Source organism: Lathamus discolor, chromosome 16 (assembly GCF_037157495.1).
Source record: "Lathamus discolor isolate bLatDis1 chromosome 16, bLatDis1.hap1, whole genome shotgun sequence".
Lineage (NCBI taxonomy): Eukaryota > Metazoa > Chordata > Aves > Psittaciformes > Psittacidae > Lathamus > Lathamus discolor.
Genome location: NC_088899.1, coordinates 4,919,912 through 5,186,124, shown reverse-complemented (window position 1 = coordinate 5,186,124; position 266,213 = coordinate 4,919,912). Strand labels below are relative to the sequence as shown.

Sequence of the window (266,213 nt, the reverse complement as noted above, 5' to 3'; positions counted from 1 at the left end):
CAACTTACAACTATTTGGGATGGATGGACAAAAGTTCTGTTTCCTGCAGTGTGTACCACATCACACCTCACACACACGCTTTCCTCCTAGCCCCAGATGAAACCTGCCCTGCCTTTTTCACTCTGTTTGGGTGGCTAATGTGAAGGGCTGCTCTGATGAATCAACAGGGCTTGAAATATGCCCAGTGTACCACTGGGATGCTGGGAAACCTACCACTCCAGTGGCGAACAGCCACTGCTTCCAGCTTAGAAGTTCAGGTAATATGTGACCTAGAAGTATCATGTTCATTTGAGATTTCTGCTCATCTTCTGCACTTGGGACCTGAAAGGACAGCCTGACCTGTGACACCTGTAGTCAAGCTTTCGCTTTATCAAAATAGAAGGCTCAGAAAAGAGCTAAAACTTAGAGACTTACAGTATGGCAACATTACAGCAAGGGAGCTTGAGCTGAGGACAGAGCAGACATGGAGCAGTGCCTGTGCCAAAATAATAAGGTGGATGTTGGAAGACCATAAACACAGAGACTCTACTGCCCACAGAAAGGATCGAGAAGCCTGGAGAGAGCACAAGGGATTGTCTCCTAGATACAGCGTGCAGAGACCACAATGTGAATGTTGTCTCTGTACAAGTCAGATGCTGGGCTGTGATCCATGGGGCTTGGCTGGGGTCCCACAGTACCCAATCTTCAATACTTCCACTGAGACTGTTATTTAATGCTGGAGGGAGGCAAAAGAACATAGGTGGTAGGGGAGGGAGGGGCTGAGAGCTACTGAGCTATATGTAGAAAATACCCCTCTAGATGTGATCTCAAACCAGGATCTCTCTGTATTAGCAAAGCCTTCCAAGTAGGACTGCTTGTCTTCTTGTCACTCTTTTTAGGCCCCCAAGAAGGCTTAAAGACAGAAAACAAAACACCCACAAACAAACTAGAAAGAAACAAAACAAGAAAGGCATCAGCAACTACAAAACAAGGAAGAGGAGGGTGCGGGACTCTGCTCGGCGTTGACAGCAGACATTCAGTGCTGTTTGAACTGCACTGGTGGTACAGTCTCACATTTCTAAGGCTCTTGACATAGGCATTGGCTCCAGGGGCGAGACCATCTGCATCTCTGTTTTGCTGGGATTGCTTCCATGCAGAGGGCCAGGAAAGGGAGATGGGTTTCATCAGAACTGCCTTCTAAAATTCCCATTCTCTCTCCTGCCCTGCCCCTTGCCAAGAGGGAGGGATGGGAAGACTCCTGGGATTTCTAATTCTAGCCTCATTTTGGTGCATTCTAGTACCAGCCCACAGATGTATCCCAGCAGCATTCAGACATAAACACCCTTCTCAAAGGATGAGACACAGCACTGCATTCAGCAGCCAACTCCTACCCTAACCTTTCAGGGCCAGTGTAAAGGTGGGAAAGGTTAGGATAAGTGATATTTAACCTGGGTATCAAGAAACACTTCCTACCAATACCAAAGACTCAGATGAAGGAAAATCCAACTTACCCATTAAAGGACATAGAAAAGTTCACTGAAGTAATGACTTTGGAACAAGTTGTAGAAAACACCACTTTATGTCAATACTTTTCGCTAATACTGGCCAGCAATTAGCCTAAGCTGTACAGTCTGGATTTGAAGATTACTAGCCCCTAAGGATATGTATTTCTGAGATATTAGAGGCTAGGGGCCACATTCTTCTCAGTATCAACTCCACAAGTAGCTCAGAGATTAAGTAACACACGCACAGTTAAGAGAAGCAAAAGTTTGCAGCTGAAATGGAGCCCAGAGTCCTGGCAACTTGGGGCTCTCATTTCATAGCAATTGCCACTGGGAGAGATTGGCTTCTTGCCTGCAAGATCAGCATCTGCAGAGATCAGGAGCCTACTGCATCATGTGTTGCACTATAATCCTAACGTGAGCACTGCAGGACCCTGCTTGCTATGAAAGAGCAGTTGTCCACATAAACAGACCCATCCGTGGGGTCTGTCACTGAACCTGCTTCCAACAGTTAGGAATAATGCAGCCACCTGTGAAGCAGCACACTGCCAGCAGTTGCTGGCTGCTAACTGTTTATAGGTAGTCATAGTTCAGTTCTGGTCTCACCTTGATAACCCAGTCTGCAGGAGTTGCTTTAGAAGCTCAGTTTTGGGCTGTGTTATGATTTCCCCTCATGAACCTGTGTCATTCCTGTTTCTCTGTGCCTCTGTTTCCCTGGAAGACTCGATTCCCTTCACCTTTGAGGATTTAATTCAAAGGGCTCCTTTAAGATCCCCGTCTTCACCCTGAAGGATAAAACATTACATGCCATGTATCCCTATCACAGTCTCAGCTGAAAAGACATACTCCTGTTCTAGTTCCACAGATGGGCTCCTGAATTTCTGGCAGAACACTTGCCACTGCCCATACCCCTTATTCAGAGCCACAACACAGGATTATCTCCAATACCTGCTGCAGTCACAGCTCACCACAAGAAGTCTGTGGACCCACCTGGCACTTTTTGCTGCTGATGGGAGAGTATGGCATCTTGGCGGATGGTGGAGGGAAACACTGCTATAGTCACCAGTGTGTTCATGGCTGACTCCACCTTGTCCCCAGGGGAAGGGGAAAGAGGACTAAAGCAGAGCGAGAACTCACTCCCCCTCTCTGCTCCACTAACACTGCTTTTAGATCCTGAGGTGCTGCTGGTGTTGATTTGCTCCCGCTTCCCCCCTCCCTGCAGAGCTTTTGCCACCACCCCCCTCCTCCCAGCTACTCCATAGTGCATAACTAGCACACAGCAGGAAGAGCTGAACATCCAGGGATGGAAGCTCATGTGTATTGCTGGGGTGGAAGGCGGGAAGGGAAGCAGAAGCTAACACACAAGTACTTACTGGAAGGGCGGGGGGGGGGGGATAATCTGCATTTTATTTTGTGGAAAAATACTCTTGCAAGCCTAGAGCCAGCAGCTCTGCTCCACAGACATGCTAATAAGCTGGGAATCAGTGTGTGTGTGGCTGCTAACCCCCACTCTGCTCTGGGGGAACAAACAGACAGCTTTTTATTTGTGTGTTGGTTTCTTTCCCTTGTCATTCTGGCTCGGGAAGCAGATTTGCTCAAACCTCCCTCTCGCCACAGGAGCTGCAGGAGCCCCTTCCTGAAACACTCCGTGGGTGGAAAATGCAGAACTTCGCTTTGCCCACGGGGCAAACACCCCACACTCACAACATGCAGTGTGGAGCCCCATCACTCATGCCAACAGGGCAGCACTCTGGGCTGTGTTGCTAATGCACTGCGCAAGCCAAACCTTCCAAGCACTAACCCATCCAAACCCGGCACAAACCCCTTCCTTCAGTAAAATCTTCCTCCCACTTTGCACATGCTCACTCCAGCCTCGAGTTTATGACTCTTTCCACTTCTTTCCAAAGATCCACGCACCCTTATCCTGTTCCTGGCATATCCCACTCTGCAACCTCACCACCACAACTCTTTCTCCATCTTGGATTTCCACACACCACATCCCATAAACCTCCTCTTTACACCTTTTTATCACCTTTACACCTCTTCTTTACACCTTTATTTGTCACACAGTGCTTTTCACCCCACACATCACTCAGACACCATGCTCCTCTTCAGGTTCCTATCAAGCCTGCCATACCTTATTTACAAGCCTTCCTGCCTGTGTTCATGCACTTGTCCTGATTATCTACTCTCCCACATTCCTCCCAACTTTTCCCTCACAAGCTGGTTACCTTCTCATGCATGAGGTACCACTTACCTCCCACAGACCATTCAGGTTCTCCTGCATACAGCTCAGGCTTGTAGGACACAGCTGTGGCCAACCCCAGTGATTTAAACAATTGGGCACCAGTTATAAAACCTCTTGGCCCTTCAGACACCCAGGGGATGCATCTATGAAATGAGCCAGGTTTGAGACACCCAAATTAGGTATACCCCATGTCTTGATGCAGTTTTTATTGTCAGAAGGCCTGCAAGTGGGAAGAGCTGAGGCAGGAGCACCTATCTCTCCCAGGGGATTTTCCCTACCTGAGCAGCACAGGAATGCAGGCAGACAGAAGACATTTCCCTTTGTCCTTCCTATCTGTAAGGGTATTTTCACCCTCTCCCAAACTACTAAAGAAGGCAACCTCACCATATTTTCCTTGTCAGCCCTTTTACCCACACACAAATTAATACAGAAGCAAACGCAATGCTCACTTCACAGCATAAATGCCCTGCTTGTTTCACCACCGCAAACCACGCTGCACAACCACATTCTTTCTCTACCTCACCCAATGCAATGGAGAGGGGCTGTTAAAGAGAGGGAAATAGAGCACAGAAATCCAGCTCATCTCCTTGTGTCAGAGAGTGAAGGCTCATCGTAAGAGCCATGTCCATGCTCATCTGTCAGCTGTGAGGAGGCCTCACTGGAGGCCTTGTGGGAGGAATGGGTTTGCACCATCTCAGCAGGATGCTGGCTGAAGCGGGAGCAGAGAGGGAAGGAGACCTGCCTCTGCAGAGTCCAGCCAGGCCAGCTCCCAACCATGGGCATGTCACTGGGAGCAGCACATGGACGGGCATGGGGAGAGGGCAGGGAAAGTAGGAGGGCCAGAAATACATATCTGGGAATTGCAAAAAAGAGAAGCAGCAAGTGAGAAAGAAGAGAAGGAAGCACCTGACAGAGCATGAGGCAGTGAAACAGAAAAAGAAAGGAGCTGAGTGAACTGTTTTGTGGCTGCTGTCGATTCGGGGAGTCCTGCCCTCTTTCATTTTCCACTCACAGCCCCCAGAATCTCTCAGTATCAGTCACAGACTTTCCCCAACACACCCCCAAGGGAGGACTCTCAGCCAGGGCTGGGGGCAACCCCAACTGTCACAAGAGGTCTGTCTGATAACTGCCTTTCTGTGTCGTTTTCCTCTTTGACATGCATATTCCATTCGGAGAAACCCCCTGGCCCTGCCACATTCAGCCCCCACCATCTGGTTACGCTTTGCACCATGACGCGCTTCCTCTGTGGTTTATTTGCTTTTTTTAGCCAAACCCAAGAGAGGGAGAGAAAAACCCTGTTTGCTTTGGGGGTGAACGACCCACCCCACACACATTGACTTTATTTGCGCTCCAGGGTTTGTGTGGTGGGTTAGGGGAAGGTTGGGGTTGGTTTTGTTCTTGGGGGTTTTCCCCTCCTGAAGGTAATATAAACGGGATCCTTGCAGCATCTGCTGTGGGTGATGAAAAGCTTTATGAGGCTGTTGATGTTGAAACATGTTGTCAGGTGATAAGGCAATGCAATCTAGTGGTTTGAGTGGAAGCACCACAGTCACTGTGCCTCAGTGTCCCCATCACAGAAACAAGACTAATTCATTCCTGTTGCTGGAGCACCGGGAAGGGCCTAGCTTCAGTGAAGTGCTTTGTAAACAAACCATTCTAGGGATGCTAAATATCTGTAGTGCTTACAACCTGGAGTTAACAGACACAGAGTATCAGACTGCCAACTTCCTGCTGATGCAGGCCAGGAACAGGCCGAAGGGCATCCTGATCACTGCCTGCTTTCTCTGTCCAGCTTAGCATGAGAGATGAAGCTACACTGAACCCACCGCTCAGGCTACTGCAGTGAGCACAGCAGGCCCTAAGCCTCCTTTGGGGCTTCCCAGCCCCATATTGAACCCTCCAAAGTATGCTACATTTTAGAACAGGCACACAGAGAATCATAGAATCAACTAGACTGGAAAAGACCTTCAAGATCAAGTCCAACCTTAAAGGGATGCTTCAAGCATTGCTTTGTCCTGGGTTTCACAGCTGACTCCTGCAATTGCTAAACATTCCCACACAGTTCATATTCCAAGTCTCTGCTCTTACACAGCCCACTATTTCTGCAGGAACACCACAGATGCTGTTGGTCTTCACCAAATATGTTTATGGTTTATACAGTCATTTCCTAAAAGCCTTCCTCTTCCACGGTTTACCCCACCTACACAGGGCTCTCAGCACAGGAGAGAGCCTCCTTCCCTTACACAGCACAGATGACTCCCCAAGAGTCATCTCCCCAGTCTCTAGGGGGAAGCTGGTCCCCCAGCCCTATGTATTTCTGCAAAGGGATGCAGGAGTCTTGCAGCCCGCCCTCACCTACCTTCTGATGGGCTTCATCATTTCCATCAAGCATTTCCAACTTTGTCTGGGTCACAGCCACTTTGCCAAATGTGTGCCTGTGTGTGCACAGCCCATTAATCCTCTTTGCTCCAGACTTGATTTAATTTAACATTAGGTTTGGATGAGTAATTTTATCCTGCAACACAATTCAAGGTGATAGATGAGACCACAAGCAGGTGATAGCCCAGGTTGACTCCCTCCCTTGCTCTCCCTCCTGAGCAAGTGTAGCTGTCCAGGCTGCCCGAAGAGATTTACTGCAGCTCCGAAGTGGGGCTTCTACTGGGGAGAGCCAAGGAACAGAGATTTCAAGTCCCATGAAAGGCTGGAAAGGAGGAAGGGGCAGGGGGGTGGACTGGAAGAGTGGCTGAGCCAAAGCCCAAGCAGGATGACTTGGATCCAGAGAATAGCAAAATCAGAGCACCCTGGTTTTCCCCTAAGGTCTCCCCTCTTGCACAAATTAACTCTCTGGGAAGGCCAGTCTTGCCAAGGAGACTTCATTTCACATTTCCAGTGCGTGTGTCTATGTGTACATCAGTCTGCTTGAAATAAGGAAAAAAGGAAGCTGGGGCTGTAATGACATGGTATCAGGCTTTTACTGAAAACATCTCTGTGTCCACTCTGCTGGTAGAAAATGCACTGTAATCAGATGGATGGGCCTCCAAGTATGCTTCAGGTAACCTGTCTGCTATCAGATCAATGAGGCACAATATCAAGTCCAACAAATGTTGGCAAAAGTGTCCCCATTCCCCCCCCAACCCAGGCTGACCTGAAGACCCTGTTAATGCCAGTGATCAGGCAGCGTCTGCACCAGGATGCTGCAATGGGGAAAGGGTCATGTGTCAGTCCTGTCCAAACTGAAATGCTGTCTCTCCTTTTCACACAGATGCTGGCACCATCTCTCGAGACACAACTGAATAAACACTGTCATTCCAGCAGCACTCTCACTAGCTGACAGGTTACAGCAGTATGTGAGGACCAGCTTACCCTGACAGAAAACAAAGGTGCTCTCTCCTGCAGTTAGCACTGGGGAAGAACTAGATGCAGCAGCTCCACCAGCCTGCAGCAAGGTGGGGGTGACTTGCCAGGCCAAATGTCTTCACAGCTTACTGTTAGCATGCTTTAGTCATGTTGTGTGTTTTAGTTCCACTCAAGCTTAAAATGGAGAAAACCAGTCTGTACAACAGAAGACACAGGTAAAAAGGGTACATCCACTCAACTGCTGGGTGGAAACTCAGAGACCCACTCAGATGAAACAATGTGTAAATTGTTAGTAAACCTGAAGGTAATCATGGAACTGGCAGCACACAGAAGAGAGCAGAATCAATGTCTTGTATGGCTTTCCAGCAGTAGCTCTCTGCACCCTACAGATGATGCTGGAGTCCTTGGGATGCAAGCTAGAAATCCCAGAAGTTAAAATGAAATCGGGTTCTTCGAAAATAAACTGGCAGAGAGAAGAAAAACCAGAGTGAGGGGAAGCAGAGTTGCAGCTGACAGTCTAAGTGTCATCTCCTGACTTTGAAATTGATTCACTGAAGAAGGATGAGCTGTGATGGCCTCTTGGGACCTGCCTGCAAGGGGTACATGCAAGCCTCTGTGAGCTGCAGGAACAAAACATGGGCTGTGGCCTCACATGAGAGCATAACCCTGGAGCTGGAAGTAGTGAGCTTACTTTGCCAGCTGGCAAACAGCAACAAGAATCTTCAGATTTTCAAGTGGAATTACATACTGGCGTATTTTGCTACCCAGAGCCCTTCAGAACTGCTTTTGTACCTTCAGGTGAGTGTTTCTTAACAGAACAAGTGTCAGGCTTAGATGGAAGTGGGTTGCTTTAAATAGGGGCTTTTAACCACAATGTTTCCAGGAGGAACAATATCCCCTACACACCAACTTGGCCAACATAATCCTTAAGGAGCATGTACCACAGATAAATATTTCCTAAATATTAGCTCTTGCCCATATAAGCAGGGAATATGAGCTACTAGTTATCCGCAAGATGATAAAGAGGCCGGACTACATGTTCCTGCAGCTAGGAATTCATATTCTCATCTATCCATTGCTCTACATGCTGTTACTCACTCTATAGTCTACACCATGCAGATGCCACATAGCAGGTGCTTATGATAGTGTGTAGCCTCCGGAGAATACTTACTCAAACCAAATTAGCCAACCTTACTGCCCTCTTCAACCTGAATGATATTCCAAGGAGGAAACACTGCATCTGCAGCCAGACCCCAGGTATTTTGGAATCAAAACATGGATAATGATGCATTCAGTGTTTCTGGGTTTTTAAGTTCTTTTATAGACATGCCTTTCAGTCATGGTTTCCAAAGGAAGTTGTCATTTTGCCACACATTTAAAAGGTGCTGTTTGATCAAATTATTGGTACATTATCATCCTACAGATACTTGCCTCTCCAAAGTCTGTTAGGGAGACACAGATGATAACAGTGAGCAAATGACAGAGACACTCCTCAGCTGCAAACCTCTTTTCAAATTCTCTCTGCAAATAAAGCAACAAAAATCCTGGCTTACTAACCCAACTCATGCTGTGCCTCCTAATCAGGGCACATGACAAACATTCATCTAATTCACCCACAGGCAGGTGAGTGCTGCCCCATTCTACAGGAGAGGAAGCTGCTGCAAAGGCCTGTTATGGGTCTTGCCTAAGGTCATTCACACAGTGATTTGGTAGAAGAGACAGCCATGTACCACAGTGCTAAGCTTTGAACTCCCCTCTCGTTATCCCTCAGTAGTGTCACCTCCTCTACCTGCAGCATGTTCATGACTGATCACACACAGATGTTATGTCAGACACTCAAACCTGTACTCAAAACGTGTAGCTGTGCAGACACCCACCCCAGTCTGGACTGTTTCATCAGCTAGGTCCCACCAGTTACAAGGTTTTGTGTCTTGTAAGTGGTGTAGTAGGTGTCTCAGCAGTGCCCACACAACTATCTCCCTTAGCATTCAGTCCTTAAGACTATGCAGACACAGCTGAGAGCACCATCACCAGCCCCTCAGAGTTACTGGGGATTAAGAGGAAACCAAACTCTTACTCTGGGATGAGTGTGGTTGTCCCCATTCCTTACCCTGCAGTGCCCCTTATGGCTACCATGGGAAAGAGTAGGCACAACTCCCAAGTTGCACAAACAATCCTGGGTGAGCTTTTGTGTTTCAAACACCTTCCAAAATGCTGTTCTTGTCACCACAGGTAAGTGCAACAAGATCCATTTGGCACAGAAGAACGTTCTTTCATTTACATTTAAACAAAACCCCAAAATCAGATGGTTTCCTGGCTGCCTTTTTCCCAGGTGATGGGATACCTTCTGTTTCACTGAACATAGAGCTGGTCTACACCAATACTTGGGAGTATTCCAGACCTTATTCCCTAATAATTTACATTAAGTCTGAACCTAGGGATTCCTGTATGGACAGCAGCAAATTCCACCCATTCCCCATGCAGACAAGTAAAACATGAGACCCTTTTAGGTTAAAGGACAGAGGATTAGAGGTTTCACAGATAAGGAACTAAGGGGAAAAAGAATGAGAAATGGCTTCCGAAAGGTACTGGGGAGTTGAGCCTGTGGAAAGTCCTTAGGCTCTGGACCTAAATGAACACTTTCGGTAGTGAGTGGGGAGTATAAGGAGAAAGCTTTATTAACATGAGATGTTATTGACAATACGATGCACACAAAAGTGAGATGTGGCATTTGTGTAGTCTAGATGCCAACTGCAACCTTTCTATGAATAACTGGCTACCAGATTAAATGGCAGAGAAGTATAAAAAACGGGCAAATTCACGTCCACTTTGTACCTATTTCAGAACAGTTGTTAGGGGGTAACACTAGGGGTAATTTAACTTCGGTTCCTCTATGACTTACTCTCCTTTTCTGTTGAAGAACTATAACACCACGTGCCTTAGAGGGATGGCATGTAAATGAGTTAATATTTGCAAAGTGCTTTAACAATAAAATGGGAGATTTACCCCAAACCTCCTGAGAGGTAGAGAACGGCATTACCAAAAGTCTGACAAGAGAACACAGCATAGCAGGCAGCCACTGCTAAGGAGCAGCCACGGGAAGAAGAGGTGGAGAGGCACTACATAGTAAAACCTCAATAGGCAACTTTCAGAGTTTTATCCTTGCACACTTTGCAGAAGGCAGAGAGGAAGATAAAACTCAGCTTGTCAAAACACACAGCAACATCTACTGGGCTGCCAGCTCCTGGCTCCGTTCTTACAGCCATGTTCAAAGCACGGCATGGTAGGAAAGAGGAATATTTTAAGTGGCATAGAGCTGGATGTTGTGAGGGAGAAAAGAGAGCCACAAAATAGCTAAAATGTGAAGAACATCAAGTAGGGAAGACCACAGGAGAGCCTGGAGAGAAGAGCAGGAAATTCGCATAGTGGGGATTCCTTTTCAGAGAGGCAGAATGATTCCCTGAGCAGCCATGCTGTCTGCAGGGCAGAGCTGTGTGCAGGCTGCAGGATCCACACAGGAGAAGGGGTTAATGAGAAAGGACGAGAGAACAGCACAAACAAAATCAGAAATGACATTCTGACCAATGAAGCATCTCCAGGCTGGGGAAAAACCCAGAGAACTCACTCAGTTCTATTTTCTGTCCTGCCTGAGGATGAGCTCTGGGCTGAAACTTCACCTTTAATCTCATTCCTGCATTTGAACAGAGCTGCAGTGCCATAGTACGGGCTTATCTAAAAGGCTCTGAATTAACCCACAGTTCTTGAGAGTTAATCACCCCCACAACCACAACTTGCAGCCAGTCATCTTTGGGATGCAGCTTCCAAGCCAGTGCACCTGTCTGTGACTCCTCAAAAGAGGGAAAAAAGGAAGTGCTGCAGTTCAATCACTGATAGGAAATGCGGGCTTCAATCTCCAGCTCTCCTCAAGAATTCCTGGGTGACCTTGAGGAGTCCCTAATTGCTCTGTGCCTCAGTTCTCCACCCAGAACAAAGAGATCATTAAATAGCCATGAAATCACAGTGAAAGTTAATTAATTCAGCATTCATGAGGTCCTGCTACATTAAGGGGATGGCAGAGCACATCTGAATAGAAATATCACAGCCAGCCCCATAGGGGCTTGTCCATCCACACATCACAAAGCAGAGACCAGCTCTGTGCACAGGAGCAGCACAAAGCGGGGCTGTGGCCAGGTCAACCCTACTTCTCAGGTAACTACCTACCTCCCCTTCCAGGCCAGGACTAGCTCACCCAGAGGTAAGCAGCGGACCTCTGCCAGGCAGTAAATAGCATAGACATACCCACAGCCATTACATCTAGCCCTGACTACTTTTAGGTGTTCCTGCTGGGGTTGGCATGGGAGCGCTTAGCCACACATGAGCATCAATGTGCATGGCTGTTCTTCACAAAGAGAAATCTGTGGGCTTTTTGGTTCTTAATTGTTGTTATTCTATTTGGTGAAGGCACTGGGGATGCCAGTTAATAAAAACTGTTGGAGAAAAGACACCAGTATTGTATTGCAGAATTGCTGAAAACGGAACAACTTAAAAGATGCAGTAACCACAGGATTAATTTTTTTAGGTCTTTTTAGATCCTTAGTAAACTATATAAAAGAAAATGGAATGAAGGAATGGGATGGGGGAGGAATCCAAAACCATCCCATTAACTGGTGAGCCACTTTGGACACCGCAACAGGAGCTTCTCTGTGTGTGGGATTCAGGAGAGGCAGAAGAAAATCAGGACAGCTCAGAGATTAAGTATAAAATCTTCTTACCATCCTTGAGAAAGACAACTGCCCTCTCAAAATGTGGCCATTCAGTATATAACCTATGTCAGAAGAGTTTCAAAGAAGAAATTAGTAAGAAAACATGAGAAGAAACACATTTAACAATAAAGACCCTTAAGCCAGAAGGATACATAAATACGAAGCAAGAAGGACGTATGCATGATTATAAGCCCTAAGTCCCTTTACAAGAAAGTAGTAGGAAAGTTAATTGTGTATCTTGTCTCTTCCTTTGAGGTCAATGGAGAAATTCCTATTCTGAAAGCCCTTTTCATGGGAAATCAGAACGTGGCCTTAGCAGACACCAGAATCTCCAAGGAGGAAGTTATGAACCGAGCAGAGGAACTCATAGACAGTAAATCACCAGGGCCAGATGGCGTTCAACTGCAAGTTCAGAAGGGATTATAGTCTCCAGTGAGGGACCAGCCAACACAGCTTCACAGTAATTGCTGCTGAGGAGTATAAAGTCAGTAAAATGATGCTGGTCTTTGCAATCCCCCTGCACAGCCCCCACATACCAGCTATTAAAGTCTCATAACATTGACTTTGGTCAGCTTATTGAAAGTCTGCTTAAAGGCAAACCAGCACCATAGTTGGATCATCTAGTGCCGCCAATTCAGCAGTACTGCTTTAAGGTACAGTTCACTGTTAAATGCTGAACTATTTCAAATTGTATATGAACCATATAAGCTCAAGAAATTCACCTTGGCTCTTTACAAACAGGCAACTCAACTCCTGCACACAGAACCAAAATAAAAGCAATGCTACTAAGAGTTGTGCTTGTAGTTACTACTAGTTACTAGCCTGGGGGTTATAGAAACTCTGTGAAAAGGACTGTTGAGAGATCCAACAGATGCTGGCAATGAGCAGCCCCACCAATGATGTTACTAGTGCAGGCCACATCCTGGTGGCAGTCAGGAAGTATTCCTTACATCCTTTCTTATTTTCTTGCCATGGACAGAATGGTCCAGATGGAAAGGAAAACAATGGTGTGAGTTTCACCTTCCCCAACAGCACTGCCCAGAGAAAATATACCTCTGCTGCTGTCAACACTCCCGATTTAATCACTAAAGTCTTCTGCTACTGAGTGGTTTTCACAAAGCCTTCACTCCTGAGGTCAAGTGCTTATGTTCAAGACCTGTATCTTGCTCACTTTCAAGGAGCCTTTGTGAGTTTCTAGATGAGTTTGAAACCATGACTTGGAATGTCCAAGTGAAGAAGTAAAGCAACACGACAAAATACGCACACTAAAAGCAAAGTCCTCCAATGCCTGTGTTTCATTTTTCTGACCTTCATGCCCATCTCCAGGTTTTGGGTGCCTGACTCCTGACAACTGGAGCACTTCCAGTTGACAGCACAACAGCCTGGCTCAGACGGCAGTATAACCTAGTACAGCAGCTGCCAAAAATGACAGTGAATATTCACATTCCCTCTCTCTTCTGAAGAGGAGAAGGAAAAGACAACAAGAAATGGACTCCAGGGATGCAGAAAATGCACAGGTTGAACTGGAGACGTTTTCTCCAGGTGGAGGCTTCCAGCCTGCATTGCTCCATAATGGAACTCCAAAAGGCATGTTGTAAAGCAGCACTTGAGAGGCTGGGTAGGGTTTTACTTCCCTAGAAGGGAATATTGACATGGCCTGTCAGCAGCATCCCAGAGGGATGCAGTGTCACAGCACATCAGCCGATTGCGAATGACAAAACAGATGCAAAGTCTGAGGCCTGGCAGCAGCAAAGCTCCAACAGCAGCCCAAGGTCTATGCATGCTAAGTCACTTTAAAGGAACGCTCGCTTAACTCTTTGCTTTTCATACCTAGGTTACTTTTTTGGGTTTTTTTTCCCCTCCTTTTAGCTCTTTGTAAGAATAATTTAGAAATAAAACCCCATATAGACATTTTTGGCCAGATTCACAATGTTATTTAGATGATAAAGGACTGAGAAATACTCTGTTCAGGATGTAGAAGACCATCTAAATGAACAAAGTTCCTAAGTGCTTACAGCTTTATGGGATGGTTGGGCATGCAGAAGTATTTGTCACACATCCTTTCTCCATGAGAGACACATTTCTTTAAGGCTACACTAGATGAATACAGCCCCTGCAGCTTATTGCCTTAGACCTGCTCTTCCAGTTTTGCTCTGAGAACTGACTAAATTCCATTTATCCCATTTCAGTGCAGGCCATGAGAGGTCTGCATTCCATTTCAGTGCAGGTCATCAGAGGGCACTGATCAGTACACAGGAGTAGTACTGGAGGTGCTACAAGGAAAGCAGAACTTAATTTTTAAGTGAAAAATGGCAGATTTGAAGGAACAATTCAACTTGTTAGAAAGCAAAGTAAGTTCACAGTCATCTTAAAACACAAGCTCCAACAGAGTCTCGTTCACTGATACTGCACCTTTAAAGTGATAAGCACAAACAATTATTACGTGAAGTCATCCAGGGGAAGGGTGTTTGGTTTTAAATGTTTTGGGGGAATCTGCAGCACAGGAGGAGGCAGAGCTTACAAACCTTTCAGAGAGCCTTGACCCAGCTGCGATCCAGCAGTGACCTGCCCTTCCAAACCCTAGGAACCGTAACTTCAACAGCCAGGCCAAGAATACCAGCCCTTCCAGAAGCCTTTCCCCCTGACGGGATGATACAATAGGATATACAATGGTGATAAAAATCCCAGAGGAAGTTTTCCAAGTAGAGTTCTCTCCCTTCTGCAAACAGCTTTCCCTGCAAGTACATGTGCCTCCACTCCTGTCCCCCGAGTTGGATCCCTCCAATCCATCCTTTCAGTAAAGGACACCAATATTCCCACCCTCAAGATGTGCCTGTAGAAGACCTATCTCACCATACCCCAGCATTGACAAGGAAGGAGGGCAGGGAAACATTTTTCCAGGATTTGCTTTCTCCCACTCTATGCCTCCCTCCCACTCCTGTCTGTCCTTCAGTGATGGATGGCTATTGGTTCTGGCTTCATCCAACAGAGGAATCTGTCACCTCATGCCAGGGAGAGGTGACAGCAAATCCATCAGCATGGAGACAGCAGTCACTTGCAGATTGTTTTCAAGGCCACTGGGGGCTGGATTCTTCTTTGCCTCCCACCTCTACAGTCTTCCTCTCCCCTCTTTTACACAAGTCTTATTAAATCATCACTTGAACAAACCCATTTGGCCCCTATTGAATATCCAAATTCTAACAGCTTTGGATTTGGGCGCTATTGTTTTGTTTAAAAAAAAAAAGAGTTTTCCCACATAAAGTAACTCATGATTAGATGTTCATATTAGGCCCTTTTGTTACTTCCAAAGCCTGTATTCAAATTCTACTTGTGTCCCCATGGGCTTAGCAAGTCTGAAAGCATTGTTTGACCCAGAGGGGAACATTGGTCCAAATGGCAGTTTCTAATCAGGGCAGTCTCAAGAATGGAAATACAGATGATGCAGTAAGGCAGGACACTGGCAAATAAAGCTACAACTGACAGAGCAAAATGTTTCTCCATCCCATACTTAATACACAGCAACCATCTTGTTCAGCCCTCTGAAATATTATACTCCTTCCAGGTGAAAGACAGCAGCCCTCTACCAGCTGCCATCTGGACTGTAGCCCCAGCTCTGTCAGTGCCTACCTCTCTGCTCACTTGACCCTCTTTATGCCTCAGGCTTCCCCTAGGACAATAAGATTTATCTTCCTGGAAGTGCAAACCAAGGCTTTATCAATTGACATGTACAAAGCTGTTTGAGATCTTCAGACAAAAGACCCTAACAAAGCATCATGATTACAGACAAATTCATTTCCTTCTGTTCCAAGCAATGCAAAATATTATTATTGCCTATAAGACAGCGCTACTCAGAGAATGTGGGAGGCAGCTGGATCTTACAGGGCTTACCTGGCTCTCCAAAGCACCTCATACTTGGGGGGACTGCAGTTGTTCAGCATTCTCCATCCCTGAGGGCAGCCAGGAGCATCAGCATAATGAACAGCAGTTTCTACTTCTGCTCTGTCTGCTTGCATAGGCACAAGGGGACATCCTAGTGATTGTGAATTGCTTCTGACATGTATGTTACACACAGAACGTGGAAAAGGTGGCAGATTGTTGCCAGCAATGCCCCATTTCCCCTGAATATCAACAATACACCACTGCATCTGACTGTCAGAGGAGATGGGTGCCTGTGTCATTGCACAACTACCCCAACAAGGTGTGTGCAGCCACACCAAGGTCACTAGTGACAAACACCTGAACACCAAGACACGTGATGTAGTACAGTGCAGGCTGCTCCCCAAACATCAGGCTAACATCATCCACAGTAGTTTAAAAAAAAATGATCCTAGAAAGACTTTAATTCCTCAGAGACTTTTTTACTTTCAAATATATTTTGCTGCCATCTGGACCACGATATGAGCCACAAAAACTGCTAAAGATACCAAAGCACAATGGCCTACAAATCCAATGAGTAACGGGTGAGACATCCACATCTGCAGGTGAGAAAAGCTGACAACCTGATTTTTCAAGGCCTCTGAATACCAACACAGATAAAGGGTCAGGACAACAGGCTGCCATATCAGAACAGAGCACCCCACAGCAAACCAGAGAAAAACAACTTCGGAAGGAGACAGGCACTCAGATGGAAGAGACAACATGGCTTGGGAGGTGGGGGACAAACCCATTCTGTCCCCATTCATCATAATATGAGTGGATAGAATCAGGGAGTGGCTGTGCAATCTGCAGAGCCCATTCACTGCTGCGGAGCAGGGAGTGAAGGCTTCCAAGCTGACCACAAGTTTCCTGGCCATGGTTCCCAGCGCCTCACGGGATGTGGTTGGGGGGGAAACACCTGAGCTGCAGCCAAAAGGAGCGCCTGACCTGGCCCCTCTGCCTGCAGAAACGCCCTGCAGGTTCCAGGCCAGGGCTAGGACACATGGAGACCCTGCTGGACGCTAGGCTGCTGAGTGCAGGATGATTTATGGGTCTTTGCAGATGGCATGTTCCACCCAGAGGGCTTCAGACCAGCAAAGCAAGAGCTGCCTGCTCCCTTAAAGGGACAGCTCTGCTTCAGCACTGCAAACTTAAAAGTTCACTGCTTTGGCATTTTAATACTTTAAGTGCTGACCCCTCATTGATTCTGTTCAGCCTTTTAAATCTTTAATTTATTTACTTATTTGGGTTTTAAAGCTTGCCTGCAATTGCAGCTAATTAAAAAGCTCATTAGTTGGCATCCTGAGCTGGTTCCCTGTGCTTTATGTACTGTACAGTATGCCTCCTGTGAGCTTCAACCATGCCTGGGATTGCTTGACTTGTTTCCTACCTCCCCAGCTTTATGAGGTGTTCCATATTTTGGAACTATTCCCCCTTTCCCTGACTTTGTTTTTTAAACTACCACTTGCTGCAGTGCTCAGGAAGCTCAGCAGCCACTCCAGCTATATACAGTAGCTGTGTCACACATTTATTTCTAGCTGATCTTGCCCATGTTCAGAGCTAAGACCTCCCCATCGCAACCCCTTTTTAAAAGGGGCATTATGTGTAGACAACAAAAGTGCCAAACAGATTCATTTCCAGAGTCACATGCAGGGCTTGACTTGCTCAAGTGTGTTGTTAACATGCTCAGTAGGAAATTCCATCCTCCTGGAAGACAAACACCAAGGGCTAAGGCCAGAGTTGGGAAAAACAGGCCCTGATCTCCCACACCACAGGTCCCAGCATCCAATCCCCACTGTTTGAAACCCTGTCACCCTGTCCAGCCTTCTCCCCGTATCTTCCCAGGAGAGACACATGGAAGAGCAGGACATTTACTTATCTATATTGTCCCAGACCTTAACTTTTGCATCCAAATGCGTTGATTTCCAGACAGGCCAAGAGCATTCCTGATTCCACTTACACCGTGGTACTCTGTCCACCTAACAATTAGGCTATAAACTCACATTATGTATTAATTTGTAGCAGAAAGAAGATGTAGCACAGACCATACAATACAACTGCTAAAGCACAACACCAAAATACATTTATGGAGTAGAAATACGGTCACATTAATATCTCCCCTCCATAAAAGTTTGCTCCTTGAATTTGGTGTAGGGATGGGTGGATTCAAAGCCAGTAAACATCTCCCTGTTGTAGTACCGATAAAGACACAGTCTGTGCCAATTCTGATGAAACTCTTGCCATAAGACATCATATGATTTGGGAGTAGTCAAATTCATGCCTTAAATTCTGATCTGTGCACGCAACAAAGAACTGCCAACAGAAAACCTCTCCCCCTCAAATCCACACATCCTTTCTGCAACACCAGGATGAGTAACACTTCTCTCTGTATGTTAAGTAATATTTTTACAATTCAGTTCTCCTCCTGTGGTCATCATTGCCAGGTCACTTCAGTGCAAAGCCTGATCAGACATACCTGTGAAATGATTTGATAGCCAGACCACAAACAGCCAACGTACAGTTTTAAACTGACAAAAGCAAAAAGCAAGATGAGGGAATAAAGTTCCCCTTGACACCATCTTGCTTAGCTCAGGGTTAGCCATGCCCAGGATGCAGGTTTGGAGCAGACACTGCATTATGAAAAACATGGACAGTAGTAACAGATTTCCCTGCCTCTCTGAGGGCTCCAGCTCTTGGTAAGGGGACACAGGTATTATGTTCACCACTCATCAAAAAACCCAAAGGGCTTCAAAGCCACCCCTGTCCTGCAAAGCAGTTCTGTGGCTGGAGTCAGCCTCCAACCCAGAGCTAACATTAGCCCCAATTTTAATGTGACAGATGCAAGTACATATATAAATTTTTATTCCAGTACATGCTGCCATGGCCATATCTATCTGCTTTCCTTCATTTTCCCCTGTTCCTTACCCACTTCTTTCTGCAGCTCTAGGCCTTCGCAGCTTGCCACTGACAGCTTCTATCGGGGCATTCTCATGCTAGCAGAGCCCCAAATGGAAACTGGAATATGGAACCACTCCCTCACAAATTCCCCTTTTCCTCCCCTCCCCTCCTGTCACCATCTGGCTGTTCTGCCTTCCAACAAATCCAGCAGCTCTACTCCCTGCCTGGGGAAGCTCCTGCTTTTAACTCCGCTGGAGAGCTCAAAACGTGGTTCCAGAGACTATTCCAGCGTAGGTTTGCACAGTGAAGTTACAAAGGAAGCTGTGATTACAGAGCAGAGGTTTAAATGCATCTGAGACAGCTCCCCCTCTACTCGTGGCTGGCTGCTGCAGGCAAACGTTAAAGCCCATCTGGGAAGAAACAGGCCTCCCACTTCCTGCTGCCACTGCGTGCCAGGATAGCTGGGAGGGATGGCACGACCGTGGACCAGGGCTAGACTGGAGCACAGGCGGCTGGGGATTGGGTTTGGCAACAGCTCAGTCGTCATGTTTTCATTTTACAAGGTCAAAACCAAAACCATCTTTGGTTTGGGTTTTGCATTCATGCCTACAGAAACATGAGAGGATTTTAGACTTAGTAAACCCCCGCTTCCCCACACATCCCCCCCACATCCCCTGCATTCCCAGCTTGCTGGCTTGTGCCCAGCAACATCTAAAATACCCATCTCCTCCTTCCCTAATTCCAGTCAATGCTTCTAAGACTGTAAAGAGAATAAAGTGAAAACAGATAAACAAGGCTATTCCAAGTGCAGCCCAGCAACTGCTGGGTGCAGCCCATAGGCCTAGCATAGTCCAGCCAGGGAAGACTGCAATGTGAACGGCAAATGCACCTCCATCCTGCTCACGCAGACAGACTAAAGCAGCAAGGAGGGAATGCTCAGTTGAGACAACAGCCAGAGAACAGAAAATTGCACTCCCAAGTACACCAGAATGAAAGTGGTCAGGCAGCAAACAACAGTACCTGGATCACAATGAAAGCAACAGGAAATTTCAGAGCGGAGTTTGGTTCCAGAAAGGGATCATGATCTATGCAAGAAATCCTAAATACTACAACATCTGTCACTTACCCTGCATGTCCTCCTTCCTAAGCCTACAATCCAGCATCCTGCACCTTGGAGTGCTCGACACTCCTCTGGCAGTCTTCCCCTCACCTTTAAATATACCCATCTTTGGTACTTACTGGTCAAAAGCAGGACAGGGGCTGTTACAAACACAGCCCTGAGGCCGACTCTCTTTTGCTATTCTGTGAACTGCTGCTGCTGTGCTAGACTGAGAACCACAAGAAACGAGGGACTGCAGGAACCCAGGGGTGACAGAGAGGAAAAATCCCTGGAAACTTTCTTTCCTCTTATACACACACACAAACCCTTCTGTGCTGGGCAGCAGATTTTCAGCAGCTGTTTTTGAGGGGACAAGGCTCTGTACACATGCATCTCATCCTCATGTGCTTTACTATCGTGTCAGCTGTGGGTTATGCTTTGCTGCAGGCACCACTAAGCCTGCTTAGGGCCAAAAGGGCCTTGGGGTCTCCTCCCCTTCTTCCCCACTCTTTGCTTTTCTGTCTTTCTTTGCTGGAATAGAGCACGCAAGCTATTATTATTGTCGGTCTGGCCTAGTACAGTTCCTTTTGGCAGTCACAAGCCTTGGATCTCAGCCAAGGTCTATCCCAGGGGATGTCGGGGACGCTTTGAAAATTACATCTCTCAAGACCTCACGAGGCTGCAAATGCCATGATGTTGCTTGACCTTGGGTTAAACTCAGCGGAAGAGGAGCAGGAGCGGTGGCGGCAGGAGCCACTGCCACATTGCTGCCCTCAGATAACTCCCGGGAAGAAGAGCCCTGCAGGGAGTCGGAGCGAGGGAAGGTTGGGGGAAGGAGGCGGCACGCATGCAGAAGCCAAGCAGGGGAACTGCCATTTTGCATTAGCCCCCAGAGAACTGATCCGTCTCTGCCACACATTCATGTTTTGCTCTAGACCCTTTGATGCCTTGTGAGAGTTGCATGTGTTATTCTAGCAGGTTTTAAATGAACTGTGCCTCTTAATATCAAGAAAGTCTGGGTAAGTGTTGAAGTAGCCCTCCCAATATTGTCCCCAGCATAGACAGCAATTAAACATGAGCTTGTGGAAGGAATGGTCCACTTCAACACGGTACAGACCAGCATACAAAACTACACCCTCATCTCTTTGACCCTTGCTCAACAAGTCCCAGCTCTTAGTGTATCTTTCCCCATCCTATTCTCAGCTGTGCCTCCTCCTGTCTACATTTAACTCCTGATCTGGATGAAGCAGTAGGAGGCCTGATTCTACGTCACTTCAGAATCCTCCTGAACAGGTCTTTTGTCTCAGGGATGGAGACTTCTAAACCAAGCCTTATTATTTAATGATAATGCACTTCTGAGGCACTTTCCTCCACATGCCTTTTTTAAGCAGATATTATAGTCCAGACACCAACAGTTTCAAGGGAAAGCAAAGAGCACATGTTCTGGGAGCTCGCCATTCCTTGAGGAGTCAGCTGGCTGGAGAGAGGCAGCAAGGGATGCCTCAGTACAGGTACCTTTGTACATAGTCAGTGCTTTGTTATGGAGATTCTCCAGGTCTCAAAGCCTTCAGCGGAGATGCTACAGCTAATGAAACCTCTTTAGCTTCCCCCCTTGCTGTAGGGAGTCCAGGGGGAGCTTGAGGGATTGATGGATGGACCCCTGGAGATGTGTTGGGATCAAGTCCATCTGTCCTTTCCAATTCAGTGTGCTCAGGGTTGTGCTAGGCTGGGTGAGGTATGCATATCTCATTATGCTCTGCAGCAGAGCCTCTGCTTCAGCAAACCTCCCTGTGGCCCTGTGCCCCCTGGAGCCAGCTGATTATTTTTGTCTCAGGCTGGAGGCCTGGGATGCTTCTGAGTATCATGACATTTATGTAGCATTTCTCCTACGCTCCCTCCCTTTCAGTCCCCAACACTGCAGTCCCAGAGAGACAATCCAGATGGAACTGCCCAGCCGCCCTCTGATCAAGCAAGGGAGGTTTGTAATTAGGACTTGATGGCTATTATCCCATGACAGCTGAGTGCGGTATCCAGGCAGCCCGGAGGCCACAAAAGGAATGTGAGGGTTTCAAGGAAAGAGGGAAGATGCAAGCACTTTTCAGCCATGCCATATTGCACTAGCCTGGGTGACAACATCCCACCTGCCAGCTTCAAGTCCAAGGGCAGTGTCAGTGCAAAAGGGCAAGAGCGATGGAGGAAGGGGAGGATGAGGGGCAGTGACTACAAGGGTGTGGGGTGGGGGAATAGGGAAGAGACCTCCACGACCAGCCCAGCAATTCTTCCCCAGGCACATCCAGCTCTGTCTGCTGAGGCAGCCAAGCCAGTCTGCCGGAACAAGTGGGTGCAGGGTTCAATTTCAGAGTCTGTCCCCACGACGGGGCCAATGGGACCGCAGTGGCGCCATCCAGGCTTCACATCCCGCAGTTCAGATTCCGCTGGGTGACACATGGCTCTGGAGCGCAACCACAGGAGACTGAGCAGCCCAAGGGAGGAGCAGGTGTCATCACCCCGCCAGCCCTCTCCGTTTTCTGCATACACAGCCAGGCTTCCCAAAACAGAGCCCTCCTGCTTCAGAAAGAGACAGCGCTTGTATCTGGGGGTCTTTCCAAATACCTGTTTTATTGCCAGACCTTCACGGAGGTCAAAGAGGAACATGATCTCTCACTCCCAGGCTCCTTTCTCGCTTGCTCTGCCTGCTTTTGCCAGGGCTGTGGCACCTCCGCCTCTCTCTTCTGCTCCAGTAATTCGCAGCCTGCTGCCACACAGACAGAGAGAATGGCAGGAGCAACAGACGGCTGGCTGGGTCACAGACCAGCAAGCAGGTCTGCAAGTACAGAGTACAGGCAGATTGCACCAAACACAAATCAAACCCTGGGAATTTGGGATCTAGTGTGTCAAGATGGGAAAAATCAGGTTGCCTTTCACAGAAAGCCAGAATTCGCAATGTCCTGAGACGCTCCAGCCTTGGCATTCTAGACTTTGCTGCTTCAAAGCACATCAGACTTCAGAAGCAAGCACTAAATCTGTTAGACAAGCAGTAAGAAAAAGTAAAACCCAATCCAGGCCATCTCACAGACAGCCTTTACCAGTCAAGGACTATGTATTTGTCCTGGAAGGCAACAGGAAATTAACAGGGCCCAGCAAGGGATGTGAACAAACAGTAAGTAAACCCCAGAAACCAGGATGTTTGATCAGTAGCCATCTCCCATCACATCTCCCCTGCTTTAGCTGCATACACTCAGTGACTTCCTGGTCAGTACATATATTCCACTTTTTTCCGTGCAGTTTGCATTGTTGCTGGCTTGAATGTGTTAGGACATGCTATTTACCTCTAGCTGGAGACCTTTGTGCAGCTTCCCCTCCTGGCCCCACAGATGAAACATGGATGGACTCTTGCCCTCAGAGGAGAACAAGCCAGATTCAGAAGGGGTAAGGGAGAGGAAAGAATTGATCTAGGAGGTTTAATGCCCCAGAGCATTTAAGTTGGCCCTTCTGCACAGACCCTCTGCCAAGGCTGGAGGAAGTGAGTCACTGCTGAGGCTGGAAGGGGGCTCCGGAGTTTGTAGTCACCCCCTGGAAAGGCCTGGAGCAGCGGACAGGCTCTGCCCAGGGATCAGCCAGCATTTGATTCCTGTTTGTGTCCCAAATGAATCATTCCCAACAGCTGTCGCTGTGCCTGACTGTGCTCCTCATGTGCTTTCTATTAACAGAGAAAACAAGCCAGGCTGCTCCTGAGCATGGGGAGTTTGCCTTGTGGCAGTGGGGGGAGCAGAGGGGAGAACCTAGGAGATCTGAATCTGTTTTAACCCTGTACACAAGGTGCTGGTTTCTGTGATAGGTGTAGACATCACTCACAGGCTCAGTGGGGCATCCTTGACCCCACTTCCGCCCAACTTTCTTCTCCACTCAGCTTCCTAAATGCAACTTCTGTGGATGTTCTGCAGTCAAACTGACTCCCACATACATGCCACTATTCCTCAAAAGCTAAAACCCTATGCCAGGCAGAGACAGCTTTTTAAGAGTATGAGTCTATCATTCTATCATTTCAAGAGACCACAGAAGGCACAACTGAGAGAAACCTTCCCATTCACAAACTGTAGGAACAGGCATTACCAACAGCACCATGCAGCCAGGAGGGAACTGCAGCACAAGAGTCAGAGCAGGTAATAAGGACCTTCAACAGCATGAAAAGAACCTGAAAAAAAATCCTAAGCAAAATGGATGGAAAGTCACAGCCTCCCTGTGTGACTTACAGTCCTTCTGCTAAGCAGAGGTGAGGGTGACCAAATGGGCTCTGAGGAACTAATAGCTCTTCAAGCTCACTGGTGTACGCAGAGGAAAGGAGCTATAGACATGCAAAAATGTTGCTATTAATTGAAAGAGCACAAAAGGAACAACAGCCAAGGCTTCACTCCCCTCCTGCTTGGGTCACTCCCCTATGGGAAAAATGCTAGGGTTGTGCTTTCCACCTCAGCCAAAAATAATCAGCAAGCTGCAGGGGGTAGAGGGCCTGGGGAGGGAGAGAAAATTTCTCTTCTCAGGCTGCCAGAGCAGAGAGGCTGCAGCACATAATGAGAAATGCGTTCCTCCCCTCCTCATTCCTTCCTCCTGCAGCCACCTCTTCACAGAAAAAGCATATGAGCCTGCTCCAGAAGACATAGGACTGTGAACCCCAAGCCAGTGGTTCTCTACTTTCCTTTGAGACAAAGAGCCTGCAAGCTAAAATAGGATGTTTGTGCATTAATCCCACTGCTGCTCTCAGATGGCCTCCAGCCCCATCAAGTATAGCTTGGGGGAAATGGAAAATACAAAGTTATGCTGAGCAGACAAAAGAAGCGTAATGCTACAGAAAAAGGCTGGGCACCCATCCCCTTCCAATGCCTGAACAGCAATACTGGCTCTCCAGCTACTGTAGAAGCCAGCCCAATTACTGCACTCCTGGTGCACAAAACCACTCCACAGGCTGTCAGTACACTCACCTAATAGACCTGAAGTGATAATTCAACAGAAGCAAAGCATTTGTGGGACTGAAATCCCATTTCTCAGAGAAACAAGGCACTTGAGGGACTGAACAGTGCTGACTTCTGCTGATTTTAAAGCAAAATCTTCCAAAAGTGTAATTTAGCCACCTGAAAAATCACTCCTTGTCTCACCTCTGCTCCTTCATCCACATCCAGGGTTGCACACTGTACTACTATGCATACAGGGGCATTCTGCCCTGCAGCTCTGAAACACCTTCCCAAAATCTCTTATCCCTTTTCCCACCTTTCCATCAGTTATCTCCTCCTTGCCAGTGTCACTATAGAGCTGGCTAGTGAACTACATGAATAATGTTTTTTTGAGAGATGCTTTATATATAAGACTCAGACAATATTCAGCTTCTTTTGATTAAAACCCTCCACATTTCCTGCCACTGAGAAAAGGAACCCTATTCAGTTACATCTTGTAGTAAAATCCTGGTTCTTTATGAGATGATGTGTCTTTACAATGACTTCATCTCTATGCTCTACCATGCACTGCATACAAGATCCTTCCCTGACTCAGATTCTTCACCTACTCATAGGGGATAATATTTTCTACCCTCAGTAAAAAAAAAAAAAGAGCAATGCTTTCACACTTAAAATCACCGAGTTTGCATATTGCCAAACACCCATCACCCTGTAAGCCCCTCTGCCACCTAGTGTCCCATACAAATTTAAAATAGACAACTATTTGCATTTACTTTATTTCACCCATATCCACTGAAACCAAACCAGGGTCTTAAACCAGTATTCTTCTGGAGCCCAGGCCACTCATTCCAATAGCAACCAAGTTAGACAAGGGTGCCAAACTGGCCTAGTAAAACATGTAATCCTCTCTCTTATCCACTAGCAACATACTATTCACAACAAGGTAAAAAGTAGCCTATCACTGAGCCAGCGCAAAACCCCACCACCTAAACCAGGGAGCACACTAAATCATTCCCCGATACTGTTTCAGTGTTTAAAGAACAAACCCAAAACAATAAAAATCCTAACAGACACACACCCCTGGACTAAATCATCAAAACAACACTATAGAGAACTGTGGGAAAAAGAATAAAGATAGTAAACTCATCACTAAACCCAACCCAGACCTCCATCACAGGATGTCAGGGCATGTACAGAGAACTCCTCAGTGTTAAAAGCTTTCTGCAGTGTCAGTAGGAAATCTCCTTTTGCATGACTGGCTAGTGTATGTGCAATGGACTGTCATCTGTGTTGTAGATACCCTTTGGACATACATAAAAGTTCATTCTCAATGTAGTCCCTGTACTTTCACTGCTAAATAAAAGACGTCTGTGTCAAAAGACAGCTGTTGTGTGCGGTGGTAAGCACATCCTCGCTTCCAGGTTTCATTTTCCAGAAGATGTCGCTGGGGCTGCTGCTATATCCTATAGATATATCCTATATCCTGCAGGCCTATATCCTGCAGAGATGGATTTGACCAGAGTACTACAATTTGCTCTTTCCAGCATCCTATTGCTGACCCTTATCTGTGACTGTTGTGTTTCAAATACCATGTTCGCTCCTCTGAGTCAGAAACTTGGCTGCTCTCCAGAGGATGTTCGGGGGGAAAATACAGGTCAGAATATCCCTCCACCTTCATCTCCCCAGCATCTTCGCCTCAGCCACTCCTTTTCCACGTCATTAGTGTCAGGGCTATAGGATGCCAGGAAGAGGAAGCCTTTAGTGGGAGTTCAGGGATAATTGACATGCCTTTCAGGCAGCAGCGGTGCCAGGAATCCAACTACTGTCCCCAGGGAGTGGCGGCAGAGGCAGCAAAAACCCTCCTCAGTGGCAGACGAGTTTTTCCATTTCCTCGGTTTCAAATCTTTCTTCTGTTCTCCCCAGTCTCTGCTGTGGCTCCAGCAGAGAATTCTAGGGGAGCCCAGCTGCCTCAGCAGGTATGGGCTCGTTAATGAGCAATTAGCTCCTAGCCTAATTGGGCAGCAGAATGGCTAATGAGCCCAGCCATGCTTCTCTGTGCCCTCATTATCCTGTGCTCAGCCAGTGGTAATACTCAACTTCTGTCCCATTTCCGTCATGCCACGATCAGAGACTGGCTGAAGGCTTAGATGTGCCAGTGCTCATAGCCTCTTAGTGCTCTGAAGTTGATGGTTTGTCTTATCTGTTTCCTCTAGCAGGCCTGGAAGAGCTGCTCTCACCTCTGCACTACACAACCAGATATCCCCCCCTCCCGTCTGAGCCCTACTCTTTCACTCAGCAGGTTTTTGATCACTCTTTTACATATTCATATATGTGAATATAAATACATACAGATACTTAAGTATTTGTGTACGTATACATATTCATATATACACATATACAAGGTTGAGACTTGTGAAAATGAACAGGGGTAGTGCTTACCAAGAAACTTAATTGGTTTAAATGTTTCCAGTATAATACAGAACATTAATATGTCTTATGCTAGTATGCACAAGGTCTAACCAACCCAGGCATTCAGAACCCAGGAAAAAATCTTTGCACCAAACCCCTTGCTGGGTTTTAGGTAATCCAAGTCACATTACTAACATGTGAAATATTTTGTGGCTCTACCTGCTGCAGCAGTGAACTGTGTTCCTTCTACAACTGATTATTCCAACTTCCTGCTGTTCCTGATAAGGCTTTTCCAGTGGCTGCTGATGGTTTTAAACATGTCTTCTTCTGCCTCCAGGGCATTTTCTTATACGAGATTATCTCAACATATCACACCTGCTTTTTAGTCGCTTCACTGCCTTCCTGTTAAGAACCAAAATGATTTTTTAACTGCTCTTTTGCCCTAGGAGGACTTGTCTGACCTTGTTTTACCCCACCTAGTGGTTCTGCTACTAGGTGCTCCATGAAATCAGCCAGCACAAGAGCTCCTGTCACCTCCAAATGTCTGTACATTATCAGACAAATCCATGTCTCCACTTTTTCACTGAGCATTTTTACTTTCATTGAACTGTACATTTCTGGAACCCACAGACTGAGAACCAAGACAAAGCTCTGCCCCTTCTCACACTTCATGCAAACATCTTACCATTGCTTTTATCCTTAAAGTCAGCTTTGCACCACTCATAAGAAGCTGAAGCAGTGAGCAAAACTGAGCCAGGAATGGCAGATAAACCTCATAGAAAACATGTGTGAACTGAATCACCAACAACCTATACCAGCATCTTTAAAAAGGCTAATTTAATGAATGGAACAAAGCTAAAACACAAGGCAGTTAGAGAAGCTTTTCATGTCTTTTCCCTAGCATGTGCTGAAATCCTTCCTTGCTATTGGAAAAAAAAAAAAAACAAAACCATGGTCATGTGCATGGGATTGATTTCCCACAAGTCCAAGCCTGCATAATACCAGGCATTCCACAGAGGCAGGCAGCAAACAGAATATTGTGTGCATTTCTGAGTCTTTCCTTTTACTGTGGGCTCCCCACAGCGTTTCCTCATATAAAGCTTTTGCACAGCCCTCTTTCTATCTCCTGACCCACCCACCTCCTCCTGCTAATATTTTATTTAATGCCTCCTGACCCTCACAAGTGAGCTTCTTCCCCAGTCACTGCTCATTAGACTCCATCTCTCTACAGAGCTTCTGTGCACACACATCTACACAGAACACAGATGTGCTTTGCAACTCGCAGCACGTATTCAGTGTCCATATAGATTGTCCAAAGAGAACACCTGAATAGGTGTATTTTACCCAAAAGTCCAGGTATCAGCAAGAAGAATTAATATTGCATTTCACTGAAAGCAGAAGATAACAAAAGATTGGCCAAGCTTGTATATTGATGTGGCAAAAGCAATATAAAGGAAGCCACCCAAGAGGAATTATTTCTCTTCTTCTCCCTCTGGTCTGTTTCAAAAGGCTGGTTACTGGCTCAGGGTTGCACCTTGTTGATCTCAAACTCATCTCTTAGCCTTTGATACTGTCAAGAAGTTCTCACAGATAAAAATGCAGGCTTTGAATTTCCTTTTCAGGGTGAATCCACAGTTGGTACTCTTTTTTGCATCTTCAGAACAAAAGTGGAGAAGATGAGGTGAAGCTGTGAATGAAGAATGGGGGGGGGGGGGGGGGGGGGGACGACTTGCCAGGAGCTAGACAGTGGCTGGGGGCTTGGAATAAAAGCTAAATGAAAGGGCATTTCTGTAAGCTAGAGAGATGGTACTGCAATCCACGGAAATGTCTCCAGAAAATAAGCAGTAAATCTTGTTCCCTGTATATAAGAAATCAATAGTGCTATTGCCCCAGGGACATTAGAAATAGCAGAAGGGACTTTCATACCGAAAAAGGTATTTACAATACAACAGATCTTAGACAAGTGAAGAGAAGGCTGTATTTCACCTAATTAATTCAGTCATTAAACAGAATTAACAGCAGCCATTTCTCATCCATTGCAGAAGAAGGTAAGAATAGTTTGGTCAACTGTATGTATCAGTACAGAAAAGGCAACTCAAAGGAGGCCCTTCTAAGGATGGCTTTATGTATGGGCATGTGAAGAAGTTATTTAAGTAGGCTCATTTCCAGGGAAATAGTTAAAATGCGACCAGCAGAAGCTATGTGTAGGAGCTGGTAGCAAGTCAGGAGTTGCTCAAAGAAGGATTTAAACTTCTGACCTTCCAGCTCTTAAAAGGCTGAGGTGTGTGTGGGGGGAAACAGTAGAGGTGGATGGGGAGTAAGGGAGGTCATAAATCTTTTCATTCCACCACAAGCATTCAGAGTGCCATGAATGAGTTGTTCCTCACCAGCAATGCTGCAGAAGATGAGGAGCAGAGCAGGTGGACTGCAGGATGGACTCTGGGGGGTCCCCACAGTGCAGTTCTTCACAGGGAACCACAAATGAGTGATTTGTTCAGTGTGGCTCCAGCCAAATCACCTTTTGCCAGTAGTTAAGAGGAAAAACCTTCAAGCTCTAGCATTCCTGCATGGGGAAGAGAGAGATGTGCTCCTTGGTTCATGACAGAATGGCCTGCTCTCATTTATCTCCTCACCAAAGACTGTATTAAAAATAAAAGCTGAAAATCCATGGCTGGATGCCACGCACATGTTGGGCAGAGGCCAAGGGTCTTGCTCTTTCTCACTTTACATAGGCCTCTAGCATAGAAGATGCTAAATATCAAAGGGCATAGCTTAAACTGTCCCACATACTTGGCAGGGTTGGTGGGGAGAGAGTTAACACCTGGCTGTGAGGACAACATGAAAGCCAAAGAAAGCTCTTTCTTAGCAACATGCTGGTTTATTCTAAGTTAATTTGTGGAGTAATGGGGTGGTTTACTTTTGGCTACTCCTGACTGAATTCCACCTGGCTGGAATTCAGCCAGTCATGACAGACTACACCAACACATACACCAGCTCTTGACACTAGACTAGATGCCCCAGGTCTAGGGACATCTTTGCAGAAAGACCCTGCACATGGACATGACAAGGCACACTCTTCATTGCTGTCTTGGAGCAAAACCTGATGGAAAGAACAAAGCTAAACACTTCTTACTGAGCAACGAAGACTTAACACTTCCGACACTTGATAACCAGATTACATCTGTAAGTATTTTCAACACCCAAACTCCCCTACACTCATGCACTATGCAAGAGGACATACTACTTGCTGATCAGGTTGGAAAATTGGCCTTTGCAGCTATAAAATAAGAACCTAGGCTTCAGACCAGCCTAGAGGCTCCACTGGGCTTGGCTTCTTTGGCTGCAGCTTTGTTGGACAACATTCAGTATCGGCCTCGAACTTGTAACATGTTTTTCCCTGCCTGTGCCCTGGTCTTCAGTAAAGGTAGCAAGAAGGCTGCAGTAGCATTTCCACACTCGGAGGACAAAGCCTGCTTTCCTTGGAAAACCCAAGATCAGACAACTTGATAAACACAGTCTTCTATCCTAATAAGCTGAGAGACAGCACAAAGGAACATGTGACAAAGACTAAAGGCATTTTAATGTTTGGGATCAACCTTTAGACCAGCCCCTGTTGACATTTCACTGGCAGATTTGCATGCAGAAGGACTGTTGTACACACATGCAGAAACTCATCATGTGTGTGTATACACACACACACACACGCATATGTGCTACACATTTATATATGAACACAGGCCACTGAAAGAGGCACGAGCCAGGCATCTGCTGCTAGTTCCTTCTGCCCCTCTCAGGGACTTCTAGCAATGCACTTAGTTGCTCTGTGCTTCTGTTCCCTCACAATTTGTTTTCTGCAGCATTGACAATATGCTGCTGGGATGCTTAATAAAGGAAAGACACTACTCCTGCCCCCAAAGGGCTTGCCTAATACCAGTAATTAGATAATGTGTAACACAGCCAAGTACTACCTTAACTAATTTACTTGAAATAATTCTTAAGTTATTGTCAGCTAGCCACAATCTCTTAATAACCTTTAAATAAAAAAGTTACACAAAGTATTATTGCATATTTCATGTACAGACAAACAGGTATCATCCGTAGCCAGGAAAGAGCTACTACTGGCAGGCTGAGCCGACACCAAAACCTGGCCTGACTGCTGAGCACAGACAGGAGGCAGCAGAGATTCCAGTTTGTGATTTGAAATGAAACCTTCAGAAAGCCAAACTCCCTGTAAGACTTCTTGAGCTACAACTCCTCTTGATACGTCAGTGCCATGTGCAGAGAAGAGAGGACTAGTCAATAAGGTCAGAATCATTTTATGTAGGGCATCCTCTACCAATACAACAGAGACCAGTCTTTACTAGACCAATACTGTTTGACAGTAGCCATTGATCACCACAGTACATCTGCTTGATAAATGACATCTATGTACAGCAGTAACTGACAGGCACTCTGGCATGCCCTCCAGACAAATGTTAGCTCTCAAGAGGCTCCAACAATCAAACCAAGAAAGCCAAGAAGTCTAGAAGAAAACCCCTTGTGCCATCACCCAGCTGCTGAATGGTGTGGAAGAAGAGGCTATTGTTAGCTGAGGTTGTTATATTAAACATTATTGCATGACTTGTGTATTTTTCAAGTTCAAGAATGAGCCCACAGTTGGGGCCATCTAAAAGAAACAAATATTCTCAGGACAGCTGCTTTGTGTTTATATCCCTGTCTCCATACAAGGGCATCAAAAGCATGACTTATAGGGAGGGACACCAAGGCACCAGGAGGCCATGCAAGTCATACAGGGGCCACACAGTCAGGCAAGAGTCCAGACAAGAATTCCTAGAATGCATTCCACCAGGATATAAATGTACACATACACAGACATACAGAGCAACTCACTTAAAAGGTGTCTCCCAGTCCCTAACACAGAACAAGCAAAGCAAAAAGGAATTGTGACCACTCTGCAGTGCCAGATAAAGCCAAAAGGTGCACGGTGCACAGCCATGTGAGGGCAAAAGAGGAAGCAGCTGGGAAGTTTTAGTAATGGAAAGGTGGTTTTGCAAAACAAATGAAACCTAAGGAAAGCCACAGACTTGCAGCGCTGTGAGGGCACAGGAGGTCCCGGATCTCACAGGCCTCTTCTCCCCTGCTTTGAGAAAGCCCATGCTTCCATGCTTGTGGAAGTCTTGCTTTCTGGCCATGACTTCGGTACAGGAGTTACTGTGAGTTCCTGAAGTTTTCCAGGAAAGAGATGCTCAAGCGCTAGGGTTGAATTCTTTTTCCCGAGCATCTGCTGCCATCAAGTGGCAAAACGCTGCAATAGCACTCAGAGCCTCCCAGAGCACCCTTGGCGGACGGACAGCCTGGGCCCTGGTGGCACCTGCAGCCTGGCAGAGCCACCGGCGAGCCCCATGTCCAGAGCAGGCAGTTCCGGGAAGGAGGGAGTGGGCTGTCTCACAGTTATCTGGATAGGGAAAATCCCGGATGAATCACAGACAGAAATCAACTGCTGGAGACTATCAAATCACAGTAAGTGCTGAAGTAGGAACAATACTTTAGTTCAAGCCCATTTGCCTCACATACTTCCTTCAGATGCTGTCTCCTTTAATGCCACTGACCTTCTTATTCCACCCCACACTGGAAGGTGGAAGAAGGAACTTCCGTGCCCCAGGGCCAGCACTCCAGTAGCCGGAAGGCACTGTAAAGGCAGCTTTGCCAAGTCCCTGCAGTCCAGCTGGGCACAGGAATGCACGCCAGGGACACCAGCCAACTGTTCATGTTTTCTTATTTGCAATCTTGTAAATAAAAATCAGTCAGACTAGAGCCCTGAGGTCCCAGCCAGAAACAACCCAGTCCCCCATCATCTGAGAATGTCTGCTCTACATGACTCACAGCTCAGTCTGGCACATGCAAAAATACACAGGGCACTGCAGTTTGCAGAACACCGCATGGCAGTATGGTAGATGGATAAAAAAAGAAGCAGCCACATACCTAGACGCTCTGAGGACAGAGCTGAGATGCCTGAAAGTTAGTAACCCTCAGCCAACAAATGCCAGCCATCTGCTGCAGAAAGAGACCTTGTTCATTGCAAAAGCTTAGATATAACAATTAATGAAATCTTCACTTTCCCAATGTTGCAGCAAAGGCTCAGCTCATCATCTGTAGTGTCCCAGCACCCCAGAGCAAACACATGACTATGCAAATGGACCCACACTGTGCAAACAAGCTCCTTTTTCTTACAGGGATTACACATATAGGTAGAGTACTGTAAGCACTGCTCTCAAACTACTCAAATCCAACAACATTTCTTCTACTTCATGGTGATGTAACCAGCTGCTCATGATGAAGCACTTCAGAATAGATGCTTATGCTCCAATCTGTAACAAGTTTGGAACACTGGAGAAGAGCAATGGAGACTGAAGCATTATCTTACTTACTGCCCCCTCCAAAACACCAGCTCCAGAGCATTAGGGGACAGATCCACACCACGTAACTACAGGACCTAACCGGCAGAATAGAACGCGTAAGTAACCCCAAGAACCTAGGTTCAAATCACATCTGAAATCATGTGACTGTGTTTATTAATTCTATAACCATTAGGACTGAAGGGTCTCAAAACCCTTTACTAAGTTCCATCTATACTGCGCAAATACAAGTAGCAGAAATCAATCTGTTGAAAGCTTTTTTGAAAGAACAAAACCAGAATTTAGAGCAAGTCTGTATCTTTACCTCTGTTTTATACACAGGGAAACGAAGGAACACCACACCAGCACTGGGATCTGTGGGAGAACCACACAGCACACACATCATGGCAAAACCATCAGCCTAGGCCCTGTGGGACAGATGGATCTTTCAATAGGCCATTAAGTAATTTGTCAAGAATGCCAAAATGCTGCCTGAGAGACATAAAAGCCTGGGGTTGCAGGGAGGATTACAGCAACTGTGATCCACTGGCAAAGTAAGCTGAATTGCCATCAACACCTGCCTATGCCTATTAGCCTCTTGCTGTCAGGAACACAACAGTGAGGCTACCACAAACTGAAGTCCAAGGCAAAAGAAAATTAAATCCCATGCATGTAAGGCACCACTCAGAGGTAGTGCTGGCAGAATTCACTCTTTGATGTGGAATACAGAATATATGAAGTTAGGTTTTGCGCTCTGGCACCTCTTCACCTGCTTTCCCTTTTAGCCAGACAGAGTGGGTACGTAAGATAATTTCAGCCTGACTTCGGCTATCTGAAAGCAGATGCTACTTCAGTGAAGTGACACAGAAAATCTTTCCCTCTATCTTCATCGGGGTCACTGCACGGAACCTTCACAGCACAGGTCTTGTGTCCCACCACTAAAACATCTTAACTCTTTCCATTCTTTGCACTCAAGAGCCCTCCCCTTACACAATTTCCTTCTCCATTATGTTCCCTATTTCTCATTCCATCTGAGACACCTGCTTAAAAAACAAATGTGCTCCTATCACCCCAGAACAATACATTTCAAATAAGCATATAAAAGACCTTTTATTGACACGAATAAATTGATTGGGACCATTACTCTGTAGCTGCTTCCCACAGAAAAAGCCTCTTAAAAGCAGCCTGAGGCAGGGAAGCAACATTTACATTTAGATGAAGGCATTTCTGTCACAGCACATCCCAACAGTTTCTGGCCCCTGGTATTGTCTCCAGAAGAAATTAGTGAAGTCAAGGAGCTTTGCTTTAAGTAACACAGAGGAAAAGGGAAAAAATATTTCTGAAGTCATCCTGCAAGCATGTTGTCGTCTGGAAGCACACAATCTGTAGCAAAACAATGTCAACAGGTGAAAGGACAGCAGTACCACCACAGCAGGGAGAAACAGCAAAGGAAACCCATTTTTGTTTATGTCTGGAAGACTGTTTTCCCAGTACAAACCCTGTTAAAATGCCCTGCTTTGTGTGTACCAGTTGCAGAGGTTTCTATCACAGTTCCCTTACACACTGACAGTGGACTAGATTCAATGCTTCTGTGAAACACTGTATTATCACCACAAATTTACACCATGGAGGCTTTATGTCCAGCCTTTCCTCAGTTCATTATACTCTAAGTCTTCAAGATATCTGACAAATGGAAGTGCGTGGTACATTGCTTCAGTACTGACAGAATGGAAGTGCTTTGCAAAGGTACCTATTTTAACGTGGTGTTTTTTCCCCAGTGAGCACAGCTCTGACAAGGATTTTCACTTGGCATCTGCGTTCCCAACCCCTACAGAAATGTCAGTGGATGATAGCTGACCTGCAGTTTTTGCTGCTGTCATTGAAAAGGCTTGTCTGTGCTAGAAATTCATCCTGTTGCAGCACTACACAACAGTTACAAGAGTAAAACCAACAGATGCAAGTATAACCAATAAAATTATGTTTTACAGTCTTATCTCTTGCAAAAGAGTAAGTATCTTGCAATCAGTCAGCTGGGAAAGAAAAGTATTCTCACCTCCCTCATCAGTATCACCTACAGTAAAACTCAGCACAGATCAGGCTTTAATACAGCAATGTGATGGATGAAGGAGGCCAGAGAGGTAACAAACCTTCCAGACGCAGCACATTCTCTTGTTGAACCAGAAATGCACATCAATAAGAGCAAGAAACAAAAAAACCCCCTCATTAAGTTTCAAAGATGTGCCACAGACTGAGACAGGATCTAGCAAGGGGAATTATTTAAGTATTGCCATCTGAATGAATAAATATTTACAGCTCAGTGCCAATCTAGGGACTGGTCTCTGCTCAGATTCCAAGTCTAAGGTCAACTCAGAACAAGCTACACCTCCACAAATGCAGGCAGAGCTTCCCCATATGCTGAGGCAGCTGCAGAGAACTTCCTGGCTGCTCTCCCGACGGCCTGCCTTCACCTGGAGGTCCCTGTACATCAGCACAGAACGTGCACATGATGGAATGTTTAATTAACTGCTGGTTTATTACAAGCAGTGAGACACTTCACAGTGGCCCTGTGTCAACCCTTGAGTTCTACAAACCATTTCAGTTCTATATCACACAACACTTGGACATTTATCAAATCACGGCAGCAGCTGCAAACATACATCTGCTCACTCTGCAAAATCAGAATCATTGTACTGTTCTTGAGAAGTAACCGGGTGGCACCAGGAGCCAAGTAAAAAAATGCGCTGGCACAAGGGCACAATGGGATTTGTGCATGTACTGGAAGATAAACCTTCAAAATTCCCAAAGGTATAGCTCCAGAAACTGTTGAAACACTTAATACCCTCCAGCCTTACTTCCAACGTGTTTGTTGTCCTTCCCAGCACATCAGCTAGAATGGAAGTTTCTCCTTATCTCCCAGTATGTATCTTTAATGGCCATGTATCTACGCTATGCTAATAAAGTCCTGACTAGGATCCTCATTTACCTTCGTGCTTCCCCCCACTCAAAACAATAGCTAGAGGAACATCTGCAACACAAAAAAGACCTTGCTGGCAGATACACTGGACATCCTGCAGTTCTGCCCACTGGAAGATGTTGTGCTGGGTGGACCCTTTCACAGAACACCCGTAAGAGCACCCAGAGAATTCATGTATTTCAAAATGGACATTTTGACTATTAAATAATTCCCTTTGTTAATCCTCTCGCCTACTTCCAGTGAATTGCCACAGACACTCCCTGTGATAAACAAACCCCTCAATATTATGAAGTTCTTGGGGAAACTCAGCAGTGTGTTCCTCCACTCCTTTGCTTTTGCCCTACTTGTGCTTCTTGAAATACCACTACTGATAAGAGTTTTGCTACTGTATAAAAAGCATTAAGCTGTGGAGGAACAGCCTAGAGAAGCCAAAAGAATAAAGAACCATTGACATTTAGATGACAATGAAGCAATCCAAATTAAGAGGCAGGAAAACCCCCCACAAAGCTGTGGCTGAGGATTTTGAAGCATATATTCAACCATGTTATCAAACCAAGAATACTGGATTCCTTGTAATTGCCTAGACTTTGTCATTAGGGTCCATTCAAACAAGCTGGAAATTTCCATCTCGCAGATTTGACTAATAGTCTGTTCCAGCAAAACCAAGCCCCCAGGCAAACTGAAATACAACTCCACTGACATCATGCACAACTATTTTCCAAGGCCAGTGCATCAATTTATTCTGTAATTTCTCTCCCATACACATGTTCCCTGGTGCAGGAAACTCAGCCTCGCAGCTACAGAGCGACACAGGAGTGCTCATAAGTTAAGCAATGACTCTGCAGAGCACGCTTCTTTGTGGTGACATTGCCACAGGTAAGGACGTTGGACAAATATTTAAAGAGCTAACAAATAATGAAATGGTACTGCACCAGCGTGCACAAACTGGAAAGACACAAAAGTCATTCAGAGTAAAATAACGGGTAACAAGACTGATTGCTTGAGTCTGGGTCTTTCACTTTGACAACTGTACTTATGAGTCACCCTAAGTATGCCTTGGTTTAAGGGAAAGCACACCACTTCATTAATATTAATGACCACTAAATTATGCATGCTTACGGTGAAGCTGGATTTGATTTAGTGCCCTAAAATGTACATACTCAAAATATACATGTTCAAAACCTGAGAGATGTGAAAGCAATGGAATTATCATATCCTGCCCTGGATCTGATTTCTACTGGCTCAGTGTCCTCCAGTCACCAAGTGCAGGTTTTCATAGTGCCTTTCCCCTTTTCTGCAGGGCAATGCAAGAAGAACCTAACCCAGCCAGCCAGAAAGTGGATTTGAACAATGTGTATTGAGAAAACTCATGTCTCTCACTTGTGAGACCCAAGGAAGACACGCTAACGTTGTGTCAGGACCCTGCACTCATCACCATTCAATGTCACATGTGCCAGGTGCCGTTCCAGAATACAGCTCTGCAAAATGCCTGAGTTTATCCAGGTCAGCATGTGGGTTGTTTTGTTTTTTCTTTTTCCCAGATTCCTTCAATTGTTTTTCCTTTAGTGAGAAGCTGGGGATTAGGAAAAGGGCAGAGAAATACATATTATATATAGAAGCAGCTGAATTTGCAGAGCCACGTTACCCCTTCTTGATGAGCATCTGTAAAGAACACATTCAGCCTGGCTCAATCATCCACTTGGGATCTGTGGTTTGCATTATGTTGGTTTTATCTTTTGTTCCAGTTGGGTTTTGCAAAGTCAACACCATGAAAAAAGATCAGGCTTAATTACCTTGCATTAAAGAAGGAAACAAGCACCACAGCACTTTGCAAAGGATGACTCGGTACATGCACGGCACCCAAAAGGCTCTCCCTTCCAACATCAGACAGCGAGCCTGACACGCTCAGGGTGAGACTACCCTGGAATAAAACCGAATACAAACAGCAGCAAGGCTTTCTCAGGCTTACCTGGCACGTACAGCAACAAGGGAGGAAAAACACCAGGGACGGTCAGCACTGGGACACAGGGAAGAGCACCTCTTGGAGCAACATGGACGAACTGAGCACACAGAACGCGTCTTTTGGGTGCCTCAGGGGGGCAAAGGATACGTGACAGAAGCACAGAGGGGCACGGCTCCTCTGGGGACCAAGGGACACCCTCAGGAGCTGAGGGGAAGATGGCGCCTTTGGCACCAAGAGCTCTGGCAGGAGCGGCCGTAACCTGCAGTCTGCAGTGCCCTCCAGAGGCAACCAGGCTGTGCTGAGGGGAAAAGCTGTGCTCCAGAACTCCCTCCGGCCACCCTGCAGCCATACTGTTCCCTGGGGCAGCAGAGGAAAGCCCTTACCTGCCCGCCGCCATGCCTGAGGTACCCCCTCGGGCACCTTCTGGAACCTTCCGGGCCAGCCCTCACAGGAGGCGCGGCCCCGCCCTCCCGCCTCCCCTCACACAGCTGCCACTGCCAGGGAGCTGCTCCAGGCCTTATGTGTTTTTACATATATATATATATATATATATATATATATATATATATATATATGTTTTTATATATATATAGTTATATTTTATATATATATATGTTTTTTTATATATATATATTTATTTGTGTGTGTATAAATGGCTTAAAAATAGCCATTACTTAAAAAAACCACCACAAAACAACAAAGACTACACAAAACATATATTTCCTCAATTTTCTAGCTAAAACTCATCACTAAAGCCCTATCAAAAGCCAATAATTAATAAGAACACTCCCAAGTTATTAATGAGGTGGACTGTCTAGAACCAGAATGAAAAAGCAGTAGATTTTTCCTTCTTCCTCCAAGACTTTATGTGAAGATGCTGAAACAGTGCCTGCTGTTACGCTTGGGTCATCTTTCTAGCTGTACGTGAGGAAAGGATGAGGGTAAGCAGGAGAGCTGAAGTGCACCAGTACAGGACAGTCTGGGGTGCGCTGTTCTTGCTTTCTAATTGTCATAAGCAACCAGAAGCCAGAGTTTTACACGGGTTTAGGCACTGCAATGCACAGGAATGTCTCCAAGGAACAGAACGTCAACAACAAACAGTGGAAGAGCTACTTCTTCTCGTGTTCCAAGAACAGAAGATGACATTCCAGAGCCAAACACCCAGAGTCGTCTTCTCTCCTTGCACCTATAGGAATGTAGACTGTAAAAAACCAACCGTGGCATGGGAAGGATTGAAACCCCACAGCCCAAGTTCCTTTTTACAGCTGGTGTGACATGAAAGTCTGGTAACGTGCATGTAACAAAGCCATGCAATAGACGCATCTCCTGCCTTTACTCTTGCAATGGCGAGGCAGCATTAATACACCACCACTACTGCAACAGAGCTATTGTGCAATCAGTGCAGTGATAAAAACCCTCTTCGTCCTTGTCCGTGTAGAATTCACCATTTTACACTCATTCACCTCAGAAAGGGAGGGCAGCCTGAGCCCATCCAAGTTGTACATGAAGTACAGGGAATTAAAATTACCCAAATGTCAAATAACACAGCACATGGTCAAGCCAGCCTCAGAAAGGGCACTTTCAGCAGCTATTTCCAGTAGACAAGATCCGACCTTCCCCTTTTAAAATGCCACAGGGTATAAATAGAGCAGCCTCTTCAAACAGGCAGCTCCAAACTCCTGTGCAATTTGTCATGAATACTTGGCCCTCTGCTTCAAGCACACTCAAACAACAGGGCACTCTCTTCTCGCTGCACTCAGAGCACTAATTAGCCTGAACTGGAGTCAAAATACCTCATTACTACTGACAAATCACAGATTAAAGCAGAGCCAGATCAAGAATGCAGCCTTCCCCTCTCCTTCTGCTCCAAAGGTTTAGATACTCACCACCTCTCTCCGTGGCGCCCCATTGCCCTAAATGTTGGTGATGCAGCTATCACAAACTGCCAATACAGAACACTCAAACGGCTACACAAATACATTATAATCTCTGCCAGATGGAAGACAGGGAGCCACTACAAATGTACACAAACACGTAACTCCATGCAATTTGAAAGCAAATTTCAGCTTTTCGGCGGGCAGTGATGAGACAATGAATTATTGTGCATCTTCCTCTCTGCAATTATCCCGTTGGAAAACGCATCTCTTGCCAGCTCAGTATTGGTTGTTAGTGGCACAAAGTAACATCTCTTAGAAAACAACATGCTTAAAGAACTAGGCTCTGTGTGCGTGTATATAGCGTAGCGTATCTCATTTCAAGTCCTCAGGCCTCATTCCCCTTTGCATGTCTTCTCAGCACAAGCAAATGTAAAAGATGTTGAACTAGGGGAACTGTCCTCTCTAGTTTACAACTTCTCATCCTTCTACTCATCTCTGGCTGATGCAATGATAAAAGCTTATGCACACACTTCATCTTAGCTACTTGTTTGTGCGCAGGCAGATCACTGGCTACAATATATGACCACTGCACACAGAAAGGCCCTGAAGTCATGACAACCAGAACATCCTTACACATTCAGTCTTATCAATGTGACTGCTTTACTTGGGGGGAAAACTATGACAAAGTTATACAGTATAGCCCTAGAGCACAGATGTGCCCCAGGGAGGCAGAATATACTCTAACACTGGACATGATGTTGGTGTTTGGTGTACTGTCTATTAAAAATAAAGTGACCTCAATGTAGGTAAAAATAAAGCCAAGAAAGACAAGCCAGCGTTGTAACAGACAAGATGGCCATGCCGGCATCCCATATCATCCCAGAGGAAAATAACTCTTTGCCCACTTGACAACAATCACGAGACACATTTGGCTTGCAGGCAAACCCTGGCTGCTGTAGTGTAGCTTGGTTTTATTTATGTCCACAAATATTTCAAAAAAATTACAAAATACTCAAATGGAGAGAACACAGAAGTCACGATTTCTGGGTTTCTACTCTGTTTACACTGTGTTATCCCATCGCAAACTACTCATATATACATTAAGCTTCAAGATATATATAAATGTAGCAGTCAGAATGTACACTCTGCTTTAACGGTGCAGTGAAACAAGCTCAACCATGACGACATAGAACAAGAGAGACGTTTCAAAAACACTAAAGCAAAATGAAGAAAATCAACTTTCCAAACAGAGGGAACACAAGAAGAAGAGAGATTTCTTAAAGAAAAGCAAAAGGTCTGGGTTGTTTTAACAGGGCATCGAACACCGAGATGGCTTCAAACACCACTGCATGTAAAGTTGTAGTTAATCATCGGTCTGAAGTGGAAGCATTTCAGTGCTTATTTGCTGACTGAATGTGAACAAAGAAACCTCCTATAAATTATCAGGATGCTTTTCTGGGGAAAACACAAGTTAAAGATCAATGAATAGCTTTTGAACAGACTGCAAACTTCAGCTGAAAAAAACAACAGACAGAGGACCATGGAAGGCAATTAGCTTGGGGTTTTTTCCTTAAGAACAACTACGGCTAAAAATAACAGCAGAAGAGAAGGATCAGAAGAAATGGCTGAACTCCCCCAGGCTCTCAAATTACCCATGTTAAAACCAAGGAGGGGAGGTTTACCTGAAATGTGCCTAATTAGACCTTTAAAGGAAGCTGAGGCACTCTCTCTGCTGAGCAGACTGATCTTACCAACTACTCCACTGTGTGCAGAAGAAAACTGTTTCACCTGATCGCTGCAGACAGTAACGGAAGGCATTGACTGAAGACGTTACCATCCTCGATTCTAGACTGACCTCATGGTTTCCAACTCTCAGATACACTAGCTGTTCCTCCTAATGCCTTCACACACAGTTCAAACATAGCAGATGGATCTGATTTAACGCTACTGCAGTTCTTTAGCACTGAGAAATCTGGAATGAGGACAGAAAAAAAGGAAGATCAACATCAGCTGAAATTGTCCTCCCCTCTCTTCTACACACTCTTGCCTCAAGTGGACCAGGAATACCCTGATGCATGTTTTTAACGGGTAAATTGATGTTAGTAACTGTCCAGCAGCTATCTTTGGCCACTGACTCTGGTTTGAGATGCATGAGGCAGATAAAGCACTGTGCATGCCATGCCTTCCATAAGGAGGTATGATTAACTACAAGTTTATCAAGCATGGCTCAGTATAGTCTTATGACACAACCATCACACTGAACAGTCTACAACAGCAGAGAGAGAGCACTCATGACTTAAAAGAGAGAACGGGGGGAAATGGCCAGCAGATTCAGATGTCCATTGGTTGCATCACCCTCTGCTCTGGCAAAGAAAACCCATGGCAAAACAGGGAGATAAAAAAATGAATGTCTAGACAGTAAGCAGAGCTGTCTCCAGAATAATGCTCGCTGGCCTTCTGTGCATTCCTCTCCTCCCCTCCACATGGGAACTAGCCAACAGGAGCTACTCTGCACAGACCTGTTGCGTTGGGAGTCAGTAAATGTTACTGTCCACGGTTAATCCCAAAGCAGGAAGTTCCTGAGATACAGAACACTGGTGACAGTTAAAAAGTTTTTTGCTTACAAACCCAAAGCTAAAACAGTCCAAGAGAATTAGAGACTGCTCTTTGCAGAACAACTTTAAGAACACGAGTGGAGTTGCCTCGTCCTCTTTTCTTAAGAGCATATCAAACAGAAGAGGCCAGAAAGAGCACATCCTCCAAAAGGATGCACATGCATACAAAATTCTGGCTGTACTCATTTGAGCCATGGAACATATTTAAAAAGAGATTTTAGAACAGATTATTTCTTTCAATTTTTCCCTGCATTCTAAAACCAATGTAGTTAGATTAAGTTTCAAAAGGTAACAGGAAAGAAATGCATTATGGCCACACTGAAAATGAACCCTTGAAGGAGGCATCAAAAAGGGTAAGCGAGCTCCAAGGGACATCTGTACTGCTCAGAAACCCAACTCAACAGAAATCAGCTGCAGAACAGAGAGATGTAACACGAACAAAAAACCCCCAAACAACCAAACCAACCAAGAAACCAAGAACAGAAACAGTCATTTGCAACATTATCCCTGCAACTCTCTTTAATGCTTATTGTTGATAGCAAACCAAATTTCAAGCTTTGACCCATGTGAAATTATTGATTTCCCTTTAATTAAAGGGATAATTATATATATAATTTCTTTTTTTTTTTATTAAAAAATCAACTCTGTATTCTGTCAATACCAGGTAGGAATTCACAATTTGTGATGTTACTGAAAATCAAGATAAATGCTTCTGGAGTTTGCGTTTTGTTTCGTTTCTCCCCTCTACCCAAAAAAAGGTTATTTACAGACTTAAAAAGCCATGCTGCAGAACTGAGCTCTCTTGAAAATCATGAAGATTTCCTACAATGTATTAAAATAAAAGTAATTCTTTTATTATTATTATAGCACTTGGATTCAGAGCTTGTTATGTCACCTACTTGCAATCCTTGTTTTTATTAAAATAGCTATAGATGCATTGAGTGTCTCTTCACGCACAGTGACTTGTGTTGTGAACCTGATTCTAGCACCTACTCAAAACAAACTAGTAAGAAACAAAGTAAAACCCCCCAAAAAACCAAGATTGCAGGAAGTTCTCTGAATATTCCACACAGTCCTGTATTTTCAATAGGCTTCTGAATACGTTGTCATGCAGGGAGACCCACACCAGTCTTGAGAAATCTTCTCTACAAATGAAACACTATGGTGATTAGTCTCTACTTGTTGGGTGGTTGTTTCTGGTTTAAATATATAAAGAAATCTTTATAAGATATTCTTTGTTTCCTTTTGTAGCTCTTATTGTATGTAAAAATGTTCCACTCCTTCCCAAGGACTGGGGTTTCCACAGCCAGCATTACAAATAAATAATTTATTACAACTGTTTGTCGCCTTCTTTCTTCAGTCGACTGAAAAGAGAAAGAAAACTCATTTTAACAAAGCGAAGGAGGTGTCAGACACTTCAGACACAGCTTTCACTTCCTGCTCACCTCACCCGCGGCCCTGAAGGGAACAGAGGTTGCAAAAGGACTTGTGAGCTTTCAGCACAAAACGAGAGCCATTGTAACAGCAGTGATAAGGCTGGCTGCGGCGGGAGGAAGCGCTGACCTTTTGCTACTGCAGCACTCCTTACATGTGAGCAAGATCACTAGTGCCAGCTCATCAGGCTTCAGCTTTATCTGCAGCCGCAGAGATGACAGTCAGCTTCAGGCCGACTGCCTGCCCCCATGGCACAAGGCCAGCAGGCAATTTCAGACAGCAGAAGCAAGGGATGAAACATCAGAGTAAAGCAGCACAGGGCAGGTGTTTAATAGGCTGCTTCCTATGTATCCTTGCTACCCACAGACATGTGGAATGACCCTCGCTAGGTGCTAGTGGCTTTTTCTTCTTAGCTGCCACATTCTCAGTGGCCACTGCCAAACAGGAACTAGGATGGTGTCACATAAGGCAGGAGACAAGAAGAGAGCACGACTATCGACACCATACAGCATGCCGGGGAGAACAACTCATGATTCATCTAGGCATTCTCAGCTGGTAATGCAGCATCCGTATTATGCACACATTTCAACTTCCTAGTCCCCTTAGTAATTTCTTAAGTTGCACTGAATTCCTCCCCTCTTCTCATTCATAAAGCTTTACCCACCCTCCTCCACTGTTCTCAAGGAAGAGAGATGTGGAAGCAGCAATTGTAATAAGTATCACACTAAAAACTCCGATCAGACATAGTTCTGCAACTAATGGACTCAACTAATCCACATCCTGTGCCAGTAATTTGGACCCAGCTTCCCATCTGTTCCATCACCTACACCCAAATGAGGTCTTAGTACAGCTTCACCACCTTCCATGACTGCACCAGGACAGGAACTCAAAACACAGTAAGAAAGGCATTAATTCAGGGAGCAAAAACGTGCAATGTGGAGACAGACAAAGGAAGCTGTAGCACCCCTGTGTCTCCAAAAGCTTCCATTAGACCTCTCACCTGTAATAATCTTCCTGACTTGGTAGATGACCACCATGCATGTGAGGATGCCCATGCAACCACTGCTGCTCCATTGCCAGTCTTTGCAGCTCTGCTGACTGGGCATGCATGGCCTGCAGTTGGTGGGCTGCGGACATAGGAGGTGGAATGGCACCAGGCAGATCTCGTGGATAAGGAGTACCTAAGAGACAGTTGCCCACATTTAGACACTTGTTTGCTATGAAGCCTGCAGAGAGTTGTCTCATGAAGCTTTTTTGTTAGACAAACCAACCAGCCTTTGGCTGTAACCGAAGTTACAGCTTAACTCCACCAACTCCCCTCCCAAGCAATGTGAAGACCCAGAAGATGACAGTTCAGATCAAGAGCCAACCTTTGTAAAGAACCATACAATGCTCTCACCAAAGACTGGATGTCGGAGCATTTCATGCTCATGAGGTGGCTGCCCTAGCAATGGGTTGGGGATGGTCCCAGGTGGGTAGGGAAAACGTGCCAAATGGGGTCCAGCAGCTAAAGGATCCACCAGTGGGTGAACAGGTCCTGCTGAACCTTTAAAAGAAGGAAAGAAGGCAATCAAATCAACTGCTTTGGGAGATAAAAACCCGTTAGACTTGGCCTAACTGGCATATAATTACCAGAAGTTTAGCTCCACCCAATTGGAAACCCACTTTTCTACCTCCAAGTGACATTTGCTTACTGAAGAGTCTCAACTGTTAAAACAACAACCCAAGGCTTTCAATTGCTACAAGAAATCCACCAAGCAGTAACTAAGATGGTCAACATTTAGAAAACCTTACACTAAAACTCTTGTTTCTCCTTTACACACTCAAAAGTGAGGGATCACTGCTGATATTTAGTACAGAAACGCTTAGCATGCTCTGACTTTGCCAGTACTGCCTGATAGGCCATAAAGCTGGCCAAAACCTGTTTGCACACCCAGCTCATGTGAAACCTCTGCATGTGAAGCTGTTGGTGGGTTGCAGAGGAACCACAAAAGAAAGGAACCCAAGACAGGTAACACAATTCTTCCTCATCTGCTGCCTGGTCCAGAACAGAAATGTGTGACCATTTCACACCCTGCTCATCCCCACTCCAAGGAGACATACCGGTTATGCACCTTAAGGCCTTACTCACCCGCAGAGTTACTCTGGAGCAAGAACTACTTGGAAACACTCAGGAGACCCTAACTCAGTTTTAACCCGGCATCCAAGATTAAAACCCAATTACTTTCCAAATACACATAAGAAGGACTTCATAATGAATTGACTTGGCTTTGCCTGCACCAGTCTCTTACTAGACTGGGAGCGAGAATGTACTAGCCGTATTTTTGTCTAGACCAAGTACCTAGACTTACCTGCACAGAGGTGATGACTTACCTGACATCAGTATCCTTGTATAGACACCATCTATGACACATTTCTCCCGCTATCAATGGGATATGCAAACCTGCCTCAAACTGAACCAGTCTGCAATCAGCCTCAGCCAATGTCCACAGCTGACAGCTTTAAGAATGCTGATACTCAGCCCCATCATCTACCCATAACCCTCAGCCCCTCACCAACCTCACAAGACCCTGCTGATTTCCTCGCTATACAATTTGGCATCTGTAACAGCACTCGAATTCCTTCCAAATTCCAAGCAGCAGATATTCCAGCTACCCTTAATGCATAGTGCTCCAAGGCGAAGTGTGCTGTATTTGCTTGCACGAACACTACATTTGTAACCAGCTGCACCAGAAGCTGCACTTTAAGTATGCGGACCTCTTTTTTCCCCTTCCTTGGCAGCTACTGCAGCTGGTGCCTTGCTCGCTGTGTCCTCTGCAGTCTGTCACCAGAAAAATCCTGCTTAGTGCCTCATCTTCCAGACTTCCAGAGGCAGAACCACGTAATTTGCTTTAGAAATGAGCAAGGCATCAACTCCTTTTTGAGACTATTAAATATGTGGGGAAGAAGAATTCAACACAGAATACACTGCAGCTAAACCATAAATTTAGATAGTTCTTATGAGAACTGTGACAGAGAATTTCAGCTCAACTAAAGCCAGATGGCTGGCATGTCAAATGGCTCAAGAGATGAAGTCCCTCTCTCCTAGTTATTTTTTCAGCTCCTCTATGGAAACACCAGCTTCAGCTCCTTTCCAGCTAGAACTCCTAACAGGCATTAGCATTAGCAGTGTTACTAATTCCAGCACGGTGATGATCACTGCAGTGTTATCATCATTTACTTTATCACTGTCACTGGTTCACCTTCCAAAAATAATCTGTGTTTCAGTTATCAAAACCTTATACAGTACAGAAGTCGCGTTGTATACACTAAAACAGGGATTTGCTGCTTGAATTCGAGTCACGGTCTGCCTGTTTCAGACAGACCACTGCTTACAGCTCATGAGAGAGGTTTCCCAGTTACCTGCGCAGCCCAGTTCCCTGGGCTCACCTTGATGTAAGGGATCCTGCTGATGTAGATGTAAATGCGAGTGTATGTGTGAGTGTTGGTGATGGTGAGGTGTGACGTTGAACATCTGGAGCCGGGCCAGGGGGTCGTTTGTCAGCGATGCCATCCTCTCCGCGTGTATCCTCTCTGCTGCCAGTCTGTCGGGGTAGCTCATTTCAGGCCGTAACTGCGGGCCTGCCAGTGCAAGTCTCTCTCTTTCAAGGGGGTTCAAACCCGGATGGAAGGAAGCAAATGGGTGAGGTCCTGCTGTTGGTGGGATAGTCAGTGCGCCGTGCCTGGCAAAATGCTCCATGGGGTTAGTAGCTGGGTGCAATGCATCTAGCTCTGGGGGCTTCACCTCAAAGCCAGGTTTCATCCTCTCTCTCAACTCCCTTTCCCGGATTTCTCGCTCCCGGATTTCCCGCTCTCGCAGCTCTCGCTCCCGAATGGTGGGATCCACGTTGTAGAGGCCAGGCATATGGTAGGCCAGAAGTGGATCAGTGGGGTTCAGGGGGACAAAGAAGGGATGGTTGCGGTTTGTTGGTGACATGACGTGAGGACGGGCATATTCACTTAGTGTTCGTAAAGCAGGTGTATCCGGACCAATGTAAGGTGGTACAGCAGCTATGGTTGTCGGTGGAGGTTCAAATGAAGGTCTCATGTGTGCTGGCCCGCTGAGCTGAGACTCTCCAAGTCGGCCTTCATGGGAGGAGCTGGATACCTTCTGCTGCACAGAAAGGGGGAGAACAATTTTAGTTCATCACAACTGGCTTAGAACCAGAGCAGGCACAAACTGCCCTTCTGCTTCAAACTCTGAAGAGGACGCTCCGTGACTCCTGCAGTTGTGTGATCCACTGTCATCTGGGGAAGAACTGGATTCTGTCTAGCCTGTAGGCCAGGACATAACTACTTTGTAGTGGCAGCAGTGTGTTCTGCCTCTCCTCTCCACACTCATTTGTAACCCAAAACAGACTAAACCCAAAGAAACTCATCTCCACAATATGCAACACAACAAAGTCCACTCCTTTCACATCAGGACTTTGCATCCTGCTCTCCCCTCCTGTACAAGGGCAGCAGAGCACTTCAGGGGAGGGCAATAAGCACATCTTACCCACGCCAATTGCCAAAGGACCCCTATCCCCAGAATAAAGTCCCTATACCTGACACATCCTTAATGGACAGATGCTATATCCCGATTTTTATAATCTTACAGAAATACGCAGCTATGATTCGTATCTCTGAACTGCACGATGGAATGGACTTTAACACCTTCTTTTCCAGCATCAAGAATGTATTACCAACCTACCAGTTGTGTGGGCCCAGAAGTAATCATTCCTTTCCAACAGGCCACAGAATGATGGATTAGTTTTATTGGCTCTTTATGCCAAGACCAGAGTTTGGGTCTCCCCATAAAAAAAGCTAATGAAGTTTGCTTCCAATTTAAAACCCCTTCAGATCTGCTTTTTCCAGCAGACAGCACTCGGGAGCCTGCACAGCAGTACAAGGCACACAATGGCATCCACTATGCCTGCACAGGGTGCTTTTCTACTGCAAGCAAACGTGAGTACTTGGGCTAGTTATCCCCAGCAGCACTGCCTTCCTGCACATCAGAAACACACCGCGAGCAGAAGCTCTCCAGTTCCTTTAAAGAGAAGGAAGTCACAGGCAGGGCAGGAGGTGCTCGTAGCAGGTTGCCTTTCACCTAAGACACAAGGCTCCCACATTCACAAATACCTGCTTGCACGTGCATTAAAGTGCTTCTGGGGATGTGCATTCTGTAGTCACCATCCAGGTCAGATCCCACCAACTCCCTTAAAGAGCTACAGATCAACCTACCGCAGCTCTTTCCGCTTCTCTTTCCCGCTCCCGCTCCCTCTCTCTTTCCTTCTCTTTCTCTTTTTCTCTTTCCCTCTCTTCTCTGGCTTTCTGCTCCGCTTCCCTTTTGGCCTTTTCAATGGCCTCTTCTCTCTTCTTGGCCAGTTTTGATCCTGCCAGTGGCATGAAGTACAAGTCTGCTCTTGAACATGAATTGTAGCCACGGTCCAGGTGCTTATAGAACCTGAAAGAAACAAAAGAGAAAGAGCTTAGCCTCAGGAAAGATGCAAGAGTTTCATCATGTCAATGAAACCAAAACCAGAGTATCACTTATACAAGTGATACAAGCAAGACACTTCTACAACAGTACTACCAGCTCCCCTGAAAGCCATGAGAAAATGCATTGTACCATAATACTCCACAGACAACACAGCGTAAAACCCTTCTCACACATACAAGCTGTAATGCCCTGTCTGAAACTGCACCTCTCCAGAAAAGCAAGAGCAAGATAACACTAGGAAGAGAGGCTGACAAGATGTGCATGGAAAATACACCCAGGTCCTACATCCTGCTTCCAAACCAAACGAGAGCTCATTAAGGAAGCATTGAAGACAACCTCCGTACCTGGCTGACTGACTAGCATGACTTGGTGTATCCACCACAGTAGGTTCTGGTGATGGACTCCTGGGTGGAGGGGGAGGGCTTTCTGGTTCCTCAGCTTCATCTGGGACTTCTTCTTTGATTTGAATAGGTGGCAGTGTGCAGGCTGTCACCACGGGCACGTTTCCACTAGATGCGGCCGATGTGGAGATGGAAGTCTGAAGTGGGATGCCAGGCACAGTGGGTGGCGTGGAAGTGGAGGGGCAAGAAGGAGGGGTGATGGAAGGTGGGCCTCCGGGGACAAATGGATGCTGAGAAAAGGGGGGCTGGGAGGATACCTGATGGAGTCCAGATGGGGGGTGGTTAGCAGGGGGAGGAAGGCTCTGACTCTGCGTCAGCACAGGAGGCTGGGCTTGTGAAGACTGCAGTGGCTGGCTCTGAGGCATCAGCTGCAAAGGAGGAGGGTGCGCAGATGGAGGATGATGAGTTGAGAGGGAGCTCAGAGGTTTCAAAGCAGGTGGGGGAGGCAAGTTGGAGTTCATTGAGAATGGAGAAGGACCGGAGAGATGAGGAGGATGCTTGTGGGATGGAGCAGTGGGGAGCTGAGGGATTGGGGTGGTAGGGGGAGGTTTGATATGAGGCATGGCCATGGGTGCAGGCGGCAAGGGCTGCTCCCGCGGAGGCTGAGCCTGCTGCAGCGAGGTTGCAGTTGGCAGGACAGGCTGCGTTACCTGGAGAGTGGAGTGAGAATGAGACGGTGCTTGTGTCTGAAGGGGAACCTGAGACTGAGATGACTGAGTAGGGAGGGAGAACGGCTGGGAAGGGACGGGATGAGGCAGGAGGGGCTGGGCCTGCAGGCTGTGCGGGGCAGGCTGGGCCTGGCTGTGGAGCGGAGGCTGCGAGTGGGGCTGTGAGGAGGAGGCAGGGGCTGGCTGGCTCTGCGGCACGCTCAGAGGCTGCAGTGGAGGGTGAGGCGATGGCAGCCTCGGCGGGTGCAAGGCAGGGGCCTGCTGTATGTGAGAGTGAGGTGGTGGTGGTGGAGCAGGGGCCTGGGGCTGGCTGGGGGGCTGGGATGCTGATGGTGAGACCTGTGGTGGAGCCGAAGTAGCGCTTGATGCTGCTGGCAGCGATGCTGGTAACTGGGCTGAGATAGGCGGTGTGGGAGGAGGAGCCTGGCCAGAACCGCTCTGTGCCTGAAGCACTTGGGGCTGTGCCTGCAGCACTTGCTGTTGAGCAGATGAATCCGAGTCGCTCTCATTGTCTTGAGGGCTTGGGATGCTGGGTGACGTGCTCCGGTTATCCTGGTCGATGTCCTTGGGATCGCTGCTCCCTTCGTCATTGACGCTGCGGCTGTCAGAGCTCTCGCCTTCGCCCTCTCCCTCTGAAGGAGAGTTTGGCCTGCTGATCTCCTGCAGGGAGAGGGGGAAGAACCCCCACCACGTGTGAGAGAACTGCACACAGAACACGACCAGCGTGGCACAGGATGCGCCCCATCACCCCGGCTGTGCAAGTACCACCCTCCAAACCCCACAGGACTTGAAACAGCACAGGCAGCATCAATGTCCAGAGGGAGGGTGCAGTGACAGTGGAGCCAGGCTCTTTTAGCAGAGTCCAGTGGCAATGGGCACAGACTGAAATATAGGAGCTTCTGCCTGAACATCATGAAACACTTCTTCTCTAAGAGGGTTACCAAGCTATGGAACAGCCTCAATAACAGTGGTAGTGGTCTAACTTGCCACAAAAGAGTAAAAAATACAGATTTACATTAAAAACACTGGAGGGAGAAGGTGGAAAATAATCCAAGTGAACTCCTACATGGTTGATATTGGTATGAAAACAAACAGTAAAAACATTCTAGGCTTACCCTGTATCATCCCACTGGTTTCAACAGAAGGAACACATTACAGTATTGGTTGCTTTCCAACCACAGATTAAGTTACAGTTTGCTGTGGCTTAAACTGATTTCATGTTGTTGGTTTGCACCTCCTCACCCTCAAACCATTCTTCTAAGAGAAAATATTCCTGTGTGGGACTCACTTGAGTTTTGGATTTTTTGGCATTGGACCTGTCAGGTTCCTCCGTGTCAGAAGCTGCCTTTTCCCGCTGCCTCTTGGAGTTCTTGAGAGGAGAAGATACCTCTTCTTTTATCTTCTGTCACAAATGAAGCGGAACACAACAGTTACCAGTGATGTAAATGCAGAAGCACATTGAGCCTATGCCATCGCTAACACAAATAAACGAGGGGGATTCCTATGGAGCAGGGGAACTCATCAGAAGTCACCATTTAACGACAACCCCGTTCGCGTCTGTCCCTCTGTCCAGTTACAGGCAGCAGGAGAATCTGTTCCGGAGCTGCTGCTGCATTCTGCCATCTGCCAGGAGCAGCTCCCAGAAGAGCTGCGTCTACATAACACACACCCCCCCCTGCCCCAGCCTCTCCCTCTGGAGGTCAAGAGTAAGACAGAACACACACCAGAGCTCAGGGTTACTCCTGCAGACAGAAACCCATGGGGCACTTTGCACACAAACCCTTCACACATCCCTGACACGAGCTAGTAGGAGAAAGGAACGCTGAGTAAAGCATTCCTCATTGCGCAGATGTGGCCTCCAGCTTTGGAAGTGAAGGAATATTTAGGAATAGTTTAAACAGAGCAGTTGTCTCCAGCTATGATCAATCAAGTCCGTCAGGAACCAGATCAACTGGCCCAGGATACTCTCCTAAGAGCCCAACACAGAGGATGGAGCAAGACTTTCTGCAGTAGACAGGCACAGGATAAGCCTCCTTCTACTACTCCTGACATTTTGAGAGGGATATTTTTACATCCCCTCAAATACAGGGCTAACAGCGAGTAGCTATTACAAGATTACTGCCTTCTTTCATGGTCTAGGACAGCTTTATACATCACGTAATTACCTAACTCCCAACTTTGCTAAGTTCTCAGTTTTACCATGTGAAAACATGCTCCATCATCCAGTTTTAACCTGTGGGTTATTTCTGAAGACTTATTTTTAACTTGCTGCTTTTCAATTTCAACTGCTTAATGGCAAACCTTCCCGCAGCATCTGCCTTTGGTTTCTCCAGGACTCTCCTGGAAAGCACTTATTTAAACACACTAAACTGTAAGCCAATACACATACAGAGAACCAGTAACAGAAGCAGCCTGAATTACTACATATTTATATGCCTTTCTACACAAAGACTAAGAACCGCTTAAAACCAATCCCTAAACTGCCTACTTGTCTCAAACAGAGCATTTCTGAGCTGTATTCTTTCCAAGCCTAATGCTTGCATTTGCATCCGCAACTGCAGGATTAATTTCTCATGACAGCAGTAAGGTTACGTGGTGTTTATCACTGCACATCCTCACGTACGGAACAAAGCCTCGGTCACGTTCACCATTCAGTTTCCTCCTCACCCACACAAGCAGGAATTTCTAGGTCACTGCGAGATTCCCTGGCTTCCTACACCCTGGATCTCATCTCTCAGGCTGCAGAGGCCTCAGGTGGCCACGTCCTAACCCAAAAGGAGAATGGGCAACTCTTACCTTGGCAGATTTCTTCACCGAATCCGCTTTGCTGTCGTTGCTGGAGGTGCTGGCGGCGCTGGGGGAGTTGCGGCCGCTGGAGCGGATGTCTTCATTGATGGGGGAGGCTCTACCATCAGGGCTGGCTGGCTGCTTCTTACGACCACTGCGTAGTGTAGACATCTGTGTTTAACAGAAACAGAAGTGCATCCAAGTCAGCACTTGTCCAACCCCTTTATATTCCACTGTCTTGCACGGATGAAGCATTCCTGCTAAGAGCCTGAAACATTAGTTAAAAGGAGGCAAATCCTTAACTTCCCTACTCAAAAACATGAAGTGCTGATTATCTTATTTAGCATTGTCTGCTAGAAATGACAACATCAGAAAGACGTCCCAAAGCTGCTGCTGTTTGCATGCTCAGTTCTCTTCATGAAACACATGCAAGCACATTTGCAAGCGTTCATACACACACAGGGAAAGAGGCAGGAGAGGACCCTCATGTTCCACTAAAAAAGGCCTATCTATTGGCATTCAAGCAGTTAAGACCAGTTTCTAACCCCCCCCCCAGTTTCAACGTGCTCCTGCTATGCAATAAGGAATCACGGCAGAGTGTACGTCAATAGTTAATGCTGTTTCTTTCCCAGTTTGGCAGTTTTCTGGGTGACCGGCTACCAAAACACAATGAAGCCAACCTTATCTGACAGCGCAGCCTCACCAGGTGTTTATATAGACAATGGTCCCATCACCGTGATTGGAAAGATAGAGAGGGGAGGGCAAGGAAAAGAAATCTATCTGCTGCTTTCTATCAGCCAAAACCCACAGGAAACATCAGATTAACCAGAGCTGCTGTCAAGAGTTCTCACAGGTCACTTGTACACTGTGAGGCTCCCGGCATTTCACCCCAGTGAACACTCTGACAGAGCACAAACCACAGCAGCAAACGACAGTTGAGCAGACCCCATGAAGAGCATTTCAGCCTTTAAAATAAGCCCAAGGGCTTACCTCTGACAGGATCCAGCTGGAAGGAGCACACATACCAGCACAAAGCCTGGAATGACTGGTCAAGTTTATCATGACAGTTTACTGCCAGTCATTGAAAACATGAGCAGCCCAAGTTTGACTGAGCTTGTGTAAGAGACATTTCAGCTCCTTTTCCTCAAGCTCAGCAAACCCCACGCTCCCATCCACAAATGCAGCAGCAGGCGCACACCATGGCCAACAAACAAGACAGAGAAAGCATCATATCTGGGCTTGACTCCCTTTCCCAGACAACCCCTCCCCTTTACAGAAGGAGCTGCAATGCAAAGTGTTAACCTACCGAGCCTCGACTCCTCCTTGTCCTCATGCTATGCTTTCCACTAAGTCCATCATCTTCCTCTTTGACAGGCTTAAACATAAAGGGTGGAGGGTCCACAGGCTTCTCAATGGGTGGCAGCTCCCCGTACTTCTTGAAGTGAATGCGACAATCAGTGCACAGTAAAATGTTCTCTCGGCCGCCGTGGTGCCAGTCCTTGGAGGCTTGGGGCAGGAAAAGCAACAGCTTAGAGACACGATGGAGCAGAGAGCACAAACACACTGCATCATTAAAAAAGCACGCAATTGGAAAAGCAGCTGCTTTTCTATGGGCAAAGTTGGAGAAACTGCTGGAAAACTCTGCCCCGTCCCAGTGCACATCTTCAGTAATATTCAGCTTACAAACTCTCTGTTTATTAAGCAACTCAGAATCACAGAGTGGCTTGGGCTGGAAGGGAGCTTAAAGCTCATCCAGGTCCAACCCAGTGCCATGGGCAGGGACCCCTTCCACTATAGCAGGTTGCTCCAAGCCCCGTCCAACCTGGCCTCAAGACTTCCAGGGATGGTGCAGTCACAACTTCCCTGGGCAGCCTGTTCCAGTGTCTCAGCCCTCTAACAATAAAGAACTTCTTCCTTATATCCAACCTACCATGCCATGCATACACCCAAATACCAGACAACCTTCCGGAATACCCACAGGAATGCAGAGGAGATTCAATGCAGCATAAAGAAGGGTTGTGTGTGACAGTCACAGTCCACTATTGATTTGCTATATCACAAATCGATTATATATGTTATGGATTATGTAGATTTCTTCCTGTACAAGTGTCTACCTCTCAGAAGTCTCCTTTGTCACTGCAGGATTAATTTGCAATGGCAAAGCATGATGAACTCTGCTGGGAATGCTGCATATTTCAGCTGATTCAACCCCACAGCTTTTTGCACAGCTGTACATGCAAATGAACTGCTCTTGCTTGAATGAACCTGCATTAAATAGGCAGCAGCAGAAGGGCAGAAATAATACAGCAATGAATCAGGTGCATACTGGTGGTGAAGCAGTGCCGACAGGCGTAGCCCTTCAGTTCCTGCTCGCTGTCCTCGCTGTCAAAGTCATCTTCGCTGGCTGAGCTCAAGTCCACTGAAGAGGTAAAGAACAAGGGAAGAAGAGGAAAATGGAACATAAAAACTCAGCAGGATTTTCTCTTTCCTCCTACTTGGCTACAATAACCATTAATGGCAGTTCTTGCACAAATCCGGTGATTTCCTACAACCTTGCCTTGGATGGCTGTTTGCAAACCCCATCGGACTAAGGGAGGATTCCAGGAATGCACCAAGTGATACGATTCACACAACTTCTGATTCAGTACGTGGCAGTTTTCCAGTTGTCATTCAAATACTGTGCAGGCTTAGAGAGGCTGTGCTCCAAAGGCACAATTTGCAAGAGAAAGGAGGCTTCTCTCTAGTATCTGGTCAAATTTCAAAGCAAATGTTCTGTATCTAAATCCTACTTTACTAGAGTCCATGGACAGAACCTGTGGTGGCTTTTCTGGTTTCTATTCTGTTTCTAGACTCCTAAATCAGATTGTCACTGCTGTTCCATTCTGTTAGTGGCTATATGTGCTTTGTGGGTGGAAGAAACAACACTCAGATGTAATGTACCTGTTTGAAACCAAGCTGTGATTCTTGTGGAGGAGAGGTACTACAAGGACATTACCAGCTTCCAATCCTTACTGCAAGGCTCCTGAAGAGTTAACACGTCCAAACGTACATTTCAAGCATGTCATGTTTCAAAGACATGGAGAATACGGACAGGGTCACTTCCCTTTGTGGCCAACTGCACGGCTGTGAGCTAAAAAGCCCCATCCAAACCACAGAAAATCTGCAGACCCGACAGAAACTGGATCTTCTCTCATCTCCTAAAACAACTCGGGAGTAAATCTTGCTCCCTGAGCACTGCATTTTGAGCACCGCCACTATAAATTCACAGCATAACAGGTCTGTAATTTGTCACCAGCAGAAAGCCCTGTGGCTCCTTTTGTTCAAATCTTTAATTAGAAGAGAAGTCCTTGATGCAAGAATACTGTTGTGCTAAAGGTTGCAAGGGGGTGTTTTGTAATACACGCAGGTTAGAGAGGGAGGGATTCACAGCACTTGCCATTAGCCTTTGTCATCAACTCACTACCCTTCAAATTAACACAGGGTCCCATTTACCAACGGTAGCTGCAAGCATCACCATGGTTTCTACATTAAGTCTTGCAGGTGTTCAAGCCCTGACTGCAGAGTTACCACCAGGCTAAAACTTGCTTTCTTTTACTAAACTGATTTGTATTCTCATCCTGCAGTCGGATCCATATGGATGGGTCCTTCCAGCCACATGTGCTCTGAAGTGCCGAGTATCTTGGATCAAGCTGTGGAGTCCGGATCCTCGCTTCTTGTGCACACAGAAATCAGTGATAAATCCCATCAATTCCAGCAAGGCAAAGCCAACAGCCCTTGCTTACCACCTCCCTACTACCCTCTCCAGAATTCCCTGTCCTGCCTGCTCACCACATCCTCCACCTCCCCCGTATTAGTCAGAGTCTGACAATTCCTGCCTTTACACAGTCATTTTTCTTTAGGAGGCACACGAAATGTGCTGGGTTTAGTCCATAGAAAGTCTTAAATCTCACAGGGAAACACAAGCCTTCTCCATAAGGATAAAGGTTCATACATCCATATGGGCACTGCTAATCACAACCCTTTGTGAAGCAGGGCATTAACTGCTTTGGATAACTATTCTTTGTTTAGACGCTTCTGCTTCAGTCAAGGGTGCATCTTCCAAGACGCTTCAAGATACAACAGGCCTGGCTGCAGCACACAGCCTGAGATCAAGGAGGAGGCACGGATCGCCAAGGAAGGATGAAAGGGATGTCCTTCCACAGTGATGAAGCACTTCCTTCTTTCTGCATTTTCTAATTCCCATCACTGTAATAAGCCTGGAGAAAATACACCATAAACCCAAGAAAAGAATAGGGAAATTCAGTACCAGGGCAACATTTCCATCCTTACAGGATGCTTTTATGTTTCAAGGAGTGCACAAAGCATGTGGTGATCAAAGACGCCCACCGCATTCCAGCATAATGGTATAGGAACAGGAGAGGGCAAGTGCCTGAACTCCCATTTCCTTGCTTCAGTCACTGCAAGGTACAGCACCATTACATTACTGTTGCTCCCTGCATCTAAACAAAGATAAATGCATTGCTTTTCGCTTCCACTTACAGAATTCACTGGAGGGGGGCCTGGAGGGAGTGTTGACTGGAGTGGAAGCAGTTCGAGTTTTAATTCTCCGAAACACAGCCTGTCTCCGATGCCTACGGTGGGCTCGAGAACTCGCTGCTTCAGGGGTTTTCTTCCAATAGTAATAGAAGGTGATTAGTTCTCCCTGCGAATACAGAAGGAGTATGTTAGAGGGGCATGCAAATCTGACTCGTCAGCCTTTTTTGCCTTCCTTTTGCTGTCTGTAGGAAGCGCCAATGATGTATTTCAGCCAGACAAAAGAATTCTTTAGATAAGACAGGAAAAAAGGAAAACCCTCATTATTTTTCTCTTTGCTTTTGCAGGGAGGGGAGCAGGGAGTGCACAAATGCCCCCTCAGTCCTCCCCTCACCCATAGAAAGGAAAAGAGGTTGGGAAGCGTGAATCCAGCTGGATGCTGGGGTGACTCGGAGAGGGGACCCTCGCCTTGCTGCCAGCATCCCATTGACACCTCTGCACAGCTCAGGAGCTGTGTCCGGAGGCACCACCTTCCACTGACAACAAATAACTGATGTAAGCCCTCTGTGGTGCTCACAGACAGAACGAGGATCAGTTCAAACAGACACTGCCATTTTGTCAGCCTCCATTGCAACGTTCCCATTGAAGACCGCATTCAACAAGGAGTCTCTAACCATAACCCATCCCTGCTACCGTAAACCGTGTTTTAATTTGAATATAGAGGCCCACATCTAAATTAATTACGCAGTTAAAAGAGCACACCTAGAGAAATGAGTGATAATTTCACAGCATAATGAAGCTGGCTGACGTTCAAACGCTGGAGCAGCTGCCATTCAAGCTAGCGGATGCACTGCCGAACCAAAGAACAGCATGTGGTTTTAATCTCTTTTCTCTTCCTTTGAAACCCCATCATTTCCTGGCGACTTGTCTGCCTCTAAGGTAAAAGGTGTTGTTTTCTTTTAAGTTGTAAGAGAAAAAATGAAGAAGTTCTAAACCAGCCCCTTGGAAAATCAACATCAGAACAAACATCCCTGAATTGCCCACAAAAAGGGCTGCTTTGAACTGTGTTTTATGTGATCAAACAAGGTAACCTCAGCCTGCTCCCTCTGTGGGGAAATCCTGCAGCCCAGACGCAGGGCAGATCACTGGAGTTAACTCTAATAAAGACACACCCTTCATCTAAACTCTCCCAAGGGCCTCAAACACGCAATTACAGCCACAACTAATACCTGCACCACTGCAACACTTGAAAGACAAAAGGAGGATGTTGTTGTAGGCATTAACTGCCAACGTTTAAGACACAGAGTTTTACCAGTGCTTAATTTAAAAACAGAATCACCACAAAAAGAATTTAACCACAGCTTTGATTTCTGGCAATGGACAGAATAGATGCATTTTGAACCTGCGCTGCTACGGACTGGGAGCAATGCCACTGATCTGCTACTGCAGACGTGAACATTATCCACACCAAACCCTGTTCAGAGGTACTGGGTGAGGAGGGATAAAGAGTGAGCAGAATCACTGCATCATCACAGGCTGGTTTGGGTTAGAAGAGACCTCAAAGCTCCTCCAGCTCCAGCCCCTGCCACAGGCAGGGACCCCTTCCACTGGAGCAGCTTGCTCCAAGCCCCTGTGTCCAACCTGGCCTTGAGCACTGCCAGGGATGGGGCAGCCACAGCTTCTCTGGGCACCCTGTGCCAGCGCCTCAGCACCCTCACAGGGAAGAGCTTCTGCCTAAGAGCTCAGCTCAGTCTCCCCTCGGGCAGGTTCAAGCCATTCCCCTTGGCCTGTCCCTACAGGCCCTTGTCCAAAGCCCCTCTCCAGGTTTCCTTTAGGCACTGGAGCTGCTCTAAGGTCTCCCTTCTCTTCCCCAGGCTGACCCAGCCCAGCTCTCTCAGCCTGGCTCCATAGGACAGATCATCACCTACAACTGTTGCTTCTAAAGGACAAAAGCCCTAAACCCCAACCCAACCAACCCCACAAAATCAAAGCCCAAACTCTTTCCTGAACTGAATCTCAAACCAAAGCCGGATGCAGGCTGGAGATGAGCGTTCCTGCTCTGCCAGCCCTGGGAAGAACAGCGTGTTCTGACACCCAGCGCCCTGCTCTGCTGCTGCGGGTTGGCTTTAGAAATGCCATTTTGCTCGGAGTCTATTAAGTGGGCTCAAAGTCCATCAGGCACAACTGTTTGTCAAGCAGGGTTATGACCTGCGCCAGAAGCTCTGCAGAGAAGCTCATGCAAATGCTTTTTGAAGGTAAAAAGTCTCCTGCAAACGAAACCAGCCGCGTTTTACCGATAAACTCATTTCTAGCAAAGCTGAGGTGTCAGCACCAGGAGCAAGTAAATCCCACGTCTTTGTGGCAGGGAATTAATGTGTCCCGTGACACATGGCAATGGCAGACAGCAAACCAATCTGTTTTCCTCCCATCATAAAATGGGAACCTATTTGAGCTCTATTTACACATTGCAAGCCCATCAGGTCCAGAGGCAAGTTTAACAGCTTATACATGCACTGTATAATAAACCACACTTAAAGAAGAAACGGTGTCTATCATAAAAAGTACTAAGTTAATGATCATAATGCTTCTGAGAGCCTCCTAAACCTGCTGTCACAACCGCATCAAACCGAAATAGGAGTTTATTCAACAGCTAGCTTTCCCCCATCTATGAGATCTGGCTATACTAAAGGACTAGGGGCGATTCTGCACTTCAAATTCATCACCAGACTGCCCGGCTCCATGACTCAGTAAATGACTCAAGTGACAAAGATAGACAAGAACAAGTCCGAGACGACACACAGAGAACGCTGATGTTGTATGCACACAGATGTATCCTACACTGAAAAAATTCCATGCCGGATCTTCCCAGCTGCCTGGCTATCTAATATTATATTGTCTACCAAAGGGATTAAATGCTGGAGTGGAGTGAGTCTGGAAGGATTAGAAACAGCATACTGGTGACTGCATGGGGGGCAGAAGCTGGAGCACAAAGGAGTAAGTCAGGAAAGCTTTGGTTCTGCAGACAGGGAGTAAAAGCAGCCTCCAGCTCCACTGCAAGTGAAGTCAAACGAACTTTAATCAAACATGCAGAGCGTGTGCTGCCCAAACCCATCGCGCATAAATCCAGGGAACAAAAGCTGCTGCAGAAATCAATAGCCCACTGAAACATTAACACTGGCAAGCATTGATCAAAGGGCCCTCTTACAAAAGGCAGCCTTGCAAATTAGCTGCTGGTTTTGCTTGCAAGCAAACAGAAAAGCATAAACGCTGCTGACATGAATGGCCTGTAATGATCATTTTGTTGCCACAAGGTCTCGCAGGCAGCACATCCCACATCCCTGCATTGGGAGTGCAACCAGCATGGTGAGCACCGGCACTCACTGGGAGCAGCTGCTCCGAAGGGGATTTTCTGGGTAGCAAGGTCTGCACCCGGGGGAAGAGCCCTCACCAACAACCTGCAGGTGTACTGGATGTCTCCTTTGAAGGATTTTGTGCCAGAAACTGGGTATTGCTGGCAACATCTGCACTAAAATCACACCAGACGAAGCAGAGCACACCATTCTGCACTCACTCAGCATCCGAGTGGTACCCCCTTCACTTCCAAACTTCAGAGATAAAGGAAGGAAGGGGTGAGACCTACAGCTACTGCCTGTGGTGAGGTCGCTGGCTGATTTTATAGGGCTGCATGTACATGGATGACCCCAATGCAAACACAAAGGAGAAACATGAGCGTTCAATGAAGCAGTCCCTCGGAGCACACGCAAAGCCATTCCTCAGCAAAGCTCCCGGTCTAATGAATCAGAGCAGTCATCGCATTCCAGATGTTTGGAGGTAACACAGCCAGTACAGAGGCAACCTTCCAGCAGGAAGCGTTTCCAGGTCCAAATCACTGCTCCTTTCACCAAAGGCATTAATGCCTCCTGTCCCTGAAACCCACCTTACCTCTCATGCCCCGATACTGATGTTGCTGACACAACTGCCCACTGATGTCACTCACCGACAGAAGGCAAGACCCATACATACAGTCCAAAACCACCCTGCAAATGAGCAGCTCTCACTCCTGTACTGTGCCACATCCAAGAAACGACGCTTTTAGCGCCCTTCTGGACCAACTCCATCAAGAAACAGCTTTTACATCGGCGTGGGTAGAAGATTCATTTCTCTCCCAATCTGCTTAGCTGCTCATAGTAACAGCCTCACCTCCACTTGATGCACCACCACCTGCAAACACAACTCCATTTTGCTATGTTAACATCTGATTAAACTTGTATCTAGCAGCAGGATCTGGTGGAACCTGGTTAGTGCTAGGCTGCATTTTGACCCAGAAAGCAGTGCAGTTCTGAGTAGATGCATTATTTGAGCAACCTTCTCCAGTGGAAGGTGTCCCTGCCCATGGCAGGGGCTGGAACTGGATGAGCTTTAAGGTCTCTTCCAACCTAAACCAGGCTGTGACTCTCTTACCCCTCCCACCACTTGCACCCACTGCTCTCACCCACATTGGTTTGCATCCCTATCAAGCTTTCCAAGCCGTATCTCGGAACACCAGGACAAGGCCTTACCAACAACTCTTCCATAGCCTCAACAAACCAACAAGAGCTCCAGCCAGTGCTGCATGTCCTGTTTTCTCACTTCTTATCAGTAGTTTTCAAATGGAAAGTACACAACGCAAGCTGAGCCCCAGGTTTGTGTTTAGTCTTGCCTTAGGTACACAGAGGATTAACACTGTGTGCGCACTGCTGGGTCTGAGAGGTTCTGCCAGCCCTGCTTGCAGCAGGCGCTGCTCCTATGGAAGCCAATCACACAAACACATCAACTTACCTTCAAGTATCTGTTATGCTATAACAGAGTGAGCAAACATAATAATTGCTGTTTAATTTCCCCAGAGCCTTGCTCTGCCAGGGAGAAAAAACCCATCTCACAGGGGAGGGGAATAGCTTTACAGTAATTAAACACGAAAGGTAAATGACAACTCTCTTCAGTGGCTATAAACCAGTCATGGCAGAGCAGAGGGGAACAGCTTGTCCAGCTGTGGCCTTAATGAATTCACCATCTTCCTGGAATGCATCAAGATTTTATTAAGTCAACTCAATTTAGTTAATGCTCCCTATTAGTGAAGTCCTGTCGTAAAGCCACTGTCCCCAGGCCTCCCTCCTTCACCAAACCCCCTGGCTTCAACAGTCTTGGTCACAAAAGGATAGCAAAGAGACAGACTACATGTGCAAAGCTGTGCCGAGTGGGAGCTTTACAGCACACCCCTTCTGTACAGACCAGGGTATCTGCCTGTCACCTCCAGGTTCCCTCCTGAGACTGCCCAGAATGAACCACAATATTGCCACAGACTGTTTGGGAGCTAACCCTGAAGGTATCAGTCCCTTGATCACACACATCTCCCTACCCAAAAGCTGCTAACACAGGAAGCACAGACGCATGCAAGCACACCCTGAGATTCAGCAAATCCTTCATCTCTGCTTATGTGGTAGAGGCAGGATGCCCCATCCCTGGCAGTGTTCAAGGCCAGGCTGGATGGGGTTTGGAGAAGCTGCTCTAGTGGAAGGGGTCCCTGCCCGTGGCAGGGGATGGAACTGGGTGAGCTTTAAGGTCCCTTCCAACACAAACCATTCCACGATCCTATGAAACAAATCCTCTGACCTGAGCAGCACAGCCTACCGTATCCAGGTAGGAATGGGACAGTGTCTATTCTTGTGATGAACCTATACCCTGAGAGAAAACTGGGACCTCTTTTCTTGATCTGAGCAAGTTGAAGTACTGAAAACACGCAGCAGGGAAGAGGAAGACCAGACCGAGCAGCCCAGGAGAGTTGAAGCAAGGTGGTTTTACCACGTTAAGCTCGGTCTCCGTGCCTCTGCCAGCTCTGACGAGTAAGTTTGCACATGCTCTAATTAGGCAGGAAGCCTGAGCAGGTTGTTCAGTCGCACTGATTCATACCCACCTTGGGTGCGCGGAAGTGCTGCAGGATCTGAGACATCACTGACATTGTAAGAGAGGCTTTTAAAACTCAAGCAATGTTTTACTAGCGCTACAAAAACAACGCCCCACATTAAACACTGTGGGATGCTCCCTAAGGAATATCCGGCAGGTCTCAATTCTCCAGTGTATTTTACAAGTATAGGCATTTCATCTAGCAGTTCCTCTAGCTATTTGTTATCTTCTGGATGGCAACAGTCTTCTCTCCCTGGTCTCTGCTAAGAACTTCAGGAGATTGGCTGTCCTAATGCTCTGTTTCCTTGTTCTAACTGCTCTCATTTCTTATTTGAACCTCCTTGCAGAACAGGTTGGCCAAGTGGGAATCAAACCAGGAGACAGGTATGCAAGAAACCCAGGTGAACTCCTTGGGTTTATGCTGTCAATTTGCTCCCAACACAGGAAGAATCACAGAATTTCCCGGGATCCGGCTGAGGCCCCATCTGTATCCTCTGGATTTCATTTTCTTGTGGAAAAAAGCCTGCAATGGGATACAGCTTTATGCTAATAGTTCATGCTATATGAGCGCTGCCACCCTGCTCAGTCCTCTACAGACCTGAAGAAGAGCAAGCTTCTATCTCCCCTAGATCATGCTTTTGTTTCATAGACACAGGCCTATGGTACAACAGGTCCTTAGAGAGTCACTCCTGATAGCGCTGAAACAAGTTTGGGACCTGAAGAGTTCCCTCCAAAGCTCAAGCAGTGAACCCAAAGTTGCCACCACGTTACCCGAACACACAGATCACTCCTGTAAGTGTCTCCAGAGAATGCATTTGTCCTCCTTACAAACCATAATAATAGCTAAATCAATACGAATAGGTGAGTGCAAACTAAACCCAGCTCTTACAACAAAGCTACCCATGCGAACTGGAAGTGGTAGAAGACACAGAGAGTAATGGCATCACTGCTACGAGAGAGCCAATGAACAGGGACTCCAAAGCAGGGATTAAAAAGGAAAGAAAGATCCAACAGGGACGTCAGGAATGTCTCGTTTGAAACAATCATTTCTCTGCAGTAACACAGCAACACTCAGCCACTACAGAGCATCTTCCACTCGATGACAAAGCCAATGAAGTATTCACACATTCAGTCTCAGCACATCCTTTTTTCAACTCTTATAGCCTATAGAAACAATGAGATTTACAAACTGGCCAGGATGAGTGCTGTGTGAGCAGTGCAATTGTACTGATTAACCTCAAATATGGGAGCAGCTCCGCCAGTGACAGTTTGGGTTTAGAATTCCTTCATAATTCAATACCAGGCGGCCTGGATCAGCCTCTCCATCCCCTTTAAGCACAGCACCAGCTGACTGCTCCCCAGCCTTCCTTCGCCCTCAATACAAGCTGCTTTTCCTTTCAACTGAATATTCCTGTTTCACTTGATTGTATGGGTTTAGCAAACCACAGGGAAATCCAAATGCTACTGTCCCTAGCCTGGAAAACACACCAGTCAACATGTCTCTGTGCCACATCTAACTCCCAGTTGTCATTTCCATGTCTTTCATTCCCTAACCTTTCCCCAGTGTTTGTAATGAAGGTTTTATGTCCTGGTAGGAAAGAAGACGATGAATGTATCACCAAACTTACCCTCACTGTCTGTTCTATGGGAACAATTCCATTTCCTTCATTTTTAGGGATTAAGCACCAGCTTTAAGAGTTCTGCAAAGCAAACACACAGCACCCCAGCACATTGTTTTAAGCCCCAACCACAGCTAAGAGCTGCTGACCCTCTCTCCAGCTGTACGTCAAGCCAGCATGAAAAGAAAGCTTTTGTAATTAAGGCTTCTTCCTCTAGAGACTCCTCTTTGTTAATCAACAGAGCCCCTAATCCCCACAGGAACTCACAGCCTGTTGGCTGCATCCATTATTAATTATTAGAGCCTATCTCTGATAGTGGCAGTTACAGCCCTGCAGGAGCGAGTAACCACTGCCAGTGTCACCAGGTACATCCCACAGGGATCTCAGGCTCTTGATCAATCAAGATGTTATCAAAACAGTGAAAGAGTTAAGAACCTGTGTGCCCTGTACACAGTTATCTTCCACCCAGCTCCAACCTGCAATGTCTAACCTCAGAAATGTTGATAACCTAAGTCCTGATTTGCTTGATCACTTCTAACTCCATTCACGTCACTTCTTACCCCTCCTCTCCCAGGATTAACCTCTCTACCTTGTGCCTTCCCATATACCTCTACCAGCCTCTGCTCAGGCACCCATCCCAGCACAGAGGGCTCTCCCACTCCAGCAGAGCCCAGTTCTTCGGATGTGATGCTTTCACCTGGACGCTTCGTGCGGACAGAGCCTGGAGAATGCAATTTAGCCCCTGCAGAGCCAGGGCACCTCTTCTATTGAGCTCAGGCTGGTACACACTGCAGGTTCCTCCCAACCCTCTGTTCAGCATCCATTTGTTCTCCTTAGAAAATGCAAATACTCAGCTTTTTCCCTTCTCACTTACATCCTGATGCCCAAAGGCCTGCCCCTAACAAAACGCACATGGACCAGGTGAATTAAGCTCTGCAGAACAGAGATGAAATGCTTTTCCAAGGAGCACGGGAGCAGCTCCTGTTTTCTTGAGCCAGCAGTTCTTTCAGTTCCATTTTACAGCCCACATCAAAGCCCTGTGGCTCACTGCTGTTTCAGGCAACGTCTTTCGCTGCCAGTCTCTTGCTAACGAGAAGCTCTCGATGTTGGAGCTCGCACACTGGGACAGAGAGCAGCATAAATACCCGGGTGGATTAAACGCCAGGGATTCAGAAAAGCTCTCAGAGCAGAGCTCATCACAGTCTGCCCCGGCTCACGTCTTTCCTCCTTCATATCCCCCTTTTCCATCAGTGCTGCTGCCATCGAGTTGAGCAGCACAATACAAGGAGCAGGATTTTCTCAATGAAGATGCCAAGCACTGATACATCGCCCCTTTAACTGCTCTTTCTTTCTGCACCAGCTCAATAATTAAGTTTCTTGGTTGCATATCGCTGGAGTTCAGGTGTGGGACAAAAACCCATTTCCCTGTTCCTGGCTACAGCACAAGGATATCTTTCTCAGCGCCTGTAATACATTGATTTTCACTATTCAAGCACAGGTATCAGCAGTGCTTCATGTGAGAGGGCAGCAAGCCATAAAGCAGTTAAACCCACCACACTCCATCCCACAAACACTTCCCTATTTATCTGCCCTTCATTACAGGCACAATCTTATTATCTCTGCACATCCTCAAAGCGACAGCCGTCAGGGTCACCCTATAAAATATACACTGGCAATGTTACATTTAATGACTGGAGCGAGGAGAAAAATGAAGGATGGGAGGAGTGGAATACCGCAGGATGTTTTAAAGGGATCATCAGTTATATCTATGCATTTCCTGAGGTGATAATTGAATGACAGTGGCTGGGGGTGGAAATCCATTTTTGAGCTTGGGAAAGGACTGTTAAGAAAAGGATGGTTTTGTACTGGCAGCGCGTAATGGCTGCCAGAAAATGAAACAGGCTCCTCCAAGCACAGCAGATCCTCTGGTTTATGGGGTTTATAGAGGGGCTGCGAACAACAGCAAGTACCATCAGCTATTCAAACCAATCAAAACCCACCGACAGCCTTTGCTAATGTCATCCCCAACCAGACTCTTTCCTGTTGTGGTTTGAATGTCAGCTTTCATTACATGACAGACCAATGTGTGCGTGTGCAAGTGCACACAGAAAGTGACACTCCAAACACGGCAGCGTTTTCGTTTAAACCAAGTATTACACATCTCGTTCCACTGTGGAGCAGGGAACTCCATCCTCCTGCAGCAGGTATATCCATGGCATTTTGTGTCCTGATCCTGCACACCTGAAAGCAGCCTTGCCATTATTAAAGAAGTTTTACTGCTTTAAAACCACTTTTATTATTGCATTACACCAATTTCACCACTAGAACCAAGCTGTCCTCACCAAAACATGGCCTGTGTTGTAACTGGCGGCTTCACTTGTTCTCTTTGCTGACTACTTCACAGCAATAATGCGACCTGGTATTTAAACCAAACCACTTCCACGTAATTGGCACTTGGAATCAATACTCTGCATTAGGGTGACACTCCACTGGCTGCCCCAGGCTCGCTGCAGTGACCCTGCCACTACAGTGATGGGGTGATGGCAAACACTGACTGGGAGCTTGCTGGAATTAGAAAGGGGTTTCCCTCACTGGATTGAGGGGCAATACAATAACCCCCCCATATTCATGCTCCTCACTAACAGACATTACACTGCTCAGCAAATTCCCTTTGGGTTCATCTGGGAGTTCTCACAGGGATAAGATGGGTGACTCTTCACAGAGCTAAAAAGATCATTTCAAATGGTTAAGTGCTTATTTCTTGCAATGCAAGTTCCTGTCTCGATGTAGACACTGGGGTGTAACATTTAACAAAGCAATTTCTAGCTACGTTCAAGCTCCAGTTTAAAAGCTACCACTTAGTCCATGTGTGAACCAGTGGTTCAGGTCCAACAGACAGGATTTAACTCTTCTGGGCCCCTTGGATGGTCTGGAAGAAAGCTCCTACCCCCAAGTTACTGCAGCTTTGCTGTACTGGTTCAATGTGTAAATCCCACATCTTACAGGCCACCAAGGCTTGCCTTCCTGCTCATTACTGCTGCTTGCTTCCTTGGATGCAACTGTCTCATGCCTTCCCCAGGTTAAGTTAGAATGTATTACAATACCAGGTTTCAAAACCAATCTGGCTCTTGCCATATTCCATCACTGGAATCTGATGGCATTCTTGGTAAGAGTTCACTCCCATGATGTCTGATAGGGTATTTCCCCCACCTTATCCCTTTGGAGAGTGGGGGTTTGCCTCTAGATTAAGAACACAGATACCTTGTGCTGTGCTCTGCAGTCCCCAGTGCCTTCCTGGGCAGGCAGTGGTCACTGAGAAGAGACCACAAAAACAGGGCAACAAAAGCACTCAAATAAGCAAATGGAAAGTCAGATTCGCCTCTTTTAATAGGGCAAGAAGAGCTGCAAGGTAAGTAAGGAACCAGCCACTTGTTTAATGCCACGTTCTATACTGCTTTTATTTAAACACAGAATAAGATGTGAATGGATCTCAGACGTGAGACAAGGACCAGCGATGCCACTCGGCTACTCGCAGCACTGTTTCAAGCCTGCCCCTCTGTCTGCGCCCCGACCTGTGCTCCCCAGCTCAAGGGAACAGATGTTTCAGGTTTTCCAGGCACATCTGTGATGAATCACACAAAGCCTGGCCTGTCAGATGTGTGTTATCCTCCCTGACACACCGCTTCCTCTCTTGGCAGCTCCTGACCCATAGGGAACCTGGTGAGTTTTAGTAGTTGATTATAAAGCCATGCTGAAAACAACAGCAGTCAGAAGATGCTGAAGATCACACAGGAGGCAACAAACTCCACACAATAATCCTCACTGCTAATGAGAGGAGATGTGATCACCTGGAAACAGAGCTGTTTTCCATCCCTTTTTAACTGCGCCTATCCTCACAACTGGATATTTCATGCTGAAAACCATCAACCCCCCTGATCCCATGCTGAAGACAGCCAGAATCTGACCTCTCAATAAAACCCTCTGTCACAGGATGTCCAACACCTGAAGAAGCCAGATGGAGGAAGAAAGCAAAGCCATCCATTCTACACCTGGGAAGCATCAAATAAACTCGTACAAGCTTATCACTGAAAACCCCATCCACACGCTGCGCTAACACAGGTTTAAGGAGGTTCCTGCTCTATGATTCAGAGTTATGGACAAAGCAGTAACTCGCACACAAGCTCTCTCATCCCTGTCATGACGCCTTGATTTTAAACAGACTCAGCTTCCCCCACGTCTGATCCCTCAGCAGCTGTTTTCCTTTCACTCCTCTCCAAGCACATTTCTCTAACCCAGTAGCTTTTCCAGATTAAGTGTGGAGGGTTGAGGGGTACCTCAGTGTTTTCCTGTTTATCAGAGCAATGTATGAAGAGAGGAACGTTGAAGCAGAACATCAAGCAACACCCCTCCAAACCGCAAGAGAACTGCCACGTAAGCTGCTTATCCCGCAGTTATTGTTGCTTCCCTCCAGCCTCAAATTCTTTCTGTCGGGGAAAAAAGCCCTGAGCAAGCAAAATTTAACGAGAAGACAATGGTAAGACTTGTAAAGCAGCATTAGAAAGCCCAATTCATTGTAGCTTACTTTAATACCTATGCAGTGAGCTCAAAAGTGAAAGAAAGTGCTAATTCTTTACAGTTCTGTTCCGCCCTCGTGTCTCCAAGCAAGCATTAATCTCAGCTATTCCCTTGCAAAGTGAAGTGGATCCCCAGTTCAACATTAGGGATAAGACAAAACAGGCACCAGTAATTGAGGCCATGATTTGGGGCTCTGACTCCTGAGGTCTTGCAAATGATCCTACAGTGAGTTCAGAGATGGAAGCGGGCTGCTGCTGTTCATCCTGTCCTCCTTGCCCATGGCCCAAGGCCACAGCAGGGGTGGCAGGATGTGGGATGGATGAAGCCTTGGGTGCCGTGGTTTAGTGTGAGGTGTCCCTGCCCATGGCAGGGGGGTTGGAACTGGATGAACTTGAGGTCCTTTCCAACCCCAACTATTCTATGATTCTATGTCCGCTACAGGGACGCTAACAACGTAAGCAGGAGAGAAAAGGTGATGGAACAAGGACGTTAAGATAACGATATTTTTCATCAGCCCAAAAATGAACTGCCCCTCAGAACCAGAGGTCACTGTATGCTCTAGTGTGAGGTGCCGGGCCCATGGCAGGGGGTTGGAACTGGACGATCTTAAGGTCCTTTCCAACCCAAACCTTTCTATGATCCCTCAGAAAGTAAAACGCAAGAGCTCTCATTCACACCAGCAGCAAGGTAACCTCTTTAACAGCTATTTCAAGAAGTTGGGCACATTTCAGATTCTGACCCACTGGATGACATAAAGCAGCTGCAGTGTTAGAAAAGGCATCTTTATCTCCCTGCCTCTGCACAATCCCTATTACACAGAACTGTAGCTCCACATGCAGGGAGACAGGAGAGCCATTACAGCAAAAGGGCAGCACTGGCAAAAGAACAAATGGCTTTAGACCTTACGAGCTTTGATAGGAAGTTTGATCCGCTCATGAAAGGGATTTGAGGGATGGTTGCCTGTGACAACAGATCTTTAGGCTCAGCAATCCCTCCCCTGGCCTGTTCTGGCCCTGCATTCTTATACCAGAGGAAAAAGAAGCGCAGACCCCAGGAAAGCTGTCAAGCAAGGGACCGACCTGATAACACAGCCGGGCTGCCGCTTCCAACACATGGTCCTTACACAGCCCAAGCTTCATAAGGGAGGTTCTCTTCCTGAAACAGGGGAGACTGAGCTGAGCTCTGAGGCAGAAGCTCTTCCCTGTGAGGGTGCTGAGGCGCTGGCACAGGGTGCCCAGAGAAGCTGTGGCTGCCCCATCCCTGGCAGTGCTCAAGGCCAGGTTGGACACAGGGGCTTGGAGCAAGCTGCTCCAGTGGAAGGGGTCCCTGCCCGTGGCAGGGGTTGGAGCTGGAGGAGCTTTAAGGTCCCTCCAACCCAAACCAGTCTGGGATTCTATATAACCAATTCCTCTGAACGATGCTTGACAGCCCCACACCACGCTGAACCTACACTCGTTTTCCCACCCACCCCTCCATTCCATAGGCCTGTTTCTCATTACCAGTGTACGAACATTAACGACTCTCATTCCAGTTACACCAGTAAGGACTCGGCAGCTCCTCACTCATACAGTTGGACTATGCCACTGTGCCTCATACACAGACTGACTGAGCAGGTATTCCAAACGCACGGAGTACTGCACCATTCAGTCCCTACTCCCATGTCTAACAGTCACAGCATGCTGACGCCTACCACTAGGCACTGAGTGATCATTTTAATTAGTGGCTTGTTTCAACACAGCAACCAAGGTGTCAGAAACTAAAAGAGAACCACTTAAAGAGTGCAGGACTTCAAAACAACGACAACAAAACAGATGATCTATCAATACTTGCTGGCCTCCTTTGAGAGAAAGGGAAGCCTGCTGGTATACATTTATACTGACGGGCCTCTTGAAAGGATGCTCCATTACTAACTGATGAGCTGTAGGCACAAAGTGTCGGAAATGCCTGAAATATGAATCTTCATGCCTACACACGGCACTGTTTGCCAACAGAACGACCCACAGAAGCATCCTGCACTTTCAACAAGCTCCTTCCATCTCTATTAACCACCTAAACTCCCCCAGCTGCATATTCTCCTTTAGCTTTCTCTTTCTGGAATCCTCTTCAATTGCTTCCTGATGGGGACTGCAGGTTTGGAAAGCAATGCCACTAGCAAATGAGCCCAGAAACCAACCGTATCCTGGGCTGCATCAAAAGGAGCGTGACCAGCAGGACGAAGGAGGTGATCCTGCCCCTGCCTCTGCTCTTGTGAGACCTCACCTGGAGCATTGTGTGCAGTTCTGGTGTCCTCAACATAAAAAGGACATGGAACTGCTGGAACAAGTCCAGAGGAGGGCACGAGGATGATCAGGGGACTGGAGCACCTCCTGTATGAAGTCAGGCTGAGGAAGTTGGGGCTGTTCAGCCTGGAGAAGAGAAGCTGCGTGGAGACCTCAGAGCAGCCTTCCAGTGCCTGAAGGGGGCCTATAGGGATGCTGGGGAGGGACTCTTCGTCAGGGACTGCAGTGACAGGACAAGGGGTAATGGGTTAAAACTGAAACAGGGGAAGTTTAGATCGGATCTAAGGAGGAAATTCTTTCCTGTTAGGGTGGTGAGACACTGGAATGGGTTGCCCAGGGAGGTTGTGAGTGCTCCATCCCTGGCAGTGTTCAAGGCCAGGTTGGATGAAGCCTTGGGTGGGATGGTTTAGTGAGAGGTGGCCCTGCCCATGGCAGGGGGTTGGAACTGCATGAGCTTAAGGTCCTTTCCAACCCTAACTATTCTATGATTCTATGTATCTAACCACATAGATATACCTGTGTATCTTTTAACTGCACTGGTTCCGCACAGAGGGTCTACCTGAGGATAGAAGTTACCATTTCCATCATGAAAAGGTGTTACAGACAGAACCAAGCACCACCAGAAGCCATGAAGCTGGTAGCAGCAAGCAGAGCTGCAGCTCCAGTCTTAACCTGCTTTTCCCTTTAAGCACTACTTAGTGCTTAACAACACTAGTGAGGTTACACTGCCAGCTAGGACTTCCAGCCCAAACCATGGTCCAGTACTTGCATTTCTAGCGATCATCTATAAAATCAGTATTATCACATGAGCGTTAATCAGAGTGGAGTAAAAACCAGTGATTTACTGCATGGAAACCTCCATTACAAGTGGGTACACGCTGAGTTCAGGTATCTGCTCCCCTGAGAGCATCCAAGAACAGACTTCTCCCCCTGCAAACCAACCAACCTGTGGGTCTAGACACAGCATCACCAGCTCTGAGCTGTCATTAAGCTGCGCTACATTCTGGATTTGGGTTACTATAGCAAATATTAGGCTATAAATCAAGTGTTCAGAGCCCCAGTGGTCCAGCGGGAGGGAGGGAAGTGTTAACAGTGCTGTCTCAGGATCACGTTGATCAGTAACTAGGCTGTCAGTCATTGTGTCTGCCACACACGCACTCCTCGGAACAGATTCAAATGAAAGTTTAACAAGCCCAGATAAGGTGACGAGTTAAAACTCTGCGTTAGGTTCCAAACCTATGACAACTGTTCCCTCAGGAAGAGTTCAAAAGACAGGCGACCAGAAACAAATAATTAACCACGAGGTAACAGGTTAGCAGAGCCCACGGTATCACTCGCACGGCATGGAAAACATACATAGAATCACAGGATGGTTTGGGTTGGAAGGGACCTTGAGATCATCCAGTTCCAACCCCTGCCTAACAATCAAACTTACTCCTTTCCTACTAGATTGTCCTGCGGTTCTTCCCCAAGAGGAACAGTCCGGCTGACAAGGCTGCGGAAGGGATAACAGGCCAGGCTGCTCCCTGAATTGCAGCACTCCCTAGGTGCCGTAGTACTGGATGTGTGCATGGTTTAATTTACTGCTCGGGAAAACACTTGTTTGACACAAAGAATTAGATCCAACAACGCAGGCAAACAATCTCCTTCCGGCCTTAAGAGAGGTACTAACTCCAGAAAGACACAGATTTCAGATTACGTTTGACTTTCCAAATTGATTCTCTATGTGGGACAAGGTGAAAGCATTACAAGATGCAGCCATTTACCTGCAGCCTCACAGTCACAGAGGCGTTTGGGTTGAAGAGAGCTTTGGTTATTTTCTATACTTAAAACCATGCAGGGCTCTGAACTTGCACTGCCCTAACTCAGAAGGAAGCCTTTGCTAACCCAAACAGCCCACACTTGTGCCTCCCTTCAGAAAAGACTCGAGAGACAAAGCAGCAGGACAGGTTTTGTACGGCTCATGTTCCCTCATCCACCAAACACACGCTGCTGCAAAGCGGTCTCCTAACTGAACCCATGCTAATTGTCCAGCACACAAGAAAGCTTTTGCTGTGGTTCACTCGGCATTTTTATTGTGGTTTGGTTACTCACCAGGCTCAGACAGATTTGCCCTGACACAATCCATAAACCCAGGAGGGCCCAGAGCAGATGTAGAGCCTGCAGCCTCCGAGCACCAATGCAGGCAAAGCTCACTGTGCTCTGTAGGTACCGTTCCATAGGATTCCTCCAAAATCCCAGCCTGGTTTGTGTTAAAGGGACCTTAAAGCTCACCCAGTTCCGGGCAGGGACCCCTTCCACTGGAGCAGCTTGCTCCAAGCCCCTGTGTCCAACCTGGCCTTGAGCACTGCCAGGGATGGGGCAGCCACAGCTTCTCTGGGCACCCTGTGCCAGCGCCTCAGCACCCTCACAGGGAAGATTTTCTTCCTTGTATCTGACCTAAATCTCCCTGTTTAACTTTGAACCGCTTCAAAGCTCACAGAGGAATCCTCCTCCAAAAGGGCTTTTGACCTATTAAATGATTTAATTACTGGGCTGACACTGGTTCTGTTCAGAAGAGATGCAGGTACCTGCAACTTACTCCTTCAGCATCTCCATCCCATGGCTAACAGATCCCTGGGGAATACAAAAGCGGAGCTGCCAGGAACCCCACAGCCTTCAAGCAAGCACCATCAACGTTAATTATTACAGAGACAAGGCAAGATAATAGAGAGGCAACAAAGCTTTGGCAGCATCTAACTCACTTTCCTGCTGCCCTTCAGAAAGACTCCTAATGAAAGGAGATGGAAATCCCCACTGTACCCTGCAGATGAAGGTGACCTTGGGAAGTGGCGGAGAAGAAGAAGAAAAGGAGAAGGATAATGCACCACTGCTTGGTGCCCAACGGACCAGCTCCCCCCAGCCCTGGCCTTCCACCTGGTAGCAACCCTTGAGAAACAGGCAGGTCTAATTGAGTGCCAGTGCAACCGCAGCTATCAATACCTACCCACTAGCTTATTTTCCCCCTGCACTGCTCAATCTGGAAAGACTTCAGCTACAGACATTAACCCAATTAAAGAAACTACTTATTAGCCCTCCTTCTGCCAGCAGATTATTACAGCTGCAATGAAGTTGCAAAAGCTGGAGGCTGATTAACAGCGAATTTGGGAAGTAAGTTACACAATGGTCTCTGTTCGGCATTGAAGGAGAGATAATACATCCCAGAGAGAGACAGAAGCGAGACTATCCGAGCAATCAGTAGCCCAAAGAACAGCTTCTTCCTAAGATAAGAAGTCCCTGTTAGTCTGGGGTTTGTGTTGGCTTGGTTTGGGTTTTCTTCCTCATTTTGACTTGACCTTTATGGAACGACAAGCCAAGACTGAACAGTGCTGCAGAAATGCTCCTTATCTACAGCCTGCAGGATTCCATCCGGATCTTCAGCTCCGAGATGACAACTAAAAGCAATGAAATGGAATGTGAAACTCGGCTTTAAAAACTTACCAAATCTCCTCTACGTAAATTCACTTCAAAAGGTCAAAGTGAAACTTCAGTAATTCCGTAAACCCCAAACCTTAACACTGGTTTTAGCGCAGATACGGACATACGAAACTAGGGATTCAGTGGTGATTCACACACATTTGTTATGTGCTACTTAATTGCTGAGGCAAAGAAAACTTCTACAGTCATAATTTCCAAATGCCAGCATGGTTTTTTAGAGTCATGACTCGAGGTTGTGGAAACATGGGATAAGGACTATAAAAGAGTGATTGGATGAGTTGGGAAAACCCCAGCCTGGTTTATGTTGGAAGGACCTTAAAGTTCCTCCAGCTCCAACCCCTGCCACAGGCAGGGACCCCTTCCACTGGAGCAGCTTGCTCCAAGCCCCTGTGTCCAACCTGGCCTTGAGCACTGCCAGGGATGGGGCAGCCACAGCTTCTCTGGGCACCCTGTGCCAGCGCCTCGGCACCCTCACAGGGAAGAGCTTCTGCCTAAGAGCTCAGCTCAGTCTCCCCTCGGGCAGGTTCAAGCCATTCCCCTTGGCCTACCACTACAGGCCCTTGCAAAAAGCAGCTACACATCTACCAAATAAAGCTTTCTCAAAGCATATGCATGATTTCCAAATGCACCTTGCACAGCTACGGGTTACAGCTCTCTGCTTGTTCAAATCTACCAACGCTTCAGCTTCCTCCTTTTCATCTTGAGCTGAAAAAATCACTCGCATCAGTTCTGAGAGGTTTACAAGTTTTAAAGCCTCAGATTTCTCTGAAACAAAAACATTACTCACCTGAGAAGAACACAACTAACGGGAGGACAGGGAGGAGGCTTCGTGCCCACAGCGAGCAGGCAAATTCTTTTTGAGAAGCTCTCATGCTCGCAACAAAAGAATGCTCTTCTAAAGCCAGGCAACAACAACAACTAAAATCTATCGCGTCAAATGCCACAGAATAAAAGCACGACTGGAATTGTTAAATCAATACAACTTTAACTTTGTCCGTGTCACTTCTTCATAACAAGGTGAAAGTCCAGTTAGACAACCCGCAGAGTTAATTCTACGTGCTGGATGTGATTTAACAGTGGGAACTGGGATCAAAGCTTTTTGCCCCGTGCTCTCCAAGCATCCAGTCTGTTTCTGGCACATACTTTCCATCACATCTGGAGCTGCAAGGTAGGCAATCCTGCAGCAAAAAACAGAGTCCAAACCAAACCCCACCTATTTCCGTGGATTCCGTTCTTCCGGGATCTGAGCCATTACAGACTGCAACTACAATTCGAATACAGGGAAAGGAAACCTACACCACGTGTGCTCTGTGCGACACCAGCACTGCACAGGATCAACCAAGGTCTAGTAAAGCACAACCACCAAAGGTGAAGAACACTGCCCAGGCAGAAACCCACCTTACTACACAACCAGCACCCCTGATGGGTCAGCAGGCTTCTGTGACACACACCTTCCTATGCAGACAGGTCACAAATGTGCTTCTTGGGCTCTTAGAAATAAGCAAGCGTTTAGAATGGCAAAATCCCTCTTTGCCTTATCCTGTGCTGCTCAACAGAGAAGATAAATCTAAGCAATGCAGTCAGCATCAAGCATTTGTCTAAACTCACTCTCAGCCCTAAAGGCCTAAAAGGAAACTCAGGGAAAGGAAAGCAGCGGATGGGAAGTAACAGAGGTAGGGCTGCAGGAACAAGGGAAGGAGGGAGAAAAGGTTTATAGTAAAACGGAGGGCGGGGGGGAATGTTAGTTGGGTGGGTTTTGGGTTTATGTGTTTGCTGGGGACGTGGCGTGATTTATTTCTCCAGCTCCCTCCCACTGCAATTCAGGTAATGAAAGACTGGAGCTTTGGCAAAGATCCCCTCCTTAGCCAAAAAAGAGAGAGAAGAAAAGCACCGTGATCAAGCTTAGAGGAAACAAAGCTAATCAAACCTAACAGTAACAAAGGGCAACAGAAACATGCTCACTGTATCACATCTTCCTTGCTGGCCACAAGCCCAGATTTCTCATTCCATTTTCCCTCTCCCCCTCCTCATTTCCCAATAGCATTAAGAAGCCCTGGCCCGGGCTGCCTGGCTTTACAAACTGTGTTTGTAGGAGGTCAGCTTTTCATGAGGCCAAAAACCCAGCATGTGGAAAGCGTTAAAGACTTTCACGTAGTAGAGGAGGTTCTTAAAACTACTACTGTTGGACTCCGAAATCCTGGAGCTTCACAGATCATTGGAGGTTTCTGAAGCACAGAAAAGGGCAGAGTTAGCCAAATAAAAGGAGTTCTTGGGGGATGTCCTAGAGCCTTACATGAGAGGCACCAGGCACAAACCAGGCTCAGAGTTAAATGGGGAGGACTTCTCAAGTTGCAGGAGGAAGGAGCTGGTTTATAACCTGGAATGTGCTCCCCCTTTCTTCAAAGGTTAGGGTCTGGAGGCATTGTACAGAACAGTTCAGTTCGTGGCAGGGATGGTGGGAGCACTGCAAGTATGTCTGGGGGAAGGGAAAGAGAGGAATCACTCAACTGTTCCACCCAACAAGCACAGTCTATCTCCCTATGGCAATCGAATTACTTATCAGCACCTTTCTGATGCCAGATTTCTTCCTGCTGTACAGGACTGTGGCAGCATGCACAGAAACAATCTCCCCTGCCAATTTTCCATATACCAGATGACCAGAGCCAATAAGGATTTCCCAGCCATCAGTACTGTCCACGTTTCTGATGCTGTCATTCATCTCCTAACCCACTCTTTATTTCTTAAGACTCCAAGTTCTTAAACACAGCAATTCCCCTGGAAACCATCCCTCGCACATACAGCTCCCCAAAAGAGAAACTTTTAAGTTCACATTTACAAAGAAAAGGGGAATTGAAACGGATTTCATCTTGAAAGATCTAAATCAGAAGCAAACACACTTATCAACATCCCAGGAGCTTAAAAACTAAGGGATGTAAACAGCAAGAGGCTTTTGGTGGAACATACCGAGTGCTTGATGCAACACTACCTGTGCCTTCCTAAGTAGACTAAAAGCAAGGAGTGAAACAGTGTGTTGAACTGCTTTACTGCAGTGAGGGATGCTCGGAACGTAGCTCTCCTTGGGACTATGTCAGAGACACAGACAGCAGAGGGAACCCTTCTACCCCAAGCAAGACACATCAACAGCACAAATGATGGACCCAGTTCTTGCAAGAGACTTACTACTCCATGTATCTGAAGGCATCAAGGTGCCAGACAATGCCTTCTACCTCTCAGCAGGAAAAGGAAACCCCCGCTATAAACCCACCATCACACACATGCACATGGCTACCGTCCGGATTTGCAGCCTCCTTCCTACCTGCTGACCACCTTGCAGAACAGGCCCTCCCCTTACCTGCTGCTGTGACAAAAGCAGATGTTTACCCCAAAACCCCATTACCATCACCTGTACACAACCATTAGCACTTCTATGCCCTTTGAGTTTGACTTCTATCATCTACCTGAAACATTTTCCTTCCAAAGACAAAATAAAAGGGGCAATAAGCCAAAAGCAAACGCAGCAGATTGCTGTTTGTGATGTTAAGTGTGTCTTAAAGCAAACAGCTTATAGAGATGTTGCACTCACAAACTGCCTTAGTTTCCCCTATGGCACAGCCCCTTTAAACAAAAGCCCCTCTTCCTAACTCCCCATCCTCAGTTTATTCCGCAATCTGTGTAATTCCTGGGAGTTTTCCTTGGCAAGACCAACCACCACCAACAGCAACCAACAGCAATCAAGCACTGCTTCTTTTTTACAGCTGGTTTGAAACAAAAATGACAAAACGAGTGCATCTGTCTGCTGCAGTTGTTATTGTCTTGTTCTCACAGTGCAGTTATAGCAGCATATTACAGGAGATTTAGGCCTGAATAATGTATTTGGGGGCTGATCCTATGCCAAAAGAACACTGTAGACACTGCTCGTACGGTGCCATCTGGGGCAGGAAGCAACAATTAAGGCCAATGATCTGTTGTGTAAGAAGAAAGTTAATTTCATGCTCAGTGTGGCAGGCAAGACACATTAAAAGTACACTTCGCTCTCTGCTAACAGATGATTTTCTTTCTGCTGGTGCCCAAGCTTTTGCCCCCAAACGGCTTCTCCTCTCAAACCCCTCGATTTCATGTCATCTGTTAAGGAGCTGAAACCTGCTTTGCACTGCTAAAGCACTGCCCATCCATCCCCCTGACTCCTCTCTCGACAGCTCAGAGCTGGTTCTTTACTTGAAAATACAAAGAGAACCGCTGCAACACCCTTTGAAATCCTAACCTCACACCCTGTGCAAATACACACATGAAATGGCACCGCTTGGGACAACACCTCCCTTACAGCCCCAGTTCTGTTAGCCCCAAGCCAGCTGTCCCTGCTTCCCTTCATGGCATGTTTGTAACTCATCTTCAGTACCCCTCCCTAGGATAAGAAAGCAGTGTGGGTGCTGAGGAGAAGACCAAGCAGCAAGGCAGAATATGCTTGTTCTCCAAATGTAAGAGAGCCACCAATCTGGCAAACCCGAACTGCGAGCAGCCTGTGCTGGCTTCCAGTGGGTAACTAAGGATAAAGTCTGGCTCAAATACACGCACAGCATAAAAAAGCCAATTACGTCTATGCCATAAACGTCAAGTTTAAACACAGACGCTGAATTAGCTGCAAAATCTGCTGGAGTTTCACTGCAGTTTGCTTTTCAGTATCTCCGACTTCAGCAACTGCAGTAAAACCTGGCTGCTTGCCAAGGGAACCACTTGTCCCCACATCTCCCTTCCTAAAACCCCTTTAATAAGAATTCCTTTGTCTGCTCCATACAGGACTGTTTACAGGTTAGCATTCCTCCTGCATAGATAAGACGGAGGGAGTCAGCAGCCCCATCTAGAACCCATCTGAAGCATTTATTCAGCACTGGCTCGTCCAAAGAGCCCTGCATTGTACTGTTCCCTTCGGACCATCCTGCCCCTCCCACCAGACAATACCACCACAGAATGCCACGGTCATGCATAACACAAGCCTTTAACTCCCCATAAAACAAGGCCACTGATTCATGGGTATCTCAGGTTAAATCAAGTGCTTGTGGGATGACCTTTGTGCAACACCACATTCGCATTAAGGCCACTATTATAAAGGACATCAAGGCTGATCTTCCTGCTCTGCCACAGGGGTTTGCGTCTCACTCAGCTCTTGTAAATACCTCGGTTCCATACCCAACAGTGCTGCTGTACATTCGGTACACAATCAAAGATCATGAGATCTCCAGGTATTAGCTGTGGGTCTGAGCTAGTACCACAAGGAGGATTATGTGGAGAGTTATTTCTCTATTAAAGCCACTTCAAACACCAGACACCAGGCAGGATTATACAGAACAACCGACGGAGTTACCCAAACATCACAACATTAGCACTGTTCTAGGACCCGATGTCCCGCAAACACCAGATGAGTTCTTTATTCCTGCCCTTCTGAGAGCATCGTCGGGATTTACAGCCTATCTCCAGTAGCTAACGGGATGGGAAACAAACAACATGAAGGCATCTGTCTTGCCAGGGGAGGGCACAACCATGACAATACCTGCACAGATTCTCAGGTACTTATTTCGTGTGCCTGAGAGTCACAGGACCTTAGGACTGATGTCTGAGTACAGTCTGAGTGACTGATAACTGCTACAACAAGCTGGTGCCTTTTCTCATAGGGAAAGGAAAATACACAGTATAGAGCTGTCTCTGACTGAATATGACTATTCAGAGTCATATGTACCCTTTAGCAAAGATGCAAAAAAGGAGAATAGACATTAAGAAAACAATCAAAGCAAAACGCCCCACGATGATGAATGACAACCAGAAGGTAAGGAAAAAGCAATGGAACAGAACTAAAAGGAGTCACAGGAGCATTGTGTTCTCTCCGTGGTGGAGGAGGACTCGGACGATGTATCAGGATCCCAAATGATCTTGGCTTAGCTCTCCAGCTACATACCTTTCACTGCCGAGCAGACACTGTCCTTTTTGGCTCTCTGACAGAACTCAATGCAATCGCCTAATGGCCCTCTTTTGCTTGCAACAATATTTTACCCCTACCTCCCTCTAAACTGTCGGAGGAAAATACACAAGGAGTTTCAATCTTGCAATGTGAAACAATAAAAAACCCCCACCAGAGTGCGGAGTTGATTTATTAGCCATGCCGAATGCAATTCTGGAGTCCAGCTGGCACAGGGAATACACCACCTGGTTTTATGCTCCTCACCTATGCAGGTTTCTTAGTCAGAAACTCCAACAGCCCCGTTTCTGAGCTGCAGACATTGAAATTACCTTTACAGAAGTCAAATAATACAGTTGAAAAGGAATTCTTCTATTCTCTTAAGAGGAAGTTCAAGAGACAAATTTAAACCGTATCATATTAAGTGCTTTCGTTGTTTGATTTTGCTTGCTTCAGCTGAAACCAAGGCACACAGGTATGCAAAAGGGTACACTGGTCTTTGGAAGTGTAGCCAAAGGCATTAATCAGATGACCAGACATTAGTGGCCCTGAAAGTGAGCAGCCAATGTAAGAAGGAAGCAAGGATTTAAGAGCCAAGCAGCATACACCTTCAGGATAGATCGAGTTGAAAGAAGAACCTCAGGAGACAGAAGCAAAAGGAACACACATGGTATATAACCATGAAGCCGGAACGGTGGCCCAAGCCTGTCCAATGAAGTATGTAGCTGGCAGCTCGACTCACCTGTAAGGTCTGCAATCAGTTTTAGAGATGAAGATGACATGGTGTATACCACAGTTAAACCTTTATGTCTCTTTGAAGACCTTTCCAAACCTTCTGGTTTATTACCCAATAAAATGATGACATTTGCAATAGGTTTAACAGTTAAAACTTTGGAAAACAAGCCAAATCACAGCGAACACATTGCCTGAACATCCCTTACAGACGAGCTGGTCTTTGTAAACAGCTTTCACCCCAGTGCCACTTCAAGGTAGGAATATCTCCATCTGAGCCCAGCTCCTATGAGCTCAGCATTTCATTAAGTCCTTTGGCATCCTTATTCTGCTCCTGGTGAGAAGCGTGAGCTGCATTCCCGTATGCTGCCTCAGCACCCTGCTTCACCTTAAAGCCAAACATATTAACGTCGTGTTCTCCCACCATCAGCCACATGCTAATAAAAAGAAAGGGGGATAAAAAGGGCAACGTGTTCCCTACAGAAGAGTTTGTTACGCAAATGAATCGATGGCTTCACTTACACAGGAAAAACAACTCGCTGCTGCCTCTGCCCAGCTCTCAAATGGACTGAAGCCCAGTGAGGTATCTGCTCTGAGTGAAGAAGAAACGGCTTGAGCTATTATTTTTAAGTCCCTGTTTTAACAAGAACAAACCCCTCCAAGTGTAATACCCAGGCAATGGAAGCACTAGCAGCAGCGAGCAGAGACGAAATGAAAAGAAGCAGTGGCTGTTTATGTTGGCAGCCGCATCAAACTCTAATGGAAAATTTCAGCTCTGCCTGCATCTGGGCTAGAACAAGTTATTAAGGGAAAAGGTTCAGCTTTCAAACAGAAAAAGCCTTACACAGAGCTTGTCCCTTTCAGAACGCTCCCGCAGCAAAGACAAGGCAGGAAATAATATGCCTTGACTACGCAGTGTATTAATATCCTATCATTAGGGGAATATACCATCATGTAAGATGGATTTCCTCTGGGAAAGGAGAACAGTGATAATGCCCATGCCACAGACACGATCTCAGCTATCGGTACAAACAACTTATACCACTAAATGCAAATATTAGAAGCCAGAGCAGGGCTAACTAATCACTTGATACTAACGGACCGCAATACATTTGCCTAATTATGCCCCTCTTTGGATCAAAAGGAAACTGCTATTTGACCAATTATGTCGAGGGAGAATCTTTACCTTTCCTAAGCCCAGGAGAGCCTTGCACAAATATTACTGAGGCTGTTTGTTGACAGGAACAGTATACAGCCTGTCCTCGGAGAGGACAAACACCTTGCCAGCCTGCACATATGGTAACTGCAGTGACCTTTCAGCTACTACCCATTTGCACTATATTTAAGAGCTACTCGGGAAGCCAATATTGTATATTATGTAACACAAGATTAAGCATTAATGAGGCAAGAATAAAATTGTTTATCTAAAGCCCAGTCTCAAATTAAAGAGAAGTTTGTGCTGAAAGCCCACATTGCACTCGTTCTGTCTCCTAACATTAACAGAGCGCGGCTTATTTAGGCTCTGAGCTCAGTCCCAACAGCATTTAATTAGGAGAGAAAGATTTTACTATCAGGAGAGAGCCTATTTTGCCTAAAAAAAGCAAATGTGATGCATATTTAGTTCTTATGCACACGAATACAGCACGTCGCAGGTAGTTTGATGTAAGGAGAGCAGTTGATATTCATGACTTCTGTTCAAGCTGTGTTTGAAAGCTAAATACAGAAGCACCCACCCAGACGCAAGACCTTTTGATGGCATTCTGTCATCTCTTGCTAAGCAGCCAAACCAGAAATCACACCAAAGGTACCTATGTGCTCAGCAGGGAAATTCGGAACAGAATTAACCCCAAGTCCGTGTGCCTCCACAAAGGTGCACTGTCCTCTTTTGGGGCTGCTCGTTAAGCAAGCAACTCCACAAGGCTCAGCAAGGAGCTTCAGCCTTACACAGAGACAGGCAAGAAGACCGTGAGACCATGGTCACCATCGCTGTACCATAAACCTGCCCTGGAGAACACAGGAGTCATTGGAGAACCTCAAAACATGCAGATAGGGGTCATCCGCTGTTTGGAGAAGAGATGGAAGAGATGAGAAGTACCTGGGCACAGTGTCTGGCTTGGAGCAACCTTCTCTAGTGGAAGGTGGCCCTGCCCTTGGCAGGGGGTTGGAACTGGATGAGCTTTAAGGTCCCTTTCTTCCAAACCTTTCTACGATATGCTATGGCTGTCTTACGATGTAACATGATATTATTCCTAAGCCTATGTAAGGCTGCCAAAGTGACCATCACCTACATCCCTCTCCACTTCTGACAAAATGGTACAGAACCTCCGAGTTCCACTGGTCAATCACCACATACAATGTGACACAGAGCAGGATGGAGGAACTCCAACCACAGGAAACCGAACCTGTTCCTTCTGGGGCCATGGCTTCAACAGTTCAGGCCAAAAGCTGCCGTTTAGAGCAGTATTTCAGGGCGAGCAGCACATGGGCAGCCGAGGGGAACAGGACCCAGCTCGAAACCTGAGCACACCAACACCGTGACTTGGCATCCTCCTCCTCCTGCTCTGCCTCTGCACATTATTGCCCTGCACAAGCTCACGTTTCTTCCATGTTTCTATTTACTTTTTGCACGTCACCAACACAGGGTTAAGCTATTTGCAAGAACACAGTCAGCCAGTCCCCGACCTTGTAGGCATTTAAGTACATTTATCTCAGGCCTATCACAACGCTTCTCGAACTCTCAAATTCAAGGAGCTCAATGTAATCACCTCAAGAATTCAGAGCAGGAGAATTTTAAATACTTCGAAAATCCCATGTTATCACCAAACTGCAGCAAATTGTGCTCAAACGGGGGGGAAATAATTAAGTATCATATTTAAAGCCATATGAGATACTTCAGGAAACTTGCTGCCAGCTGTGTACTCTGCATTGGCACAACATGGGAATTCAAACTCAAGTTGTTAATGAAACCTGTCCATGTCACATGGGAGCCTCCAGAACTTCTTTCTTGGCTTCCTGCGCAGAAGAATCAGGCTAAGCATGAACCAAACAGGAGCAGGACGCAGTTGTGCCATCCCACTGCGGCTATAACCAGGAGAAAACTATTCCAGAGGAAGGGCAAGGAAGAAAGCTATGTGGGAACAGAGCACATACACCTAAGACAGAGTCCAAGGGAAACCAAAGGAACTTTCAGCAGATTTGCTGAAGTTCACCTACATGGAGGCAGTTTCCCTCCAGAGTATCAGAAGGTTAACACTTCCTGATCCAGCCTTACAGCTGCTTCCACCCAGCATTCCCACTTCAGGGCAATGCTCAGGGAAGAGCTCATTTCAATTCCTCTGCCTCTTGCTTACGAGAGCTCGAAGGGACTGCCACAGCTACTTACAGTCATGTCCATCGGGACCCCCTGTGGGACTCAGGCTTTGAAATAAACTGGATGAGTGAAGACCTAAACACAAACAGCTTTGAAACGCACTGTTTCCTTTCATAAAGATGCTTTTTTCTTGCTGATTATTCATTTAGGAGAAATAACTTACAAAGGAATGTTGAAAAGATAAACTAGTTGCCAGCTGGGGTTAAACCACAACAATGAGTTAAAACACATACTGACAAATACAGGGTTTCCTTTAGAGATACCGTACATTAACTATGGACAGGGAATAAAAGCAGCAAAGGCACAACTCAAATAGGACATTCCTTAACATGCCTGTGAAACCTCAATATAGGATGGCCTAATTCTCATCTCTTACCAAGCCACTTTACACCCTCCGATATTATAAAGGTAATCCAATGTCATATTCACCTCTGTATCGTGACTTCCTGCACAGTAGCTTCAGCCTAACAGAAGAGGCCTGGCGCCTACAAGGGTTTTGCATTCCCATTGTATCACTTATCTTCTGCTATTGCAATGTTCCAACCACAGGGCTTAAGGTGATATTAGGAGTTGTACTCCTGTGGAAGCAGCATAAATATCAGTGTCTAGAAAAACTATGTATTATGCAAGAGGCATAACAACAAGGATATTAAACTTTAAGTGGGCTTTGCAGGGAGGCAAAACCCTGATTCCTCTGCCACAGCCTCCAGTGGCTAGGAAGGTAAATGTGCAGGATGCACTGACCTATAGCTGGGTTTCCATTTAGGACAAGTCACTTCAAGATTGCCCCACTCATTCTGCAGACCTTGGGAGTTGCTGTAGTGCTTTTCCATCGGTATACTAACTTTTAGGGCTTCACCTCATGCTAATATGGTGGCGAAACAGGAAAATAAGGCCTTTTTCCTAGTCTTTCTGGAATTGCTAGAATGTTACTTCACACTGCAACAGAAATGGCAGGCAAAGTATCTGAAATCATTTAAATCCACAGCCTTGTCATTAACATTATTCATTAACCCACTTTAAGGAAGAAAAGCAAAACTGGATACTCAAATATTCTTTACTGCAGCCTTTATTCTGCAAGTCTTATTACAGTGAAACTGGGCTTTGGCCTGAAAAAAGGCTGGGAATTAAAAGAAAGCAGAAGCAAGACCTGTGGGCAAAAATAGGAAACAGAGATTCAACAGCCCACTGCAGGTGAGAGGTTATTTGTAGCTCAGTTACCACTAGGGGCTAAAAACGCCTGCTCCTACCCATCGCCACACTGCTGCCCAGTTGCTCAAAGCTTGTCTTGAGTTTGCTCTATGCTGTGGGCTTAGACCTCATGAAACAAAAACTGGAACACCTGATAAGGAGAGCGTGTGGAAAGTTCCACATCACTTGCAGAGTTGCAAAACTTGGACCAAAAGCCTTAGGCCTGATGTCCAAGTTCAAATGTAGAAGTCAAACAGTACCAACAGGGTCAGACACTTGCCCCCACAGCTCTTAGCTCTTTAGTTTCCCTTTTCCTTTCCCCTGGAAACTGGTTTTTCTCTATGACAAAGAGATATGTGGTATTTAAAAGCATTGGTCACAGCTGCTGTACATCAAACTTCAGAGGAGTCCTTTCGCCTCTCAGTAACTTCACCATCAGCGGAATTCATCTCTAAAGTAAACACCAATTTGTTCTAAATACACTTAGGAAATGCTCTACAGAAAAGAGGAGCAGACTGTTTAGAAGCCGACTACGTGCTGGCCTGTCAGGTGTTGCTAAGAAGCAACTATTCCAGCATTCCTTCTACGCTGTCATCTTCCCAACACCGGGCCTTCACGCCTCAAAAACCCCACAGTATACTTGGTACAGTATACAGCTGATAGGTAATCCAGTTTTCCCATGTTTGCAATAGAATCAGCAACCATACACACCAAGTGAGGCACTCCAGGAATCACTTCACCCTCCCCTTTCCATTTGCCGTACGTGGTGTTACTATTTACCACCAAAGATTCTGTCCCACAAGAACATCACAGAAGAGAATGGGAATGACCTGCAGTAAGTGACAGGGTTTAAAACACTCTTAAGAGTAATTCTCTTCCCCCCTGAACACCCGAATTACCCCCACACGAAGTCCACACAACCAGCTCTGCTCTACATGAATATTTTCCAGATCACTCACACATGGCTAGAGAAGAGTCCAGCTCCATTTTCATTCCCAATGCAGCACAATATGAAAACCGCTTTCCAAAAGCACCCTCCCAGCAGCGAAACGACACCTGCAGAACAGAAACCGAAGCTTCCAGAGAAGCTCGGCAATTAGGACTAATGGAAAAGTAACCAGATTCCCAAGGCTTCCTAAACCCTCTTTTCCTTTGAAGGAGTCAACCACTCCTCCCTGTCCATCTTCCTGCTAAGCACTTGCCAGGGTTTCCAGCAGCACGCGGAAGCTTGATGAAGTTCAGCGGAGCGAGAACCCACGGATCAATCCGGAACCTAAGTTACACACTGCAGGGCCACGAAGAGTTAAACACCAGCACCCAATTCCGCAGGTCACAGGAGCAGCACATACCTCCGCCTCCCAGCTTCAATTAGATCTTGTTTTGTTTTAGGCTTTCTTTAATTACCCAGTGCCATTCCAGCCCGACTGGGTGACATAAATGTATTATCCCAGCAGAATGTCAGAAGGTAAAATTAGATTCGGCTCTCCATAAATACACTTCAACCCAAGCTCGGTGCCTCCGTCCAGCAATGACGACTGCTTTATGTAACCTACAAACTGCACTGAAAATTACAGCTCCCTTCTCCGGGGGGGGGATTGCTCTTCGGTTTATCTGAAGAGAAATTCAGCTCGGGGATGCGGGGAGGGGGGGAAGGAAACAGTTTCGTAAGATCGAGCTCCGGAGCAGAAAGAGGAAAACGCAAATTACATCAAGTCCGAATGTACTCACGGTCTCCTTATTGGGAAGCAACTCCTTTCGGATCCTGAAGAAGTTCTTGCCGTACTGCCTCAGCCCCTTAATAAAACGTTTCTGTGATAAAAGATAACAAACAGAGCGTGTCAGCAGAAGGGAAATAAAGGAGATCTCGTTAATCAGCACAACGTTCTCAGCTTAGGGTCCGTCGCTACGAACGGATACCTACGGAGCAGCCGAACGCGGGCGGGGGAAGGCGGCTTGGAGGAGATGGCGAGGAATTCAGCGCACATTCCCTTCCATGTCAAACTTCCAGCGTCTGAAGCCCAGTAAAAGTCAGTCGCACAGCCAGCGCTGGCCCCGCACCGCCGGAGCGCCCTGCTGCACGTCTCCTCCCAACTCTTATTCCTCAACTAACAGCGGCGGGCGAAGGGAACTGCGCAACGTTGATTTTCGAGGGGAGGAGAGAGCCTCTCCGGGGAGGTGCCGCTGGGCTTCAGCGGCGCCGGCAGCCGCCAGCCCCTCCGGCTTCTCCGTGCCCGGGCTTCGGCGGAAGAGCCGCGCTCGGCGCGGAGCCCCCGCGGCCCCTCGCCCCTCAGCCGCGGCTGTGGCGGCGCAGGTAGAGACGGCGGCGGGCAGCGAGCCGAGCCGAGCCGAGCCGCAGCCGAAGAGCCGAGCCGAGCCGAGCCGCAGCCGAAGAGCCGAGCCGAGCCGAGCCGAGGGCCGGGAGGGAGGCGGCGGCCGCCCAGCGTGTGATGGCGGCGGGGCTGGGCGGCGCGGCACCCGCGGGGCGCGCCGCAAAAGGCGGCCTGGATCAGCGCCCCCCCCGGCCCGTGCGGCCGAGCCCCGGGGCCGCCCCGCGCCGGCAGCCGCGGCTCGGCGGGGCTCTGCGGCGGCCCCCGGCCCTGCCCGCGGCCGGAGCCCGCTCTGCCGCAGCGGCTGCCCCTCGCTCCCGGGCCGCCCCGCCGCAGCGCCCGCTTCCAAGCGACGGCTCCGGCGGGGAGCGGCGCTCAGCGCGCTCCTGCTCCGCTCATGGGGGCAGCGCCTTCACGGGGCGCAGCTCCCGCCGCACCCTCAGCCGGCGGAGCGGCCCCGTGCCCCGTTTCACCACGTGCACCCCAGGCTTTCAGCACCGCCAGGCAGTACCAAAGCACCAAGGCCAAACCCAAAGCGGCCCTTTCCAGAAGGGAAAGCCCGAGGATGCTTCTCCTTCCCTATAAGCACAAGCAAACCCAAGTTCTGCCTGCAAAAGGTGAGGGATGTTGGGTAATAGGCCCTGAGGCATGGGGGTAAGAATAAATAATCCCCTAGGAAACACACCTCAAGTTGGCTGAATGCATTTTGGACCACACCATCCTGCAAGCATCTCCTTGAAGGAGGTGGGCAGGCAGTTAAAGGCTTCCATAGCATGAAAGAGGTAAGGAAGCCCAGAAAGGGTAGCCTGCTATTGAACAATGTCCCACCACAACGCTGGTGAGGAGTGAGCAGTCTCTTTGGAACCTCACACGTATTATTTTGCTCACAAAGCGATCTATCCTTACCTAACCCTGACCTTCAAACCAGCAAGACTGCTAGGGTTCGCCAAGGACACGCCTGGGGGCACAGAGACAAGAATGAACCACGGGTTGTGTGTGCTTTGAGATTCCAGTCCCTTCCAGCATATGACTTGCTCATTCCCACCTAATCCCTTCAAACCAGGGAACAGAGCACTCCTTGGATAAGAGTTCAGGGTTGCTGGCCAAGGAAAATCATACTAATAGCAAGGTACCAGCCCCCCATCCCTCCTACCACTCCCAGCATCCCAAAGAGCAGCATCAGTCCTGTCTGCAGCTTATCATAAAGAAAGGAGCTCTGCTAAAGCGAGAAACATGTAGAACCAGGCAGTCCAAAGGGAACACGCATTATGAACAAGGCAGCTCAGTTCCTGGCTTTGACACTGGTGCCTCATGGGCTGTATCAGAGATAGGACGCTTTTGCAACATCAGTTAACAGAGCATATATAGGAGAAGGCAACGTAAAAAGCTATAGGGGAGCAAGACAAAATCAGAGCCGGAACACTCCAGCCACAGATGGAAACGCACACGGAAATAAAAGAGAGCAATCTGGTCCACTGCATAAAGTGAAAAGCTCTGATTCCCTATTGCCCATTGCACCAAAGACTGCCCATGTTCTGCCTGAACTCTCAGGAGACCACTTCGTTTCTAAGATTCCTTTGAAGCAAACTATCTTGCATTTATTTCGTGTCGTGATTCAACACTATTAAAACATCCTGTGACAAACTGGCGTCCTCTGAACTCACGAGATGTCAGAAATGCCCACTGGGAACGTGAGCCTAAGCGTAGAGCCTCAGTAACAGAGGGAGCTTGAAATGCTGTTCCAGATGCCCAAATGTGAAGTGAATCCTTCTGGCATTCGAAATGCTGGGCAGTTGTGCTGTCACCTTCATTGGTATCACACAGAACTGCCACCAGGCCATTGAGGCAGCGCAAGATAGCCAACTTGTGCACCTCTATTGCAAGGCAAGACAGAGCGACTCCTTAATACACAGAGAACAACAGAACACAAGAACTAGCTTTAGAAGCTTTGACAGACATTCTAAAGCTTAACAAAATTATAACCTGTTTAAAACATCATCAGATTTTCCTTCCTATTCCAGTCTTCCAGTAATTCAGGCCTCACATCCAGTTCTCCCTTTGCTGCTGCAGGAACAACTACTTCTTCAAGCCAAATACACCAGAGGCCCCTCAATGTTGTGAAATATAAAAGAACTAAATAGGCGCACATCCAACCCAAGTGACCTGTTGCTCTCCTCCATCTCCCAAAGCAGACTGCACAACAGAGCTGACGTTTCCCCTCCTCTGCACGAATGAACATGCACCCACGTCTGTGTCTGCATTGTAATGGTCCAGGAGATGCTGCACGACTCACAAAAGGCATCTGAAAGTGACAGCTGCTGAATTAAAACAGTCTTAAATCCTGCAATACAGAACAGTGAGGCTCAAACCTATGGATGTGTGAGGGCAGACGTGAGAACAAGTGGAAGCTGCTCTAGAGAGCAGTGGTTTCCTTTTTAAAAGCACAGAATTTGGAGTTTTAAGGATAAACATTTCTGTTTTACCGCGTGTTTAAGCGTAAACCATGACTTCTGGCAGACCTCCGTCAGCCTTATTGTTTGCACTGTTCGCTGAAGACAAACTGTAACACAATTAAAACGATGCGATGGATAACGACAATCGCTGCTGTGAAGCAGCACTGGCAATGCCATGGCACGCTGGGTCAGTCAGTGCTGACAGACAACGGGGTTGTATTTTACCAAGTGGTTACCATGGCTATTGACCAGCCACGACACAAGATCTCCAAATACCATCCGATAATACGAGCTTCCCCAATGAAACCTATTAGGTTCTGCCATAGCCTACTACAACGTGTAAACAGGGAGCTATAAATAACCAAGGAAGATCAAGGAACGAGCCTGTTAATGTTTGCATGTGTGTTACTTGCAGGTCCCATATTTTATCCCAAGAAACAAATACCATGACAAGATACACAAAGCCATTATGTTCTGACTAACAGAGCTCAGATGGCATGTTTATCAATGCGATGATAATGCCATTGCAAAGCTGTAGTTAAGGTTATGCGTCAGGGTTTCTATTATCAAGAGATTACAGCTTGGCAGGAAAAACTCGCTGCTGCTGCATGCTGAAATCCAGCACCCCAGGATTTAACTGCTGCAAACTGAGGTGCCCAGCTCAGATTCCTGCCTTGCTGCAGCACTATGGAATAAAGCTGTTTCTGCAAGTGTGCAAGAATAACATCCAGCACAAAAGCAACCTGTTTAATCAATTGAAGCGCTTCAAACTGAAACCTCCTGGGCTTCAGAAAGGCAGGATGACTGATAAAACTGTACATTCGCAACTGCTGCTGTCTCTTCGGAGGTGATGCTTCAATCGGGTTCAGATCAAATGGATGTTCTCTAAGAAAATCCATGTGCTGCATCATTCCCTTCCCCTGACTTCCACCTGGTTCATTAGCAAAGAGCATGTTGTAATGCAATACATTTACCAACACAAACACAGCCTTTTCTGCTCTTGCTCAATCCCAGGAAATAAAGAGCATTCTTTTCCTCAACTTTTATAAAAGAAATCTCTTTAGACTACATCCAAGACCAGCAAGTTCTCTCTCACCTTTCCCTTTAATCACCAGCATAAAGAGATGGAGGATTGTTGCTCTGATGAAAGCAACAGGCACAGTGCACGTTCTGAAAGGCCTCAGGTTTTCTAGGCAGATGCCAACTGACATTGTCACCATCCTCCATATTTGAGATGCCTTTTTAAGTTCAAATATGGTGAGAAGATTTATGGGGGTTTAATAGTTAACAGCAGATAAACACTAAATGCATCAAAGCATCTTTAAGTCCTTAAATTCCACAAGATGAAAAATCATAGAATCATAGAATAGTTGGGGTTGGAAAGGGCCTCAAGATCATCCAGTTCCAACCCCCCTGCCATGGGCAGGGACACCTCACACTGAACCATCCCACCCAAGGCTTCATCCAACCTGGCCTTGAACACTGCCAGGGATGGAGCACTCACAACCTCCCTGGGCAACCCATTCCAGTGCCTCAGCACCCTAACAGGAAAGAATTTCCTCCTTAGATCCAACCTAAAAAATCAAGGCAGTTGTTCTGGAAAGAAAATGAGCTTTGGGTCATATCTGCAGAACTTCTGTTCAACGTGCAGCACATTCACACACTGCCCCGAACAATATCCCCACATGCAGACATTATACATGCACAGCAGCTGAATTCCAGCGCCCAGAGCACATCTTATTAAAAGCTTGGTTGAGTTTTAACATTACATTTTGCTCATGTACATACACTGCAAATAAAGGCATTTGCTGGTAATGTTAAATGATATAAACTGTCCTTTAGAAACAGAAGTATCCTGATCGCTTCCTTAAGAAGACACAGTTTAACCTAAAGATGCTGGGTACCTCTTACAAAAATATAACGTGTTATTCACTATTCTTCCCCACCAAACTATACGTGGCTGTAGCAGAAAACGATGCTGGCGTTTCTTGTATCTTCACCTCAAAGGAATTCTATATGCTCAGTAACAGACAGGACCAAGTACTGCTCAGTAAGTAATTCCATGAAGGGCAAAAAGAGCTACTTCAAGGAAACGCAGCTGTCACACGTACCCAGGCTGTTCTCAGAATCCACCTAACCACTGCAGACACAGCAGCCCTGTTTAACTCCTTCTGCAAGCTGCTTTGTTCCCTCAACACTCTTACCGAGTCCACCTGCCCTACGACACTGCACCAGTGACCACCCTGGCCAGGGAGGGGAAGGTCTCAGAGGTGGGAGGCTGCAGGGTGGTTATTACAGAGTGATTTGGGTTGAAGGGACCTTAAAGCTCCTCCAGCTCCAACCCCTGCCACGGGCAGGGACCCCTTCCACTGGAGCAGCTTGCTCCAAGCCCCTGTGTCCAACCTGGCCTTGAGCACTGCCAGGGATGGGGCAGCCACAGCTTCTCTGGGCACCCTCACAGGGAAGAGCTTCTGCCTAAGAGCTCATCTCCCCTCTTCCAGTTTAAAGCCATTCCCCTTGTTCTGGCCCTGCATGCCCTGGCCATGCCCCATCTGCTTCCAGCCTTAGCTGGCAGGCTTCCCCTGTCCTGCCTTTGCAAATAGCCCAGACTGGGCTTGGCAAAGCTGGGGAAAACACTTTCTGAGACTAAGCTCAGGAAGGCTGCATCATAGAGATGCAGGTCCAGAGCTGGCTGGATGTTCTGTTGGGTCAGAGAGAGAACAGGACCGTCAAAGACTCCTATAGGCAGGTTCCATGGAAACATCCCGGCCTAAGAACGCACATCCTCAGAGCAACTTGCCACGAGCAAGGCTTGGTCCGAAGGTAACAGAACATTCTAAGGTATGACAGCAGCATCTAGAATGAGGAACAAGCGTGATGGCTTGAGGGAGCTCACCTGGAACCTCGGTAATAACGAAATAAACCACCAAAAATCCCCAAATCTAGAACAGTGCACTGGGAAAGAGGAACCGCCAAGGAAAATCTACGTTCAGGCCGCTGCGACGTCCCTTTAACCTGCCCTGCTGCTGGGAGAACAGGATATGCTTCAACCTCTTCTGAACTGCAACTGATTGTTTCCTGTCACTACAGTAGCTCTGCTTAATGCTTTCTTTGATTTTAACTCTTAAGTGGTTTTAACCCTCGCCATTAGATACTCGTGCTGTTGTGTGCTCCAGCAGCTAACAGCAAGCTGGAAAACTCAACTACCTGGCAAACCTGTATAATAGACACCGTGAGCCTTCCCTAACCGTCTCTGCATGTTGTTCTACAGACCTTGGCACTGCAGTAGATACGCGCAGGTCTCGAGCATGCAAGCAGAAGTAGCAGTAGCTGTTTGCAGACATACCTACGTTCCCACTGCTCCCTCAGTGTTACCTGCATTTAACCTGCAGCATCTCAGATGCTCTTCTGTTTACTGCTCAGTCCCACATCTAACCACAGCACTGCTTTGTCTGCTCCATCAGGAAGTCAGGCTGGCACCAGCTTGCCATTTCGAGTCTCCTGAAGAGGCTGCAGGGAAGCCCAGGTCATGATTTGAAGGACCTTATTCTTGTCTCTGACACATTCATGTAAAGCTATGAGAAACTGTTCACACAAGCCTGGTAAGTGCTTGAAGATGTCTGCAACCACCTAATACACATCTTTGTCGCAAGGGACCTTTGTTGTAGGGGAGTATCTGTGCTTTGACAACCACTGACATTATACGCACAAGCTCTTTCACCATCTGTTTTGGCTTGCAGAAAGCTGTGAAGTAACAGCAAGCAAAGATCCTTCCCCGTCCTTGGTGCAGTGTACAATGAACCAATGATGCTGTGGCAGGAAGGCATGAACAGGAACACGTGCCAGATCTTGCTGCTTAAGTACAAACTTTAGATATTATAAGTAAGCAATTTTGGGACAAGTTTGGTTTATTGAGGTATTTTTTCAACACATGCTTCCATCTTTCCAGTCCAAGAGAGAAGGCATACATGGGGGTGATGGCTTTGCAGAGCAAAACAGGAAGAGAATCACCACACACACGTATGTCAGTGTGTGTATAGAGACTCTGTTCGGTTGATAGCATCCCTTACCTCTGAAATACATTTAAGTCGATTGGCTTCTTTATTCAGCAGATTGTGACCTCAGATCAAGCAAGTACTGAAGCCAAACTTAGCCTTCTTTTTATAGATACTGGCCTGTTTATTTTTCTAGCTCTACTGCATCAAGACAAAACTCATCCTCCAACCTTTGTGGTATTTAGAATATAGCTATTTTCACCAAGTCCTCTCACTCAAAGATACGGACAAAAATACATTTTGATGGTATTCATTAGATACCAATTGATATCAAAAGTCTTTTCAATTTCTCATTGCCTATTCAAAGGACCTCTTTAGGGGGTCATCTACATGGGATAAAAACCTTCTACTCCTTAGGCCACACGCCTGCTAAGCTCAAGTATACCCCATAAGCAAGCTGACAATAAATGTATCAGCTGAGAGGCTTGAAGTAACCCAAAAATCAGCTTCCCCTCACGACTGGATCACTTTGCCTTCCTGGATCATTATACTGAACTATTAAACCCTACCTCAAACTATAAGGGACTGAACACCAAAGCATCACAGAGATACAGAGAGGCACGGGCCATGTACCAGCGCCTGCATTGCACACATCCACAGCCATATACCCAGACAGAAAGTCATTAAGCAGACTCCCTCAAGGGAATGCCAAAGATCCTAGGATGATAATGAGCCCCCTTCCATGGTGCTGCACTGTTAGCTTTTGTTTTGAACAATAGCTCTCCCATGATACCTCTCGCTTGCTGAAAATATTGGTATTAAGTGAGCATGAGCACAGCTGTGTGTAAATTACATATATAAACAGATTAGATTTGTGTATTTATACTGGATGCAAACACATTAATAGCACATTTGCATACCCAGTTGGCTAAATGAGATTGCATGCAGAGCAGGATTACTACTGCCAAATGTATTTCTTTAGGATTTTCAATAAAGTATTTATACTGCCATTCAAGAGGTCAGAGTGGATTCATCAGCCTTTCTCTCCTCTTTGCCTCCTCAGAAGTACACAGAGATGCTCTTGTCAACATGCTCCCCGTGTACCGTCAATCCCTCATCCCAACCAGTCTGCAGAAAGGACTCACAAGCGAGCAGAAGAAACTCGGCTGGGGTGCTTGGTAAAGGTTATCCATGTTTCTTTTCAGTTCAGTTTATTGAAGGTGATGTTCTGAAGGGGAGTAAGAGCTTCTACATTTCATTACAGCATGAACAACTGTCTAAATGCCAGTTTATAAAACCCTTCTTTCCCTTCTCTGCTTAATGCCAGGGATCAATGCAGAAGTCTTGTATGAATGGCAACGTGATATTGAAGGTGACACAACAGCTCTCAGACGTTTCCAAAGCTGGGGGAGAATTCAACTCCTCCTTCACTGCAGGCTTTGAGCTGTGAGGGTGCTGCTAACCTTGTGTGCTAACCCCAGCTTTATTTTACCACCAGTATTGTAGCAGAGCTATTTTTATAAAGAGATATTTCAGGTTCACCTGAAGAGCAAGCTGCTCTAGTGGAAGGTGTCCCTGCCCATGGCAGAGGGTTAGAACTGGATGAGCTTTAAGGTCCCTTCCAAGCCAAACCAGCCTGTGATTGATTCTACGATCACACGGAAGCCGAATGCAACGCTCTGATTCACTTTGTGCACTGTACTCTGTGAGAGCCTAGATGAGAAAGAGAAAATAACAGCCAAGATCTAATCGATTCTGTCTAAACGAAGAGCCTTGATTTTTGCTCTGATTGTGCCCTGATCATTGGTGCTTTCAACTGCACATCCCCAGCCAACACTCCCAAGCCAGCCAGGCTCTCTCTCGCCTTCGCATTTCACATCGGCTCCTGTTCAAAGGTCCAGTCCTGCCTCTCGGGTTCACCGCGCTCCGGGCCCTGCCGATAGATAAATCATCCCCCAACCTGCTGGTGGAAACGCACTGGCGTGGTGTGATGGCTCCAGCCCGTGTTGCCAAGCAACCCGAGCAAGAGGGATGTCTGAGAAGTGCTGACAAATAGCCAAGTGGCTGCAACAACAGGCTTTCTCTCTCCAAAACGTGGTTGGGAGAAGTGCCTCCCCCGCCTCCGCTCCGGGTGGAACACGGCGGGATTGTAAAATCCGAATCAAAAGGCCATTGTAGTGAGCACACACTTCCTGCTCAATTACTAATTGTTCAAAAGCTGCGGGGAGGCTGCGATCACACAGCGTATGGCACCAGAAATGTGATCCGGTAAACGAGATAAAGTCAACAGCACCCCGAGAAACCTGATCTAAGAACAGCCTGCAGTGGCACATCAGAAGCTGATGCACACATCAAAAACAGGCTGGGTATTAAAGCACCAGCGGGAGGAAGAAAGGAAAACCTGGCTTCGCTTTTCCTGTGCTCTGGAAGGGGGGGGTTGATAAACAACGTGGACTCCTTGGAAAAGGAATCCATGGATTATTACAAGCATTATTAGGCACCGTAACGCTACCACTGTTGCTGGGTCCCCCATTTCCATGCGATGGTGAACAGGGACAGACGAATGCTCCTGTTTGGTGACAGTGCAGTTTGCAGTTTCCTCTAATGAAATCCAGGTGGGAAGAGGCAGCCTTCATTTGTCCTCACCCCTGAGGAAAGGTCGAGCCGCAGGAAGATCTTCCAAGGAGAGCAACAAATCCTGAACCTCCAAAAGGCTGGGGATGCAGAACCCCTCAGGATGCTGTGCACCTCTCCCCTAAACAGCGCTGCAGAAGGGCAGTTGTATTTAACACAGGCAAGCACTTCCTTACCCTACTAAATACAATCATTTCCACCAGTAAGGAACTTACCCAACGTGCCCATGTTTCTATTTCCATGCCTGTTAGAGACCTGCTGACGGACATCAGGGTCCATGTGTGCAGGCACGAGAGGCAGAGCAGATCCTTGCAACGCTCCAGCTGCTCGCAAAACCTCCCGAAGACATCTGCTCCTCCGTGGTCTTCAGGAAACAACCACCTTGCACATGTCCAGGTTTCACATAGCGAGCCTGCTTCTATGGACACAGACCTTAGGAGCCACCAAGCTGGAGGGTGCCTTCGCTGCCATAATAGAGCTTTCTATTTATCTAACATTACAGGGAGATTATTTCCTCCTGTCATCAACAGTTTCTCAGTGCTGCAAAGCTGAACTGATTTGAGGGTGTTTTTCCATAAATGATGCATTTGAAGAGTTAAAGAGAACAAAGGTCTGGCACATTTTGACCCAGAGAAGCAAAACAATCTGCTGCTGCCAAGAGACGACAGAAAGCTTTTGATTATACTGCAGCTTGCCTTTTGCTGTACACAGAGATTCATTTCTCATTGTTAAACTGCTGTTCAAATGCTAATACACAAAAAGCTTTCTTATACATCAAAACTAAAGAGCAAGTAAAAAGCAGCAGTTGGACACCATGTTCCATTTCAAGGACATACCTCCTTTCCCATAGGACATCTCAAAGTGTTTCCCTTTAACGTAAGGAAGTACAAAATCGGTGTTTAAGCTGCAAACTTGAAGCTGGAAAAAAAGCTGTTGAATTTCATTCCCAAATTGATTTTTCTAAAGCGGCAGTGCATGGTTTTTAATTGTTGTTGGCTTTTCTGAAGAGGATGAAACCAGGTAAAGTATCAGGCAAAAGCAGAGCTGAAAGTACATCAGCAGCATATGAAATATGAGCCAAACTTGCGGACTATCAGCAACGCCCCACCATACCACCATACCATTCCAAAGGAATGCTTCCCATGCATCAGTTTGGGATATAACCCTTTCTTTTCCTCCTATGCTCTGCCTCTCAAAACCTGTACCAAGAGCTGCAACACCAATGCGTTCTTCAAGCTAGGAATATTCCCTGGGATAATAGCAATATGAGAAGGTACAGCATCTTCCACAGGGCTGAAGATGTTCCTTGAAACATTTCCTCACCTCTTCTGGCAGAAAGAAGCCATCGTGGAATAATATAATGGAATAATATCACATATATTGGAATTTCATTCTCTTCATCCTGTTTTCCTTAACAACAGGACTGGTCCTGGACTTAGCAATACTGTGGGTAACCCCTGTGCCTGCTAACACAAAGCAGATCTCCATTAAATCATCAATACTAAAATGCCCATTCGAGGCAATAACATGGGTGGGTGAGCACAGACCCACAGCATCCCCCAACCCGGGCGCTGCACTGCAGCAAGAGCGGACCACAGGGCTAATAAGTGACATGAGGAATAACACCAAATAAGCTTCCAGTTGAGCTCCTTTAAGCATCAGAACATTTCCATTTCTCTTGCCTTTTTCCCCCAGAAAATGTTCTTTTTGTTACACAGATCAGACAGAGGTCTGCAGACGTGTCCATTTACTCAAGTTGAACAACTATTATGCAAGGCTGAAGTTGTTCTCTTTCACTGTGACAATTTTCTGTCCTTTCAGTCAATTCGTAACACTAAGGATAAAAAAGCAGCACTCACTTGAACACGCTGTCTGATCCTTTCAAGGCTCGAACACAGTATTTCTAGGGGAAGTTCCCTGTTGCAGAACTGCCGTTCCACTGGGATTTCAGGCATTATTGTCAATTATTCTGAAGACTATTTCTGCCTTCAGACAGTCACTTCATGCAAATGGCAGAAGGAAACAAATACAATAAAACCACTTCAAGAGCTCCCGTACTTCGGAGCAATGAACAAATCCTAGCATAATGAGACAAAATGGCAGCAAGACTCCCCAAGGAAATTATCCATCCGGAGAGGCAAGAGTTTCTGTAGGTGAATAATAATTGCTGTTCCCAGTAGCAATGCCCAGGTTTGAGTTCAAGCGCTAAGATACAAATGCCCCATCCCTGGCAGTGCTCAAGGCCAGGTTGGACACAGGGGCTTGGAGCAAGCTGCTCCAGTGGAAGGGGTCCCTGCCCGTGGCAGGGGCTGGAACTGGAGGAGCTTTACGGCCCGTTCCAACACACAGCACAATTCCAGTGGTGACCTTACTAAAATGACATAAGAAAACCTCTGTAAACCTCCTGACTTCCCCCAGCACAAGTCTGCCGCTGGCTGCAGTGTGGTGAAGAGATACCTGAGAGCACAGATCCGGATACAAGAAATACTAGTGATGATAAAATCAAAGCCCAGGCTGAGAGCCATATCCTCCGTGAGACCTTTCCTGCACCAAGCAGAAAGCAAACGTCCTCCTGTGACAGGAGCTCTGCATCCTGCCAAGTTGTTTGCAAGGAAAACAGGGTGTTCTCATGGGTTTCAGGAACCTAATACTCACTTATAGCGAACTGGAGATTCAGTCATTCCCATTTTCACCTAGGATGGCGCAGGATCAGCAAACCTTGAACGCTCAAGAGCAAAATGAGCATACTCAGAACACGGAACATTCCAGCCAGCTCTTTGGAAAGTTTAGTCTTCAAAGCCTTGTGATTTAAGATGGTTTTTAATCTGTGTTTCATAGAGGCATGGAATTCTTTGGGTTGGAAGAGACCTTAAAGCTCACCCTGTCCTGACCCACACCATGGCCAGGGACACCCTAAAACCCCCTCTGCAGATGTGGGCTGCGGCAGCAGCGGCAGAGTACGTTGCATCTGTGGCTGTTACGAGTTCTGAAGGCTAAGGCCAAGGACAAGTAAAACCAACTTGGGATACTTTGCACTGTTTAAAAGATGGGGGCCAGATTTAGGGGGAGCATAATTTCCTAACAGTCACAGCACACATCCTTTGATACTTTTATAGAGAACACCCCAATTCGACATTCAAGCGACTGAATGAATCCTTTAGTTCAGCTGTGTTCAGCCTGATCCAGACACATAGGGGCTTCCTAGGAAGAGTGGCAGCATTCTGAAATCACAGAATACATCCTCTTTCAGTAAGGCAGTGAAAAGGCCCAACTTCTTCCAGGGCTTTTTACTGCTTGCTAAAGATTGCCATCATACCCTTACATTTAAAAGAATCAGAATGTAATAAACAGCACTGATGCTGTCCTAATTCCGATTCTTCAGGTTCTGCCAACAGTGTGGGTACAGGCAGCACCCAAATCAACAAGAAGACTGTTTATAACAAAGTAGGTAACCAGTCAGCAAAGCTCGAGACTTAATCATTACATCAGTGTTATTACTATTAACTAATAAGCCCCACTGCACAAGGTTTCAGTTCCCTGCACCCGCATCACAAACACACCCCACAGCCCTCACTGCTCAATTATCCCTTTATTTGGGTCAGAAGCACGTATGTGATGCGCTTCTGCAGTGTGGGCACCCAATTACCGAGGAAGATGCTGGCTCACGTGGTGATCTTGGCAATAAAAGTGGTTTTAAAAAGAATCCGACAATTCCTAACTTCCCTTTTCTTGCGTGTAAATAAAATCGGCTGGGGAAGAGTGGGGGGAAGTGGTGCCAAATGTGAAGAAGTGACACAGAAACAGGGAAGAAAAGAGATTTGAAATGAAGGACTAGAAATGCACCCATAACAAAGTGAACACTGGCAAAGGAAACTTGAAAGGTGGATATTTACAGGGAGGGAGGCAAGGGGGAAGTGGTGCTGAGCCTATGGAATTGTGTCCCCAGACACGCAGAACTGGACAGTATCTTCCATAACAGGTAAATGAAATATGCACCCTAATAAAACAGAGGTGCCCTCGTTTGCCTTCCCCTATTTGAAACTAATGGAATGTTTGATTTGAGCGTTTGAAGTTATTCCAGTGCAGTGGAGGGTAATATGCTGTGATGCTTATTTATTAGCTCCTCTAAATGCATAAGCCACTGTCTGCTCAGTCTCCCCACGTAGCCTAAAAGCTGTATAAATCTGAGCAGATGCTAAGGGGTGGGGGGAAGAATGAAAGGAAGAAAAGGAACAAAAGAATAAGTAAACCCATGTTGGATCGTGCACAAGTGGATAAGGGAATGAATAAGGTATCAAGAGGCCAGTAAACGCTGAAGCAAAACCACAAACCCAGAAGCTACATGCATTTGGAGTCTTTACCACAACATACTCAAAACCACAAGGCAGCACTGGACAAGCAGCATGAAGTAGCAGCTTTGATATGCACCCTCACGAGCGCTGATCAACGCAACGGATCTTTTACACAACACTTAAGCAAGGAGGAAGGAAAAGCTAACCGCATGCTAGCTGAAGAGAGCCTCTGCAGAAGCACACACACTCTTTACAAGCTGTCCAGGCGCTGCTGTGTTGGCGTTCATCTGTGTTGCCTACATAAACAGTAGTGAAAGCTACTCAGCTACTAGGAGATGCAGTGAAGAGCTTTCTTCTAGGGTGGCATTTCCACGCTCAAATCTCAGCTCCCTTCTCAATCATACGAATCCCTCGCATTTGCTCCCTAAGCCAGACTCCAAAGTGAAGCCTTCCTCAGCAGGTCCTGAGCATCTCCCTGGATCAAGCCCTTAGTTGCTGTCAAGTTCTCTTTCTGGCAGTGCAATCCCGAGCTTTCCTGGCACTGTTACCCTTGTAACTAATTAGGAACCTTGAATGGATGCAGAAAATGATTAATATTTAGTCACTGTGCGCCTACTACAGCAGCAGCCGATTATCAAACAAGTGACACCTCCACAAACTTCAATTAAATTATGGCTCCCAGAGAGGATTCGGAGGCACTGACAGGATGGCAAGTGACTGCAGCAACAAAGCTGAGCAACTGGTGATGGATCACAGTTTGTTCACTTGCTCTGTTACAGCCTGTAATAGAACAAATGATCATTTTTCAGCCTAATTGAATCCGGCCGCCCAGCTCATACACGGGAGGAGGCAAAGCTACATCATTTGCTTCATTAAAATGCATTTTTATGTCATCTCAAAGATACCCCCACCCCCCCGACTGGTGCTGTTGATAGGGAAGATTAGGATAATAAAATTTATCATGCAAACAGAACTTGCGAATGAGGTGTGTTTTGGCATCCATCCTGCTGACGCTCGGGCAAGGAAGACAAGTCCTGAGCGCTACAGCACACAGAGCATCCCTATCGTGACAGGAATCCAAGCTGAAGTAAGAACTGTGTCATTCTCTGCTGCAGTGGCCACTGAGCCGTGTGAAATGATTCCCAGAAGAGTTCTCAGGCAGAACTACAGAGGAGCTGAGGCCACTCGAAAAGTTTGGAGAAGAAATGCCTGTTGAAGAAGAGCCTTTCTCAACATTTCCAATCAAAACCTCAAGCAAAAGTGCTGCATTTCAGCTATAACCTTCATTGTACTTCCCAAGATGTTTTGGTTCTCTCATCTGCCACAAGCCAAGGGGGCAAACCTCATCTTTCCTCTTCCCTCTCCAATCCCCACTTTAGCTTTCGTTGCTTGGAGATGCCAGGAAGAGATCTAGGAAGCTAAACAGTTATTTAAAATTAGTTACCCTTTGACACTGGCAAGCACGTTTGTTTTCTTCCATCTTTCTAGCTTGGCCAAGGAAGCAACGCGTCCTCTCTGCCACCTCTCCGCAGAGCATCACTTACATGAGGAAGTGTTGCTCTGGCAACAAGCATCGGTTACCGAGCGCTGCCAGGCACCGGAACAGAGAACTGTGTTTATCCTACCAAGCATGAAGCATGGACTGAGCTCCACGCTGTTTCCTGTCTAAAATACTCTTACCTGTACCCAGCTCTGCTCATCTTGAGCCTGCTTGACCTACACCTACTACAGCCACGGCTTAGCCTTAGGATTCATTCCCCTTACTAAAGCTGAGCTGACAGCATCCGTGTTCAAACAGGATGAAGTTCAAGGCTGTGGTTTTAAAGCAACCTTGTTAGGGACCTTGAAGATCATTTCTCTCCAGGTTTCCTGCAGCCCCTTTAGGCCCTGGAGCTGCTCTAAGGTCTCCCCCCTTAAGGAGCCTTCTCTTCTCCAGGCTGAACCAGCCCAGCTCTCTCAGCCTGGCTCCATAGAAGTAGTGAAAATAGTGATTTGCCCTACCAAGTAATCCATTCCTGGGCTTTACGGATTTCATAGAGTGCAACTCCAATGAAAGTATTCCAAAATGAAACACTTCTACCTACATCAATTTAGACTAAGCCAAAATTACTTGGAAAGATGCTGGAGATTTCTATCATACACCTCACATGGAAAAATGTCAAAGCACTCAACCATTATTTATTACTATATTATAATTGCACTTGAAGGTATTAAGGAGGATTTATATTTCCTAACACCTGCAAAACAAACTCAACCAAGCTACTGAAATGCCAGGACTATTGAAATAATGTGAAATCAAACCAAGAGCTCTGATGTTGCTATGAATTCCAGCCAACACATCAGTCACCACTCCTTCACTATTACAAAAGGGGAACCTAAATATAAGTCTCTGCCCATGGCAGGGGGTTGGAACTAAATGATCTTTAAGGTCCCTTCCACCCCAAACCATTCTGTGATTCTAAGCCATGCTTTATATAGCACTTCTGGAAACGGGCAGCTAAGCATCATTTATATTTAAATCATAAAATGGCTTTCAAAAGCATAAATAAACTCACACAATCCCAGATGCTGGAGTGTTGGGATAACCTCCACCAAGGAGCATGAGCCAGAAAGCTATCTAAGGCCGTTTATTACATTCGTTTTCAGAATGGGAAGCAAACTGTGAAACATATTAAGACTATCAGTCTTTTAAAAGTCAATCATTAGTAACCAATATGGATTATCTTAAAGAAACTGAATTCAGACTTCGGAAATTAAGTTATGTACAAAGAAACAGAGCATAAACAGGCTTGTGAGCAAAAATGCTCTGATACATACTGTCCTTCGAAAATCAAGGCACACAACATCCTACCCCAGCAGACAGATACAGGGCAAAGGAGTTTTACCCTGATGTGGAGAATGAACACTTACAATCGCTCAGTTCTGTTTGCTATGGCAAAGCATTAACCCTAGAAAATCCCAGTGCTCTGGTGATCCCTGCACTCTCCAGATGCTCCAACTGTTTTAATGTCATGACTCAGTTTCCTTTTGGAGGAGAACAGGACATAGGGTGATGTTATATTTAAACCAGATTCCGGATCTCTTAGCAGATAAGATCTGAATAAAGGTCAGAGTATTGAAGGCAGTAACTGTGTCACTGACCGGAATATCATCTGATGGCGAGAAGGAGGAAAGCCAGACGAGCATCAGCACACTTGGGTTGTTTTCTTCCCCTGCACAAGGCCAGGGTGAAGAGTCTTTGTTTCAGATGTGATACTGCTGAGCTGCACAGCTCGTGCTTCTATACATAGAACTGGTAAGATATACACCAACATTAAAACTGACTCCAGCTCTGTTGCTAAGGAACTACAGCGGATAGCTTTTTTGGCCTTCTTCATTTATAAAATAACCACTTTGCCCTATGGGAGAAGGAATGCAATCTCTCAAGTCCCCCAGCGCCTTGTTCTCATTTTTAAATGAACACAGGAAGATGATCGAGAACGCTGGGAAGTGTAAGTGATCTCCATTTTTAAGATGCCCTTGAAAATGAGATGAAAAACATGGTTTCAACAATCAACTGCCGTCGTATTTATTAATCTTTCAAGCAGCAGCTTCCTTCCCCTTGGCAACAGTGAACTCTGTGCCTGTGCTTCTGTGCCTCTCTTGCACGTCTTGCTCTAGAAAACAAACCCAAACACCAGCTTCTGAAAGCACCTATCATTTATTCAGTTTATACTGGAGTTAAACTTGGGAGTTTAGAGCGGAGCTTCCGGCCCCACACACAGAAATAGCCTTCTAAGCTGTGGCAAGTGGCCAGTGTAAATATTTGTTGTATTATTTTGGGGGATCAGCAATATGGCGAGTGCTTAATAGATAAAAATATGCCACATGAAGGCAGGAAAGGCGATGAATCAAGAACCATATGGCAGTTCAACAAAGCAAACAGAGAAATGATATTGTTAAGAGAAGACTTAACTTCTCCGGCAGCTGGGGAAAGATCAAGATTAGTGAAAGCAGTGAAATCACCCAGTTTGAAGCCAAGGTCACTGACAGGATTTATGGCTTTATCCTTTGCTGAACATGAAATGCCCAAATCATTTTCTTCTGGAAATCTACTTCCTCAGCCCCATTTGGGCTCTCTCATTTGCTGGAGGCTTTTAGAATTCATTCCTTCTCACAGCTGGTTAAACAAGGGAATCTTTTGGCAAACTAAAAGGGGAAAATTGATCACCCTACACAAACTTTCCTGCACGTACAATTGATTTTTAATTCACTGCCTTATTTCCAAAAGGACTCGGCAATAAACTGAGTGCTGAATGTGTGATATTGATCCCTTTAAACAAGGGCTTGGATCAAAGAGCGATGCACGTTAATCACAACCAAAGAGATTATCATCTTTTGTCTGGAAACCTGTGCTTAAACTAAATTCCCCTTTTGTAGCCATATCCCACCTTACATTTGCCAGCTGTACTGCACCTAATAATTCAGTAAACCTGTCAGCTGCTAAGGAACTGTAATTTTATGCAACTTTTGAACAACAACTGTTCCCCCCCCAAGCAGAATAATTTCACCCTTCATCAGTTACTGTGAGGACTGATGGTTCTTTTACACTTACCTCCTTAGATAAGCTACAGACTAGACTGCACATTCCCACTGCACGTTCCCAATGTACATTCCCACTCTCTCAAACTGAAATCATATTTATTCATTCTTAAAGATCCTGCTAAACCATGGCAACTTGGGTTTGGTTCCGTTTGCAGCTCTTACCGATTGCTGAAGACCAGAAGATGTTCATTGAGTCGGAACCTTACTGGTGATATTTTGAGGGTAAGAAATTAAAACTAAGCAGTAACTCAGACCTTAACCTCCTAAGCCCACTCCATTACTCACACGCAGCCCTGCAATGCCATCTCCTTTTCAAACATCCCTTGATGATTTTTTCCCCCTCGACTATTCCAGCGGCTCTGTTTCAGTTTTGCTATGAATTACATTTTCTATAGCTGCCACATAAACAGCAAATAAAATTCATGGTATTTGTGCCCCAGTAAGCAGCTCTGTCTTCCAGCATATCGAAAAAGCCTGGCTTCGAAGGGGTGGGCAGTGAAAACAATCATTTCAGCAGCAGATACTCCAAGAAGGGCAGATGTGAAGCATTTAAAGATGATTCTAGGCAAGGAAGCCAAGCAAATCAGTACATGTGCTTTGCATAAGTAATTGCTTGACCAGCTACGCTGGATTACAAATACTTGCAGCCACGTTAGGAAATGAGTTTGCCGTATCTTGTCATTTTGGGCAGAAGGATCTCCACTTGCATTGTATGAGAAATGAGCTTTAAGCCAAAGCCAGGTGTTTATGAACTTGTAAATCCATGTACATGGCAAATTAGGGCTTATCACCAGCCAGGATTAAGTATCCCTGCTCAATATTTAGGAGGTTGGTTGAATGTAGGTTACCTCAGCTGCTCTACATCAAGAGCAATGTCAAATATTTAAAGGGTAGCATATTTCATGATAAAAGGTACTATCAAGGACATCATGGTGTGTCATCGATGGTTCTGCACAAGTAAAACGCCCTTCTTCCTAAGGAACACTTAATTTCTTATGGAGAATTCAGCATCTCTGAAAAGATGGGACCAAGCATAGAGGAAAAAGGAGAAAGCATCCCAAGGAATAATGCAAAACTATTGTTTCACCCAGATTCTCCTTATCTTTAGGAGCCGCAGCCCTGAATTTCCAAGGTTGTTCCATCAGCCTCGCCAGGGTTCTTCATAATCCACATCTGAATGGTAATTAGGAGCACAATTCCATGCAGCAACAGCATCCCTGTGCAATAAACTGCAACACAGCAGCAGCGAACTCTGCCTGTAGCTAGCATGCATAAGTAAACAGAATTAATAACTACCCAAGTGTGGACGGGTGACTTAATCTGTTTCGATTAGATGCAGCTCAGCCCGAGGCCTTTGTGTTATTTAAAATGTGTTCATCATGTTTAATTAAAAACCTAATAAACTAGAGGCTCTTTTAGTTCTGATTTATATTTCTCTTCTGGAAGCTGAATTGATTTTGTTAGTCCTTTTGATAAAAAGACAGAAAAACACCCGTATTCTGACTAAGGAAATAAAACCATGAGATCAAATCAGGACTGTTCTGTGAAGAACAGTCCGAATGAGTTTATTTCCTTCAACGTTTCTATTCCACAAGGTGTACCGGGATTGAAAGTCATTTCCAAGTTCACAAAACTTAAGAGGAACATTGCATCCTGTGTAAATGATAGGGTTTTTATCTGAAATAGAAGTGTGCACAATAAGCTCATTTCTGGGCCTGGAACAAATAGAAGGTCAGAACTGTACTGAACATCACTGAAAGGATAAAAAGTCATTTTGCAGAGAAGATTTTGTCCCAAAAATGGGTGGAAATTCTGTAAGGACAATTTTCCCCGTGAAATATTTCCACTGAAACCATGCCAGGAAATATGGGTGTTCAATTTAACCTCAACTGCAAGAAGGTAAGGACCACAGTTCCAGATCTGGGACCTGTGGAAAGCAAAGCAGTGTATCACCAGTTTAAATATAGGCACTCGGTTTGCTGTACCTGTGCCCCATAGACAAACTCCAAGCCTGCATGTTTCAGAATACAATCTGAATGTCAGTTTTGACACGTTTCCAACCGGAGAACAACTGACTAGCACCGTTCCAGTCTTAGTAGGGAGTTCTGATGGCTTGCATCAAAAACGCCTGTACTCTGCCAAAGACGGAGACAAATTCAGACGTGACCATGAGGTGCAGACTAGGTTTCCACTCACCTTTCACTCTGAAAATCCCTTGTTGAGTTTGAGTGAAGCATCTTTCTCTCGGTGAGTTGCAAGACAGACAGACAGTAACTACATCTTGCTTATGCTACAACCTACCCGCGCACAGTGATGGGTAACAGTGTTCGAGAGGCTGGGTGCCACTAGCTCTTAAGGAGACTAGAGAAGATGGGTGAGGAAAATGAAAGGAGGGAAGTGGCTACTCTGCAATCCCATTTTAGCAGAAGATACCCCATAGAACACATGCCCCATGGCTAAGTTAGCTCCCCTTCCCCAGCTACATGAGCCTTGCTCAGCAGTGTCATGACCCATGTCAGATGTGGCATTCAGCGGTAGAACACTTGTAAGAGGGCACTGCCACCAGCTGTATCAACACAGGGGATGTGCTGCACAGCTTCCCAGGACCACAGATTGGTTTGTGTTGGAAGGAACCTTAAAACCCATCCAGTTCCAAACCCCTGCCATGGGCCATGACACCTTCAACTAGAGCAGGTTGCTCAAATAATGCATTTACTCAGAACCGCGCTGCTTTCTTTCCTAACACTAACCAGATTCCGACAGATAACCGCTGCTAGGCATCAGTTTATAGGGTGCATGCCTATAAAGTGCTTAAATATAGCATTATATACAACAATGGCTCCACAAATTTGTCCACAGAAATAAATTCATGAGCATTAGACGTGAATCCAACCCCCCCTCACCAACTCGTCGCTGGAAATTGATGCTGTCAGGTGGAGCATGAGCCTTTATAAACAGGAAGCAGCTGCTGCTCGAGCTGCGTGTACATGCATCAGTAGAGAAGTTACTTCAGCCCCTTCTGTTAGGCAGTGTGGAAGCCTGGTTGTCACAGTATGCTTCTGAATTTACATACTGGAATAAGAAAGGTTTAAAAATAGCCACAGGTTTCAAAACACGAGGGAGACAGCAAACCTCTGTCTCCATATTCACAGAGCCCTCCGTTTAATTCAACCACGGGCAGATTTTATCCTCTGTTTAAGTTGATCTAAACCTCTGTAACCACATCAGCAGGAGTCAGAACAACATCACTTCTACCCGTGATTTTAATCAGTTTGATCATTGCAAAGCAGCTCTCGCTTGACAGTTTGGTCACAGGCGAAGCTGGTTTAGTTAACAAGAAAGGCTTTATCTATGGGCAACAGACAGTCCACAGAAAATGTTAAAAGCTTCATAAATCAGTAGGTTTTCGGTGAATTTGAGTTATTCATAGTGTTATACCACAAATACTAGAGAGACCTGTGCTGGGCACAGTGTTGCCAGCATGTGCACAATGAAATCAAGTACATGAAGCATCCAGCACAGTGGAAATGGACTCACCCAAAATGCCAACTGAGTTAGAGGTGTTTTGACTTGGGGAAGTGTCAAGTTTTAAGGATTACTTAGTACCAGCTCAGTTCTTTCCCTCCATGAACGGGACTACGCTTCTACTTGGGATGCTCTGCCACCTTGCCCGGTTCCTTGTCATTGCCGATATGCTCCTTCCCCACTGCTCCCTGCCCAGCTGCACATCTTCCCTGCAGCAGACCTTTTCTGATGCTCATCTTAAGAATCGGGCAGAAAATTAACCTAACGGGGGACTTTTGGGGGTTCCAGAGGCAAGGCAGCAGGCAGAACATGGTCACAGGGTTAGAAAGGCAGGAATGGAACAACTGAGACAACAAAAGCCATGATATGCATTATTTCAACAGGCCACACAGCACAGAGCCTTCCCTCAGTTCAGGAGTCTGAGTGACCAAGCCTTGTACCTGGAGTGGTACCCTCTTCTTTATCCAAGCTGTAAGAATTAAGGAAGCAGGTATTTTCTAGGCCAGCACAAACAGGGCCATAGTTTGAACCTAGGTCTCACACTTCCCTTAGAAGCCAGTCTCTTGGACTACCAGCCACTACTGAGCATCTTCCTGCTCATCACTTGCCACTATGAGATGGAGAGGAGACACACACTTAAAGCTCTCACCAAAATTTAACCATTTGGGCCAGACTTTTGGTTTGACACATCAGTGTTCCCTCGAAAACACTTGCTTGTGGAGTTCTTATACAGCTTTATGTATCAGACAAAGAGTCCTCCTCAGTTTCAGAGCCAGCAATAAGGAACCCTCCCTTACAAGCCTCAGAAGTGCAGTGCAGCTGCTTTAATCCGGAGGGGTTTTCACCCAGTGCCAGGGCCAGCCCTGCTCTGAAGCTGTGCAGGTGGAGCTTAGCTGTCTATAAATAAGAGCACAGTTTGATCTCTGGCTCTGCTGAGGCTGGAGGGCTGCCAGATGTTTCTGGAAACTTGGATGGAACAGAACAAGAACAAATATGATAAAACGAGCTGAGGCTGACAGTGATTTATAGAGTCAAGGATCGTTATTCTGTACTCACTTTGCACTTCTGGAGCAGTGTTTTTACTTCTCACTAAACTTGGCTTTTTCTGTTTGCGTGGCTCTATTCTTTATCATTTTAACATGGACAAATTCATGTCAAAAAGCCCTCACATGGCGTTCACAGCACAGCACAGCTGATGGAAAAGAAAACAAGGAAAGGGGGGAAATCTACACAGGAAAACTACACGTGGCACTGTACAATTTAACCCTGAAGGTGGGGAAGGATGTATGCAGAGAAAACAGAAGTTAAGACAAATACAAACTTCCCAACAGGGCAGAGCACTCCAAGTGTTTGTTCCTACAGTCTGTTCCCAAAACAAAAGTCCCTTTTATGACAAGATAACTGTAAAATTCATCAGGAAACTGTGATATAGGCTTTAGACTTATCTCTGCTTTGCTGCCAGGGCTAGCACATGATCCCCGCTCACTCTGCTTCACCACAGAGGTTCTTTGTTGGATTTCGGCATAAGCCAACTTTAATACAGGTTTATGTGAGCTGGCCTAGCCCTAATCTAGCTCTTGCAAAAGGTGCGCATAAGGAGAGAGCAGGCACACGGAACTCATAGGAAGAACTCCCTGAAAGACTTCTAGAGCTTAAAGCAAAGTCTCCGCAGCCACTGTCTGAATAATTAACAAGTGCCAAGAGCCCATGCAAGTTTTACCCACTATGGATTCTGGTTTACAGCACCAATGCCAACTGTAGTAGAGGATTACAAGAGCAAGAAACCACTGATAATTTACTACTTGAAATACATCACCAAATAACTAGCTACAAAATGCATTAATTCAAAGGGGGAAAAGAATGAAACAGGAAACCCAAACTCGGCACTTTTAGCTGAGCAATGCTGTCTTGCACCATAGCAGACTTCTTTCCGGTTATATACCTGGTAAGTATACATGACAAGATGAATTTTTATCCCACTTATTCCAATACAGCATATAAGAGAAGGCGCTTTTCCACAGGGGAATGTAAAAGCCATAAACACCTCGGAAGGTCTGTGATAAATATTTCATCATCACTAACTCCCAACCAGCTGATTCCCTACTTTAGTACACGCTGCAGCCTAACTATTGAGCTAGGAAACAGAACATTTTCCCATTCTCAAACCAAGCCGTGCCTGGTCAGCTCCTGTGATCTCACACGTTACACGTCACAGGGATCCATTCGGTGAAGCGTAATTAACGGCAGCGTTAAAACAGAACCCAGTTTTCAGCTGTAACCCAAATGAACTGGTTCAGCGCTTCTCCTGGGTACTGAAAACGCCCCGGGTTCACTTTAAACAGTCAAATGCGTGCTGGCTTGAGCTGCAAGGTCTGACAAACAAAGGGTTGTAACGCAGCAGCCTTCGGATTCCAACGGCTGCCAGAAAATGCCTCTCGTGATGAATGCGCTATTTAAGAGCCTGTTTGTTTACAAGGCCTCAGCAAATGAAGAATGCGTAATTTGCTCCCAACTTCCCATGATTTATTGCAGTTTACAACCCCACAGAAAGCTGGTTAATAAGCACAGTTGCATTGTATCAGAGGGATAAAAACAAAGCCAGCAGAAACCTCACAAACGCAGCAATTAAGTTGTAGAACGAACCACAAGGAGCACCTTTGCTTGCCGGGTTCTCACACAGATATCATCTCCCCCACATCTGGAAGCATACCCATAAATAAATACATGTGGTACATGAGTGTGAAGGGCTTTCCCTGCAGCAAGCCCAATCTGTCTGATGAAGAGGTGCCTTTCTTGGGTCAAAACTACCCTTTCCCACTAATCATACCGCAGAACAGTATCATTTAGTAGGCTAATAACAGTAACGTTTCAATCCAAAGCCATGCACACCAAAAGCCTCAACCTCTGTCTGAAGGGAAGAATGACATGTTTAGATGTTCCTTCTCTGCCTGCACAACCCCAAACCTAGAAAGCAGCTACCAGCAGCCACGGGGAAGAAACAGCACTATGACTATGAGTAAATTGATGAGACTTACAGTGTACTGGGATGTTAAATTGTAGGAGCCCAAATCCCTCAGCAATTCCAGGTCTGTAACTGTGAGGCCACAATAACACACTGCACATTTACTGCATGCCCCAAATTCATTGTGTCCATACGTTACTCCGGGAGCTACACAAGATGGATGTACCCTTTCAGTACGGTTTTGGAGCCTGACAATTCCTACATACTTTAAAGTAAATGTGGATGGCTAAATCCCAGCTTTCAGATAATCTGTTTTTGGTCTGCTCTTCGTCAAAGGTTCATCCATCAAGAACTATGCCAGTAAACACTTTCTAAGATTCCACAGGAGGGGAAGAAGGGACTTAATCTCAAACACTGTTTAGGAGAAGCACTGATACCCAACCTCACATCAGCCAGCTTGAGCTGACACTGAAATCCTCAATACCAGCAGGGAAAAGACAGGGACAAGACTTTGTATGCCTTTGCCATCTTGTCCTGCTCTAATTAATGAACATTAACAGCTTTCCTGGAGGTGAAAATCAAAGTGAAGTTTAGGGTCCTGAGTTTCGCACCTATTCATTTACCTTATAGCATCCACTCAAGAACAGTCACTTGATCTTCTTCTCTTATTCTACTACTGGAAAGGTATTCTCCTCCATCTAATAAAGTTCTGGAGATCAATCAAGACCCCACTAACTCAGAATCGTGCATGAAAACCATCCTGTGCAACAAATTCTTTGCCCATAAAGACAATGTCTTGAGAGAAAGGAAACTAAGAGAAAGAAAACAGCAAGAGAAGCAACATGAACTATAAGGCTCAAGGGAATAATTCATTTCCCTACCACTTCATCTTCAGTCCAACACTTCTCAATCAGTTTTGGCACAGGTTTCTTCACCAAGCGCTGCAGGGCTTTTCCAGCATCATAGTTACTTTCATGTAGCTAAAAAATAAAGAAGACAAATAGATCATTCAATGGGATTAGCAGGGATCTGATATTGGAGAAAAGCCACTAAAAGGGGCCACAGGAGATGTTCTATGCCTAATGATTTTTATTGTTGATATATGAAGTGAAATTTAAACCAACTGAAGGGTAACTGGGATTTTATTAGTAGAAAAAACAGCATGAAACCAAGTGCGCTTTTCCCCTTCCTTTCTCTCCCAGATCATGTTTGAGCCCATAAAGCACTGAAGATTTTTTGGTTAACTTTAACGTGGGGTTTTTTTTACATCAGAAATTCCAAGGAAAAGTTAAAAAAGCTCCAACAAAAGAGTTTTCCAAAGGCTTTGAATTTTAAGCACCGGATTTTGTCCAGATTAGCAGAAACAACTGGAAAATCTCACAAACAAGATTGCAAATCATGGGATATCGTGTTTACCCATCCAGAAAACTCTCTTGCAGAGATCACCACGCTGTTGGAAAGGAAGAACAGAAGAGAAACAAAACCTCTACAGATAGCTCCAGGAGTACATAAAAGCAAGTAGGGATGTCTATAAGTTGACCTCACTGTCACAGCCTATGGTGTCCCTTATTTCCCCCCCATAAATTGGGTATCTATATGATTAAAAGCTGTCTGAAGCAGGCCATAGACATTTAAATCAGGGTGAGGCAGAGAAACAACTACACTGAAAAATGCATTCAACAATGAACCCAGGAGAATCTCCGGCTCTTAACTCTTGATAGCAAACATTTAGCACGCTGCAGATTTATAGCCTGTCCTATCTTCAAAGTACAGTGGGATTTGAAGGCCTGAAGCACCAGTGAGGAACCTGCCCTATGTCTGCTGGAAATGATCTCCAAGAAAAAGAAATATTGCAGGGATGACAAAACCTGAATTATCTTCCTATACCCAAAAGGGAGAACAATTTGCATTCAAGCTTCCCCACATGACAAGAGGCAGTTTTTCTCCACAACGTGCTAAGCAAACCAAAGCTTCAAAGCTACAGATTAACATCACAGAATTGAACACTCTCCAAAGTCTCTTTACAACAGGGACAACCAAAACATGATTCTGTACATGGATTATCTCCTGCTTTTCCTTCCCTGCCTGAGCTGTCGGCATCCCCATCTCTAGAAGCTTCCATGCTGTTGGACCTGGGCTTCAGCAGTCGCAGAGAACACCGCAAGGAGTGTTGCGGAAACGCAGAGGACTGGGTTAGCTGTAAGAGAAGTGCACAGCCCACAGTCACACTGCACACCTCTACTGACAGGGACGAGCATGTTATCAGCTGTATTAAGGAAGAAATTAGTACATTCTGTGTTACGTTACCAACTGCCTCAAATCTATCATCAGTAGGAACAGATACAGAACTGCTGAACGTGCTCTTCCTTCTCCCCCAAGTTGCTGGGGCATTCAGAATGCTTCTTGTACTTGAAAGACTTCTAAAGTAAGGGATGTACACCTAAAAATAAAAGGTCACCGCTGGGCAAAGCCCTCTGATCATTACCTGCAGCGTGTTTGGGGAACAAACAGGAATGTTCCCTTCACCGGCGGCCTGAGCAGTTTTTGTTCCTTACCAACAACTAAAATAACAATAGCTTGCAGGGTGTTACTGCTCTAAAACAAGTGCTTGGCTAATATAATGGGAACAAGAGAGCGAACTCAGCCAGAGTGATTTTCTATTCATTTTCAGCTTTTTATATGGCACCTACAGGGAAGTTTAAGATAGTCTGTGCAGCAATTTAGAACTGTATGTACTAACGCAGGGTAACCATAGGAAACAATCCCTCACCTTCCCAAAACCAATCTCTTGCCCACCTACGTTCTTGATCTATCTGATCTCTGCAAGCCACTGCCAAGAGATGCATGAGCACATCAGAGCCATCAATAGCACCTAACATGGCTCTCCATCAAGGAGATGCATCTCCTGAGATCACTTACAGACACCACGGCTTTCAAAGCTGCCTCCAAAGAGTGCTGGCTTGTCCATCTGCCTAGTGACTGCAACAGTGCCGGCTCCCATGACTGCACCTCCATGCAAAGGAAACAAGATCTCAGCCCATCTTACATCAGCCACACTCAAGCGATAAGAGTCAAAAGCCAGGCTCACAGCACCAGCGCTAACACACACCTCAACAGCCTCAAATGGTTTTTAACTTGCCTTTTCAAGACTCCTCTGGTATGCAGTACCTACTTAAAAAGGCATGAAAATACGATGTTGTCCTTTCTACTGGGTACACATTAATTTCTCCTCCTTGTTTGCACTCCAGCACTGGGATCAGATCCATCGGAACGAAAAAAGAACTGTTTGTTTTGCCAGCTCACCTTACAAATGCTTTCTTTCTGTGCATGCCACTACCTAGAAGGTTTTTTCACTTAGGAAATCTGACAGTGTTGAAGAGAATAGTGCTTCTGTTCCTGTTCCCTCTTTCCTCCCTCTCAAAACATGCTGCAATGCCAAAGCCTCTTTGTAATTTGGAGGGCATCTTTCCTTTGCCTCAAGGACAACACGTGTTTTTTCCCTGGCAGCCCTATTGCCCAAGCAGTTCAATCTGCAAGAAAACATAAATCAGACATGCCCAGAAAGAAGGGACTGGTTATGGAAAACCAGAAGGGTTTCCAGGCCATCAGAACTGCCCAGACCAGCAATACAAAATAAAAGCATCAACTTTAGACCAAATAATGGCATTAATAACAACCACAACAGCCATAATGTAAGAGAAGAGTCCTGTAACAGAAGATGCAGATGTGAAAACAAGGGACCCGATACAGGCAGGTTTAGAGTCTTCTGAGAAAATGTTACTTTTAGCAAGCAAGCAAAGTAAAACTTGAATATAAAGAAGCTTTTTTTCAGTGCCAGGAGGAGAATAATGCAGCAAAAAGGCAAAATGTTTTCTTATAAGTGCCAGAGGTAAATTTACATGTTTCAATCCGGCTCATTCTCTGCTTATTACTTTTGGTCATGTAATATATATAAAAGGACTTTACAGGCAAGCTACTCAACCATATAAATAATAGTTGATGATGACTGCCTATGGTTTCATTAACTTCTGGTCAGTCTCCTCAAGGTATTGCTATAAACACTACATTACCATCCTGCCATCGAGAGAATCACCAATTTCAGCTTTAACTCTGCCATCTAAGTGTTGAAGCACCGAGGCATTACGCATGTACCCTGCTGCAGCAAAAAGGAGCGACACAAATGCGCTTTGAGAGAGAAAATCCAGCAACTTCTGCATCACTGGGCAGACTAAAGAAGAAATTCTGCATGTGTCCGTGTCCAAACCCCTCCCCTTTTCTATTACAACAGTCATTAAAGGATCAGAGGCAAGCCTTATTGCCATAAGGTCTGCACATCACCACAAGGTTTCAAGTTCCTGCTACAGCTCCTCAGCAGAGCTGCCATTCTCTGTTTGATGCTGCAAATAAATTCTCCTCTTGGCATGGCTCAGCTGTCAGGCACCTCTGTTCTGTAATGAACCCATGAATTACATCTTGCAGCTCTGACATCTCTGGTCTTGCTCATCAAAATATTGTTCTTCAATTGTAATTTATAACTTAATTTAAATGTCCCTTTTACCGTGACCTTTTTAGATGGGAATGGCATTGCATCTGGCAGCTTCTGCTTCAGCAAGGCATCCTTTTGCAATTACAGTCATTATGATCTCTGTTGAAAAGCCCATCTGACTTAGGCTGCATTCATGCTACAATATTAAATAATTGCAGGCCATTAAGAATGCTGTTATATTCCAGAGTCTCTTTCTGTAAGGAAAAACATTGCTACTATAGAGTGACAAAGGAGTGCTGAGCTCCTCTGAAACGTAACCCAGAAAAGCCAATAAAAGCAGAAGGGATTATTGAGATGGAACACATTTTGTGGGGATGCAGGCATGTCCAGCACTGGAATTCAGCAGTTCCCCAGGCTCTTCCACTGAACCATCACTGGTCAGAAATCACATCACTTGTCAGGGAACGGGGATATAAAACCTTACCTGCCCAACACAGAACCCCAGACTGGTTTGGGTTGGAAGGGACCTTAAAGCTCAGCTAGTTCCAACCCCTGCCAGGGGCAGGGACACCTTCCCCTAGAGCAGCTCGCTCCAAGCCCTGTCCAACATGCAGTAAATATTACCAATATCACAAGAGCATCTCAATACTCAAATAATGCAGAGGAGCCAAAGATTTTCACTGCTGCCAAGCAAGGGATTTCAGTAGATTGGGAGAAGATGGTGTTTGCTTGGTGCTGCACTGTCAATATTCACATAACATCTCCACTGAAGCACCAGTTATTTAAATCTCTGCAGGCTTAAGAACATGGTATCTATTGCTCCATCCCTGGCGGTGTTCAAGGCCAGATTGGATGAAGCCTTGGGTGGGATGGTTTAGTGTGAGGTGTCCCTGCCCATGGCGGGGGGGTTGGAACTGGATGATCTTGAGGTCCTTTCCAACCCCAACTATTCTGTGATTCTATTTATGAGGGATTTACTTCTCTCACTCTCTTGACACTGGTCAAGATACCCAGTAGCTCTCTGTAAAACTGCAGCATCTTTAAGAGTGTAGAAAACAAGAGGAGAGAGAAGGAAAAAGACGACAAAGAAAATGAAAAGCAGAACAAGGATTACTGCCATGTGGCTTGAGTAGCGAGGCCTTTTGGTGTCATTACTGTAATCCAAGAACCTAATTTAATACAAAATGGAATTTGGGACACATCTTTCAGTAGCAAAGTTGCCACATTTCAGGCCGATGCAGATGCTCTTTATAGCTATGGACATCTTGCCCTACTATCAAATGGAATGTGCTTCATTGCAAAGAAAGGTGAATCAGTAAAATCTATTTACAAATGCAGCTTTCTTTAAAGTGCTCATCCTCCAAAGTGGCACGATTCGATTGGTATCAACCAGGTCTGATACCCAACAACTAGCCCCAAATACCTGTTAGATCCAGGAATTTCCTTCCCAATTCCTATTTCAAGTACAACCTCCTCCCCATCTGCCTCAACACCAAACAATGCGGATCAGAGCTAAAAGATACACCGTTCTCAGACAGCAGAACTACTTTGCTGAGCTCCCTCTGGTGCCCGAGGACCGATCCAGAACCTGAATTGTCCAACAGAGACTGTGCCCACAAAGCTTGTTTGGCTCTCACAGTTAACTGGGAAGTTGTCATTTATAACCAGTTGACACAGCTTGGCCTGCAACAGGATCTGAATCGCAAAGAAGGTGACAGAAGTCAGGAAGCTGCTTCAAGAGAAAGTAACTACTGGTTCTGGTGGTTTGTATCTGAAAGCTTGAAAGTGTACAAATCAGTGCCAATGGTTTGCAAAACACCCCCAAAATTAAAGCAAAACACCCCCAAACACCCCCCCCAATGCAACTCCAGAATACCCCAAAAAGCAAGTTCCATCTCTTTCACCCCAATTCTAATCTGCTTTAAGCTTCTAAATCAGTCTAATTGCTACAAAGTCCTCTAAGATGCTAATGATGGCGATTAAGAAGCCAGATGCCTGTTACAGCCACTCTGCACACCCTGGTACTGCCAGGCTCTGCCAAACAGCTCAAATTCAGGTGCCAAGTACAGAGCAGTAGAGGGAGCCAGATGTGTCAGATGTGCCATATGCTCTTGTGGGCCCAGTGCAACAGGCATGGCTGGTGCCCTGCAAGCATCCAGGACAAGAACTTCCCAAATACCTGCAGAACTTGTACCAGCATTTTAAAACACAGCTTTCAAAAGGCTGAAAGAGCTGGGCTGGGTCAGCCTGGACAAGAGAAGGCTCCTTAAGGGGAGACCTTAGAGCAGCTCCAGTGCCTAAAGGGGCTGCAGGGAACCTGGAGAGGGGCTTGGGACAAGGGCCTGTAGGGACAGGCCAAGGGGAATGGCTTGAACCTGCCCGAGGGGAGACTGAGCTGAGCTCTTAGGCAGAAGCTCTTCCCTGTGAGGGTGCTGAGGCGCTGGCACAGGGTGCCAAGAGGAGCTGTGGCTGCCCCATCCCTGGCAGTGCTCAAGGCCAGGTTGGACACAGGGGCTTGGAGCAAGCTGCTCCAGTGGAAGGGGTCCCTGCCCGTGGCAGGGGTTGAGCTTTCAAGTCCCTTCAACCCAAACCTGCTCCAAGAGGTTTGTGAAAGTGTTCTATGAAAAAAAATGAATATTTTACATATTCCCAAACCCATTACAGGACCCCTGGCTGTCATTCCCGGCCCTTTTTATCTGCCTGTCCCAACAGCTTCTCCAGCCAGATTTCCTGACTCATCTTGCAAATAAAGCACTGAAGTTTTTTCCCCCAAAAGCAAGGATAAGGATGAATGAAAATTCAAAGTGGCAAAGCTGTCTTAGGCACTCGAGGTGGCTTCGTCTTCCTGCATGCCCAGGCAGGGAGCGATGGCCCCTGAAGTGCTGCGCTACCTCATTTGAACCACGAGAGTAACTGTTAATTAAGACTCATCCAAAAGGAAAACCAGTAATAATAAGAAATGCTAACATATATTTAAATCATTTTTGATGCTTTCAACCTTGTCTGTAGTTAATGAACAAGAAAATCTGGTCTAAAGGCAAGTTAAAACAGGGACTAATTTGTCTGGGTGACATCTTACTTGGAACAGAATTTCCTTAAACTGGATATATTATGTTTGTCACTATAATGACATGTTCCCATGTAAGACTACGTTATGAGAAGTCAGAACAATGCTATTACTAAAGAGAGATTTATACAGTATTAGCATATGATTGTTTTGTCTACTCCATGTAGTAGTATGCAAGGTGAACTGATGGTATTTTCTTACCATATGAGGATAAACGGAGATGCTGGCTCTGATTTCCCCGTCAAAACCAACCACAACCTCTGAGATCCACTCTCACACACACTGAGTCTGCACCCTGACATTCCCAGGGTCTGCTGTTTTATAGAACTGATGCTCACACTGCTGAGTCAGAACAATGGGAAAGGCAGAGCACCGAGAAGGAATTATTATCCTGGAGCTTTTCTAAAACTGAGAACAAAGCAGTAATTTAACTCCTTCTTGACCTGGATGCTCGGAGAAAAGACCTGCAGAAACTCTCAACAGCAAGCATAGGTCAAGAGCAGCGCAGGATAAAAGAGGTCATGAGGTTCTGGCTTTGTATTAGTATGGAGTATAAAAAGGATCTTAAACCAGATCTGATGCTAAATCAGAGCTCTGGAGCACAGAGGCAAGGAAATGGGAGGAAGGGAAGGGCAGTAACTACACTAAGATTTACCCTGCTCTTACTCCACAGTACTTGCCAGCAGTGGCAGCTCAGTTTACGGCCAGTATTCACCATATCACTGTTGTACTATTCAGCTTTTCTTTTGATAGCTCTAATCTGCAGGGCTTGGCAGCTCCGATCCTTGAAACAGGCCCTCATCACAGTGAGACACCTTAAAATCAATTCAGAAGAAACTTACCCCCAAATAAAATATATTGGGACCACAGTTGGCCATTTCTTACAAATACTTGCCCAATCTTTTCTTCCTTCTACAGAAGAAAACAAGCCACTGTGTCAGATGCTTGCGCTATGCAAAATCAGGTAGTTAGTTAAACAGGCTGACTTGGAACAGGAATGAATCCTGAGGTTTTCCCACTGATTTCCAAATTTCACTTAGCTTGGAATAGACAAAAACAACCCCACAAGTGGCTGATTACATCCTGGCTCTCCTGCATGTTTTTCTCACTGAGGATCTGCACAGGTATCTTGTAAATACAGTGTTTTGAGGGGCTTTTTGCTGGTATTCCGAGTATTACAGAGCGATGCCTAACCACGCTCAAAGCCCAAAAGCACTAAAAGAGCTAACTGCATTACTACTGAGTATTAATTAGGGAACTCTCACATCAAGCATGCTGATGCTCAGAACGCAATAGGGTTGTCCATAGTGACCCCAAACAAGGTTTGGGAGTACCTCAAATTAGCGTTTCCATTTCCCTTTTCACTTCTAAGGAGTTCTGCCTCCAAGCAACGTGGTTCTGCAGATCACAAGATAGGAGGAACTGGGTAGCTATAGGAATATTGGAGGGTTCCCATCATCTACCATTTCACTAATAAAAATGGCTTCATGGATTACGGGTCAATAATAAAACCGGTAAAATAAAGAGGTACTCAATACGCATGGTTTTGTCTTGCATGACTAATATTTTAAGGACTAATGCATCAAATAACTTTGTGAATATTTGAAGCACAAACCCCAGATAGGTATAGAATCATAGAATCATAGAATAGTTGGGGTTGGACAGGACCTCAAGATCATCCAGTTCCAACCCCCCTGCCATGGGCAGGGACACCTCTCACTAAACCATCCCACCCAGGGCTTCATCCAGCCTGGCCTTGAACACTGCCAGGGATGGAGCACTCACAACCTCCCTGGGCAACCCATTCCAGTGCCTCACCACCCTAACAGGAACGAATTTCCTCTTTATATCCAGTCTAAGCTTCCCCTGTTTAAGTTTTAACCCATTACCCCTTGTCCTGTCACTACAGTAGGAAGTCAGCCCAATTCAGGTACCTGTTCGATGGTCCTGTGATAGAAAAGACCCTCTCTACCTTCAAGTATCATGGTGAAAGACTTTCAGGAACTAACATACATTCCTCCATACTCTCTGTGTGACAGCCTGCACTCATCAGGTGGGAGATGAACTCCTTAAAGTGACAAATGCGGCATCAAATCCCAACAGCCAAAAATGTACCTGGACCATTAGTAAATAATCATTTCACTGAGCTGATATATAAGTTGCATTGTGCCCTCCAATGATCTTCATTTCTATCTGGTATAATTAACAATCAATCATGCTGAGGGCTACAGCATCTGTTACTACATAAATAAAACACTGGCAAAGGAGCTTGTCAGGAGTGATTTAGATGAAGTCTTGCTCTGAAGTTTATTGGATTTCCCTAGTAAGGAATCATACCATAACACATTCCTTACACTGCTCCTCTGGGTTGCGTATGGTAATTTCTAACCAAAACCACAACTAAGTGCAGGGTAAGAGTCTCACAGTTCAGCAGATGAATCTCGTGGTTTAGGGTCGATGGTGAACTAAAAGATACGAAGGGTCCCACTCTGTCAGGAGAACAGATTAAACTGGTTTCAGTTACTCAAAAAGTAGGCTCTTGGAAATAAAATTCCTTCAAATATCCCACTTGACAGAACTATTATTCATAAGAAAACACTATTCTAGTGAGCAGTGTGAGCAGTGCGCTCACAAAGTGAGCAATGGAAGTATCCCCGCTACCTTCTAAAACTGCTCTGAACAGTGTTAGTACTCAGAGGAGAGCTTTGCAGCATGAATAAATCAACCACCACAGAAGCCTGTGGAGCTTTCAAGAGTCATTAAGGTCAAACTTTGCAGACTGTAGTTTCTTTTGGAAGTCCAACAGCCCATATTCAGACTGAGTAGTGAATGGGAACTAGGCTGTGTCAATACCAGGTTGAAATCCAGCCTGGAGAGAGGAACAGAGGAATTGCACCACAATGCCTACAGAAGAGACACTTGAGCAACGCTGAAGTTCATGAGATGATTACACCCCAACCACAGGCTAAGTCTTACTGCTACACATTACAATGTCATACTGAGGGGAAAAGGAAGTCAGGACAGCAGCAGTCAAAGTTAGTACACATCCACAAACAAGATTTAAGAGGATAAGAGTTTGTAGAGGGCTTTTTTGTCAGAAGTGTGAAACCCTCCCCTGTTCAGGAGATAATCAGCAGTGATCTGAAAGATGTGCACTAGAAATACAAAGAGAAAAGAACCATAAGAACAGAAACAAAATCATTTGGGGCTAATCTAAGTCTCAGAAGAAAGAAGTCCACAAGTGCAACTGCAGGCTCCTTGGAATCCCAAGTGATTAAAGGATGTATTAGATAGTGAAGCAGTGAAGTTAAATGGATTTTCTGCATTAGTCTTTTATTATGGATGACAAAGGGAAAGAAATTCCAATTCCAAAAGCTCTTTGATGATTACTGGCCTTAACAGAGATTTGAGGCTCTAAGAAAGATGTCAGAGGACAACTTAGAATGCTCTAGAGTGGTGAGCCGCCAGAATCACACAGCATCCATCCCCAGAGAAAGAAAGGAATCAAGGGTCAAACAGGTAAGAAACAGGATGTGCAATACAGAGTTAACTGCAATTCTTGCCAAACACTAAGTCTAACGCACTGGCTGTCTTTAGGGAAGGAACCAAAGGACTAAGACTGACACATTCACCTCAGGAAGCAACGAAGACACACTTCAGCTTAGCCACTACCACCACAAGTCTCCCAAAGCTGCAGACAGGGTTTTGGGGAAGCAAACAACTGTAGATTTCCTTGTGTCACCAAAAAATATGGAATGACAGACACGTTTTTTCAGCTTAACCTTAGAAAACCATTTCATGTATGATGATTACTGATGACAGTGCCCCCCCCCCCATACAGTTAGTTGTTGTGTCTGCACTGAAATTGTGCAGGCATCTCAACATACACTTACAACTACAGAACTACTCAGTAACGCTTTATTTACACACACTGTGTTTATGCAAGAGAACATTTGGATACATGCCTCCAAATATAAACAACAAGTAAGACTAGATCATGGGCGGGACACACTGCAGACAGTCATTGCCACATACATGGCACTACACAGCTGATGGCATTACGCATCTTCCTTCTGGGAAATAACTATTGTTTTCCTACAGCTAGAAGCTAGCTGGACTGAATGAAAGGACAATGAGTAACTACTCCAGCTGGTGTACTTGACCTGAGCAGCTTCCCATACAGAACATTCACTACCTGTCATCCTAAGGGTACCACCCGAAAGTTAATTCCTGAAGTTCTATAGGTGACTTACGAAAACAATTTGGCATTTGAAAGGAAATTACAATATCCTAATACACATCATATACATATTGTGATCCCAAAATCTATTTCATCTGCTAAATATTTTAAGCACTACATGCTTCAAGTAGTCCAGAAATAAATGGAAAGCCTGTTCTTCCATGCAGTCATTCTATATACTTACTGTGTTGAGTGCGTTAAGTGTAGTGTCATCACGGGAGGCTGCAACACAACCATCTTCTGTGGATCCTCCATCACACATGCCTGCAAAAGCTGCCATGCTCCTTTATGGTTTGAGGGGACAAAAGTTTAAAGTCTTCAGCCACTGTTTGATGCACACATCATGCAATACACAAATAGTAGATTTACACCTTAAATTGCCTATTTCAGGGCCTTGCGATAATGTAGAAACAAGTAAAAGAAGGCACCATGAACAGCTCTTATACAAAGCTGAGTCAGCCCAGCACATGGAAAAACTAATTCAAAAGTAAAATCTAATCTAAGTGCATTTCATCCAGTAAAAACCGGCACTGCAGCAGTACCAAAGCCTGATCAGGATTATGGAAGACAGAACCTCCATACCTGAGGACAGTCTCACCAGAGACAGCCACCTTTTTGCTGTAATATTAGTTTCATGACGTTAGAAAACTGCAGGTTCCCCCCATCTCTGTATTCTTGCAAACTACAAGCACTTGACTCACTCTGAATTATGATGAGGCCCACCAGTGCCATTAATCTACCAGGTAAACAGAACAGAGTGACTGTAGCCACTGCACATACACAGTGGTCCACATCTCCATCACAGCATTCCAAGGACACGGTAGTATCTTGGCTGGAATTACCTTGCTGCCCTAAGGTACATAAGTAAGTCGCAGTCATTGACTCCTGGCATCCACACAAGTTCTTCATGCTGTGTCACTGTGTCACCATCTGGGGAAGGAAATGGCTGCAGATCAGGAAGCTTAGCCTGGAAGAAGAATAATGAGGGTTCATACAAGCATTAGTTGTGAAAAATGTTAGGAGGATGCACGGTGTTATCAATAGCAAAGTATGTAAAGTCTCTGGAATACTGGGATCTCATAGAAGGAAGGTATTCGGACAAAAGGGAGCAGAGCCATTTGATCCAAGTTGCAGAAGTTTGATGGGCCATCTCTTCACTTTATCCAGCATTCCTTCGTTTAGAAGGGCACTTCATCTTCTGACAATCATGCAGGGTTAACACCACCTCTCAGCCCACCACCACCAGTGAAACCCTTCTGCATACAGACCAAGTGCAAGCGTGCCCGCAGAAATGCTATGGTTAGAAAGTAAACCATTTTGCACTGCATAGGTAGTCCTCGACTGTATAGAAATCCAACTATTCACCCTCAAAGAGACAGTTTTCATTTGTCAAAAAGATGCTGCTACAAGTTAAAACATACTCCTGTAACATCCTAATATGAAAGGAGGCAAGAATGCGGCTACCATCTGTGTACCCTTTCAAATCAGTTTAAAACCCTACACATTTGACACCAAGTTTAAAATTAACTCCTCAGCAAATCATTAAAACTCTACAGAGAAACAAAGATACCTCCTGCAAATGAGATAGCTCAGTGAAATGAACTCTGCCACTAAGTATTAAACTGTATCCAGAGACCCAATTAGCATCTTTAGTCATCTCCTGCTAAGGGATGAGATAGCTGAGAGCCTCTTCAGAAACAGCTTTTAAGCCCTGTAATTACCTCCTATACTTACAACGCTAAACATATTTGAGAGGCAACATTTACACATAACCAGTAATTACAAGTCACAGGTTCAGATGTCTTTCATGTTCTGCTCTTTAATCTGTACTTTATTTTACTCCTTGCCTGGGAAAATGGGGATGCCATTGAACTTCTCTTCTGGAGAAGGATAAGCAAGCATTATAGCAGGATGAGACTTCTATGAGCTATGCATCCTAGGGACTGGGCTGCTTTCCGAGATGAATGTTCACCCTTGTGTACTCAAGGAACACGCTGAATTATAACAGTTACTCCCAAGAACAACTTCCTCTCAACACCTCTGGTCATTAATTTGTTAGCCAAGTCTTCAGAGGAGAACATTTAGTACAGACCCAATCTCTTCCTCCACTGCATGTGAATTTTAACGACTGCAATTCTATACCTTTACCTTCACTTGTGTCCCTATTTGCTGTTATGATACAAGCAGTAGATTGAGGTATCTGTGTACTAAGCATTTAAGCAACCCCAACAGACCTCTAGCATTTGTAACACACAATTTAAGGGAAATGAAGGCAACAGGTACTCATCAGAAACCACTAAGGTTGTTTCTGGTGCAGATAACTTATTACCACCAAGGTGGGTGGAAGAAAACGGATCTAATCCCTGAATCAGACTACACAACGGAAAGCAGCAATATCATCTTCAATCTGACTTCCTATCGCAGCCTACAATCAGCATGCATATATCTTAAGATTACACCCTACACTAATGAATATATCATTTTAGCAACGGCGTTTGTCTGAAACAGAGATGCTCAGCAAACAACTGGAAGAACAATGGAAGCTAAAAATATTAAGGAAGCAAAAGTTACAGTATTCTACATCCGTGGACCTTCTTCCTACTTTTTCTTTCCACCCATAAATGCACCTGGTAATTAGACCCTACAGCACAGATGACTAATCCCTGCCAAAATATTAGATGACAATTGGAGATGAAAGTTGTTCTGAAGGTATCATTTACAGTACTCTTATTATGACCAGTGAAAAGAATACTACCAGTTTAATTGCCAAGGACTTTCTTTTCCTCTAAATGCAAAACATCCTTGAGATTGTTACATAGGTCCCATAAATGTCTGCTTACAGTAGTTATTAAACGAGATTTTATGAGTCTGAACAAACATTGAATGAACTGGGATGCAAAAGCCAGCACTTAGTCAGGACAGAGGCCATTCCACAGGTAAAAGAGAGCACTCAGCTCCTCGTGGTGGATCTGGCCTTATAAACCAGAGTTGCATGTTATGCTCTTTAAGAACTGATTATTTTCAGTGCATGAAGGATTTCCCTCAAATTAGAACTAACATGCCAGGAACAACCCAACTTCTAGAGTCTTAACCTTATTCTGCTTCCCTGTGCTTGAACACACTCACATGCTTTCTGCATTTCTATTTTAATAATCCAAATGACTTAAGGCACTGGTCTTTAAGAAGCTACTGTTCTTATTGCTTCTCACAGTCAAATGAACAATACAACTGAGGTCTCCCCATCTGTAAAATGAAACCTCATCCTCTCTACAGCATTGAAAAGGTCTGCATGAAAAGCTTCCTGGCAAATACACATAAGATACTATAACGTGACTTCTGTAGACTATAGACAAAAGAGTTACTTCAATAACCATCCAGGATTACCATGTCTCCTAGTAAAGAGAATTTAAGCTGCTTTGTGTGAAAGTTATGCAGGTAAGAAGGTGAGGACCAACTCACCTGTCTCAAAGAGCAGGGAGAGAGCAAGTTGGTGACGGTGGCACGTGGCCGCACAGGAGATGCTCTTTAGGAAGAGCTCCATCTCTAACAGCTGGCCCAAACTGCTCCAATTTCAATACTAATTTCCCTTCTCGGACAACTGTTGAATCCCTCCATACACAACGCCCCCCCTGATGTTTCTGCTGCAGTACCACAGTTGGCCAAATCACTTAATATAACACTAGAAGAACACGTGTTTACACTTGCAGTCTGCACAAGTCAGTGAGGAAATGCAAAGGCTACAGACATGACACCAGGCAGAGCATGTTCAGAGCCAAAAGGGAGAGCAAGGTTACACTGAATCCTGCATTAACGACAGCTGGATCAACAGACATGCTTAAAAGCACTGTGCCCTGTCTTAGAAGATGACTGCAGATGTAAATACATACTTATACCTCAACAGGAAACAAACCTCTCTCAGATTTAAAATTCCTCCATCCTTCTATAATTTTGTTATGTTGGAAAGATCCTGACTTTAATGTCACTTCTAATAGAAGTTCAATTTCTTTAAACACACAGATTGATGAAAAGGACTGCAACATACCCCAAACACGACAGTTTGACTATGCAACTGCAATTCTGCTTTCAGCATAACTGGGGAACACCACTGAATTAATTCCATAGGTTATTAAAAGCATTGCTTGCTAAAAGCCAGCTGAGAGACTATTTTGGTTTTAACTCCAGAATGTGCCAAATAATAGCTGAGATTTTTGCCTCCTTCCCACCAGGTACTTGTATTCCTTCAGTCTTACTCCAGAATTAACTCAACACCACCACTGCTAATAAAAATCACTAACGTATCAACGCTTGGCATAGGACAATCGCATTAAGGGAGCTAAGGAATTCTAAGAACTCATGCTGAATTGAAACAACTCGTATTTGAATGCATACAGTTGAAGTGTCATCTGAATTGATCAAGTGGCAAAAACATGCTCGCTGCGTATCTGAACACAAACAAAATCCCTTACCTGATGGCTGGGTCCGACTCTGATTTCACCTTGGGTACTGTTTAGCCTCCTATTACATAAAGAAAAAAACAGTAATGAGAATGAATCCTACTACAGGTTAATGCACAGGAAATACCATGGTCCTCATGAGCATCTTTTGGGTCCGTTTCATTTTGAAAGAGAAAACATCTTAAATAAAAATATTTGGGGTATTAATCTTTAAGGAACAGAGCTCTGTGTTACCAGGACTGGCAAAACTAATTAAAACCATAGAACAGTTTGGGTTGGAAAGGACCTTAAGATCATCCAGTTCCAACCCCCCTACCATGGGCAGGGATGCCTTCCACTAGAGCAGGGTGCTCCAAGCCCCATCCAGCTTGGCCTTGAACACTGCCAGGGATGGGGCAGCCAGCACCTCAGCACCCTCACAGTAAAGAACTTCTTTTTATCCAACGTGAACTTCCCCTGTTTAAGTTTAAACCCATTCCCCCTTGTTCTATCGCTACAGTCCCTGATGAGGAGGTGAAAACTGACCTTCCAAGACTCCTGTAAAACAGCATTAAAGACCACAACCAAATCCAAAGAAATTCAATACAATTAAGATGAATAGTCTTCCTTTCCTATAAATTGTTCCTATTTAAACAGACATCTTTTATTGATATTCTGCATATTACATTAAAAGAATGACAAAACTCAGAGCTGTTACAAGACAAACTTTTGATTTTAGCACTTGAATAACTGCAAGACATTTAAAGCGAGTCTCAACACTAACCTAACAGATCACCATCTTTAATGTGGAAACGGGCTGGAATTCATCTGGCAATTTGCTGTTACGGGAATAATGATGACATTTTACAAGTAAGCTGCGGCCCTGCAGGGTTTCTGCTTCATCCTGCTGTGCTCACAGCAATGGCTGAGGAAGAGCTCCTTTAAACTTTCAAAACTGAGATTACAGCTATAAACTGCTTGCCCTGAGCAAAACTAATGATGGAGAGCCCAAACCATTAAACACCAGTGAAAGTCATACATGCTACTGGAGAGGTTTGGGGGTATCTTTATGAGCATTTGACAGGGAAGATACATATGTGCATTAAGTCAAACTTCACCTTACTGACCACTCTGTTATTCATCGGTGCACAGTGGTTAAACCACAGTAGTGAATCCGAATGGGCCCTGTCCAAGACAAGACGACAGGAGAACCTGTCAGACAGGAATCCCCACAGGTTTTGTAATCCTCAGTCTCACGCTGCCTGCGCAATGCTGCCTTCCCTCTAAACCACGTGCCAAAAGCCTCCTGAACATGTCGGAATGTTTTTCTCCAGTGCGTAGCTCTGCAAGACAGGATCTGACACCGTCCTCTTGTTCTCAGGTTATGCAAAGAAACGGCTGAAGTGGAAATCCACATTATATACATTAAATACTAGGGTGCATTTTCTCAGCTACGAGGTGGCAGGATTGTCCCTGTGAGGAATGAAGGGGAAGTGGATAACAGAACATGCTGATGCTCTTCCTTCATTCCCACGATTCATTTTAAAGCCATGTACATCTCTACCAGTCAGTGCAAGCCAAACATCGAACATGTCCATGCAGCATCTGCCAGCTCCAACACTTCACCAGCTAAAGGCTGCCCAAGTAGGTTTTGTTATGAAACGGAAAACTAAGCCGTTTTCCGATAGGAAAAACCACAGCACTCCCAACATCCCCTCAACTCCCAGTTTCTCCGGTTGCATCACAGGGAATAGGAGAAAGGATTTAAGAATCAAGGGTGATTACAGGATGGTGGAGCAAAAAGAAAAGCAAAGTTCTGGATGAGACTTTTGCTCCTAACAGTTCATGTGGAGTTAGGTGGGAAGAATGAAATGAGAATGAACTATTGAGAGAGAAATTTCTGAGTGCTTTTCATTGCTTTTCACCACTTCATGATCATATTCACATCCTAAAGGTGCTCCCCCTCCAGAAGGTGAGGCTGGGCTGAATGAGGCTGCTCAGCAGCTTGCTCGGGCTGGACTACATCCCACTTGTGGCTTTCAGAAGGGCAGTGAGCTGATGGCTCTGCGCGGGCACCCAACCTGTTAAATCGTTTTTGACTGTTTCCCCCTCCCCAGGAACGGGTTTGCAAATGGAAAAGGAATTCTTGCTATGGAAACTAAACTGTGCTGCAGGTTTTTAAGCTAAATTATATTGGTGGAGAGCAATTACAATAATAATGGCACGACACTCTGTGTTTATTCTATGGGAAAGAAATAAGAAAGAGGCCCCAACACCGTATATGAAATCCGACACAAAAGGAACGGATGTAACAAAGCAGTATCCATAGCAACAACAACTTAATATTTCAGTCCTCTTCAGCTGCAGTGGATTAAATATAATGACAAGATGTTCCCTTTGAAAAGTAACCTGTTGCCATGGCAACGTTGTATTCTGCAAAGTAAACAGGGGCTGGTCAGAAAGGAGATGGAAGCTGGCGATGGAATATCAAAAAGGCAAGAAGCTGCTGTAGCAGCGCGGGGCAGGACAAGCACACGCTAATCCGAGAGGGGCTGGCTCCAAACAGCTCCCAGAGAAGAGAGAGGATGTTCAGTTCAATCAAGCTTTGTCCTTTCCATTCAAAAGCAACAGGGGAGGTTGGAGGTTCAAGGCCAAAAGCAGCAGCACTGAGAGGGAGCAGTTCAGAGGTGAGGATGAGAAAGGAACAGGAGAGAGCACAGGGTGGTGCAGAGCTTTAATTTATCAGCCGGAGAAAGAAGGGAAGAGAGGAAGGCAGGCTGGCAACAGCTCTGCATGATGTCTAATACAGGAGCAAGATCAACCCTCCCTGTTTATAAAACAGAATGGTTTGGGTTGGAAGGCACCTTAAAGCTCATCTAGTTCCAAACCCTTGCCATAGGCAGGGACACCTTCCACTGCACCAGGTTGCTCCAAGCCCCGTCCAACCTGGCCTTGAACAGTGCCAGGGGATAATTCTCTTCAGAGCTCTCCAAAAAGGGGTCTCAAAACCAACACGATAAAAACCACTGCAACACCTGCATATCACCAACCCAAACCTGAGAGTGCAAAGGAAGTCGCAACAATCAAACCAGAAGCACTAGCAGTGTGAGGAGCATTCAGTATCCTGCAATACAGCCTGTAGGAAGGGATGGGGCTCCCCGAAGTTGAGACCAGAAGGGTACCAGCATCGCGATCACCGTGCATTCAGCCAGCACACGGTGAGCACAGATTGTGTGCAAAGCCAATTAGAATAGGTCAATTTTCTTATATGATGAGAGATTAAAATAGGAAAGATACAGCTTAAAGCTAGGATACATGGGGGGGGGGGCTGTTTTTAATAAGCAACCTTATGAAATCTGGGGTTATTTACAGAGCCTGGTAAGAAAATCAATGTCCTACTAACTAAAACCAAACCCAGATTAGCTGTATGCATTATGGGCAGAAGAGATCATAAATCACAACTGTACACTGATGTAACCAGTCACTATTATTGGCAAGATAATCAGTTGCATAAATTGAAAGCACAGTACTTGTCAGGCAATTCTTACAGATTTGAGATGTCTGTAAAATCAATGTGAATCTGGAGAGGTTTGGGGAGAAAATGTCTCAGGAAAAGGGCTTTTAAACACAATTCCTTCTATGCAAATGGTCCAGTACCCAAGATGAAATAAAAAAGGCTCCTCACAAGCAGTTCTGCAAACATCTGGCAAGGATCATTTTGTTCCATCTCGAGAGGGACAAAATGGGAGAGAACAGAATTACTGCACTCTGACTTCAGCTGGTTAAGAAGTAGTTTATCAAGGCCCGAAAGGGACTGGCATTCCATGCCAGAGATCCATGTGGCAGGACATTCTGTTTCGTTTTATCCCATGCCTCCATGAAACAGAATTCAGACCTTCCCTCACCACTCTCCTCCCTCCCTATGCAGGCCCTGTCTGCAAAGGCTTAACTGTAAATAAAGAGCTTTACATACATTTGCTCCTCTGCAGCGCTAAAGAGGTTGTGAGATTTCACCACAGTGATGCAAAATAGACTGCCCACAAACACAATAAGCCTCTGCCATACATCACAGATCTAACTTCCTCCAAGCATCTGCTGATGGGCACTGCTGGGAGACAGGATGCTGAGACAAATGGATCCTCAATTTGACCCAACACCCCCATTCTTATGCGTGCTACGTTCTTACACTACACAGTTCAAAAGACAATAGGGACAATCAGGTTTAGGCAATTCAATCTTTAACCAAAAACCCCACAACTAACACAAATCTGTGAGTTAGGTGCCTAAGAATGAATAAATCGGCTCCCAACCCCCAAAGACAACTACATTACATTGGTTTCTTTTCATTATATGGGTACCAACACCAATTTACGGATTAAAAAATGGCTTTTTAGCTTTTCCCAACAATTATTTTCTACACTTAAAAGATTTTGCTTTAAGTTACCTGTGTCCAGCCTGCACCTGGGGCCTTAAACCTCTTTCTTTGAGCAAGGTTTTAAAATCCCATTTCTAGAAGTAGTATCCTAATGCTCAGAAAATATTCTTGCTAATGGTGTGCCTCTAGTAAATCGAAGTTTTGTTTAAACTATGTTGTAATAAAGACATTCACATGCAATTTTGTGTTCCAAGTGAAGAATCAAACCCGAATTTTACGCAAATGGACTTCTATGGGAATGTTCGGAGTGATTGCTCAATCTGCGCTAGGAATGGATAAACATGTACCAACATCTGTACCTTCGGGACAAGCTCAAACCTGCTGAGCGATTGAAGAGTCACAACTTGAAGGAAGTGGAGGACTGTGCTCTGCACCTTTGCTGCTGTTTGGGGAAGGAAGTGATTGCAAAGTCTGAGTCAAACAGGGAAAGCTTTCACAAGATAATGTTATTTTTCATCAAGTCTATACATGAGGAGAAAAGGACTAAGCAGCTCTTAGAAGCACTGTCCCCTACTCAAAAGGTAGGATGGAAGTGATTGTAGCAAAGCCATTCGGGGGCACATGTTATTGCACAGGAGATAAGCATCCCCTCCACATAGGAATTACCTGTGTAATATTTAGCGTCTAGATTTCACTGATCACCTCTCTAACACCTGGCTTCTGCTATTTGTTTAAATAAGGAAGACACCACTATGTTGACCACAAGCTCAAAATAAATGAGGTAGTGGGAACCTTTACATGATGCAAAGGTTTTTATCTGGTCTACATGTGATTTTAATAGAACCAGTATCTTGCTTATTTACAAGCAACATTTACACTGTTAAGTAAATATGTAAAGGAATTCAGCACAGCATTCTGTTGCTTTATGTGTTTATCCTGCGTAGTTTCCAAAATGGCCAGGCAATACCTTCATACTAAGCTAATACTCACTATTAAAACACACTATATACTACACCAGCACCATTTCTTCAGCACATATATGCAGGACAGTGGAACCAGGCAGCAACCTAGCAGTTAATTTCTCCATAACACTTCATCAAGGTAGAAGCAATGATCTACCACTCAGCTTGCCTGACAACACAAACCTCCAGCTGCTCTGACTAGCAGATACACTGAGAAGCAACAGCATGTGGTAAAGGTGATAAGCATGAAGAATGGGAAGCATAAAAGACTTGAAGATATACCTGTTCTGCCATACACCCGGAAATACAAAGCTCTAATTAAAACAAATTGCAGCCTGAAGAATTGGAAAGAAGAGGGAAGAGGTAATCTTACTGCTCATAGTCTTGAGAAAAGCTGAAGTGAGGCCAGAATAAAGAGAAGTGTCACTATCAAGTACCTGGCCACTATTCCTTCATCCAAAACACAAAATACAAGCACTTCCACAGTGTATTTCTAACTTCACAGAGTTCTTTGGGGTGGAACTAACTCACCAGACCACCTTATCAACTGCCTCTGAGCTTGAGAGCATCTCCTGGGCAGCCAGCCAGCCAGCTGCAAACTTCACCACTATGAGTAACTATGGAAGCACACTCCATAGGGTCTTCCCAGCACACCAAGCATCTCTCTAGCACCACAGATAACTTAGAGCAGTCAGCTTTATTTCTACTTCTACTAAAGGGTTTTCCTGCTTTGGTTTCTTATGCTGCTGGGGGAGTGGTTTAGGGGGGATTTTGTTGGTTGGGGGGGGGGGGGGGGTCCAGGAGGTTGGTTTCCTATTTGCTGTTGCCTTATTTAAGCCGAAGCATACTTGTACACCTATGCACAAACCCGAGGAACCGCTCTCCTTACAGACCTGCTGACCAACCCCTCGACTGGCAACAGAGGTGAAAGATGGCTGTGCCGAAGCATGCGGAAAGGCAAAACTGAGACCTCAAAAGGTGCTGGTGCTCTGCTGCGCGAGGAGTGCTGCCCCAGGGGATGAAAACAGCTCCATGTATCTGATCCTACAGGACACCACAGGCATCCTCCAGGGGGTTCTGGGAGCCAACACAACCAACAGCAAGTTCTCATGTGCAAGTGATGAAATGAAGAATCCCTTCTTTGGCCCATTATTCCAGAAGCATTTGTTTTGCCAAATGCAGTATTTTGTTTGAAAATCAGATTTTGCTCTGGAACAACCCAGGTGTGGTTTCATTTTTTCCCACCTGTCCTATTCCACATTAACCTCAGAGCTTTGAAAAATAAGCATGATCAAGTTTGCATTTTCAATTTAGAAGTGGCATTTTTTTCTAACCTTTATCACAGAATAAACAGCACCAAGCAGGCTGCTTTATACCCTCCCCATCCCTTAATGCGTTCTCTCCTTGCTTATTAGTCAACATTTAAAGCAAGTGTTGAGGAGAAGGTGTCCTGTATTCCTGTCCTATACCCCTGTACTCCTGCAATGTCATATTCCCGTACATATTCAAGTGGCTCCTTTATTAGGAGTGGTTTTAAAGCCCGCAGGGACACCCCTTTCCATTGACTTTCCAGACTGAAGTTCAAGGGGGTTGTGCTCTACAACCATCAGCACAACTCTATTTCAGCCAAAGGCACAAGTGACCAGGGATCCACACTAAATAGGTGGCCTTGATTTTCATGCTCTCCAGGTATAAACAGAAGCTGAAAGGGGAATGACAGTCCAGGCAGCAAACAGATATGGATATGGCACTAATATGGGCAAACCTGTGCAATCCTATTCATCATTCATACCTCAGCTTCCGACCAGAGCCAGCAATGCACACTGCACAGGGGAACGGCCATGTGGGCAAGGCTCAAAGTCAGCCTTCTGCTGCGAAGTCCCAGAGATGTCACTGAGCAGCACGAGCCATCCTGTCCCCTTCACACCCAACACCCTTCCAGGGACTCACTAACAACTTGCTCTGATTGAAGTATTTGCCCTCAGCAACAGCCCCATGGTGCTGGGATCGGTTCTGCGGGCCAGAGGGCTACAGCACCCGCGTTAGCACAAGCTCAGACGCTGCTGAGCACGAGAACACGCTGCAGAATGAGGTCTGCTCCCATTCAACACACCCAAGTCCTCACAAGCCCGTTTGCATTTAGCAGTGACAAGTCACCGACGGCTGCCTCACAAGGGCCTCAAACCCAGCTGCAACCGTACCATCATCACAGAGATGAGCCGAATAACATCAAGCGTCTGGGCAGCCTGATCAAACCACAGTCTCCCTTACGCAGCCGTCATGCCACCGGCTCCTCAATACATAAGCCTACTGCTGCATTTCAGATGCAGGTGACTGACAGGCACGCGCAGCCATGCTGACTACTTCTTTTCCCCTTAACACTTGAGGAAGTGTCAGCAGGATCCCGGCCCCTCGGTCGCCAGCAGAACCACCCATCCTGGGAGCAGCCAATGGATCTGCGACCCTCCCTGGAACATCACCTAAACACCCTGTTGCAGGCCCAGGCATCCCCTAACAGCCGCCTCGGTCCCTGCATCGTGGGGAGGGATGCAGGGGGAGGCTCTGCAGCTCCCTCCGGACCTGCCACAGGGTTGGCACGCAGACAGCACCACTGAAATGAGAACTGCACCACGAGGGACAATAAGATCTAGAGATATATAGAGATATATAAGCCCACACAGCTTCAACGGTCTGGTACATGCACCCCTCAGGCAGCAGATCCCCTGCTCAGTGCCCTCATGCAGCTGCACGGCAAAGCTGATGGGATTACAAGGTTCTGAGGAACATGCAACAGCAACGAAATGATTTCATAAACACTGCAGAAGTCACACATAACAGCAAAAATCAGCATCGTTCAGGGGAGGCCAGAGTGATGCAGCCTACCTGCAGGGGCTGAATGGATCATCCATGACTATGACAGGCTCTTGTGGGTTTAGATGTATTCCTGCACCCTCTTACTTAACAGCTAAAACTCTGCCTTTTCCACTCTACCAACTCAAAATGGAGGCACATGCAGTCTGAGAGACCTCAGAGAGCTTCCACTGAGCTTGTGCTATGACCTAAGCCTGCACGCAGAACGCAGAAACTTCGCCCTCGGACTGACAGGACTGAGCATGTGCTGTGACCCTCCCTCAGCCACACCGTGCCTTCCAACGCAAGCAATCCCGAGCCGGCTGTTTCCGTAAATAAAGCAGGGAACGGAGTCGGCAGCTCCGGCGGACCGAGCCAGCGTGCAGGGAAGTGGGGCCTTCGCGAGGGGATCTGGTACAGCCAACGCCGCCGAGCACAGCGGCTCCGAGGCTGGAGAGCTCCGTGCCAGCGCTTCCTATATGCATTTATATGCATACACACACATACACATACATCTATATATATCCTCCAAGCAAAATACAGTGATTTAAGAAAGGTTTCTAAAAGCTTCTTTTATCTACTTTGCGACGAGCTTTAGACAAAACGGCATTAGAAGGCTTTGAGGTTTGCACACATGCAAATGACAAAGCTTCACGTTTAAATATAGGATCGGTTTGTCAGGAAGGGAAAGCATTTTGATTGACAAAGTGCTTGCGTTCGACCTGCACTGCGTGACAACGGCGACAGGATGCATTAAAAAGCATTTAAAGGATGTATTCACAGCAGCACTGCCACTGCTGTTTACAAGCAGGTGTGAAGGCAAGGTGAAGCCGAGGGGAGCCAGACCTGACTCACTGCTTGAACCTCCTTCAGCACCTTCATTTTTGGTGTTCCTGTTTGTTAATGTAGCTTTCAAAACGATTCTTAGCTACTCATTTAGATGCAGGTAATATCCCTCACACCTAGAGCACAAAAGGCTTTCATTAGTATACCTGGCCTCCATTTTAGAGCCTGGAGATGCCCGAACCCAAGGTGAGGACAGAGAGGGCTAAACGTCTCCAATGTTGCATTTTACAAGACAGAAACAATGAGCAAAACACATCGGGCCCCATGAAAATCCCGAACTTTCTCTCTTCCAACAATCCAGCAAGAAAGTTTTATTATAACATAGGTGGATGCACCTTTGCTGCCCATATTGTGTTATATCCCCATCCCCTCCTTGGGAACCTGCACCAACAGAGTGTGGCTCCTTCAATGAATCTGCAATAACAATTCTTACATTCAGGAACTTGAATATTTCAGCTTCCATGGCTCTGCTGGAACTCTCTGATGCCACCAAAGCTCATTCATAATGGGAAGGAGCCATTCCCAAAGATATAGGGTAGAGGGGCTTGGCTTACACTTGTACAAAACACACTTAAAACCAACCATGAGACAAGTTCCTGTGGTTTCTTTAACTACTAAGCTATACCAGGCTACATATTTAAGCCTTCAAGAAGCATAATGAAGCTTCATAAACTACTTTTTGAATGAGAGTTGAACCCACCATAGCATTCTATGAGCTCATTTCTGTTATAAGATATTACAGGAGGCCACACACTCAGAACAGGACCATCTGAGCATGTTTTACAGACTAGGAAAAGATATTACCCCAAATATGCTGGGCAGCCTTTTACCAGCAGATGGACTTAGGCAACACTTACAAGGTCAAACGTATCTGGTCTCGATTTCAGCTGCAGCTGAAAGGTATTCCTGGGGGTTTTGTTGCTGTTCTGAAATGGGTTTACTCTCCTGAAGGTCACATCATGAATGTGAGCAAAAGTTGTCAGCTTTTATGCCACCCTCTAAGTTCAGCGATAAACTGAGATATGGCCACATAAAAATAATGTATTCCAAATGAAATTAATTATATGAGGCAGAAAGAACAACCCAAGGAAGTTATACATCCATTTACCTTATGAAAGCGGGTTTTGTCTGTTTCAAAGCAATCAGCTGCACTTCAGTGCATGACAATACCTATTGACATGAAGTGAGTGTGCTCCACACCTTCAATACTTCTTTCCCAGGGATATCGGACAAGGAGTGATACAAAAACGACTTTGCATGTAACTTAGTACGACATGCAGAAACTATCTGTGTCACATCCCATGGGCACACCATACAAACAGCCCCCAATATCCCCCATCAGAAGGATTCCTGGTTGTATTTAAAGTCGCTAAACCTATTTAAATAAGGCTTGTGATACACTGTAGGAATTGTCTCTTACAAACCAAGTGTACCACAAAGTGTCACAGTGTTCTACTGAGTCTGAACGGAGACATAAGGATGGATACCTCATTTACGATCTTGATCATCATTTCACCTGCTATCACTGCCCCAGGCACTATTATACGCATAGAGACAAAATACTGTGACTGCTAAAAATTAACCAGAGAAAAGGATCCCAGCAGAGCTCTGCAGATCACGTTTTGGTTGTAGATAGCAATTTATCATTCAACTACTTTTTTTCCCAAAGGGCAACATTAAGAGGAAGCTTTGACAGCCCCACTTACACACAGCTCCACACTGGCTTCTTGACTTGGTAAGAATATACGCTACTCAATCTGGTTGCAGACCTTAAACTTGTACTCTACTCCCTATGCTTTCCATTGAAAAGAGGGGAGGGATAGCGGAAAAGAAGAAGAAAGAGGCTCTTGATTCAGACTTTCAACAGGAATCCCCTTTCCAGACAACCTAACATCGCAAGTCATGAAGGGTAAGAAAGAGTGAGTCACTTCACTCCTCTCAGAGACACACCAGCACTCACGTAACTCGTAACAGCACCCAATAATACTTGTAGTTTTAATAAGGGAAAATAAAGGGAAAATAAAGGGAAAATAAAGGGAAAATAAAGGGAAAATAAAGGGAAAATAAAGGGAAAATAAAGGGAAAATAAAGGGAAAATAAAGGGAAAATAAAGGGAAAATAAAGGGAAAATAAAGGGAAAATAAAGGGAAAATAAAGGGAAAATAAAGGGAAAATAAAGGGAAAATAAAGGGAAAATAAAGGGAAAATAAAGGGAAAATAAAGGGAAAATAAAGGGAAAATAAAGGGAAAATAAAGGGAAAATAAAGGGAAAATAAAGGGAAAATAAAGGGAAAATAAAGGGAAAATAAAGGGAAAATAAAGGGAAAATAAAGGGAAAATAAAGGGAAAATAAAGGGAAAATAAAGGGAAAATAAAGGGAAAATAAAGGGAAAATAAAGGGAAAATAAAGGGAAAATAAAGGGAAAATAAAGGGAAAATAAAGGGAAAATAAAGGGAAAATAAAGGGAAAATAAAGGGAAAATAAAGGGAAAATAAAGGGAAAATAAAGGGAAAATAAAGGGAAAATAAAGGGAAAATAAAGGGAAAATAAAGGGAAAATAAAGGGAAAATAAAGGGAAAATAAAGGGAAAATAAAGGGAAAATAAAGGGAAAATAAAGGGAAAATAAAGGGAAAATAAAGGGAAAGCAAACATTGTGGAATAAAAGCACAGACAAGAGCCTGGTCTTCCCAAACCAACTCTTCCATAAAGTCAGCTGTGCCTTGTATGTGCGGTAATATTTCGTTCTACAATGCAAAACCACGTTATGGAAGAGGAATTCAATTGGGATTCATGGCCATGAAAACTGCTCGTGGAATAAGATCTGGTTATTTCTGGTTCCAAGCGAAAAAAGGAGTAGCATTTAAATCTATGCATATTTACAAGTGTCAGCGTCAGACAAAACCTCACAGTGTATTTACTTACTCCTGAGAGCAAAGAACTGATTGCCTGGTACATGCCAGTGCCCTACAAAACAGGCCAATACCAGCAATAGCATTCGGCATGCCTGCACCCTTGAGTAAGGGCTCAGAGTTGTGTCTGTAAGTCCACGCAGGATCTTGGAGTACAAGAGGAAAGATGGGAATAAGTCCTTGCCTCAATCAGCTACATATGGCACTATACTACAGACAGGGTCAGAATGAGACTTGCAGTAAATGAGTGGTAAGATGCGAGCTGCTGAAAAGCCGCTGTCTGTGGTCAAGCAGCATGCAAACAGTACTCCTAAGCCTTACTGCATATTTCTTTTTAACAGGCAGAGCTGACTGCTGACTCAAAGACCAAATCCAACAGCTTCACTCAAGCTGGTGCAGGTTCTGATTCTCAAGTGGTACATCAGGTCTGTCTGTCCATTAATGCCTGCTGACTGCTGCTCTATACGCTTCAAAATGCTTCTAAACCCATTTCAGGGCATATACAATTCACCTAACATTTCTTCTCTAATAAAGCACTGATCTCAGCTGGCCATTTGGGGAAGCCACAAGTTTGAGTGGGATTCCACGTTAGTGGAATTAGTCAGTGTCAGAGCAGTCACTGCTCTGAAGAGACATGGAATTAATTATCTGGAAGTACTTAGCATAAAATGAGTTTTCTTTCTCAGCTGCCTATACAAGCTTAGTGGTTGTATTCCACACTCTTGAGAGCCAGCAACATGACATCAGGACTACTTAGTAGCTTGATTAACACTCCAGTCAAGGTGCTAATACCAGCCTCTAGCTTTGAGATTAGTTTAGGTTTTTACTGGGCAATCAGATGTTTCTCACTAATGTGAGAATTACTCAAACATAGTGCGTAACCTTTTACCAAACTCTGCAGAGAAAAACACCCCAAAGCAGCTTCATAGTCACTGCAATGAAGAAAATTATCCCAAAACACAGAGGTTTGCACCTCCAGACCACAGAATGATCAACAACAGGATCCTGGTTGCTATTTCCCAAGCAAGCTTTCAAATAAAGAAGGACAAAGCAGACTTCCCTTTACACACAGGAGGGCCTCTGATTACACATCCACCACTCCAGGGCTTTGGATGTATTGGGAGTCTGGGATTTCTTTGGGTTGTTTTGTAAATAGAACACTTGAAAACATAGAAAATAGATTCCCAAGCCACTGAGCTGCCTTTCAGAGTCCTGGAAAAGTATCTGAGCATCTTAGGCTGAACACAAAGTAACGTCACTCAAACAGAAACACATGTTTGTAGATACAAGCCACAGCTCAAGCTTGTTTGGTCTAAGAGTATATCCTACCACACATCACTATAAGTCAACTGGGGGGGTCACACCACAGTATCCTGCACCTTATCTACAACATATTATTACTTCAAGCTACCATGAAACGTCTTCCATCCTTCCCATGTGAAACAAAACATTACATTATCAAAGCAGATCAAGTTGGAGACAAAGTATAGTTTATAGACAAACCACCAAGAGGTCATCCTGGCATGTGTGTTACAACACTTTCACATCCAAAAGCAAAAACCTGTCTCAAATTAGGTACTCAAAGAAGCCTGCATTGTAAAGCAGTAGCAAACACTCAAAAATCATCTTGCAGTCTAGACTCAAAGCCTTTCTCTACATCTCCCCTCATTCCAAGAGAAAACTACAGACTTGAACTAGAGTGAAAAGCAAACCACGACTACACAACAAAGTGGCTGTAACCAAATGAAGAACAACCTGCATTCTGAGAGCTCACTAGCGTGAGTAATTACCTGATCACTAAGTGCTATGCTCTGTCATTTCATTGATCGCTTCAGGGTCACTCGTTTTCTAATAGCTGGAAGAATTAACAGCTACTTCTACCCAGAAAGTGGGTTTAAAACCACAGTGAGTACTCGCATAAATGGCATTTCATAAAAGAATCCACCCATTAAACACAGAACTTGGACACTAATACAAATAGTTCATTTGGCATTCATACCCTCAAAACTAAAATGCACCACAGTGACAGAGTTAAGTACAGGGATCAAGCACGATGCTGAATATCCGATACAACACACTGGTGACTTCATAAACGCCTCACCTTGTGGGACTGCTCCAAAAGAACACACGAATGATGTTACAGAAACATGTTAATATATTGCATTATAAAACATTACAGGATTTCAGGCTCTTTTCCCAGAGCTCTGCACCGTGCGCTAGCAAGATTGCCTCCTAGGGACTGACACTGATACCTGCTATGAATGCAAACAATCTATTCAGGGAGCTTACCTAATCCAATACCCCATCTCAGACATAAGGGCAGTTTAAGACACTTCAGAGCAAGGTAAAGGCAGCCTCATAAATAGGCAATTACAGAATAATATGCCCACACAGGGAGTTTCTTCCTAACTGCAAGCAGTTAGCGGTTGGCTATGCCCTGAAGCATAAAGATTCCTATCTGCATTAAAAACACTAAATCTGCCATGTAACAATTCAAATATTTATTCTTTATAGGCCTATCTAATCCCCACTTAGAAGAGTGCTTTTCTCAACAGTATCTCTAGAAATCAAGGTCCACAGCTAATTGTTTTCTGCACTGAAAGAAACAATAGAGCTTTCAGTCAGCACAGACCTTGCTGAGCCCCCTTAGGTGCTATTTATCTTTTACTCAAGTGCTTGTGGAAATACACCCCCTAAACAACAAACTTCTTACAGCCAGTATCTGTAAAGCATGCTCTGGCTTTACAAAACTACATAAATGAAAAGATAAGAGACATGGTTTGGACTTGATGAATAATGAAGCCTAGTGTCAGCTCTGCTTTGCAACCACAGCTGATGGAGGCTGGGTGGATGACTCCCAGCTGAACACATCATCTTTAGATACTTAATTCCCAAAAGCACCTTTCCCTACCTCTAATTTGCTCCAGGCCAGCAAAGCCTAAACTAAGAACTGCTGATATGGGACCCTACGTGAGCATTTACACATGAAAACATGAATTTCCACACTTTAAAGCTATCTATTTGACTTCTTAAGTGTGCAGATTTCAACACTGCTTAATAGAAGCGAATTTAGGAAGCATTTCCAGGGGTGTGCATTTAGCCAGTGACACAGCTAAGAACCCCTGCTAATGACTGCAAGCATTAAATTCACTGTTTAACACCCTGCTTTGAAGCAGTACATTACAGACCCAGAGATGCAACCAGATGTCATAATCCACTGTGCAGTTTTGTTACCTACTCCTATACATACACTTAACAGGAAGATGCAGTTTCTCTCTCACATTCCCTTCCACCTCACCTATCAGCATCATACTTGATTTCAACCGTGAGTAGTTTTCCTGTTCCTACAGGCTCAGCTCAGTGGTAAAGTTTGCCTTTAAAAGTCACTTCACTTACCTTGTCTCTGGATTATAGCCCAGTATGTAGAAAAATGAATCCACTCGGGCTTTAAACTCTCTAGCAGCAAATATGTCCGAGAAATGGGAGATATTGCACTTCCCTCTGAAAGAAAGAGGGAAGATGGCATTAGAATTCAGTCCTGAAAAACAACGACTTTAATTAAGTGCCACTGCAATCTGTGTACAAGCCCACAGACATCCTTCTGTTCTCATAAATGTCTAGAAGGGCATAAATATAAACCTGTTGTAACAAATAACCATGCAGATTCTTCCCATGGTGGAAAGGGAAGAAAATGCAGTTCCAGCGCCTCGGATGGTGTTCTACAACCATTCATTCATTCTCATTCAGCCAACACCAGCCCTGAGGAGCCCGAATTTCAGATTAATGAGCAGTATCTACCTTAGAAATCCAGCCCGAAATATGTTCTTTTCCAAGTTTTTACAGTTCTATCACATTTATGCTTTAAGGAAGCTCTCAAAATTGTACTCTTTGTATTATTTAGGAAGTCAGCTTTTGATTTAGAAAGCTAAATAAAACGGCAGTTTAATAGCACTTCCAAATCAAAAGCAAAGCTATGCTGCTGTTAGCAATCCTAACAATGCAAATTCCAAGCACACAAGTTTCTTCCTTCTACTTTCATACATAAAACAGAGACATTAAAAGAAAAGAGAAGGGGGGGGGGAAAAGGGAAAAGAGGATTTATTGGCTTGTTCTAAACCAGATTGTTAATAATTTTTAACATGGTTTGCTGATGAAGTCATTATCCTTAAGGATGAGCATTAAGACGAGCTGTAAGAAGTCGCATCCCATTTCCTCAAGGGTTTCTTGGTCTGTTAATGTTCAACAGCTGCTGGGGTTTTGTCATTCAGTGCACTGCAGTTTGCTGCTGCCAAGTAAATCAGATCAGAAGCGGGCACAGACAAACAGGCCAGACAGGCAAAGAATTAGTGCTTTTTATCTCAACTTGATGCAAAGCAATCAACAAAGCACAAGCCTTTGCTCTTTTACAGGATGTCAAGCTTTCTGCTATTAACACAGATCACATCTCTTTCCACTTCCTTCTACTGAACAGTCTTTGCTCTTATAAATAAGCTATGGGGCTTATTTAACGTTGTAAAAAGGTTTGCCAGTCTCGGTTAGAATTGAATGAAAAGTGCTTTTGCCACCAATCCCCCAAGATGAACAACTATTTTGCCTGTAATAATAGTGGATCTGTTTGCCCAGCCTTCTCAACAGAGCCTAAAAGCACTGAGTACTTGAAGAACAGCAATGGGAAGTTGAAATGCTAAGCCTGCTTTTCCTTCCTCATCTTCTCATGGTAAAGCACTTAAACAAGGGAACCGTGCCTTGCAACACCAGCTCTCTGATACACAACATCAACTACTACAGGTGAGGAAAAAACACCCCAGAAGGATGACGGATGAATGAAGTTGCTGACTGGTTTAAGACAAAAATCAATGTGGCTGTGCTGTGAGCTGAGGCAGCACAACTGTCCCTGTGATTGCATCATTCTCAATCCATCACTTTCTGGCAAAGGGCAACGTGTTGCACAGGTCATGCCAGGCTGGAATGGAACATCAGCAAGGTCTGTAACCCAGACATCACACAAATCCTGATGAATTTCTTCTATCCCTGGTGGCTCGAGCCAGTTTCCTAGTTGAGTCATTTAGAAAGAAAGAACACGAGAAGGGGTATTTGGCTGGGTATCTCACATTAAATTCCCATTTTAAAGGTATTTTGGGGGAAAATATTTCATTTCCTTTTAATAATTCATCCGACACTAAGGGTTTTCCTAATAAGCTCATAAAAGCAGCACATCTTGCTTACAGCATTTCAGACCAGTGCTACTACATATTACCCCAAAGCTTTACCTCACAGGTAAGAAGGACATTACTTCCATTGCACACTTCCCCAGGGAGCTACAAGTATCCTGTAGTTAGATTTTTCCACTGGTTAGAGCAGAAAATTGGTAGTTACAATGACTGGTTTTATTTCCCAGTTTGTCATCAATTCATTGTGTGACCAGCGCCATTTGTTTGCAGAGGACAGGGAAATAATCTCGTATTAGAATAAATGAGAACTTCACGTTAAGCCTCCTTTCATGCATCACAACATATTCTGCCTACTTTGCGTTCTCAAGCTGGAAGAACACCACGTGCAATTACCCTGATGTTCATCTCGTACACTGAAAATTCACTGACACGGATTAATGGCAATTTGCTAGGAAAGAATCAGCAAAAATATAATCTTTATCCTGCAAAAGTTTATCCCCTCAATTCTCAGCATCTTTAGATACCATCTCCAAGCTGGTAAGAAATCCTCCAAGTGTGAAGAATCCAGAACACAACAAAGCAACGGTGAAACCGTCTGCCAAAGAGGAACAAAAGTTATCTGAAAGCTGCCTGTGCTGCGCACTTCCAAACTACAAGGTGACAGATAAAACACAGGACAGGCTGAGGGCTTGATCAGTTTGATCTTCCAGGAGCTTTCACTCTTTAGGGAAGGGGAGAAGAGAAGGCTGTTTCTCAAGTTTGCTTGCTATACACATATACTGCATTTCTATCTTTCCATTCTTCTCTTTTCTTTAAAGATTACAACCCAGAAAGGATGCAGAAGAGAGGTTAAAACACTCCCAGGGAAGGCTCAAGTGTCTCTCTGTTTAAGCAGACAGATTTCCAAGCCTGGTTCCACCAAGGCAGCCTACCTCCTGCTGGCTTGTTTCTGAGCATGCAGGTTTCACATTGGAAGATGACCTTCTGTAGCTCAGAGAGAGCACTGTGGAATTCCAGGAGACTGCAGCACACCACTGGAGTTCTCCGAGTCCATAAAAAGAAGTCTAACATGTAAATCAAAGACTTCCTCCCACCCACAGAACAGAAGTTGCAGCCAGTTTGTCTTGCAGTAAGTGGCTTCGGCAAAAGGGACTCGGAACAAAACGTGTCTCCAGATGGTTGTGGTGAAACACCATCTGAGCGTTATTATCAGGGAGATTATTCAATTTGCGTTCTGACAATATCCATGCATGGCTGGCGTGTGGAAAACGTGCTGAAAAATAATGCCTCCCTGGTTCCATCTGAAAACACTGGGAAGCGACGGTGTGTCCCCCTCAGCCTAAGCAAAGGTTAGGCACTTCAGGTCAAAACTTGGGGAGGAAAGAGAGCAGCAACCTCAAGGGAAGGGCACATAGTGCAGGGAACAATACCGGGGTCCATTACCTCCTGTCTGTACAGCCGGTTTTTAATGGAGCTCTTAGCTGAGCTGCAACAATGACAAGTGCCTCAGAGAACAAGCCTTTAATGCAATTTAATCAGGGCAGCATCCTAACAGTCACTTTACTAGGAGGTGCTATTGTTAAGAGGGAAATCAAACAGGGGGGAGAGCCGGGTAGTATTTCTGCAGGAACCAGCAATAACCTAAATTGGCATTGATGGGGAACAATATCTTGTGAGCAACATTGATTAACCGAGATGAAAACGAGATTGGAGAATTACGGCTGCTTTTGAATGGGAACAGATAACACAAGTTAATTACTGAGGAGAGAGGAGAAAGCTGAGCAGGATGTTAATGAGCCCCACACAAACGGAGAAAGCACCTCTCCCTCCATCTGGGTTTTCTCACCCACCTCAGACACTGCACCGCATCCTCTGCAGCTTACCTGAGGGCAGCGGCGTGGTAGGTGTCAACATAATCTGAAATGAAGAGCTCTCGGTTCTTGATAACCGGGTCTGTTATAACAAGCTCCCGTCCAGAGTCTGCCAGAAAGCAAAAACACAAACAGAAACCCACCAGGATGTTAGCTGGAGTCTGAAAGCATCTACCACTGACATTTGACAGGTAGTTTATTTACAGGTTAAAGCTTGAGGGTGTTTCTCAGATACACACTGCCCAGTGGTAAGATGACACACTCAGACTGCTTGCATCACCTCTAAGGTATGGAAATAACGTGATACCCAGTTTTACACACGGATTCTCCTCTGCCATAGCTAAAGAACTGCTGAAGAGCCTTCAGGGGGTAGATGACACGTACTGACCACTGTAAGTGGTCACATCTGAGTGACAGGAACTGAGCAAGTCAATTTATCACTGACTTCTGTCTTCTGGGTTAAGATTTTGGTGGTTTTCCATACTTGACCTCAAATCTTCAACCAAATCTTGGCAGTATTAACTGCTTAGCGCTCTGGCTTTGACACCAGTACTGATATCCACATTCAAACACAGAAAATCCTCCATGTTAATGAGGATTTTTCCATGACTTCTTTACAACGCCTTTGAAGAACACACAGAAATACTTATCCACACAGAGAGGAGTGTGACACAGAGAAGTCCAAGCTGCTCACTTTTGGATGCTGTGCTTATAATCCCAGGGTTAGAAGTTTCAAACATAGTAAGAGGAATGTTAGATTTGTGCAGCCTTTGCTTAAAGCCCACACAAAATGTCCTTAGTGCCTGCGAAAAAAGAGACTGGAAGCTCAACTTTGTGCTGTCATGCACCAAAAAGTTGCCGTGTTCCACATTTTAATCGTCAACTTTCCTCATCACGATTCACCTTGGAGTGTCTGCAGCATTTTAACAGTTGCCTCAAGGAAATTTCCTGGTAAGAATAGAAGCAAATGTTATGTCTCCCCTAGAGGCAAGAGATAAATGACATTGGAATACGGACTGAAGTCTCTTCTGCTTCTATGAAACCCAAGATCACACTTGTTTTTGCAGAGAAAAAGGGAAAACTCCGCTATGAGTGCTGCAGTTATGTCACTTACTGCAATATTAATCACAGTGAGTGTTCATAGGTGCAATGTAAAAGCCTGGGCTCTCATGACACTATGGAAGGCTTGCAAAAAATAGAAGAGATTCACAATTTCTTCATACTTGGTCTTCAGCCAGTTCAGTATCAGTGCACTGTCCAGAGGCCTACAAAGGATCCAGTGTTATTTTGATTCTCTATTCCCTTAAGGGATTAGTGTAATACAGAACATAACTTAAACCGTACCTGATGTGCATCTGATTATAGCCATGGTTACAGGACGAGTTAGAACAAACAAAGCAGGTAAGAAACACCCTCGTCCAATCTAACACATTGTATTCATCAACAGTCCTTGCTTCACAGCCCTCTCTAAATGTGTTCTTGCTTTCTGGACTGTTAAAACTTCAGAGTACAGGTAAAGGAGGCCTTGATCTGCAGAGTTTAACTTACCATTCTCATTGTGTCTGTCCTGAACCAAATGCTGATAGACTGAATCTGGGACTTCAGACTGGCGATAGTACCATTTGACATTCATAAGGAGGTGGTCCCGTTTACTCTGAAAAAGAAGGTCTAAAGGCATTACTAAAAAGGAAAACCAGACCCCATCTGCCACAGTCTTCTAAAGTATAAAACGTAAGACCCCAAAAGGAGGAAAACGTACTTCCATAGCAATAAAACAAGGGATACGTGCTATGACAAATTGACTTTCCAACTAGACACAGGCAACAAGAACCTACTGCGTCAGCAGGCAGTTATATCTCTGTATATCTGACCAGCGAATACTCATCTATTCACTCACAAAACAGTAACCCAAGAGGAAGAAGGGATCAGAAAAGGATTGGCAATTTTTGCCTCATGCAGCATGATCTTAGCCTGCTCATTTCTTCATACACCAAGTATTTATGGCCAAACGCAGCAAAAAGAATAGCAACATCCACATAATTCAGCGCGACCATTCCTAACTGTTGTAAGCAAGAAATGCCAGGTATTTTTTAGCCCAACCTAACAGGATCTGTTCTTTATTCACACAACAGAACAGGACGCTGCAGTTCAATCCCAATATAGGCTCCGAGTGCTCATGTACCTCACACACCCAATAGCAAGATGTACACAACCTATCTTCCTCAAGTGCTCCTTTTTCATGTGAGGATCCAGGCACCAGTTTGTGCCTTCTGAGAAGGAAACTTGAGCATAAACACCACTTCCAAATAGAATTTACAGGTCGAGTTATTACAGACTCGGGCCTTGAGTTTATCTTTGAAACCCTTGTAGTCAACTCTTTCCAGTGCTCCACAACACTTGAGGAAACAGAGGAAGGGCCTAGAGGGAAATGAGCATTCTTTTGGCATGAGGCAACTGTTTTTGCTGGACTAAAGTTCCCCAAGACCCTTCGAAGGCTGCTCTTAAAACATCTACATTTAGAACTTAGATCGCGGGTCACTGGACCAGAGCATTCTCCCCCCCGCTGTTCGCATCAGCCTGGTTGTTGCAGCAGTTTCCACCCTTTCTGCTCAATAACCAACACCCAAATCTTCCCATTACCTGCACTTCTTGAAGGCTCTGATGACAACCCCGTGTAATACCACCAAACAACTGCTAGTGGCAGCATTGTGCCAGAAAAGGCTTTGTTAACCGCTCACCGCAGGTGCTCTGTGCGCCGAGAGCCTCAAAAAGCACCCAGGAACATCCTGAGCCTGTTTGTTCTGTACGGGAGAAACCTGAACCTCCTCTTTTTTTTTTTGTCTCTTCAAATAACACGTTCGCCGTCAAAGCCAACGAGCTTGTCTAATGCATGGAGCAAAATCAAAAGGACAAAGTCAGAGAGGCAGCGCTGATTCCTGCTGCCTGCTGTTCGAGCCCCATGGCTGCGCCTTGCCTGCTCTCCCGAAATAAAGCTCTGTGCAGCACAGCTTTTATGCACAGCCTGAGTTCTGAAGACTAAAACAGTACAGACGTTGTTACCCTCTTGCCATTTGTTCATAAGCTCTATCAGTGCTACAAGAACCGCATGCAACAACCATGGGAAACGTTAACCCAGTGCTGCTCTTTGCATTTCTTAGCTGAGAGAAAACCCATGTCCCACGTGTAACCCATGTTACACAAAACCTTCACAGCACGCTCAGAAAACATCACTTGTGGCATGAAAACTGCTCATAGGTACAAGCAAGTTTACAAGCAGCATCAAAAGCTGATGCTTGGATTTTCTTGGTTTGTGCCACTAAAGCCGAGTGTCTTCCAAATAGTCCAGCACCCCAAGGAGCACTACCAAGGCTTCAGTACATCTGTATAAGGTGTAAGTACATATGTATATGTAACCATGAAGGACCACCACAAAATACAGTACTGAATGGTGGTGGTGGTTTTGAATAGCAAATGGCATCAGGGAGGAGAAGGACTAGAAACCTACATTGTGCTCTGCAAGGAATGGGGCTACAGATGCTTAGCCACAAACCAGATCAGCACCAGTGATCAGCATCAGGCCAGTGAGAGATCCGAGAAAAGGCAACACCTTCCTGTGTACCTTGCCACAGAGAAGTCATGGAGAGGACAAAGGGAGCAGGTGGAGCCTTACAGCCACTCTCTGCGAGGGGGCAGTTGTGCAGAAAGCTCTGTCGGTGTTCACATTTTGAAGGTGTATCCTCTACGCGTGCATGCGTCGAGATGAGATTGCATTAAAAAGGGAGGGATCAAAACTGCTTTCATTGCCTTGGCATCATATGGAGCTGTCTGTTGGGAGCTCACAGCTGGAGTCTGAATTAAGCCAAAACCGTAAAGGAGATGTTGACACCATCGCTTCCCTGCCTTGGTTTCTTACTGCATCACAGAGGAGCACTGGGCTTTTAGCAGCACGGGGATAGGGGCAAGGTCAACCTTTACAAAGCACTGATACACTGGGATAGAAGAAATCAAGGGCTGGAAGTGAGGTTTTGCCACTTCTGCCATAGGAGACCACCTCAATCCCTACCTTCCTCCCAAAAGACCCTCCCAGTTTGTCCCTCAGTCAATGCAAAGAGAAGGTTTTTGCTTATGGCCAAGTCTCCGGGAAGTGTCACTGAGCCCCCCAATATGTGTTAAAAAAGAAATGGAATCACAGAGGATTAAACAAAAGCTTTTCAGGAACATTCACACACAACGAAGGGAGTCCAAGTATTTGCTATGTTTTGCAGCATTTTATCACCTCATCTCTCAAAAATCATAGAATCCCAGCCTGGTTTGCATTGGAAGGGAGCTTAGAGCTCACCCAGTCCCAACCCTCTGCCACAGGCAGGGACACCTTCCACTAGAGCAACTTGCTCCAAATCTCTATGTCCAACCTGGCCTTTGAAATCCCATAGCTTAGGAAAGCTTAACATCTACCATCTAAAGATACTCCAGAGCTTTTTTGCTACTTGAAGCATTTGAATTTGAAGGAAAGCACTCACTTCCCATGCAGAAGCTCTGTTCAGACTCAGGGAATGCCTCCGTTGTTCCCTGCACTGTCTTATTCGAGGCTGGCAGTTACTCTGCGCTGTGAAAGAGAACATTTCCTCCCCTCAAATCAGATTCACAATCAGGAAGAACACGGGAATGAGATTGAGTTTCAGGAGGCTGCTGAACCTGGGAAGTTTTCAGGGCAATGATGAATTACCCCATGCTGCAGCCTGCCAACAGGACCGCTATTGACTTCGTTAGGCTGATCATGCAGTTGTGAGGCATTGGCAGAGGGGGAGATTACAAAGAGAAAGAAATTACAGGGGTTTTCCTAACACAGAACAGGGGCTCTTCTATCACCTCCCTTCACAAAACGATTCAACAACTAAGGAGAGAAAAAAGATTAGAACTAAATCAGATGATAAAAACAACAGAATCAATCCAAAGCCCGGATCTGAAGCCCTGGCATACACCAATTTTGGATGCTTTTTAACTTGTAAAACCTAGATTTTATGAAATAGGCATTTTAAATGAATGATAAATGACAGGAAATGATGAACACGGCCAAGGTTCCCATCTTTAAAAAAAATCACCAGACTTAGGTATCTTTCCAAGTGGAAAGCAGCACATGCTCCACGGTGCTGACTGCTCATCATCATCTGAATCAGAGAGCACACATGGCACAACTCAATGCCTCCACTCAGAAGGAGCACAGAAACAAAAATAGCATTTATAACTAAGTAACTCTTTAAAGCAAAGCCTCTGGACAATGATGCGAATAAAACACACTGACACGGTACCAAGATGCTGTTTGTGCACCGCTGACAGAGGTTGGGTTTTATTTTGGGAGTGGGTTGTGTGATCTAAGCTCCTTCCTAAACACCCCTTTTTCCCCATGATTGCTGCTTTTGGTGCAGTTAAAGAGCTTCACCTTGCAAGTCTTTTCTCTCTTCCAACAGCATGGGTTTGTGGGTTTTAAACCTGAACTTTCAGTCTCCCTAAAAATACAACACGTCTGTCAGCCTCTTCTTTTCACATCCTTCACTGCACAGAAATTCCTAGACATGCTGTTTTGTCAGCCAGCTTTCTAAATATGGATGTCATTTACAGAGCAGACTATACTCGGAGGTGTCAAGGCGCCAGCTTCTGTGGCAGACTATTTATTTTAGAACCATGTGCACACAAAAGAAGCTTCCCCAAGTTCATAAAGTGTTACTTTCTCTGCTTTTTACACCTTTACGTATGAAAAGCCGCAGACAGTCACATGCCAAACCCCCACTTGCAGAAATCACAGCAACGGCAACCGCTTTCAGTGTCTTTGTCAGCTCTAAAAGACTCCTTGTGCTACAAAACCTTGAATGGAAATACTGCCTATTGCTGCAGTACTCCAAAGTACTCATCCGGAGGGGTGGTTGTTGCTGCTGGTTTGGGGTTTGTTCCTTTTAAAAGCCATGAAGCAATTTTGGACCTTCAACAAGAATTAGATGAAATCCGTAATTGCATTAAAGCATCCCAGTTTGGGAGCATCTGGTCAGCTTCTATTTATAAGTGAGCCTCTCCCTTAAAAGGGTGAAAATAACCTTCTAGGTTCTCTTTAAAAGCATGAATGTACCAATTTCCACAGCATTTGCTAACTCCAAGGTGCCAGTTTTCTTCATACACACACTTGAGAACAGAGTTGCTGCACATTACAATTCACATCTTCAGGGATTCCACATTCTCTTTCCAGGGTTATGACTAACCCAATTGTGCAAATGATCACAGATGTCCTGCAGATTCCCTCAGAGGGATTTCAGCAGTATACTTCATTACTTGCCCTATTTAGATAGCGTGTTAAATCACAACTAGCTTTGGAAGCAATATCCCAAATGCTGGAGGTGGCAGATGGGCACACTGGAGTCCGTGAATAGGGGCTATTTCAAAGACACAAACAGCAGAATAGAAACAAGGAAAAGAACATCTTTCCTTTCAACCAGATTCTCAACAATGGCATTTCTTTATTAGGAAAAAATAATTCTATGCTATCAAATTCTTTGTGTTAATTTAATATGGCAGTGTTTTAAAGTCACTCCACTGTTCCCAACCAACACTTTGTGCATTGCAGCACAGAAGCTCTGGCCTCTCTAAGCCAGTTTTCATGTGGGTTTTATTTTTTAAACACTACAAATTAACCCCATCCTTTGGGGCACATTTGTTTGTCCCCCTAAATGATGCCTTCATGTCACACAAACAGTTCTAATTACGCTCCATGACATGGCATTAGCCCCACTCCAACACAAGTGGTAGGTTTGACTTGCTCTGCTTGCTTTCCCCATCCCTCCCCTTAGCCCTTCTGTGCCATGTTGAATTGCTGCCTGTATTTCTACGCCTAGTGGGGAAGTATTTTTACACTGACTCATTTTTAACATTACTAATATCGAAAAGAGGGGAAAAGAAGAATAAGGACCACTTATACCAGCTCTACTGGGGGAAGAAAGCACAGAGCAGGGACATCAATGAAACTATCTGGAAATCAGGAGCTGAAGAGATGCAGCAAACAGCATTCTTCTTCCCACTCTGTAACAGCACACGTAATTTCACATTCTCAGGCTATCTTTTTGTAGGCTGTTCCCTAATTAAATCGGAAACCTGATCAGCTGTTTGTAAGCCAAGAAAGCCCAGCCTGGAAATGCAGAGGGTATTACTACAACTGAATGTTATTTTTGCAGCTTGATTATTTAATTCAGATGCATGCATATCAACACATAATTACCTCTTGCAAGCACAGAAGCATTATCCAAAGTGAGAGCTATCAGTATTCAGTAAGGAAAATGTTAAAGAGGAGCAGTAAACATGGCAACATGCAGTTTAATCCTGCCTGCCTCTCAAATACAACAACCCAACGCAGCCCTTCTCTTGGTTCCTGTCCTTTTAACCCAAACCAACACAAAGACTTCAACCTTTAAACCTGTTAGTGTTATCTAATGACTATTCCATCTACAAGAGCTTTTCTAATAGAAACATGCCTTGATGGCTTATCTCAGCACACAAGGCAGGCCACAAAGAACCGCCGGCGTGATTGAGCGCAGTAATGGAAGGCAGGAAATGAGAAGGCTTGGTTAAGCCGCGGATAATCGATCAGTGTATTCAGTGAAGTGTGAGCTGAGCTGGGAATAAGCTGCCTGGGGTATCAAATATTGCTGTTTCCAGGGTAAAGGCCCATTTCTGTGATCTATGGAGGAGAAAGCATAATTTATTGACAAAACAATACAGGAGTTTTTCCCAAGGTCTCGCTCTTGCCATTTTCTGATGGTTTACAACAAGAATTTCTCGTGCCGCTTTTATTCACAAAGTCTAACAAATAAAATTCCCTTTGGAATTAATGAAATCACCTTGGTGCGCTGGATATTACTTCAGTCCTATGTGCAAAACACTCTGAGATGCAAAACAAGCATTAGACTCACCGCACCCTCAACCTGAAACTCGTACGCTCAGATGTAAGCGCACATGGGTCGCAGGTCCTTTTGCTCAGAGCCACTCTTCTTTGTTGAGAACATTATTTCTACATGCTATGCTCTATACCCACCACAGTTTCTACAGGTTTGAAGCAAAACTGTTTGCAAACACCGCCACCAATTACACAGTTGGTGTACAGACAGGTTATGTGTAGATAGAGTTGCTTCCTACATAAGGAGGAGGGAAAGTATACGAGTCCTAAACATACCTGGAAATCTCAGCCTACTCACATTCTCACATACACATATGCAAGTACAAAACAACAATCTGCTTGCCTACACCTTTAAACAATAGCAAAGCATGGCCAAAATTAGTCTTAACTCATGATTAGCTGCAAGCTTGTGTTCCCTGCATTGTGGGGATGGCCGGATAGCTGGATTCTAAGGCTATCAAGGCTCAAGCCTTTTTCAAAGCACTAGGTGATATGCTACTTATGTGATGTTAATTCATAGTAGCTGCCATATGCTGTCTCCTCGTGTGGGTGGTTTGGCATTAGAGTTGCTAGACTGTCTTAAAAAAAAACACAGCCTTCAGATCCCCAGAAGAGCTGTACTATCACAACTTGCCACGCTGCCACTTCATGAACGCGAGATGTTCTGCTGGGATAGCTATTACAGTCGCAAGGAATTCTTGGAGCAGATGACAGCAGAAATAATTATGGTAACTGAGAACTAGGGAAAGATTCGTCAGAAACTGCAACAAATAGCACCAAAAGACTGTATGTGCTGGTGTGAATTCAACACTAAGGTCTGCCTCATATGGATACAGATGAGCGCTGAAGAATCGTGCTTTAACCAGATGCACTTCAAAGACACAGCTCAAGTGGAGCTATCTGAATGCATTTTCCTTTCCCCTCTGTCTGCTCCTCATTGCTCTGACTTCCCCTCCATACTTGTACAAAAGTTAACTAATATGGAACACCAGCTCTTCATTTTAGTGTCACCCAAACCCTTCTTTCCAAGATATCCAATCTCTGAATTAGGCATCATATTAAAGAAAACCCAAGGAAGAAATGAGAATACCATGAGGGAAATAGTCGTTCCTTTCCAAGTCCTAAGCCCACATGGAAAAACAGCTTTAAGACGACACCTGCCATGATCCAAAGTGCAATTAAACCTGACTTTCTTGGGTAAAAGTCAAAAAGCAGCTGTGAAAAAGCCAACTGAAATGGCGTGGTTTGGCCATTTGGCCATTTGTTAAAGAATAGGGAACTATTTAAACCTTACTCTTTGATAGCGCTTTCTAAAGGCATAGGGCCGTTAAAACTTACCATGAAGCCTCCTGTTTTCTACTGAGACAGAAGAGCAAAGTCAGCAACCATATCTGCTGTATAAATTACTGGCCCAAGTGAGTCACAGAATGACACACTTTTCCATGTGCAAAAGAGGATGTGCTGTTATATAAAAACAAGTGTAAGCTAGAACTGATCAAAACGGGACTACATGGTTACTTGGAAATGAAGCTATGAGGGCATCGGCCATCTGTCAAAGCAGAACTGTTTGCAACACATTCAACTTCCCCCCCACCCTTCTGTGTCCAGGCTCTGCAGACTCCTTCAGTATTCAAAAAGTCCATGTTTTCCCATTGGAATTCCCTTCATATTCACACCCTAGAAAACGCGATCAATCAGCAACCACCGTCATCATCTCTGGTTTTAGGATCACAAAAGAGACCAAATGCAAAGCTGCTCTACACAGTCTTTGCCCAAATTAGTGTTTGCTACCAAATTCCCAAGACAAGTTCCTCCTCAACTTAATATTAATCCCATCATCCCTACTTTTGGCTGGCAGTGATCAAGAAACAGAGGATGCGAACCACCACCCGTACACCGCACAATACATCAACTATCAGATACTGAATACACACATACTCGTTCATCTGGTTTTAGCTTTTCAACGATCCAAACAACAGAACTGAACAGAGCTTCGTGCAAGTTTTCAAGGAGAAAAAGAACGTCACCCAGTGCAGGTAACACCCATAGGAGATTTCTGTATTGAAAACAAACTACACTATTTACTCCATAAACTCTTCAGCTTTACCAGCAACAAAGCTGCTTTGGGAGCTGAGGCCTAGCAAGTCACCTGCTTTCCTATCAGTGAAATCCACCCAGAACAGGGGACAACATCCTTCAAATTTCAGTGCAGTTCTAAATGAGAAAAGATAATTTCATCTTGTAAGAAAAAGCAGTTATGCTTAAAAGCTGACTGGCTTAGAATAAAACTATGCTAAGATCTTTCAGGAAGGTTATGGGTCATTGCTTACTACCTCATTTAATCCCTTTGTGGTATCTTTCTGCTCCGTTTCCCTTTTATGTTCTTTGAATCCCATCTGTGGTTCACGGTGTCAGTTATGCTGAGCAAAAGCATAAAGTAACCACACTATTACACTGCACAACCACCCTTGAACAAGCCTGCCTAATTGTAGCTGTCAGGACTAGAAGAGAACGTGTCCACTTGTCCCTTTGAAAGCTTCTGGGGCACAGAAGGCTTTCCCCAATCCACTGCTGCCTTCTTAGGGAAAACAAGCAGCTGCCCCCCCCCGAAGGTCCAAATCGGTGCATACGCATCTGATGAGGTCTCTGCACACAGGTACATCAGCACGGACACACTCTGCGCTGCCTCCACAAAGGGCCAAGAGGACAGCATGAGTTCAGCTGCACCCCATGGTCATGGGCAGGCAGTTGAGTGCATCAGGGTTACTATTCTTGTTTCAGCAAGCCACATCTCCATGCAATACACACAAAACATCACCTTGTGCTCATGCTGAAGCGACACAAAAGCCGGCAGCTTACGCTTGAGCCCAGAACCCCCCCTGCGCTGGGCTGCACCCCCAGAGCGTGAGCAGCAGGGCAGGGAGGGGATCCTGCCCCTCTGCTGCGCTCTGGGGAGACCCCCCCTGCAGCCCTGATGCAGCTCTGGGGCAGCAGCACAAGAGGGACATGGAGCTGTTGGAGGCCATGAGGGATGGAGCTGCTCTGCTCTGGAGACAGGCTGATCCCGTCCAACCCAAACCCTTCTGTGATTCCATGATGCCTGTATGTGCATATATACGGGACACTCAGCTCTGGGGTACAAAAGCCACCCTGAAGCTGTGGAGACACCTTATCTCAGCTATGATTTTTACTCTACAATAAAAGCCCTATACAAAAGACACAAACATGGGTGAGAATTCCTTAATGGGCTGTAATTCCAATCACTACTGGGGAAAGCAATAAGCACCATTTCTGATCACAGCGTCTCTGTTCCTGTTTGCTGCTTCTACAAACTCCACTTTTGATGATACATTAAGCCTTCCCACAGAAGGAAACCTGGCAGCGAGCTGCTGACACAGTATTGATAGTGAACCTCCTTAACACACCGGCTGATTAGCATTTCTGTTGCTGCACTGCATACATCCACACTGTACATCAAATACACTCTGTGTCAGGCATAATAAGCAAACAGTTACCTAACAACTAATGGTATTACAAACGCATTTAACTAATCATCGAATATGTGCTCCGGTAATTAAATTCCATTAAGGATTTTCAAGCATTATCCCGAAGAAACGCACCATTGAAATGAAGGTACCAGTCAGACACTGCCTGACATTTGCCATTAAATGTCATTGATAGTATATAGCTCAGATCTAACTGCTGAGCACCACCAGCCCCAGTATTTATCACTTCTATTAAAACAAGCAGCACACAGCAGAGGGAATAGTTGAAGCCATCATATACAGTTTAAATAGATTTCTCACCTTTCAAATATCAAGAGGCCACATTTTCTTGCACATCTCGCTAAGGGGTTTACCTTTTAACAAAGAGATACCGAGAGCTAAAGGATAAAACAATCAGGAGAGTTTGCTCTGCAAACCCACAGCACGGAGTTTGAACAGTCATCCTGGCTGTTAAAACATCTCCTAACAGTCAGGGGAATTCTATGACAGGAAATATTAAAGCACCTCTGCAAACTGGCCCTCTCTGCCAGCAAACCCGGGTTAAAATTATGGAAGGAAAAGGAAAGACAAAGGCTGACAGGCCAGATCCTGGGATTTGGGTGTTTCACCACAGAAGCAAATGCTGTTCCTCTGAGGAAACCAAGTGTATTTGGAAAATAAATGCCTGGAAAGTAAATGTTTCCTCCTGCAGCTTCTCAGAGGATGCGAGGATTTGCTGATGGTCAGTTGCTTAAATGCGCACATCCTCCAAGATGCTGTTACAGAAACAGCTAACGTTTTAAACGAGGAAAAGGACAAATCTGGTTTTATACATGTGCCTCCCATAGCCGAGTGTTCAGACACTGGCTGAGACATGACAGAACCTTAATAAGAATACTACTGTCATTCATTAAGGTGAAACAAAGCAGAGCAGCTAATAGAGAAAACAAAACAGCACCTTTAAAACAAATGTCAAGTTGTAAGAGACAGGACTGGATCTTACTGTGCAGGGAATTTCTAATACAGATTGCTGCCGTCTGCTGCAATATCGATAGCCAGAATTAGCAATACCAGACTTGATATTTTTTCTTTGTATTTATATGTAAATCAGTGCTAAATAAATAGCTCCAAAGCCAGGTCCGCAGGCTGCAATCTAATCTAAACCTGGAGATTGGAAAGACGGCCTCCATTCATCTGGAAATAGCTAGATATTGAAAATGCTAACATCAGAAATAACTACACTGGAGAGCAAAATGGATACCATTTACCTGCTATAAAGGAAAAATTCTCCGAGGAAAAGTTGGGAGAGAGGAGCACAGGAAAAAAGCAACTGCCAAGTGCTGAAAGTCACACTTGAACACACAGAGAACCAAGGGGAACAAGAAGAAAAGGGGCTCTGAAACAAAAATAGACACTTTTGAACATGTAGTACACACAGGGACACCATCTGCACTCTCATTTGGATTAAGGTTAAGGTCAATACAGCCAGCCAAGCTAACACACAGTTCTGAGGCTAATCATTTGTCTTGGACAATATAATCGTCGCTGTGTTACAGCTTGAACAAATGAAGCTACTAATAGCTTCCATTTGAACAAGCCAAGGTGTTAATGCAGTCAGAGATCCAGAAGCAGAACGCTCTGAGACCAACTAGGAGTTCCATAAACCACCCAGTCCTCCTGTATAATTCACCTTCACTTACTTTATTATTACGGGCACTGGATGGAACCCATCTTTCCCAGATGGAAACGCTCTTGACATGGAAGGTTTATACCTTTCCCATTGTTCTGGGCACAAGGATTTATATAACGTGTACCAACATAGCACATTTTTGCCCCGGATTTATTGAAAACAGCAGGGCACCTGATTGAGCCTTCTGTGTTCAACCATTACCTCTAATCGTAGAAACAGGCAGAGCACCTTACAAAGAAGAAGAGATTTTCATAAAGCCAATGAGAAGACCCTAACCGAGTGTTCCTAAAACTTCTAATGGTAATGTGTGTAACCCTAACCTTACCTGCTTGTTTTAGAGACAGCTCTCTATTTACATTAGTTTCCTTTTACCAAATGCAATCTTGACATAAAAGGATGGTTTTAAGATTACTATGGACTTAGTTCTTCACACTGCTTACTAAGAGTCTCACTTGGGGCAGGAATAAAGTGTAAGAGATCATGTATGAAAGTGGGTGCTCTCCCTCTCTTTGATGCATACATTGGAGGAAGGAGCCTACTGAAATCTATATTGAAGCACATACATTTGAGAAGCCCATGTAACTCTCTTTGGTTCTAGCCACAGCATCTCTTTGACTTATTGCCATAAGCTCCTGTATTTGACTGCACAGACCAGCACAGGGCACAGACCATGTGCCACTGGAAGCCTGATCCTAAAGGTATGGAGCTACCTGAGTATTCATTACTTTAGAAAAGTGAACTTAAATGTACTGGCACAAACACCACCGACAAATATGTTTTCCAACACCTAAACTGATATAAACTGTCGTGTTTGTCCTGCAAGTGCCTTCCAATGAGTACAGCATTAAATGCAACTGTATTAGCCAATGGAGAGCAGTCAAAACATGGGCAACAGAGCACGCTGAAAGGACATGCCCTTCCCAACTGGAAATGAAGCTCATGCGGAACGCAGACTTACACCAAGTAGCAGGTTACACTGACGGCCGCAGAGAGCATCGTGACAGCTGCACTTCCCAGATGAAGGATTTATGATGGTATTTTACCACAGTTAATGGAATTTTGCCCTTTAGAGTGTGAAGTTTTTAAGCTTAAAGGCCCAAGCTCCTTCAGAACTCAAACAGCTCGTAGTGGAAGAATGGTCTGAGATAAGCACATAGAGACAGCATATGAAATCAGTATACAGTCTGCAGGTATTTCCTTACAAAACCACCTCAGTTAAGACAGGGAAGCTCTCAATCACAGTCCACGCTGGCAACCCAACCATCTTTAATCACGAGCACAGCACAAGGAGCAAGAACTCCACGGTTTAGGAACGATTTAGAATACAACCATGTGAAACACCAACACATCAGGATCGGGAAACTCGCATCAAACAGCGGCTTCCTTTCCTGAAAACCTATTTACCAAATCTTTTCAGCAGCAAGCATTCTGAAAAGCATCCGAGGGGATTCCTGCCTGCAGATTTCTTGCCATGCATTGTGTGTATTATATAGAATGCACCTTCTGCCTCACCAGGCTCTGAGGTTCAGGCACATCAAAACACCCAATTGCCTTTTCCCCCCCCTCTTCCCTTTATTTTAAGCATGAAGAATATGAAAGCACATTCTGAAGCTGGTCCTTGTTAGCAGGCCCATTTTCATCTCTTTAAACTCAAAGAGAGCAATTCCCTTGAAAACTGTCACAGCATTTCTGCAATCCATAAAGAGAAAGTTCAACAGCCTGAGGTCACTAATCATAACGACAGCAGATAGAGAGCATAAATTACGTCTTTCTATTTCACAGTAGTGAATCACATATATTCTTTTATCTTATTTACTTGATTCTGTCTATAAATCAAATATTCCAGACATGTTTGCAGCCAGTAGGGTGTAAACAGTGGCAACTGCTTTCTCTAAAGCAATATCCCCAGCATTAATGTTCCATCTCCTTTCCTTTCTGCAGGGTTATGTGTGAAACTCAGCTTCTAACAGTCTCCCTATACCTAAAGGGGCTCCATGAAACCTGGAGAGGGGCTTGGGACAAGGGCCTGTAGGGACAGGCCAAGGGGAATGGCTTGAACCTGCCCGAGGGGAGACTGAGCTGAGCTCTTAGGCAGAAGCTCTTCCCTGTGAGGGTGCTGAGGCGCTGGCACAGGGTGCCCAGAGAAGCTGTGGCTGCCCCATCCCTGGCAGTGCTCAAGGCCAGGTTGGACACAGGGGCTTGGAGCAAGCTGCTCCAGTGGAAGGGGTCCCTGCCCGTGGCAGGGGTTGGAGCTGGAGGAGCTTTGAGGTTCCTTGAACCCAAACCACTCTGGGATTCTATAACCTGTGCTTGGTAGGATGCCATGGCTTTGCTTCTAGTGTAACCATTCCCTCTCTTGTTCTATGTACAAACACATACAGATGCCATGTTTATTGCTGTTTCTACTGCAGTCACTTGTAACCAGATTGGTGAAGCTGTCAAGTGGCTTTAAGTCTAATCAAGCATCTTTTCCATATATCAAAGCGCTGTTGTGCAGATGAAGCTGTATATACTTTATACTGCAGCTACCCTAGCATTTCTTAGACATTTCACACATTTCAGGAAGATGTACATTACTGTGAGTCATAAATGTGGGATGCAGACTTCCAAGGATGCTCACTCACAGCATAGCATTAGTGAGCCTTCCCAAGAAGATTAGAATATGGAGCACAAAAGAGCAAGTGCAAGCACTTCAGTGGTGCTGGGCTACTTGAAAAAAGCTCCTGTGAATCAGACATCCACTGGAATTCTCCAACTGCAAACCACAGCAAAAGAGATCCAACTTTTTCCTCCCCAGTCATCAGTTTGCAAGAATACACAGTAAGTCCTTCTCCTCATCCTGATCCGTCATGAGGCTCACAGCCTCGCTCTCCCAACTTCCGTAGTGCCAGAACTTCATTTCTGAGAAGGATCCTCATGGATTTCTGCTTTATATTTTATGCTGTCATTCCAATTTATTTTCGCCTTGAAAAAGTAAGGTTCACAAATCAAAGGGTAGCACAGTTTGTGGTTTTATAGAGCATTCCTTACACTAACATACAAGCGGCTAACTAACTAACTAACACACACAAGTGGCTGGAACAAGAACTGCTTCACACAACAATAGTTTGTATATCTTCCAAAATGAACAAGTTTAAATAATAAGATTCCCCTAGCACAAATCGGCTTTAACAATTCTGCATTGCTTTTAACCCCAGAATGTGCCGAGAAACAAGACATTGAAAAGAGTAAGAGTAAAGAAGTTCTGCTCAGAAAGCAGAGCAGGATACTGTGCATTACTAATTTAATTAAAGAGTTATTTTCCTTTTAAATACCCTCTAATGGCCCAAAACGAACTCGGGCTGATTTAAAATCAATCACTTTAATCAAAATTACAAGTTCAAATTCTCCGTGGATTAGTGCTCGGTGACTACAGAGTCAAAAACGCACATCCATCACAGCCCTACTTTTTATTTGCTCCAGGTCCCAAGTAGGGAAAAGCCCTGGTTCTCTCATTGACACAAACCACATGAGTTCAGGCTCTCCAGCCAGGCAGCAAACCAGCTCCTAACCCCATTCCTGCTCTCTGAACAGGCCCTCAGGAGCACACAGCCCTCACGCCTGCCTTCTCGAGAGAAGAATATGAGAGATAGATCTGAAACTCTATTAGATAGTCACAAGGTGGAGCTGACTTGAAGCAGTCTCTTAAGTGGCTCCATCAGTCTCTCTGCTGCATAAAAAGGGACCATGCATTGCCCTTCCTGCCACTCCAACATGGACTGCATCATCCCAGGTATTCAGAGAGCATCTCAGACACTTTTCCCTTCCACACAGCAGCATTTTGTACCTCTCACCAGCAGCCAGTGAGAACAACCATCTTTCCTAGCATTTCCATACAAAACCAACACCTTCTGACACAGTGAGGTGTACTAACATCAGATTTACTAAAGACAGACCAAATAATCATTTGCCTTCAAGAACATACTTGCTCTAAACAACAATCACAGCAGGACCGGGGCAGTACATGGGAACAACACATCAGCAGTGATAATCCAGTAAGCTGACATTTCAGAACTCAACACCAGTTGCCCCCAGTATCTGTGACCTATAACAGAATCCCAGACTGGGCTGGGTTGGAAGGGACCTTAAAGGGGAGGAGATTTCTCTACACAAGACCACCAATATTGTGGACACACGCCACCTCCCACCTTCGACCACGCACTGCTGTTCTAGAGCCCTTCAGAACCTTCCCTTAGGCAGCCTCAGTGATGCTTCCCATAGCTGAACTTGCATTACAGCTCAAATGCACTTCAACATAGATGGAAAAAAAATCATAGGTGTCCATTTTCCATATTTTGCATCATTCTTTTCTGCCCATGTTTTATTTTTAAGCATCCGGATAGGACTCAGAAGCTTAGCGAGATGCTTGTGCATCTCCGGTGCCCTTCACACCTCCACCATAACTAACACCAGCGCCACAACTATGGGAACACTACAGTGAACCACAACTCCCCACTGAAGGCTTGGCCTCACACAGATTCCATTCTGCACGGCTGGCAGTGGGATGTTTATTACGTCCTACACCTCCACATGCCCCCCTGAGCATTCCTTTCCACAAGAGCATTATCACTACCTTGAAGAGGAACGTGAAGCACATCAAGGAGGTTGCCCTTTCCCAGCGAAGGCGAGCAAGCAAATGGTGAGGGATGGGACACGTGCTGAAGTTCAGTGACCACAGTGACATTTCACATTCCTTAAGGAAAACCACTGTGAAAGCTGGAAAACAAATTTCTTCAATGAATTATCTTCACCATCTCACACGCAGCATAGCAATGTATCTTTGGAGACTCTGCACCAGCGCAAGGAATCTGACAGTGCTCAAGTACCCCCCAATGACCAGAGAGAAAATTTCAACTTCAATAATCCTAAAGGTCAGAAACATTATTAAACATGACAGATGCCCTCACCATTCAACACTAGAGGACATGGCTAAATTTATTCTAACTCCGTTTGCTCTTGCTACATGTAAAACAGCTGATGTATCATTTAATACTGCTTTCTTATTCCCTAACAGCTAGAAATAACAATCTTTTCCAGGGTATTTTGAAGCTGACACTGATTTATTTTGCAGGCGGTTATCTCAGCACCAGGTGAAGGAAGCAGCTCGGTTTACTTTGGGTAAGGAGGAGGAAACAAGGCAGTAGTAAGGAAAAAGTAATAAATCAAGGGGGCAAAAGGTGCTGCAGATTCCACTACCGTGACAAAAAGCCCTCACGGAATCAAAAATAAAGGCAAGTCATAGAGTCACAGACTGGTTTGGGTTGGAAGGGACCTTAAAGATCATTTCATTCCAACCCCTGCAGGGATATATACACAGAGGATGTTAATATGCAGAGGGATGTTAATAAATTCTATGGTTCCTGTATCTACAATCAAGCCACTGCTATTAAACATGTTCTCATTATTAGCCACCCACATCCCTCTTGATAACACGGTGTAGGAAAGCAACCCCGATTATACCCCACAGCTCTAAGTGGTGTATTCCTGTTTATCCCTGTTTGCTCGCTATCTGGTTTTGTCCTTTTCTCACAGTCCGATGGGAGGTGGTGGGGCTGTCATTAATGGAACTGGTATCAATTGTGCTTCCTGCTTCCCTTCTATAACATTAGGAAAAAGAGCACAATAGCAATTGCACAAAATGAGCACAGGATTTCGCATTCACTCCCATTTCTAGCCCCCCGCAATCCTTTTAATTCCCTTTCTCTGTCTGCTACAGAAGCTGGCTCTCAAAATAAACAGCTTTACAATGAATGGGAGCAATTTGCTGATTTCAAACAAGCTGACAAGCATCATCAGCTCACATTAAGGCCCTGCCCGCCATGTTATCTCTTCTGGAGTGTGTATCTAACACAGACAAGCATCTCGCCACCGGCAGCAGCGCAGGATGTTCAAACAGATCTGCTGCTACAGGAAAGGCTTTGCTGGAGCCAGTGAAAAGAGTGCACAGAGCCTTTGTCGGGGTGAATCCTCTATAGCCTCCAGACAGGCTTTCTTTTTCCATGTGGCAAGGAGCCAGCAATGAAAATTCCAATTGCTGGCCTTCTGAATGCCAAGTGGTGTGAAAACAAACAGGGCAATTGCATTAAAAAGAGGAAGGGGGGGGGGGAGAACAAAAACAGAACAAAAAAACCCCAGAATAATTCACACTTTTTGCCTGGTTATGGGGTTTTTTAGGGTTTCTTTTCCCAGCTGTAGCCCTTAAGTTGTAAGGTCAGGATTTCCATCCTAAGGATCTAGGCCATATGGAGGGGAATGGAGGAAGAGCTGGAGTTGAGCCCTAAAAAATACATCCATGTAGTCTTAAGATCCAGGATTAAACAGCTGGAAGTTAACAAGGCTGCCATCTGTTTTAAACCCCCAAATATGAACGTTCTCTCCCTTTCCAAAAGGCAACACTGCAGTTGTGATATAGCACTGTAGCTCTGAATAAATTTAGTTGCACTGGTGCATTACACCATCAACGCTACCCAAAACCCCCACTGAAGTGCTAAATGTTCTTTACTTGAGAAAGCATCAACCAGGTCTGAAGACAGCATCTTCTGCACAGCCCTGTGCACTTCAGGAGTGCAAGATACGCTGGTTTAGCTACTCCGGAATGGATGGTTTCTGCTCCTGCCTTCAGAAGATATACAGCAAAATAAAAGGAATGCTGCTCTATTTCTCAGCCAAGCTCAGTGAGACTCCAATACCCATAAATCAGAGCAGCAGCATTTCTCTTTCTTCAGTTCTGAACTCTCATCTGAAAGGCGTTTCAAATAGCTCGCTAATTTAACGCACCAAAAGCACACAAATCAACCCAGCACTTGCAGAACAGGCTGTTAATACAAAGAGGTGGGTTTTTACAGGGAGGTGACAAGACCCAACCCTTCTGTGTCGCACAGCTTTATGTCTGTGTGAATTCAAAGGGTCATCTGGGCAAAAGTGAAAACCCCATAAAACCCTACGGAGACGCATTGTAAAAGGAAGGGAATTATCAAAATGGATTCATATGCATCTGGAACGATTTTAATACAAAATGCCCAGCAAATCTCCCTGCACTGCTGACAAATCACCAGCTGAGGTAAATCCCAGATAATGAAACATTGTAAGGAAGGCTCTATTTAATAATTTAGCCCCTGTCAAGCAGTTTGTATTGATTCTTGTTTTCAGCACAGGGAGAGAATGTTATCTCCAGCCTTACGGCTCAATGACAGCATCAGTGAATTTAATCACTGTGCAGCTCCTGCCATGCAATCCTTAAACTGTCACCTCTGATTCTTCATCATTCCTTGCTCCTTCATTCAAAGGCCCCTACACCCACATTTTCATACTAATCTCCTGCCCCACACATGCCCCACTGTAATCACAGCAGCGTTTCCATCTGCTCCACATTAGATGTAAAAGCCAATCTCATTTGCAGACTAAATTTTTTAGCTTAAATAATTCAGTGCTCCTTCAGATGTCTCATTTGTCTTTCTCTTATTAGCAAGTCTGCTCCATACCTTAACAGCAAATTCAGCTACGCCAAAGGCAGGACTGGAGCTATCACGGGACAGCGGTTCTAGCAAAGGCTTGGAGTAGAAAGAGAATCTTTCAGCCTTTACTTGACTGCAGAAGGGGGGATGAATCTGGAGAAGCAAGGACCTGTATTAATCAGCACTTTTTCCACCCCAGAAAGGAAAGGTCACGCTGCCTCCTAACTGGCCAGGAAAAATTAGCCACAAATTAATTCAGCAGCAGTTCAGGAACAGAGCATCCATTCACCTACAAACAGAATGAGGCTTTTAAATACATGAATGCTGGTGGCTACAGAAACCTCACCCAGGTATTTGCATTCGAAAACACTGGCTCCTGGAAAAGCGCAGGGGATAACAGATGTAATTTTAAGAGGTCTGCTGAAATGCAAGGCCGTAGGCAGGGAGAAAGCGAAGGGGAGGAAAAGCACATCCTGCGTAATTGAGAAAAACCAGGTTTCTTTCCATTTTTCCTCTTTATTCCAGGTGAGCTGCAATATTTTCCATTTTATCATCCTTTGGATCCCCGCGAAGCGATCCCACAGGCCCGCACAGACAAGGTCATCATACACAGATTTTCTATTACAGGGCACTCGCGGCATTTCACAACTGTCTTTTTATGCACTTCTGCCTTTCCATCCAGCCTATAAATTGTTACAAGGCCCTGGGGCAATCCAGCTGTATACTCCATTCAAATCAGGCTTCAAGGAGAAAGCACCACAGTCAAGATGCTTCAATCAAGTAAACATACAGGCACAAAGGGCAACTGCAGCACCATTAATAATGTTTGCTTTTGCATGGCGAATCCACCCTTTTGCTGGTTTAAAGTTTCTCTCTGATGCTCAGAATCAAAGTGTAGCCCATTAGCATTTTAAATGTGACATCAAATTAAATCAAGACATGATAACTCAGCTGCTGAAACCCATTTGCTGCTTGGGTTCTGTCTCTCTGGAAAACAACACAAACCTGAAAAAGGAAGCATGGACTGGTTCTCAGCCGCTAGAAATTCATACCAGGAAAGGTTTAAATGACAGGATCAGGGGGGCAGGTTTCCAAGATGCATTGTATTTGTATAAATCAGCCTGTACCATGGTCAGAGATACCCTGTTATTACCAGCAGCTATGTGGTTTCTTTCAGCTGTCAGTCACCACCCTTTGGCTTTTGTTCTCATTTCCTTAACTTCTCATTCACCTCTGTTATCCCGGGGGAAAAAAAAAACCCATATAAACTTCTTGGAATACAATCCCACTTTTTTGTTCATTTTGGGTCTTTTTTCCCCCCTTTCAATTTCAAAGTTAAACTGGAATTGCCTCAGTTTCAGTAAATTAATCAGGACTCTTTACTCAATACACTCCTAAGTGTAATGTGCTATGACTAGCTATGTGTTCAAATCAGTATGCTCCCACTTGGGGTCGGGGGGGGGGGGGGGGGGGGGGGGGAGTTAAAATTTAGGCAAATCCTGCATTATGCTTTGTTTCTTTCTCCCAAAACACTAATATTCCATAATCTTACTTTACTCCTGATCTCTGCATACAGATAAGTGTATTTCCAATAGCTGTGGCTCTTCACTACTTTTGATATTTAAATTGAGACAAGTAATCAAAGAGGGATGCGCACGGGTTTAGATGCACTGCGTAATTAACATTCACATTTGAAATGCAATTACTACTGTTGCATCATATATTGAAGCCAACAGCTGCTTATTTAAGGTGAGGAGGAAGGTTTTATTGGGTTAAAATAACCTTGTAACCAGCACTGCAGGCTTTATTTTGCTCACATCCCACTAAAGCTGCTGCCTTCCCCCTCTTGAGGAAGCTGTTCGCATCACTAGACAGATCAAGAGCTTGGTACGTGTCCACGTCCATGCTCCTCTGCACAGAGAGAAGTGCGTGCTTCAATTCTAGTGACTTAAAAGAATATTCCTATTGGATTTGTCACTCACCATGTCACAGGGCTCTCCCTAAAGCCGGTTTAGTTTATGTAAGTGGGAGGGCATGTATCTGTGTTATAAAATGGTTACCTAATGCTGTGTCATGGGTAAGTTCACATTGTCATTAACACACCTTCACTGAGGACAGTGCTTGGCCAGGAATAAATAGGGCCTGTCCCTAACACCAAGTGTTCCACAGAAAGCCACTGGGGCAGAGCAGGCAGCAGGGTGAGCCTTGGCTTTAAAACAGCAGAGGTTCACTGACCAAACAGATCACATCCTTTGAAACACCTTGCCATGCCTCTCTGGTAGGTCCATTGAACAAGCTGGTTAATTATTCAAGCTAGTTAGCCTTACCTATATATCCCTATGTAACAGCCCTGCAGTCTGCCTGAACATTTCACACTCATTATACGCTATTAGCTACCACTACATAGCACACCTCCTTGCTTTCCAGTCTGCAGTGCTGACACAAGCTTCCTTCCAGTTCGGAGGGGTCCTACACAGAGGAGCAGCCGAAGCCATCTCATACTACACTGACCACTGTGCAGTGTATTAACCAAACTGTCACATATCAATGGGGTTTTATCATACAAGTCAGTCGGCTAAGGTTTAATCATGTATCTTCATCATCTGGATGTAATCACAACCAACATTGTGATTAAGATGAATAGAAAGGACTGAATTTTAGGACTTGTTAACCATTAACAGATAAACTTCAATGGTTATAATGCACTGAGTCTGCCACGGTTTAAAGTACAATAGACAACCTTGAAATGCTACTCTTGAATAAAAAATGATAGCTATGAAGCTCTATCCTCCACCTGATGAGAATCCCAATCTGTTTCTTCAAACGGTCCGATCCAAAAAGGAATTCCGTGAGAATTTCCATATTCAAAGCATGGCATTCATCAGTTAATAAAGAGAAAAGAACTTGTTTTCTTTGAGGGGCTAAGGGGCTGGGTGGAACGAAGCAGCAAAAAGCACTGGTGTGTGAACGAGAAACAGAACTGACAGGGCAGATCCTTAGCTATTTCCTCAAGAAACTGCTGAACAAGGAGATCAAAATGATTGTGGCCAGGTTTGATTTGTTCTTTAGCAGAGCTTAGACTTCAATACAGAGACTGCAATGACAGGGTAAATAACTGAGCTGAGGCTTACTTCTGAAGGACTACATGAAATGAGTGAAGAGCTGCAATTCTGGGGAGGGTGTGAAGCAACATTTGATTCCCAGCTCCTTACTTCAGATTTATTATAGTTTAAAACTTGAGGTCCGCAGACAATTCACCCCTTCCCACTTCCTCACCAGCTAAAATGGCCCGGTCGTCATCATTCTGCTGTGATCAGTGTATTTGTAGCACCCAAGTATACTTAAGAAATACTTTGTGGAGTTTTATGATTGTCTCTTGCCAAATTCAAGTGAACAGAAGAATGCTTCCATAGCTTTCTGAGGACCAGACTTGTTTCTGTGAGAGCAGTCTGCTGCAGCTGAAACAACTGCACTGCCAGAAAACAGTGGTACTATTGCAGAACTAGGTGAAAAGCAGCAGGCTCACATGCAGGAGACATCCCTTGATGGAAACAACCTTATTCAAAGAAAAACTTAACACTAACACTTATGTAGGACAGGTATTTTAAACAGGTATAAACTGCTTCTCTTTTATTGAGTTGCCAATGCAATTTAAACCCAAAGCTGCAAGGCTGTAGTAGGGGAAAAAATCCCTTTTCCCTTTTTCCAACCATTTTCCTCCTTACAGTTCTTCAACAGACAATTTACGTCAATGAAGTATTAAAGCCACGTTACTATACCCTTTTACAAGCTTTATCCACATATTCCAGCTTCCCAATTGTATTTTGCTGATTCTTATTTTAAAAACCAGGATTTTTAAAGGAACTGACACTGTAAGATGGATAACACAGGCTTAAAATAAACGGGTAAAGAAGTGCTTTCCAAGGAACAAAACAAGGTTAGAGAAGTTGCTCTAAAGCCAATCATAATCCAGATTTACAGAAGACCACTTAAACCCAACCTCTTGCCCAGCTGCCCTCATGTGCTCCTGCTTGGAAGGAAGCAGAGCACATACTACATGGTAATTCAGAGCTAATATTGGATATCACCAATGGAAGAGGAAGACCTAATAACCGATAAAAACATGAGGCAATACACCAAACCCAGATTTAGGCATTGCTTCACCACAGTTCATTTCTAATCAAAGTCCTGAAGGATAATCTGGTCTTGAATCCTGAAAGAGGATAGTATTAATCCAGTACAAAATGAATTAGCACTAAAAAGAGGTTAAAATAAATACATGTCCCCTCTTGCCATGGGCAGGACAACAAAAACACGCAAAGTTCTTGCTTGTGCAAAGACAAAATAGCTCAGAAGCAAGCGCTGAAACTATGACCTGTTAAAGCCAGAACATTGTAAAGTGGTTTAAGGAGGCATCTGATGCAATGGATGCCCAGCACTTCTCATTCATCAAAAAAGAGAGGAAAAATACTCGTGTGTTTTCCCTGTTATCCCTTCCCTTATCCAGCCCGATTCTTAGCAACTTTTGAACCTAAAAGGCTCCTACGGCGGGCAGCTGGCTTTTGAACCCCTCACATCTCTGCATGCAGCCAGCAGCTGAAACATGCGAGTGACTTTTCCCTCGCCCCAGCTCCTGCATCCCATCCACCTGCCTTTTTTAAGCGAAGTTCAGACAGATGAGAACAACAGAAGAGATCCAAGACCCTGTGCCTTAAAATTACTCACTGTTGCCTGACTCCTGATTGCCAGCCTTTTGCTTGGGTCCTGAACGAGCACTGAATTTCCTTGGATCCTAAAAAAACCCATTACACCAGAAAGAAACTATACCTCTTTAGAAGGCATTTTTCACACCAACTGTCATTCTGTGGCAAGGCAAAGTAAAAGCAAATGTGCTTGTACTTGCTGTGGCATCTTCCACTAGAAAAGACACAAATGAAAACTTCTTTAAAGACAACCGTTTCTCGCTGTGGTACTTTCCGTATCACCCATCATTATGAACAACAGCGACAGAAAGTGAGTTTGGTTTCCTAAAACTTCAATAAAATGAATCTCGGCTCGGCAGTAATTCTAAAGCCATAACATAGCCCTGCGCAGTAACACCAAGGAACTTGAGGGGCCACAAGCTACTGAAGTATCTTCCATTCATACTTACAACATCACCATCCTATTTGTACAAGTCACGTTTAAAGACAAGCAACTCGGTCACAAGATTATCAGGCAACTCCTGCCTTTGCTCCCCTGGCTGCTGAGTGCCCTCTCTTCCTCAATGGAATTCAGTGGAAGGTGCAAAGGCTCAGTATGCCTGCAAGCGACCCTTCAGGAATCACTCAATGTAAGAGACTTCCCAAACCTGGTCTAAGCCTTCAAAAGCATACAATAAACCTGAACTCAGAACCGAATTGAGCAGTAAACTGTTAGGACCCAAGTTCTAACATGAGTTTAAACAACAAGAAGGCAGACCTTACAAAAGCCATTAAAAGCTCATATACCTACAAGCTGTAAGCAATCCTGCTGCAGCCTTCATGCTTTTAGGCCATAAGTAAGCTTTTAAAGAAGGACAAATTATTCCTCATTGCTTTCTCACTAAGAATATTCTACACATGACTAGTGAGACAAAGCCAAACTTGTTAGCTCCCCAACAAATGGGAGTCACCAATTGGATTCACAATCATAGGAGAAAGGCAAGTTGATAAACATCCATCTATATGACTAACGGATAGCTTGTTTCATCATCTCCAAACCCTAGTGGATGTCCTTGTGTACCAAAACCCACAAAACCCACCAAAAATCAGGGCAAGCCACAACACATCGTAGTTAATCATATTTTACTTCTCAATTCCACAAAGTTATGTATATGAATCCCAGAAAGCTTGAAGGAATCCAGCACCACAGAAGTGGAAAAGACAAGGGAGGATAAATGTTACCCATGACAGTTTCTAACACAGTGAAGCTGGACTGATCAAACTGCTTCACTTCTTCCCGCACGACAAGCCTTAACGCACCATTGCATCTTCTGACTCGAGAGCCAGCTGGTCTAGACAAGAGAATACAAAGCTGCTCTGAAATCATTTGTAACATCTGCTTCTGGAGTAGCACGACTTCATTGGGTTATAAGTAATCTCACCCCATTTTCCACACTGGTATTTGTGAAAGCGAAGCAGACAAAACAGTTCTAACCACAAAGATGCTGTTTCTAATGCAACTTGAGTAAAAGGAGTAAGCGCATCTAGAGGGGTTACACCACTCTGCTTCAGTATTTGCTTCTATCTTCTTTGCCTCCTGTCATTCATCTGCCAAATGAAGGAAGTTTGAACAGTAGCCTAGAAGGAACTGCCAGACTCGATAGAATCCTTTTCTAGTTCTGGAATAAACAATCACATCTAATTATGATTTAAGATCTTCCTGCATAAAGCAAATTAAATCTCAGTTTATTTCAAGAAAGAACCATCTGCTTTGTCATTTTTAACTCCCTCCTCTATTTTCCCGTGGTTTTTTTCAGTCTTTTTCTTAAATGCAAGCTTACATTTTGTTTTTATCAGTAAACCACCACCATCAACTGTTATGGTGTTTTACTGATAAACAGTGTGCCTGAACTGCACCTACAACAGGAACTATAGGGTAAAGAGTCACACCCTCAGCCAAAACCTCCTACTTTATGACAACCAATGTGATAATGTACTTAATTAGTAGGCGACATTCCAAAGCTGTTGACTTAAACTTTGCTGCTTCACTTGACATATTTAGCTGAAGGCAAAACAAGACTTGTTTTCCTGTTGGTACCTTGCACCAGACGAGGAATCAGCGTCCCTTCCACTGCACATCTTCGCTTTCCCCCGACAGTGACAAACGCACTGAGGATTCATTTTGCTGCTATCACTGGCATCGAGGGGGGGGTTGGCTTTGTCATTTCTACAAATTTTTATGCATGATGTCAGTAAGAAAATAAACCCAAAGAAATTAAAGAACTCGGAGCAGGCAAAAGTAAACATGAAGCCATGGTATTAATTCCATGTGAAAAAACATGCAGAACTGCCAGCAACCCTCATGTCATATCCTTTGCATGTTGCAAACAGAAGAGAAACCACCCAACTAAAGGTACCAAACCACACTGCAATGCACTTCCCACACAGTTTTGCAAACAGACTTAATGTCCTGTACAAGACCAATACTGACAACAGAAACTTCAGCTTTTGTTGTTAATATCCTGAGCAATTCATGCAACTCAGCAGGAAGGTATTGCCCCGAGTGACTGGAACCACATTGTAATTCCAATCAGACACAAAAGCACCTGCTAACGTGCAAAAGCACAACTGTGGCTTAACCCAGCGCTAGAGGCTGGTAACTACAAATTCAACCCCTTAAAAGCAGACAGAAATGCTCACAAGTGCCAAGCACTACCATGGACATCACTATTGAAAGAAAGCCTACACCTTCTCCTTCCCTGTGGTCTCACAAACACTTGTAAGGAGTGAAAAAGCTTGGAAAAGGAAGATGCATTCTGATAGCAACACAGAGTGGGTGATCTGTATCTACGGACTATGCATTGATAGGGACAATTTATTACACATCCAGTACTTCCACAAAGCAACAACAGCCAGATCACCAGCAGGAACAGTTACCCTGTCCAAATACCCTGCTCACACTACCCGAATCACCGCGACATCCCAGACAAGCAAAGGAAGGTGCCTTCCTGCTCTGCACTGCACCAGCAACAAGTGGGTTTCTGTGCAGCTCCAGCACGCTGGGAAGGAACACTTTTAGCTTTGAAGTGTACGAATTCAGATAAAAAGGGGCAAACCACAACTCCAACTGATTTGTTCTTGCAGGTAAGGCAGAAGTGAAGACCCTGGCTTCTCATTTTTAAAAGGATAAAGTGCTAAAGCATTCTTAAACGCTGTATTTTCCCACATCAAACCTGTCATACTGGCTAGTCTCTCTTTGCATCCCCAAATGTCAGCCCACCATCAGTTGAGATCAACCAGCCACCACAGCTCAGCCCATATGCTTCCATTTACACAGCTGTGCTATATAAAGCCAGAGGTAAAGGCAGAACCAAATTTAACTTCCCAGGAAAAACTTCACTTCCTGAGTCACCATTTCCCAAAACCACTCCAAGTTCATATTCCTGTGGGTTACCAAACCTTAAAATGACAGAGGGCACAATCTGAACTCTACAGCCCAGTTAACTAAGTCTATACCAAAGACAGATCGCTGTCTTAATAGCAGAACAGCTACTATTTCATAAGCTAAAGATTTACACAGGAGCTACAGGAAGAGACAGAGACTAAGAAATATCACCAGCTCACGGGAGAATGGGGCAGGGGAAAAGGAGATGTGAAAGTTTTCCTTACCAGTTTGAAGTCTTGAATGCTGCAGATGAAATACGGGGTATTCGGCCGGCGGCTTTCAATATATACGCAATCTTTAAAGGAAACAAGATTGTAAAATAATGGCAATTAACTTCTGTACCTCCAAGAAAGAACATCAAACCAGGCTAACTTAAACAACTTCAGCTTAGCAAGAACCACCAGTCATTTGCATCCCATGTAATTTATTCTGAGTGTGATCTAAAAATAGGAACTATTTATGATGATAAATAAGGGAATTAACTGCATCAAAATTGACTTGCATTAGAATAGACTTTTGGCTGGAAAAACAAAAGGAAGCCCATATAAAGACCGTTCTGCATCTAGTTAACAACAATGACCAGGTCACAACCTATGAACCAGATCAACATCAGACAGGAAACTAATCACAGCCTTTGTGGTTAGCTCGCTATTAAGAGCTGAGCACCAACATATTTTCTCCTCTCACTGTGAGGAAAACCAAGACAACCAAGCAGAGACGAAATGCAGGGAACTAAATCACAATTACATCAGGGAGAGACTGGGCTTTCTCAAGTTACATTTGACATGACAGAAACTGAGTAATTATTCATTCGCTTTTCACAACTGGACTCTACCAGGTTGCTGTTCAGTAAGGCCTGCTGTATGAAAAACAGGCTTGGCAATAACCCCAACAAAAGCAGTGCCTCAGAATAAGATTACAGCAAGGGTGGGAAAGAAGAGCCTGATTAATGATAATGACTTTAGAAATCAGAAATTCATACACAGATTGCTAGAAGGCAAAGATGCTCCTTGCAAAGCCAAACAAATAAAGGACAGTCGTTGTGTTCTCCTTTTATATTCTGACAGGTAACTGCTCTTCAGCAGACAGCAGGTACAAAGCACATCAGCTATTGTATGAATCATTCTCCTTTGATTTCTGCAGAAAAACTCTGAAGATTGAGTTTTCTAATACACGTTTCAAAACACAACTAATACCCTGCTTCATGTCTCGGAAAATCTACAGTTTGTTCAAGACATTTTCTAGTTCTTATGTTCCACAAAGAGCTTTCCTAAAGAAGCACAGGCATTGTTTATAGCAATAAAACATCTTCTTCCTGAAAGAGAGAAGAAACCCTTCAGTAAGCATTTCGAACCCAACCTGTACTCAGGAATCCTCTCACCACTGAGAAGAACTCGAAGATTAACTGAAAAGAAACTTAGCTGCTGCTCAATAGCACTACCTTAGGACTATCAGAAGAGCAGGAAGAGTCTTAGCAGCTCCACCAACCAAGCTGGAGAAGGGCCAGGCATTTCAGATGTCTAGCACTTGAACAATATATATCAGAATTACTTCGTTGTGTCTGATTTTCCATGTGGCACAGGTGTTTCTCAGTTATACTGACTCACGATTTCGACTAGGCTGGTTGTTAGGTGCTTCGGGTCAGAGCACAGAAGTATCAGAGTCAAGCAGGTCACCATGGACTTCTGCTGAACAAAGTCTGCTTTGAAGAAGGAAAGAAACTCTTCACATGACAAGCACTGTGGTTGAAAACCCCAGAGAATACAAAGGCCAGCAAATAGCTAAAAGCAATCATTTCAACTGTCACCAGAACCTTGCTGTGAGAACTCAAGTACCAGGGGCTTTTAAAACAGATCATTTTCACTGCAATAAAAATCTGTTTAGTACAAATCCTACTGGCTGTGAATAGATTAGACAATTGCTTGAACTAAAAGGCTAAATCCATGAAGCACAAGTTCACAGGAGAGATGACCTGCTCAGGAGCATCTCCCATCCAATGCCTAAAGTACAACCTGAGGGCTGAGTGATGAAGAGCAGCTGGAATGTGACTTCAATGAGAGCATCTGCATCCATCCAAATGCTTTGCCTGGTACCCACACAGGGTTTATCTTGGTGGTTCATCACAGAAGCCATAGTAACCATCTGAAGCAAAGCCTTTAAATCCAACTGTCACATTTCTACCTGCAACACTATTCGTAAAGCAGGCTTCTTCACCACACTGTTCCCCATCTATCACAAATTGCCCTGTTAATCACTTTGAGACAGCACTTGATAAAGTCAAACGAGCCTGATGAAACAGCTTTCTTTTTAAGCTGAAAACCTATTGCTTATTTCATAGCACGAGTCAGACACAGGATAAGAATCTGGATTAATACAAAATCAGAACTTGAATTCTCATCAGTAAAGCTCCTCTCTCAGCATACAGAAGGAACGTACTTAACAGCAGGGCCCTTCCAACCCAAACCACTCTAGGATTTTATGCTGCACATTTCTGCTATCAATAACAGGATGAACCAAATGGCTTGCACCAGGAGTCTCAAGAGAAATAGAAGCTTCATGGATATAAAATGCACTAAAATCTTGTTTTCTTTCTTAGTAACAAAATAACAATAAGCAGTTTTATATAGCATCCTCCAGTGTCTCTGCAGAATCAAGAAAAATGCCCATTTAGTTCAAATACAAACTTTCCTTTTCCAAAGTATCAATATCAAATTGTGTCTTTCTTAGCCTGGATACAGCAGCTGTTGCAACACTCACATATGCACATTTTAAAAGCTTGAAATGTCATACTTGTAAATCAGCCATCAACACCAGAACAATATCTATTTGCCTTGTAACTCACGCTTATATAGCACTTTTCATCCGTAACCCTGAAAATCCCACAGTCAGTCTCCCTTGGGATGCAAGCATCTGAACTACCTTACACCAAAGGCATCCTCCTCGCCTCTTTGCACTGTTGCAGTCTGATTCAATCCAGTTTATTCAGAAGCTATAGCAATTTAACCTTATCAAAGTACTCCTGTACTTGTTATCCCACATTTCCCTGGCTGATCTATCCATCTAGACTCAGACTAACTGCTCAGTATCCCAGGGTGAACCATCCATTTTCACAGTGCTCCATCACTTCTTTGCAGGAATTTTTCCAAGGATTCCCTGGGAAATTGCATAAAAAGCTACAAAATTTCACATAGAGCAAAGAACACAACTTCCAAGCTTTTATTCTTAATATCTCCGTTCTGCAAGCTTCATTTTCAGAGAGTTATCAGACAGCACACAGCATAAAGAGCTAAGCATCCCTCTGAAATGGCTGCCACAAAGGCAAGAGAATCTGGCATCTACTATAGATAAAGCAAACATGTTGACTCACCAGTATATTGCATTTAAGTGAGACGCTGCTGGCTGCCTGCCGAGATTTTAAACAAAGATGACACCCAGTGAAGATGCCTCCAAAGCAATAGAGGCCATATAGATAAGAGAACAAGTTAATCCAGGTGCAAAGCTGCGTCGCGAAAGCTAGAAAGTGGAGAAATGCCAACAGGAGCACATTTCTGGATGCACTCACATCAACTCTCATGGCCCCCCTTGCTCTCCCCTCACAACTGCCCCGCTCAGCTCCCCTCATGCCTCATGGCTGCCCCTCCTCTCCCCTCATAATCTTCCCTATCCATTACTCCAAACATCACTTATCTCACTACACGGAATGAAGGACTCAGTGGCCTTAAGCCATTCCACTTGATGCAGACTCATCCAAGTCGAGCAAGTGATTCGTTTGCCCTCTCTGAAGTGTGTACGCCAGTGGACTTGGCTGCAGCTTCAGACCTTCGGCAACAGAAGGGCAAGCCATGCCTGCACTGATACCCAGACAAGATACAAAGCAGAACGATCCAGAAGGCCAATGGATCCTCACCAACTGCTACCACTGCAGTGCTTGCTCTTCTCTGCTCTAGGACAACCTCTCTCCAAACCCCACCTGACTCAAATCCAGCCTCACAAGAGGCCTTGCCAACAAGCACAAGTTAATCACACTATGCACACTGCATCACCATTATCCCTCCACCCTCCTTCTCCCTCTTCCCTTTAACTTGCAAGGCAGTCATAACCCTGAAGTACTTTCCTTAGCCTGTATTCTGTCTGCCTCCAAACCCTTCAGTCTCCTTCCCTTCCCATTTTTCCCTCTTCTAGCCCTTATTACACCAACTACATTCTGTGTTGGCTTCTCCATCACCTGCATAGAGGAAAATTTAACTTAAAGGATGTGTTTTGCTAAGCCAAGCTCCTGACCCCCTTTACAGACAGAACCGCATCGCTAACAGAAAATGAGATGCCTGATTATCTACACTGACCTGCAGATATGTAAGTACAAATAAAGGGTCTTTCCACAACCTTTGCCTCTACAATGGGCAAACAGAGCCCAGAAACCAAGCTCCCTGCACAGCGGGATTCACCGCCTGTCTCCAACCGCAAGTGCATTTGCTTACTTCCCCATTTCGTGTAAAACGTCCCACTGGAGATGAAGTATTTCTACGACACATGGTACAGAGTCATTATGCCTTTGGGCTTGTGATATTCACCAGATGTGCCCTACTTCTGAAGGGTTACATTAATATTCCCACACTAAAAGCTGCTTTTAAAATTAGAGCTCCAATAAATGGCCTTAAAGATCTTCTGGAGGAAAAAAAATAATGCAACCACCTCAATTTTCTGAACACATGAACCTCTATCAGCTTAAATGCTGCAGTTTATGGAGTAACCATCTTCACAATTACAATCCTTTTATGTTCACGCATCATCCAAGAAACAAAGCCTCGGGCTCTCCGCATAGCGCCGTACTTCCACAGGGAAGATATTCCTTGAAAGCCATTGTCAAGGAATTGCCTACAGCCCCCCCACCGTTGTCACACGCTCAGTTCCTGGTGTCGCTGTAAGCAACCGGAATTCCAATGTACATGCACTTCCCAGCTTTGACAGCCCAGTATTTACTGGATTACACAATCTTCCCCTTATTTTGCTTTCCTTCATGCAGTCTATGTTATAGGCTGCAAAAAGCAATATGCCAGATGCACAAAACCCCCCATTCTTAACAGTGTAGGTACATACATCATCTCTTACTTTGTCACAACCAACCAGCTGAATCACCAGGCTCATGCAATCAGTAATTACATGCGCTCTATATTCAACCATCCCATCAGCGTGCTACGAAACACACTTCAGGTGTAAATACCCCTGCAGTAAACACCTGCACTCCTGCTTCACACCCACCCCTTCTAACTCCATACAGACAGAACCTATCCCACCACTCTCATTGAATCTATAGGTTCCCTTAGACCACAGTAGGGATTTGTATGACGGTGCTGGGAAGGTGTAAAAGGAATTATCCAGGCAAGCCCTGCAAAACCAGGTTTGTTTCATCACAACCATCCCAGATATAAAATAAAGGAGGAAAATAAACTCCAACTGTTTATCAAGACTGACCCCAATTCCTTGAGAGACAGAGAATTTTATTTATAGAGCTTACAGAGTCATATATATAAGGACTTGAGAGGGAGACAGATACTCCTTGCATGTTTATGTGTATATCCCGAATACAAGTTGTGGGATAGGCAAATAATGACAGGGTATTTACATCCCAGAATCTAAGGGTATTTACATTCCTCCATTCCAGTGGCTAAAATTAAAAGGTTTCCTCGTCCTTGTGCCCTCTGCCAAACAGTGAAGCACAAGGAGGCAATTCTGCTCTCTCCAAACACCTCTGCCCAAGCCAAAACTAGTGGGAACCCCCAAGCAGCAGAGCTCTTTATTGCTATGGCTCGGGTAGTTGGATGCCACCAGCCTTCACCACCACCTCCCATAGTTAAATATGACTAGGAGCACGATTATTAGCAGTTACAGATGATTAGTAACCAAGCAATACCTTCCAAACAAAAGGTATATTTGGATACGTATTTGCAACTATCAGTGAGTTCTAAATGTTGAAATCTACATTTGCCTGGTTTTCAACTACAGGAAAGCTACCAAACCCTTGGAAACAAAGGTCAATAATGGAAACAAACCTTTAACTGTATCTAACAGCAACACACTTGGCATGACAGTTTAGTAACCAGGGTAGAAACAGGGAGGAACGCGCTGGGAATGACAAACACATGGTTTTAACAGGAAGAATATTCCCACTGACAGGTAGGGAGCTGTACACTTGCCTCTCTTCCCCCCATATGGCTGACAACAAACAAATTGCTGGTCTGATCTTTTAGTGTCACTGCCTGCTGAGCAGATTTCAAGCAACACTGCTGGCTCCTTGTCAGAAAACAATGTGCTAGAGCCCTGTTCTGCAATAAATGGTTCAACCAATTTACTGTGTTCATTTGAAACTCACAGGAGTATTCCCAGTGCCTGGACTGGAGCTCTTCTTTGGCAAATGATTTTATTATAAACTGGTATCATAGCGAATCCATTTTCTTTAAGGGGTTTTGCTGCTGTTTAATGGACTGTCAGTATAATTTAGATTTCATCTATTTAAACTCATTCAAGCCTGGCTCCTGATTGTACAATAAATGGAACATATTTCTCTTCAACAAAATTAATGACAGCTAATTGTAGTCTGCAGCTCCCAGTTTCATAAAGGCAACCGTTCTGCAGCTCAGGCACCCAGCTACATCATCTCCCACACCGATTACTTCCCTGCACTTCTGCATGCCCACAACACTGAACAGTTCTTCTTCCAAGGTGCATTCAGATATAACCTGCCAACAATTCTGACACAAAGCAAAGGTCTCCTTACAGAAAGGAGCACTGAAACGCCACTGAAAGCAAAGGCACTGGAGATGCTCAGGCACTAACTCATCCCGGGGTATCCTCCTGGCTTAGAAGTGGTTTTCTTTGTCAATGAAACACAGGAAAAGGGAGGAGGGGTAGGAATAAGAATGCAGGCCACTAAAAAGAAGTAATTAAATAATCACTCTAAGAGCTCCTTCAGCAACAGATAAGCTTGACTGCATGCATGCCATTTAAAACGGTCTTCTCTGATGTTTTAAGGGTGCAGTAAATCGCTCCCAGCGATTTTTCCTGATAGTTTACAAATGCCCATCTCAAACCAGAGCCGGATGCATTTCCTCATGGACACTCATTTCTAACGCACTGTGGAAGACACAAAAGCTGAGCAGCACCACAAAGGTACCACATCGCTACATGGCCTCACTTTATTTAGATAGCCTTAGCTCCCCCCCACCCAGTAAAAGTCCTCTATTACAACACACTAGAACAATGGCTATGGATGCTTTCCGAGACCTTCAACACAAGCATTAATAATAAGCCTTAAGAAACCAACAGAAGATTAAATCAACTGAAAAACACCCGCAATGCCTTCAAATAGGGCATGCAATCGGCCAATATACATGAAAATCTGAAGAGATTAAAGGATCAAGATTCTGTATCACTTGAGATACAGAATCCATCTTCTCATGCGCTCTCCATTCACTTGTGTTTCCCAAGCTCTAGCAGTGAGTCAGTGGTGGCATTAGAAGGAATCAAGTGTTGGCCTATGAAGCTGTACTGCACATGAAAACTGGCATCTTGACATGGCACTGAGTTTAAGAAGCTCTTTTGGACCATGTAATTCTAACTCCATGCTCTAGTAGGCAAAGCAAGCACACCAAGAGGACTTGGAAGAGAGATCTCTTCTATTCCCAAGCCCACCACAAACACCAAATGGTTGCTTAACTTCTCTCCCTTAGCTACCCTTGTGATAATCCAAGTGCAGCACACTGCAATCCCCCATCAAAATACGGATGGGCTTTATTTGTGTAGCCCTCAACTAGAAATTACAGCCACTGCTATTTCCCTACTCACTGGCCCATCACTTCCTCTCCCCAATTAGACAAATGGATAGAGGATAATCCATTTTGTAAGTTGTTGGTGCAGCCCTGAATAGAAACACATGTTCAAAAGGGGAAAGCTAAATTTGTCACTTGAGGATGATTTTCACAGGATACTGTATTTCAAACACTGCAGTCTGTTGCCTCAAACCCTGCTGTGATGCAAATACACTCCCAGCAAGCTCCCTATTGTCTGTTAACCTGATATCCACCTACCTGCAAATACCTAGCAGCACTGAAAAGATGGCTGTATTTAAAGAGATCAATATGTATTTTCTGCAACAAAACCCATTTTCCTATTAAACTTGCAAATAGCTCCGAGATGCCTTTTATACAGAGCAAACAGTGCAGCAGCTGAAAGCTGATCTGATAGCAGATGTGTTTTTACTTTGTTTTCCACACATTTAGGTATCTTTCTTTGCTAAACAAACAATACAAGTGAAAAAAGCCTTAAATCTCTATCAGCTTTTATGTACAACTAGCCACTCCTTTTACAGCAAGGTTTCCAATCCTTTCTTGCTTTAAATATCTCTCCTGCTGTCGGTAAAAGCATCCATAACACATTCTGGACTTTGAAGAAGACTACCTGATAGACCTGCTCTCCCTGTCCATGCTGAAACAAAGCAGACATCTTTCCATTTTAGCTTACTTTACTTCAGATGCTTTAAAGCAACACATGCTCTTCTACCAGATGCTCCTTATACGAAACCATCTCTTTAGGACAAAAGGAAACCCAAATAGGTTGCCCAAAATTCACGCTCTGACAGGGGATAAAAGGTAATTCAATGGGTAGTTAAAGGACATCCAATCGCACACATAAATACAGGACCAGTGTGGTCCATCAAGCAGTAACATGAACATGGAGATACCTTTTAAAGGAGGATTTATTTTCATCAATTCTCAAGTTGTATTTGCCCTCTTTTGTTTTCTATTCCACTCGGAAAACTGATGATATAAAGCCAAGTCTCACTTGAACACACACTCTCCACTTGGCCTGCTTACACATAGCACTGAGTGTCAAACCTGGAGAGAAACACCTCCCTCACCTACGAACATTCATCCTCCATCCCCTCATGAATACAAGATATGCTCACAGAACCTGCATTCCAGAATGAAGGAGCAAAGGTTAGTCCCAGGAACAACACTGACAGATTACATTTCACTGCCTTCCTCTCCCAATTCATCAGAAATACCTTCTGATAACAGCTAAAGCAATCACTTGGCACCAAGCAAACCGCTGCGCTGCACAGCAAAGTGTACCATTGGCCCTGGTATAGAAGCTCAAATGAGAATTGGGTTTACTGCATACACAGGTGTTGTCATTGCAATTGACCAAACAGCCCTTTATCTGATTGTCAGTGAAGGACGTGACCACCTCCACTGAGTGAGAAAAAGGGCTGCTAAATTCCAACACTACAGGTTCACACTATTTCAATCGAAATACATTGAAATCTGGCAGGCCTTAAAAATCACTGCAGCCACAAACTCCACTTTCACTCCCTGAAAACCACTATTTCAAAGAATTCCTTCCTTTAGTCCAATTTTTCCATAGTTTTTATTTCAAAATTCCCGTTTGCCTCATTGGCAACACGGCCTAGCGTGAGGTATCCCTGCCCATGGCAGGCGGTTGGAAGAGGATGATCTTAAGGTCCTTTCCAACCCAAACCATGCTATGATTCTATATAGATCCTGATTTCATCATGGCATCCTGCACCCCACAAAGGATTACTTTTGTTTAGGTTACAATCTTTCTACATTCATCTCTGCAAAAATAATGCCCTAATGCAGCCTGCAGTGCTGCTCACATCTGTGTTCCAGTTAGCTATGGTAGTGAAACCACAGAATTTCAACTATAGCTATTGTAGTAACACATACACATAAATATCGTGTCAATAAGGTGTCCGTGTAATGCTTCACATTCATCCTGTAACAGCTCCAAACCCCTCCAGCTTGGCAAGGTGGTTTTATTTTGCATTACAAGCTTCTTAGGGAACATGTTGTGGAGTTTATTTATTCCATGGAATTCATACCATCCATGTTGCTTGTAGGAATACCTCATTACAGCAGTCACTGGTAAAACCTCCTTTTGTTACCGAGCCATGTTTTGTTGTGATGGAACAGAGGATGACTCGCAGATAAAGTATTAACAACATCCTTACAGAGGAAGCCTTATCTAAAACTCTCCACTTGCACAACTCATCTGTTATGAAAACACTATCACAACTCCGTGCAATAACAAAGACAATAGAAAACCCTCCCTGTTAGACCAACGCCGGGTAAGCAACATCCCCAATCCCAGACACAAAGCCCTCACCCCTCAGTACACTCCCCTCCTTAGCATGGCTCTTCATGATTTATAGCCAGAGCCAAACAAAGCCAGAGGAATCCATTTGCTAGATCAACCTTGATCTGCACTTAAGACTCCATCTGTCAAGCAGCAACAGCTGCCCATATACAGAGCAACGCCTGCCACATTCAGAGTAAATGTGATCTTAGTAAATGCATTGTCTCTTCTCTTCCTCTCCAGTTCACCTCCTGTTTACTGCTACCACTAAAAGCACATATAAGGAAAATGAGTTATTAGTGAAGTTGTCAGTGTGTGCTGTCTTGTAGCCTTAATTGTTTTCTACTCTTCGTATTATTCAGCTGATCTTTCAAAACCAGGCTCTTCATCACCTCTCTAATCCTAAGAATAAAATCTAATTACAACTGCTGTTACATCCAATAATACAGAACAATACTAACACAGATTTCAGCTGCATGTCAAAACAGCTCTCTACAGACGTCAATCAACCTCAAAGAAAATCCTTCTGCGATGCTTTTATGCCTTTTAAGTGTTTTTATACATGTTGCTACCCTTCCTGACATGTTTTAAGACTCACCTACTAATCCAGGCCTTTTCTCTATTCCCCTCCTCTTCTGAAAGAGGAATGGATCAAGAACACATTTGTTTCCATTGAAACAGAAGTGTTAAAGATAATCTCTTCTAAACAGAGACAGTTACAAGTTTCCCTCGCCACTATTCACATACGCAGAAAGGTTGAAAACACAGTGGTTTAAGTGTGAAAAATAGGAGAACTCTTACAGACACATGAAGCAGCTCCTGAGGTTATTCCTGTTTACAGCAGCTGAGAGTCTGTCGCTGAATAGCTGATTATTTCCATGATCTAGTGTCACGATGGCAACAGACAGCCAAAGGAAGAGGGAAATAGAGTGCATCACGTTAGAATACGTGCTCATTTCAGCTATGAAGCTTCTGAGGGAAGACCACGCATATGTGAAAATACCCATTGGTCAATCCATGCGATGTGGGCAGAAAACAAGAGTCTGGCCAAAAACCTCCTAAAATTCAAATGTACAACTGGAAAAACCCTTTCATTGCATTTCTTCCTTCTGCCCAAGCAGAAAACTCGTGCTTTAAAACATCCCAGAAGAGATTTAACTTCCCCCCCCCCATCAACTTCCTAGCAGCCTGAAAATCACCTGCCAGAACTTCCATGTTTATAGGAAGAATTAGGGTCCATACTGTACATATCTTTGCATTTAATTGTGCCATGGCCACCTTTCTCAGCTGGAAAAGCTGTCAGAATAAATAGAAGGGCAGCATCTGGAAGAATGACAAACACATGGGTCAACGTCAAATAGAAGCCAATCACTGTCAGAGCAGGAGTCAAATCCCTGCATTTCACCTTCACCAACATTCTACCCCAATACCAGTGCACCGCTTATTAACAAAGTAAATAGAGGGAGGAAGCACTTGGGTTTCGCTTTTATTTATATACTTTCACAAAGCTGATGGAGGTTTCTGGATTAAAACAACCATTTCAGCAGCTTCCTCAGTTCCAACAGTGCAAAACAACTCGGCACAGTTGTAATAAAGGGGACTTCCAGCAATTAATTACACCAGCAGAAACTGAAGCTGAGAAATTTAGAAGTAATAATACTTATCAATAATTCAAAGCTACATGCTAGCTAACCAAATTGAAAGTGGATTTTAGGACAGCTAGAGGAAATCTCAGTCCAACTAGACCTCAGGCTTCCAATGTGACTGGAACACTATGCGACACGCTCCAGAGGATACTTGGATGCCAGGGCTGGGGATTCACACAGATGATGACCCACCAACTTCTCATTGTGATGGTGCAATAACCCAGCACCTGCAGGCTTCAAATCTGAGCCAATGAAGACTACAAACTATTCCACAGTTTAGGAAGCGCTCCCCTTAGAAAAACCACCATGTGCTCTATAATCACAGAGCATACGGAAGTGAAAAGGAAGATCTCAGGTTGAAACCTTTGGTGAGGACTGGGCAACAGTATGTCACCGCAGTACATCTGACCTGCAAATTCAGTCTCTTTCCCCCTCTGATGCCTGTCCAGGTAACAGCCTATGGGGCAACAACAGCTCCTAAACAGCACTCAGGGCCAGAAATCTAACACCACGGTGAAGTGACATCAACCTATAAACCCAGGGAAGTTAGTACTCATCTCAAGTTATATTTTCAGCAGCAGTAGCTCACTGTCATCCCGGTGACAGTCATTTCCTACACCTTAAAAAAGGGAACTAAATCTAAAAGTGCAATAGCTGTCCCGAGCAGTGTTTGCCCAAAGCAGCTCAAAGTGGCAGGGACACAGTCCTATTTTTTTCTATCATAGAACAGAACGTCATGATTTGGGTGGGAAGGGACCTTAAAGCTCACCCAGGCAGGGACCCCTTCCACTGGAGCAGCTTGCTCCAAGCCCCTGTGTCCAACCTGGCCTTGAGCACTGCCAGGGATGGGGCAGCCACAGCTTCTCTGGGCACCCTGTGCCAGCGCCTCAGCACCCTCACAGGGAAGAGCTTCTGCCTAAGAGCTCAGCTCAGTCTCCACTTTGTCAGATGTTCCAGGATCCACATAAAGCTACTCCTACCTCTTTCCCTGCACCACATGGAACACTTTCTGTATCTAACACTCTGCACCTCTTCCAGCTTCACACCCATCTTCAAACACCTAGAACAGAGGCTTCCACGTAAGCTGTTCCAAGGCAATTTGCTAGGAAACGATGAGTCCTGTAATGCACTCCACTCCCTGCAGAAGCGTTTCACCTTGTGTTACCTCATGTGGATTTGTCTTGCTGATGTGCTGTTTATATAGCTACTGATGTCACTGTAGAAACAGATCCTCATAAATCCTTTTAATTCCTGCGGATCCTTTTAAATGTTTCTACGTAGGTGAAGCAAACAATATTGTCCTCATCTCCAGGTGACACCTCAGCTGCTTTCCTCAGGCTCCAAATCAACTTACGACTTTCATCCAACACTGTTTTTCCAGTCCAGCACTCAAGGTGCCATCGCGATGCATTACAGCAGTCTGCTCAGCAGCAACAATATCCTCAGTATTAGGTTCTATGGGTTTAATATGGCAATACCCCATCCTGACGTGTTGAACACGGGGTGAAAAGGGACAGGGAGCATGCAGCTTCCTCCAGCAAGAGAGGTATGCAAGAGGTCAGAGGACAAAAAGGAACAGAGCAGTGAAAGTTTCCACACAAACACCTATCATTTTGATGCAGGTATTTCAGCTATGTACTTTTTCTGGACTCTCAATCCATTTACTTCATAGAAACAATTTACTGGGATATTGAAAAGAAAGTCTCCATATTCATGGACAAGATGAAGACACACAAGAAATAGCTCCATGTCACCTCCTTGTGAGACTGAAGCAAGTTGCTGCCCTCAAGAACAGGGAGGGGGGAAAGCTTCTCCGGAGCAGTATCACCACTGCCTCTTTCATCTTTCGTTACACTGGCCAGGAATCTAAAGTTACAGCCAGAGCTATTTGCTTTCCATCACACAGCTCCCTCTTCCAGCCAGGCAAGTCACTCTCTCAACCAAGAGCCAAAAGCAGCGCCTATGCAAAAGCTGCTGCATTACTCAGCAGGGTTTCAAGTGGCACAGACCTTGGAAAACGCCTGGGGAGATGTTCCCAAAGCATCTCAGCCCCTCAAGTCCAGCACAATCCACTGCCAGCTGTTTGACTGACAGCTCTTCAGTTCTTCTATAGAGAAAATCCTACACAGAGACCAATTGTCTAACCCAAACAACAGATGCAGTTACAAAGTCTGGTTTGCACAGCAGAATATCAAAGTATTCAAATTCCTTTACAGTCTGACAATCAAAGAAGAAGAACTGCAAAGAACACACTACAACACAAGGCCACCAGTTTTCGAGCACACCCAACGAGAAGCCATGTGCTAAGCATATTGCACGGGCACGCAAACCGTATGGGGAACTTGCAGACTGTGCTGGATTTTGGCAAATGGCAGTGGCATAAAAGGGAATCAATCTGCACTAGAAATGGAAGGCAACCCAGCATTAAATGTGACTGAATCTAGGACGAGGAAAGCGTATCTCAGTCCTAACGCACCTATCTCACACTATCATAGAATAGTTAGGGTTGGAAAGGACCTTAAGCTCACCCAGTTCCAACCCCCTGCCATGGGCAGGGACACCTCACACTAAACCATGGCACCCAAGGCTACATCCAACCTGGCCTTGAACACTGCCAGGGATGGAGCACTCACAACCTTCCTGGGCTATGGTTCCCTTATGCCCAGGAAGCCTATTAGCAAATCTGAATACATGTGGTAAATTGATTTTTATTGTACAGTAACAGTCATTTTGACTAAAGCAAGACAAAGAACTGTGAGGAAAAAGAAAAACAATCCCCCCCCGTCTGGATTTGGAAGGAAATGGGAGGGATGTTGTAGGAACTGAGAGGACAGATGGGGAAGTGGGCTAACAAGCTTTCAGGATAGGCCTGTGTGATTCCAGCAAAGTAGAGAAGATTAATTGCACAGTGTTGTCTAAGCTCTACTCCATAAATTTTAATACATCATTCAAAGCCATGCATACATTCATGGTATCTATGCAAATTCATAAGAACAACATTTATATCCTAACTATATAGTGTAACCTTTCATTTGAAACAATTCCAGTAATCTTGATTATCTATTTACAGTTTATTTGCTATTACTCAATATAGCTGCTGAGCTCCGCATGGAAAAAATGTTCTGTTCAGTGCTGGATTAAGCACTCCGCAGCAACAGGGTGAACACAGAATAAGATTCTAACCAAGGACTTTGTAGTAAGAAAACACAGACCTTGAACAAACATCCAGATGCGATCAGAGTATTGCAGAGAAAGAACTGAACTGAAAGGATTTCCTTTCCTTAAAGCCTAAAAGATGTGTGCTGAAGATAGCCACCTGCTCTGCACACACCTTTAATGGTCATCTCCCTAATCCTCACTGTGCAAGTCTCATTAAAGTCCCCTAATCCCTCTTAAATTTTATGTCATGTGTACTCTTAGCTACAAATACATCTCCCTATAAGTAACCTAGCCATAAGCACAAGCTAAGATTCTCTTCTGTAATAGATGCTAAAATTGCTGAAGAGTATATGGAATGTGTTTTCAAGATCTCACTCTTTAGAAACTGTATTTAAGCTAGGCTCATGTCCCTCCGACAAGCAGCTACCTTATCATGTGTGTTCTTGTTGCTCTCTGCAGCTGAAGAGGAGAAACAGATGCAAGTTTAAAAAGCACAAACTGCCAAGTGAACAGTAACGGTTCAATGCCAGGGTACGTCTCTTAGGCTACTTACTGCTAAGAACACGTGAAATTTAATAAGCAGATTTTTACAGTACAAAACAGGTATAAAATACCCCAGTTATCACAAGATCTATGGTTTTCCTCCTTCGTGCACTAAATGACCTCCTCCAGATCAGATGCAACGCCTTCTCCTCAAACAGTGCAGAAAGATGGGCAAAGAGAAAATGAAACAAGCAGCCCAAAACTAGCACTAGTCCTTCAAATCCTTCACAGACCAGCTTTCAAATCCTTCCCCAGACCATGCACCCTCGTCTAAACAATCCTCATACGAGGAGGAATCACTGCCCAGCTCACTTATCACTGCTTCTGCAACCATCATCATCAAAACACTATCAGTTTGTTGCGTGTTAGAGAAGATGCTTCTCCCACACTGCCAACCATATGAGCTCCTTAAAGTCCCGTAAGACCCAGGTGGTGCTTGGCCAGCACTTAGAGCATTTGCTGCATGCAGGGTCTCTGACATCTCCATGCCTGTGCTGTGACTGAAGCCTGACTTCTATTTGAGTCCACAAACAGAACCTCTGGCAGTGTCAGAAGGTACAACCCATAACTGAAGCTCCTGCCAGTCTGTATGTACAGACTGCTCTTCTGAATGGATACTCCCATGAAAACTACAGCAGGAGCAACCTCAGCTCCCCCCACACCACCAGCATTTACAGGCTCTCTCCCCTCCTTTGTTACTGATCTGGCAAAGGTACAAACTGCGTCACTACAGTTCTGATGCTGCTGTCGTGCAAATACCCCTCTTTCCAAGTACTGCCACACCAGAGGTACACCAAGCACTGCACCTACTGCATAAGGAGTGCAAATACTCCTCCATCCTACTATGGGATAAAACTGAAATCACAGACTGAATTTCCACCTTAATTTTAAGCAAAATCCTTTAGCAATAAAGCCCATGTATCACATTGTACTACTGGGCCCACACAACAGCTGCTCCTAACAGATTCCAACTTATTTTCCATCCTCTAACATGGAAAATAACGATTGCCACCAAAGCTGATGCGTTTGCAGGCTCCCTACTGCTACCGCTCGAGCAACAAGTATTACTCAGCTCTGTCCTCTGACCAAGAGAAAAACATGTCTTGGAATGGTTTGGAATAATATTTTAAGCATTCAAATAAAGGAGCTGTTCTGACAAACTCTGCTAGAGCTGAGTGATCAAACACTCCCTCAACTTGCCCACAGGAGAGCAGGTACAGAATTCAACACCTAAACCCAGCCAAATTTCAGCCCATCTCTATCTGTAACTGATGATGTCCACACAGAAAACTGTATTTTAGAGCATTTACAGCACCTGCAACTGGAGAGAGCCTTTAGCACATTTACATCTGTACTCATACAATGACATTTTAGTACTTCAGATATACGGCACCTCATAGAAGTCACAGAAGATTTCACCTCATTCGTTCCCATGGTTTTGAGGTTGAATCCATCTCTATTTTACTCCAGCAGTGTTCCTATTAATACTTGTACAGAAAAGCAATAACAAAGCTACCAGAGCCTTTAAGCCAGTGCTTTGAACAGGAAGACCAAACATAACTATCCCTTTGTGGTGGAACAAGCAACTGCAGTCAACATTTTAACAGATGAACATGGAAATTTCACTCAAAAATGAGGAATGCAGGTAGCTGAGGAGTAGTTTTCAAGTACAATTTCACTTTGAGGAAGAAGTCAGCTAGCAGCAGCCACAGGTTACATCTTGAGACCTTAATGAGACCCTAAAAACCTTGGCAGTAATTAAGCAGCACATCCAAGCCATCCACAGCACGCTGCCAGCTTCTGCTTCTGTCCCAGCATCCCAGATACTCACTGATGCTGACACTGTTTTCACCAATAGCTAAGCTGCTGTGCATGGCCATTAGCTAGCTACTAATGAGGGAATGAAACTAATGGCATAATAGGCACAAGATCTTAAGTCATCCAATTTATATTTCACAAACCGAAGAGGAGCTGTACAAAGTAATCACAGATGCACAGAAAAGCTTGTCAGAAAGGTTGGAAGGTCTCTATACCACCTAAGTCAAATCTCTGTCTCAGTCTCAATCTCAGGTCAGGACTCGTTTCAAAGCTGGAGCAAAGCACTCCATGCTTTATGCAATTTAGGTCTGAGATTCCCAGGGACAGAGATGCCACATGCTACACAGATAATTAATGTAGTAGAGAGCGAAAAAAGGTGCCTCTTTTTCAAAGAGGAGCCAAGTTCATTCCAACAAATCCGATATAACAAGATACAGCCAAAAGCTTTTGCATGCGTATCTATGTTAGTGCCTCCAATGGAGAAATGGCAACGTGCCCCTAGGACAATCATCATGTAAATTTACAGACAGCCCATTCTGCTGTGTGCTGAAGCCAACTAATTGGTAGCTCTGGTGCACAATGACTCGAAGGAAACATAAGACCCTCTTACCTCCAGGCCTGTACACAACATCATCCTCTGTGATGAAGGACGTTATCTCACCGTTGTCTGTTCTCTCGTAGCGGGACTTCTTCTTGGGTGGTTTCTTTTTGCTTTTCTTTGTGGACTCCTCCGTGGTGGCACTGTTGTTGTCATTGTCCTCATCTTCACTGTGGTCGCTTTCGGCATAGTTCTTGGCACCTCCTTCCAACGTACAGCTCCGCCGAGGACGCGAGTTCTCGCTCTCCCTTACCTTGTCTCTCTTGTCTCGCTCCTTCTCCCGGTCTCTATCCCTGTCCTTCTCTTTGTCTTTGTCTTTTTCTTTGTCCGCTGTCATGATTCGCCACGTGCCTTCTTCTGTCCTCTCACGGCTGGGCCTCCGTGAAAGGTAGACAGTGAGCCTGGGCTTCAGTCTTCTGAATTTCTCACTCAAATCCAGGAAAAATTCAACCACTCCAACAACCCCAGCGTTTTAAAAAGGTTCTTGAAGGACGGGAGGGAAGAAAGAGGGGAAAAGCTCAGGTTAATATTCAAAATTCTTTCCATTTCTGAAAGCAAGAAATAAAACCAAAAGAAAACCCCACATCCTAAAGCAATTCAGTACGGAAAACACCGGGCACTAACACACACGGTGGTCTTTTGAAGCATGGAGGGAAATGCTAACTTAGCTTCAACTGTTACACAGACACTTCCTATCTCCATCCTCACAAAGATCTCACAACTCCTGAATTATTGTGGTCACTACAGGAATTTAACAGCTTCTTGCACGGGAAGTGCTCCCTGAGAACACTGATTCTAGACCTGAAGCTAAATAGGAAGCATCCAAGTGAACAAAAAACCCACACACACGTTTAGGAAGGGATAAGGGCAAGAAAGGAAGAGTCTACAACTTCTACTGCCTCAAAGCAAACAAAGTTTAGGAAATGGCTGCCCTGTTCTACAGCTCCACACCACTAGCGACGGCTGCCCTACAAAGCCGGTACAGAGGAAAGGATGCCATCTGCCACCTCCAGGGCAATCTGTTCCAAAGGCTTGCCCCTACCCTGCTATTCCAGAAATAGAGCTAACCTGTAACCCAGAGATTACAGGAATTAATGAATTGAAACCAAGCCACAGTAGTTACAAGTGCACCAACAAAATCTGCTTTTCCAGATAAAAACCAGTAAAGCAAGCACGAGCGGTTGTAACAGAGCATATGGAGAGGGGATATTATAACCCATCACCTTCACACATCCAGCTTCCTGCTGGGGAACTAGAAGAAATAACCCCGTGTTTTTACTTCCCCAATCATTTAATCAATACAGTTCACATCAGTTATACCTTTCCTAATTCAGTGCAAGTTTAGATGTAAGAAACTGGACTTGCTGTTTGTTACGAGAGTATTTGCAAGCTTGGAGCCATGGGCCAGGATCCTCAAACCACACCAAGTACACAAAACAACTCCATGTTAACCAACCCAGAGCCACTCACCAACATCCCCTGGGACCCTCAGCTAGAGCCTGGGCTCATTCCCAGTGAGACCCTACTCCTGCACCTCAGCCAAGTGAAAGGCAGGAACACAAGCCCTCTGCAGTTATATCCATTATTCTTTTAGCTCAAAACCAAGAGTTTCCTTAAAATGGCCTTTCTATTGGTCAAATCAGAATCATCTGGACTAATAGGTTGTGTGATAGACCATTAAGTGACCACCAGCAGCACATACATTAGATTTCCATCACCTTCTCTGGAAAGGCTCTAGTGAATTTGCACTGATTGCGGTATTCACAGGTGCCCTTTAATACTGCTCAGTAGCTGCAGTCTGAACACTTAGAGCTACTACTGAACATGAATCATACCATATTTTCTCCTCAGTGTTCATGAAAGAAGGGTATTTCAAGAAGGGAGCATCCAATATACAGAACTAAGTTACCTTTTTTTTTCCCTAGTTCCCCAATAAAGCTGAATTTACCCACATGCAATCCATAAATTTTCAGGAAGCTACTATTTGGTGCAACCTGAAATTAGTCCACTGTGTAGGATGCTATAGCACGCAAGTCAGGGAGCTAGGAAAATTGAATGTTCAGGCATTAAACATCTGAAACCACATTAGAGAAGGAAATGGACTACTTTGATTTTCAGAAGCCAGCTGAGCAGTCAGTGATCCTGTGTACCTGAAGTTCCTTCGCTCTAACATGAATCTCAGACTACAATATTCTTCTCCCTGTTGACTACTACTACCAGCAATGGAAATAGCCAGAGAGACAAATTGCTTCTGCTGATGCAATTCAGGCTGTGGCTTGAATCTCTCAGGTGTTTCCTGAATGAACCCATCATCCAGGTAGGAAATGATTCTATTTTCTTCCCTCCTTATAGCAGCTGCCATCATTCGGATAACACACAAGGGGAATTCAAGGAAACTCCAGTAGAGGAGACTACAATGAACCTGTCATACGGCAGAGAAGTTGCACATAACAGTGATAGCAATGGTCTACAGGGACTCAATAAGAAATGCCTTAAATTTCCAGAGGGTAGGAAATTCCCCAGCAGCAAGCTTGAGGGATTTTTCTACTGTTGTTGATACAAAACTCACCTTAGAGAATAAATAATGTATTCATTTTGAATGCAAACTAATTACTTTCCAATCTCAAATCTACAAGTAGCGGCATCTCAGCTGCTTGTACAGGAGATCTTTATGTGCTCTTTAAAGATCAGAAACTTAAGGATATAGAATGCACCTAAAAACGTATTCAATTGCTTGCAAGGATGGATAAAATCCAGCCAGTTTACCAGCTAGGTTTACCACCAGCATAGGTACCACTGGCTCTTAAGGTCTGAGCTGCATAAAATCATGATGGAAAAACACCTTCCGTTCTCTTCTTTTTCCAGCTGTGCTAACAAAGCTTTGCATATACACTGGTAGCGACTAATTGCAATGCAGCTATAACCAAATGACTTCCACCATCACTCCTTTGACAATAGCCATTTTATTCCTTAAAGAGGCAAACAGACGCTGTATTCAGGAAACACCTCTTACAACAGTCCCATCCGCACACAACCTATGGACTTTCCTCAGCTCTCTCTCCTGGGCATAAAGCACTAATCTTTATGCTAGAACTACCACAACTTCTATCAAGAGGCTCCAGTCAAGGGTCCATCAAGAAGCTGCATCGGCTTTTCTTTCTTCTCTCAAGGCTGGGAGTGTATATTCCAAGTGGAAGATCTCAGTATCACCATTGTTTCAACACCATGAAAGATCACCCCCCTCTTCTGGCACAGCCAAGCGCACACAAGCACCCTCCCTTGCCTGCAAACCACCCCACACCTCTGAACATAAGGGAAAAAAAGGAATTTAAAGTTCCTGTCTGAAGTTCATCCATATTCATTTCACCTGCACCCTGAAACACGCTGAGCTCCACCTCACGTTCACTAAGTCTCAAGGAGCCAGAGCTGTGCAAACAACAAGCAGCCACAAGTTCAGTGCAAGCTGCTCCTTGCCAGGCTTCGCTTTGGAAGTTACTTTCAAGTGAACCATTTCAATTCCAATGATTATGGGGGGTTTTCCCCTCCTTTTTTGCCCTCCCTCCTCCTAGATCCGGTTTCAGGAGAACCCGCACAGAAATCATTCTCAAGCCAATGTATTTACGAGAGTACAGGAGGCCTCTTCATACAATCGGTGTCTATCCAGTTCAAGCAGCACTAAACGGCAAGTGATGAAATCTCACCGCAAACACTGCTCAACTTTCTCACACCGAAGTATCACATTCCCAAGATTATTTCACTATTAAAAAAATACTCAATTTCAGAAATACTTCAGAATTAAACCAACATCATCATGAGACAATGGCTACTTCTGTCTAAGAATAAAGCAGTCATACAGCCTTAAGAGCAGCTGCACCATGACTAGGAAAGACAAAGCTACAGAGGAAAGTTACTGTGGCACAAACTCAACTGGGTAGCAGCAATACAAGACTTGTTTTATCAGCAGCCACATAATTAAGCTGTTATTACCATACAGAAGTATTTGATAAATAATCTTCATGATTTAAGCAATTACCCGAACATGTTTGAATGATTCCAAGATGCATTTCACCTCTACGGTGAAATAGAACATTGCCCCTTGCTACATTCCCACCTTCTGTGTGCTAACACCAGAAACCAAAAGCAAACAGGTATTTACAAATAGAAGCATACTCCCAATGGACCTCTTCAACCGTAAGAGCAGAAAGGACCTTACAACTGAAATACTGCATCATCTAAACATCTCACACATTCTTCCCAACCACATTGGAAGAGGAGAATACGACCAACCCCATGTTCAGAAGCTGTAATGTTGCCTAATAGCTCTTGACCAAAATATAAAGCCCATGAAAATATATCTGCTGGCTCAACACATTCATCAGTTACAGATGTGGTGGTGGGTTAAGCACTTTCATCATTCTACATGTAGTTATGCTCGAATATAGAACACGCAACAGTAAAACCATCACCAAAATTACATAAGTATTGGGAGGCTTCTTTTAGTTCTCTGACACAAACTGGGATAACACATCACGGATAATGCCAAACACAGCGATCACACAGATGTTCACATCTGCATTAGGATAGCAGAAGCAAATACACTGAACCTCTCAAGTGGGTTTTGGCAGACTCTACAGCTTGGGTTTCCAGTGATTTCCCTTATCCTATCTCAAGCAACCACTAGAGAAGCTGTTCTGTCATCATACTACAGACAAAGTCAGATTACAGCCCCACAGGTTGAAGACTATTAACTGCCTTTGATACAAGTTTACTGCTTCTTCCATGGGGAATTCATCTTGGAAAGAAGTCATTTAAGCTAAAACGGGAACATTCGCTTTACAATGGCTGAGACTGGTGTACAAAGGAGTGGAAGAATAGCTCCTGTATGTTATTTGTTCAATGCCAGGCATAAAAGAAACTAAGGAAAAATGTCAGCTTCACTGCAACCACGCTTTATTATTGCTTAGTTTTTAACTACAGCCTCAGGATGTGTCCATTTATTCAAGCAAGTTTATTACATCCACTATGGGATAACTTGATCTCCAGCCAGTATGCCATTGCACATGAAAGGTCCTTGTTATCTGCCACTGGTCTGAAGTCAAACGTAAGCCCAAAGTATGTTTGCAAAAGTACCCACTCAAGTCTTCTGTCTTCTGCTTTCTAACAGAGAATGCAAATACCAGACTGCAAACCAGATCCAAATGCTCTCACTCCTGTTAAGATGAAGCTGCAACAACTTCAGGCAAGTCTCGAGGGTGACTCCTCTGCCCACAGAAGTTTAAGAGGAACACTTCAGTGCACACAAAGTGCAAAGAGAAGCACTGCAGTTACATTCCCTGCATTCCTGAAATGGTCTTGTACATCTTTCACCATCAGCTGGAGAGCTGCGACACTGCAGAAAGCAGCACACAACAGTCCCAACCACCCTGCAGGACACAGGGTGTACACACATCATCTTACTAGTCCTTCTCTAGTCAAACCCCATAGTAGCCGGGTTAGATCTGACCCTCTCACCCTTTCAGTTCTGCTCCCAAAGTCAGAGAGAACAAAAGATATTACAATGAATATGATTAGCTCTACCTATGCATTTTCAAATGCAATATAAGAGTTATTGCTGAAGTATCTTCTGAGAAACCAAGCAGGCAAGATCTAACCTTTAAGCTAAGTTGAATAAATTACATGCAGAAGTTCATAACCATTATTTCAACTGATCATTACCCCACATTCACCTGGTTGAGGTTGTTTCCCAGCATTTTATATCTGATTTAAAGTGCCATCATTTGTTCTGACACAAAAACCTTCACATCCTCCCATCCAAGTCAGGGGAGCAGGATACTTCTTCCCCCACAAGAAACGGGCTACGGTCAGATCCGGGTGTAGTGAGTGAAGGTGGCCAAACTGCAGTTACAACACAGCTCCACAGTTATTTCATCTATACACCTAGAAATCATCATCAGAGCCAAAGGCATACATACCTCCTCTTCACGTTAAGTACTTAAACCTCTTAACTAGTATCAAAGAGTCAGGTTTTAAAGATAAAGTGAAATCAAGTCCGACAGAAATGCTGCGAGACAAACAGGAAGGCACCGAAGTGCGCAGGGTAACTAAAAATACGGAGAAGAGCTCTTTTTTCTTATTTAAGCCAGACAGATAAATCTTTTAACAAGATTTGTTTGGTCATGTGTTACCAGCCTTAATAAACACAACAGGACCATTCTTCTGTAAGCTGTTAGTCTCGCATCGCAAGATAAAAAGGCACTGTTCTCAGCAAATGCCAGATTAGAGGCAGTACGTGCTGCAGCTGCCGGAGCTCCTTCACGCACTTGTGCTAATGTTGATGTCAAGGAAAAGAAGAAAAGAAAACACCAAACCGCAGCCCATTAAGATTCCTCCATATCCTCATAGGGTTTGAAGAAAACCTTCAGGATCACTTGTGGAAAATAACCCTGCTAAGGCAACATTAGGAAAATGAAGACAGAATTAAGTACTAAACTGCAACTGTCATGGTACAGCACTAGCACTACGGCTCCAATACACACAACTCTGCTTCAAGCACACAAAAGAGAACCTTCTATACAGTTCACACCTCAGAAGATCCCACCTTCTATAAAAAGCCCATTAAGTGCATGGGCTTGACCTCCCAAAGTTCAACCTGTAAGTTTCATCCACTAAGTTTTCCACAAGCTTTAGAGGGGTAATTGGCTTCCAAAGCTCTCACACACATATAAATACTCTCAGAAACTTGCTTCCTACAGCATTAATGCACTGGTTAGTAAAGAAGTTAATTTTCCTCCTCTCTTCCCATGCACCTTATGACCTTGCTCTTGGGTCTGAGCCAATGTAGCTGGTGCCTTCCCAGCTTCACAATCAAGGGGGTGTTGAAGGGTCTGCTGCCTGTTCTTCAATACTCACGGGACTAGTTTGTGACCTTCCTGGAAGCAGGTTTGCTCAAAGTCTTTTGAAGAGCTCTTAATAGTTTCTCCAATGAATTATAATACCTCTTCCCAGTTCTCCCTGTTCTCTCTTGAGTTTATAACACAAATCTAGCACTGGAACACTTCAGCCAGCGACAGTCATTCTGAGTTACGTATTTACAGTCCATAGCTCTTGTAAGCCCTCAAAGCGCTTGCAATTAAAAACCACGTTGGTTCCCTCTGATCAGCTCTCTACCAATCACCCCCAAATGGCTCGAGAAGCTGGTGTGAAGAGAGAAGCCAACAGGCACTGACTTCATCAGCATCTCACAGCTGAGAAGCGATCATCACTTGAATAAACAGACAATTCGAGGTGTTTCTCCTGACAGACAGGGACACTTTCAAGCCCTGCTATTTACCCAACCTGACCTGAGAAAGAAAACCAAGAGATCTCCTATTTCTGAGCCGTGCCTTACCCCAACTATGCTCCTAGCTGTCAGCTTTTAAATCACAGCCTGTGTAATGCCACATATCACAGCACTCTCCCGCTCCACATTCCACCTCTTCACACTGATACGCTCCAACTGGGGATATTATGGCATCATTCTGAAATCCAGGTTGAGGGTCTGTTTGACAGAGGAGCTATGCAGGATGACAGCTTCGATAAGATCACAAGTCCCTCTCTTCAACACTGAGATGATGCTCTAAAACTGGAAGGAACAGGAGAAAAGCAGCAAAGCAAGATTTCACAAGAAGAAATCACTGCAAAATGACAGGCGGTTTCACATATCTTTAGCTACATTTTCAAAGGAGGAACACATTTCATTTCATTTTAGACCAAAATCTTTCAAGTATCTTTAAATATTTACTCAGAAAGCAACCGAAACCAGGACAAGGTCATAAATTCACTATGCACTAAGACAACGGTTTACAAGACAGCTTTGACACTGGAGTAGACTGAAAGACCAGGGATAATACTTGGGGTGAGAGGATCAGCTTCTACCTCCTCTTAAAATGGTCGGGCAATTTATGTACCAGGTTCTTAACAGTGATCTGAGAAAAGCTTTTGGAGAACATCTGCTTTTAGACAGCTTTACACACAGGCTTCCATAAAAGTAATGGAATTCCAACCAAGTCACAAATTTTCCCCACATTAACTCAAGAGCAGCAACGTAAAATCAATAGTCTGAGGAAGTTGCTGTATTCCCAATGAGATTTCCCATTTTAAAAGCTAAATTAGCTGGACTTTCTGTTCGCGCTACCACTGTTTGATGAGGAATCTCAACCACCACAAGAACACAGGAGCTGCCTGCACACTCATTTTGATGCGAGGCTGTTAAGTTTGGTCACCACCTGAATCGCTCACCCCTCATTTACCACGTGTGAGACATAAAACACTGAAGAAGGCACCTCCCAAAACCTACACCCTTTTCACACACCAAGAAGCTCGAGGGCTGAGCAGGTTTGTGGCCACCTCAAAAGCAGAAGGAAAGCAAGATACAGAATTATGGCTACAGCACACAAATACAGATCCCAGCCCACTGTACTGACCCATTCCATTAAGCCAAGATGCTTAGAACTCCTCTAGTCATTTAAAAAGCTGTTTTAATGGCCTCATAGTCGTAACATATGGGAATAATGATCTACAGACAGTAAACACAAAGGCATGGATTTACTTCTTTTTCTCTAAAGTCATTCAAGCTCATGTAGATGGTTACTACAATGCAGGTCTGAGTAAAGCAGTCATCCCATAACACCACTCTAAAAGGAGGATTTTGTTTAGAATGTCCGCATAATGCAGCATAGCTCCCTCGCTTTAAAAGGCTCTTAGGGGAGAAAAGGCCCAAGGGACCTGTAGAGAGCGGCTATTATAACAAGAACTATTATCCAGGGAATTCCGTGCCATTTGGAGCCAAGAAAACATCTGCATTATAAGTATAAGGTTGCTTAACATTTACAACAGAAAAAAAAAAACCCTAAAACAAGAACTTGGTCTGATACATAGTAGATTATTTGGAACAGCTTCTACTTATATCAGGCATTATCGCTTTGCTCCCGCAATCACACCGAACCACACCAAACCAGCGCTGCTTTTGCAGGACAAGTGTTGAGCCAACAAAACACAGGTAAGAGAAAGAGAGATGAGGGTGAAGAACCCAAAACAAAGGCAGTGGCGACCATTCCACCACCACCACCACAGACCTGCCACGGGACCATCCATACACCAACAAATAAATGACACTTTCTCTTAATAAATCACGATGCTGCAGAAACAACAGACTTTCAGAAGCAAAAAGGCTCAACCTTGGTATCAGGCATACGGATTTCCTGACAGGCAAGTCTGTGGCTAAAAAAACCCTATCATATGATTAGTAAATTAGGTAAAATATAAATGACAGAATGGTTTGGGATGGAAAGGATCTTAAGATCATCCAGTTCCAACCCCATGCCATGGGCAGGGACACCTCACACTAAACCACGTCACCCAAGACTCCATCCAGACTGGCCCTGAACACTGCCAGCAATGGAGCATTTACAACTTCTTTGGGCAACCTGTTCTAGTGCTTCACCATCCTCACAGGAGAGAACTTCTTCCTTATATCTAACCTGAACTTCCCCTGCTTAAGTTGGGACCCATTACCCCTTGTCCTATCGCTACGGTCCCTAGTGAAGAATCCCTCTCTCCAGCATCCTTGTAGGCTCCCTTCAGATACTGGACATGCTGTAAATTCAGACCAGGGAAACACCAACAAAGAACTCGAAGCATAAAGAGGAATTCCTGGTACACAACAGCAACCAAGCTAACAGTAACATTAAAGAATACTTCCATGAAACGGAATCATGTCCATTTCAGAGCAGCTCTAGGTTTAAAGAATGCCTGACTGTCAAAGTCACCCAGATATCACATATTGATGCCTAGCAAGTCACTTATTTTAAGATAAAAGATGAGCTCTGCATAGTGGTGAAAGCATTCATCTGTGTGTGTTTATCAGAATGAGACCATCATTGCCTTGCTGGCGACTGCACACATCACTACATCCAGAACTCTACCCACTTAGAACTCATTCCAATTTCCATTCCACATTTCATATTTGTCTCTGCAACATATCTACAAGTAACCTACTAAACTGTCATTCCCTGCAGGTCACTCCCTACATTCCCTATGCTTTTCTCCACCGGATGTTTCATTTTTAAATGGCTAACACCCAGCTGCCCTCTTTCAATCCTTTCCCCTTCTAGAAAGCTTCCAAAATATCTTCATTTACATCACCCCAATGAAAAGTAGATGAGGTTATTTTTGGACGAGCCCTTTGAGCAGTAAAGGCAGAAACGCTGCTCTGCAGCCACATTAAGTGTTTTCTTTAACTCCATACAGCTGCCTGGGTATTATTTGAACTACTTAAAATGGAACGATAACTGCAGGGTGGGCTCTTGCGAGGAGCTGACTGACCAGACATTGCCACTGGAATGCAGCTATAATTAAAGCTATTTCTCTCTAAAGAAAGCAGCATCCCAGGAGTTGCAGGGACCATCTACAAGACTAAAGCTATGCCACTGAAGCGCTGCATGAAATTCCCCAACAGCAGAAACAAAGAGGTTTTGCTCTATGACAAATGGGAAACTAGGCCAACATTATCAGAACAAGCGATCGATATTAACAGCGCATTTTTTGTTGACCACTATTTGAATACACTTTTGACACAAGCATCAAGACAGATGATATTTCTGCCTGGAGAAACTGCCTTTGATTTCAGACACTGGTCTCATTTTCTCTAAGGAGCAGCTTATTTTGGTTAATGACAGAGCAGACGTCACCATTTGCATTCCTACAAAGCTTCTCTTCCCAGTACAGCCACACTGTTGTAATCATGAGATTAAGTGTGCTTATTCATGTGTGAAATGCAGCCTTGATCTCTGCCTCACGTTATAGACAGTCTACAGCATATTCTGCATCATTTCATACCAGTTAACAACTGAAATGTATTAAATACATCTCACTTTCTTGCATTTACAGAAAACAGGCACAAATACTTAGCATTTAAAGTCGCAAACCATTCCTAGTCGAAATATGACCTTTGATCCTTATGCTCTTCAGCTACACAAGCAGGTTCTGCTACAAAAGCAGCAGGAGTATTTGAAAAGCAGACATACATAATACTGCGTGGAGGAAGAATGAGCACAAGCACAGAAAGATGTGAGACAGGTCTACTACTTAAATACAAGTTTGCCTGCAGTGAGCCTACACACCAGCTTATTATCCTTCTATATTCCTGCTGAAGGCTTCAAAACACATGGTAAAAGGTATTTGCAAAGAGGAGCTATGTTTCAAGAGATCATATGATCTCTTGTCTGACCTTAAGTGATAGAAAACCAAAGCTTTCCATATTGGCATTTGACTTGCAATGTGTCTTCATCCCCAAAATAGGTGTCTTTGAGGTATCCATGAGTACATCCAACTTGCTCAAGGCCCTGGGAGACCTGCAATAACCCATCTCAAGACTATCCTCACAGGACTCAGCAAGAAACAATAACAAACTTCATCCCCAGCAGCAATCAACTGAATTCCTCATTAGATCTAAAGCACTACTTTGGAAAAAGGACCAGCTCACACGTCTCCCACTTTAGGAGTTGCAACACTAAATGTGATGTTTCAACCAGCAGTCTCTGTGCTACAAGAACAATCCCATCAGTACTCTGCTGGCTAATGAACCCATTTCAAAGGGACTTCATAACTGGCCATGTCTTTCATGAGAAGATGAAAACATGAAGAAATGCTCCAAGTGATTAGCCTGCTTCTGATCTAAACCAAGAGGAAGTATTTTAACACTGCATGAAGTAACTTCTGACTCTGGTCACGCTTCAGACATCCATATAACTTGTACTCTCAGTAGATACTCCTAACTATCACACAACTAAAGCAATGCAATCTCATGTAACAGGACAAGGCAATACAGCTGTGTTAATGTACTTAGCTCTAATCTTGTAAACTGCTGAGAACAACGTGGCAAAATTAGACCATAAGCCATTAAGCGCAGAATAACCAATGCAAATGATTCAGCCCCACAAAATGTGGTGGTCCCGTTCTTATTGCAATACCACCACATCTCATCTGCCACCACCAGTAACCAGGAGGTAGCAAAGGTACTGTGGCAAAACTGTGACTTTGTGGCCGTGTGCCTTGTTCTCTTTAATGAAATCCAGAACTACCCATCCTTTGTGATGACTCTTCTTTAAAGAGACGAATAAGCACACTAAATAAAGGAAAATCTCCTTAGCGTTGATGATTACATGCTAATACACCATGACATGCAAATGAAGACCACACAAGTTAGGCATCATACTGAAAATACCTTCAAAATGGAGGTTAATTTCCCTAAATAAAGCAGTATGAAATTCCTAACTCTATTTTCAAGGTATTTTAAGGTTAGACACCAGCAAGAGCTCTGAAACAACATTCAAAGACCACTAAAGCTACTTGCAGTCTACAGTGGACAAAACAGTAACCTAAGCAGAGCACCACGAATTGCTCATAGCAATAGGAATAGGAAGATCTTCTAAGACCTTTTTTATCCGCACAATAACAAACTAGGATTACCATATTCCACTCATCCTTTCAAATAGAAACCTGAAGTGATCCTTTGGCAACTGACGACAGCAAAACTAATTACATTATTATAAGGATGAGGCAATGAAGTTGCCCTTGTAAGAGCATACCTTTGAAGAGTCCTGTCTATGAAGTTTCCATCATTTACTGCACGTGAGCATTCAACAACTGAAGGATGTCATGCCACAGAGTTCTGTCCTGGAACACTGACCAACCTCATCAGGAACCGACTTAAGAGCTACTTTCAACTACTACAGATTTACATTCACCAAGTGCCAGTTACCCAAGCAACTGGGACCCAATTAAAGCTACCCAACACTGCAGGGATTAGCCTGTTTTCTCCTACAGTCCTGTAGCCTCCCCCATGAGAAAACATACACAGCCATGGTGAGATTTATTACTTGCAGACTGGTTCTTCACATACGATGTGAATCGCAATGAACTTGGGTTTCACAAAATCATCTATTTTTTCATTCAGAACATGAAATAATTCTTATGTATAGCGTTTCAGTATCAAACAGCATGGATAAGGCAAAGAAAACACCAAGATAACGTCCTACAGAAGGATATTTATCAAGCTCTCAGCCCCAAGTGAAACACTCTTGATGGTTTTCCACTAGTTCCGTGCCTGTTTTCTTTGTCCAAGGCTTCCTAGACAGACACAGCTTCACTCACCGCTCAGTTCAGAAAAGCTTCCACAAAGGAACAGCCTTTTTGGAGAGGGAAACAAAACCACACCAAACCAAAACCCCAGAACAGGCAAACCCCACCCCAAACAAAGCAAAAACCACAACAAGAGTTCTAAGACAAAAACCCTCATTTCATTGGAGACAAAACAAACACAAAACCCAGCACAGCACCACTGCTCTCCTTCTATACTATGCTTCAAAACTAAATTGAACTCACATGCACAATTTCGGCTGTTAAGAGGCAGGAAAAGTTGCAGACACATCCTAAAGATAATCACAGGGAAAGTTTCTATTCTTCATCATCCATCAATATACTTATCTATAGCAGGCAATGAGTTGCTTATCTTCTTAGGAATAGTCAATATGCTTTAGAACTTACAATGGAAGCAAACTCAAACCAAACAAGCAATGGGTACATATTATATGTTCACACCACATTAAAGAGTCAGCTTTGAAGAACCCACCACCACTGTTCACAAAGCATGTCTGGCCTGGTCGCAGGTCTGTAGGACACCGAGATACCCAAAACAGCAACGCAGAATCTCATGCTTAGTTTAGTATTTTCAATGGCTATTTTAGCTGTCTTTAAGACCCTTAATAAAGCTGGAGGAACATGGCAAATGGAGCCTTCTGTGTGGTTTGCTCTTCAGCTTACAGCAGAGTAACTGAGGTATTCTTCTGAAACAGCCTGGGGAGGACTTGATAAAGGCCATGATAGAAACCTGACACACCAGTTTAGCTGAAAGTCATGGCTTTGTACTAGTGTACAAAGACTGGAGAGTCTGTTCACCCCATTTTAATGAAGCTCACACAGACCTGCATGGGCGGAGATGCTGTTATACTCGCATTACTCTGAGCTCCCACTTCTACCACTCCCATGGGCTTTGCACTGAAATCCAGGAGGATCCTCATGGTACCAGCCCGGCACCAAGATGAATGTGACAAGCAGTAACCCCAACAGAGCCCAGGGAACCACAGAGCTGAGGTGGGCAGCTCTCCAAGACCCACATCAACTTTACACTACACATCACAGCATGCGTTTCATAGGGTGGATAATGACCTCAGAATTGCATTAACCTGACATAGAATGCTTACAATTTATCTCCACGAGCAGCTCTCCATATTCATCATGACCTGAGGATGTTCTGAGCAAAGATCTTGCTGTCAGAAGTCCTGTAATGCTCCTGAAATCCTAAACCACTGTTGAACTCCCACATGAATGGAACGGAACAAGATGGTTCAATTCACCCTTTGGCATCTCAGCTATCACAGGATGTCCTTGGAAGAAAAGCACTCTGTCAAAAGCATGGATTTGATAAAAAATTATGCCAAGAATATAATTTTATACAGCAGGTTTAGTTACAATAGAAGTCCAACTCTAAAGTTCAGCATGTACGTCTTCAAGCTTCATCCCAACTTCTATTACTGACTCCACGCTTCAAAATCCTGAAGGATGGCTTTTACCAACAACAGGGAGTTCCACGTCTTTCTAAGGCAAACTTCAGACAATTAAATGAGTCCCTCGAATACAGACTCTGACCCCCAAGGACAGGCAGACAGAAGTGACATGATGCAGGAGGTTACTGCGTGCTCTTCTCCACCCTCATTATCACTCCACCAGAATAAGACCCAACGTGGTACCTGTAACCAGGGCATGCTGCTAAATTCCAGTGAATCACCAACTGCCTCAAGGGCAGCTAACACATCCTGCCCGCAGGGAGGGGACTGCTAAAGGAAGCCCACAGAGAACAAACAATTCCAACATAAACTGTTCCGGTAATGATTTAGAAATCATGGGCACAAGTTCTTCCCTATGAGGGTGCTGAGGCGCTGGCACAGGGTGCCCAGAGGAGCTGTGGCTGCCCCATCCCTGGCAGTGTTCAAGGCCAGGCTGGACACAGGGGCTTGGAGCAAGCTCCTCTAGTGGAAGGTGTCCCCATGGCAGGGGTTGGAACTGGATGAGCTTTAAGGTCCCTTCAACCCAAACCAGACTGGGATTCCATAATTCTTTTTCACATTAACAGTATTTTAGTCACCAATTGCATCACTCAAAGCCACAGACCTCATCTGTGCACAAAGTCAGGTTACCTTTTATTTTGATCTTTAAAATTCACACTGATATTCCCCATGTACTCGAGCATTTGATCATGTGCTACTTGAGATAAAAATAGAGCATCACGACTGTTTCTTCCCTAACACCACCTTTTCTTACATCAGGGCTGCACAGAAATACATTATCAACAGATGAAGTTGCAGCTACTACATCCATTCATAAAAGAACCCTTCCAATTGAAACCACAACGTATTTCAAATTCCCTTAGCAACACTGGCATGTACTATTCTAAAGGGAACAGACCCAAGGTGAAATATTACCAGGAGCCGAAAAACCTCACAGAAAACCTATACAAACAGATGGCATAATTTGGGGTTTTAAATGCTACTTACCATTTACAGCTGCAAGTGGCAAATATCTAACATGCTCTGAATATGCAAATCGTAAGATCAACACCAAAGAGGACAATGCAATTCCTTTTAAAGACAGGCAGTCATAATGTTGAAACAGACTGCTACCAATTTTCATACACTATTCATAATTACTTTATTACGCTGTGAAAGGGTAATCAGTTTCCAAATGATCTAATAACCTTGGGCTGCTCTTAACTCTTTTATACCAGACTTTGCACAAGCACAGGCTACGTCTCCAACTTTAAGCCAATTACAACAGTCAGTATTAAACACTCAGGTTAGATATGCTCTTCCTCCTCACACAAACCAGCACACACGATTGCTGAAGAGCATTCAGTTAATAAGCAGGTGTGTGTGTGTATATATATAAATATAAAAGAAATCCATTTCCAGCTCTAATCGCAAAGGAATAGCTTTATTATCAGGAAAGGGAAATCTGATTTTCGGCTCACTTGTTAGACTTCAATAGGAAATGGAGCAAATACAGTATGTTTTGACTGCCTGGCAGAGGAAATTCTACAGGGATCTCTTGCTATGTCAAGCTTCCTTAAACAAGAAAGTCCCCAACCTTCAGTGCTTGAATGACACTGAGTCTTAAGGCTCAGTCATTGTCACGTTGTCTTGTAATTTAACTATCTGCTGAGGGCACTTTTAGTCATCAGTCACTGACTAAATCCAAGGAATTTCACCTGAAAAAAAACCCCACAAATCACTGTTTCCAGGTCCCACTTGTGCTCAGGTTCAAATACCTACTGCTCTCTGTTGGGTTGCTGCAGTTCCCCAAGCAACATACCGCAAGCACAGAAAGCCTGTGAGCTTCTCATAGCCAGGACTAACATGTTAGTCCTGGTTTAAGTAACTGTGTTGATTTTGTAGGCTGATTAGATTAACAGGCTGAAGCCTCCCCAGTAAAGCAGGAACGTAAAGCTATGTCATTTGTAAGTTGCCATCACTCTCTTCGCTGGGTGAACAAGAACAGAGATGACAGAACTATGGATTGATATAGCCAATGCATGGCAAAACTTCCTCCAGTTCCCAATAACAACGACCAAAACAGGGGCCCTGATCTTCCAACGCAGGATTAACACCCAAAACGTGACAATAACATTCAAACTAAGTGCTTTTAATGTTAAGCATCCAAACAGAATAAGAACTTAGATTCCAGATGCTGCTGAAACGCCTATTGCCTATTAACAGAAAATAGCTTTATTTCAAGAAACAACTCCTTCTGATCTCTACAAATAAGCAAACTCACAAAGAAAACAGTGTCAAAGCCAAAGCAATTGTTTCATTGCTAGTTTCAAGAAAAATCAAATTGCCGCTTAAGAGCAACGTTGCTACATGTACAAAACATTGGCATTGGCATTAGAGAGGCAGCAATGTATCCATACCAAGATCCATTGGTTTTAGGTAAGTATTTTCCTATCACACAGCTTTTTACAGTCAGTTCATTACATAAAAAAGGGAAAGAAAAGCCTGAACTAGCTGCAAGTATCTAACTTTTAGGAACTGACACTAATGGGTTCCAGACTTGTTATTTCACACTGTATTGGCATCCCGTATGAAAATGGGAGTGATATCCATTGCCAGAGAAAGCCTAATCAAACCAAGTTTGCTTTCAGAATTTGCCATGACTTCCCAAGAGAAGTATTCAGCTACGCTGTTAATGCTAAATTTACAGCCACCATTTCTTCCGTGCTATTGCTAACATTAGAAAAAGCCTGAATTCCAACCCCACCATTATATATAAAAAACCCCCATGTGGTTTGAAGAAAATCTCCCCATCACAATCAAATACTATTTATTCCAGTAGTAAAATGTTTATCCAATCACCCAGACCTTTTCCTGGCAAAACTTGACAAAACAGTTTCCTAAAGAAGGCCAGCTTGTTTTAATCATTGACGTTTTTCAACACTATTTGTTCTCACTTTGCATCCAAAGGTCAGAACTCAAACCGCTACCCCAGGCAAACTTGGGAATATTTTCCTCCACTCTTCTGGAAAGAATTTCACTTCTGTTAAGAAAGCTGAAGTAGAAAAACCAGATTTCCCTCTGATCCAGTTAAAGATGCTGCGCGATATTTTCACTGACTGAAAACTGCTTTATAGGAAGTTTTTCATGGGTCCTGTCCCTTTGTTACTTTATTGAGAGTATTATATCATTATAGAGGCTTTTGATTTCTTTAGGAACGGAGGAATCTGTTCTGGGAGAAATACACACACCAACATGAGAAATAGGAAAGCAAGGAGCAAGGCTAAGCAGGGTGCAGTTGACACGACAGTCTGCACTATGCCAGCTGTGATTCCAGCTTCCCTGTCACTGCCCTGCTTCCCTAAAACACCCCTTCTGTAACCATCTTACATTAGAAAATACTTGCACATTAATCTCCATGTTATTGGCTAGTAAATTACTCCAAGAAAACGCCTGCCCATCTTACTTTGGGAATCATCATTACACCGAACGCTTCTATCCATAGCACATGCAGCTCAGCGATACAAAGACCAGCAAACTGGAAGAACCTCCCTTCATACACCACAGCCACTTCCGCTGCCCCTTCCACAGAGCTGTTTGTGAAGCGATGTTCACTGTTCCGCACACAGAGATGAAGAACTTTGTTTAAAGATTCATGCAGTCGACTATCAATATTAAAGATTCACATCAGAGTATCAGGTAGCTTTCTATTCTGGCCATCTCCGGCAATTTCTCTTATTTACTCTTCAAATGCTAACTGGAGCCATTCTGTTCTTGTTAGTCAGCTACTGATCTGACACAGGAGGTGAAGAGAAAATCCAAGCAAGAAGTGGACATCTTGGCCAACATATTACAGCTCACGACAATTAACAGAACTAATACGCAGGCTTGCGGACTGACCCCATCACATCTGTAAGCCACCACTTTAGTAAAGCAGCCAAAGCTACCCTGTGGCCTTTATAGAGATCAAAGTGCAGAGTGCTTGCATCAAACACCACAGCTATACGGAATTCATGCTTCCTAACACCTAGAATAGGTTTTACAGATCTTTTACCTACGGAGCCAAGTAAACCAACAACCACCCCCAGCACCAGTCACACCCCTAAGGAAGAGCTCTCAGAGCACTCGCAACTCGGCTCCTGAATCCCTTTTGTCTTCTGCCCAGTGCATTCAGCTAAAGCAGAATCAGTTGAGCTAAACACATGTGGCTGAGAGCAGTGGCACTTCAAATCCAAGTTCCACTCATGATTTAGATACCACTGCTTTGGGCCTTGGGGTGATGACGGCCGCTGTAGGGACAAGACCAATCACTAGGGACTAACAACTCCAGCAACACCACCTAATCCCTCCCCATCTGCCAGAGCCCAGGCTAATGAATCCTTAACTTGAAAATCATTTGGCCAAAACAGCATTTCATGATAATCTCAACACAATCCTATTTCTACAGTCTGCCTTCAGAATTGTTTTTCTACCATTAACTGGATTCCAGGTGAAACACCATGATGCCCATATATATATATCTGTGAGTTACTGACATACTGGTTTTCAGTGGCTTACAAACTGGTTTCACTCCTAATTCAGCATACACAGCATCATCACCATCTCTCTGGATCACTTGAACAAGTCCCAGAACAGAGTTAGATTACCATATGCACACTGACCTAACACTCAGAGCCCCATGAAATACCACCAAGCAGTTAATTTAGGCCCTCAGTATCTGGGTACAGCTCAGTATCAGGCTGTACTTTGAGTTGATGCTGAGGTTACTCCACTGAGTTTGTGAAGATCTGAATAGTTTCCTCACCTGATGAAATTTAGTCCATTAAATCAAAGTTTCACACTATGAACATTACCGCAGGTGCCAAAAAGAAAGGCCTTGTTTCTACACTTTAAAAGCAGGTTTGTTGCGGGTTTTTTCTTCCAGGTAGACAGCACAATCACCCTTTAAGTGCTTCACTTACACACAGGTCAATCAATACGGCAGGAACTCATTTAAGAGGGGAAAGGAAAGGAAAAACATCATTCACCCTGTAAGATTAGCAAGGTGAGGATCCCTTATGGCTACTCTTAAACAAAACAAGAGGTAGCGTAACCCCCTCAGCCCAAGAACCAAGCAGGTTTAGGATTAGCTCAAAAATAAATAGCTTATTCTCTTTCCCACACCCAAAAATGCAAACAAAGCTCTCCCACAGATGAGCTATTAACCACTCACATCAGGAAACAAAAGCCCCATCTTGTCACCCTTATGTAAATAGAAGTACGCAATGGCAGGGGGTTGAGAAACACACCAAGAGATTCTCTACGACCTGTAGTAAAACTGCTACGGGAGCCGATGCATTCCGAGGGAACAGCTGTCCACATCATTATGGTAATTAAAATTAAAGTCTCATCTACTTCGCATACAGGCGATTCATTGAACCTGAGTGACAAAAGGAAGGAACCATTTCCTCCAAGAGCCACGATCACACACAACTTGCTCAAGCCCCCTGCTTATACTGAAGGCCACAGCACAGAGAAGAAAAAGGATTTAAGGAGAGAGTCCTGGCTATTTTAAGTAAAACAAAGCACTATCAACTATAAAACACACACAAAGGAAGTGGTAGGATACATTACGTCAGCCCTCGCCTCAATTCATAAATCCTAACCGCAAAACAAGGCACATTCTTAGCTGCCTTTCTCTGGAAAGATGTTTAAAGTGAAAACACGCAGTTTATGTCTTAAAATACACTACTGAGCACTGGCTGATGCATCGAACAGCGAGGGGGGACTGGGTAATCCTCATCAGCTCCAGCGAGCAGCCAGATCAAATGGCATTTGAGAGCTGCCTGCCAGGGTACAATACACACTCAAGTGCTCTGGACTCCAAACCACCTCTCACCGGTCCCAGAGATCTTTATAAAATAGTTTAAACACTGCTAAATTACAGGGCTGGAAAAACAAATAAAAGCTTTCAAAGGCTGCTCCTAACACCATTCTCAACTTGCTGTTAAGCATCTAAACCGTCTCTGGCGATAGGCAGTAGGCACAAGGACTCCAAAACGCGACTGCCTGCAAGAACAAAACCAGACAAACGCAGAGTTGTCTCACGTCTGGAACTAATTGCCTGCAGATTAACGGCTTTACATTGGAACAGCATTCGTCTGCAGGGTTTTAAATCCAGTTTACTTTCAACCGACTTCCCAGAAGAAACATATTGGTGGAGCACTGGAAACTACACTCCATAGATCCTATTCTCCACTTCATGCCTAACGTGAACTTTGAAAGCAACAATAAATGAAGTCAACTGCCATCTCCATGCACACTCGGTTAGAAGCGGCCCATATGGCAGCGAGAGGCCAGCAGCCACACAATGCCCCATGCCAAGCAAAGCCGCATGGACTCAAGAGGAGCTTAAAACCAACGGCAAAACAAAGCAGAGCTGGTTTCTTCCTCAGGAAACAAAGTGGGCAAGCAGGTCTGCTGTCACGATCTTAAAACACGATTAAACATCGCTAAAAAAGGGGAACAGTCACACCACACACCGTACCAATTAGTACTTCAAAGGCATTCCACGTTATCAAGCGCTGGGAAAAAGTACTTTCAGCATGCGGAAAATGCAATCCTCATCTCCTTATCTCATTTACTTACATAAAACACAGAATTAAGCACAGCACTGCCTTGAACTGCTTCTATTTAGGACAAGGAGGGTCTCAACAAGCACAGCGGGATGCACAAGCGTTTGGTATGGAGAGAACCCTTCCGTCCCTACAGCGCCTTGAACTTCCCAAGGCCAATAAAAACTATCGCCTCACCTACCGAGCAGATCCAATTCTTTCTGAACGGAAAAATAACTGGAATAACCTAAAGGGGAAGAGCGAATTAAGGCTTTTTCCTCCATCCAGGCGCTTTCTGTGTTATCATTGGCTCGGTAACAATTAGTCAACTTTAAGAGCAACCCTAACAAATTCCCTCTTGGAATTCAACTCCTCTGTGTCAGGCACCAGTCACCCGGGCTGCAGACCCGCTCCACCGCCCCAAACCCGTCGTTTCAACAGCGGCTCCGAGCCTCCCCCCCCACCCCACCCCGTCCCGCCGCTCCCGGCACCGAGGGGGCACTCACCCACCGCCAGCCCCGAAGGCACCCTCCGGTCACCGCTCGCCTGCAGCCCCAGCCTGACCCCGGCGGACCCGTCCTCCTCCCCCCGCAGCGTGCGGGGAGGCGGTGGGGAGTGGAAGAAGTGGAAGCGGAGCGGGGGAAGCCGGTGCCCAGCGGCGGACCCGGCGAAGGGGAGGGCAGAGGCCGGCAGGAAACGGGGCCCGGGGGGGCGACGAGGCGGCGCAGCCGGCGAACAAAAGGAGGCCCCCTCCGCCGCGCCGCCAGCAGCTGGGCCGGGGCGCGGAGCAAGCGGCGGAGCGCGGGCTCGAACCCACCACCCCCTCGGCAGCGCGGCCCCCGCCCGGCCCCGGGTAGGCAGCGGCAAGGGGGAAAACCCGGCGCGGAGCCCCCCTCCGTCCGCCCGCCCGCCCCACAGCGTGAGCCCCGCACGCACCGGCCCGGCCCGGCTCCGATCCCCCCCCCCTTAACCCCCCCCTACCCCCCCCGGCCGGTGCACGCGGCGGGGCGCAGGCACGCGCACAGAGCCCCGCCTCCTCCCCGGGAGCCCGTGGCTGATGGACGGCAGCGAGCGGGACACGGTGCGGGACACGGTGCGGGACACGGTGCGGGGACACGGTGCGGGACACGGTGCGGGACACGGTGCGGGGACACGGTGCGGGGACACGGTGCGGGACACGGTGCGGGGACACACACGGTGCGGGACACGGTGCGGGGACACACACGGTGCGGGACACGGTGCGGGGACACACACGGTGCGGGACACGGTGCGGGACACGGTGCGGGGACACGGTGCGGGGACACGGTGCGGGGACACGGTGCCTCGACCCGACCCGTCCCGTCCATCCCAACCCCATCGCGGAGCTGCGGCCGGGGATGGCGGAGTGCAGGGGCTGCATCCCCACACGCGGCAGAGAAGGAGCTGCCTGGGCAGTGGCGCTCCTTTACCTTAAGAGACACTTCCACACGAGGGTTGCGCCGCGGTGTATTCAATTAGTAAGCCATTTTGTTTAAAGCCCTCTCTCCGACGTCTTCCCTACCCCCATCAGAGGCAGAAATTCATCCGCTCAGCAAAACCCGGCCCTTTTAATTGCATTTAATTGGCCATCTTTAAAATAACGAATCTTTATCTCTTACTACGCCGTTTCCTGCAAACCTGAGTCTGACAACGTCTCTTCACCACCACAGCCGTGACCTTTCAGCTGCCAGTACCCACTTCATTTCAGAGCAAAGCTGTGCTATTTCCCTTGCAGAACAGCATGCAAAACAAGTCATCTATGCAATCCATTACCTGAGGGCAACGGTCTCTTTCTTCCCCTGCCAAGCGAATCCATTTCCTAGCCAGGCAGTAGTGTGTTACCTATGGAATAAGGGCGTACACCTTCTCAGAGCTGGTTTTCCAAAGCCAAGCTTAAGAAGAAAATAATCCAGGTTCACAGTCCCAGTTAATTACAGCAACACCCTCAAGTACTGTCTGCCAACTTAGTCTCTCCAGATGCTGCTAATTATTTGTAGATTTAGATTTCCCCTCTATTTATCCATAGATTTTCCTACCATGCTTTGTACTCCAGCACAAGAGTCCTTCAGGAGACAAAGATCCAACTTCCAAATCTATTCTGCTACCTAGAAGTAGGTCCCTAAACCCAGTAACGCAGCTGAAGCAGCTGATTAGAAATTCTAATGCCCCTGCCTCATTGCAAGGCTGCTCTGATCGATACAAACTGATCACAGCACACTCGTGATACTCATCCTACAACAGCTTCTGAACCAGAGCCCAGCTTGCCAAGACCAGGTTCGAAATCAGCTTTGTAACCAAGTCACTGTGTGAGAGTGAGAGCTCCAAACCCACCAGGAGCTGAGATTCGATCCCCAAACCAGTACAAATCAACCGCACTGCATTTATCCTCACTGCCATTTCCTAACCGAATGGGGCCTGATACCTGGCAAATCATAGACGGGAACTTCAGCTCCAGTGTGTGTTTAAATCAGTGTTTTCTCCTAACACCTTCCAAAAGAGTTTTCCAGCAGAAAGTTAATTCGGGCCAGGTTCTATTTATCTGAAAAATGCCCTACTTGATGCTATTGGTTCGGAAACTCCTTATCCTTTTAGGGCAGAAGACCCAGCACTTGGATCACAAACCCTGACAGTCAGTACATAGGGGAAAAACACTCTCAAATGACACTACAAAGTATCTACACAGAATGTTTTGTATCCCATAGGATGAGATTTGTTCAAGCAGTGCAGAACAGAGCATCCAGTACTTGGAACACAGCAAGGGAACTGCAGAGTATGCTTGAATCTCAGACACCGTCTTGCAAATCCAACGCAACCCAACTTTGGAATTCAGCAGCGCGGTGGATGGCAGTGAGATCATCTCAAGTCCCATCTGTTTTGATACGGCATATCGGAGATTCTTGAATGAACACAACAGCTACAGCATTCAATCACCGACAGCAGAAACAAGTGAACTTTCACTAATTGGCTTTCCTAGGAGATACGGAGACCTGCCCCCATTTCATAGACTGAAATAACAACCATGCACACAGTACAGCCTCGAGCTCCATTTTGCAACAGGGACTTTTCATCTTGTCTTTTGGAAATGGATTGCAAGAGATTACAATCTTTTCTTGGTCACAAAACGCACTGGTCACCACATTATACTTACAACAGCATTGCTTTTAATATCGATACTAAAAGCATGCATGTCTGAGAAAGGGGGGGAAGTGAGTTATACATACACAGACCCATCAAGACTACTCAAGCAAAAGCTCCTCCACAAGCATTAGGCAAACAGACCCCGGAGAATGCGACCTTAGAGTGGGCTTGAGCAGCAACTCGGTGCGCGACAGCTTTGGAACAAGTGCTACCAGACCTCTCGCAACGCGTTGTGGTGTTCGCTCTGGTGTTGCACAATGAAAATCGAGCTCAATTCCATTGCCTGCAAAATCCAGCCCAGTTTTCCTGGCAGCCTCCATTTATCAAAACAAGCCTGTCATGTTGAGTACCATTAACAGATAATGAACCGAGACAAGGGATGCGGTCACAAGCACAGTGCTCTCCGCATGCTACAGGCCTAAGCACACAGCCAAGGGAGCTGGTATTTGTTATAAACATTATAATTAAATAGAACACCTAGCTGAAGAAACATTAAGGTCATGGCAATAAACAGCAGAAGCTGGAAATTTGGGCAATAACAGTAACAAGGCTTCGAGTTGCTATCAGTACTCGCTGACTTTGCTTAAAGGCACGTACACATACATGCAGGTACACCCTCTCAGAGCTAAAGACTGCAAAGCACCCATTAACTCCCAGGTTTCGGTTTTTAGGGCTTTCTGGGAATCCTATAACACTGTGTGTACTGTACCTATGCACTGCAGCTCGTGAAAGATGGAGCACTGAGGTGACAGCGTATCTTCAAAGGGCTGTAAAATGTGCTGCTTTCTAGACTGGTAACAAACACGAGTAATTCATTGCTTTGCACAAGAGTCCTCCTGTATTTGTACAGTATTAACCACAGGCATCCAAATCTGAGGAATATTAAATAGTTCTGCTCCCTCCAAGCCACCAGATCTATCGATCAGCAGCATCCTCCATTTCTCCTGACAGAATTAGCCATCAAGAAGGCATAAACATTTCACCCTCTAGAAAAACTGCTCCAAAGGAGCAATTTCAGGTCTACCCGATATGTATACACTTGCAACACAGACTAACCGTAAACAGGCTTAATGAGATTATACACACTGAATGGGTAAATTAACTTCTTTTAAGAGACATCCAAGACAAGGAGATCCCACAGACACTTCAAAGCAGCTCGGAAGCCAGGCAGTTCACTCATCCAGTTCACTTTAAAAAGGCAGCTTCAAATACACCACCTGGCTTGCACAAACTGTACCAGAAGAAGCCTTAAACCTACCTTAAAGAACACATGGAGAGGTGATCATGACAAGTGTTTTCTAAAAGCTAATACAACACGACTTCCCAGCTAAGGCAAGCAACAAGTGTAACGCATTAAACCCCTGCTAAGCTGAACCTATTTTTAAAAGGGGACTTAACACTGTCTTCAGAGCTCCACATAAATCAAGCTCGCGCTTTGCATTTGGCATTGGGTAGGGGGGAGAGGAAGGGAGTAGGTTCACAGAGAGCAAGCTAATGGCTTAATATCACCGCAGCGCTGTTTTTCATGCGTGTCACTGAATTCCAGCCCTCATCACAAGTTTCCCTTTCACCCTCAGCACATAAATTCTCGGCCAGAACAACAGAGAGGGCTCCGGTAAAACAAAAACCCTCCGGCAGAAGCAGTTCAAGCTGAAAATTAAGCTAGAAGATTCCCGAGGCCAACAGTCAAGTGAAGATTCCTCAGCACAGGAGAGGAAGTGTAGGCTGGGCTACTAGTGGGAAAGGTCACCTCCTAATTGCTCCCAACAGGAGCACGGAGTATTTGTTACCCTTTTCTGTTTGTTTTCAATTCAGCATCAAAGCTCCCAGGCTCTACCTATTCCAAACACAAGACCTTGGGTCAGGTTGGAGGTGATGTTTGATTCCTTTGCAAAGAATGCACTGCTTTGTAAGTATAAACACAGCTGGAAGTAACTGATACCCAGCTCTTGACAAGACAGTTACCACTGTCTACACACAAGCTCCTTTAAAGCAGAGAAAGTCTTGTCTACACTTGCAGATCTGTGAGCACATGAGAGTACTCAACAGGAAACACGCACTGAGTTATGAGCAGCCTCTTGCTACAGCACTAATTCAGCCACAACTTGCTCCACGGTTATACCAGAGTGCTTTTCCACACTACTACAATGTAATCTCGAAGAGGAAATTCAGTGCAATGTTATTATTGCTTCAACATAATCAAAAGGCCATTTCATTCTGTAATCCAAGCCAAAGGAGACTATAAGACTCCACACACAGTTAAACAGAGTCCTGGCCACTTCCTCACCACGTTTACATATACAGCAGGCAGCACTCCTTATAAAATCAGCACATGTATAACTGCTGAAGTGTGGATCAACCATTTCCTTCCTCTCTCGAATTCCCAGATGGAATCTGTACCCTTTATACAGGCCACGAACCTTCAGAGGGCTTGGGGATTCTTGTTGGGTTGGATCTTTTGGGTGGTTTATCTTTGTTTTGATTGTTTTCTGTTTGGGGTAAGTGTTTTTCCCCCCAAGCAGTACCTAATCTATAACCTGCTCAACTGAATTACATCACCATCATGCATTTCACGGTTCAAGAACTATGACTCCTTCTCCGTACTTATGTGTTATTATTGCTTCAACATAATCCATTCAAGCTTTAAGTCCTTACAGGTCACTATTGAAAACTGGCACCACATGAATGTTCTGGGAAAGGAGGATCCCATCAAGCATAGGGAATACTGAGGAACCTCAACCTGGTTTTAATCACTCTTGGCCCCAAGAATTTTAGGTGCCTTTGCTATACCTGTCACGAGCAACTCCTTTGCCACCCCTGTAAGGTCACACCTTTGGACCAAACTCCACTCGACAAGAGGCACAAGTCTCAAAGCCATGCGCAAACACAGACAAAAATCCTCCAAAGCAAACAAGTAAATCCCAAGACCTGTGCCCTGTTGTGCTTACTGCTTGTGATGGGTAAAACCACAGGTTGCCTCAGAGTTCCTTCTCAGCCTATCCAGATGATGCAGCCAAGCAATTACTGCAGGTCAGTGCATCATTCAGCTGAAGGATGGGGGCAGAGACTTCAAGGACAGAAAGTGCTACATAACTCCAGCCTGCGTGCCTTTGGAAGCAATCTGGGCAGTTATTTTCACACAGCATCTCGGATGCACACAGCATTTCTGTCACAGTAGGAAAGTAAAACCACCCCGGGTCGCTGTGAAGGGCAAGGCCATTCACATGCTAATGTGTGAAATCCCAGGATTTTATGAGAAGGCCTAGCTTAATAAGTGTTGGGAAGGAAAAATACACCCAGACCCAAACAGATAGGGCCCAGCCACATAGGAGTTTGATCTCAAATCCCCATGCAATTAAGTGATGCTCACAATAGTGTCAGCCCATACCCTTCTCCTTATTCTTCCCCTCCAAATGCTGAAGACTCAGTTCTTCCAGCTATGTAAACCCTTGAAACCAGACTTCATGGTGCCTAACAAAGAACCCAAGAGAAAACAAGCATGAGGTATAGAAGGGGAGACAGCATTTTCTATTTCCAGTTAGAACTTCATTCGAGGACAATGCTCTGCAATAGCTGCCCCCCAGAAAAGACAGAATTCAGACGGAAATACAGTTTGCTTTTGGGAAGGGGGGGGAGAAGAAAGCAAGCAAACAAACCCCAAGATTAACAAGCTGAGCAACGGAGCGACTTGGCAAGATGGTACATTAAAGCTTTTATGTGAATAGGTATGTATGAAGTGTAATAAACTCGGTCGGGATATGGTGAACAAGCTTAACCAAGTAGTAAGACAAGTAACTTGAAACCCAGCTACAGCTTTCATATCAGGAAATGAAACAAACCAGGCAGGGCAAATTTAAGTTAAAAAGTTCATGTCTGCTGTTCACAGAAATCACTTTTTTTCCTATATTTCTCCTCTGCTGTTTCCTCCTCTCTATAGGGAGAAATATTGGAATTGAAGAATGTTTTAGTAGAAAATCCCTGCCTTGGGAAACTCCACATTACAGAATGGAACATTGTAAGCCAAGGATATTATGGCAAAATCCAGTTGTGTCTGCCAGATTATGTGGTATTTAATGCAAGACATCAACCTGTTCAGCAGCCTCTTGAACTGAATGACAAAGCGGCACACACTGTTTATTTCAGAAGGTATTTCCTTAAACATAAGACCAAAAAAATCCAAATATTTGTCAAGAAAAATGTCATATTTAACAGGAAAATTTACCTATTTGAAAGTTTAATAAATGGATTAAAAAACCCCAAAGAAACCATTTGTTCTCAGCTGGACAAAAAAAGGAGCCAAGGTAGAACTCTCAATAGTTAAATGAGGAGGATAAAGCTGAAGAAAAGGAGGGAAGGAAGAAGTAAGCAAACTGTGTGTTTTAGACTCTATCAAAGCAATCATAAAACAACGGAAAAGTGCCTGCTCTTCCCTCCAGTTTCAACTGAAAATAACTTTGGGAACGGAAAACTTGATACCTCTATCAACAGCCTGTGGTATGTTTAAACTACTATAATATAAAGCATGCTCATGCTCCCAGGCGAAAGGAAACGACTGCCAAATGCTTCCTTTACAATCCTCCCTCCAGAACAAGGCAGATTCTTTACCAAGAGATTTTCTCAACGCACCAAGTACAGCAGGAACAGATACCTGACGTTTGCAATGGATTTACAGCCTTTGACTGAAATCACAGTGGAGATGGGAAACGTGAGAACAGCTCACAGGGTTTTAGGGCAGTTATCACTTTCACATTCGAGGGCTTCAGAAACACAAGAGACTAAGTGACAATGACCACAGGATGTGCCCATACCTATAATAATCTCTCCCTCCAGACAGGGAGATAAGCATTAAAACAGGAAGTTTCTGCTATAATCTTGAAACAGTGTTAACAGTCTGTAACCACAGGTCTCCAGTTCAGTTACATGGAGAAGAAACTCCTGATTTCCCCGAAGTATCAAGTAAGATACCTCATGTATAAAACTCAGGCATTGCCCCACCATACCCCTCAAGAATCCCCCAAAACATGGGATAAGGGGAAGGTTCTTAATTTATTCCTCTTCTTTCTGCTCCACAAATTCCTGAAGAGTAAGCAAATAAGACAACGTCCACCTCACAGGAAGAAATAGCGGTTTATGCCAAAAATTGATACTTTCCCATATACATATGTTTCTTAAGAATGTTAAAAATATATATAGCTACATCAAGGTAAGAACTGCAACCAAGTGTTAGGTGCGTATCTACCTTGCCCATGCTACAGTGTACTACACTTCAGAAACTATACGGGTTATCCTTCTGAGAAAGGTCTCTTTATACTTTGGAACACCTGTTAGAGACACACTCTAAGCTATCATAGAATGGTTTGGGTTGGAAAGCACCTTAAGATCATCCGGTTCCAACACCACTGCCATGGGCAGGGACACCTCACACTAGATTATGTTGCCCAAGGCTCTGCCCTACCTGGCCTTGAACACTGCCAGGGATGGAGCATTCACCCACTTCTCTGGGCAACCTGTTCCGGTGCCTCACCACCCTTACAGGAAAGGACTTCTTCCTTGTACCTAACCTGAACTTGCCCCGTTTTAGCTTAAACCCATTCCACCTTGTCCTATCAACACAGCCCCTGATGAAACCCTTAAATCACCCAAATTCCACAAGGAGTTTGCTGGACTCTGATTCCGATTTGGTTTTCAAACAGCTCGGGATTTACTGATGCAGGAACACATTTCACACAGCAGCCCCCAGCCGCCTACACGGAGCTCTTAGAGAACTAAGAGGAAGTGGCAGATTTTGTGATAGCTCCTATCAACCAATTAACAGCCCAAACGGCCTTTCAAAACGAGCCTCACGCTATTTCTCACGCTGGAGATGAAGAGGAGGCAGCAGTTAAGCGTGGCTTACACTCGCTTATCAAACACTCACAAAAACGGATCCTGCTGTATATTTTAACATACATCAGCTCTGTGCCACTTGTCAAAACAACGGACGCCTTCTTATCGGCATTTAACATAAAATCACACTCAGGGCTTAAAAATCCCATTCATGTGCCTGTGTTCTGATTCTGCACATCCCTCAAGTCCCTCAGGTTTCAGATGTAATGCAGCTACCACAGAAACACGCAAATTAACTCAGTATTTTAGGAAGGCTATACCGGCTGTGATCAAGTTTTCCCCTGACGCTGTTCCTTTAGTAGCCTATTGGACACAGAACTCAACATAAAAGGCATCCCAGGTCTTCTATTTACTTGTTTCTTCCTGTGATATGGAGAGAAAACACAGTAATCCACACCAGCTAAGAGAGAACAGCTTAAAACATGCAGTCCCCATCAGAACAAGGCAGCCAAATAATTTCACTGCAACGCAGTAATGAGGATTTGTGAGAGTTACCTATGCAATTCCTTGACAGCACCTGCAGAAAGCTGTAATACATCAGAGTACCATTCCCTCCCCCTGTAAATCGTGTTCCAAACACTACATCCTTGATGAAATCAACTGCCTGCGGATGGCAAATCAAGAGCTAACTCAACCACACACACACAAAGGGACGATTCCATAACACAAACATGCATTTAAGGCAATATTTACGAGTTCTACACAGGGAGAGCAAACATTCCTGGACCAAAGGCATGTACGGGTTTCAGACGATGCGAGGCCAGTTTCCAAAGTCACAATAAACAAGCAGCTCTCAAGCTGCTGCACAGGAACAGAAGAAACCTCCCTCAGCAAAAGGGCTGCAGAGTGACCGATGCCCATTTTGCTCAGGTGCCCAGCCAGGCTGCAGAATGCCATCTAGTGTCAGACTCCTACAGACATGATGAACCTACCAAGGCACTGCAACTTCAAGTAAGCCACAAAGACCATGTAGAGACTTGACTCTGCAAACTTCTACCTTTTACTTCCTACTCTGTTTGGTCTATGAGCCATTGCCTCATTCTCCTCTGAGCACAGCGTCAAGGCTTGGATGAGGAGACTGACAGAAAGCGCTGCATTCCCATGCTAACGTTTCACCAGATAAAAGGTATATATATTTATACCTTAAGTTCATTAATAACCCATTAATAACCCATTAATCAGACAAAAGCTTGGCAGGAGGTTTCCTCATGAAATAGAATCTGCTTCATTGCTTTTCAGGATCTGAACATGCCAAGGGTGGCATATTGAGGGGGAAAAATAATTTAAAGGTCACACTTAGTTTCCATTTCCTTAACGCAGCCATCATTAAGCAGCCACAGAACACACACTGGGTTATCCCCTGTGTTCCTGGTTCTAACCTCCCGTTACCAAGTGTCAGAATGAAGGTTTTCAATTAGAATCCCAGCCTGGTTTGTGCTGGAAGGGACCTTAAGGCTCATCCAGCTCCAACCCCTGCCACAGGCAGGGACCCCTTCCACTGGAGCAGCTTGCTCCAAGCCCCTGTGTCCAACCTGGCCTTGAGCACTGCCAGGGATGGGGCAGCCACAGCTTCTCTGGGCACCCTGTGCCAGCGCCTCAGCACCCTCCCAGGGAAGAGCTTCTGCCTAAGAGCTCAGCTCAGTCTCCCCTCGGGCAGGTTCAAGCCATTCCCCTTGGCCTGTCCCTACGGGCCCTTGTCCCAAGCCCCTCTTCCAGATTTCTTGTAGCCATACAAATAACAATAGGACATACACATGGAACTTCACATTCATGTAACCATACACAGACAGGCAGCAAGAAGAACTTGTGCCATCCCCCTGAACACCAGCCAAAAAGCTCACGCTGCACATGCCGAACTTCCCTGAGGATGCCAGTGGGTAGTACAAGTCATGGCTGTAAAATATTTTAAGCATGGAATTCTCAGGAGTGGACAAACATGGATAAAAATACCAACTCCCAGCTTAGAGGTAGGTAACTAGAATCTAAGCCTGTATTTCCAGGCTCCTTCGTAAAGCACAGTTGTTAACAGTGGTTAAATATTAACGGGACATGCAATTTCAAGACAGCAACATGAAGTACTCTCCGTACCCTCCCTTTACAGGCCTGTAAGCAATGACTGCTTGCTCCATTACCCGGTTTACAGGATTACAAAACATCAATCCCAATCCCACCACCACCTGTTTTTCCAAAGGAGTGGGTAACATAATATGCTGTTTTCATTTCCTTTCTCAAGGAAATCCACACTTTGAGATTCCAATAACCAGCTATGCAATAGATGTTTTATGTAAGGGGACCCCATGGGACAAATGAGGTCAAGAATAAGCCTGACAATCCTGTTAGATTCAGTTCTTGAAATGAATGGACAGCGCCTTTCATGGCTTCCACTACAAAGAAACCCATCATTAGACCTCATTTTTGTCAGCTGATCCAAAAGCTGAAGATACATGTGCTTAAAAGGAAAGACTGAAATCAAACAGCTCCCCAAAAGACCATTATATCCATTGCAGATTAAACCTTCCCCCTCCATCAGTCCAAGCGAAGGTTGGAAGCACTGTGTTTGGCTCACTAGTTTCAGAGCTGGGGTGAGGGCGTTTGGTTTGTTTGTGGGTTTGGGGTTCTTTAAATAACCTTTAAGATGTCTCTCTGTTGATTAAACCATTTTCACCCTTCAATGAGTTTGATTCCTATTAGTTGACACTGCAGAGAGGACATTGATTTTTACTATAGGCAGGATCAAGAGAAGTAACAGCTTTTCCAATTAAACAACTGCTCACCACGTTAAGCAGAAAAGTACGTCCACAGCAATAATGTGCAAGTGTCCACAGCGCTCCTCAATGCCAACATCAGCTAACAGACATGCCTGCAATAAATTCAACCTTTAACTTGAGAAAGGAGGAAACCTCCATGTATTACAGACAGTTCAGCTCCTGTTAACTCTGCTGATAAGAAGCTGTAACACTGAGAAAGGCTCAAAATTACAGACAACTCATCTTCCTGCTCTGAATTACCGTCATTATGCCGCACAAATCACCACACTGGGCTTCAGCCTACTAAAATAGAAATCACAACCAGGAATGGTCTAGTGGGCTGCTTCTCCTCTTAAATGAGGCTTTTATACCAAACAAATCTACACAGTTCTGGTGTTATAGCCTTTCACACAGTTCCACTGTAAATCAAATATCTTATTCCAGAGCCTGCAGCTATTCCCACATTTAATAACTGACATAGGAGACAAGTTTTAATCTCCATCAGGCTGAAACAATTACTATCCTCATAACCACTCAAGTCAGAGGTAAAAATTATGAGCTTTGTATTACCTGATTGTATATTCAAGGGGAAAGTGTTTCACTTCTCCAGGGGAAAAAGGCAAAGGATGTTCAGTACAACATAAAGGGCACTCTGAACAATCACACTGCCTGATTTTGCAGGTACCAGAAAGCCCATGCACCCCAAGCTCCCAAGACAAGGCTTCCTTCGAAGCTGTAAAAGAAATGCATTGTCTTGCCACAGAGCAGCAAAACAAGAAGAGCAATGTGAACAGACACTACATTTGCAGATGTAAATGCTCTTTGACCAAGAGCTTCAGCTACAGCTTTAAGTAAGACCTTAACGGAGGGACTTTAGTCATTAGATAAACAGTTCTTATGCTCAGAGGAAAATCTATTAAAGAGCGACCTGAATTCGGTGACCTGGAAGTCTGCTCTGTGCCTATGCAGCTATTGCCAATGCTGTGCTTTCAGGTTTGACAATGCTTGCTGAAAACAGTTCATCTTTGCCTGTCGGAAGTCAGCCTAACAGCAATACCCAGGCTGCCCTAAAACGCTACCAGCGCTTCTAATGCTTTGCCTTGGTCACATAGAGCTGGTCCCTGGATATATAACCTATAGCAGCTGGCAAAACTGAAAGGAATCCGATATGGAATCTACTATCCTACGCTCAGTTCAACATCAAGAAGCCATGAACCACTAGTACCTTGAAGCTTTACAATGTCTGACCAGGAAATGCCCTCCCAAGGACAGTTATTTAGTTCTCTGGGAAAGGACGCAAGCCTATGTAAATGGAAGAAAAAGAAGGAAGTGTTGTTACAGGGACAGTTATAAACAACAGGGGGGGAAAAAATCCCTCCATGAAACCTCAGTGTGGAATTTGTACATTATTACATGTTTTACTACCAGTTATTACTAGCTGCTAGACAGGAATATTAAAAATCACAGCAGGTCGAGAAACTGCTTCTTTCTCTTTGAATATATCAAGGCAAAAATGCAGTATTTTCCTTCTTGTCCAAGGCAGTAAGAAAACCGCATCAAGTTAGAACCACTCATCCTTTTATTTATGCTCTATAAAGGCCTGCACAGCTACTTCAAACACCCAAATTATTTAAGTCAGCATGAAACCAGCAGATAGGATGCTTGAGCTCCGAGTGCTTTGCAAAGCTTGTGAAAGAATCCCCCCAGAGCTAAATAATTAAGACGCATCTTCCAGATGAATTCCCCAGGCCACACCAATATTCATGTTTCCAATACACGGAGAGGCCATGTGGCTGGTGAGGAGACAGAAGGAACGCATAGCAATGGTTATTGCTTTCCTTCAGCAAAACATCATTTTTGCATGTTGAAGAACGGGAAGGGGATGCTCTCTTGATTTAGAACGCCCTCTAGAGCCAGCTCCCTATTAATAACATGGAACATTAAGAACATGAACACCCTCGAGCATGCAGAGAATTCACGCCAGTGGTAGCTGCAGGTTTCTAAAGAACTGGTAGTATTTTACACCAAAGCTGAGAACAGACCCATTATGTATCAGTAAGCACACTGCGTTTTTCAGACATCAGGGAATCACTGAATCCCAGCCTGTTTGTGTTGAAGGGACCTTAAAGCTCATCCAGCTCCATCCCCTGCCACGGGGCAGAGACACCCCTACAGCCCCTTGTAAAATGTCCTTATTTTCTACAACCACATATAGTGTGTGCATGTATATATATCTATGTACATATACATATCAGTTATACGTCCACCACAGTCCCAGCTCAGAAGAGAGGTGCAACAGCAAATCCAGTGTCTCACTGCATGAAGCCATCTTTGCAGTGTTGAACAACCACCACCATATTCCAGCAGGCTGGCCATAACTCGGTGATAAGTCCACAGCTAAACTTCCTCCAAGATTCATTTACGACAGGGTGCTGCTTTTACTGCACACAGTGCAGCTTTTCTAGGAGTACCACATCCACAGGTTAAGTTTTACACCTGTACAAATTTAGTTTTCCTATAGTAAGTGTTATAAAGAGTATATGGTCTTTTTAAACATTGCTAAACACCAACAGACATGGTGCTGTAAAGCTTCTTAATCACTCTGCATGTGCACTTACACCTTTTCTTCTCTAAAAAGGCAAAAGAAAAGAACCCCAAAGCATTAAAAACCAGACTGCAGAAATGAATCATGTCTTTTTGGTTTAATCCTCCAAATTAAGCAGACTCAACCAATGACTGAGAACCTAGATCAAGTTATACGCTGCGAGCAATTTCTAGTGAGCTGTGAAGGCAATTTAAGTCCCTAAGCAAGGAGGAAGGTGTTGACTTCACACCTACCACCCCATCTCCATTCTGCAGGCTGAGGGCCATGTTTTCTAGCACAGCAAAGCAAGTAAACGTACCAGGTCACGCTCAAGCTTTACTCACATCTCTCATACTGGAGATCTATCTTCTGCTTCAGAAAATCTATGATTATCCTTCTAATCTTTCGTGAAGAGGACATCCATCCTTCATCTAAGGGGGTTCAGAAAGATCACGAGGACCCTGCAGCAACTGTAAGAACTCTGAGGACTGTGAGAATTCAGGGCTATCTTCAACCAACCTTTTCCTCTAACGTAAATCACAGGAGCAATGAGGAGTGAAACCAACAGTGGGTTTTATTTTTACACGAGCTCAAAGCCAAAGAGGCAGAAGAAAATCGTTTGTCTCTCCAACACACTGAATCACTGCCAGCACAATGAAAAGATTTGGGAAAAGAAGTCGGAAAGGGGGTTTGCAATACAAACAGACAGGAACCTGAGCCTACGATAAGCTTCCATCACCAATTACCTTCCATAGAGATATTTGTTGCAAGAGAAACGTTCAAAATAACAGCTGCTCTTGCAATTGCCTAACAGATACGAGTCCAAAACTCAACTCCACAGCTTCAAGAGCTATTTCACAGCTAGCACAACCAGGCTAGGCTACCCAGACTGCAGGCACACCATTGAAACCCTTGCATGTTCAGTGTATTTAAAGATTTAAAGCTGCATCTTCCTTGTCAACTCTACACGTGCTTCTTTTTCTTGGTTTTAACCCATGTATCAAAATTGCATCCTTTTTACAAATACAAACATACATCCACGTGGGTCTCCATCACATACACTAAAAGCAGTTCTCTACACTGGTTAACAGCAGGTTCGCAAGCCTTAAACATAATCATTCTGCCTCTAATCTTTAGCAATATCCTGATGGAAATAAATACCAAACTATGTAAAACATTGCTAGATTAATAATATCATTTGCAACATAGTGGGTTTTGAGACACAAAAGGTGTTATATCACAGCTTTTAAGGTCATACACAGCTAACACACCTACTAGACTTCCTGTTCACAGCTTTATACTTCTGCACATACAAAGTTGGCAGTTTTATAGTGGTTGCCTGTTTAAGAGGCAATTTGGAGTTTTAAGCTCATGCCTTCATCCATGTTTATGTACCTTTGAACATGAACAAATAATTGAGAACAGCAGCTAAAAATAGCATCTACCGTAAGAGCTTTTGATAGCTACAGATCTTCACTACATCTCTCCATACAGATTCCTGTTTCCAGAAGGATCAATAGCTTGGCCACTGTTTCAGCACAACCCATTCTTTCTGTAGAACCACTACTGCTCACTTTCAGGATCAGAGCAAACTGCTGTGCACCTTAAAGGTTACTACCTGCAATTCAACTGACAGCTGAGTAATCTCGGTGGCTTTCCCGTCTTCCACTAAAGAGCATTTCCTCAGACCTCATTTCCCTTTCACTTGACCAAAATAGAAAGATTAAGGTAAGCCATTTACAACAAGGCAAACTAAACCCTGTTACGTGTTCATTTTAACCAGCTACACTGAATTTAAAAACACTGAAATTATGCCATGGCTTTCAGCAACAACATTTATGCCTCCCACAGCTGCAGTCTGTGCATTTTCTCCCTCCCTCCTATTAATGTGTTTATCCATCCATAATTCCATTAGTATTATGTAACAGACAATCTTCTTAGGCATTTTATCATTACCTCACACCAACACTAACCCACTGCACATACATACTTTGACTGTGAAACCGTTCCTCTTTCTAGACTTTGCTGATACATAAGTAATTGATGTAGAACCAAACTGACACCATCAGCTATGGAGCAGATCCGCCTGTATCCTTAGCCAAGCCTTGACAAAATAGCATCCCCGGCCAATGCCATCTTTCCCTCACACACACTCACAGCACAGTTACATTAAGGTATTCTAACAATCGTGGCTCTTCCTTTAAGAAAAAAGCATCTCACAAATACATTTAGTGTTCACCAACCAGCTACCTCTCCTGATTGCTCAACACAGTAAATACTATTTCCAGTTATATCTGTAATTTGACATTAATTCCTTAATCTTCTTAAGTCAGAGCAAGCTTGCAGATCATTACAGGGTTATTTAGAAGAGCACATTTCAAGCATTACATGCAATGCACATTTTTATTAAGGAAATAAGTTACGTTTTGAATTTTGTCATTCATACACCTGAAAATAAATCAATCTCCTTTGCGGAGCAATGAAGAGATACACTATGAACTATTATTGCTATGTAATCCTCTTTTGTGCAGTACAGTATCTGCTAACAAGATTGTGTGTAGCTTTCACATTGGATCAGCAAGACTGTGACCTTTCCTGACAGTGACTCTAACTAATATTAATGCAAGAGAGATGACCGGTGCAATCTTCCACAGTAATGCTCTCCCATACAGATACCACACGGATTAGCTGCCACTGCCTGTCGCCACTTGTTTCTTGCTTGCATCAGAAGTACACTGATCACTCCAAGCAATTTATACTGCCTGTGCAACAGCAGCAAAGAACACAAAGGAAAAACACTCTCACTTTAGTACTCTTTGTTGTGCCATCTCATTTAGAGGACAGAGCAAGCAGGGTCTTTACTAGGCCTTTTTTAACTACTGATGGGGACTTCAGCCATTCTTTGCAGGACCACTTCTGATTATATCAGTGCTCTTTAGACACACCAGTTAGTGGAGGAAACTCCCTTCAGCAAAAACATTTCAACACTGGGTAGCTGGTACCAGCGTTAGAAGGAATGCATTAATCAGTTCAACTCAAAGCTAAAAACCCCTGAATGCAAGAATAAAACAGGAATAACCCCCTTGTAGTTACACACAAAGTGCAAAGTGAACTGGACATGCAAATCTGAAAGAACTTAAGCATTAGGAAAATACAGCTTGGCCTTGTCAGCCTTTACATGTCAAAAGATACAGCAGGTAAGCCGTTACCTTCAATAACTTTAAAGAGCTTTAGAAAGTTGAAAACCCACCTAAATGGCACTGTGACCGGCAGAATGTGGCATGCAGAGGAAGGGATGGAGCTGAAGCAGATTAAACATTCAGCTTATCTATGTGGACAAACTGTTTGGAGTAACAGTGGAATAGCATGCAGATTGTTTTTTAAAGGCATCTAAGAATATCAATTACCTTAATCTATCCCCAAAAGGATTAGTTTAACATGACATGAAGCACCCTTGGTAAGGAATACACATCTAACAGGATAATACTGCAGTCTCAATCCACACTTCACTTGGGCTTACTAAAGTTTTTTTCCCAGGTAATAATACTTAAAGGGATAAAGAAAGAGGAGGGAAGGAAAGTCATCCTACTCCTGTGATCACTCAGCACACCTGAGGACAAAAGCAGCATGCCTTGGCCACTGCCAGCTTTTGGCCATGGAACACTGATTCTGGCTGCATCCCCGACTTTAACCAAAATCTGAAAGCCAAAGCAGCCCACCCCTCCCTCAAACAGGTATCTTTAGGCAACTGCTGTGATCCAAACGATGTGCACTTGGGAAGTGCACTACCCGCTCCCCAAATAACAAACCACCAAGTACCACAGGACAGAAGCAGCACAGCCTAGTAACCTGTCTTCTACATCCACCGCATGCATGTCTTCCCTTGTGTCTTCAGCCATGCCAATACACACTTGCTGCTCGTGTTTAAGTTCAAGTCAGGGGTTGTAGTTAAGTCAATAAAAATGAGCTTGGAAATAGCTTTACAAAAGCCACCTAGGCAGGGTCAGCTGCTGAACTAACCGGCACTGAAACTCATACCACTACCATGGTGAGAGAAAGAGACCTAAACCCACAAGCGGAAGGAGGAAGAGTGAGAAGACACGCACTAATCAAAAACGCTTCCTCCTAAATAGATTCAATATTCCCCAATTACATCCAAGAAAGAGAACTCACTCGCTGGCACATGCGAGGATGTTTAAAGCCTGATTTGCATGCAAGAGTCTAAAGCAATACGAATTACTTGCCCTAAGTTTAGCAAGCAATTCTGCAATGTTTCCAGACCAGGCTTCATTCTAATGCAAATTAGAGTATTTCACTTGTTCATACACTAGCTGCTGAAACTAGTTGATGTAGAAAACAGGATGTGAAACAGCAGCTACATCTATCAGCAAAATATTTTTTGCTAGGTTTACAATCACATTGCATTTTGTAATTCAATTGCTAATGTTGCAGAACCCAGTTTTAGTCGAATATACATGTAATTACATTCATCAATTAGCCTCTAATTGCATTTTGCTATTTTTGAGTCCTAAGACTCTGCTGGGCATATTGAAAAGCTGCTGTTCCCTGGGTTTGGTTCTTGGGGTGGGGAGGATATCGGTGCTACACTACAAAAGAGCCTGAATTTGGTTTAAACATCATTCTGTTCCCAAATTAAGGTCTACCTGGAATAAAGGACTTGATCCTCAGTGTATGGTGTTCTATCTGTCATGATGGAGCAGAACTGCCTATGACTGGTCACAGCGTGAACAATTTGAAAGAGAAAAACGATGAAAATACTACACTATAACACTGTAGTTTACAAATACTTACTCTGAAAGCTGAAGTGAGATTCTTAAACTGCTCTTATTGCCTAGAAGATTTCTTCCCGAAAGACTGCAGTCATTTCCAGGGGAGATAATGTACCAAAAACAAAGGAAATCCTATTTTTAAGTCCTATTTGCACTTTGTGCTCCTCTAGAGGCAAGCATAACATTTCAGTACCTTTTCTTTCAAAACACCAACAGAAAGACTGCGCAACGAGGACTGTCTTGCTTCAGGATTTTGCCCAAAGACTCAAGACACATGAACAGTTATGAAAACAAACTCCTCAAGTATGAGCTAAGGAGGAAATGGGGTTTTGTTGTCACAGAAAACCGGAACCCAAAAGCAAAGAGCCAGCCAGGCACCGACTGTAAACTTCCTCTCTGTAGTACATACTTAGGCAACTTGTATTTTCAGTATCAGTATCAGCTGGGTCCATGAAACAAGGAACTTGATTTTGCCAGACCTCCCCATATCTACAACTAAACCAGAGGGTTTGTTTCTCTGGGAAGGGCTTTGTGTCTAAAATTAAAGATATCTCATAGTGGGATATTCCGCACATTACCTCCAAAGAGCAGCCACACACTGGTGTTGCACGACTATAAACCCATAACCCATGTTAGAAGTAGCACAGTTAAGTGAAAGAATTATTCTAGTGAGCTACAGCCTGGCACTAACACATAACCAAAAGAAACCCCTGCCCTTTCTCTAAATCAGTGGCAGCCTTAAAGCTGCATTACTTACCCAGACCCTGCTACCGGTGCAAGATGGTTTGATGCATGCCAAGAGCATTTTACCTTAAGCAAGCAGTAGCACCCATTCCAAGAGCAGGTACTTCTCAACCACTGTAGCTTTGGTCTGCTGTGTCCTGAACTACTATTGGAGTCCTGCAGAACTGATTCCCTAAACAGAGAGCCTCAAAGTTGGCAGAGAACAAAGTAATGCAGGAATATTTATACACACTTCCTTCCCCAGAACAATGACAACTACTGTTGATATAGTAAATTACCGTGGCCAAGGCCTCATCCACCAAAATTCTGCTTTAAATGATGAGCAAGCAGTAATTGTAGCTCAGAAAAAGAAATTTCGACTCTATGTGCCAATTTTGGTTAAGAACCCAATAACTTTGGTGTTTCAGTTGATTAGGATCCAACCCAAGTGGATTTGCTGCGATTTGCATTTCTCTAACTGCGTACATAAAATGAAGGCTGATCAATACCACCAACTAAGAGATTTATTTTTGTTCTAGCAGACACCACACAAGAAATCCGAGTTATTACTTAAGGCAGCAAACAAGCCAGGATGCTTTCAGCTGCGGTTATAACTGACAAACCGTTAGTCCTCACTTAGCATGCACATCTCTGCCTTTATTTCCCTGTTTGTCTCACAGCTTATTAAGTTTTGCTAACAAAAGCAGCCGTGCTCTTGCCAACAGATTATTCCATTTTAATATCCCACTTCATTTTTAAACATCCGTGTAACCTCCATAAATAAAAGACGTGAGCTGCAAGTGTCTTCTGCCAATTGCAGGGCAAATTTCCTTTGTATCAGCTGCAGACACGCAGCGTTCTGCCCAGAATTGCAGGGTCGTGTTTTCATCTACAATGACAGCTGAGGTTGTGTAGATACCAAATACACAGTAAATGTAGCAAGCGTTTCTTTTAATAAACTGCCACTGAAAAAAGTATGAGGAAGGGGAAAAGAAAGTGATTCCAGCTGAGGACATATTGATGGGTACAAAATCCTTGAGGCATTATGCAGCTCACACAGGCTCATGGATCAGTATTATTGCAGCAACCAGTAGCCGTCAAAGCCAATTACCCCAGGGACTCTGCTACGTGAGGACCGGGTTCTGTAGATGCCTGCTGCAAGCGGCAGCGGTTGAGAGAGGAGGGAGTGCTGAAAACCTGTCACAGCCAATTACTGCCAATGTTTTATTTATGTCAGGATACACCTGATCAGTGAACAATAAAGCCATTTTAGAGAAGATGATTACAAAAACAGAATGCAAAATGGCAACAACAGGGAGGAAAGATCCCGGTTATAAACACGGCACGTACGCTTGCCACATAGGAACATGGAAAATAAATCCTCGCCGCCCAAGCGGTGACACACAGGGGTTTTAAAGCCTTTGACTCCAAGTGTAGACTGCTTTTTTTTCTTCCAATGCCCTGACAAAAGGCTGCTTTGTGTGTAACCTGGTTTAGAGACAGGAAGATGCAAGTCAGGCTGCTACAATGGATCGGAGGAGTTGTATTTTACACGGGAGGAAACCAGAAAGGGGGAAAAAGAGGGGAGTGGAAAGCACTGACACGATAATGTCCACAGAACATTTTTTATGCAATACCAGCCTTTATTGCAATTGCCCAAACTCAGCTGACAAAGAAAAAGGTTATCTACCGGAAAAACACAGAACATCCTCCAAGGCTCCAGAACCTGCTTAGTACTTATCTGCCTTCAGCTTCTGCATGTTAAAAACTAACAGATTTGAGCTTAAATCTGCCCTTTGGGCACAGGACCCAAAATGAAATCCCAAATAAACACTGGGGCTTCTCCACAGATGTACAAACTATGCCTAGTTTTATTCATGGCAATTTGCACCTCCCTGCTTTCAAGAAGAGGGCATTGTACGAAACTGGTCTGAATGAAGAGATCAGCTGGAGCCCTGTCAGGCAAATATGCTGTGGGCGAAATCCTTCAAGCAGAATTGACCTCCCAGTATAAATTCTATCAGCCACCGGGATGCAAGCTGGCACTCCTAAATGATTCCCTTCCATTATTTTACTGCCTTCAGTTCCAATTGCCAACATTTCCTATCCTCCCTGCTAAAGGATGTACCATGACTCCCTCCCCAAGCCCCTGGAGATGCAGAGATTTAGTGACTACAGCAACCACTGCTCTGAGAATGTGATTTCCCTAAGTCCCCTTTGAAAAACAACAAGCCATTGTTTGTAGAGACAAACACTGTCTATATAATTTCTTTCTTAAGTACACCCTTTCTTAACTTCACCCTTTCCAAGGACTAGATCTAAGCAGCAATACTCACTATGCTGTAAAATAGTTTCAAACCTATAGAGCGACAGCAGTACACATAATGCAAGTTAAAAAATGCAATAAACACCAGTGGAGGGAAACTTCTATGTTTCTTAAGCCTCAATGTTGAAAATCACTTAGCATAATCTGATAATCTGATCTACTACACTGAAGACCTACCACAATAGTGGCTGCTGCTTCCGTTTACTCTTCAGAGTATAACAGCTCAATCCAGGGCCTTAAAATAACTTTGGCCCACATATGCACAGAATTAAAGGAAATCCAAGGGACTGTTTATCATACAAAAGGCTCAACAAACACTGCAAGTACACTAAACCTGCTCATCACCAGGATCCAAAGGTATTTACTCTCTGGAAGGACGGAACCTGAACTTCCCCAACTTAAGACTATGCCAATATTATGCAAGTATTATTTTCAAGTTAATTTACAAGGAAGAGTTCGCTAAAGCTGACTAACCTGTATGTCCCTGTGAATTAAAAGGCACAGAACACAGAAAGGATATGAAAACCCCACACGCCATAGGCTGCAATGGCTTCCCAGTTATCCTACAGCTCCAAGTAGGGAACAGAACTTAAGGATAAGCTCATAACATCTTTCTCATTCCACTTACTTGCCTGATTCTTCCTGCCACAGGGGATTTTGGCTACCCAAAAGGCTCAGTAATATCCCAACTTCAGTGAGGATGACGAGACAGCTTGAAGAGAGAGCTACACATCACATCATTCAGAAGCTCAATACAATTCAAGGATCACACTGGCTATCTCTACCTGTTGCAGCAGTCATTGTGAAGACATAGGAAGGCCAAAGATATAGGAACAAAAAGCAGCAAGACTACATAAGACCTCTTTAAATGGTATCAACACAGCAATACACAGGAGTATTTGAGTATGGCCTTCCCTGCAAGGAGAATGCAACGAGTGGAAATAATAGGCATTTCAGACCTGAAAGGAAAGCGTGAAAGGAATGGCTGTTAAGTGCCAAGCTGAGCATTAGACACTTGGATTCTCCCCTCCCTTTCACATATGGTATATGCAATATTCTGCAAATGGTCGTTTTGCTCACAGGTTGGACACTGTGCAAGTACAGCTGCAGAATAAAAAGGCATCTGAACACAAAAATATACCCTCTGTGTCTGTTCTGGATATATCCTTTAAAATGATCCTTCCTGGCTATCAGGGAGACAGAGCTATCTGCCAATACTTTTCATCTTTATTCTCTTCTCCCCAAATACACGCCTTGGAATTTAATATAACTGTATCACCATCACCCAGTGTATTTATATATGTGATGCTGGAAATATATTTCATCAAGGCAATATTACACACTGTAGCGTGCGAGCTCCTGAAATTCCCTAGAGAATTGGTTGAGGCTTTAATACCTGACAGGGACACCCCTCCCCTAAAAAAAATATACATAAAATCTGAAATATATTAGATCTAACAGCATATTTTACAATGGAGCTGCACAGTATATGCATTCTATCACTCTGTTTCCCAGAAGATTCATTACAGATACATTAGAAAGTCAAATCAGGCAATTCCGCAGTCTGGTGAAAGCGAGCATATGAAAGCAGGTTAATACAAAAGAATTTCATTTTAAATAGAGGACATTTAGGACTTTTAAAAGCAACATGACGATAAAAATTTCAGGCTGTTTGTTCTGGCTTCAGAGCGTGCTTTTCAAGTCTTGTTTCAACGATGAGGCTGATTTTTTCTAAGGGAAGAGGGAGGGGATGTGAGATCTCCAAGGTTTGCCATCTTAATTACCCTACTGCTTCCACACGTTGCTACGAATCACACTGCAGACACGCTTCTCCTCTCAACAGGCAGGGTATAGTCTGTATCAACCCTTTGCAGCAAAAACCCTAAATGCATTAGTTAGCATATGCAGAGGCTGTGCTACACACTAACAAATCACTGGGGATGGCATTTTAGACAAAGGTATTATTAAGTACAAGACACAACCCATTTGGAGTTTTCTGCTTACAACAGAAGTATTATACATAATTACTATCATTTATAACCTTGCCTCCATTTCAGCAAGTAAAATGCAGATGGGGAATGTAATTACTTACTGAACTAATAATGCAAGCACTGATTGACAGGATGATAGAAAAAACTTGTTCAAAGCAGTATTAACTTCAAAGTATAAGCTTATCTGAATGAAGCCAGCTAATTTTAGAGCAATTCTCTACTATAAGCAATACACCTACAAACACACAAGTCATACACACACAGTTACACGCACCACCAAAGGCCACCCCAAAAACCACAGAACACGCAAAGTGGATGTCAACAGCACTGGCATTGCCAGCATTGAAGACGAACTTCATGCACCTCTGCATGTTTAATACATAACTAAATGCAGTCAAAACATCTGGCGCGTTATTGGTGGTTAGCATGATAAAGGGAATTTGACATTTCACAGGAACTCAGTTACCCTGCTTACACCCCATGTTTACCAAGTGGAAGACCTGCATTTGTTTCTGATTTCCCATGGTTTTGGAAAGCTTGCGTTGTGTGGATTACTGAGACATCACGAAAAGGCAGCTGCGTGTATTAGGAACTCTTATTCCTAAACAGTATTTAGAGCACATAAAATCTTTGCATCTTTTATAAGGAGGGGGACAGGGAAGGGAGCTCCTTATTTTCTCTCCCTCATCCCACCAACAGGCTTTTCAGGAGAAAAGCAATATTTATTATCATTGCATGAATATTCACTGTGCTATTTGAATGCATTTGATTAGGTCTGTTACATTCACTATCTCTTAAATTATTCTGAGACAAACCAGAGTCCCACAGGTACTGAGAGCCCAGCATGTTTACCTGTTATTGTCTTAATCTGAAACGGGGAGGGCTAATCAAGACATGTCCTCATATCATATCTAGTATGAGGCAACCCTGCCCACAGCAGGGAAGGTGGAACTAGATGATCTTAAGGTCCTTTTCTAACCCAGAGCATTCTATGATTCTATGATCTAGTTCCACTTGATCCTAATAGAAGCAAAACACCATGAACTCCTACACTGGACTGCTGGAAGAAATTGAGCTGGTATTTCTGGCCCTCATCTTGCAAAGGAGTCAGCTTGCACAGTTGACTGCTAACACTCAGCTGCTCCTACAACCTGGAAAATTAAATGGAAAGCATTTTATGTCAGCCACTTCACAGGGTGAAGCAGATGTACCAAAACTGGCAAATGACTACTACTTTGACCACAAAAAGAGTATGGAAAAAACAGGGTTATTCTCTTCCCCAATCTCGGATGAAAGAGCAAGAATTCAAGCAGCACAAACCATGTTATTTCTTTTATTCTCTACTCAACCCCATGCTGCTGAAATTCAAGATCATTTTCATAGCATTTTGCCCCATTTGAAGGGCAGAGATCCCAAGGAGAGGCAATACAGATACAGGGTGTCATAGTTTAAGCCCACTGTTACAGCTGAACCAAGGACACAGGGTTATGAGACTCCTAAGCAGAGACTGGAAAATGACTCCCACCTCTGCCACAGCACTACTATAGCAAGCCACACAATGAGGCTCCATGAAGGCTCTTTCAGTGTCTGTGCAAGATAATGCTGTATATCAGGAATAAATACACTGCAGTCGAACTAGAGAACCGTGTTTCCCTTTAATTTCTCACATCTTGACTCAAGAGCTGTACAAAAAGTTATTAAAATTAATGGAAACTATCATAACTCTGTCTTTTTTATGACTGGTAATATTCCTTCTAAAATATTAGTCCCCTTGGCTGAACCAGCATGTCTGTTTGAAAGTTGCCTTTGAAGATCAGAAACTCTTTAGCATAAAAAGTGAAACATGCAATCATGTTAATGTGACAAGGTAAAGGGAGGAAAAAAAATCACTTCAGCTCAGCATTTCTGAAACTCAAGCTATTCTTTCATTTCAAAAAGGCACGTTTCTTTCCTGCTTCCCACTGCTATAACTGAAGTGAGGCTGTAACAAAGGCTTTTGGTCCTCTGAGCATTTCAAAAACAGAGCAAAGTATCACACTTGGCATGTTCCCTAAGTAAACACTTCCCATCCTAAACAGAATTAGTAGGTCAGAATCAATTGCTGAAGCACAAACCCCAGTGAGCCAGCCAATACTCATTTTTCCTTGTTTGCATAACACATACCACAATACATATGCATATATACACACATATATGAAGGAGGCAAGAGCACACATGTATTTCATAAACAAGAAATTCAAGCTGGAATCTCTCACTCTTCCTTCCGAGGTTTAAGTGAGCTTCATGCCAAGCCAAAACACTATTATCCAGCACTGTTTTGTCAAAAGCAAAGCCAGCATCCACACATCTCCAGTTTTTGTACCAAAAAGAATAAAACCCAGAACTCCATGAGTTGGCAGAAGTATCATTTTCCAATATTCAAGTACAGTTTATGATAACACTTCCTATATGTGCTTGTGGATCATTTGTTAGGCTTTCATCTGCTCTGCACCAGGAAAAACAGGTACTGCACTTGAAAGACTCAGAATAGCCTGTTTCTCACTGCTCCCTACTCACCACTGTGTTCTTACTAAGTAATCCATGATACCATTACTGGTGCTAATTATGAATACCTTTGCGGTCACTAACAGGCTCTAGATTGCAGAGTTCTAGTACAGCACATGTGCGGGGTTGAGCAGCACTTGGAGAATTCCATACTTTCCAGAGTCATCCTGTGGGACAGACTAAATGGCAAAATTCAATGAATGGAAAGACACTGACATGTAATCATATAATCCTGCTTGTCTGAAGTTATCTTTTACAGAGGTATTCCCTTTGAAATCACAAGTTCTACTTTGATACCTATGTTCATCTCTCTCCAGGGCACACACGTTTTCCAGACACACAAATCAACACACACCAAATCTGAAGCCACAAAATACATAAGCAGCAATCTGTGCCTGCTCTGACTGCTGACTCCCCAGTGCTTGCTCAGCTACTGAACACTCCACTCTGACAAAAGGCACCATTTACCGAAGTAGCGACTAACCTCCTTTTCATAATTGCTCACTCAATTTTTAAAAGCACCTTCCTCTCCCTTGCAGTTACAGAATGATTTCAAAAGCATGAGCCCATTCAACATTTTCCTCAGTCTGCCCTCAACAATAGCCTCAAGAGATAAAAATTCTCATTTGTTTCAACAGAGGCCCTATTGATCCCCCTGGCACGGAACAGGACTATTTTCTCCTCGTTCTGCTTCAGAACAGAGCATTCTGTCATGGAGCTACACGCTTATTTCCTTCCCTGTCTCTTTACAGAAGCTGTGTAGCAGTGGTTTCTCACACCACATCACCCCTCTCTATCCCAGCAGAGAGCTTTCAGCAGTCGAGATGCAGATAAGTCTACTCCACACAAATACACAGGAGAGTTAATGCAAAAAAGCTATGGGTGGGCTTTAATCTGCTGCCATTCACATCCAAATTGGAGGGGGGCAATACCAAAATCTCTTCACTATCATAAATTCTATTTCACACTATCCACTAAGAACATTCAAGGCTTCAGGAGCCAGTTGGAGATGAACTACGTGTCTTACAGAAGCCACCCACTGCATCACACAAACACTTACGGTTAGAGAAGGTCAGAAGACTTATTACTGGCAATTCTGCAGATGTGAACGTCTCCAGGCGTGATGCTTGGCTGTCACTGCAAAGCTGACAAGTTTTATTAGAATTGGGGAATATTGACTGCATTCTGTCCCTTGAATGTCAATGATCTGATCCTTTAAGTCAAGTCGAGCACGATTTCCACCTCCAGTGATGCACTCAGCAGATGAATTCATGGCAGGGCTATAGGAGCTGAAGAAGGGCTGTTGAGGCAAGTCAGTACTACTTAACACAACCGGTTGTAACTAAAGGCATCCTTTACTCAACCTCTTGTACACATCAAAGACTGGGAGTGCCTAGTCCCTACAAATCATTCAGGCCTGTTGTTTTCCAGGAAGCAAGACACAACGTTCAGGTTCTGTAAGCAACAAAACCAACACCTTCCGATAGGCCTCTGACTCTTCAAAGAAAAGGGGTGTTCTTTTCCGGCAAGATCACAGCCAAGTCTTTCCTTTGACCTCCGCAGATACCTGTGAGGTGCCCTGCACTTTTTTTTTATCCAGAAACCTCTAAAACCAACACAAACAAGCTGTGCTCAACAGAAAACCACAGGTGAGATCTTGAGTTTCTACACACAAGCTCGCCACTGTTCACAGATTACACTCTCTTCTTCACACCTCCCAAACATAACTAGCTGGCTCAGTTAAAGACATATGATGGCAAGCTAAGCAAGCAGATACACCTACTGCTGCAGAAAACCAAACCACTGACAGGATTCAAACTGCACTCCACTTGTAATTCTCTCTTCACCTAGAATTAACAAAAAGTAAATTGATTCCTCCAAGCACAAAAGGATTTATGGGTTAGGTTCCAAATATTTCCAACACCACCACTGCTTTCATTTTTACTGCTCCACCTTGATGAACTCAAGTTTTAGACTGGATATAAGGAAGAAGTTCTTTCCTGTGAGGGTGGTGAGGCACTGGAATGGGTTGCCCAGGGAGGTTGTGAGTGCTCCATCCCTGGCAGTGTTCAAGGCCAGGTTGGATAAAGCCCTGGGTGGGATGGTTTAGCGTGAGGTGTCCCTGCCCATGGCAGGGGGTTTGGAACTGGATGATCTTAAGGTCCTTTCCAACCCAAACTATTCTATGATTCTATGAAGTTCAACACAGATGCTGAATTTCCCGACTAAGTGCTACCTTTCCCCCTCTCATTGTCACCAATATTTGAAGGACTTTGTATCTCTACTTACCAAGAAGAGATATTATTTTCCTCCATTTAATTTCTTGTTAGTGTGAAACGTTACATTGGACACCCAGTTTCTACTCTTGATAATTTACCACCCAGAAGTATTTACTCATCACTCTCCCCAAGAAGTTAATAGAAAACTAAGAAAGGGATACTGCAGGGAGACAGAGGGGGAAGCCTGCGTTGAATTAAAACCACAAGGTATGTGATGGGTACTTCTTGACCAAACTGCTTGCAGAAGAGCAAACAAACTAAGCAGAAAGATCAACAGCCACCACTTGGAGGAGATCTCCCTGCTGAGAGATGCTGAGTGGGCTTTACAGACCTTGACATTGAAGAGCAAGAGCTATTATTAGTTTCCACAAAACACAAGCAAGTTCTGAGGACCATGGGTTTATAGGGAAAGCACAGGGTATCGCTGCAGGTGTTTCCATCTGCATCGCACCTCAAGGTGCAGTTTCACCAGGCAGATAAACCACTGCAAAACCAAAACCAATGCTGATCTTAATTTGGCCTCTAAAAGACTTAGTTATCCAATGAAATTTAAAGGCTACTTGAGCAAACCCTGACTTAAGTGAAGTTTCATTTTCTTTCTGATAAACACTTTCTCTATTGCAAGGTAAGAGGTGAGCAGAAAAACACAAGAAGCAGAAGGGGGGGAACTTACACAACAGAAGCAATTTCTCACAGCATCCAATTCAACCCTGTCATCACGTTACAATAAGCTAAAACACAGAGTGCGCGATCTTCTGTGCATCTTGGAAACCTTGAACCTGTGAGTATCTACCTGGAGACAAAGCCGCAAACACACACATACATAACAAGACAGCCGAACAATGTATCAGAAGAGAAAGGACTGCGCTTTCAGTCATCTCAGCATGCCTTTGTTCATGCCTGGGGTTGACAGCTTGAGTACTCAGTTTGCTACAGCATGTTCTAAAAATAATAATAATAATTAAAATCCCTTTGCTAATACTTTGGTCATTACGGAGCAGTCCTGAACCATTTCCCACTGATTTCATTTCCAGTGCAATAAGGACTACAGACAGGCAGCAGAATTTAGCAGACTAAGTGTTTTACAGAGCTTACAGTTGGATCTAAAAACATCTTCAGTGATCCTCCCACTCCACTTCAGTTATCACGCTGCTCACTAAAAAGAGATTCTGTTAAGTACTGTGACATTTCAGCTTCTTTGATAGTAAGGAAAGAGCATTTAGTGAATCCACGTCATAAATACAAGCTATAGATGTGAGATATTTGGGTATGGGTTAAGCTAATTCCAAGAGCTACATAAAGCTGCTTAGTCTCAGAAGCCCACAATGACAAAAGAAGAACTCTTCATGATGTTGCTACTACCTTACTGCTTCTTGAGACAGACTACCTGTACACCCTGCCAATGGAGCCACATCATCTTCTATAGCAGGCAGCTCACTGTCCTACTGAATTCATCTGTTTCCAGTCCTGGCAGAATATTCTGACAGCCTCATAAACCTCCTCTTAACTTCTCTAATCCTCAGAAGTATAAGAACTTTTTTCCAGGATCCTGAACAGTTTCAGTGGTATATAACTCACACTTGAGAGCTGACATATGGTTCAAACAAGCATCAGATTGTTGCATGGTTTTCATACCAGCCCTCATAAGCCCCGGGTTCCTAACATCTGTCTTTCATTTGTGACATAATTACACATTTATTTTCCATTTTACTAGTTTTAATTTCATATACTGTTTACTTCATCGTGCGTATGATTTTGCTGCAGCCAAGCGACACCATGCTACAAACACGTTCCACTTGAGCTTTAAAGTTCTGCACCTTTCTTGTTCACAGATGCACCTATGTATAGAAAGAGACTGTTAATAGTTTCTTCCACAAAACAACAAACTCTTAAAGCTTCATGAAAGTCTAGTAGGAAAGTTACAGAAGCTTGACCAGTTCTTCTATAAAATAACCTATAAACAACTGCAAAGGCTTTATAAAGTATACTAGAAGGTGAAGGGGAGGAAGAGGTATCAATATTTTATCTCCTGCTAAAACTGTAGCATCAAAGCTGCATCGGGGAGGCATAATGCAGCAGCTGGCTCCATTTTTGTGTGGTTACATGAAGAAACCAGATTTTTTCCTTTGCATTAGGTATTAAATAGTATGTATTTTGGAATCGCAGAAAATCATCCCTAAGCCTTGATCATTGGATAAATAGCATGTAGCATTTTACAGGCCAGACATGCACGGAATACCAAATTTAAAGACAGATAATGTTAACTTCTTGATAGTGCCTTCCCATATATATACCTCAAGCTCATGACATCTGGAAAACAGAGTGATCAATGTAACTAATATGCCTAACTTAAAGCATGCTCGCATTCTTCGCATTTGAGCAAAGGAAGTTCAGGCTTTCTATCCACACAGATTCCTTCACTGAGCAAATTGCCACCATGTGGTGACTAGCTAGCATGTATATATTGCCTAGCTGTAAGAACATTAAGAAAAACCAATAAGTTATGTTTCAAAACACAGGGATGCATTCATCAGAAGTTCTGCAATGAAAATCTGGCTTTGCAGATTGCCACAGACAGGAATTGTTTTCACAGTTCAAAGCAGAACACTAGGAATGGTCACTGCTTTCTACGCTTTCAAATTAAACTCACACACATCTCACTCAATACGTGACCTCTAGATAGAGTCACATAACACAAAGTCTTTCTGTAAACTCGGTTAGCTAGGCACATGTTTACACTGACAACATAATGCAGCCATCATTATGGGGCAGAAGGGAAGCTGGACGACAACGAATTGGACATATTGCTAACAGGATACACTTTTGGCAACCACCAAGCAATTAAGATTAGAATTCTTAATCATCTCAAACATCTCCAAATTTGAGATGAGTGTATGAGCATGCGGAAGAGTTAGTGGCAATGTCAAGCTTCAGCCATCATCAGTTTGAAATAGCGAGCTTCCCATCAGCATTGCACAACCTTGGCGCAAGCCTGCTATGATGCACCGATGCAGATCTACGCACATAGAGACAGACAGATCTTCCTTTTCCCCCAGCCCACGCCAATTCAAGGAACTTTAAGGGAAGTTAAAATGGGAGAGGAAAGCACTTTTTTAGAGGACCTATAGAGCAGAACAGCACAATACATTTGTAGCGGAGTGAACTGAAACTGCTTTTACTCTATCCAAAACATGTTACTCTACACAGAAGAATCACCCCATGGATTGCTTTTTTAAATAACAGGTCATGTTTCCATGGTATATCTGTGCATAATCAGACAACATAGGAGCCTGAAATATCGTCTCCTGTACTTGTTTTTCCTTGTTGTAGATAAAATACATGCAACTGCATGCTTAAAGTTCTACAACCTGCCTGGTATCCATTATTAAAAGCTAAGCAGATGTCTACTCAAACTGTAACATCATTGTTTGTAAAGCATATAGGAACTGTTTGTATCAGCACAGAATAGATGCCATTTACTGCTACTGCTCTAGGATGAACCAGAACGCCAAACAATGAAAGGCGTTCAAGCAGAGCAAAACTTCCTAATGGATTTTGATAGCAGCAGAGAGGCACCCACTGTATTCTTCATTAGTACTGCAACGTGTTTCACAGTTCATTCTAAACAGATCCAGATGCATACAATCATATGAGCATTGTCTTTATACACATTATTTATCTAAGGCCAGGATTCTAAACCTTTCCTCTATTGATTAACTGACCAATACAGCAAGGATTTACAAATCCACAATAGAAGCTATCCTCTCCAGAACCTGCCCATCAGTTCCTTATGCTCATTTGTGCCCTCGATGCTTTAAGAGGTTGTGATTCCTTAATAAGACTTGCCTGGTCACATCACGAGAGTATCATCCACAAAGTAACAGCTCAGAAACACTGAAAAAGGCTGCTCTTCCACCGAAGATTTCTCAACAACTAAACATCACTTTGATAAAAAAAGACAATTACTCCAGCATACAGCTTGGTTTTGTCAGCTAGTGGAGATTTTATAATTCAAACGCTTGCATTTTACTTGTCTGCCATTACTGGCAAATTAAAGCTACGAACAACTGCTGCGTAGGCAACAAATAATTCTCCTAACATGCCAACAATCGCTTTAATCTCTTCCACTTAACAACTCATGAACCTTTTATGAACATAATCTTCTAGAAGGTAACTGGTAATACAAGATAATCCCAGGCCACGTTTAATTAAAACTACGAACTACACATAGCTCCATGCTTACCAACTCTTCCATGCTGAAAAAGCAAGAGTGGCCGTTATTAATAGCTCTGTTCATCTAGCAAACCAAAGTGCACAGAAACAAGCTAAAGCAGCAATCCACAGACCATTTCACACTGAAAAAAAGAGATTTCACAAATTATAACTTGCCATAGCATAAGCACTATTAAAAAATCCCTATTTTAAATAGCTGAACAGAATCACACTTGCAGTTAAGGATCCTACTCTTAAAGAAAATCCAGTACACGATTATTACTTGTTACAGCCTACGACGGAGTAATCTGAAATAAAAAAGGCCATTTTCCTTCAAGGAACATAGCATTTGAGTCACTTGGCTGTCAGGTGGAAGTCAACACAGATTTCATTTGAGTTTTGAATGCCAAAAGCCTTGTTTGACTGGACATAAAATACATTTGCTATTTTTAAACATACCTCATGTAATCATTTAACCAGAGCCCTGTAATTCAAACTGGGGAGTTCTTTTCACATTAAAGAGCTGATCAGAAGACGGGTCTGTACAGCTGTGTTTAAGTGTTGGCTTGTTTCCATAAACACATTTTGCACTCCCCATCTCCCCCAGTAACCATCTCCACAGCTCTTTCCCCTTCTTCTAAACCCACTTAGAAATACCTCAAACTGCCTGAAAGCCTCCAGAAAGCTTTATGTGCTTGCCTTTATCACAGCCACTGCCTCGTACCTGTGCCAAGTAATAACGAGCCCACTCAGGTCAACACTGACCACACAAAGGAACTCAACAGGCTATGCATGTACCCATCTCTTCCCTATGCTGAAGAAGAATAATCAAGCTCAAAGCATTACTCTACCATCTGCTGTGGTGCCAACCATCATACTTGTCACCAGCACAGAAGTGGCATCTAACTGCATCCCAAACCTGAATCAATTTCTCACCTGAAAGATTTCAGCTGTGTAATTCTGAGCTTTATAGTCATTCAAAGTCTCAAAAGGAATTCACTTTAAAAGTAAATATATGTATTAAAGCAGCCTTTCCAACTACAGGGGCCTGCAAGAAAGCTGCAGAGGGTCTTTGGACAAGGGCCTGTAGGGACAGGCCAAGGGCAATGGCTTGAACCTGCCCGAGGGGAGACTGAGATGAGCTCTTAGGCAGAAGCTCTTCCCTGTGAGGGTGCTGAGGCGCTGGCACAGGGTGCTCAGAGAAGCTGTGGCTGCCCCATCCCTGGCAGTGCTCAAGGCCAGGTTGGACACAGGGGCTTGGAGCAAGCTGCTCCAGTGGAAGGTGCCCATGGCAGAGGGTTGGAAGTGGGTGAGCTTTAAGGTCCCTTCCAGCCCAAGCCACTCTGTGGTTCTGAACCATCCTGATGCACGCAGCATGAAGCGTAGGTGAGCTGTGACAGGCTTCGTGTTGAGAGGCACATTCCCCAACCAGTAAGGTTTCACATAATCTCCTTTTGGATGAGACTAGGCTGTGATAAAAGGCACTGCTTGGGCACTTCCCACACTGAGAAAATAGCAAATCTCATGTTGGAGAAAAAAAATAAATACATGCACAAGCAAGCAAAATTAAACCTTGTAATCTAATGCAGATTTCTTTAAACATGTTTTGGCTGTGACACTTCACTGACAACTAAATGCATAGCAAATATTTTTGCCTCCTACAAGACAGCATCAACATTTTAGAGGCAGCTGAATGAATTCCCACTACAGAGGGATGTGGGTTTCCTCAAGCTCAGGATCAGCAAAACAGCAAGACTATACAAAGCCTTGGTCTTCTCAGGAATATGCTCAACTAATCGTAACAGACACAAGTAATTCAGATGGATATCCAGTCCCCGCAGTAGCAGAGGTTTGGTTTGATACCAGAGTTTAAAGAAATACATAAAGGGGCACTGTGCTATAGAGACAACACAACCCACCCTGACAGCCAATTTATCTACACTCCAAATTCATAGCTAAGCAAGTCACTAGGGCAAGCACATCAGCCACGTACCATGCTCTGCAAGTTCTTCCTGACAAACATTTAACATCTGCAGCCTTCTGAAACAGAAGACATTTTTCCACAGCTACAGAAGTCAGCCTGGGCTATGGATGACTGGCCCCTAAAGTCCTATTTCTGCAAGCAGGAACTGATGAGCTGAGAACTGTTAACATCAAGGAACTAAGCAGGCAACAGCCTCAAAGGGATGCTGAAGTGATGCTACCCAAATAGGTTCTTCCCACATAGAAATCCACTGCTTTCAAAATGTAAAATACTTCTTTTCACTGAAGCATTTGCCTTAACTTAAAACATTGAAGACAGGGCTCTGCTGCTGCAGTGAAGCAGTACTTACAAGGAACCTTTTAAGTCTCTGTACTGTCATAGTGTGGAAAATAAACACATTGGGATTGCCTTTTCTCTGAAAAAGACCTAAAAATCTTGCAGAGGAAAAATAAAACACCATTCAACAACCCATGCACACTCGTACACATGCCTAAGTACTTTCAGAAAGGAAGGAAACCCTCTTCCCCCTGACATGCTCCACAATAGCTGTTTGTATGATGTCAAGCTCCATTTTACCGCTTAAAGAATACTTTGGTTTTGCTCGTGACACCAGCTCACGACAGCCACCACCTCTTCACCTCCTCTAGACTAGACAGAAAGGCTCTATGTATACGCACAACAAGCTCAAAACCATACCCAGCCAGGCAGAGAACAGAGCCGGCTGGACTGCAAACGAACTTCAGATCACAGAAGGAGCAGTGTTTTTCTGCACTACAAGTATTAATCTCTTCTGCCTTATTTTCTTCTCTGGAACCTGCCCTTCCTTTCACCTGGAGGCAGGAGGGAAGCAAGCTAGAGAGGAATACAAATTGTGCTCCTTGCACACCCACTGACCCACAGGCTGCTTTGCGAGAGCCTTATTTAAATGAGGTTCAAATCCTGCTCCTACTGAACAGATTCTAAAGCACATTTTTATTAAAAGCAAACATGTACATAGGAAATAACCTTCTGGCCTTCCTGAGCTTACTAATGGGTGACACCACCTCCTTCCACCTTCGAAAGCTCATTCAACATTTATAGCTTCACCCTTGTACACCTGAAAGCAAAATCCCAATTTCATTCACTTTAGGAAGGTAGAAAATGTAACTTGGAATGTATTCCCAGTATTGATTCAGAGCTGCTCTCTGAATGAGCAATTACTCAATTAGTAACAGGAGGGAGACCAAGTCTAGGAGCTCTCCATTAGTAATACCTAGAGACATCCTGCCATTACACAGCACAAAGGCATATATTTTCTGCTAAGAGCACAAGTAGTCAACGAGGGAGGAAGAAGTTACAGGAATTCCTGCAAAGCTTAAAGGCAATTTTGATTCAGGACAAGAACTGTAGCATAAACCAGCCCTGAGAACCATGGAAAATACCAAGGTAGACATTTATTTTCAGACTTTCAGAAGAAAATGTGATATGACTCAAATTTGGCAGCTAACAGGCATTTAACAAACAATAAGAATAATTTCCTTTCAGTACTGGAGAGCCAAGTATTTTCTACAGCGGCCGCTACCAGAAGATTCTTATGTACTTTGATAGGAACAAATAATATCAAATAGCTATTGATGATACATCAAGGCACAAAATAACAAATGCAAAGATACAACTGAGAGTTGCCATCAGTTACACTTTGAAGTAAAGAGCAACTATGTCTTAAATGAAAAGATACAGCGAGAAGGTGATGATCTATAGTCACATAGAACAGAGCTCAGGGGTGCCGGGATGCAAGTATACAGCCTAAAGTTTATCAACCTCCAGACATCAACATAGGGAAGAACAACACACCACCAGGACAATATCCGTGCTTTTAAAGCACACCTTGCTTCCCTGTTACATTCCAAAAGGGGCAAAAAGTAGTAACATAGCAAAATAGAAAAAGATCTTCATTCTTCACCGGGGAAAAAAGGTACAAGTAACCACAAGAAACTGAAAAGAGAGATTCACAAATTAGGTATTTTTCGTGTAGCAATTTCATAATCAGGAGAAGAGATTCAAGAGTTCACCACTGTTCCTGTAACCCACTGCTGAGCATAAACTGCCCTTGAAAAGTCTTTAAAATCCCCCGTATTTCAGCATCATTTTATAGCTCACTGGTCCTCTAGCAAACAATCAGAAAGCAAGCTAAAGCACAGATTGCCACGGTTTTGAGCTATCGAGTTCTCTCCGTATTGGGGGGTGGCCAAGATCCTGGATTTGAGAACATTTTGTGTTGTTTTTAAAGCATTAACCAGCTATTTCACGATCGTTGCAAAGAGGAACATGTAATGTGTAACTAAGTTAACATCCACTTTCAGATTAGCAAAGTAAACAGATATAAGCAATTAGCATTTTCATACTGCTGAACATCTATCTAACTTCCTGATAACAACGATAAAGTATCATCACAGCTTCCATTAGCACAAAAAACACAACTGCAAGGAGCTGTTCAGCCCAAGGTCACACAACAAGTTGTGCTTTCCGAAGTGCCTACAGCACCATCCAAATGCTGTGATCTCAACGTCTAAATTCTCATGGTGAATTAACAACATGAGATCTTCCTATTCTCTCCAGTTGTCTCTTTGCAGCAGGAACCTTTATCATCTCCAGGAATTAGATATATGACCCACTAGCTTTGGGATTTAATATAGGAAACGTGTTTAATTCCAAACAATGTCATAAACAACAGGCCTCATTCATTAATAATCCTTCCCAGCCTTTGTTTCTATTCAACAACATCCAACATGTGCATTAGGGCCTCAGAAAAGTCCCAGCAAGGAAAAGCGTGAATACCACTTATCAGGACTCAGAAGACTTCCGCAAACATACACTAAAGTAATTACTCTCCACATCTCACTAAACTTGTACTTTGGGACAGAAGCGATGGAAGCAGTTATTTGATGAATAATTAGCATAGAGAAGAGAACATTAATTGAAGCAAGCCTGCATGGAGAGAAGTGCCATACAATGAGAACACAAGTGGAGGCAGTTTCATTTCTCATATGCTACAGACACGGAAAGAGAGGCATGCAGTTAGACAATAACATTCAACAATAAAAGACTAAGTCTATTCAACATGAAGAGAAGCAGGAAATAAGAATTGAATTACTTTTTCCAAGCAGAAGAATGAGCAGATATGCTGTTTACAGAGCTCTGTTTAACAAAGCCAGCCCTGGAAGGTAAGCCGTGATAGTGACTGAGACGCATGGAAAAAGAATCATACCCTCAAACACATTCATCACTAAAGGGAGAGTAACAGCAGGTAGAACCCTGAACTCTACCCTAGGGAAACAGGTATCATTGAGAAAAAGATAAGTGCAGAGAAACAATTAATACGTTACAAGGCACATGCATTTCTACTGACCTGCTAAAGGACATGCGAGATACAGCAAGATGCCACTGATAATTCTAGCACCTCCCTATGAACAGTACAATAAAAAGAAGTGCTTCACTATCTTTTCACTTCCTGCGCTCCTACAGCATCTCAAAACTCGGATGAAGACACTTACACTTCACCCAAGACTGTCCCAGCAGGTCGGAAGAGAACTTGGCTTCTGCCTAAGTTCTCCTTCAAGAGCATATGGTAACAGTCAACTTGGGCCTTCTCTAATCCAAATATTATTCGGACTTTCATCCAGAAACACACACTGCAACCTCTCCCCCAACACCAAGAGACTGCCTACCACAGAAAAGCCCTAAATCCATATTCCCTTTATTCAGACAGAAGGCTGGTTTATTTGCATCTGCCTTAGGAGCAATACTTGCATTACCACGCTCCATCCACGTTTCTTCACAAACATGCAGCTTCAAGTTATCCATGTTTGCCTTTTCACTCAATTCCCTTGATTTAAAGCCTAACCTCTGAAACAATACCCACCCCCAGCTCTGTCCTGCCAACACAAGAGTGGCCTTAAACAGTTTTTCTACTGTTATCATCCGAAAGCCTCCCATGGCTTCTGTTCTAAGTTCAGTTGAACTGAGCATCAGGGTATATAACATCTACCACAGAAACAGAGTCACAGAAAGCACTAACAACATACCCATTTCAAATCTGTTCCTAGTAACAGCAAATAAAGTTGTGTGTGATAATAAACCTATCGTTGAAGTCTTACAACTAAAATACACCAGAGACTAAATGCACAGCCCTAACCAGTCTTAAGGTAACCCGGTTTATTTCCTGATGACTTACCAGCTGGGCACCTGACTCACAAAAATCTAAGTGTACAGACACCTTTAAGTTCATTTTCTATCTGGGTGAAGTTGCTCACCTTAAAGGTTCATGTTAGAAGGCAAGTAGCATAATTCAGTGGTTTAAGGAGCAGTCAGAGGCAGGTCTATTAAGTTTTGTGAAAATGAATGACCTTGGAGACATAAATTACATTGCCTGCATCTCACTCCCAGTTTGTAAAAATGAGGATTAAGTGGTTTAAGTCTCCTGCACCGACCTCATTAGAAGATCTCTAATGGAGACATTGCATTCCTTTCTCTACCTGATGTACCACCTTGGCACAGAGATATCTGGTACCCAGAGGACACACTCAACTATCGTTAAATCATGATTGTTTTGTTCACCTAAAGAACCTGTGATCTTTCCCAATTTTAAATGTACTAAGAACAAGGAGCAAGGCAAAGCTTTCATTGCAGAATCCAGTCAGATACTGGGCCTTAAGCAGGTAAATTTTAAGCAACTTCAGTAATAGAAATTGGTACTTCTACTTCCACACTTTGACATTCTTCTCATACTTCTGAGTTCATACTGCAGTTCTAGATCATACTGAAGTATGAGCACATGAAGCTGAACAAGAGGTGCAGTACAAAGCTATTGCAGACAGGGATGGGGAAACAAGAAGCATTATAAAGGGACACAGGTAGAATTCCAAGAGACGGGTTAAGCCGGTTTTGACAGTGGAAGACACATTTAAAAGAAAAGCAGCTGCCTTCAAGTCAAAGCTTTCCAAGCTTAGAGCTTCAATTACAAGTATAGAAAAAGCATTTGATGTGTGTCCCCAACCTGTCACCATGAAGCATTTGCTCTGAAGAAGCATCGCACACGCCAAGTCTCTTTCCTAATTCAAAGCAAACCTGAAAGTCCCAATTGCCTGGGCACCATGATTTTTAGTGGGTATAATGCCTTGGACTTATGACACCTTTCACGTTACCATGCATGAGTGAATGAAGACTCCTAAATCAAGGAAAAGATAAAGTGGCATTTTGGCATCAACACCATGTGTTCTAGTCCTTTGTGGTTGTTGGCATCAGCAGATTACTGTCACACACTTGTTTAAGAAGATTCATAATCCTTAAGTATGTATTTAATAACTTTGCTATTTAGGGGACCAGCAGCTTTGTGCTAACATCCCATAACACATAGTTCATTACTAACAGAACTTGCCATTTTTCTTTAACCCAGGAAATAAACTGGTTGCCAGAATGGTAGCCTTTGACTGAAACCATCATATTCTGTTTTAATTCCCTATTCCACCACACCAATACACTCAAGTCTAGACCACATTGCTTTACATAGCAATGCAACCACATCATGCTCAATGCTCAGGTTTAAAAAAGTCTTAGGAGCTGCCCCTTGACCACAGTGATTTCAGTAGCCATACAGGAAAGACCTATCTCCAGCATCATAAGTCTGACTCAATGCCTTTAGCTGCAACTCCAACGCTCAAAGTCTTCTACTCACTATACGTTCCAACTCTCCCAGCATCTACACATGCTTTGAACTATTTCTCACTTCAAGGAAACTTAAAACCTCTCTTCACTAGAGCTGCTACTGCCAACATTACAAGTATCTTCTGCTTAAATTTAAGATACTAGCTAAAAAAAAACCAGACAATGTGTCAATTTATGGTTGGTTATGGTATGAGTAATACTACACAGGCTGCTGACTCAAGGTATTAATGCACAGATGAGGTCCCATGAGTCACAGCCACTCTGTGTTAAGTGCTCAGAGCCACTTACTCAAGGATAGAAGTGAAGAGGCTTGCTTGAAGTTACCTATCCTTCAGGGGAAGAAAATCAGCATCTCTCACATACGCTGTCACTGAGAGTGAACACTTGCTGTGTATCTAACATTAAGTTACACAGCAATGTATCTGACACTAACTCATTAATGTGCCCCTACCTCACATTAGGCATAAATTTCTTATATATTTATATAGGTTATGTGTATGATGTGCATGATGAACAATCCTCCCCACCCCCAGGAAGACTCCTCCATCCATTCCCCTACACACGTTCCACCTATCATGATTCCATATACAGAAATCTGACCGTAGGATCAAGAGTTTAATATACAGCATCTGCCTAAGAAGTTAATATATAACATTCGCAAGATATCTGAGATCAAACAAGATCTGTTAGGTTTTAGTTCCCTAAAATGAATCAGGCTTACTCCAGATTCATTGGTTGGAGAACTGGTATGAACACACACCCAGAGCCACATCAAACCAAACCTTCGTTCTCTAAATCTTTATCAGTGATTTCTGACTGGTAAGAAATTCTGCTCCATAATGGCTTTGTTCATTTTTAGCATCATATATTAACAAGAAAGTCCGTCCTATGTATTTTAGCTAACAGTTGTATGAAACGCCTGCACCCAGACCAGCCGGTTACTAAGAATGATTCCAAACAGCTCCAAAAAAAGGAAGGAAAATCTGTAGGACGATGGGCCAAGTGCCTCAGAACTTGTCTGTTTCCACCCCGAAACAGCTGGCCATATGAAAAAGATGAACATAAAGGAGAAACTGCTCATCACACAGACAAGTATTTATTAGCGCTAGATGACAGAACTTCCTTTCTCTCTCTTCAACCTCATTTCTTACAGAGAAAAACTCACCCAGTTCACCTCACTTCCCCTTCTCCCCCCTCCCCGTTGCCTTATCCTCTCATTTCACGCCAGTAAGTTCTGGTGCGTAATGGATTTCAAACAAGCCTGACATGACAGTCATCTCGGCTATAACCAACATTCCTGAGAGTTTTGTGCAAACCAGCAGATGGATAGGAAAAAGCTCTCTAATTAATTACATCCCCACTAAGGCATGGCCAGACAGAAACCAGCATTTTAAGCTTTGCTTGGCAGCCGGTTAGTCTGTAGGCGCATCCACGCTGCTCGCCCATTCAACTGTTATAAAGGACAGGGGGGAAAGGGGAATTAACTGGCAATGGGGATGGAGGGAGCAAACTTCAGGGCTGACCAGCTCTTGCCTCCTCAAAAGAGCTACTAGAATATAAGCTTAGTTAGTCATAAAAATACATACACGCTACAACCTTCCCTGCATGCATGAGAAAAGACGACGTAACATTATAAAGCAGAAATCCTGTTATGTATTTGAAACAAGCCGAAATTGATTCTCAGTATCAGGGATTGATAACACCGTGGTAACAATATTCTTTTTAAATATAGACAAGGAGATTAAACACATAGATTACCTGAGACCTCAGAATTAATGAGCACTCATTTTCTTCCACTTACCTTGCATCTTAAGTGAACTAGACTCTCATTTGTGCTCTGTAGGAAGAACAAAAGACAACCTATGTCTTCAAAGAATTACCCCTTTTCCACCAAGTCAATCATAAACATTTACTTATTAATCTACCAAATTTATGCAATATCCAAACTGATCTATGCTTTCAGGGTTGCACTTTGAACAGTATTAAGATGCCAAATACAAATGCAATCCTTTATACCTAGAACTGAAACACCCCCTGTTCTGATACAGCACATTTCACGCACACATGACTAAGAATTTCACAAGAAAAGGCCATCATGATCCCCACGAGGCACAGAGGGAACACTGATGTTTGTATCCAAGCTAGTTTTACTTTTCTCTAGGTCAATGAGCTATTCTGGATGCTCAGGGAACTAAACACACATTTATATTAAACAAAATGATAAAAAACACACCCTGACACCTATTGAAACAGAAATAGTCAGCTAATATTTCATTCCGTTTGGAGGTTTTCGGTCATTTAGAGTCAGTCCTTGCCCCAGCAGACTTTTAAATCAACAGGAGCCAGCGCAGCATTCATATCTTGTTTGCTCCTTTGTTCATACATCAGCCTCTCTGAAAAGAGCAGTTGGGCACAGCTACCAACATTATAAAAGCTTGTGTAAAATGCTTCTGGCAAACCAACATAGAGAGCACAATACTGTGTTGTAGATCCTGCTCCCTAACACCTCCTATTGCTCTAAGAAGTGGGGAGGTTTTCTTCCTAGCAACTTGCTGGAAACACCATTGCCAAAGTGCATCTAATCACACTCGCCTCCTTTTGATAACCTTCCACATCACCAACACAAATTTCACATACCATTTCCCTATTGCAGTAAAGCAACTTCACAGCAGCAGAGCACAAGCTTCATTTCAAACAGCTTTAAAGGAGCACACTAAACAAACAGGTCCCAAATCAACAGGGGTGGGTTTGTTCCGTTTTGGTTACAAGATAGGCCTTTCTTAAAATATGCCTATTTTAAGCCTATTGATTGAAATTCACACTCTGAGCTCAACTCAGGTCCTATGTAGCGCTTTAAGTCAAGCAGGATGATTTGTTTAGACTTCATGCAATTGTAACAGCTGTCATATATTTCAATAGGAAAACCAGAGGGAAACATAGCTGAGCCTCAAATAGTTTAACCAGCACACCACTTCCATATTAAAATGTTACAGAGTTGTGGACTGGGGTTCTTCTAATAGTTAACTCCAGTTCCGACCACCCCTTTTAAATTTACATAGTTGCTCACTCATTTCAGTCTCCCAAAGTAACTAATTGTTTTCCTATTGTCATTATTTTTTAAGCTGGAAATTAACTACAATCCAAGTACTGTGCTCATATGCCAACAACACTGAGTGTAACATATTACCGAAGCTTACAGCACCCCTAAATACGGCATGTAATGAAATCAAAGCTACCCTCAGACAATCTTAATGTACCAACAGCTCTGCTGAGAGGATAACACAGGTTCTGCTGTGCCATTACACTGCCAGTAACACAGACTTGAAAAATTCTATATGCTCATAGCACACTTTTTCCTTCCTGCTCCCAAAAGTGAAATCACTTCTTTATGGGCAAAACAACTACTCGGTATGGTTAGGAAAGAGAGATGCATTTTGCAGCTATGATAATAAATTTACAAATAGTGTGTTATTAAAGAAGTCATTTATTAGCCTGCAACATCAGACTGCCGTCTTTCTCACCTCAGCTGCAATCAGCATTAAGAATTACACACACCATATCTGCACATTCCTGAATGTTGTGGATTATTAGCCTTTTGCTGCTGCAGCACTGGATCTATATCCACAGCTCCAGGATGGAGTTGTGCACATACAAAACCCCCACGAAGGTAAAACAAATCCCTGGATGCAAAGAAACCACTACGTGTTAATCCAGCTATGTAATTACTGTTTCAAGCAGGTTTGTCTCTCCCAGCTCCACTTCCGTTTTATGCCCAATAAATGCTTCCCATTTTGTACAGGGATATCAAGAGCTTTGTCCAGATGGAGTTATCCCTTTCTCTGGCACTCTATAGTACAAATTCACAGGAATCATGAAGCCACAGAGAGGCAGCATAAGCATTTCACTGTACCTCTCTGCAAACTCACATCTTTGCATTCATGCAGACAATAGCCTACAATAACAGTAAAATTACCACTGGCCACACCAAAGCCACACCAGTGGTAGAAAGATAAATCAAGTCCTCAGTCCAGAGGCAATCATCACATTTTGTTCAGATAAGGAAACTGAAGTCATTTATGCCTACTAGATACTGAAGTATGCTGAAGAGTCAAAAACAAAGCTTAGAGGCCTCACAATTAAACTCCGATAGTCACTGCTGCCTATTTTCCAAAGGACCTAGCACAATGGCATCTTCTCCACAACACTGTTATTTTTTACCCCCTTCTGTAAACCTCCATCTCCCCAGCTAGCTGAAGTTATCGGTGAGCTGAGATTTTACCATCCCCCAGCAACCCAAGAGCTCAAGCCCTCGTGCAGCTTCCAGAGCTTCAGCACACACTACAGTAGTCATCCTGCAAGGAGCAGGGAGTTGGACTCCATGACCCTTTTGGGTCCCTTCCATTTCAAGATATACTGTGATTCTACAATTGGTTTGGGGTTGGTTTGGGGTTTTTTGCTTCAGATGCTGCTACATAAACAGAAGCATTAAACAATCCTCAAGAAAGAAAATCATATATACACCAAAATAGACCTCTGCACACTTCTTTTTATATTTGCCATCCCAATGCGTTCATCTGCATGAAGTGCTCTCCTTTGACAGTAGCTCTCCTGCACACATGCCTCCAGACTAAACATCCCAAAGCCAATACACATATCTGAAGCACAGTAATCCGCATTTCAAGACAGCTGGGGGTTTCATTTTGGGGGGGGAAAGGTAGAACATGAAAGAAAGTTGAGAGGGGTTCAAGAGAGTGTACTTCCAAGGCTCACCTCATGTGCTCCCTCTCTCTTTATACATCCACTCACAGACAGAGAAAGCAGCAGAGCCAGCACTGGGAGGGGAGGAGAAAGAACATACACAATGTTTTGGCGCCCTTTAGCTTCTCATTTACTATTTCACTTTGGGGTTTTTTCCGAGGTTACCAAAAGGCCATTCTGGGGAAGGAGGAAAGAGGTAGAAAACGCTTCCCATTCCCCATCTTTCACCTCTCAAGAGACAGCGTGTTTGAGTGAGAGCACAGTCCCAAACACAGCGGAGTGTACGGCAAAGAACAATGAGCTCCCAAGCCTGGGCATTGTGTGCATCTACCTCCTCCTCTTCCCCCCAGACCTCCGAACCAACACGCAAACCCCCAAAATCCCTATTCATCCAAACCAGGCCACCGAAATCAACCCCAGCTCGTAGTTTCTGCTACAAACGCAAGGACTTAAAACCAAGATGAGATATATTTACCAGAAGTGCTTTTATTATAGAAACGCTTCCACCCCTCTTAACCACCATGGATTTCTCAATTCTAAGGGAGCAGCATACAAAAAAACCCAAAATGTTCGCCTAGCAATAGTAGAACTACACAGAAATATTACACGCTGCACATTAAAAGGCAATTTGACACAGCCTTTGACAACGAACAGCTACTTCTTTTGACACCGTGTTCATTTTTATCTGGTTAAATTCCATATTTAACAACAGACGCACTATTTGAATCCTGACACTTCAGACTTGTGCTGAGAAAGGATTTCCACTACATCATGACAGTAAGAACCAGTGACTGAAGCTCCTCATTTCAGCTACACTGGTGCAACAAGCATAATAATACCTTTGATTTCAATAGCTGGTCAACGTAACTCAAGGAGTAAACAGGCATCAGGCAGTCGCCTGCTGACTGCATACAAACGATGGAGCTGCCAGTCTCCACAGACATTAATGCTTCGAGGAAAAACTCGGGATAAGAAGTGAGTAAATCAAAATAACTGCAACCAGTATGCAAAAATAAATCTGAGGGATTCACTTCAACAATGCATCACATTGTTTTCTCCCCAGCAATGCCCCGAACAGCCAGTTTGAGCAATGAAGCCTCTGATGTTGTCTACCTCCTACTACTTTGCCGATTCTGGTCATCTTCTTTTCACGCTTTAGAAACAGAACAGGGAACAGAACACAATGAAAATAAAGAAGAAAAAAAGAAGAAACCCCACCCCTCCCGGTGCCACCGAAAATCAATTTGCATAAAATCTCCATTTTCACCATTCCATACCTACCACGCCGGCAAACAAGTGCCTCTTTCAAACACCGAACTCCATCTGCGCCCTGTGTCCATTTAAGTTCGGTATCTCCCAGCCCCACGCCTATTCAGGTTAACAAGTCAAACCCCTCTCCATTGAGCATTACACAGCCAGCGCTCCCCAGCAGCCAAGACACCCAAACACGCACGCACCAGCCCCCCGCACGCTCCCTCCTCCCCCGGGGAGGGCAGGGACGCGGGGGGCTCTCCCCCCCGTCCCCCGCCCGCAGGCTCAGCCCCTTCCTCGCCTTTCCCCGGCACCGACCCCCCGAGCGCGGCTGCACGGCGGCGGAAGGGCCTCGCCCCCCGCAGACAACGAACCCGCGGCCAGGCGGCCCCGCTCCGCGCCCTCCTACCTCTGCGGAGCGCTACAGCATCCGCGGCGGCTCCGCGTCGCTGCCGGGACAAAGCGGGAGAGGAGCGGGGCGGCGGCGGCGGCGAGGGGGAGCAGCTCCCGTCTAACCCGGGGCGGCGGCGGCGGCGAGCGGCGGGGTCCCCGCGCGGTGCCTCAGCGGCGGCAGCCCAGGGGCATCTTAACGGGGAGACAAGGAGCGGGGCGGCGACCGCGGGGGGAGAAGGAGGAGGAGGAGGAGGAGGAAGAGGAGGAGGAAGCAGGAGGAGGGGCGGCGGCGGGCCGGGGTCCGGGCAGCTCAGCGCTGCCTCCGCCTGCCTTCCCTCACGCACGCACGCACCGAACGGGCACCCAGCAACGCAGCCAGGCCGGAGCCGCATGCTAGTATCCAGCCTCGCTATTGGAGGAGGACGGATACCCCGTGACCCGGCAGGAGGTTGGAGCCAATGGGCAGAGTGGATGGAAGTGATTTAAAAGAATAGGGGGAAGGCGGAGGGGGGCGCGGGCCGGGCGGCACAAAGGAGGCCGCGTTCCGTCCCGTCCCGTTCGCCCCGAGCGCTGCGGCCCGGCCCGGCGGGGGCGATGGGGTCACAGCACCGCGGAGCCGGCAGCGCGCCCCGCTCCCACCGCTGCCGTGGGCACCGTCACTGGGGCGGGGTGCGCCGAGCCCCCGTGCCCAGCCCGGCCCCGGGCCCCGCCGGTGCGCTGCAGGGGCTGCTCGTAGGCCGCTGTCACCGCCCGCATGGCCTGTCCCGGCCCCGTGCCCCCGGCCAAGCGGGGTGTGGGCCGTGGCCCTCAGCCCGGGCCGGTGCAGGAGATCACAGAACCATAGAATCAGGTGGGTCAGGAAACAGCTTTAATCCCATCCAGTCCAACCACTCCCAGCAGTGCCAAGGCCACCCCTGCCCCATGGCACTGAGGCCTCGTCTCCACGGGGTGTGAACGCTTCCATGGACGGTGCCTGCAGCCCTGTTCCAATGCTGAGCACCCTCTGGGGCAGGGATTGCTCCTCAGCTCCATCTAAACCCGCCCTGGTGCAGCTTGAGACCGGCTCCTCTTGTCCCATCCCTTGGGAGCAGAGCCCGGCCCCCCCCGGCTCCATCCTCCTGTCAGGCAGTCATAGAGATGCACCAGGCATGGTGCGGAGGCAGCGCAGCCCTGGTACTGCACTACTCGGTCCGTAAATCCCATAGCACCGTCCCACATTGGCTCTATGGTCGTACGTGTTCAACATGCATCTTCCGTACAAGTGCTTCTCCCAAGCTGTCTCGTTCTCATGAATAAGTAACCAGCTATCAGCCTTACGCCTAAATGTGTTTGAAGGGTCTTCAGATGGGAGGCGAGGTGCAAGATTTGATGGCTCTGTCAGAAGCCTTAGGCTGCGCTGTGGCTCCTGTCCAACAGACCTTTCAGGTCCACGCTCCATATTACTCACATTAGGGCGCTGTTCGTGGTCTTGCACAGAAAGTTCGGATCACGCCTAAGTGTGTTGCTGGATAAAGAGCTGATGCTGCTTATGCTCTGTGTGGTGAGGAAGTTGCCACAACAGCGGCGTTCCAAATTACTGACTAGCAATTAATAAAGCCCTTGG

General features: G+C 44.7%; 1 protein-coding gene across 5 annotated transcripts; it reads right to left on the bottom strand.

Moving 5' to 3' along the window:
• Positions 1-43,444: 43,444 nt before the first annotated feature.
• RERE (arginine-glutamic acid dipeptide repeats) lies at positions 43,445-264,971 on the bottom strand. 5 transcript variants are annotated; one of them, XM_065696874.1, is made up of 22 exons: positions 264,627-264,971; positions 196,061-196,531; positions 178,357-178,427; positions 150,950-151,055; positions 149,414-149,510; positions 145,756-145,860; positions 130,449-130,497; positions 126,825-126,949; positions 126,167-126,266; positions 115,071-115,169; positions 89,146-89,226; positions 58,294-58,456; positions 56,081-56,173; positions 55,061-55,260; positions 53,764-53,925; positions 52,256-52,369; positions 50,243-51,627; positions 49,640-49,862; positions 47,807-48,527; positions 45,777-45,923; positions 45,378-45,558; positions 43,445-44,307 (listed from the first exon to the last, which is right to left on the bottom strand). In XM_065696874.1, the coding sequence occupies exons 2-22, from the start codon at positions 196,383-196,385 to the stop codon at positions 44,274-44,276; spliced, it is 4,581 nt and encodes a 1,526-aa protein (XP_065552946.1). In that variant the 5' UTR covers positions 196,386-196,531; positions 264,627-264,971; the 3' UTR covers positions 43,445-44,273. The 5 variants fall into 5 exon arrangements, with proteins under 5 accessions (XP_065552946.1, XP_065552947.1, XP_065552944.1 ...); XM_065696875.1 differs by having other exon boundaries at positions 47,807-48,530; positions 52,256-52,366; XM_065696872.1 differs by having other exon boundaries at positions 47,807-48,530; positions 264,627-264,970.
• Positions 264,972-266,213: the final 1,242 nt, after the last annotated feature.

Excerpts from the sequence above, each read along its gene's own strand:
- RERE (XM_065696872.1), bottom strand. The coding sequence starts at position 196,385 with ATGACAGCGGACAAAGAAAAAGACAAAGACAAAGAGAAGGACAGGGAT. Across the intron at positions 151,056-178,356 it reads GCATTCAAGACTTCAAACTG|AGTAAACGGGACCACCTCCT; the intron begins GTAAGGAAAACT and ends CTTCTTTTTCAG. Across the intron at positions 58,457-89,145 it reads TGCTTCCCAATAAGGAGACC|GGAGAACTAATCACCTTCTA; the intron begins GTGAGTACATTC and ends CTGTATTCGCAG.